The sequence below is a fragment of the Petromyzon marinus genome, chromosome 3 (assembly GCF_048934315.1).
Source record: "Petromyzon marinus isolate PM22_M1 ecotype Great Lakes invasive population chromosome 3, UKy_Petmar_22M1.pri1.0, whole genome shotgun sequence".
Classification (NCBI taxonomy): domain Eukaryota; kingdom Metazoa; phylum Chordata; class Hyperoartia; order Petromyzontiformes; family Petromyzontidae; genus Petromyzon; species Petromyzon marinus.
This window is the reverse complement of record NC_133669.1, coordinates 19,777,901-20,037,032: the sequence shown is the minus strand read 5'-3', so window position 1 is coordinate 20,037,032 and position 259,132 is coordinate 19,777,901. Positions and strand designations below refer to the sequence as shown.

The 259,132-nt window shown below is 52.3% G+C and overlaps 8 protein-coding genes across 14 annotated transcripts; 3 read left to right on the top strand and 5 right to left on the bottom strand.

Moving 5' to 3' along the window:
* Positions 1-42,950: 42,950 nt before the first annotated feature.
* LOC116956645 (beta-1,3-N-acetylglucosaminyltransferase radical fringe-like) lies at positions 42,951-85,141 on the bottom strand. Its single transcript, XM_032978420.2, has 9 exons — positions 84,914-85,141; positions 81,740-82,844; positions 56,382-56,430; positions 55,100-55,202; positions 54,757-54,910; positions 53,288-53,373; positions 52,708-52,873; positions 52,151-52,239; positions 42,951-49,102 (listed from the first exon to the last, which is right to left on the bottom strand). Exons 2-9 carry the CDS (start codon positions 82,457-82,459, stop codon positions 49,042-49,044), a joined length of 1,428 nt encoding a protein of 475 aa, XP_032834311.2. The 5' UTR covers positions 82,460-82,844; positions 84,914-85,141; the 3' UTR covers positions 42,951-49,041.
* A 6,878-nt stretch (positions 85,142-92,019) lies between these two features.
* On the bottom strand, positions 92,020-98,956 carry SNRNP25 (small nuclear ribonucleoprotein U11/U12 subunit 25). Its single transcript, XM_032978398.2, has 7 exons — positions 98,764-98,956; positions 98,059-98,256; positions 96,887-97,086; positions 94,277-94,367; positions 93,907-94,012; positions 93,033-93,107; positions 92,020-92,691 (listed from the first exon to the last, which is right to left on the bottom strand). The coding sequence occupies exons 2-7, from the start codon at positions 98,228-98,230 to the stop codon at positions 92,634-92,636; spliced, it is 702 nt and encodes a 233-aa protein (XP_032834289.2). The 5' UTR covers positions 98,231-98,256; positions 98,764-98,956; the 3' UTR covers positions 92,020-92,633.
* Positions 98,957-99,022: 66 nt separating this feature from the next.
* POLR3K (RNA polymerase III subunit K) lies at positions 99,023-103,682 on the top strand. Its single transcript, XM_032978408.2, has 4 exons — positions 99,023-99,131; positions 101,097-101,247; positions 101,786-101,873; positions 102,549-103,682. Exons 2-4 carry the CDS (start codon positions 101,137-101,139, stop codon positions 102,674-102,676), a joined length of 327 nt encoding a protein of 108 aa, XP_032834299.1. The 5' UTR covers positions 99,023-99,131; positions 101,097-101,136; the 3' UTR covers positions 102,677-103,682.
* LOC116956614 (monocarboxylate transporter 7-like) lies at positions 103,683-124,859 on the bottom strand. Of its 5 annotated transcripts, none has more exons than XM_032978356.2 (7): positions 120,476-124,859; positions 116,995-117,113; positions 112,599-112,983; positions 112,230-112,373; positions 107,478-107,606; positions 106,413-107,378; positions 103,683-105,477 (listed from the first exon to the last, which is right to left on the bottom strand). In XM_032978356.2, the coding sequence occupies exons 3-7, from the start codon at positions 112,825-112,827 to the stop codon at positions 105,086-105,088; spliced, it is 1,860 nt and encodes a 619-aa protein (XP_032834247.1). In that variant the 5' UTR covers positions 112,828-112,983; positions 116,995-117,113; positions 120,476-124,859; the 3' UTR covers positions 103,683-105,085. The 5 variants fall into 5 exon arrangements, 4 of the variants coding, with proteins under 4 accessions (XP_032834247.1, XP_032834266.1, XP_075908470.1 ...); XM_032978375.2 differs by having other exon boundaries at positions 112,599-112,886; XM_076052355.1 differs by lacking the exon at positions 120,476-124,859 and adding an exon at positions 118,817-120,460.
* Positions 124,860-124,989: 130 nt separating this feature from the next.
* On the bottom strand, positions 124,990-131,347 carry TMEM186 (transmembrane protein 186). Of its 3 annotated transcripts, none has more exons than XM_032978341.2 (4): positions 130,646-131,347; positions 127,792-127,917; positions 126,516-126,669; positions 124,990-125,707 (listed from the first exon to the last, which is right to left on the bottom strand). In XM_032978341.2, exons 1-4 carry the CDS (start codon positions 130,816-130,818, stop codon positions 125,345-125,347), a joined length of 816 nt encoding a protein of 271 aa, XP_032834232.2. In that variant the 5' UTR covers positions 130,819-131,347; the 3' UTR covers positions 124,990-125,344. The 3 variants fall into 3 exon arrangements, with proteins under 3 accessions (XP_032834232.2, XP_075908485.1, XP_075908484.1); XM_076052370.1 differs by lacking the exon at positions 130,646-131,347 and adding an exon at positions 130,458-130,639; XM_076052369.1 differs by lacking the exon at positions 130,646-131,347 and adding an exon at positions 130,142-130,403.
* A 984-nt stretch (positions 131,348-132,331) lies between these two features.
* Positions 132,332-144,840, top strand: LOC116956609 (phosphomannomutase 2-like). The gene is made up of 8 exons (XM_032978325.2): positions 132,332-132,562; positions 134,821-134,941; positions 135,076-135,152; positions 135,883-135,974; positions 138,583-138,682; positions 140,689-140,764; positions 141,187-141,302; positions 141,879-144,840. Exons 1-8 carry the CDS (start codon positions 132,491-132,493, stop codon positions 141,984-141,986), a joined length of 762 nt encoding a protein of 253 aa, XP_032834216.2. The 5' UTR covers positions 132,332-132,490; the 3' UTR covers positions 141,987-144,840.
* Positions 144,841-147,434: 2,594 nt separating this feature from the next.
* Positions 147,435-162,322, bottom strand: LOC116956600 (neuronal pentraxin-2-like). Its single transcript, XM_032978316.2, has 5 exons — positions 160,441-162,322; positions 156,534-156,699; positions 154,373-154,635; positions 153,198-153,377; positions 147,435-150,043 (listed from the first exon to the last, which is right to left on the bottom strand). Exons 1-5 carry the CDS (start codon positions 161,077-161,079, stop codon positions 149,819-149,821), a joined length of 1,473 nt encoding a protein of 490 aa, XP_032834207.2. The 5' UTR covers positions 161,080-162,322; the 3' UTR covers positions 147,435-149,818.
* Positions 162,323-165,086: 2,764 nt separating this feature from the next.
* Positions 165,087-242,238, top strand: LOC116956562 (regulatory-associated protein of mTOR). Its single transcript, XM_076052346.1, is given in 37 exon segments — positions 165,087-166,225; positions 181,145-181,247; positions 181,697-181,779; positions 187,732-187,890; positions 189,785-189,919; positions 189,921-189,932; positions 191,567-191,745; positions 192,333-192,392; positions 194,183-194,268; positions 194,271-194,282; positions 194,428-194,572; positions 199,344-199,419; positions 202,790-202,891; positions 203,278-203,361; positions 203,856-203,966; positions 204,531-204,605; positions 205,983-206,048; positions 206,666-206,857; positions 207,307-207,447; positions 208,397-208,517; positions 211,539-211,691; positions 217,117-217,272; positions 218,544-218,662; positions 221,902-222,008; positions 222,793-223,129; positions 225,919-226,032; positions 231,576-231,681; positions 233,368-233,482; positions 235,052-235,176; positions 235,836-235,949; positions 236,481-236,528; positions 237,670-237,776; positions 238,592-238,713; positions 239,306-239,392; positions 239,743-239,859; positions 240,395-240,524; positions 241,015-242,238. Coding segments are annotated over 37 exon segments (4,383 nt in total). The 5' UTR covers positions 165,087-165,913; the 3' UTR covers positions 241,087-242,238.
* Positions 242,239-259,132: the final 16,894 nt, after the last annotated feature.

Sequence of the window (259,132 nt, the reverse complement as noted above, 5' to 3'; positions counted from 1 at the left end):
CAGGGCTGCGTTTGCTGGGTCTTGTAGCCCGCATTCAAAGCCACCAGGATGCCCAAGCGGCTTCTGTTTGACCGGAATCGAGGGGGCTAAACGGGCACGGCACGGGCTGGAGAAGAGATGGACCGATGCGGTGCAGGAGGATGTTGAGGCTGAGCTTGTCCGGATCAGGCTCTGTGGAGGATGCTCGTGAAGGACGCTGCTACTGGGCAATTGGAGGCAGCCGCCCTCTCAACAACAACGGAGGGCAGAGTATCAGCGCCAGCGCTCACAACAACGAGCGGATCGGGCGGATAAAACGCAGAAAGTTGGCACAGTAGGGGGCGGGGAGCTGGCCGATCTGCCAGTCGTCTCAGTCGGTCAACCCATGGCACCTGGGTCTGCCCCGTGACCTTTCAGCGAGATATCGACACTTCGCGTAGCCCCAAGGTCCACCTAGCCTGGCACAAGCACCGTGGCGAACCGGCGTTTGTTGTTGTGGTGTTGTATTTGTGTGTGAAATGGTGTCTGTGTGTGATGGAGGTAATGCACGTGTTGGTACAGTGGTTTGCGCTACGAATCTTCATAAGATTGCGCTACAATCTTCTGCGAAGGACCGTATCCCCAAACGTCGGGCTTTACCGAAACATCAGTTGGGAAGTTGATAGCTGAACCTAACCTGGATATCGCCTCGGGCCTCGGTCGACTCAGCCTTAAATCAGCAGCACATCTTTCCAGCTTGACCGAGTTTAGAAGTGGCTTGGCTGGTACCACTTTATAGGAGGGGGGGGTGGGGAGGTGAAACACCCCGTATCATTTTCCTTTGAATGTATTTGCGTGAAAGTGTGCAACAGTGGGAGAGAGACAAAGGCGGCCGGTTGCGGGCCTGGTTTCACCAACCCGCTGTGTGTTTCTGTTTGGGCCCTAATAGGCGCTCGCTAACATCACTCGGCCACACGCGACGAATGTGTTTTTGTCAGCGGCCGTTCCGGATTCCACTCCCACGCGGGAGGCCTCGCCCCCTCACGTCGGGGGAAAACCGCCACGGGTTTAGGCAAATGAGGTGGAACACACACACCTACACACACACACACCTACACACACCTACACACACCCCTACATACACACACCTACACACACCTACACACACACCTACACACACACCTACACACACACACCTACACACACACCCTCACACTACACATACCTACACACACCTACACACACACCTACACACTACCCATAGCTACACACACCTACACACACACCTACACACTACACACACCTACACACACACCTACAGACACAACTACACAAACCTGCACACCTACACACACCTACACATACACACCTACACACACACCTACACACTACACATACCTACACACCTACACACACACCTACACACACCTACACACACACACCTACACACTACACATACCTACACACACCTACACACACACACCTACACACTACCCATACCTACACACACACACCTACACACACCTACACACTACACACACCTACACACACACCTACACACACATACACACACCTACACACTACACACACCTACACACACACCTACACACACCTATACATACACACCTACACACACCTACACACTACACATACCTACACACATACACCTACACACACACACCTACACACACCTACACACACACACCTACACACACACCTACACACTACACATACCTACACACACACACCTACACACACCTACACACTACATATACTTACACACACACACCTACACACTACACATACCTACACACACCTACACACACACACCTACACACTACACATACCTACACACACACCTACACACTACACACACCTACACACACACACCTACAACAACAACAACCGCCATTCGCCACTAAGTGGCGGTGACGTCAACCACGACGCTTGTGCCGGGCTATGTGCACCCTGAGGCCACGTGAAGTGCCGAACGCCCGCGGGCAGGAGGTCACGGGGCAGAACCAGGTGCCACGGGTCGACTGACTGAGATGACTGGCTGATGCACCACCTGTGCCCCCTACTGTGCCAACCTGCTGTGCTTTAACCACCCGGCGCTCCGCTCGTTGTTGTGAGCATCGCTCCTCCGCCCTCCGTTGTTGTTGGAGGGCGACAGCCTCCAACTGCCCAGTAGCATCCTTCACGAGCCTCCTCCACAGAGGCCGATCTTGACACCGCTGGTACAAGTCATCGGCAAGTCCACTCAGCTCCACGTCCTCCTGTACCACATTACTCCATCTCTTTTCTAGCCCGTGCCGCGCCCGCTTAGCCCCCTCGATCCGGCCGAACAAAAGCTGTTTCGGCATGCGGTGGCTGGGCATGCGGGCTACATGACCCAGCCATCGCAGCCTTGCCTGCCGGAGGAGCTCACCGATGGGACCTTGCCCAGATCTTTCAAGGATTTGTGAGCTCACACAATCTAGTCTGGTAAAGCCCAGGATGGATCGTAGGCAGGCCAGCCTAAATGTTTCTAACCGGCGAAGATGTTCCATTAGGGGGGTCCACGTTTCGCAAGCGTAGAGAAGGGAGGGAATGACCGTGGCCGAGAAGACCTGAAGCTTAGTGCGGAGCGACAGACCAGGTAGCTTCCACACAGCGTTACGCAATCGATGAAAAGATATTGCCGCTCGACTGATTCGGAGTGAGACCTCTGCTGTTAAACTGGAGCCGGTCATAAGCACACTTCCCAGGTATGGGAAACTCTCCACTCTCTCCACAACTGCTCCATCACCGATTGGGAGTTGTGGGGGTGGAGTGTCCGATGGTACAAAATACCCAGGCAGGTGCTTAGTTTTGGTGGGGCTGATGGTAAGACCCCATCTCTTAGTGGCACGCTCCAGTCTCAGCAGCAGCGTCTCCAACTCCTCCTGTGAATGAGCAGCTATTACCAAATCATCAGCATACATAATGTGGTTGAGCAATAGGGAGCCATCCCTTGACCGCACCCTGGCATCGATCAGCCTCCCATTATATCTGTACCATATGGAGATTCCCCCGGTACAACTATTGAAGGCTTCACGAACTACGTGGTCGAAATAGATGTTAAATAATGTGGGAGCCAGAGCACATCCCTGTCGCACTCCAAAGTGTACAGGGAAAGGCTCGGACTCCCGGCCACGTAGTTTTACCCGGGCCCGCTCACCATCATGAAGGTCCTTAATGATCGTGAGCAGAGGGTCAGGTACTCCAAAAGCACGAAGAACAAACCAGAGCCCAGGCCTACTGATGGTGTCATAGGCCTTGACCAGGTCAATAAAGCAGAGATGTAGGTCTTGCTGGAATTCCCTACACCTCTGCTGTAGCAGACGGACAGAAAATATGGCATCTGTGCAGGACCGCCCTTTCCTGAAACCGCACTGGGGCTCCGCAAGCCTCTCCTCAGCGTGCCTGGCAAGGCGATGTTGAATAATCCTTGCCAGGACCTTTCCCAGCACACTGAGGAGTGAAATGCCCCTGTAGTTGTTACATTCTGTGCGGTCCCCCTTCTTAAAGAGGGGGACCACCAGGGCATCCTTCCAATCCTGCGGAACCCGTCCAGTGGTCCAGACTGTTGTTATGATATCATATAAGGCAGTCTGTGCACAAACGCCACCCTCCCTCAGCATTTCGCTTGGGAGATCATCTCAGCCCGCTGCCTTTCCTGGTCTCAGACTCCGGATCGCCTTCAGTACTTCCTCAACAGATGGCACTTCAGCTAGCCACTCACAGGGATTGACTTCTTCCAATATTTTAGGCACCGCAGCCTCAGCAGGGTCATCCTCACTTTGTGCCACGATGTTTTCCTGGCTGAGGGATTTTCCCTCCCCCAGGACCTCAGAAATGCTCAGCAAATCTGCAAACCTGTTCCTGGGGGTCAGAGATTGGATCACCGTTTTTCCCCCTAATGATGGTAATAGGTGTGGTGCTGCAGGTTACTTTTTTGATGGAGTTAAATAGAGATTTGTGATCGTGGGCCACTGAGGCAGACTCCATCTCCTCAGCAACCCGCGACCACCACCCATCCTTGCAGCGCCTCACGGCTCTCCGAACCTCCGAGCGAAGGCTGCGGTAAGCCTCCTCATTCTCTGACGTGGGATTCTGTAGCCGATGACAGTGGGCCTGTCGCTTTTTCTCAACCATCCTGAACACCTCCTCTGTCAGCCAGGGTCTCTGGGGAGGTCTGGACCGCGTACCCAAAGCAGCCATTGCAGTTGCATGAGTCACAGTCCTAAACCTCGCCCATTTACCCTCGACATCAGGAGGAGTGGGGGACGATGCCAACCCCAGCCGCAGGTGATGATTAAATTCTCGCTTGCAACTTTCATCAGATAACTGAGACCAGGCCACTTTTGGTTGGAATGGGGTCCTGAGTGTACACCCACCACCGGAGCGGAAGAATGGCAGGCGCATCTTACAGATGACAAGTCGATGGTCAGAGGGCAGATCAGCTCCACGGTAGGTCCTGGTGTCAAGGACATGTGCTCGCATCCGCTGGTCCATCACTATGTAGTCCAGCAGATGTTTTTGCTTGGACCCGGCATGCATCCATGATGTTGTGTGGATGCGCCGATGCCGGAACAGCGTGTTGGTAATTACAAGCCCATGGGCTGCACAAAAATCTAGCAGCCTCCTACCGTTGTTATTGAGCTGATCCGGCCCATGCCCTCTAATCACTCCAGACCAGGTGCCAGCGTCATGACCAACTCGGGCATTGAAGTCACCCAACAAGATGACTCTATCCCGAGGGGCCACTTTAGGCAGCACCTGTGACAGGAGGTCATAGAAGGCATCTGACTCATCGGCTTTTCCTGCATCCCTCCACGGATCTTCGTCTTCGGTGGGGGCATAAGTAACCACGACCACCAATCCTCGCCTCCGATAGATGGGAAGGCGAGCCCAAAGTAGCCTGGGGCTTACAGCTTCCCACACCTCACCGCCACGCTCCCACACGCCTTTCATTCTTTTGTTCAAAAGAAGAGCCACTCCCCTTTGTTTGACAGTCTGCTGCCACGAGTAGAGGACTGTCCACCCCTCATGGTGGCAGGAGCCAGAACCGGTCCACCAGACCTCCTGAATGCCACAGAGATCCAGGCGGTACCGGTCCAGCTCCCGACAGAGCAGTGGCAGCCTCTCCTCCGCAGTGAGCGTTCGAACATTCCACGTGGCCAAACGAAGTGGCTTTTCGTTGTTTCTAGAGGAGCCCCGAGGGTAGAGATTCAATCTCCTGGCTCCGCCAATTGTGGTTTGGCCAGGAGACGTCATAGACGCCTGCCCCCCCGGGGCCTCCGGCACAAGCTTATTAGTTACATATTTAAGTCGTAGTTTCGTGGTAATTTTTTTGAAGGTGGAGGGGTTACCAGCCCCTCGCACTCGTTTAGCCCCTGTGGTAGTCACAGACGCCATGAGGGGAGGAGCCAATCAAAATTGGCCCTCCCCCCACAGCACTGTTCACGACAGAGTTGCCCGTCCGGCACCGCGAGGAGGTAGGGGGTTGTTTTGCCGGACTAACCTACACACACACACCTACACACACACCTACACACCTACACACACACCTACACACACCTACACACACACACACCTACACACACCTACACACACACCTACACACACACCTACACACGCACACCTACACACACACCTACACACACACCTACACACACACCTACACACACACACCTACACACACACACCTACACACACCTACACACACCTACACACACACCTATACACACACCTACACACACACCTACACACACACACCTACACACACACCTACACACACACACCTACACACACACCTACACACACACACCTACACACACCTACACACACACCTACACACACACACCTACACACACACCTACACACACACCTACACACACACCTACACACACACACCTACACACACACACCTACACACACCTACACACACCTACACACACACCTATACACACACCTACACACACACCTACACACACACACCTACACACACACCTACACACACACACACACCTACACACACACACCTACACACACACCTACACACACACCTACACGACCATCGGGTTGTGTTTTTTGTGTTTTTTTCCCGCCAAGTGAAACTTTAAAAATAAAATTGTGGCCCCCGCATTCGCGTGCCTCTCACGCCACCAGCGGAGCGGACGGAGCGGAGTGTTTTGGTCTCCTCTTCCACGTTGAGCGGTTCGTGTTTGGAAGAGGTGGGCCGACCCACACCACTTCGCCATTCAAAACAACGATCTCCCAAATCCACTTACACAGCTGTGTGTGTCTGTCAGTGTGTGTGTCTGTCAGTGTGTGTGTCTGTGTGTTAGTGTGTGTGTCTGTCAGTGTGTGTGTCTGTCAGTGTGTGTGTCTGTGTGTCAGTGTGTTAGTGTGTGTCTGTCAGTGTGTGTGTCTGTCAGTGTGTGTGTCTGTGTGTCAGTGTGTTAGTGTGTGTCTGTCAGTGTGTGTGTCTGTCAGTGTGTGTGTCTGTCAGCTAACAGCACTTGCCCTACAGTCTGTTAAGGCTATATGGGGGATCTTTGTTTTTTTGTGTCTGTCAGTGTGTGTCTGTCAGTGTGTGTGTGTCTGTCAGTGTGTGTGTCTGTCAGTGTGTGTGTGTCAGTAGTGTAGCGGTTAGCGCGCTGCGCTATGAACCTGGCGACCCGGGTTCGATTCCCGCTCACGGCCAACACCAATGACGATTATCTGAATCGGTCCCGGGCCTCCCCTAGGTCGACTCAGCCTCAAATGAGTACCTGGTGCGGTGTGCAGTAAACATCGCCACTGGGGAGACAAAGGCGGCCGGGCGTGGTGCTGGCCACCCGCCCCCTCTGCGTGTGCCACGATGCCGGTGGCCTTCGTAGGTGCTGCTCGCTGACAGCACTTGCCCCAACCAGTGTGTGAAGGCTACACGGGGGATCTTTGTCTTGCCCAGGTGTGTTTATCCAGGTATGCGTGTAGCTGTTCAATAGTAGTTTGTAGGTGTGCGTGTGTGTAACTGTTGGGTGAGCGACTCAACAGATTGCAGGGGCAGTGACGAGTTCCTTGCTAATTTAACTATTTGTTGTTTGGTTAATAGTCGTTGTTTATTCCGTACCGAAGCTTCACCTGTCACCATTTTTTGCAACACATTTGTTACAAAAATGGTTACAGGATTCATCTTCTTTGGTTCTTTCGGTAAAGTCACGTAGAATGAGAATCAAATAATAAATACAATTCTCACGACGTTTCGGCCACAACACAAGGCCACTTGTGTTGTGGCCGAAACGTCGTGAGAATTTTATTGTATTATTTTATTACTTTATTCTCATTCTACGTGACTTTACCGAAAGAACCAAAGAAGATGAATCCTTGCTGTCACGAAAGCTTTAAATCGAAATTGGTTAAAGGATTATTACACAACGCCCCAGTAACTACACCGGCACACACACACACAGTCATATATTGTACACACAGAGATCCACCCCCCCCCCCGTGTGTAGCCTGTGACAGACTGTTGGGGCGACTGCTGTCAGCAAGTAGCAGCAGCACCTATGAAGTGAAGGCCACTGGACCTGTGGGACACACACACACACAGAGGGGGCGCGGGTGGCCACCAACACCACACTCCCCGACCGCCTTTGTCTCCCCCTAGTGGCGATGTCCACTAACCCACCGCACCGAGTACTCGTTTGAGGCCGAGTCGACCTAGTTGGAGGGCCACAGGACCGGTTCAGCGAATCGTCAGCGGGCGGTGTTGGGTGGCCGTGGAGCGGGGAGTCGAACTCGGGCTGGTCGCGCCGCTCTCCATTGCACACACAAAGACAAAGGGTCCACCACCACCGTATAGCCTGCACACACTGCCTGGGGCATGGGGGGGCGAGGAGGGGCAAGTGCTGTTAGTAGCGAGCAGCGGGCAATGTTGGGTTGGCGAGCGAACCGCGTCCGACCCGCCGGCTTTTTGTCTCCCCCGGAGACGGCGGCGCCGCACACGACGAGACTGAGAGACGACAAGAAGGTGTCCCGCCGTCTGTGGCCTCAACAGACTGCGTCTGTGTTGGTGTGTTGCAGCGCCTGAAGGAACGAAGGCCCACTTGGGCCACTTGGGCCACAGTGGCCACTTGGGCCACATTGGCCACTTGGGCCACAGTGACTACTTGGGCCACAGTGGCCATTTGGGCCACAGTGGCCACTTGGGTCACATTGGCCACAGTGACCACAGTGGCCACAGTGAACACTTCAGCCACATTGGCCACTTGGGCCACAGTGGCCACAGTGGCCACTTGGGCCACAGTGACCACTTGGGCCACATTGGCCACAGTGACTACTTGGGCCACAGTGACTACTTGGGCCACAGTGACCACAGTGGCCACTTGGGCCACAGTGACCACTTGGGCCACTTGGGCCACAGTGGGTCGCCGCCAAGGTGCGCGCGCGAACTCAATTTGGCGGGAAGACGACCGCGCCCAGGCATTGAACTGTCTCCTCGCTAACAGCAACAAAACCATCAACACCCCAACCGCCCTCACACTTTCTGCACGAACACCCTCCTAGTAAGTTCAGACGCCCCACCATCACCACATCGTCAAAGACAGAGATTCCCCCCGTGCAGCCTGAGCAAGGCTGTTGGGGCAAACGCTGTTAGCGAGCAGCGCCTATGAAGGCCACTGGCATTGCGGTACACGAGGGGGTGGGTGACCAGCACCACGCCCGGCCGCCTTTGTCTCCCCAGTGGCGATGTTTAGACACCACACCAAGCTCCGGCGTTGAGCGTGAGCGGGAATCGAACTCGGGTCGCCCACACGCACACCATCACATTAACACCCATCCACACACCATCACATTAACACCCAGACACACACCATCACATTAACACCCAGACACTATCACATCAGCATACATCCACACACCATCACTCAGACACACCCCATCACATCATCACACATCGACACCCTATCACCCAAAACACATCATCACCCAGACACACCCCTCCACATCATCACCCATCTACACACCATCACACATTCACACACCATAACATCATCACTCAGACACACCCCATCACATCATCACCCATCCACACACCATCACACATTCACACACCATAACATCATCACCCAGACACACCCCACCACATCATCACCCATCCACACACCATCACACATTCACACACCATAACATCATCGCCAGACACACCCCATCACATCATCACCCATCCACACACCATCATCACACATTCACACACCATAACATCATCGCCCAGACACACCCCATCACATCATCACCCATCCACACACCATCATCACACATTCAGACACCATCACATCAACACACATTTACACCATCACATCATCACCCATCCACACACCATCATCACACATTCAGACACCATCACATCAACACACATTTACACCATCACATCATCACCCATCCACACACCATCATCACACATTCAGACACCATCACATCAACACACATTCACACCATCACATCATCACCCAGACACACACCACCGCTCACACTCACCGTTACCCGCCACCCTTTGACCCCACTACCCAATAACCACGTGCCAACGTCAGCCAACGTTGGGGTGTGGTAAGCGCCGTTGGTCCAACGTTGCCGCGACGTTCCACGTTTACTGGGCTAAAATTCCTGCGAGAGGTGGGGCAGCTGATGAGGCAGCTTTGATGGTCGTGGTTGGTGGTGGTGGCGACCGAGAGTGGTGGTCTAGCGGTTAGCGCTGCGACCACGACGACCCGAGTTTGATGCCCGCTCACGGCCAACACCAAGTGACGATTTCTTTTTTAACCGGTCGGTCCTGGGCCTTCCCTAGGTCGACTCAGCCTCAAATGAGTACCTGGTGCGCTGCGTAAACAAACAAAAAAAATCGCCACTGGGGAGACAAAGGCGGCTGGGCGTGGTGCCGGCCACCCACCCCCTCGTGTGCCGCTCCGGCCTTCATAGGTGCTGCTCGCTAACAGCACTTGCCCCAACAGCACGTTAAGGCTGCACGGGGGATCTTTATCTTTGGTGGCGACCGTCGGTGCGGTGACGAAACACGGTGTGAAGATTAACCCCTCAGCTGCTATGCGGAAATCTACGGCGCACAAAGCACACATTACGAGGTTTTTTTTTGTATGTCAACATACATTATGTATGTTGATTAACTGCGGATAACACAACCAATAATATATATTTATTGCAATGTATATTAATAAATTAACCTACCCCCTCCCCATTTCTCTTTCTCTCTCTCTGTGGTCTTCGCACCTTAATTGGCTCACAAGCGACGAGATCACATTAATCCCTCTGGTCAAGACAGAAACAGGAGGACGATGGCTCCACAATTCTGACTGCCGCCTGATGAAGCTGTTCGTTGTGGTCACCGGCGAAACGTGACGGTACTAGAATTGTAAATGTTCTCGTGGGTTTTACTCTCCAACACACAAACCGGTGTGCTGTACTGGTAACGAATTGGCAAGTTTTGTTGAGCGTGATCAAATCTTACTAAATGGCCGTGGGTGGGTGGTGGTGGCGGGTTTAACGACACGTTAACGTGATATAACCCCCCCCCCCCCACAAAACAAAATAAAACTCTCGTGGATAATACTGATCGCGAAAGCCCTGCTACGACTACTACTACGACTACTACTACGACTACTACTACGTGTTAAACTCACACAACGAATACCCAGGGTCTCGCACACTCCAGTTCTCGCGGGCCACCACTACCACCACTACCACCACCACTACCACCACTATACCACCACTACCACCATCACTACCACCACTATACCACCATTACCACCACTACCACCACTACCACCACCACTACCACCACTATACCACCACTACCACCACCACTACCATCACTATACCACCACTACCACCATCACTACCACCACCACTATACCACTACCATCATTATACCACCATTACCACCACTACCATCACTATACCACTACTACCACCATCACTACCACTACCACTATACCACTACCATCACTATACCACCACTATCATCACTATACCACCACTGCCACCATCACTACCACCACTATACCACTACCACCACTACCACCACTATACCACCACTACCACCACTACCATCACTATACCACCATTACCACCATCACTACCACCACTATACCACTACCATCACTATACCACCATTACCACCACCACTACCACCACTATACCACCACTACCATCACTATACCATCATTACCACCACTACCATCACTATACCACCACTACCACCATCACTACCACCACCACTATACCACTACCACCACTATACCACCACTACCACCATCACTACCACCACCACTACCACCACTACCATCACCACTACCACCATCACTACCACCACCACTATACCACTACCACCACTATACCACCACTACCACCATCACTACCACCACCACTATACCACTACCACCACTATACCACCACTACCACCACTACCATCACTACCATCACTATACCACCATTACCACCATTACTACCACCACTATACCACCATTACCACCACTACCATCACTATACCACCACTACCACCACCACCACTATACCACTACCACCACTGTACCACTATTACCACCACTACCACCATCACTACCACCACCACTATACCACTACCATCACTATACCACCATTACCACCATCACTACCACCACCACTACCACCACTACCACCATCACTACCACCACCACTATACCACTACCACCACTATACCACCATTACCACCATCACTACTACCACCACTATACCACCACTACCATCACTATACCACCACTACCATCACTATACCACCACTATCACTACGACCACCACTATACCACTACCATCACTATACCACCATTACCACGATCACTGCCACCACTATACCACTACCATCACCACTACCACCACCACTACCATCGCTATACCACCACTACCACCATCACTACCACCACCACTATACCACTACCACCACTATACCACCATTACCACCACTACCATCACTATACCACCACTACCACCATCACTACCACCACTATACCACTACCATCACTATACCACCATTACCACCACCAAAGACGGTCACTGCAACGCGCGCTTCTGCGGCCGTCTGGAACGCTTCTTCCTTCTGATATTAGAAAGCCACTGGGAGCTGTGGCACTTTTAAATCGTCGTCATCATCCAGATTGACAAACTAATTTATTTACAACTGCTTCTTGTGTTTAGTTGTCCTTCCCCCGCACACACGATGAGTGCGGTTGGCTACGTACGGTGCGAAAGAAGTTCAACGTACATCCGTACGCTACGTCATTCCGCGTTGTGCCAATTTACTCCCCATTCAGGCACTGCCGAGGACCGATTAACCCGTTGCGCGCTGCACGCGCCCGATGATTGATAATCGTTTCCCACGTGACTCGCTAACCAATTAACGCTGTTCGCGTCACGTGAAACAAACGCGTGTGTACGCTTCACGAGCGCAACACGTGTACACACACACACACACTGAGATCTCAATTAGAATTTGAATTGGCTCTCTCAATGCAGGCGACCTTGAGTGTCTCGTGAGTAGAGAGTCAGGCTCGATTAATGCAATGCTGGCAAACCGTCACGGTGGCTAAGAAATGTTAACTCCCTCGCCTGGTATACATGGAGGTCGTGCGTTCTATATCGACCCTGACGGCTGCTGTGTATTTGGAGTTTGCGTGTCTCTCTCTCTCATCATCAACATCACGGTGGCTAGGAAATGTTAACTCCCTCGTCTGGTATACATGGAGGTCGTGCGTTCTATCCCGACCCTGACGATGCCTGTGGTGTATTTGGAGTTTGCGTGTGTCTCTCTCCCCGTGGTGGCGTGGATTTATCTCCGGATCCTACGGTTTTTACCCTCCACATTTAGAAACGTGCGTTTCGAGTATTTTGGATGCTATAAATGTCCACGCGATGAAAAGCCGCAACTTGGTTGAGCTATCGTTTATGATGGCCAGGTCGCCTCTGAAAAAAATAGATTACGTAGCTCAGTGGACCCTTGACCTCGTAGAATAAAACACAAAATTGTTATCGGCAGTGGCCCCTCTCTCTCACTCTGCTCAATGTGGGTCCATGTCCAATGCAGCGTTGTATAATACAATCGAGTTTTATATTTGTGTGATACGTTATGAACATCCTCTGTGGTTATTCTCTTGTCGGACTCGATTGGCTCAAGCCCGCGCTCATTTTTCACGCTTCTCTCTGGAAAGCGAACGGCGCTTGACCGGGACATTGTTGTTCGTGGCTCTGTTTCTTAAAAAGAAAAACTCTAAGAATACCCACACGCCACTAAGTTTGGAAGAAAACCCAAATGACACCCAACGGCGCACGATGTGGTGGTCGGGCCGCGTTAATACACGGACGGTAGACTTTGCCTGGCAATACAAAGGTGTCGTAGGCTTGCGCTGCCAGAGGCGGGAGCCAGAAGATTGCTCGGACAGCCATGGATTCTTGAATCTACCTGTGCGGAGCTCATACGCGCGGTGGGGTTTCTCCGGTTTCATCCCACACGGAGCCTCCCTTCTGAAAACTGTTTTTAGCCAATCCTGCTGCTACTGCTACGGCCAAGCTTACCCCAGCCCCTAGAACTACCCCTACAACTACCCCTAGAACTACCCCTATCACTACCCCTACAACTACCCCTATAACTACCCCTATAACTACCCCTACAACTACCCCTATCACTACCCCTACAACTATCCCTATCACTACCCCTACAACTACCCCTATAACTACACCTACAACTACCCCTATCACTACCCCTATCACTACCCCTACAACTACCCCTATCACTATCCCTATCACTACCCCTATAACTACCCCTGTCACTACCCCTACAACTACCCCTATCACTACCCCTACAACTACCCCTATCACTACCCCTACAACTACCCCTATAACTACCCCTACAACTACCCCTATCACTACCCCTACAACTATCCCTATCACTACCCCTACAACTACCCCTATCACTACCCCTACAACTACCCCTATCACTACCCCTATCACTACCCCTACAACTACCCCTACAACTACCCCTATAACTACCCCTACAACTACCCCTATCACTACCCCTACAATTACCCCTAGAACTACCCCTACAACTACCCCTACAACTACCCCTATAACTACCCCTACAACTACCCCTATCACTACCCCTACAACTACCCCTATCACTACCCCTATAACTACCCCTACCACTAGCCCTACAACTACCCCTATAACTACCCCTACAACTACCCCTATCATTACCTCTATAACTACCCCTATAACTACCCCTATCACTACCCCTACAACTACCCCTATAACTACCCCTATCACTACCCCTACAACTACCCCTATCACTACCCCTATAACTACCCCTATCACTACCCCTACCACTAGCCCTACAACTACCCCTATCACTACCCCTATAACTACCCCTATCACTACCCCATAACTTCCCCTACAACTACCCCTATCACTACCCCTACAACTACCCCTAGAACTACCCCATAACTTCCCCTACTGCTACTCCTTGCCCCTGCCCCCCAGCTACAACCAAGCCTACCGCAGCCCCTATCACTTTCCCTACCCCTAGCACTACCTCAACCCCTATCACAACCCCTGTCACGACCACTATCACCACCCCTAGAACTACCCCTATCACTCCCCTTGCACTACCCCAACCCCTATCACTACCCCTACTTATAGAACTATCACTATCACTACCCCTATCACCACCCCTAGAACTACCCCTATCACTCCCCTTGCACTACCCCAACCCCTATCACTACCCCTATCACCACGCCTAGAACTACCCCTATCACTACTCCTACCCATAGAACTGCCCCGAGCCCTATCACTACCCCTCGCACTCCCCCTATCACTACCCCTACAACTACCCCTACAACTACCCCTATAATTACCCCTACAAATACCCCTACCCATAGAACCACCCCTATCACCACCCCAACTCCTCCTTAACCGCTGCCGCAAGTTCTGCTGTTACCAGAACCACACCGCCACTTTTAATGACAACCGCACCCATTCTTTACCTCCACCACCACCTCACGTGCAATCTGATAATTGCTGTAAGAGCGCCTTGGAATAAAAGGCGCCACATACATCGAGATACCAAAATATAAAAATAAAAGAGTATGACGGGATCATATCGCGTGCGGTGGCGACGCAACGATCATCGCACCGCTTTGTAAATCTTTGAGAATCTGAGTTCCAATTCCCCGGCTCGGCATAAGCCATTGGCAACGTGGAACGTCCATCTCTCTGCGGGAGCTGATTGGTCGAGCCACTTTGAACTCCGCGCGCTCTCCAGGAAATTATTTCCACGCAGTGCACTGCTCAGCCCTACCACCCACTGCCCCCACTGCCATCACTCCCCACTGCTGCCCCCCCTACACACCACACTGCTCAGCCCTACCCCCCACTGCCCCCACTGCCCCCACTGCCATCACTCCCCACTGCTGCCCCCCCTACACACTACACTGCTCAGCCCTACCCCCCACTGCCATCACTCCCCACTGCTGCCCCCCTACACACCCCACTGCTCAGCCCTACCCCCCACTGCCCCCACTGCCATCACTCCCCACTGCTGCCCCCCTACACACCACACTTATCAGCCCTACCCCCCACTGCCCCCACTGCCATCACTCCCCACTGCTGCCCCCCTACACACCACACTGCTCAGCCCTACCCCCCACTGCCCCCACTGCCATCACTCCCCACTGCTGCCCCCCTACACACCACACTGCTCAGCCCTACCCCCCACTGCTCCTCCACTCACCACTGTCCCCCCCTCACTGCTCCTCCCCTCCCACCACTGTTCCCCCTCCCCCCCCCCCCCACTGTTCCCACTACACCCCCCCCCCACTGCTCCCCCCATTACCCCCCCCACTGCCCCCACCCCCCGCTGCTCCCCTTCCACCCCCCACTGCTCCCCCCACTGCGCCCCCCCCACTGCTCCCCCTCCACCGCTCCCCTCCCCCCCACTGCTCCCACCGCTCCATGTCTGCTCCCACTCTGCTTCCTAACTTGCTCCCCGCTTGCTGTCCCACGCTCCCATTCGCTCACATCCTGGTCCCCTTGCAACCTCCCCTGATTCCCCGCCCCGCCCCCCCTGATCCCCCCACCCCCCTGCCGTCCGGCTTCCTCCTCTGCTACCAGAACATTCCTTGCTCCACACACTGCTCCCTTCCCTGCTAACCCCCTGAATCTTGACTTAAAGCTTTCGCTCCTTTTTTCCACCTGAAGACGATCGCTTGTGTTGCGATAGAAACGTCGTGGGTTTTTTTTAAATTAATTTTTAATCTATCTACAGTGAGGGAAAAAAAGTATTTGATCCCCTGCTGATTTTGTACGTTTGCCCACTGACAAAGAAATTATCAGTATATAATTTTAATGGTAGGTTTATTTGAACAGTGAGAGACAGGATAACAACAACAAAATCCAGAAAAACGCAGGTCAAAATTGGTATAAATTGATTTGCATTTTAAATGAGGGAAATAAGTATTTGACCCCCTCTCAATAAGAAAGATTTCTGGCTCCCAGGTGTCTTTTATACAGGTAACGAGCTGAGATTAGGAGCACACTCTTAAAGGGAGTGCTCCTAATCTCAGCTTGTTACCTGTATAAAAGACACCTGTCCACAGAAGCAATCAATCAATCAGATTCCAAACTCTCCACCATGGCCAAGACCAAAGAGCTCTCCAAGGATGTCAGGGACAAGATTGTAGACCTACACAAGGCTGGAATGGGCTACAAGACCATTGCCAAGCAGCTTGGTGAGAAGGTGACAATAGTTGGTGCGATTATTCGCAAATGGAAGAAACACAAAATAACTGTCAATCTCCCTTGGCCTGGGGCTCCATGCAAGATCTCACCTCGTGGAGTTGCAATGATCATAACAACGGTGAGGAATCAGCCCAGAACTACACGGGAGGATCTTGTCAATGATCTCAAGGCAGCTGGGACCATAGTCACCAAGAAAACAATTGTTAACACACTACGCCATGAAGGACTGAAATCCTGCAGCGCCCGCAAGGCCCCCCTGCTCAAGAAAGCACATACATGCCCGTCTGAAGTTTGCCAATGAACATCTGAATGATTCAGAGGGCAACTGGGTGAAAGTGTTGTGGTCAGATGAGACCAAAATGGAGCTCTTTGGCATCAACTCAACTAGCCGTGTTTGGAGGAGGAGGAATGCTGCCTATGACCCCAAGAACACCATCCCCACCGTCAAACATGGAGATGGAAACATTATGCTTTGGGGGTGTTTTTCTGCTACGGGGACAGGACAACTTCACCGCATCAAAGGGACGATGGACGGGGCCATGTACCGTCAAATCTTGGGTGAGAACCTCCTTCCCTCAGCCTGGGCATTGAAAATGGGTCGTGGATGGGTATTCCAGCATGACAATGACCCAAAACACACGGCCAAGGCAACAAAGGAGTGGCTCAAGAAGAAGCACATTAAGGTCCCGGAGACGCCTAGCCAGTCTCCAGACCTTAATCCCATAGAAAATCTGTGGAAGGAGCTGAAGGTTCGAGTTGCCAAACGTCAGCCTCAAAACCTTAATGACTTGGAGAAGATCTGCAAAGAAGAGTGGGATGTGTGCAAACCTGGTGGCAAACTACAAGAAACGTCTGACCTCTGTGATTGCCAACAAGGGTTTTGCCACCAAGTACTAAGTCATGTTTTGCAGAGGGGTCAAATACTTCTTTCCCTCATTAAAATGCAAATCAATTTATAACATTTTTGACATGCGTTTTTCTGGATTTTTGTTGTTATTCTGTCTCTCACTGTTCAAATAAACCTACCATTAAAATTATAGACTTGATAATTTCTTTGTCAGTGGGCAAACGTACAAAATCAGCAGGGGATCAAATACTTTTTTCCCTCACTGTACGTGAGTTTACCGAAAGACCCAAAGAATATGAACTTCTCAATCTGATCGGAGTCTCTATCGAGACTCCCTTCCACCACCACCACCACCCACATCTCACCGTCCACTCGTAAATCTCAACTCCCCTGCCCAGGAATTGCTCACCACAAAGGGGGGGGAGGGGTAGTGTGTGTGTGGGGGGGTGAGAAATTCCTGGAAAGAGTCAGTCGCACACACAGTGCACACACATGTGTAATACTGTACACGCATTCACACGTGTGTGTGTGTGTACCTGGAGACGGCATGTGCACATACACTTTTACGTGTGTGTACCACGTGTGTGTGTGTGCATCAGATGAGTTAAGTACCTGGTGCGGTGTGTAAACATCGCCACTGGGGAGACAAAGGCGGTCGGGAGTGATGCTGGCCACCCACCCCCTCGTGCGCCCCGTCGGCCTTCATAGGCGCACGCTAACAGCACTTGCCCCAACAGTCTGCCTCGGCTACACGGGGCATCTTTGTCTTTGTGTGCGCGTAACCTTGGTGCGAGCGCCACTGTCGGCGCGTGCAGGCGAGAGTCTAAATATATAAACGGACTTGTGAGTCAGCATGTGTCAGCGCTCGCGAACTCCACTCTCACCAACTCCACTCTCACCAACTCAGTCCCACCAACTCCACTCTCACCAACTTAGTCTCACCAACTCAGTCTCACCAACTCAGTCTCACCAACTCCACTCTCACCAACTCAGTCTCACTAACTCAGTCTCACCAACTCCACGCTCACCAACTCAGTCTCACCAACTCAGTCTCACCAACTCAGTCTCACCAACTCCACTCTCACCAACTCAGTCTCACCAACTCAGTCTCACCAACTCCACTCTCACCAACTCCACTCTCACCAACTCCACTCTCACCAACTCCACTCTCACCAACTCAGTCTCACCAACTCAGTCTCACCAACTCCACTGTCACCAACTCAGTCTCACCAACTCAGTCCCACCAACTCCACTCTCACCAACTCAGTCTCACCAACTCAGTCCCACCAACTCAGTCTCACCAACTCAGTCCCACCAACTCAGTCTCACCAACTCCGTCTCACCAACTCAGTCTCACCAACTCAGTCCCACCAACTCCACTCTCACCAACTCAGTCTCACCAACTCAGTCCCACCAACTCAGTCTCACCAACTCCACTTTCACCAACTCAATCTCACCAACTCAGTCCCACCAACTCAGTCTCACCAACTCCACTCTCACCAACTCAGTCTCACCAACTCAGTCCCACCAACTCCACTCTCACCAACTCAGTCTCACCAACTCCACTCTCACCAACTCAACTCTCACCAACTCAGTCTCACCAACTCAGTCCCACCCACTCCACTCTCACCAACTCAGTCTCACCAACTCAGTCTCACCAACTCAGTCTCACCAACTCAGCCTCACCAACTCCACTCTCACCAACTCAGTCCCACCAACTCAGCCTCACCAACTCAGTCTCACCAACTCAGTCTCACCAACTCCACTCTCATCAACTCAGTCTCACCAACTCAGTCCCACCAACTCAGTCTCACCAACTCAGTCTCACCAACTCCACTCTCACCAACTCAGTCCCACCAACTCAGTCTCACCAACTCAGTCTCACCAACTCCACTCTCACCAACTCCACTCTCACCAACTCAGTCTCACCAACTCCACTCTCACCAACTCAGTCTCACCAACTCAGTCTCACCAACTCCACTCTCACCAACTCCACTCTCACCAACTCAGTCTCACCAACTCAGTCTCACCAACTCCACTCTCACCAACTCCACTCTCACCAACTCAGTCTCACCAACTCAGTCTCACCAACTCCACTCTCACCAACTCAGTCCCACCAACTCCACTCTCACCAACTTAGTCTCACCAACTCAGTCTCACCAACTCAGTCTCACCAACTCCACTCTCACCAACTCAGTCTCACTAACTCAGTCTCACCAACTCCACGCTCACCAACTCAGTCTCACCAACTCAGTCTCACCAACTCAGTCTCACCAACTCCACTCTCACCAACTCAGTCTCACCAACTCAGTCTCACCAACTCCACTCTCACCAACTCCACTCTCACCAACTCCACTCTCACCAACTCCACTCTCACCAACTCAGTCTCACCAACTCAGTCTCACCAACTCCACTGTCACCAACTCAGTCTCACCAACTCAGTCCCACCAACTCCACTCTCACCAACTCAGTCTCACCAACTCAGTCCCACCAACTCAGTCTCACCAACTCAGTCCCACCAACTCAGTCTCACCAACTCCGTCTCACCAACTCAGTCTCACCAACTCAGTCCCACCAACTCCACTCTCACCAACTCAGTCTCACCAACTCAGTCCCACCAACTCAGTCTCACCAACTCCACTTTCACCAACTCAATCTCACCAACTCAGTCCCACCAACTCAGTCTCACCAACTCCACTCTCACCAACTCAGTCTCACCAACTCAGTCCCACCAACTCCACTCTCACCAACTCAGTCTCACCAACTCCACTCTCACCAACTCAACTCTCACCAACTCAGTCTCACCAACTCAGTCCCACCCACTCCACTCTCACCAACTCAGTCTCACCAACTCAGTCTCACCAACTCAGTCTCACCAACTCAGTCTCACCAACTCCACTCTCACCAACTCAGTCCCACCAACTCAGCCTCACCAACTCAGTCTCACCAACTCAGTCTCACCAACTCCACTCTCATCAACTCAGTCTCACCAACTCAGTCCCACCAACTCAGTCTCACCAACTCAGTCTCACCAACTCCACTCTCACCAACTCCACTCTCACCAACTCAGTCTCACCAACTCCACTCTCACCAACTCAGTCTCACCAACTCAGTCTCACCAACTCCACTCTCACCAACTCCACTCTCACCAACTCAGTCTCACCAACTCAGTCTCACCAACTCAGTCTCACCAACTCCACTCTCACCAACTCCACTCTCACCAACTCAGTCTCACCAACTCAGTCTCACCAACTCCACTGTCACCAACTCAGTCTCACCAACTCAGTCCCACCAACTCCACTCTCACCAACTCAGTCTCACCAACTCAGTCCCACCAACTCAGTCTCACCAACTCAGTCCCACCAACTCAGTCTCACCAACTCCGTCTCACCAACTCAGTCTCACCAACTCAGTCCCACCAACTCCACTCTCACCAACTCAGTCTCACCAACTCAGTCCCACCAACTCAGTCTCACCAACTCCACTTTCACCAACTCAATCTCACCAACTCAGTCCCACCAACTCAGTCTCACCAACTCCACTCTCACCAACTCAGTCTCACCAACTCAGTCCCACCAACTCCACTCTCACCAACTCAGTCTCACCAACTCAGTCTCACCAACTCAGTCTCACCAACTCAGGCTCACCAACTCAGTCTCACCAACTCAGTCTCACCAACTCCACTCTCACCAACTCAACTCTCACCAACTCAGTCTCACCAACTCAGTCCCACCAACTCCACTCTCACCAACTCAGTCTCACCAACTCAGTCTCACCAACTCAGTCTCACCAACTCAGGCTCACCAACTCCACTCTCACCAACTCAGTCCCACCAACTCAGTCTCACCAACTCAGTCTCACCAACTCAGTCTCACCAACTCCACTCTCATCAACTCAGTCTCACCAACTCAGTCCCACCAACTCAGTCTCACCAACTCAGTCTCACCAACTCCACTCTCACCAACTCCACTCTCACCAACTCAGTCTCACCAACTCCACTCTCACCAACTCAGTCTCACCAACTCAGTCTCACCAACTCCACTCTCACCAACTCCACTCTCACCAACTCAGTCTCACCAACTCCACTCTCACCAACTCCACTCTCACCAACTCCACTCTCACCAACTCAGTCTCACCAACTCAGTCTCATCAACTCCACTCTCACCAACTCAGTCTCACCAACTCAGTCTCACCAACTCAGTCTCACCAACTCAGTCTCACCAACTCCACTCTCATCAACTCAGTCTCACCAACTCAGTCCCACCAACTCAGTCTCACCAACTCAGTCTCACCAACTCCACTCTCACCAACTCCCCCCTCACCAACTCAGTCTCACCAACTCCACTCTCACCAACTCAGTCTCACCAACTCAGTCTCACCAACTCCACTCTCACCAACTCCACTCTCACCAACTCAGTCTCACCAACTCAGTCTCACCAACTCCACTCTCACCAACTCCACTCTCACCAACTCCACTCTCACCAACTCAGTCTCACCAACTCAGTCTCATCAACTCCACTCTCACCAACTCAGTCTCACCAACTCAGTCCCACCAACTCCACTCTCACCAACTCAGTCTCACCAACTCAGTCTCACCAACTCCACTCTCACCAACTCAGTCTCACCAACTCAGTCTCACCAACTCAGTCTCACCAACTCCACTCTCACCAACTCAGTCTCACCAATTCAGTCTCACCAACTCAGTCTCATCAACTCTACTCTAACCAAGTCACCAACACACTTTCTTCAACTCACCAACACACTCGCACTAACTCAGTCTCACCAACACACTCTCACAAACTCAGTCTCACCAACACACTCTCACCAACACACTCTCACCAACTCACCAACACACTCTCACCAACTCACCAACACACTCTCACCAACTCACCAACACACTCTCACCAACACACTCTCACCAACACACTCTCACCAACTCACCAACACACTCTCACCAACACACTCTCACCAACTCACCAACACACTCTCACCAACTCACCAACACACTCTCACCAACTCAGTCTCACCAGCACACTCTCACAAACTCAGTCTCACCAACACACTCTCACCAACACACTCTCACCAACTCACCAACACACTCTCACCAACTCACCAACACACTCTCACCAACACACTCTCACCAACTCACCAACACACTCTCACCAACACACTCTCACCAATTCACCAACACACTCTCACCAACACACTCTCACCAACTCACCAACACACTCTCACCAACTCACCAACACACTCTCACCAACACACTCTCACCAACTCACCAACACACTCTCACCAACTCACCAACACACTCTCACCAACACACTCTCACCAACTCACCAACACACTCTCACCAACTCACCAACACACTCTCACCAACACACTCTCACCAACTCACCAACACACTCTCACCAACACACTCTCACCAACTCACCAACACACTCTCACCAACTCACCAACACACTCTCACCAACACACTCTCACAAACTCACCAACACACTCTCACCAACTCACCAACACACTCTCACCAACACACTCTCACCAACTCACCAACACACTCTCACCAACTCACCAACACACTCTCACCAACACACTCTCACCAACTCACCAACACACTCTCACCAACTCACCAACACACTCTCACCAACTCACCAACTCCACTCTCACCAACAAATCCAGTCACCAACTCACACGACCACACACACACAGACACACCAACACACGTCCAATGAATGCATGCTTAATATAATTGAATAATATCACGCAACTGATTGAAAACTCTCTCCTTCCGGCACAACGTGGGTGTCAGACCGCCGGTGTTCCATAAACAGCAGCATCACGGGCTCGTAGCAACTCAAACGTTGAATTCTCATAACCACAACGACTATACTGTAGTTTGTATTCTTGTTGTTGTGTTCATGCATTGCATAGTGCGAGGGCAGCACTTCGCAGTGGGTACAGCTGCGCCAAAGATAAAGATCCCCCGTGTAGCCTTCAAAGGACCGGTGGGGCAAAGTGCCGTTAGCGAGCACCTCGTGAAAGCCGGCACGGCACGCGAAGACGGTGGTGTGGACAACACCACGCCCGGCCGCCTTTGTCTCCCCACTGCTGTTGTTCACACAACGCACCAGGCAGGTAGGTACTCGTTTAAGGCTGAGCCGACCTACGAGAGGCCCAGGGAACCGGCTCAGATGTTCGCTGCCAGCGTTTTGTCGTGAACGGGAATCCAACTCGGGGTGGTCGAGTCCTCAGGCGCAGCGCGCTAACCACCCCACCACATCCACCACCGAGATCACCGCCCATCACTCACGCTCCGATTTACACAGAAATTGACTTGGCTCGCGTGAGTCACACCAGTTGACTCCGGCTTCTTGTAAACATTACTCACGTTTTCTTGCTCTCAAAAAAAATCCACTTTTTTTTTTACACAAAGTTAAAAGAATTTGTTTTAATGTGCTTTCGCAAAAGTGATCTTCCACTAAAATGAGCGTTGGGGAGCATTGGTTGCTCACTCAATTTGTTTATATAGCCCTGCAAGGGTCAGTGGTGGAAATTCCACATTCCTATGGCGGGCAGCGGGGGGGGGTTCGGGAAGCATATCCATTCGTGACACACCGCACCGGGTCACTCATCCGCGACACAGGAGCAGGAGGAGGAGGAATGGTGCGCCCGCTTGCTGTGCTGCCATCTACCGGTCACCTCGCGGAAAATTCATCTGCGCCACCACCAACGATGCTTCCCGCAGGAGGCGTGGAGCGGTGGCGCAGTGGTTGGCGCAGTGCGCGCTACGAAACCCAGCCCCCCCGGGTGCGGCGGTCTCCAACGACGGGTGTCATCAGTGGCGAGCGATCTGTGAACCGGTCCTTGACCTCGCCCACCGGCACCCCCGCCTTCACCAAATGACGCTGACCGGCGCGGTGAAGTATGACTCATCAGCCCGATCGATTTGAACAACTGCGAGTTGGGAAATCTTCGTCCAGCAGTGGATTGATAACGCGCCGACCTCTCGTGTGACATGGTGGTCCAGATGATGTCCTGTGACCCCCATTTAATTGTGCAAAAGACGTAGTATTTTATTTAAAGTAAGGTTTATTTAAAATAGAAATGAATATGCAAAGGGGGATATTTTTTTAGGAGTCACTAAATTGGGGGAGGGGGGGGGGTGACAAGACATCTGGACCACCCTGTATATGTGTGTGATCAGAAAATCAATGAGGCCACTCTGAGCACGCGGCGGAAATTACACATTCCGATGACAGGGCGGGGCGGGGGGGGTCCCATCCATAATACTGTAATGTTGTAAATCGTGGTACCGTTTCGTTGTCATTCACAATCATCAGTGGCAGCAGCAGCAGCAGCGGGCACGGTCAATCCACTGCTCTGGTGTTCCTGCCCCGGGCCTCCTGCGTCAACTCTCACGATTCCGTGATGTAACGATCCCACCGCTTTCGTGCATTCCCCATCTCGGAGGAGGGGGAGGTGCAACACGTTGGATCCGCACCTCCGATGAGCACGGTTTGGCTACGTACGGCGCGAAAGAAGTCCCATGTAACGTACACGCCTCGAGAGCATTTAAGCGGAGCCGGACCCCCGTCAGCGTTAGGCACCCAACGTTGTCTTGGCCAACTCCGGTCTGTAATTTGCACCCTCAATTAAACCGACTCTATTATTACATTTCGATTTAAAGCTTTCGTGACTGCAGGGATTCACAGTCTTGGTTCTTTCGGTAAAGTCACGTAGAAGGGAAATGATGAAAATAAAACAATACAATTATCACGACGTTTGGATTGCAACACAAGCAATCATCATCAGGTGTGAAGACCACTTTTAAAAAAAAATTATTGCTGTGGTTTTCACACCTGATGATGATTGCTTGTGTTGCAATCGAAACGTCGTGAGAATGTTATTGTTTTATTTTTATTATTTTATTATTTCCCTTCTACGTGACTTTACCGAAAGAACCAAGGATATATATGATTAAAGTCACTCAAGTTTAGGTGTGAATGTAATTTAACAACATAATTGCTATTATGTTGTTACTACTAATACGTTTTTTATATATATGAAAAAATATGTGATTGTGGAATTGCTTTGATGTTGTCCGCAGGACGAGTCGCCAATTGAGAGAGAGCTTTTTAGCTCGACGGCTATTACTCTGTGTGAAATCAACTTCAGATTCTGACTTGTAATAAAAGTGTCATTAAAGTGTGTTCCGTTAATTGTGCCTGTAATTAGTAACGGCGGCGACGACGTCGTCGTTATCATTATTAATCAACCGTTTTCATAATTCTAACCGATCGTTGTCGCTGTTTTTCCAGTCGGTGGTGTTTGTGGTGAGCTAATTATACCTCTGCGTGTGGGGTCATTAACTTGCTCGAAGCGGGTCGAGGCTGGAATCCCTGAGTCAGCATCACGTGAGCCGGGGGGTGGGGGCGAGGGGGCGAGGTGAGGGAGGGGCTGCCTTGTAATGCTGAATCAGCGATTTCGGAGACGCCACGATTTTTTAATTCTTAATTCTCCCAAAAAAAAAACAGTAAATATTAGCCGAGCTGATTTCTGTGCCGTCGACATGAGAACACCGTGGGGCCTCTGTGCATTGGCTCTCCAGACCAATAATTATCGCGCAAACACTGGACCGGTTTCTGCTTTGTGGGTCTCATCAGCAGAGAGTTCGGCATGTTGTTGGCAAGCGCTTGTCCACAGAAACCACGGGACCCCGTTCCGCGCACACACACCATGCCACAGCGACACCGCACACAGCATGATGGGTAAAAGCAGAGCCGTCCTTAGGGGTACGGCGAATCGGGGCGACTGCCTCGGGCCCCGTACTTTGGAGGGGGGGGGTGTCGGAGCACAGAGTGGGATTTGCTCCGGGTCCCGCACCTCCCCTATGGACGGCCCCTGGGTAAAAGTAACATTATTCACCGTGCGTCACGTATGAATACCAATCTGTGTTGCGTGCCATCATCTCATCCCAATCGCCATCGCCTCTCCAGACCACTATTAACCAGAGCGGCATTTCATCCCGTAGCTCGTTCGCCGCTCGCCCTTTGCTCGACCTTCATGCGGTTCGAATGGAGCGGCCCGCCCTGGTTATTGCTGCGTCCCTGACGAGACGCACGTGCCCGTTCCGCTTCAGAATGGACATTAAAGAACCGCCCCCCCCCCGCCGCCCCCCACCACCTCTGACCGTCGTCATCCGACGAGAGTTGGGCCGCTGTTGGTGCTGGTGTCGTGCAGCAAATGTGGCACCGCACAGATGGCTCAATGACGCGCCCCGGTGGCTATGAGATGTTGGCTACCTCGCCTGGTACGCAGGAGGTCGTGGGTTCGATCCCAGACCTGGCTAGGATATGTTGACTACCTCGCTTGGTACGCAGGAGGTCGTGGGTTCGAGCCCAGACCTGGCTAGGATATGTTGACTACCTCGCCTGGTACGCAGGAGGTCGTGGGTTTGATCCCAGACCTGGCTAGGATATGTTGACTACATTTCCTGGTACGCAGGAGGTCGTGGGTTCGGCCCCAGACCTGGCTAGGATATGTTGACTACCTCGCCTGGTACGCAGGAGGTCGTGGGTTCGAGCCCAGACCTGGCTAGGATATGTTGACTACCTCGCCTGGTACGCAGGAATTCGGGGGTTCGATACCAGACCTGGCTATGATATGTTGACTACATTTCCTGGTACGCAGGAGGTCGTGGGTTCGATACCAGACCTGGCTATGATATGTTGACTACATTTCCTGGTACGCAGGAGGTCGTGGGTTTGGCCCCAGACTTGGCTAGGATATGTTGACTACCTCGCCTGGTACGCAGGAGGTCGTGGGTTCTATACCAGACCTGGCTATGATATGTTGACTACCTCGTCTGGTACGCAGGAGGTCGTGCGTTGGATCCCAGACCCTGACACCACGGTGGTTAGGAGATATTAATTACCTCGCCTGTTATGCAGGAAGTTCGTGGGTTCGATTCCAGACCCTGATACCACGGTGGCTAGGAGATGTTATCTACCTCGCCTGGTATGGAGGAGGTCGTGGGTTCGACCCTGCCGTGGTCGCGTGGATTTTTCTCCGGACACCTCCACTTTTCCAGGTCGCTTCTGAAACAGGGCTACAGGTCGCTTCTGAAACAGGGCTACAGGTCGCTTCTGAAACAGGGCTACAGGTCGCTTCTGAAACAGGGATACAGGTCGCTTCTGAAACAGGGATACAAGTCGCTTCTGAAACAGGGCGACAGGTCGCTTCTGAAACAGGGCTATAGCTCAGCGAGGCCCTTACCTCGCAAAAAAAAAGTTTTCGTTTTTTTAAAATCTGGAATGCGCATCGCAACGCGTGGCCAAAACTCGCCTGCGGAAATCGAAACAGAAAAGACTTTGCACGACCCTCCCTAGAGACTTGGCACGGACCCTGCTAGGAGATCGTCGCGCGGGAGACACGGCTTGTCCTGGGGGTCAGGTTTTGACCTTGTGGGTCTCGTCAGCACAGTCGTGTTGCTGGATCACCGGGTGTTAAATTGGCAAGAGCACTCCGTGCGTATGTTGAACGTCTTTCGCACCGTACGTAGCCGACCGTGCTAATCGTAGGTGCGGGTGGAAGGACGACAAACCAAACACAAAAAAGCATTTTTTTTTATTAAAATGTTCTACCTACGTGACTTTACCGAAAGAACCAAAGAGTATACAAAAAAGCACTTCGAAACATTCGAATTTTCAATGTATTATAGTGGTGTAGTGTAAAGTAGTGTAGTGTATAGTAAAGCGTTCTGTAGTGTATCGCGTAGTGTATAGTGCAGTATGTATGCAATTTTAAACATGACTTATCAATGTAGTATAGCAGTGTAGTGTATAGTGTACTGTATAGTGCAGTATGTATGCAATTTTAAACATGAGTTTTAAATTGAGTATAGTGTATAGTAGTGTAGTGTATAGTGAAGTGTTTTGTAATGTATAGTGGAGTGTATAGCGTAGTGAGTAGTGTACAGTGCAGTATGTATGTTGAACTTCTTTCGCACCGTATGTAGCCGACCGTGCTAATCGTAGGTGCGGGGGATGGACAACAAACTAAACACGTGTGTGTGAGTGTGTATGTGAGTGTGTATGTGTGTATGTCCGTGTGCGCGTGTGTGTATGTGTGTGAGTGTGTGTGTGCGCGTGTGTGTATGTGTGTGTGTGAGTGTGCGCGTGTGTGTATGTGTGCGCGTGTGTGCGTGTGTAAGTGTGCGTGAGTGTGTGTATGTGTGTGTGAGTGTGTGTGTGCGCGTGTTGTGTATGTGTGTGCGTGTGTATGTGTGTATGTGTGTGTGTGAGTGTGTGTATGGTTGTCTGATAAGGTGTATTTGTCGTTTTGTGTGTGTGTGTATGTGAGACTGATGTAATGTGTGTCAGTCACGAATATCTGAACCGGTTCTGGGCTTCCCCTAGATCGACTCAGCCTCAAATGAGTACCTGGTACGATGTTCAAACATCGCCACTGGGGGAGACAAAGGCGGCCGGGCGTGGTGCTGGCCCACCCACCCCCTCGTGCGGCGTGTCGGCCTTAATAGGTGCTCGCTAACAGCGCTTGGCCCAACACGCCTGTTGGAGACTACACGGGGGGGCTTTGCCTTTGTTATTTGCGAGTGTGGCTGGGGCTCAGGAACAGCTGTTAGGAGCGAGATAATTCATGAGTCGGGAGATTTTATAACAAACTTCACCCGAGACGGCAGTTACAGCCCAGCCGCTGATACAACGGCTCCCCCACACGAACTCTCTCTCACACTCTCTCTAAATCTCATACACAAGACAGACTCTCACACACGGAGACACACTCCCTGTCTCTCCAATACACACACGAACTCTCTCTCACACTCTTTCGCTCTCCCACACGAACTCTCGCACACACTCTCTCACACTCTCTCTCACACTCTCTCAAGACTCTCTAAGACTCTCAATCTCATACACAAGAGAGACTCTCACATGGAGACACACTCCCTGTCTCTCCAATACACACACGAACTCTCTCACACTCTCTCTCTCACACTCTCTCAAGACTCTCAATCTCATACACAAGACAAACACACATGGAGACACACTCCCTGTCTCTCCAATACACACACGAACTCTCTCTCACACTCTCTCTCACACTCTCTCCAAGACTCTCTCTCAATCTCATACACAAGACAGACTCTCACAGATGGAGACACACTCCCTGTCTCTCCAATACACACACTCTCTCTCTCTCTCTCACACTCTCTCTAAGACTCTCAATCTCATACACAAGACTCTCACACATGGAGACGCACTCCCTGTCTCTCCAATACACACACGAACTTTCTCACACTCTCTCTCTCACACACTCTCTCAAGACTCTCAATCTCATACACAAGACTCTCACACATGGAGACGCACTCCCTGTCTCTCCAATACACACACGAACTTTCTCACACTCTCTCTCTCACACACTCTCTCAAGACTCTCAATCTCATACACAAGACTCTCACACATGGAGACGCACTCCCTGTCTCTCCAATACACACACGAACTCTCTCACACTCTCTCTCACACACTCTCTCAAGACTCTCAATCTCATACACAAGACTCTCACACATGGAGACGCACTCCCTGTCTCTCCAATACACACACGAACTTGCTCACACTCTCTCTCTCACACACTCTCTCAAGACTCTCAATCTCATACACAAGACTCTCACACATGGAGACGCACTCCCTGTCTCTCCAATACACACACGAACTCTCTCACACTCTCTCAAGACTCTCAATCTCATACACAAGACTCTCACACATGGAGACGCACTCCCCGTCTCTTCAGTACACGCACGAACTCTCTCGCCCTTACGAACTCTCCCAGACTCTCTTTTTAACCCCCGACCCCAACTCTAATACGAAGACAAAGATCCCCCGTGTAGCCTTTGAACAGACTGTTGGGGCAAGTGCTGTCGGAGAGCACCTACGAAGAAGGTCGGCACGGCACACGAGCGGGTGGGGTGGTCAGGACCACGCCCGGCCGCCTTTGTCTCCCTGGACACACGCAACACGCTCCCCCACACACACAGACACGCGAGCTCTCCACACACGCTGTGCCCGTGTTGTGTCTCTCGCCTGTGGGTTTTCTCTGTTTTATGTTTACGTCTGAGTTATTTTCCGACGCGGTTTTGTGTTTACGTGGCTAGTTGCTGTGCGTTCATGTGGTCAAGTGTGAGTGTGCGCGTGTGTGGTGAACACTTAGTGGTGAACACTTAGTGGTGAACGCGGAGGTTTGTTGTGTGTGTGTGTGCGTATGAGTGTGTGTGTGTATGAGTGTGTGTGTGTATGTGTGCGTATGTTGTGTGTGTGTGTTGTGTATGTTGTGTGTGTATGAGTGTGTGTGTGTATGTGTGTGTATGTATGTGTGTGTGTGCGTATGTTGTGTGTGTGTGTGTTGTGTATGTTGTGTGTGTATGAGTGTGTGTGTGCGTATGAGTGTGTGTGCGTATGTTGTGTGTGTGTGTGTGCGTATGAGTGTGTGTGCGTATGTTGTGTGTGTATGTATGAGTGTGTGTATGTTGTTTGTGTGTGCGTATGAGTGTGTGTATGTATGAGTGTGTGTGCGTATGTTGTGTGTGTGTGTGCGTATGTTGTGTGTGTGTGTATGAGTGTGTGTGTGCGTATGAGTGTGTGTGTGCGTATGAGTGTGTGTGCGTATGTTGTGTGTGTATGTATGAGTGTGTGTGCGTATGTTGTGTGTGTGTGTGCGCATGTTGTGTGTGTATGTATGAGTGTGTGTGCGTATGAGTGTGTGTGTGCGTATGTTGTGTGTGTGCGTATGAGTGTGTGTGTGCGTATGTTGTGTGTGTGTGTGCGTATGTTGTGTGTGTATGTATGAGTGTGTGTGTGCGTATGAGTGTGTGTGTGCGTATGTTGTGTTTGTATGTTGTGTGTGTGTGCGTATGAGTGTGTGTATGCGTATGTTGTGTGTGTATCTATGAGTGTGTGTGTATGAGTGTGTGTGCGTATGTTGTGTGTGTCTGTATGAGTGTGTGTGTGTGTGTATGATTGTGTGTGTGTATCAGAGGAGGAGTTGGAGACGCTGCTGCTGAGACTGGAGCGTGCCACTAAGAGATGGGGCCTTACCATCAGCCCCACCAAAACTAAGCACCTGCCTGGGTATTTTGTACCATCGGACACTTCACTCCCACAACTCCCAATCGGTGATGGGGCAGTTGTGGAGAGAGTGGAGAGTTTCCCATACCTGGGCAGTGTGCTTATGACCGGCTCCAGTTTAACAGCAGAGGTGTCCGAATCAGTCGAGCGGCAATATCTTTTCATCGGTTGCGTAACGCTGTGTGGAAGCTACCTGGTCTGTCGCTCCGCACTAAGCTTCAGGTCTTCTCGGCCACGGTCATTCCCTCCCTTCTTCACGCTTGCGAAACGTGGACCCCCCTAATGGAGCATCTTCACCGGTTGGAAACATTTAGGCTAGCCTGCCTACGATCCATCCTGGGTTTAACCAGCAGGCTGGATTGTGTGAGGAGCTCACAAATACTTGAAAGATCTGGGCAAGGCCCCATCGGTGAGCTCCTCCGGCAGGCAAGGCTGCGTTGGCTGGGTCATGTAGCCCGCATGCCCAGCCACCGCATGCCGAAACAGCTTTTGTTCGGACGGATCGAGGGGGCTAAACGGGCGCGGCACGGGCTAGAGAAGAGATGGAGTGATGTGGTACAGGAGGACGTGGAGCTGAGTGGACTTGCCGATGACTGGTACCAGCGGTGTCAAGATCGGCCTCTGTGGAGGAGGCTCGTAAAGGACGCTACTGGGCAGTTGGAGGCAGTCGCCCTCCAACAACAACGGAGGGCGGAGGAGCGACGCTCACAACAACGAGCGGAGCGCCGGGTGGTTAAAGCACAGCAGGTTGGCACAGTAGGGGGCACAGGTGGTGCATCAGCCAGTCATCTCAGTCATCTCAGTCAGTCGACCCGTGGCACTTGGGTCTGCCCCGTGACCTCCTGCCAGCGGGCGTTCGACACTTCACGTGGCCTTAACGTGCACGTAGCCTGGCACAAGCGTCGTGGTGACGACACCGCCACTTCGTGGCGAATGGCGGTTGTTGTTGTTGTTGCGTGCGGGGAGCGGTGGTGCAGCGGTTAACGCGCTGCGCTACGACCCTGGCAACCCGAGTTCGATTCCCGCTCACGGCCAACAACACCAGTGACGATCATCTGAACCGGTCCTGGGCCTCCCCCTAGGTCGACTCGGCCTCAAACGAGCACCCAGTTCGAAGTGTAAAAAAAAACCATCTCCACGAGGGAGAGACAAAGGCGGACGGGCGTGGAGTTGGCCACCCCAGCCACCTCGCGCGCCACAGCGCCAGCGGCCTTCCTAAGGTGCAAGTCGCTGACAGCACTTGGCCCCAACAGCCTGTTGAGGCTATACGGGGAATCTTTGTCTTTCTTTAATGTGTCGGAAAGCCACACGGCTTAGGCAGCGTATGTCGCGATATTGGCACTCGTATTTGATGAGGAGCCTCACATTTAATATTGGGGGGAGTGGGGGGGTGAGGGTTACTCTTGCCAAGAGCATCTGGTGCCCCTGGAGTATTTGTTCAACAAGTTCCGACTGTGCTGAATGAGACCCAGAAGGTCTTTGTCTGTGTCTGCGTGTCGTGTGCTGGATGTGGCAGCACTTGCCCTGAGCAGTCTGTACGGCTCTCTGGGAGAACTTTGCCTTTATTTTTTTGTTAAATATGAGAATTAATGTGAATGTGCCTGCTTTTGCATTTGGTTATGTAATGCGTATTGTGTAACAGTGTGTGCGTATATATGTTCCTGTGAGTGCATTTATACCTATCCTGATCAGAAATATTCACTAATAACAAAGAGAATGGAACAAGGCGAGTGGTGGTGCATGCATAGGTATTGTAGTACGTGTGTTTGTGTGGGTGTTCATGTATCCATGGATATTGTACAGTACAGGTGAGGAGCGGTATTTTGGTCTCCTCTTCCACGTTGATCAGACGTGTTGGAAAGAGGTGGGTCGACCCTCACCACTTTGCCGTTCCAAATCTCCCAAATCCACTTACACACCTGTGTGTGTGTGTCTCTGTGTCAGTGTGTGTGTCTGTGTGTGTATCTGTGTCAGTGTGTGTCTGTGTGTGTGTCTGTGTGTCAGTGTATGTGTCTGTGTGTGTCAGTGTGTGTGTCTGTGTGTGTGTGTCAGTGTGTGTCTGTGTGTGTCAGTGTGTGTCTGTGTGTGTCTGTGTGTCTGTGTGTGTCAGTGTGTGTGTCTGTGTGTGTCAGTGTGTATCTGTGTCAGTGTGGATCTGTATGTGTGTCTGTGTGTGTGTCTGTGTGTGTGTCAGTGTGTGTGTCTGTGTGTCAGTGTGTGTGTCTGTGTGTCAGTGTATGTGTCATTGTGTGTCTGTGTGTGTGTCTGTGTGTCTGTGTGTCAGTGTGTGTGTCTGTGTGTCAGTGTGTGTGTCATTGTGTGTCTGTGTGTGTGTCAGTGTGTGTGTCTGTGTGTCAGTGTGTGTGTCTGTGTGTCAGTGTGTGTGTCAGTGTATGTGTCATTGTGTGTCTGTGTGTGCGTCAGTGTGTGTGTCTGTGTGTCAGTGTGTGTGTCTGTGTGTCAGTGTCTACTGGGGAGCGGTGGGGTAGTGGTTAGTGTGCCGCGCTATGAACCCGGCGACCCGAGTTCGATTCCCGCTCAACGGCCAACACCACCAGTGACGATTATCTGAACCGGTCCTGGGCCTCCCCTAGGTCGACTCAGCCCCACACGAGTACCTGCTGTGGTGTCTAGTAAATATCGCCACTGGGGAGACAAAGGCGGTCGGGCGGGTTGTTGGCCATCCCTTTGTGTGCCGTGCCGCGGCCTTCACAGCACTTGCCCCAACAGTCCTGTTGGACTCTTATCCCCAGATTCGGCACAAGCCGTAGCCTCCCAGCGCACCCTCGGCTCTCCAAACTCACCATGCCCCTCTCTCTCTCCATGCCCCTCTCTCTCTATAGTCCCTCGTCACAGCCAACTCTGAGACACACTTAAAGCGTTTGTGCTTTCGCTACGTTGCCCCCACCCGCTGAAGAAGGACGCTTGTGTTGCGTCCGAAACGTCGTGTGATTCAATTTGGTTGTCTTCATTTATTTATTTTTATATTTTTTACCTACGTGCCTTTACCGAAAAAAACAACAAAAAGTATGAATCCTTGCAGTCACGAAAGCTTCAAATCTAGAATTAAGTCCTGTTGAGGTTATACGGGGGGGGGGGGGGGGGGGTCTTTGTCTTTGTCTTGTGCATGTGGTCCTGTGAGCGGGCGCTCGTGTAATGTCCGGATGATAATCATCGCACAACCCACGAAGACAACAACGGGGGTCACCGAAATGTGCAACAAGTCGAACGGCGGCCACGCGAAGTGACCCCCGGCAGTCCAACCCTGGATTGGTGGCCTTCCTCTGGTGCCACTCAGAGAGGCACCTCGGTTAGATTCCCCTACTCGGTTTCCTCGCATGTACGCGTGAGTCTATGGGGGTCTCTGTGTGAGTCTATGGGGTCTCTGTGTAAGTCTATGGCACTCCGTGTGGGTCTATGGTGCTACGTTTGAGTCTACGGGTCTCTGTGCGAGTATGTACGTTGAACTTCTTTCGCACCGTACGTTGCCAACCGTGCTCATCATAGCAGTTCTAAATAAATAAGCTTTCAATGTAGATCATTTAAACGTGCATCGCTCCTCTCATAGATAACCCCCCCCCCCGCCATGCAACGTAACTGGTGATGTCCAAAGCATCTCGAGACTGAGAACTGACCGGAATTTCACTCAGTTGAGATTCGCACCCGGGGCAGCATCAATCGCTCCCTCAACTGACAAAAACAAATCTTGGCAGAACCCTCCTGAAAATGATGAGGTCCTGGAGGCTTAAAAATACATATATAAATCAAATGAACGCGACTTGTCGTTTGCGTACCGCCCCCTGAGGAGTTTGTTTGCATCGCGACCCGCACGTGTCCAGGGAGAGGCCTCGCGATGTCCAAGTTGGGTTTCAAGTTCAACACAAGTGGCCTTCTTCAAGTTCAATCTCTCTCCCTCCCTCCCTGTCCCCAGCTCCACGCATCTCTCTCCCGACTCAGACAAAATCACCCCCCGCCCCCAATCCCCCGCCCCCCACCCCCCCACCGCCCCACCCCCCACCCCCACCCCGCCGCCCGCCAAAATCTTCCCAAAGACAAAGATCCCCCGTATAGCCTTAACAGACTGTGCGGACAAGTGCTGTTAGCGAGTAGCAGCACCTACGCAGGCCGGCACGACCACGCGAGTGTTCAACTTCTTTCGCGTCGTACGTAGCCAGAGGTGGGGGTGGGGGAAGGACAACAAACTAAACACACACGAGGGGGTGGGTGGCCAGCACCACGCCCGGCCGCCTTTGTCTCCCCAGGGGCGACGTTTACACACCGCACCCGCTACTCATTGGAGTGCTGAGTGCGCCGAGGGTGGATGGGGAGGCCCAGGACCGCTGCAGATAAGATCATCATCACCGGTGTTGACTGCGAGCGAGAAATCAAATTCGGATCGGCTGGGTTCGTAGCAACGAGCGGCGCGCTCACCGTTACCCCACCGCTCCCCATTCTTTACCCCCAACCCCTCCACCCCCCAACCCCTTCCACCCCAAAGCCCCCACCTCAACCAACTCCCCAAACCAAGCTTCTCGCTCCTGACCCAGACAGAAAAACATCTGGGCACGGGAGGGAATTTGCCAGCTCAGACTCGGTGAAGGAAAAGAAGAGGGAGGAGGGAGTGAGAGGGGGAGTGAGAGAGGGAGGGAGATGGAGAGTGAGAGAGACTTTGACTTTTAAACAACTTTTATTGCCGCCAGCAGCAACAGCACTTTAGGCGATTTCTATACGAAACACACAAAGTCACCAGCAGCAAAATAACCCGCCACGCACGTCACGAATAAAACTTCACGTGGCGGTGGCGGTGGTCGCACACGCTACGCCTGACGAGCGAGCACCTTAGAAGGTGACAAGGAGGGTGCCGTCCACGCTGGTACAGAGAAGGGCTTTTCCGCCCCCCCAGCGTTCGAAGAAGACGCGCTGCACATCACCGACACGTGTGTGGTACGTGGCGTGCTCCAGCCGGAGCCGCGCCTTGAGCAGGCCCCTGAACACTGGAAGCAGCACAGAGCAGCCGTCAGTGTGAACTTCCAGCAACTTTTATCTCGTTCTGTACACCGCCATCAAAGCCTGAGCACAGGCGAAGTTGGCGAGGTCATGGCGCTTGTTAGCCAGGTAAGGCACCACCCCATTTACGAAGCTGCTGTTGTAGAAGGGCACCCGCAGTCTTCTTGAAGATGTCCCCCAAAAGGCGGAACATTGGTTTGAGCCGCTGGCAGCGTAAGTACTGGTGGGGAAGATCCTCCCTGGCACCGCATAAAGAGCACAAGTCTGGTGCCCTCGGCGAGATTCGGCTGAGCCACACGGCCGGTGGCAACGTCCAGTGTGCCAATCTCATCTAGAGAGAGAGAGTGAGAGAGAGGGCCCACCAACCCGTCCTCGAGTAACGATTGAAGCCGAATGGTTGCCTTGATAGAAGCTAGTTACGACGAAGAGAGCGAGAGGCGGAGAGAGAAAGACAGAGAGAGAGAGAGCTTCACGTTATGTAACATCAGCCATAGCATAAAGACGGTCAGTGGATCGCACGCTTTCAGTTTGTGCTTCTGCGACCGTCTGGAACGCTCTTCCGTCCGATGTCAAGAAGCCAGTGGGAGCTGTGTCACTTGTTAATTTGTCCAGATTGAAAACTCAATTATTTAGAACTGCGTTTTGTGTTTAGTTTGTTGTCCTTCTCGCGTAACCCAATTAGCACGGTTGGTTACGTACGGTCCGAAATAAGTTCAGCATTCGTGCAACATACGTGCAGAGAAGTTCAACGTACGTACAGCCGCAGCAGTCGTGGACGGGCGGTCATTGAGAAGCTGCTGCTGCTCACCAGCTGAGTTTGAGACCCCGGTCCAGGGCTCGACTCGTCATTGTTGTCGTCATTATCATCATAATCATCACCATCCATCATCACTATAATCACCATAATCATCATCACCATAATCATCACCATAATCATCACCATAATCATCACCATAATCATCATCATTACCACGATCATCACCATAATCATCACCATCATCACCCTCGTGTTTGTTATCATCTTACCATCCTGCTATAGAGACATGCCGTGGACTTCTGAGTTCTCACCTCGTAAAACAAATGCGAGATGTTAACTCCCTCGCCTTGCGTGCAGGAGGTCGTGGGTTCGATCTAGACCCTGACCCCCCTGTATATTTGGAGTTAGGCGAGTTCTCTCTCTCTCTCCCCGTGGTCGCGTGGATATTTCTCCGGGTCCTCCTCTCTATTTAGAATCAACATCACGCGTTATCGAGTATTTGGCGACTCTGATATAAACTTCCACACGATGACAAGCCACTTCGTTGCGCTATCATTTGTGATTGCCAGGTCGCTTCTGAGAAAGAGCTACATAGCTCAGTCGGCCTTACCTCGTAAAATAAAAACAAATTTTAAAGTTAGTCAACATCCTGATCTTCACATCATTGTCTTTATCTTCACATCATCATCTTCACACCATCATCATCATCATCTTCACACCATTATCCTCATCATCATCAGTCGCTGAGAAGCGGTTGGCTTGCGGGATCCCAGTCGTTGATGAATCCACAGTCCGATGAACCTTCTTGGTGGTGGCGGATTTACAGAGTTGACGTCGATCCCAGGACCCACATCTAACAGGGAGCCAGGGGGGTCCTCTGGCAGTGTGTCGCAGCATTGGTTCAGGGCAGAGCCTGGTTCCGCCGATGAGACCCTACATGTTGAAACGGGTCCCAGAGCGGCGCTTGCGATGGCCGCAGACGTTACCCAAAAACGATGCACTCCCACAGAGAGAGGGCCGTGTGTGGCTGGTGGGACGTGTGGGGGAGAAAATATCTTAAATGGTTTGTGTGAAGGTGTAATGGTTTGAAGGTGTAATGGTTTGTGTGAAGGTGTAATGTCTGAAAAGGTATTAGTCCATCAGCAGCATCATAAACATCATCAGCAGTAGCATCAGCACCAGCATCATCAGCAGTTTTGAATGTCGGGCTGTCCCGGTCTTCCCCGGATCTCGCTCTAAAACCGGACCTTGGCTGCTGAATCGAGCTACGCGGGCTGCCAGATTGAAGCTGTGGGGAGTTCAGGGGGTGGGGAGGCTGATTTGGGAGGGGGGTCAAAGAGACCCCACAGGGAGGTCACAGTGACCGCGCATGAGGTCACAGGAAAGCACCCCAACCCAATACCAGTCGCGTCTCTCGAGAGCACGTGTTTGTGTTAGTCTGTGTGTGTTAATGTGTGTGTGTATGTGTGTTAATGTGTGTGTATGTGTGTGAATGTGGATATGCCCAATCACCGCATGCCCAAACAGCTTTTGTTCGGCCGGATCGAGGGGGCTAAACGGGCGCGGCACGGGCTAGAGAAGAGATGGAGTGATGTGGTACAGGAGGACGTGGAGCTGAGTGGACTTGCCGATGACTGGTACCAGCGGTGTCAAGATCGGCCTCTGTGGAGGAGGCTCGTGAAGGACGCTACTGGGCAGTTGGAGGCAGTCGCCCTCCAACAACAACAGTGGGCGGAGGAGCGATGCTCACAACAACGAGCAGAGCACCGTGTGGCTAAAGCACAGCAAGTTGGCAGAGTAGGGGGCACAGGTGGTGCACCAGCCAGTCATCTCAGTCATCTCAGTCAGTCGACCCGTGGCACCTGCAGCGTCTGCCCCGTGACCTCCTGCCAGCGGGCGTTCGACACTTCACGTGGCCTCAAGGTGCACATAGCCTGGCACAAGCGTCGTGGTGACGTCACCGCCACTTAGTGGCGAATGGCGGTTATTGTTGTAGGCGTATGTAGGTGTGTGCGTAGGTGTGTATAGGTGTATGTGTATGTAGGTGTGTGTATGTAGGTGTGTAGCGGTTAACGCGCTGCGCTACGAACCCGGTGACCCGAGTTCGATTCCCGCTCACGGCCAACACCAGTGGTGACAATTATCTGAACTGTGCCGGCCTTCATAGGTGCTCGGTAACAGCACTTGCCCCTACAGTCTGTTAAGGCTATCCGGGGGATCTTTGTATTCGGTATGTGCGTCTCTGTGTGTGTCTCAATGTGTGTGGCAAACATCAGTTGCGAATATCTGAACCGGTCCTGGGCCTCCCCAAGGGTTGACTCAGCGGTATTTAAATCAGTACTGGGGGGGGGGAGACAAAGGCGGCCGGGCATGCTCCTGGCAGCATCAGCCCGTGACGCGCCGTGCCGGTCTATCTCATTCGGTGCGCACGAACAGCACCTGGCCCCAACAGTCGAAGCAGGCTATACCAGGAGGGGGGGGGGGCTTTGTCTTTGTGTGTGTTGAAAGTGAGTGTTGTGCTGTGTTTGCGAGTCTGGTATGTGAGCATGTGTACGTGTGTGTGCATGTGTTTTGCGTTACGAACTCGGCGACCCGAGTTCGATTCCCGCTCGCGGCCAACAACAACAGCGACGATTATCTGAACCGGTGCTAGGGGCCTCCTCTAGGTCGACTCAGCCTCAAACGAGTACCCGGTGCGGTGTATAAAACATCGCCACTGGGGAGACAAAGGCGGCCGGGCGTGGTGTTGACCAACCACCACCTCAGTGTGCTGTTCCGGCCTTCATAGGTGCTGGATAAACAGGACTTGCCCCTACAGTCTGTTAAGGCTACCCGGGGGATCTTTGTATTCGTTTTGTATGTCTGTGCGTGTGTGTTGTCTTCTCACCAACCACAATGTACCAACCACAACAACTCTCCACCCGAACAGCCACGAGCCGGTGATCTACACAACCGCCGAGCCGCGAACCACAACCCAGAGCAACCACAAGGCAACAACCAGAGCCATCAACTCACAACCACAAAACCACAACCCACCAGTCGGAACCCACAACGCAGAGAGACAGAGAGGATGGGAGGGGGGGGGACACACGGGATGGAGACAGAGAGCCAGCAGAAATTGTGGAGGATTTAAGAGATCGCGGTGCAGAAGGGAGAGGAGGGAGAGTGGGAGAGTTATAAAGGGCGAGGTGGATGGATTTATAGAGACAGAGGTTCGGAGAAGGTGCGAGAGATGAGCGACGGAGTGGAGATTGTTGAGTGATGGAGAGGGCGAGCGAGTGAGATGAATATACGCGGAGTGAGAGATTAGAGAGAGAGGGAGGGGGGGGGTGAGCAGAGCTATCCAGATGGGAACAGACGCGGGAAGTAGGTGAGAGATTGAGAGAGATTGAGACAGAGAGAGAGAGCCAGAGAGAGGAACAGACGGAGATAGACAGGGAGGGAGTGGGAAGTGAGTTGTCTTGCCAAGGACTTTTAATTCCCCAAACCGCACGGCTCTCTCACTCACTCGCTCTCTCTCCATCTCTCAATCTCACTTCCAATCTCTCAATCTCTCTCTATCTCTCGCTCTCTCTCAATCTCTCTTCCAATCTCTCAATCTCTCTCCATCTCTCTTCCAATTTCTCAATCTCTCTCAATCTCTCTCTCACTCGCTCTCTCTCCATCTCTCAATCTCTCGCTCTCTCTTCCAATCTCTCAATCTCTCACTCACTCGCTCTCTCTCCATCTCTCAATCTCTCTCAATCTCTCTCTCAATCTCTCTCAATCTCTCTCTCAATCTCTCTTCCAATCTCTCCATCTCTCAATCTCTCTCAATCTCTCTTCCAATCTCTAGCTCTCTCTTCCAATCTCTCAATCTCTTTCCATCTTTCTTCCAATCTCTCAATCTCTCTCTCTCTCCATCTCTCAATCTCTCTCCATCTCTCTTCCAATCTCTCAATCTCTCTTCCAATCTCAATCTCTCTCCATCTCTCAATCTCTCTCCATCTCTCTTCCAATCTCTCAATCTCTTTTACAATCTCTCAATCTCTCTCCATCTCTCTTCCAATCTCTCGCTCTCTCTTCCAATCTCTGAATCTCTCTCCATCTCTCTTCCAATCTCTCTCCATCTCTCTTCCAATCTCTCAATCTCTCTCCATCTCTCTTCCAATCTCTCCATCTCTCTCCATCTCTCTTCCAATCTCTCTCGCTCTCTCAATCTCTCTCACTCACTCTCTCTCCATCTCTCAATCTCTCGCTCTCTCTTCCAATCTCTCAATCTCTCACTCACTCGCTCTCTCTCCATCTCTCAATCTCTCTTCCAATCTATCTCTCTCAACCTCTCTCTCAATCTCTCGCTCTCTCTCAATATCTCTCTCAATCTCTCTTCCAATCTCTCCATCTCTCAATCTCTCTCCATCTCTCTTCCAATCTCTCAATCTCTCTTCCAATCTCTCTCGCTCTCTCAATCTCCCTCCCTCGAATCCCTCTCACATCTCTCTTGCTCGTTCGCGGTGTGCGCGATGGCGCTCGTGTTGCACGTGGCACGTGCAGTGTATGTTGTTTTTGTGTGTGACGTGCACACCACGTGATGCTGTACGCGATGTGATTTGTATCGAAATCGGCTGCAGTGCTTTTGCTGCTGGCGACAATAGAAGTGGTTTAAAACTCAAAAACTCTCTCTTGCTATCTCCCGGTCTCTTTATCGCTCTCCCTCTAGAACTCTCGATTTCTTACTTCATCTCACTCCTCTCTCTCTCTCGTCTTCACGCATTCCTGGGGAACAGCTCACAACCGCATCAGAGACTGCACGCCCGCACTCAATACCAATACCCCTTCCCACACACAAACGCAATCTTCCTTTGCGTGACCGCAATGTCACACAACCTACACCGATAACGGCAATCATTGTCACAGAACCCACCCCGATAACCACAATCACTGTCACAGAACTCACCCCGATAACCACAATCACTGTCACACAACCCACCCCGATAACCGCAATCAGTCACAGAACCCACCCCGATAACCACAATCACTGTCAAAGAACCCACCCCGATAACCGCAATCACTGTCACAGAACCCACACCGATAACCACAATCAGTCACACAACCCATCCCGATAACCACAATCAGTGTCACACAACTCATCCCGATAACCGCAATCAGTGTCACACAACTCATCCCGATAACGGCAATCACTGTCACACAACCCACCCCGATAACCGCGATCGCTGAAACGGCAACTAGTCGCTCAGATGTGGACAAAGCAGTCGCGAGATCCCGATACATTGCGAGTTGTGGCGTGGATTGCCCGGACCCGACCCTGGGCGGGGGATTTGAACCTTCTACGCGGTAACGCAGCGACCACCACCACCACCGCCGCCACCACCACAACCACCACCAGTCATTCGGCAGAAACTGGAGTCGATTTGAACATATAACCATTTTAATACGGAGCTTATTAAACACGACGGTCAACAGTTGCTTCGTTCACGGGTAACGAACACAAACAAAAAACACAACAGGCACGTGCCCCGGCAAATCGGGTGAAGGCCACTATGGGAGAAGATATGTCTCTCACTGTAGGTAACTGCCATCCATATTAATTGTGGCCATGGCAATCGTCAACCTTATAAGAACCACCGGGGGAAGAGGCCTGGGGGCCCCACGCTGACGCTAACACAAAGTCCAGGCAGGGGACTGGCACACAAAGATCCCCAACGTGTTGCCCTGTAACAGACTGTCGGGGCCAAGTGCTGTGTGTCGACCAGCAGCACCTAATGAAGGTCACCGGCACTGTGGCACACGAGGGGGGTGGGTGGCCAGCACCACGCCCGCCCGGCCGCCTTTGTCTCCCCAGTGGCGGTGTTCACCACACACCCCACCAGGTACTCGTTTGAGCCCGAGTCGACCTAGGGGAGGCCCAGGACCGGTTCGGACAATCGTCGCTTGGTGTTGGTGGCCGTGAGCGGGAATCGAACTCGGGTGGCCCGGTTCGTAGCGCAGCGTAGCGCTAACCGCTGCACCACCGCTCCCCACACACACCGGCATAGGCACGTTAGATTTCGCGCGAACATACACCAACACACACAACACATACCACCACACAATACAGCGAGACACAACTATACACACTCACACACAAATACACAACTACACACACACCGAGACACACAAATACAGGCACACAACCACACACACACACACCAAGATACACAACCACACACACACGGAGACACAACCACACACACACACCGAGACACACAACCACACACACACACCGAGACACACAACCACACACACACCGAGACACACACACACCGACACCGAGACACAGACACACACCGAGACACACACACACCGAGACACACACACACACCGAGACGCACACACACACACACCGAGACGCACACACACCGACACGCACACACACCGAGACACACACAGACACACCAAGACACACACACACACCAAGACACACACACCGAAACACACACACACCGAGACACACACACACAGACAAACCAAGACACACACACACCGAGACACACACACACACCGAGACACACACACACACCGAGACACACACAGACACACCGACACACACACACACCGAGACACACACACACACACCAAGACACACACACCGAAACACACACACACATCGAGACACACACACACCGAGACACACACACACACACCGAGACACACACACACACCGAGACACACACACACCGAGACACACACACACACCGAGACACACACAGACACACCGAGACACACACACACCCTTCGTGTGCCAAGTCAGCCCGGTCACCCCCTCTCCTCCCTCGCCCGCCCCAATGGGGTTCGCGCTGCAAGACGATTGGCCGCGTGTCCACGAGGCCCCCTGCGGATAGCGAGCTGCTATTGCACTAATAACTTCATCAACAACAACATCATCATTAACATCATCATCAACATCATCATCACCGCTATAAGAACATGACCCAACGCAACGTTTGTCATCGGTACTCGGGTAACACTTGCTTTAAACGTGTCGACACTTACAAAAAAGAAAGCAAGTCAACAGTCTTGAAGACAAATCGTCGGTGTCCTTCATTTGAACCGAAGAGCAGGCGGGCGGGAAGAAGATTCCGTCGCTTCCCGCGATTAGGATAAACCGATTGGGTTTTTTTTCCCTCTCTACCAGGCGAGGGCCCGCCGGGATTAATCACGCCTCTTGTTGAGATTGACGCCCATTTCACCAGGCGAGAGCCAATTTTGAGATTGCTCGTCTCGCGAGATTTTTTTTTTACGTCCCTTTATTTCACCAGGCGGGAGCCCGTTTGAGATTCATTCGCGTGGGTGAGTGACCTGGCTGCTCAACGTCTCAAATTGGGCAGTTACGATTGCTCCAATCCACTAATGTTGGATGCGTCTCCCCGACTCCGACCGGGCGTGTCATCACGGGTGGAAGGGGTCATTTGACCATACTTCACCACGCCGGTCAGTGCGGGTTGACGAGGCCGGGGAGCATTAGACGTTGGGAGCATGGGTACAGGACAACAACGCATTTTGCTGCACTAAAACGCAGCCCGTAAAATAACAAAAAAAACACATAAATAATCAGAACAAATTAATCCATTCTCGCCATCATCGCCAGCCACAGCTCTAACAATATAACAATAGCCCCCCCCCACCCCCCTCCCCACCCCGTTACCCTGCACGCCGTAACGCTAACCCGAACCCCTAACTTATACAACAAAAACAAAACGGACATCCTTTCGGAGAGACTGGCTCCCATCACAGGGAATGTGGAATTTCCCACCCACTGCAGCGGGCTCACAACTCGGTGTAAAACAACAACAACAACAACAAAAGTTGACCCCCCCCCCCCCCAAAAAGGCACCTTTTTTTACCTTCACAAAACCGTTCGGGACATTTCGCTTTGAATTCTTGCGACGTCAACTTCACGGTGGGAGACCCGACGCCCGGCCCGCTTTAAGCCAGGAGGTGTTGAACCCAAACACTCCTCCCTCTTCAACCGAAGGCCTCAACACGACGTTCAGTGGCACCGCCAAACCACCCCCCCCCCCTCCCACCAATTCTTGGGGTGGCGGCGGCAGCCACGCCATCAACGCTCACACAAGGAGAGCCAATCAACCGTCCGAAATATGGCTTGGCCATGTATACGTCAAGAACTCCCCGTCAACTGGGGAGAATTCAATGCCCTTCCTGCCAACTGACGAACAAAAAAAAAACAGAAGCGACGGTGGAGTGCCGCGCTCACATCTCGGTCACCTCACGGTATCTGCTCGCTCTCTCTCGGAGGGAGAGCGCACGAGCGAGCGACTCAGAGGGAGGAACCGCAGGAGAGCTTGGAAGGGCAGTAGCAGCAGCAGCCAGGCAGCGGCGAGATAAGCAGAAAATCCCGGCACCCCCACTCACCGAGCTCTGCGGTCCTCTACATACAAAGGCGTTATCGGCCAATTAATATAGGTACGGGGTGAAAGCGGAACACACGGAGAAAAGCCGCAAGTGCAAGGTGGCAACACCGTATCGCGTGCATATGGAATGGCCAGAGTCCACATTCTGCCGTACTGCGCTACTTTCTCCTGGCGAGCCAGGGTACGGGCAAGCTCATTGATGCCCACGGCGGGAAGGGAGTCCCACGCCAGTTGTGTCACGGTCCACCAACCCTTAGTTACTGTTGCCTCCACCGTGCTCGATTGCAGCAGCCACGTGCACAGCCATCCACCACCGCCAGGCCACGTGAATAGCCACCACCGCTGCCACCGCCAGGCCACGTGCACAGCCATCCACCACCGCCAGGCCACGTGAATAGCCGCCACCACCACCACCAGGCCACGTGAACATCCACCACCACCACAACCGCCACCGCCAGGCCACGTGAATAGCCACCGCCACCACCGCCACCACCACCGCCTCCACCACCAGGCCACGTGCCATAACTGGTGAACGATATCAATGCAACATTCGGAACGGACTTGATAAACTTTGCCCTCCCCCCCCCCCCCCCCCCGTTTCAACTGCCGCGCGGGGAAACTGAATCGCAGCGGTGAACTTTGGATCACAAGCCCAGCGTGCTGCTGACCGCTCCTTGCTGCACGACGGTGGCAGCTCCCTCCGTGTTTCAGTTGAGACGGTCAAAAAGTCGCACGGTCTCTTGTTCTCTGCAGGGTGGCCAAGAAGTCAGGACACGCAGCGGTATTACATCTATTTTACCAAACCACACGGAGTTATTTTATTTAGTTTAACACGCGTTCAAACTGCATTCCACTATTAACATTCATGGAATAATTATTATTTTAGAAATTAATTTAGGACTTGTTTTTGTTTAAGATCGCAGCTGCCTACTTCAGCAGACATAAAAACGAATTGAACTCAAATTTTCATCAATTATCGAACATGTTTAATGTCACCTGAAAAGGAAGAATACACGTAGATATAAATACCGATTTTAGTTCAAAATATTAATTTAAAAAATAAAGTTTTAAAATAAAATAAATAACCCTACATGTCCTGACTTTCGAGCCATTTATATCACACGGGTGTGGTTGTGGTGGCGGCTTTGCACGTGGCTGCCTGCCTGCCAACCAGCAGTGCGTGTGGGGAGGCAGCAAGCGACGGTTGGTGGATCACACGCGGATGCTGCGAGACTCCCTTCCACCTGCGGGCGTCGAGAAGGTGGCCCTACCCTGGATCGCCAGAAGGCGAATGCACGGCAAATGTTCGGACTAATTTCCATCCGCCTCGTCTGAATGGGACGGAATGGGCCGCCCCCTTGCACGCCAGCGTGGCATTTCTTGGGCCGCTCCGGTTTCCTCCCGCATTGTAATAGATGCTCATTCATTGGTTGAAAACACCTTGATGTATATGTAGAGGAGCGCAGAACTTGGGCAGTCCGCTGCTGCTGCTGCGGACTTCCAGCTCGCGTCTCTGGTTCCTCGACGGCTGCGAGAGAAGCGGTTTGCGTGAACGACGACGTCACACGCTAAACATTAAGATTCTAATTGTTATAACTCGTGGCAAACTGGTACCCGTTTTTTTTTCTATCACACGGTTGCTAGGTTAAGCAAACAACAAAAATACATTTTAACAACCCCAGCTTGTTACCGGGTAGGAAATACTGCCCTCTAGTACCCGACTAGTTGCGGCTAAGACGGCTGCAGTCGACCGGGGTAACGCACCGCACGCAGGCTGTCGATATTTCACCCCCCACCGAGTCAGAAACACGACAGCGGATTAACGGTAAAGCAGCTGCCGCGTATCCGTCTGGCCGGGCGTAACGTGCGGAAAGGTCCAATGTGTGAACTTGCATTGAAACTGAGTTTTTTTTGTTTGGGGTTCGATCGCGTGAATGTAAAGGGTGCCGTTCAACCTGCCGCCACCCCACTCAGCCAATTAGTAAGATAGCCACCACCACCACCACCGCCGCCAGGCCACGTGAATAGCCACCACCACTGCCATCGCCAGGCCACGTGAATATCCACTACCACCACCACAACCGCGACCGCCAGGCCAATTAGTAACATTTGTCACGTAAACAAAACGTGCCAATTCATCACTAGTACAGCACACCGGTGTGTTGGACAGTAAACCCACAACGTTTACAATTTTACTCTAAGCCAAAAACTCCATTATGGATAATATTGGTCGCAAAAGCCTCCCGCGCGTTAAACCGATCTATTGAAACCGACCGTTGCGACCGTTGCGACTGGATAAAAGAGAGCGAAGGCGCTCGAGCCTGCACGTGTGTGTGTGTGTACATTGGACTTCTTTCGGATCATACGTAGCAATCCCAACCTGCGAAGGTCACAGAGCGGAAAGCGGCAGCCACCCCGGCACGGCAACGCTGCGGCGGGCGGCACGGGCGGTTGACTGGGTCATGGCGGACGTGCGACGGTCGGATGTGCAACATTGTGCTGTAACCGCCATCGCCACCGCTATCATAGCCGTCGCCGTTAATATTTCACGCAAAAGAGCTTCGGCGTGAGGCTTGCGCGGAGAACGTCTCCCCTTCGTTGGTCCCCCTCAACGTCACCGTGAACACGGCGAGCGCTTTCGAGCAAAACATAATACTAATCAATCAATTGTAAAATTAAACGCAAAACAAGAGAACATTCGGGAACAAATACTGCAACGGCTGCCTTCAAAAGGGCTCGAATGTCGTCGTCGTCGTCGTCATTTTTTCTGTACAGACGTTCGAGATGTAACGCCGCAGCGGACACGCACGCGGGCGCCGAGCGTCCCCGTCGCACCATCCTCGCCTTTCGAGTGCAAGAATTTGATTCGGGGTTTCGCTTCGCAAAAGGCTTCGTCTTCGTTGCCGCTCAACGGGAGTCGTGATGCGGGGTGCTCCCGACGAGCCCGGATTTTGGTCCTCATCCCAGAAAACAGTCACCTCACCCCGCTCACTCTCATCCACCAATGGGGAGAGGGGGGGGGGGTAGGATGGGGTCAAGAGTTTTGAGCATTGAGGGGGGTCGTAGGTCATGGGTCAAAGGCGGCGGACGTCATGAGCTCTGGGGGCACCAGTCCGTGTCGGGGTGGAGCAGGCAGTGGAGGGACAGGAACCTGCAGAGAGCATCAGCATCATCAGCCTCATCGTCAGCAGAATCATCAGCGGCAATCGTCAGCTTGCAGTAGCGCCAGCAGCTTAATCAGCATCATCAGCTTCAACATCGGGGTACAACTTCATCATCAACACCACCACCGTCGTCATTGTCACCATGGACTTCATCATTACACACAAATGAACCACAATATCTTGCTGATCTCGTCAGCAAGGTATTGTGGCCAACCAAAATCAGCGGCCGTCTGAATTTCTCTTCTAATATTCGGAAGCCAATGGAGCTGTGCACTTTTAAATCAGATACATTGACCACTAATTTCTTCAGGACTGCTTTTTGTGTTTAGTTTGTTGTCCTTGCCCCCGATTAGCATGGTTGGCTACGTACCGTGGTGCGAAAGAAATTCAACACACAAAGACAAAGATCCCCCGTGTAGCCTTAACAGACTGTTGGGGCAAGTGCTGTTAGCGAGCACCTACGAAGGTCGGCACAGCACACGAGGGGGTGGGTGGCCAGCACCACGCCCGGCCGCCTTTGTCTCCCTCGTGTGGCGATGTTTTACACACCGCACCAGGTACTTATTTGAGGCTGAGTCGACCTCGGGGAGGAGGCCCAGGACGGGTTCAGATAACCGTCACTTGGTGTTTGGCCGTGAGCGGAAATCGAACTCGGGCCGGCGGGTTCGTAGCGCAGCGCGCTGACCTCTTACATCACCGCTCCCCAACGCGGCGGTACGCAAAACGTTCCAAACACACACACGCACGTACACACATCGTCGTCACCACCACCATCACCACCGTGAGTGAGACGCCACCGGCACTTCTATTGTAGCTACTCACGCGGCCCGCGTGAGTAGCACCCAAGGGGCTCTCTCCCCCGCGTGGATGAATTTGATAATTTGCTTTAAGAATGTGTAAAAAAAAACGAGACTTATAATAAAGTCCCGCTTAGGGATATCTTGAATGGGGGGAGGGGGGCAGGTCTAGGCCGGTCCTGACGCGCCGGCTCCACAGCTCCAGCAGGGGGCGCCGTTTGGAAACGAGTGAGCGGACCCGTGCGAGCACGTGACTTGGCAGCGGACGAAAATGGCCGGGGTGGTAAAACGAAACTAGATTTATATAATAATAGGGGTTTTCCCTTTTTTCTGGCAACAAAACTGAAACCTTTTTACGAGGATTCATGTCTGCATTAGCCACAATACCTGCAGTCAAAATGCAAACAAAAAACATACTATGAAAATACATGCATTGTCCTTGAATCTGATTTGGTCCACACCAAGGGACGGCTTTCTTTTGAGCCTCGACCCAATTGGTGCTCGACCAGATGACGCCTTTTGCAGGTATTGTGGTTAATGCAGACATGAATCCTTGTAAAAAGGTTTCAGTTTTGTTGCCAGAAAAAAGGGGAAAAACCCTATTCTTTTCTAGATTTGAAGCTTTCGTGACTGCAAGGATCCATACTCTTTGGTTCTATTCGGTAAAGTCACGTAAAAGTATAAAACAACAAAAAATAAAAAATTCACGACGTTTCGGCCCTATTCTTATATTTTGGTACTGGCAAAGGAGGTCTAATGATGTAGATTTATAAATACGGTAGAAGCCCTCTTAATGACGGTAATTGGTTCCACCAAACCGTTCGTTAGGCGATTTGGTCATTAAACGAGTATAGGAAATACACGTTAAAGGCTTCATTCGTTCCGATAGCAGCAAAAGCTACCCATTTTCCAACCGAAAAAACGTATTTTATAATCATGCGTATGAACACATAAAGGTACTCACCACATTATATACACATGATCAATGCATTAATGCAAATCAATTTATAACATTTTTGACATGCGTTTTTCTGGATTTTCTTGTTGTTATTCTGTCTCTCACTGTTCAAATAAACCTACCATTAAAATTATACACTGATCATTTCTTTGTCAGTGGGCAAACGTACAAAATCAGCAAGGGATCAAATACTTTTTTCCCTCACTGTAGCCAACCATGCTGATCAGCGGTATGGGGGGGGGGGGAAGACAACAAACTAAACACATAAAGCAGTTCAAAAGAAAAAGTTTTCTAGATTATTTAAAAGTGCATAGCTCCAGTGCCTTCCTAATGTTGAACACAGCTATGTGCGTCACATTGATGAGTGGCAGCAGCAGCACCACCACCACCATCATCGTTGTCATCGTAGCAGCATCAGCGACAATCACCACCACCACCATCATCATCACAGCCATGGCAGCAACATCATTTTTGAGTGGACTCGGTGATGTGGGCGAGCGAGGGGTGGGCGAGCAAGGGGCGGGCGAGTGAGTAAGGGCAAGCCAGCGAGCGGTGGGCGGGCTAGGGGTGGTCGAGCGAGGGGTGAGTGGGTGAGGGATGAGCGAGCGAGGGGTGAGTGAGTGAGTGAGTGATGGGTGAGCGAGCGAGAGGTGAGTGAGTGAGGGATGAGCGAGCGAGGGGTGTGAGTGAGTGAAGGATGAGCGAGCGAGGGGTGAGTGAGTGAGTGAGGGATGAGCGAGCAAGGGGTGTGAGTGAGTGAGGGATGAGCGAGCGAGGGGTGAGTGAGTGAAGGATGAGCGAGCGAGGGGTGAGTGAGTGAGTGAGGGATGAGCGAGCGAGGGGTGTGAGTGAGTGAGTGAGGGATGAGCGAGGAAGGGGTGAATGAGTGAGTGAGGGATGAGCGAGCGAGGGGTGAGTGAGTGAGTGAGGGATGAGCGAGCGAGGGGTGAATGAGTGAGGGATGAGCGAGCGAGGGGTGAGTGAGTGAGGGATGAGCGAGCGAGGGGTGAATGAGTGAGGGATGAGCGAGCGAGGGGTGAGTGAGTGAGTGAGGGATGAGCGAGCGAGGGGTGAGTGAGTGAGTGATTGAGTGAGTGAGTGATGAGTGAGCGAGGAGTGAGTGAGTGAGTGAGGGATGAGCGAGCGAGGGGTGTGAGTGAGTGAGGGATGAGCGAGCGAGGGGTGTGAGTGAGTGAGTGAGGGATGAGCGAGCGAGGGGTGTGAGTGAGTGAGTGAGGGATGAGCGAGCGAGGGGTGTGAGTGCGTGATGGGTGAGCAACCTCGTTGGGTCTTGCTCACTGCCGAACGCTCCGCTGTTGATGTTGATGACGTTGCGCTTGTTCTCAAACGTCCCATAGCTCAGCGTCGCCTAGGAGTGGGGGAGCCACGGAGAGATGCAGCGAGAGAGGCAGGGAGAGACAGGCAGAGAGATGGAGAGACAGGCAGAGAGATGGAGAGACAGGGAGAGCCAGGGAGAGAGATGGAGAGACAAGGAGAGAGAGAAGGAGAGGCAGGGGGAGAGGGAGTGAGAATCGGGGGGAGAGAAATGAAATATTAAAATTGTCACTGTATCGCAGTCGGATTTTTCAGCCATTTAGGAGGCCTCCGTTCTGAAAGGAAATGCCAGAAAAATTCACCAACACCGTCATCGTCACCAATGTCGTCGTCACCGCCATCGTCATCGTCACCGTCGTTACCGCCATCGTCATCGTCACCGTCGTCACTGTGACCATCGCCACCCGTCGTCACCTGTCGCACCTTCCTTATCCCCACGCTCGCCCGCTCAGTGGACCGCTCTCACCCAGCACCACGGTGTGTGCGTGTGCGGTGCCCTCACCTGATGAGGGAGCTGAGCGTGAGGGATCTGTTGCAGGTTCTCGAGGTGCGAGTGGAAGAGGGGGCTGAAGGTGAGCGGCACCCCCAGCATGGCCTCGGCGATGTAGCCCACGGTGCAGTCGTCCGGCAGACGGATCCGCTCCGCCGTGCTCATGAACACGCCGGCACTGCACCGCCACACCGCAATCCCACACCGCACGGCGTCACCGCCCCGCGTCACCGCCCCACGACACCGCACCACGTCGCCACATCGCCACAATGCACCGCGTCACCACACCACGATGCCGCACCACTTCACCAAACTGCCACACCGCACGGCGTCACCGCCCCGCGTCACCGCCCCGCGTCACCGCGTCACCGCACCACAATACTGCACCGTGTTAACGCAGTCACACCGCGACACCACACTGCACTGTCACACCGCGACGCCACACCGCACCGTGATACCGCACTGCGTCAGGGTGCGCCACGCCGAGACAGAGAGCTCTAGACCACCACGACACCACACCGTGTCACCACACCACACCACCGCGGCGCACCGCACACGGGGGGCCCACAACCCCACGGCAGGCGGCACTCACCTGGCCCACGGAGTCATCTTCAGCGCGAGACCGCGGCTCAAGCAGAACCCGGCACCTCCCGTGGCAAACCAGAACGTGACCGTGTGCTGTGGGGGGAGATGGCACATCGTCATCATCATTTCCATCATCATCATCACCATAATCATCATAAACATTCATCATCAACAACATCATCATCATCATAGCCTTCACGATCACCGTCACCTCCACCAAACCAGGACCAAACCAAGGCAAAGACAAAGATCCACCGTATAGTTTTAACAGACTGTTGGGGCAAGTGCTATTAGCGAGTAGCACCTATCAAGGCCGGCACGGCACACGAGGGGGTGGGTGGCCAACACCACGCTTGGGCGCCTTTGTTTCCCCAGTGGCAATGTTTACGCACCATACCAGGTACTTATTTGAGGCTGAGTCGACCTAGGGGAGGCCCATAACCGGTTCAGATGGCCGTGAGCGGGAATCTAACTTGGATCGCCGGGTTTGTAGCGCAGCGCGTTAACCACAACACTACCGCTCCACCATCAACATCGACACATTCATTTTGCAGCTCGGGCCACTCGCTGCCATCGGACGGCCAAATGCTCCATCGGCGTCTTGTGACCTTTGACCATCATCTTGTAGCGGAACGTGTTGATTCTCTTCTCTTTGGTGGGGGCTACAATTAGAGGGATTAACAGGCAATAAAACCGAATAAAACCGGATTTTTGGCCATCTGAGATGATCGGGTTTTTGTTATTAAAACCGTGAAAAACCAAATGGAAAAAGCCCGATGCTGCCAGCCTTGCTCTCCGTGCACGGACAGCCCTCCATCGATCCACTGCTGAACGAGGGCCAACCCGAGCCTGTGCCAGGTCGTGGGCCAGTTATTCGAATCGAACAACGCTTACACCACGCTGTGGCAGCGCGGGCTGGTGGACAGAGAAAGTGTGCCGGTGGGAACATAGCGGTACGGTATAATGGTGGATTATCCTCACTCTGCTGCCAAAAAGCCAGCCACGGAATATATGACTCAACGGAAAACTCTTCTCTCTCCATGTGACGCTGAGTTCTCTCTCTCTCTCACTCCGAAATGAGCTGCTCCATAGGACCTCGCTGGTTCTGTGCGACAAGCCATTGGTGACGGGGGGTGGGCCCTGCTGATATCGGGGTGGCCGTGACTGCGGCCCCAGCGGGTTCGAATGCGGCGGCTGCCCTGGTCAATGCTGCGGTGCGCATTATTGACCAACGGCGCGCTATTCGCCGTCTGATTCACGGCCCCGGTGATCCGTGAGGCCTGTTTGCTTGCGAGGCCTTATTGCCCATGAGGCCTAGTTGCCCTTGACGCCTAGTTACCCATGAGGCCCGGGTTGCCTGTGAGGCCTAGTTACCCATGAGGCCTCGTTGTCCATGAGGCCCGGTTACCCATGAAGCCTAGTTGCCCGTGAGGCCTCGTTGCCTGTGAGGCCCGGTTGCCGGGAGCAACCGCTTACCGAGACGTGGGGGGAGAGGCGCTCGGTGGCCTCGATGGGCCGATCCAGCGATGGCCGCCCCACGTAGAAGTCGTGTGTGTGCGAGAAGGAGGAGAGTGCCGCCCTGAGCGCCTCCACGTTCACGTAGTTGTCATCGTCCACGTGGCAGAACCACCTGCGGGGGGGGGGGGGGGGGGCGGGAATGGGCAGCACAGCAAGCAGGACGTGAGTGTGCGTACGTGTGCATGCAATAGCGCGCGTGTGTGAGGGTGCGCGAGTGTGTGAGGGTGCGCGAGTGCGTGTGCGTGTGTGAGGGTGCGTGAGTGTGTGTACGTGAGTGTGTGTACGTGAGCGTGCGTCTCACTTCTTGCCGGACTTCACGAAGGTCTCGTACTCCACCGACATCTTGCACGACAGCGCTTGCCGATTGTGCGCCGCCGAGCAGTTTGTGTTCACCATGTGGGAGCCTGCGCCGCGCCATTACAGACATCATCATCATCATCGTCGTCGTCTCCACCATCACCACCGCCGTGAAGGAACCTTCCTCCCTTCAGCTCCACAAGCCGCCGTATCTCCATCGCTCACGTTCACCGCGACACGGCGATCGACCCGGCTCCCACACAGTGACCCGACGCTCTTCGTCGAAGATGTGGCCGTATGCTCGCTTTACCCCGGGAGGATTGCCTCCCCCGTCAACGTGGCTGGACGCGGGGGGTGATTCTTATTCTGATTGTTGTTGTTGTTGTTCGACCGCGCTGGGCTAGTCAGAGCCGCCGATCGTCACGGCCGTGTCGTTTCCCCGCTGCCGGTTCCCCCAGACGGAGAAGCCAAAAGAACCTCGGCACGTTCATCGCGAGGCGTCACCGCCTCGACCGGTTTTCTCGGCCGATCGCTTCACGCTATGGTGGCCCCGCGATGCAAAACAACGGCAGCGGACGATGTTGATGACCTCCCCCCCCACCCCACCAAAGCACCAGCAGACTCGGGACTCGAACTCAAGTTCAGGACGGTGAGGAGGAGGAATGGGGGGTAGGGGGGGTGGTCCAACCGACCGTGCTTTGGCGTTAGCGCCAACGAAATCTGCCGAGGCCGGATCGGACCAGCAGCATGTGCTCACAACAGACTTGACCCGAACGTTGCGTGTAATGTGTAGCCACGACGCAGCGCATTTAGGGCCCCCCCCACCCACCCCCCCGCCCCCCCCACCCCGCCGCCCCCCCCCCACCCCCCATCGCCTCCAGCGCTCATTCAAGCGGAAAACTGCGCCGGCTTTTTTGTACCGCTGCATCCGCATCCAAATCGTGTGCCGTGTTAATAAATTATTGTTCATTGCATTGCTGCATTATCATTATCGTTCGAGTTGTTTACCCGAGAAAGCATCCCCAAGTGTTTTTGCCAGGAGGGTCCTGCCAAAGATTTTGCAGTTGCGGGGGCGGTGTTGCTGCTAATTTACGTTTTTTTTGCATATTGTTTTTTTATATTTAAATGTTTGGCCAATACCAGGTTCATAGTGTGGTGTTTATTAACTCATTGCAAACGTGTGCCCGGTTTCCTAGCGCCACTTCCAACCCCCGAGCCACCAAGGCACTCTGGGTAACCTCCCATGATTCCAGGCGGGTGGGCGGGCGGGCGATGTCGGTACTCACCGGCGACCTTGCGGATCTCCTCGTCATCCGTGTCTGTAAATATGTATGTCTGTGGGGGGGTGGGGGGTGGGGGGTGGGGGGGGCAGAGAGAGAGGGATTGTGTGACTCACAGAGCATAGGCCAAAGTTGAAGGGCAAGATTCGGGGTCATGGGAAGCATCGGGAAGTCGTGGATCGCCACTCCTCTCGAGTGCTGGATAAAGACCTCCGCACGCAATGATTCCCAGCAAGTACGGGTGGCCAAGGTGTAGGGGTGGCCTAGGGCCCGCCAATCGGATGTCCCCGACGTTAGCCGGGGGTCAAAGCCAGGTGTTTGTAGCGCCGTGCGCAAACCACTGCGAGCCGTCGCTCCCGACGGCTCGCAGACGGAAATTCAGGTCATAAATGAGCACTGTGCGATTTACGCTGCACGCGTGAGTGTGCGTGCGTCTGACATTAAAAAAAAGACACCCAAGCGGCATTAGTTTATGAGGCTAAGCCTTGCTGACGAGTCCCAGTGAGGTTGAAATGCCACCTGGACTCATGCCCATAATAACCTCAGGCCATCAGAGGCGCCCAGTGGCTTTGGTTTAAACGAATCCAATCCATGTGGAAATCACTTCAAGGATGAGTAATTTAATAAACATCCACTGATGGGAGACATTAGTCTTGAAAAAATGGCTATTAGGCTGCGTGTTATTTCCATTCCGATTTAAAACATAACACCTTTTAAAAAATATTATTATTACTACGACAACATCCTCGTCAGGGTGCCGCTGTGGTAACACTCCTCGCAGTCGCAAGGTCACGAGAGTTCAAATCCTGCTTGGAGGAAGACTCTGGACTGGTTGGGGTGCCACTCGCCAGCCGATGTTGTTGAGCCGTTGGTCGGCGATCGAACTTGTTTTTTTGCTGGATTCAGAGTGCAGCGCGCTAACCACTGCGCCACCACTCCAGGCCCATCATCATCGTGACCGTCTTCATCATAATCGCCAACAACATAATCGTCTCTCCCAGGTGTCGATGAAATAAGTCGCACCACTTCTTGGGAAGCTGACCACGGTCGTCCTACTACTACTACTACGCAGTCATTGGTCCCCGCCGCAGGAATGTGGAATTTCCACCGCCGCCCCCGGGAGCTGCCAGCGTAGACGCGGGCGCGAGGACGGGGGTGGTAGGGGGGGCACTGTGGTAAGTTTTCTTTTACTTTACGATCACTCCGCCGCGCCCAGGTCGCTCGCTGGCGACTGAGCAACCGGGCGAGGAAGGAAGGAACGAACGAACGAATCGCTGCCGCGGCCGCCCCCGGCGCCGCCTTTCCGCTGGCGAGGCGTGAAGCCGCTTAAACAACCGGCCCGGCGCTCACCGGCCCCGCCACTAATCCTACCCGGCGCGGCGAGCCGGGAATGGTGGTGGTGGGGGGGGGGGGGGGCCCTCATAATGGCCGTGTCGGAGACCCGGAGCTGGCAACGCTGGGACCCTGGGTTTTTGCACGCCAGCTCTTTGTATCTGCCTCTCTCTCCCTCCCTCTCTCTGCCTCTCTCTCTCTCTCTCTCAGGCGGTTCACAACAATGGCCATGTCGGAAACAATGAGCTGGCAAAGCTGAGATGAGCGATGCTGGATCTGGGTCTCTCTCTCCCCTTCTGAATGTTCCTCATGGCCCATGTCTCGAGACGTCGGGCTGCCACCTTCCTTGCGATTTGGTTACGGTTGACCAGGCTACTCTCGACACATTGGTTTAATCGCAAGCGGCTCTGATGGCTGGATCCAAACCCAGGCTGTCGACGCTGTCCGCTCAACGTCTCTAACACGGCCATTATGAATCTCCTAGCAGCAGGGCTTTGTCCCCCGGAATCTCAGCCGTGCCGGCCTTGTGTCTCCGACACGGCCATTATGAACCTCAAGACATGGAGAGAGAGAGAGAGAGCGACGCTCAGTTCTCAGCTGTGCGTCTTGAGCCACGGACACGGCCACTGTGAACCCGAGAGCGAAGGAAACCAGGGCCCAAGAATCGACCAGCGAGATGCTCATCCGTGCGTCGGCTTCAGGTCTCCGACACGGCCATTGTGAGCCACCCGCTGCCCTGAGCGCCGTTCCGTGAGAAGCGACGTGGGGGTCTCCCGCACGGCTCGGGGGATGGGGGGGGGGCTGTAAGGCGGCGGTGGTGGGGGGGGGGGGCGGCGGGCGCCGTGGAGAGTTTTAACGGAAACATCTGGGCGCCTCCCCACATTATGAACTCGTTTTATATTTTTTCGTTTTCCCGAGGACGGGGTGGCGGCAAACTTTATTTATTTATTTATGTTGGGGTTTAATGAGCGCAAAGTGGCCACAGACGGGAAGCGTCCGGAGGCGAGGGGGGTCGACGTACAGACGCGAGAGCGCGCGCGCGGGGGCAAAGATCCCCCGGGTAGCCTGCAAAGGCTGTTTGGGGCAAGTGCGGTTAGCGAGTAGCACCCCAACTAAGGCACCCACCCCGCCGTGGCTGGCGCTGCGCCACGAACCCGGCGGGCCGAGTTCGATTCCCGCTCACGGCCGACGTCGTTGGCGAATGTCTGAAGAGCGCCCGGAAAGTTTCGCCGAGTCGGCTCGGGCGCGGTGCGTCAACGAGCGTCGGCACTCGGCAGGAAACGGCGACCGGGAAAGGTGCCGGCCACACCATCCGACAACATCCCTTTGCCCCAATAGTCCCCCTATGACTTATAGGGGGATCTTTGTGCGAGTGTGTGTGTATACATATCCGTGTCTACATGTGATGTGGGATGAATGAGCTGTATTTTTACGGAATATTTTTGTATGGATGGGGGGGGGGGGTGTTGGTTGACGGATGGGTTGGGGGGAGGGGTGGGGGAGGGGATGTGGCAATGGGTCCACGGGGAGTCTGGGTGGACAGGACCCCTGAGTGTGTCTCTGTGAGTCAGGAAGCCCGTCGTAGGGTCATAGGTCAACCCAGCTCCACCCGCTCGCCCCCCCCTTCCCCCCAGTGTCAACGCTGGGGTCCCCGGTCCGTTGTTAATCAAACGCAAGAACCAGGACCTTGACAGCTCAGGGGCCGTGGCTGAACCTGGCGTGGTGGAGTTCAACGGTCCGCGAGCCATGAAACCACTGCGGTGGCGGTGCCCGCCAAGGGTTCTGTGTTGAACGGGACCAAAGGTTCCGCGTCAGATGGAACGAGGATTTTGTGTCGGATGAGACGAGGGCTCTGCATCGGATGGGACGGAGGATTCTGTATCGGATGGGACAAGGTTTCCGTGTCGGATGAGACCGAGGATTCTGTGTCAGATGGAACGAGGATTCCGTTTTTGATGAGACGAGGGTTCCGTGTCGGATGGGGCTGAGGGTTCTGCATCGGATCGGACCGCGGTTCCGTGTCGTGGCGTTCGGCAAGAGCTCTCCATGTATGTTGAACTTCTTGCATGACAAGTGACCAGGAGCATCCCGAGATTTCGGTCGGCGGCGAATGGACACACCGGCGCAGACAAGAAACACGACAGAGAGAGAGAGACAGACTGAGGCACTGTGTGCATGCGCGGGGGGGTGGGGGGGGTGGAGGCAGTCACTGAGGGCCGCTGTCTCCGGTACCCCGTGCCTAACCAGGTATGTGGGGGCCTGGGCGGTGGTGGCGGCGGCGGCGGTGGTAGAGGCGGTGTTATTTTTGGGCAGCTGGGTTTTATTTTCCCCGGACTCCTCTCGTGATCTGGGCGTTGCGTCTGCGAGCGACGCCGGGCCCCTTCAACCCTCCACCTCCTCCTCCTACCCCTCGCCTCCTCTTGGCTCGGAGATTCACAACGGCGCGAGTGGTGCCCCAAGGGCACCGCGCCAGCCAGGCGGCCCAGCCAAGACACACGTGGAACACACATAGTACACACATAGTACACACACACAGTACACACACACAGTACACGTATAATATACATTGTATAACACATAGTACACACACGCAGTACACACACACAGTACACGTATAGTATACATTCTATACACACATAGTACACACGCGCAGTACACACACACAGCACACGTATAGTATACATTGTATACACACATAGTACACACACGCAGTACACACACACAGTACACGTATAGTATACATTGTATACACACATAGTACACACACGCAGTACACACATAGTACACACACACAGTACACACACACACACAGTACACACACACAGTACACACACACAATACACACACACAGTACACACGGTTCGCAAAACTAACAATATTATTGATATTGTTATTGCGGCGAGCTGGACACTATCAGGTGTGTATATATATCACCGATGGCCGCCCAATACAACATGGGTGAACAAGTGGACTACTCCACGTGGTGACAATTGTAGCCTGTTGCTGCTTTCTATTTCAAATTCCATACCAAAGAAGGATATTATAATGTTGTGAATTCGCAAAACACACAGAGAGGTGCATGTACAGATTAGGATGTGTTCAGCCGAGTAATGATGGATGCTTATTATACGTGTGGGGAGGACATCGGAGCACCTGGATAAAACCCAACGCTCGCGTGCGAAGGGGCAACGCTCTATCCCAGTGTTCTTCAATCATTTTCAGAGGTGTGGCGCATTTTCGCCAATAAGACATCAATCGGCGCGAGGAGGGCCGCCACACCATTTGAAAACCATTGTTGGGGTTTGACAGCAGCGCGATGATGATGATGATGATGACGGGGGGTGTTTCACAATTTGCGTATTGCTTTGTTGTATTGTCGGGGGGGGGCACGTCAGGGGACCGCACTAAAGGCCACCAGGGGACCGTGCCAGTGGCCCACGGGGGGCCTTGCGAATGAAGAATGCTGCCCTGTACCATCTTCAAGAAGCGACGGGTGATGTCAGTCCGCACTCTCGCTGTGAGACCACCTTCTTCTGGTGCAGCGAGGCTACGTGGCGCCTTCCTCGACACCCACGGCTAACGAAGGGAGTTGCGCGACCATTGGAGTGCCTCCACCCGTGCGGGATTACACTCACCTAAAACTATGAACTATTGTTTATTTTACCAGGTAAGGCCCACTGTGAAGATAAAGACAATGATGTGAAGATCAGGATGTGAACTAACTTTAAAATTTGTTTTTATTTTACGAGGATAAGGCCGACTGAGCTATGTAGCTCTTTCTCAGAAGCGACCTGGCAATCACAAATGATAGCTCAACGAAGTGGCTTATTATCACGTGGGAATTTATAGCAGTGGCCAAATACACTAAACGTGTGTTCCTAAATGCGGAGGGAAAAGCCGGAGGACCCAGAGAAAAATCCACGGGGAGAGAGAGAGAGAGAGAACTCGCCTAACTCCAAATATACAGGGGGGTCAGGGTCGAGATCGAACCCACGACCTCCTGCACGCCAGGCGAGGGTAGTTAACATCTCACATTTGTTTAAGGAGGTGAGAAGTCCACGGCATGTCCACGCGACCACGGTGAGAGAGAAACCCGCAAACTCCAAATATACAGCAGGCGTCAGGGTCGGGATTGAACCCGCCACCTCCTGCATACCAGGCGAGGTAGTTAACATCTCGCCACCGTGGCGTGTGACTCCGCACGGCATGCTCCGTACACGCGGGGTACACACGGCATCGCTCGACACACACACCCCCCCCAGACACAAAACCTCTAAAGCCTTGAACCTCCTCACATCCTCACCCCCACATCTAAACGCGAATGCAATTATAATCGTGCATACCGTGCGCTTCTGTACACTAACCCCTGGCCTCCAACTCTAACCCTTACTCTCGTCCTCTGCGGGTGGTGATGCATGGGTGTTAAGGTTAGGCGTTATGTAAGGGGGAGTGGGTTAGATCTCGGATGATGGTGCAGGTGGTAGTGGTGGCGGGAGCGTAGCGGTTAACGCGCTGCACTATGAACCCGGTCGCCCAAGTTCGATTCCAGCTCACGGCCACCGATCATCTGAGCTGGTGTTGCGCCTCTCCTAGGTCGACTCAGCCTCAAATGAGGACCTGGTGCGGTGTGTAAACATCGTCACTGGGGATACAAAGGCGGCCGGGCGTGGTGCTGGCCACCCGCCCTCTCGTGCGCCCGTTCCGGCCTTCATAGGTGCTCGCAAACAGCACTTGCCCCAATAGTTAAAATCTATACGGGGGATCTTTATCTCTGTTTGGTAGTGGAGAGAGTGATGATGAGGGAGACTGTAAAGAATGGAGAGTGGGGGGGGGTGTCTCCCGCACCTCCGATTAAAAGCACTGTTGGCTACGTACGGTGCGAAAGAAGTTCAACAGTTCGACACACATGACATACATACGTGTTGTGGGGGGCAAGGAGGAACGTGGGGCAAGGTGGGTAGGGGGGGCGGGGGTCTGTAGCCGGTAGGCTTCTCACGCTTGGCAGGATCTCTGGCACACAATGGCTTGCGCGCTGTGAACAGGGCCTGGGCTTTGTGTGCGAGTGAGCACAGAGGCAAAGGAGGAGAAGGGAGGAGGTGGAGGAGGCGTGCTCTGAATTTACTTATGAAACGGTGACGGGAGATGAGAGAGAGGGCAGGGATGGGGGGGGGGGGTAACGGTGGGGGTGGAGAGAAATGGTGCGGGGGAGGCGATTAACTTTTGTGTGTGTGTGTGAGTGGTGTGTGTGTGGATGTGGCCTGCACGTGGCCTCAAACGTGCACCTAGCCTGGCACAAGCGCTGCGGTGACGTCCGCGTCAACGAGTGTGTAGTGAATGGCGGCGGTTGTTGTTGTTGTGGTGGTGGTGGAGCGGTTAGTGCACTGCGCCACAAACCCATCGAACCGAGTTCGATTCCCGCCCACGGCCAAGACCGGCAATGATTGTCTGAACCGGTTTTGGGCCTCCCCCTCGGTCGACTCAGCCTCAAATGAGTACTTGGTGCGGTGTGTAGTAAACATCGCCACGAGGGAGACAAAGGCGGCCGGGCGTGGTTGTTGGCCACCCACCCACTCGTGTGCCGTGCCGGCCTTCATAGCTGCTACTCGCTAACAGCACGTGCCCCCCACAGTCTGTTACAGCCTACACCGGGGCTCTTTGTCGTTTTTCTTTTGCATACGGTCAGAGATGGTGAGCGAGTTCCAGAGTTGATCAGCACACACACAGGGAGGGGGAGGAGAGTCAGCGGGGGAAGGTTGAGAAGGGGGCGAGACATGGAGGCAGAACTGAATAATCGCTGTGATTGTTAAAACAGGCGGCGGATTAATTTCAGATGGGGCTGAGCTACGGAAAATAATTCGTACTCCCCCCAAGGGAAGTGGGGGAGGAAATTCAGATGGTTGTGGGGTACCACAATGAAATATATCTCGGAGAGCTGAAGTCCTGCACCCCGTGGCTTTTGTTGGGTTTTTATCAAGATATTCGGTACGGACTCTGACCCCCCACCCGACCACCATGAAGACAAAGATCCCCCGTGTAGCCTTAGCAGACTGTAGGGGCAAGTTCTGTTAGCGAGTAGCACCTATGAAGGCCGGCACGGCACACGATGGGGATGGATGGGTGGCCAGCACCACGCCCGGCCGCCTTTGTCTCCCCCAGTGGCGATGTTTACACACCGTGCCAGGTACTAATTTGAGGCTGAGTCGACCTAGGGGAGGCCCGGGAACGGTTCATATAATCGTCACTGCCGGCGTTGATGGCTGCGAGTGGGAATCGAACTCGGGTCGCCGGGTTCGTAGGGCGGCGTGCTTACCGCTACCCCACCGCTCCCCACACACGCCTTACACACACACCACATCGATACACAAACACCAAACGGATCAGTGACACCAAACACACAAACACGAGACACACACGCCTTATATACCGTGTTCAGTGGACGCGTGATTTCTGCGTCCTACAATAAGCAAGCAGATCATTCGCCTCCTTTGCATTTTCTATATCCCATCAATGACATCGCCTTCTGGGAGGGAGCGCAGAACCCCGGCAGCATTGGTTCAACACAAAAAGGAAACACACTCTGGACCGGTCTGGACATTCCGCGTCTCATCGGCAGAGTCGGGCTTGGTTGAATCAACGCCGGCGAAACTGCCCAGTGCTCGAAGTTCCGAGGCAAGACTCTTGTATTTTCACGCCACAAAATCGCCACAGACTCACAGAGAGCAAGAGAGAGAGAGAGACCCACAGACTCGCACAGATCCAAGGCCGGTACATTGCCAAACGCAAGTTTGTGGGATAAGGCCCTCTCTGTTCTACGCATGGGTCCTAGATCGACGGAAAAACCCAGAAGTAGCACGGAATATTGTGACCTTAGCGGCCTGGGAAGGGGGCTTTCGTGGACGGAGCAGCGTTGTCGATTGGGTTGGTGGAGGGGGCTGTTATGTTGGGGTGCTGCGATGGAGAGATGTTTACTACCTCGCCTGGTGTACTGGAGGTCGTGGGTTCGATCCCGACCCCGACGCCTGCTGCTGTATATTTCGAGTTTGCGTCTCTCCATCTCTATTCGGTACGGACTCTGAATCAACGTGCATTTAGAGTATTAGCCTTCAATACATTTTCACGTGATAAGCCGCTTCGTTGAGCTATCATTTGTGACCAGGTCGCTGCTGAAAAGAAACTATATAGAGCTCAGTGGGCCTTACCTGTAAAATAAAAAGTGTAGTTTATAATTTTAGATTTTTCTCTGGGTCCTCCGGTTTCCCCCCCCCCCTCCAACGTTTAGAATCAACGTCACGCGTTTAAGATCATTTGCCTGCAATGTAACATTTCCACGCGACAACGAGCCACCTCGCTAAAGCTGTCATTTGTGGCCAGGTCGCTTCTGCAACAACAACAAAAAAAAGCGCTACGCAGTAATTGCTCGACGGGCCTTGCCCGGTAAAAAATAAACAACAGATAATAGCGTAGATCATCGGTAAAATAAACAACAGATAAATAGCGTAGATCATCGGCAAAATAAACAACAGATAATAGCGTTGACCATCGGCGAACCAGAGGGAGCGGCGGACGAATGAGCCACGCTCGAGCGCGCTGCTCCTCGGCTCGTGGCACGTCGCCGTGAAAGCCTCTCGACCCTCTCGGAGTGACGATCCACACCCACTCCCCACCCCCCCCTCAGGTGCGAGCTTTGCCCCTCATTGTTGGAAGCGCGCCCTCTGTTTTATTGAGGACGCCTCTCCCAGGGATTCTGCCTTTTGTCCGCAGGTTTTGTGGTCTGTGGGGTGGGGAGGGCGGTTTATTGTTTCTCTCTCCTCACTCGCGGGAGGATGTCAATTGTGGAAGTGGCTGCAGCCGTCTCCAGCCGCCGACTCTCGCACCTGGTGTCGACTGGACAAGACGGGGCTGGTTAGAGGGGCTGCGGGGGGTGGGGTGAGGGGACGATTGTAGTCATCATGATGGTGGTAGTGTCGCCACGGTGGCGAGATGTTAACTGCCTACGCCTGGTTTGCAGGGGGCTCATGGGGCTCAATCCTGGCCCTGACGCCTGCTGCTGTATATTTGGAGTCTGCGTATCTCTCTCTCTCTCCCCGTGGTCGCGTGGATTTTTGGCCCCTCTTTTATTTTGTTTGCCCGACCCCTGATGATGATCGTCATTATCATCAACCACGGTTTGTTCGTACAACGACAACTCATCTGATCTCGGGCCCCCCCCCCCCGTGTCTTCCCCCATCGGCACGCGTGTGCCCCTAACTCCGCGGAGTGGTGGTTGGACTCCGTTTACAAACCTGGGACCACACCCCCCACCATCTTTGGCTATTTGGGTGCCCTACAACGTTTTTACTTTTCTCTTCATTTGTTTATGCCCAGTGCCACCCACTGACCCCCCCTCTCCCCCCCCCATAAAAAACTAAAACATCTCAGGCTGTGACTAAAAGTCCGTGGCCGAGAAGAAAGAGAGAGGCAAGGAGGGAGGGTGGTGGGGTTGGAGTGGCGGCGGCGGCAGGGGAGGGGGGTGTCGGCAATAACCACCGTGAGCTGGATTTGTCTCCGGCTTGCTGTTGTACAACCCACACCACTGACTGCCCACCGTGGTGAATGGTGAACGGCCGGTGTAAAAAGGGGGGCAGGGGGGGGGCGGTGGAAGTGGGGGTGTGAGGGGGTGGGTGGGGGTGGGGGCAGTCGTCGTTGAATGGCGAAGAATCGGAACGAATGGCGAAGTGTGAGCCGAGCCCCGGCCGCAATGGAATATTCAATTCCCCCTTTCGTGCTCGATTCGACATCCTTCGTCCAGCGGGAGCTCGTTGGGCCACCCTTTCAGATGCGGGGCTTTTTGTGTGTGCGTGTGTGTGTGTGTCTCGTCTTTGTGTGTGTGTGCGGCGTTGTGTTGTTTCTCGAGGAAGATGTTAAGGGGGCGATTGCGGGGAACTTTCCGAACGGAGTGGGGACGGAGAGAGCGAGAGAATGATTCAGAGGCAGGCTGGGAACCGAGGACTGAGCGATGGGGGGGGGGGAAGGCAACCAGAGCCGGTGCAATAGAAACAATTGCCCAAGTTCTGTGGTCCTATAGTTGAATGTTGGCGAGAGTTTTTGTTTGGGGATTTGGTTTAGGGGTTCGACTTTGTCTGGTGAGGAGAGGTTAACGTTGGCGTTTGGTTAAAGTTAGAGCCGGGGGGGGGGGGGGGTTGGTCAGACCTTTGGGGTTTGATCAGAGTTATGAGCTATAGCGTATGGATTTTATCGAGGGAGAGTGTTAGGGTTGGGGTTTGTACAGCATTTGGGGTTCTTGTTAGGGTTTGAGTTTGGGTACGATTGTTGCTAGTTTTCATTGGTTAGGATTTGAGTGGGTTTTAGAATTTGGATTTGGTTAGGGTTTGGTTAGAATGAAGGGATCACGGCAAGGATTTGGGTTTTGATGCGGTGAGCATTTGAGTTTGGTTACCATTAGGGTTTGGTTAGGATTACGGTTTGGTTCCCATTAGGGTCTGGATATAATTAGGATTTGGGTTTGGCTGTGGTTATGTTTTGGGTTTGGTTCACGTTAGGATTTGATTAGGGTCAGGATGTGGGTTTGAATATACAGTAGTTAGGAATTGGGTTCGTTCAGGGATATGGTTTGGTTAAGTTTTAGGATTCAGGATGTTAGGTTTTTTTCTGGTGAGAGGTTTATAATTATATAGTTACTAAGGTTCGTGTTTGGTTACGATTCGACCGTGATGAGTGTGTTGGTTGGGGTGGGAGTGTAGAGGGGTGTTCTGTGTGTGTGTATTGCGTGTGTGTTGTTTGGGTGTGAGAGTTTTCTGTTTGTGTTGTGCGTCAATGTGTGTTCTGTGTGTGTGTTGTGTGTGTGTTCTCTCTGTCTGTGTATTCTGTGTGAGTTTTCCGTGTGTGAGTGTTGTGTTTGTGTATTCTGTGTGTGAGTCGTGTGTGTGTGTTCTGTGTGTGTTATGTATGTTTTGTTTGTGTGTGTTGTTTGTGTGTGTACGCTGTGTGTGAGAGTGTTCTGTGTTTGTGTGAATGTGTGTGTTGTGTGAATGTGTGCATGTTTTGTGTTCTGTGTGTGAGTGTTCTGTGTGTCAGTGTTCTGTGTGTGTTGTGTTAGTGTTCTGTGTGTGTTCTGGTGTTCTTTGTATGCAAGTGTTTTGTGTGTGTGAGTGTTGTGTGTGTGAGTGTTGTGTGTGTGAGTGTTGCGTATGTGTGAGTGTTGTGTAAGTGAGAGTGTTCTGTGCCTGTGTGAGTGTTCCGTGTGAGTGTTCTGTGTGTAAGTGTTGTGTGAGTGTTGTTTTCGAGTTCTGTGTGAGTGTTCTGTGTTGTCTGTGTGTGTGTTCTGTGTGTGTGTTCTGTGTGTGTGTTCTGTGTGTGTATGTTCTGTGTGTGTGTATGTTCTGTGTGTATGTTTTGTGTGTGTGTGTTCTGTGTGTGTATGTTCTGTGTGTGTGTATGTTCTGTGTGTATGTTTTGTGTGTGTTCTGTGTGTATGTTCTGTGTGTATGTTCTGTGTGTGTATGTTCTGTGTGTGTATGTTCTGTGTGTGTATGTTCTCTGTGTGTGTGTTCTGTGTGTGTATGTTCTGTGTGTGTATGTTCTGTGTGTGTGTTCTGTGTGTATGTTCTGTGTGTGTTCTGTGTGTGTGTGTTCTGTGTGTGTGTGTTCTGTGTGTGTATGTTCTGTGTGTGTGTGTGTGTTCTGTGTGTGTTCTGTGTGTGTGTGCTGTGTGTGTGTGTTCTGTGTGTGTATGTTCTGTGTGTGTGTGTGTGTTCTGTGTGTGTGTGCTCTGTGTGTGTGTATGTTCTGTGTGTATGTTCTCTGTGTGTGTGTCCTGTGTGTGTGTCCTGTGTGTGTGTATGTTCTGTGTGTATGTTCTGTGTGTATGTTCTGTGTGTATGTTCTGTGTGTGTGTGTTCTGTGTGTGTGTGTGTTCTGTGTGTGTGTGTTCTGTGTGTGTGTGTATGTTCTGTGTGTATGTTCTCTGTGTGTGTGTCCTGTGTGTGTGTCCTGTGTGTGTGTTCTGTGTGTGTGTATGTTCTGTGTGTATGTTCTGTGTGTATGTTCTGTGTGTATGTTCTGTGTGTGTGTGTTCTGTGTGTGTGTGTTCTGTGTGTGTGTGTTCTGTGTGTATGTTCTGTGTGTGTGTGTTCTGTGTGTGTGTATGTTCTCTGTGTGCGTGTTCTGTGTGTGTATGTTCTGTGTGTGTATGTTATGTGTGTGTGTATGTTCTGTGTGTGTGTATGTTCTGTGTGTGTATGTTCTGTGTGTGTATGTTCTGTGTGTGTTCTGTGTGTGTATGTTCTGTGTGTGTGTTCTGTGTGTGTATGTTCTGTGTGTGTGTGTTCTGTGTGTGTGTTCTGTGTGTGTATGTTCTGTGTGTGTGTGTTCTGTGTGTGTGTATGTTCTCTGTGTGTGTGTTCTGTGTGTGTGGTCTGTGTGTGTGTGTTCTGTGTGTGTATGTTCTGTGTGTGTGTGTTCTGTGAGTGTATGTTCTGTGTGTGTATGTTCTGTGTGTGTGTATGTTCTGTGTGTATGTTCTGTGTGTGTGTGTTCTGTGTGTGTATGTTCTGTGTCTGTGTGTTCTGTGTGTGTGTTATGTGTGTGTATGTTCTGTGTGTGTGTGTTCTGTGTGTGTATGTTCTGTGTCTGTGTGTTCTGTGTGTGTTCTGTGTGTGTGTGTGTTATGTGTGTGTGTTCTGTGTGTGTATGTTCTGTGTGTGTGTGTTCTGTGTGTGTATGTTCTGTGTGTATGTTCTGTGGGTGTATGTTCTGTGTGTATGTTCTGTGTGTGTGTTCTGTGTGTATGTTCTGTGTGTGTATGTTCTGTGTGTGTGTGTGTTCTGTGTGTGTATGTTCTGTGTGTGTGTGTGTTCTGTGTGTGTATGTTCTGTGTGTGTATGTTCTGTGTGTGTGTTCTGTGTGTATGTTCTGTGTGTATGTTCTGTGTGTGTATGTTCTGTGTGTGTGTTCTGTGTGTGTATGTTCTGTGTGTGTATGTTCTGTGTGTATGTTCTGTGTGTGTGTTCTGTGTGTGTGTTCTGTGTGTGTATGTTCTGTGTGTGTATGTTCTGTGTGTGTGTTCTGTGTGTGTGTATGTTCTGTGTGTATGTTCTGTGTATGTTCTGTGTGTGTATGTTCTGTCTGTCTGTGTTCTTTCTGTGACATTTTGTCTAGAGTCGGGGGGGCGGTGGTGGGGTCGGTTTTTGTTTGCAGGGGGGTGAGCAGGGGGGTGAGGGAGGCAGGAAGGAAGTCGCAGCAGCGGCACAGGAACTCGCGGACGGATCTCCACTCGCCCTTTAATCAAGGCCAGCGCGTGCACGTGTCAACGTGTGTGTGTGCGTGTCCACGTGTGTGTGTGTCCACGTGTGTGTGTGCGCGTGTCCACGTGTGCGTGTCCACGTGTGCGTGTCCACGTGTGTGTGTGCGCGTGTCAAGGTGTGTGTGTGTGCGCGTGTCAAGGTGTGTGTGTGTGCGCGTGTCAACGTGTGTGTGTGTGCGCGTGTCCACGTGTGTGTGTGTCCACGTGTGTGTGTGTCCACGTGTCAACGTGTGTGTGTGCGCGTGTCCACGTGTGTGTGTGTGTGCGCGTGTCCACGTGTGCGCGTGTCCACGTTTGTGTCCACGTGTGTGTCCACGTGTTTGTGTGTGTCCACGTGTTTGTGTGTGCGCGTGTCCACGTGTGTGTGTGTGCGCTCCTGTGCGTGCGTACGTGTGTGTGTGTAAAAGGTGCTCGCTAACAGCACTTGCCCCAAAAGCCAGTTAAGGCAATACGGAGGTGGGGGGAAGGAGATCTTTGTCTCTGTGTGAACGTGTGTGCACATGTCCGTGTGTGTGTGTGTGTATACGTAACGCGCGTGTTTGTTCGTCCGTCTTTGTCAATCTTTGTCGTGCTTGCCCCTGCGACGTGTGCAGCGGTGAGCGCAACGCCCCGCGCTGCGAAAACACGGCCGGACCCCCGAGTTCGATCCCCGCTCACGGCCACGAAACAACCGGTGATGGATTGTCTGAACCGGTCCTGGGCCTCGCCAAGTTCGACTCCGCCTCACGCGAGTGTGTGGACCTGGTGCGGTGCGCAGCGAACATCGCCACTGGGGAGACAAAGGCGGCCGGGCGTGGTTCTTGTCCACCACCACTCCTACCCCCCCCCCCCTCGTGGGTGACCGTGCCCGGCCATCCAGGCTTGCTACTCGCTCGCAAGCACTTGCCCGAAAAAGAAGATGTCTCTCGAGGCTACACGGGGGATCTTTGTCTTTGGAGTTCGTTCCCCGTGAAGCCGCCACCTCCACTCGGCCGTCGGGGGCTGCCGCGCCCCGCTTCGTCGTTCCGGTGCGGGCAGCTGACGAGGATTAACCCCCCCCCCCCCCGGTCGCTAGAGGAGGTGATGGGATGATGATGGGGGCTGAGGAGGAGGAGGGCAGGGGGCTGGTTGTGGTTGTTGGTGGGAACCGTTGGGGGGTGTGCAGGAGGGGGACGAGTAGGGGGGGGGGACGAGTAGGGGGGGGGACGAGTAGGGGGGGGGGTTACGCTCTGGCTGGTTAAGTGGCTCGGACCATCTGCCTGCCATCCCTTCCCCTCTCGTTCATCACAAAAGACATTCCAACAAAACGCAGCTTAAACCAGCAGCCTCCTCTCACTTCCTCTGCCCACCGCCCCCACCACCCCCCAGCACCACATCCACCCACCCACCATCCTCCTCCTCCTCCCAGCCACAACATCAACACATCGCCACCACCATCGTCGCACAACACGCCCCTGCCTCGCCACATTCACACCGAGATGCCTACACAGCCAGTGACGTTAAGGTCGCACTCATTACACCACGCAAAGTGCTCGCCACAAAGCCTCGCCGATCTCGTCACGGGGCATAAACCATCATCGCGACAACTCCGCTCATCCTCGCAACAGCAGCGGCGGCGGCTTTTGGTGAACCGTCGGACAAAGACGGCGGTCACCGCGTCGCGCGCTTCCAGACGCGCTTCGGCGGCCGTCTGGAACGCTCTTCCTTCCGAAATTAGGAAGCCACTGGAGCTATGCACTTTTAAATCATCATCTAGATTCAAAACTCATTTCTTTAGAACTTCTTTTTGCGCTTAGTTTGTTGTCCTTCTCCCGCACCTACGATTAGCACGGTCGGCTACATACGGTGCGAAAGAAGTTCAACATACATACTGCACTGTACACTACACACTACGCTATATACGCCACTATACATTACAAAACACTTCACTTTACACTACACTACTATACACTATACTCAATTGAAAACTCGTGTTTAAAATTGCATACATTCTTCACTATACACTACACTCCACTATGCACTACACTCCACTATACACTACACTTCACTATACACTACACTTCACTATACACTACACTTCACTATACACTACACTTCACTATACACTACACTCCACTATACACTACACTTCACTATGCACTACACCGCTCAAGTTCAACGTACATGCATACACTCAGACGATAACACAGCAGCAACATTAAACGAGCGAATGGACCGCAAAAATTACTGAATGTTGAAACCGGTCAAGATAATAAGGAAGGGCCGTTCGGCCGGCTAATGTGCGTAACCCGTCCAAGAGTTGCGAAGCAATGACACTGTAAGATTTCCTAAAGTTTTAATTGCTTAATGGGGTTTTTTTCTCTCTTCTGTTATAACTGTTTAAAGAAATAAAAAAGACATCGTCTTTTCATAAATATTCTTGAAGACAATGAAAAGGCCATCGGAGAGCCACCCCTGACCGACCCAATGGCACATTGGAGTATGAAACAAAATATTATTTGAGATTTAAAAAATGTTCCACAAACAGAAAGAATAAAGTCTTTAGAACTGCTTTTTGTGTCTAGTTTGTTGTCCTTCCCCACCCGCACCTCCGAGGAGCACGGTTGGCTACGTACGGTGGCGAAAGAAGTTCCACATATCGGACATACACAAGTCGGTAAAAAGAGTTGCTTCAAAACTCAAAATATACTTTTGAGTTGCATGCGGTCAGGCAGAATATTGCGTACACTTATTTATGTTTGTTTCATCAAATAACGGATCGCTACGGTGATGCCGTATTCTCCAGATTAGAAGTGGCATTCCCCGCTCTCCCCCCCCGCCCCCCGTGTTAAAGCATCCACACGATAAAGAATCAGAATCTGTATTTAGACTGGAGGAATCCGATGAAGCTATGAAGCTCTTTTTCACAGACGTTTCAGTCGGGGTGGGGGGGGGGGGCGGCTCAAGCAGGTTGGAAGTGGGCAACGGGCAGGGCACGTCAGTGGCCGGAACGGACGGTGGCCAACGATGGCCAACGATGGCCAATGATGGCCAACGGTGACGGAGTGGCAGCCGAGAAATGGAGTCCGCGTCGCGAGAGACCACGCGTCCACCTGGCGTGCGCGGAATTCCGGCGTCGCAGCATCGTGAGAGGAGGTGGCCTTCATCCGGCCAACAGCACTTGCCGCAACAGTCTGTGAAGGCTACACAGGGGATCTTTGTCTTTTGTACGCGAGTGTGGGGAGCGGTAGCGTATCGGTTAGCGCGCTGCGCTACGAACTCGGCCTGGGCCTCCCCTCGGTCGACTCATCCTCAAATGAGTACCTGGTGCGGTGTGTAAACATAACCACTGGGGATGCAAATGCGGTCGGGCGTGGTTGTTGGCCACCTACCCCATCGTGTGCCGTTCCGGCCTTCATAGGCGCTCCCTAACGGCACTTGCCCAAACAGTCTGTTGAGGCTAGACGGGGGGGATATTTGTCTTTGTTTGTTCGTGTGACCAGATTCGGATGACGCGATTGACGCTGGGCACAAACTTTGGGGTTGTGCCTCACTCTCTCCGGAGCGTCTTACAATGCGGAGGAATATGGGAGATGTTTGCGGCTCATGGAAATTGTGCGGAAGGAGACCCATGATGCTTTGCAAGGAGCCAAGTCAGGGGAAGCATTGCAGTTGCCCGAAGCACGCGAGTATTTCAGCTGACCACGGAGGCCCTTTCGCAGGAGAGCAGCACAGCAAGCAGCCCCGCACGTGCAGATTTCAGTGTTAACCCCATCAAACGCATAGGGTTTTTCTCCAGGCACTCGGGTTTCCTCTGACGAGCCAGAAAAGGTCAAAGGGTACAGTCCAGATAGCCCCAACGGGTCGCATACCACAGGGGGAGGCCCTCCTCCAGCAGTGGGCTGATCAAAGTAAGGCCCGTGAGTAGTGTACCCCCTAACGTTTTGTACAAACGTATTATTTTCTGAGTTGTTAGAATTATCTCCTGAGTTGATATTTTTCCTGAGCTGCTACAATTATTTTCGGAGTTGCTAGAATTCCTATCTGATTCGAATTATTTTTCTGAGTTGCTAGAATTGTTTTCTGAGTTGCTAGAGCTCTTATCTGATTGGAATTATTTTTTGAGTTCCTAGAATTCTTTACTGAGTTGCTAGAATTCTTTTCCGAGATGAATTCTTTTCTGAGTTGCTAGAATCGTTACCGGAGTTGAAATCTTTTTTTTGAGTTTTTGAATTCTGTTCTCTGTTTAACTTGTGTGATGATGATTTTACCTTTTTTTGTGAAGGTGATGATGATACAATGATGATGGGCGTGATGATGATACAATGTTGATGATTGACGATGACACAATGGTGGTGATGATTTGATTGTGGTTTCATAATTGATAATGGTGTTGATAATAGAATGATATTAGATTTTGATTTGATTATTGACGATGGGGATGATACAATTACAACATCGATTATGATGGATGATGATGATGATGGGCTCAGCTGACCCACTTAAAAATAAACCTAGTGATCTTTTGACCTGATGGCTTCTCCGAGACAAAACCCAAGTCCATTCGAGTTGTCTTGACAAAAAAATATATATTCGAGCAAAAGCTAAAAAGTGCAAGAAAAATCACGAGGTGAACGCTCGATCCAGAGATGGTAAAAAATGAACACGTGGAAGACATCCGTGGTCGCGTGGATTTTTCTCTTGGCCCTCCGGTTTTTCCCTCCACATTTACAGACACGCGTTTGGAGCATTTGTTTGCTATAAATTTCCACGTGATGATAAGCCAATTCGTTGAGCTATCATTTGTGGCCAGGTCGCTTCTGAAAAAATTGCTACATAGCTCAGTGGGTCCTTGCTTGGTAAAATACAACAATAAGTTTGGTTTAGGGTCATCATGTTGACCGTTTCTGAAATGTGGGTCTGGGCAGGTCCACGCCATCACCCGAAGGTGTGGTGGCTGCTGGTCGACATTTTTAGCGACAGAGTGGCACAGAACGGCAGCCGAAAGGAGGGGACACATCTGAGAACACGACCGCTGCGGGGATGCGTGCACGAGCGGACTGGATTGCATCGTCGCAGGACAAATGAGGATGACGATGGCGCGTGGAAGGCCTCGATCGGGGCAGCGGCTTAGAACGTGGCTCAGCGATGAACGAGAGGGGCCCGCATTTGCGAGGCGAACCCACGGTTCAGCCAAGGCCATCCGTCACCCAGGGCCTCCCTCCCCCATCTCCGCCCACCCCCACCCAGCACTAACGGGGTGTGACGCCCATCACTCACAGGGACTTTTAACGTGACAGGGAGACACGTGTGCTGCACCCCTCCCATCACCGCCCGCCCGCCCCCTTCCCCTCCTCCTACCGACGATCAGAGATCTCCCGAGGCTAAGCAATGCCGAACCTGGCGAGAGCTCACGCGGGAGACTGCCGTAGAACCACCAGAGGCGTCGTCGTCTCACTGCCGCGGTGAGGCACCGGTGGATTCTTGAATCCCATCCGTTGCGGAGCTTTTGAGCGTTTCTCTCCGGCATTTCAGACGCCCGCCGACTGCCGCGCGTGGAGCGAAATGAACCCGCTCGCGAATAACGGAATCGGGTGGACGAGCATCCGCGGAGTGGCGGGCACCCTCCTCGTAAACAAGCGGAGCCTTGAGATTCGGCGAGGCTATCGTCTGGTACGGAGAAGCACACAAGCGAGTTTGTGTCTCTCGGGGATGGGGAACGAGCGGAACGAGCGGAATGCAAAAATGAATGCGGCAATTCAGCTGTAAACGTCTCGTGTCCCCCCCCACCACCACAACCCGCCACATCGACCAATTTAGGAGTGCTCGTTATATTTCGAAAGGGGCTCCGTGTCAACGAGGGAGACGGAGGGGAGTTTCCCCGAAACACAAACGGGTTGTTTATTTCGGAACACATCGCGCGGCGGCTCGTTGGCGTGACGGAGAGATGCAGGGGGGGCCCAGCGACTGTGGGAGCGAGACATCACGGAGTGTGCTCCGAGAACATTGTGACCGAATTCTCCGCATTGTAAGGCGCTCCGGAAAGTAATACGCATCCCAAGCCCCTCGTGCCCGATGCCAATACGTGTATGCAAATTTGGTCACACAAAGACAAAAGATCCCCCCCGTGTAGCCTTAACAGACTTTTGGGGGCGAGTGCTGCTCGCGAGTAGCACCTGTGAAGACCGGCACGGTACACGAGGTTTGTTAGTGGTCAGCACTAAGCCCAGTGGCAATGTTTAAACACCGCACCAGGTACTCATTTGACGCTGAGTCTAACTAGAGGAGGCCCACAACCGGTTCAGATAATCGTCACCGGTGTTGGTGGCCATGAGCAGGAATCGAACCCAGGTCGCCAGGTTCGTAGCGTAACGTGCTAACCATTACGGCCACCGCTCCCCACTCACTAACACGCGAACACACACATACACACTGGAATATACGAGCCCAAATTTTTTGTTAGAGATTTCAAAAAAAAAGTAGAGCTTATAATCCAGAGAATATGGTAATAATGCTGCTGCAGTAATAATAATTGCAAATTTGAAGATGAGCCACAATGCGATTGTGGCCATGCAAGCCACACTCGAGATCACAGAGTAGACCACCGTGCTCCATCAACGGAGGAACAGCAAAAGGACACGAACTCTCTCTCTCTACTGAAGCCCTCTCGTCGGAGCCAGCAGCAGCAGATCTCCACATCTGGCATTTAGCTCCTGAATAAAATGCCGTCGTACGCAAGAATTTAATAGATTAATAATATGATGCCATTCGTTTTTGTGTACTCAGGAAACCCCTCGCCCTGGTCTCGAGACTCGTTTTTCAGGAGGCTGCTGCTCCTGCGACATTGGGGATGCTTGGCCGATTCCTCTTAAACAAAAGAGTGTTGAGAGTAAACGAGTGCCTGAGAGAGGAGTGTGAGAGAAATGGGGGAGCCGTGGCACCGTGGTTGGCGCGCTGCAGCTACGAACACGGCGACTCCCGAGTTCGATTCCACCAAGTGACGATTATCTGAACCGGTGCTGGGCCTCACCGAGTTCGACTCAGCCTCACACGAGTACCTGGTGCGGTGTGTCGTGAACATCGCCACTGGGGAGGCAAAGGCGGCCGGGCGTTGGTGCTGGCCACCCACCCCCTCGTGAGCCGTGGCGGCCTTCATAGGTGCCGCTCGCTAACAGCATTCGCCGCAGCAGTCTGTTACAGGCTACACGGGGGGATCTTTGTATTTGAAGGAGTATGAGGGAGTGTGTGAGAGAAGATGTCTGCAGGTGTGTGTGTGTGTTGAGAGACAGAGAGAGCGAGTGTCGGGGTTGAGAGCATGTGCTTTTGTGTCTATCCGTCCGAGTGAGGAACTGAACAAAAACTCCATGGATACTGTAGACGCAGTCCTCAGCACACACTACATCTCTCTCCCCCGACTCTGCCCTCTCAGCACGTTCTCTCTTTTCCGCCTCTTCTCCTAATCCTCTCTTAATCTCTTTCACTTTCTCTATTCACTCTCTCCCGTCTATTTCTCATCTCCTCTCTCAACCGCTCCAAATACTTCTCTCCTCGCTTTCCCCTCTTCCAGCGTCCCTCTCCTCTCTCTTTCTCTCTCTGAGCTCACTCCCTCCTCCTGTCTTCTCTGCCTCTCCCATCTAGTTCTCTCCTCGCTCTCTCTCTCTCTCCTGTGTCCACACTTCTCTTCCTAATCATCTCCTCGAGCTCTTCCATTCTCTCTCTTTCCTCTCTCTCTCTCGGTCTCTCCATGCCCAGAATTAAACTGCTATGATGCAAAATCCACAACCGCTGCCCGTGGGGAAGTGGTGCCAAAAACTCCGCGGTGGGGAAAGAGCGACAGAGCGAGAGAGGAGAAAGGACTCCACAAAAACAACAAAAAACAACGACAGTGTCAAATCTTTGCTCCGCTTCGCAACGATTTCTTTCTTCGGGTCCAGATTACGTAAATGCTTAACGCACGTACCTAGCCGACCGCGCTAACTGGAGGCGCCGGGACATGTTGCGTTTATACCGCAGGCAATTCTGAATTCTGATTCACGATAGTTTTTTTGAAGGGGGGGGGGGGGTGGTTATGGTCGTGTGGGTATAAAGCCAATCGGAAAGACAGAACCTTCCAACCACGCGACACAGCCAAACAGATCCAAGTTGTCCAAGTCGCGGGGCAAATGTTTTCCCATCGATTTTTGTCTTTTCAGAAAGAAAAAGAAAATCCCGGTCGCTCTGCAAATCGAGCGTAACAAAAATTGAAAGCGAAACCCAAATAAGCAAATTATTCGCCACGTTTTACCCGTGACGTGGACAAACTTTGATGGGTTTGGCCGTGGTCGGGCCGGTGGTGGGTGCACAGCTTCAGCATGAACGTCCACACCCACACGTCCCGAAATCTCAGAGGAGCCAATTCGCGAATGATAACGTTGGTCGCGGAAGCCTACCACCACTACTACTACGTTTGCTGATGATTGTTTTGCAAACGACACCGCCACCCACACCACCCCAATGTATGCCTACTACGTATGTACCGTACAGCATTGGAATCGCTTAGACATTTCTGGTCGTGACCTTGCCTAGATTCGGGCAAAATGACCTGCTGCAAGTGAATGGGGAAATCGATTGATTCGCTTGCTGGTTTGTAACATACGGGGAAGAGATCTTCGTGTCGGGTGTGGTAGGAACAGGGCAGGGGGGTATATATTAGTGTGTGCCCAACATTGAAAGGGGTGTTGGGCGGATAATGATGACAAATCAGCCATTGGGCCTGCTCTCTGATTTATTGGTGTTTGTTTCAGGCGCTGATGTGGACATCACAGTTTGGGAAATGTGTGCACTTTTATGCGCTTTTACGCTTTTGAGCATGACACGTGCGTTGTAACAAGATAAAATGAATCCGCGACAGAATTAATAATAAATTATGTTTAATGTTGTAGGCCCATATATGGTGTAATTTGGCATGGCTTTGCCCGTATAAGGAATTTATTAAACGGGAATTGACGATCACGAACCGATGCTCGATCACAGGAGAATCGACCGATTTTTAAGGCTACAAAGCTTGATCCACGCTTGATCCATGCTCGAACATATAGCTGTGATATTTAGAATATATTTTTAAATCGTTAAAGTGATTCCCGTCACGCAGTTTCTGGATCTAAAGAGACGATTTGTGGAAAGAAAAAGCGCCCCCCCCCCCACATTAGGCCGCCCATTTGACGCCGATTGGATTCCTTCGACGTGAATTTTTTTTATCATTCACTCCGTCGCGGATTCATTTAATTCTCTTACGGCGCACGCGCTTAGTTACAACCCATGGGGAGCGTTGTTAACGTTGGGCCACCGCTTGCTCAACAGTTCCCGTGCAGATGCCAACGTCAGGGAGGGAGGAGAGGGGGGGAGGTGCAAGATCGGTATGCCTCATGGAAAATGCATAATCACACACGCGCACCACTCACACGACAGCTACACGTGCGTAATCAAACACACATGGGGGCACTTATACAACGAAGCCGTCGGCTCAAAGAGGCGGTGGACCGGGTACTGGATGTTTACGCGCAGGAACAAAATTCCCCGAAGATGCAATCACGCCTCGAAGGACTACAACACAGGACCCATTTAGCCACTTCCCGGCCAACGTTGACCCAACGTTGGTCCAACGTTGGCTCACTTGTTCCAACCACACGCGAACGTTGCACCGACGTTGCCATGTTTACTGGGTTTATGGCACGTGTTGTGCATCGTTCACGAAGACAACTGGGTGGAAGGGGAGGACAACAAACTAAATCAAGAGGGAAGCAACCGTCGACGGGAGAGAGATTTAAAAAATAAGATTTCCTACCGTGGGCCACACGCGTGCGCATGGCACACGTACCGGCAAATTGATTCTGTAAAAATGTTTTGTAAAATAAAAGACCGACGGATGTCGAATACAAGTTGTGGACTACGGTGGAAATGTAAAGGCCACACAATCTCTGCCAGAAAATGGAAGAACATATTTAGGATGGATTATAAAAGAACCCCCCTCTCAACCACCCTCCCCTTGACGAGGGTCGAATTACGACGATGAGAGAGCACGAGGAAGGTAATGGAGCAGATGGAAAGCACGAATTAGAATGGAGGTGGTCGGGTAGGGGGGGGGCTCGGATGGGGGGCTCGGGTAGAGAGGGGGGGGGTCGGATGGGGGGAGGGGGCTTGGGTAGAGAGGTGAGGGGAGGGGGGCTTGGATAGGAGGGGGGAGGTTATTCTCGGCGACGTTCGGAAGACTTCTTCAGAATTATAAATTCCGAAAAGTGATATTTGGGAGCCATCTCAGATTAAAATAGCGACACGTGCACACATTACAACAACGCGAGTCATCACACAACCAAAGATCCCTGGTAAAGACTGTAGGGGCAAGTGCTGCTAGCGAGGAGCACCTAAGAAGGCCGGCACGGCACACGACGGGGTGGGTGGCCAGCACCACGCCCGGCCGCCTTTGTCTCCCCAGTGGCGATGTTTACACACCGCACCAGGTACTTATTTGAGGCCGAGTCGACCTAGGTGAGACTCGGGACCGGTTCATCAAATAATCGTCACCGGTGTTGGCGCTAACCGCTGCACCACCGCTCCCCACTCGCATCACTACGGTCACATACACCCACATATACCCACATATACCCACATATACCCACATACACCCACATATACCCACATACACCCACATATACCCACATACACCCACATACACCCACATATACATATTGCACACACAAATACAAAGATCACCCATGAAGCCTTGGCAGATTTTTGGGGCAAGTGATCTAGTAGCCCACTTTTTGCACGCACACACACAACCTATATCTATGCTTAACATACATACACACACATGCACACCAATGCACATGTACGGTACAGATACGCAGCCACGGATGTACATATTCAGAAACGTGCCGTGAACACACAAATACCCCTACAAACACGCACATACAGGTACATACAATAACATCTGAATACTCACACCTGTACAGGTACACATATATCTACAGATACACACACACACACCTGTATCTACAGGCACACACACAGGCAAAGACCCCCCGTATAACCTTAACAGATTTTTGGGGCAAGTGCTGTTTGCGAACACCTATGAAGGCAGGTAAGGCACACGATGGAGTGAGTGGCCAGCACCACGCCCGCCCGCCATTGTGTTTTTTATGTTTAGACATCACACCAGGTACTCATTTGAGGCTGAGTCGACCTAGGGGAGGTCCAGGACCGACCGGTTCAGATAATCGTCACTGGTATTGGACGTGAGGGGGAATCGAACTCGTGTCGTCGGGTTCATAGCGCAGCGCGCTAACCCTTACACTACCGCTCCCCACACACACACACACCTGTGCAGGTACACACACACCTGTGCAGGTACACACACACCTGTGCAGGTACACACACACCTGTGCAGGTACACACACCTGTACAAGTACACACACCTGTGCAGGTACACACACACCTGTGCAAGTACACACACCTGTGCAGGTACACACACACCTGTACAAGTACACACACCTGTGCAGGTACACACACACCTGTGCAAGTACACACACCTGTACAAATACACACACCTGTGCAGGTACACACACACCTGTGCAGGTACACACACACCTGTGCAGGTACACACACACCTGTACAAGTACACACACCTGTGCAGGTACACACACACCTGTGCAGGTACACACATTTCTACCTGTCCACGTGTGACCCCCACCCTCATCTGCCTCTCCCTCCACACCTCAATCGCCCCCTCCCTCACCTGTTCCCTCGCGCGAGACACCCAGGTGCGCAGCAGCAGCCTCATCCGGCTGGCGTGGAACTTCCCCGTCGTCTTCACCGCTACGAAGATATCCGAGGACTTCAGGTCACGCCGAGGCCGCGTGTCCTCGTGGTGTCCACCACCACCGCCACCATCGCCACCGTCTCCCATCGTCCATCCACCTGCGCCTCCTCCATCTCGCTGCTCGAGGGGCGAGTAGTCCCGGAGGTCGTCCGACGCAGCTCCTGCAAGCGATCCGTGCTGCTGATGTTGTTGTTGTTGTTGGTGTCCCTGCAGCAGCAGCTGCTGCTGCTGCATCATTACAGCCTCGCGTTGTCCAAGCCCTGCCTTGAGATGCCTTAAACCTCCTCCACCACCGCTCACGGTGCTGAAGAATTTCGTGAGACTATTCGGGACCTTGCTGATACTGCTGCTGCTGTTGTTTTGTAGACTACTGATGTCGTTTTGATTGCTGCTGCTGCTGCCACTTCTCGACCTGCCTTGCCATCGGCGCAAAAGTTCTCTCGATGTCAGGTCCACGTTTGATTTCCCTGCCGCTGCTGCCGCCGAGGATGCTGATGCCGACGAGGTGGTGATCACGAGGGGTCTCATCTCCGATGCGCTAAGCGCGCTCTGTTGTTCGAGCATCAGCAGAAACGATGCCATCATTATCACGGTGCCCAGCACCGCGAAGCACCACCTCCTACCCATATCCACCATGGCCCCCCTCGACTCCGCGTGCAGTGTGGGGGGGAGGGAGGGTGGTACGTTGAACTTCGTTCGCACCGTACGATGCCAACCGTGCTAATCGGAGGTGCGGCGGGGTGGGGGTAAGGACAACGAACTAAACACGCGAATCTAGACTTTTTAAATATATATTTTTTTAAATCACGACAAATGAGGCAGATGTCAATTGCAGCGTAGAATATTCTGCCCTTGAGTTAAATTCGTTTGTTTTTGCGGAGAGACGGAGAGAGCTCCAGGTCGCTTGCTACTCATCGGGCAATGCCATCATCGCCATCAGTAGCAGCACCACCGCCACCACCACCACCATCGTCGTCGTCTTGGCTTTCATCCTCCTCCTCCCTCCTCGTTGTGCTCCGCGCTGTGAGTGGGTGGTGGGGAGAGGTGTGAGTGAGTGGGGGGTGAGTGGGGGGTGAGTGGGGGGTGAGCGGGGGGGTGAGTGGGAGGTGAGTGGGAGGTGAGTGGGGGGGTGAGCGGGGGGGTGAGTAGGGGGGTGAGTGGGGGGGTGAGCGATTCACTCCCCGCACCCCCACCCCGCGTCTCCTCTCTCTCTCTGCTACGTGACACGCCGGGTTTTATGTAAAATCGCTTCGCCGCCACCACCACCATCACCTCCTCCAACAAACAATCATACACTCACACACACCATCACACACACCATCACACAGTCACACACACACCATCACACTCACGCAGTCACACACCATCACACACTCCACTCACACAGTCACACACACTCACACCACCACACTCACACTAACACACCATCACACTCACACAGTCACACACACTCGCACACACCATCACACTCACACAGTCACACACACACCATCACACTCACACACACCATCGCACTCACACACACACACCATCACACTCACACAGTCACACATACTCACACACACCATCACACACCTCCACTCACACAATCACACTCACACAATCACACTCACACACAATCACACTCACACACCATCACACACCATCACACGCACCATCGCACTCACACCCACCATCACACTCACAGTCACACACACACCATCACACTCACAGTCACACACACACCATCACACTCACACAGTCACACACACACTCACACACACTCACACAGTCACACACACTCACACACCTCCACTCAGTCTCACACAGTCACACACACACCATCACACTCACAGTCACACACACACCATCACACTCACAGTCACACACACATCATCACACTCACAGTCACACACACACCATCACACTCACAGTCACACACACACCATCACACTCACACAGTCACACACACCAACACACTCACAGTCATACGCACACACACAGTCACACCAACAGTCCCACTCACTCACTCTCAGTCACAACACACCAAACTCACACAATCACATACTCGCTCACACACAGTCACACTCAAACCCACTTGCTCACACACTCTCACAATCACATTGACAACTGCACTTAAGTCCACTGTACTATGCACTACTCTAGTGCATAGTACAAAAACACGAATCGTAATGCACAGCAACACGCGCCAGTACTCGGAGATGCACACATCCACACGAAAAGACGCCAACAAGCACTAAAACACACAACACACACAGTAGCCATTAACCAGCACACACAGGTACACACGTAGTCACACGCCAACACGCATTCCAATACTCACTAACACACACTCGCCCTCACACACACACCTAGCACACACTCAACACACACTCAACACACACCTAGCACACACTCAATACACACCTAGCACACACTCAACACACACTCAACACACACCTAGCACACACTCAATACACACACCTAGCACACACTCAATACACACTCAATACACACCTAGCACACAATCAACACACACACCTAGCACACACACAACACACACTCAACACACACCTAGCACACACTCAATACACACCTAGCACACACTCAACACACACCTAGCACACACTCAACACACACCTAGCACACACCTAGCACACTTCAGCCATGCTGCGCTAACTCGCTCACACACCGCACCACTCACACACACACACACCACTCACACACACCGCACCACTCACACACACACCACACACAGACTACTCACACACACCACTCACACCGCACCACTCACGCACCACTCACACACCACTCACTCACACACACCACTCACTCACACACACCACTCACACACACCACTCACACCGCACCACTCACACACACCACACACTCACCCACACCACTCACACACACCACTCACACCGCACCACTCACACCGCACCACTCACACCGCACCACTCACACACACCACTCACACACACCGCACCACTCACACACACACCACACACAGACTACTCACACACACCACTCACACACCACACACTCACACACACACACCACTCACACCGCACCACTCACACACAAACGCGCGAGTGCCGTTGCTGCTCTTACAGACGAATCGGAGATGTCCGATGGCTCTCCAGACCCGCTGCTGCTGCTGATGTTGTTGCTGCTGTTGTTGCTGCTGCTGTTGTTGCTGCTGCTGATGATGTTGCTGCTGCTGATGGTGGTGGTCGTGCGAGTAGTGATGAGGATGCGCGCGACGCTTCTTCCATTGTTTCTGCGAGGACGTGGAGCGGCCGTAGTGTGCCGCGCAGAGGCGCACTCAACCCCCCCCCCCCTCCGTACGATGCCCACGGGGGGGTGGGGTGGGAGTGCGCGTTACCGTAACGCTCGCCCTAACGACAAAGACAAAGATCTCCCGTGTAGCCTGTAACAGACCGTAGGGGCAAGTGCTGTTAGCGAGCAGCACTTATAAAGGCCGGCACGGCGCACGAGAGGGTGGATCGCCAACACGACGCCCCCAGCCGCCTTTGTCTCCCCCAGTGGCGATGTTTACACACCGCCACCGGGTACTCATTTGAGGCTGGGTCGATCTAGGGGAGGCCCAGGACCGGTTTAGATAATCGTCACCGGTGTTGTTGGCCGTGAGCGGGAATCGAACCAGGGAAGCCGGATATGTAGCGCAGCGTAGCGCTAACCACTACACTACCGCTCCCCCAAAACAACAACAACACAGACCCACACACACAGAGACCGCCCCCCAACGTACAGCGAGACCCACACACACACACAGAGACCCGCACACACACACAGAGACCCACACACACAGAGACCCACACACACAGAGACCCCCCCCCCAACGCACAGCGAGACCCACACACACACACACACAGAGACCCACACACACAGAGACCCACACACACAGAGACCCCCCCCCCCCCCACGCACAGAGAGACCCACACACACACAGAGACCCACACACACACAGATCCACACACCCACACACACAGAGAGACCCCCCCCCCCACGCACAGAAATACCCCCCCCCCCCCACGCACTGAGAGACACACACACACAGAAACCCACACACACACATAGACCCACACACAGAGACCCACACACACACAAACACAGAGACACACACACAGACCCACACACACACACAGACCCACACACCCACACAGACTCACACACACACAGAGACCCACACAGACACAGAGACCCACACACACACAGATCCACACACCCACACACACACAGAGACCCCCCCCCCCCCCACGCACAGAAATACCCCCCCCACGCACTGAGAGACACACACACAGAAACCCAAACACACACATAGACCCACACACACAGAGACCCACACACAGAGACCCACACAAACACAGAGACACACACACACACAGATCCACACACCCACACACACACAGAGACCCCCCCCCCCCCACGCACAGAAATACCCCCCCCACGCACTGAGAGACACACACACAGAAACCCAAACACACACATAGACCCACACACACAGAGACCCACACACAGAGACCCACACAAACACAGAGACACACACACAGACCCACACACACACACACAGACCCACACACCCACACAGACTCACACACACACACAGAGACCCACACAGACACAGAGACCCACACACAGAGACCCACACACACACACACGGACCCACACACAGAGACCCACACACACAGACACAGAGACCCACATACACACAGAGACACACATACACAGAGACCCACACACACACAGAGACACAGACACACACACACACAGACACACACACACAGACATACACACACACACATAGACCCCCACACACACACACAGACGCTGAACAACAGTGTTCACCAGGCGAGGTGCACATTGAGGCCACGTGAAGTGTCCAAGGCACGCCGCTGACAGGAGGTCACGGCACAGACCCAGGTGTCATGGGTCGACTGACTGAGACGACTGGTAGATCCATCAGCTATGCTACTGTGCCAACTTTCTGCGTTTTATTCGCCCGGCGCTCCGCTCGCTGTTGTGAGCGTCGCTCCTCCGTTGTTGCTGGAGGGCGACTGCCTCCAACTGCCCGGTAGCAGCGTCCTTCACGAGCCTCCTCCACGGAGGCCGATCTTGACACCGCTGGTACCAGTCATCGGCAAGTCCACTCAGCTCCACATCCTCCCGTACGGCATCGGTCAATCTCTTCTGCAGCCCGTGCGGCGTACGTTTTTAGCCACCTCTAACCGGCCTAACAGAAGCTGATTGGGCATGCGGTGGCTGGACATGCGGTGGCTGGGCATGCGGTGGCTGGGCACGCGGTGGCTGGGCACGCGGTGGCTGGGCATGCGGTGGCTAGACATGCGGGCTCCGTGACCCAGCCAACGCAGCATTGCCCGCCGGAGGAGCTCACCGATGGGACTGTGTCCAGATCGCTCAAGGATTTGTGAGCTCCTCACACAATCCAGTCTGATTAAACCCAGGATGGAATGTAGACAAGGCCTACCTGAATGTTTCAAGCCTGCTCAGACGTCCGTTCTGTAAATGGGTCCGCGTTTCGCAAGCACGCAGAAGATAAGAGAGGCTTAACTGTGGCCGAAAAAACCCGAAGCTTAGCATGGACCGATGGGCCAGGTAGCTTCCATACACCGTTACGCACTTAACACGCAAATATCATCACAAAACCAAAGATCCCCCGTATAGACTGTTGGGACCAGTGCTCTTATAGCAAGCACCTATGAAGGATGGCACGGAAGAAAATGGGGTGGGTGGAAATTATCAACGTCCCGGCCGCCTTTGTCTCCCCAGCACTGTTGTTTACACACCGTACTGGGTACATATTTAAGGCTGAGTCGACCTAGAGGGGGGGGGGGTCTCAGGACCATAGGTTGAAAATATTCGCCACTGTTATTTGGTCGTGAGCAGGAATTGAACTTGGATTCAGGGGCCTTGGCGCAGCGCGCCTACTGCAGCAGGCAGTCCAGCAAAAGTAGGTTTTGTGGATGAGTTCCGATACTTGGGCCAAATATTCTCAGCAAGACCCTCCTGAAAAGATTGTGTCGAGACTCTGAGAGGCTCGTTCTAGATAGCGATTTAAAATTAATATCCATTGTCGTCGCCATCATCATCATAATCATCCGCGCTCGATCAACTGCTGGATGAAGGCCTCCCAAAAGCCGTTGCCATCTCTCGCACTCTTGCGACTGTAACAACCCATTCAGCTCCTGCACACCAGCTGATTGCATTGCTCCATCGCATAGCTGTCATCCCATACGATTTAACCCCCGTATTCTCGTACAGGTAAATTGAGTTTTCAGGTCCATACTGAGTACAGCCGTTTTCATGCGGGCAAAAAAAAAAAACTGTTTTTGTCTACTTGTTTGTGTTTCTCCATTGCGAAGGGACTTTGAAGGATGAACGTTGAGATCTATAAGGGCACTGGGTGACCAATAATGTCTGAATTGGTCTGTAATAAGGCAGGGCACTGATAAGGGGTTGACAGGTTTGCCATCTCCACGGTTGTTTGTCATTAAATCCTCGCAACAAGGCCAAAAGTGCCTCCCCGCGCGATCTAACAACCCTGAACCAATGGTGGAAATTCCACATTCCTATGACCGACGCCGGTCTATTCACATGTGAAGAAGGCGGATTTCAACAAAGTGGTACGGTACTATGTAATATTTTGTTTCGAACCACTAAGGGCTGATCGCGGTCGATTGATTTGGGTCCCAAATATGGCTTTCACCAAAAGCCGAACGCGCGTAAAAAGCTTACACAGGCGTAACATATCTATTTGTATTTTCACAGCTGCCAGGGCGAGTATGTACTGATGTACACGTAAATAAAATTGAATTAAAACCCCATCGATTCGTTGAGGTCACGGGGCAGCGCGCTAATGGCTTCAGCACGAGCAGAGATGAAAGCGCTCGGGGCGCGCGACGGAAATCCGAGCCGGGCCAACTCACCCCCTGCGCGCCACTGCCACTGCTGTTCCTCACCCGGCACCCAGCACGAGCACTGGGCCAACAGCCAACACAAACACTGGCCCTACACACAAACACTAGCCCTACACACAAATACTAGCCCTACACTCAAACACTAGCCCTACACTCAAACACTAGCCCTACACTCAGCACTAGCCCTACACTCAGCACTAGCCCTACACTCAGCACTAGCCCTACACTTAGCACTAGCCCTACACTCAGCACTAGCCCTACACTCAGCACTAGCCCTACACTCAGCACTAGCCCTACACAAACACTAGCCCTACACTCAGCACTAGCCCTACATTCAGCACTAGCCCTACACAAACACTAGCCCTACACTCAGCACTAGCCCTACACTCAGCACTAGCCCTACACTCAGCACTAGCCCTACACACAAATACTAGCCCTACACACAAACACTAGCCCTACACTCAGCACTAGCCCTACACTCAGCACTAGCCCTACACTCAGCACTAGCCCTACACACAAACACTACCCCTACACTCAGCACTAGCCCTACACTCAGCACTAGCCCTACACACAATCACTAGCCCTACACTCAGCACTAGCCCTACACTCAGCACTAGCCCTACACACAAACACTAGCCCTACACTCAGCACTAGCCCTACACTCAGCACTAGCCCTACACACAAACACTAGCCCTACACTCAGCACTAGCCCTACACTCAGCACTAGCCCTACACACAAACACTAGCCCTACACTCAGCACTAGCCCTACACTCAGCACTAGCCCTACACACAAACACTAGCCCTACACTCAGCACTAGCCCTACACACAAACACTAGCCCTACACCCAACACTAGCCCTACACTCAGCACTAGCCCTACACACAAAAACTAGACCTACACTCAGCACTAACCCTACACTCAGCACTAGTCCTACACTAACCCTACACTCAGCACTAGCCCTACACTCAGCACTAGCCCTACACACAAACACTAGCCCTACACTCAGCACTAGCCCTACACTCAGCACTAGCCCTACACACAAACACTAGCCCTACACTCAGCGCTAGCCCTACACTCAGCACTAGCCCTACACACAAACACTAGCCCTATACTCAGCACTAGCCCTACACTCAGCACTAGCCCTACACACAAACACTAGCCCAACACTCAGCACTAGCCCTACACTCAGCACGTCCTACACTAGCCCTACACTCAGCACTAGCCCTACACTCAGCACTAGCCCTACACACAAACACTAGCCCTACACTCAGCACTAGCCCTACACTCAGCACTAGCCCTACACACAAACACTAGCCCTACACTCAGCACTAGCCCTACACTCAGCACTAGCCCTACACACAAACACTAGCCCTACACTCAGCACTAGCCCTACACTCAGCACTAGCCCTACACACAAACACTAGCCCTACACTCAGCACTAGCCCTACACTCAGCACTAGCCCTACACACAAACACTAGCCCTACACTCAGCACTAGCCCTACACTCAGCACTGGCCCTACACACAAACACTAGCCCTACACTCAGCACTAGCCCTACACTCAGCACTAGCCCTACACTCAGCACTAGCCCTACACTCAGCACTAGCCCTACACTCAGCACTGGCCCTACACACAAACACTAGCCCTACACTCAGCACTAGCCCTACACTCAGCACTAGCCCTACACTCAGCACTAGCCCTACACTCAGCACTAGCCCTACATACAAACACCAGCCCTACACTCAGCACTAGCCCTACACTCAGCACTAGCCCTACACACAAACACTAGTCCTACACTCAGCACTATCCCTACACTCAGCACTAGCACTACACACAAACACTAGCCCTACACTCAGCACTAGCCCTACACTCAGCACTGGCCCTACACTCAGCACTAGCCCTACACTCAGCACTAGCCCTACACTCAACACTGACCCTACACTCAGCACTAGTCCTACACTCAGCACTAGCCCTACACTCAGCACTAGCCCTACACACAGCACTAGCCCTACACTCAGCACTAGCCCTACACTCAGCACTAGCCCCACACTCAGTACTAGCCCTACACTCAGCACTAGCCCTACACTCAGCACTAGCCCTACACTCAGCACTAGCCCTACACACAAACACTAGCCCTACACTCAGCACTAACCCTACACTCGGCACTAGCCCTGCACTCAGCACTAGCCCCACACTCAACACTAGCCCTACACTCAGCACTAGCCATACACTCAGCACTAGTCCTACACTCAGCACTAGCCCTACACACAAACACTAGCCCTACACTCAGCACTAGCCCTACACACAAATACTAGCCCTACACTCAGCACTAGCCCTACACTCAGCACTAGCCCTACACACAAACACTAGCCCTACACTCAGCACTAGCCCTACACACAAACACTAGCCCTACACTCAGCACTAGCCCTACACTCAGCACTAGCCCTACACCCTATACCTACCCCTACACCCAACACAAACACCCCAATCCAAACAATAACCCTAACGCGGATCCTAACCGTATCCCATATCCTACCCACTCCCAAGAAATACACCTTGTCGAATTAACTGTATAATTCCAAATCCCTATTTTACACATATTTACACTTCGATTACCTTCAAGTAAATCCTAAACCTCACCACACATCTAATCATAATCCGAACGATCATTTCAACCATTACCATACCTACAACCCAATCACAAACTACAAGCCAAACCCAACCCATAACCTGTTCATAACCCAGCCCTAACCTCAGACGATTTGGTGATGCCGTGTTGCCAGTGATGCACAAGCAGAGCTATTCAAATAAAGTCAACGAGTTCGTCATGAACACTGTTGCCTTTAAAATTATATAACAGGCGACGTTTCAGGCAATGACCCTTCACAGCATTAAGCACTTTTTTTAGGCTGCGAACCACGGCGCTTGAGCCACAGCGCCACCACGTGGTAAAGCGCGCTACGAGGACAAATTAAAGCCCTGCTGCTCCGAATGTTTTTGTTGTAGCTGTTCGGCGAGAATCAAACTCGAGCAGTTGGGGTTCAGAGAGCACTCACTGTGCTTACCACAATGCCACCCACTCCACTTGGCACAACCGGTAGATTTGTTGACCTTTCTGTGTCGAATGATCTCACAGGGCAGGATCAATGGAATGAAACGCAAAACCAAATCTATTGTATTCGATGGGGGGGGGGGGGGGTTTCTAGGTCGTTGGTGGCTGTACTGAGAACATGAAACATTCACACGCCACTCAAATGTCTCAGGGAAGCGGGGGGAAATTGTATTTCTTTACTTCACGCCAGCAGAAAACGCCATCGCAATTACCATCTTAAAATGCCGTAGTCGCAACAACCAGAACTTAAACATAAAATCCGACGTGAACAATAACACAACTGTAAAAATAAACCATTCCACCTGTGGGTGGCCTGGTTAGACGCGTGTTCGCCGACAAATTGAAATATTGGGTAAGGGGCCTTTTTCCTCTAGGGCCTCGATATTCTCTCTCTCGGTCTCAGCCTTCTCCTGGGTATCCCTGATCTCCCAGATTTTCCCGGACTGCTGGTCTCAACCGTGTACTCTGCCCTGGGTCCCCATCTGCTCAATAATACAGCCCTGATCTCCATGAGCTCATCTCAGGGCCTACGGATTCCTCCCAGGTTCCTTGACCTCCCCTGAAACAAATATCTCGTTCTCAAATAGGTTCTCAGATGGTATGAAATAAAGGTTATCGGTATCCGATCTCCTCCCAGGGTCACCAGTTCCCCTTTCCCTTTGAGTTCCCGGTCTCCTCCAGAGACATCGCAGCGGCGACGAACGTCAACACCAAGATGCCGCGGTGTCAGACCCGGCGACTTGGGTCGGCGATGGTCGGCTACCGTTTGCGCAGCGTCTTGCCGAAGGTCACCTCGTCGCGGTTCCGGATGCCGTAGCTGTGGCGACAGGAGACGTTCATTTAATTGGAGATGCAACCGTGGTCAGAGATCTCGAGACTTGCACTTCCGGTCAGGACTCGAGGCAGCCAATAATCGTCATCATTATCATCAACAAATTGGTCTTGGGTCCGCAAAATGAGTAGTCACTTTATGGGAAATCAAGTGGCTCTACCAAAGAGAGGACGGCCCAACCATAGGAATGTAGAATTTCCACCAAAATCGGTATCCGAAGCGATGCTGAGAGCAGCGAGGGATCGCGTGAAGAGGGTGGGGGCGTGGGAGGGCTGTCGTCATCAACACCCCCAGTGGGTGGACGCGAGGTGGATGCCGAAACTCACTCCTTGAGCAGCTTGGAATCATCGAGCAGCTGGTGCCCCTCAAACACCAGGTGGTAGGTCCTCCACACGTACCTCCTGCGCACAGACAAAGATCCCCCGTAGAGCCTTAACGGACTGTTCGTGAGCACCCATGAAAGCCTGCAGGTTACACGAGGGTTTGGGTGGCCAGCTCAACGCCTAGCTGCCTTCGTTTCCCCAATGCTGATGTTTACGCGCTGCACCTGGTAGTCATTTAAGGCCGAGTCTACCTAGGGGAGGCCCAAGACTGGTTCAGATGATGAGAAAAAAATATGAAAAAGAATAGGCTTTACCCTTTCCGTCAATAATACAGGCGTGTTAGGGTTCAGATATTCGTAGCGCTGTGCACTGACTGTATCACCGCTCCCCAAGCAAACATACGCACTCGCATGTTCTGCAGAAGTGCTGGCTGGGCAATGAATTGCACTCCTAATGTGTGTGCGTCACAAAATAAACATGCCTCATGCGAGTGTGTATACGGTACGAGTTCGTGCAACTCTACGGGAGTCTTTGTATATTTAAAAGCATGTTTATATATGCCTAATGTAAAGAAAGATTTCAATCCTCTGTGATATATAGCAAGCTGAACATTTTTCCAAAGAAGCATGCCGAGGTGAATGCTTTAGATTGTAGCAAGGGTAAGGAAGATGAAGGCATGAGTCAAAGACACACAAGTAATAGACATCACGTCGACGATTAAAATCAGGCGAAGGGGGCAGGACACGTCGTCGCCGAAATCGACGACGGCCGGTGGCCGAGGCTAACAATGGAATGGCAGATAAAAGAGTTAATGTCATCCAGAAGCGGACAGATCATGGCTGACGATGACAAAAAGAATGCACGAGTGGGGACGCACCAGCTGACAAGGCGCGTTCGAGACTCGCGCTCCATCTTCAGCTGCATGTGGCGCCGCAGCGCCTTTTTCAGGTCGAGCACCGACGCATCCTGCTGCACGACGACCGCTGCACCACACACATCATCATCGTCATCATCACCACCACCCTCATCATTACCACAAACACCACCACTATCATTATTATTACCACCACCATCACAATCATCGACACCATCACCAACCATCATTATTACCACAAACAATATCGCCACCACTGCCATCATCGCCACAACCATAGTCATTATCAACAACACCACCACCACCACCACCATCATTTTTATTGCTACCAACATCATCACCAGCATCGCACAGCTGAGCGTTGGCTCCTTACGCAGGATATCGCCGTCTCCGCGCACGACCCGCACCGTCATGGCGCGGCCGTGCTCCAGGGCGATCTGGGACCGAATCTCCTCCAGCGTCACCTGCGCACGACGGCAACAGCAGGCGCGGTCACCGTCTCTCTGCTTTGTCAGAATACTGTTGCCGCGTTGGCACATCCACACCGCGTCCAACTGCCACTACCACAGTTCGCAACACTCCTCTTCTGCTTCTTCCCTCGCATTGCTCCGCCCTGGGAATTCCGACTCATCGTCTCTTCGCCCCCCCCCCCATGCCCCGCCCCCCCCCAATTGATGAAAAATATTGAGGACCCTGGACTGGGATGTTGGGTCCATGCCGTTGTGAACTATTTTATGACGATGACAACGCGGAAGACGATGTACAGGGTGGTCCAGACGTCTTGTGACCCCCATTTAATTCTCGAAAACTGAATATTTTTTCCATACCAATGGATGTGTAATGCAATGTTAGCAATATATAACTTTATTACATATCATCATCATTGTCAATATTAATAATGTCCTTGTTAAGGGTCCAGTAAGTCTATCCGAGAACCAGCATAGACTTTGCACAGCATCCTTCGGCGGCATTTCCTACGAGACATTTTAGGCAAAATTGCCAGGTCCACTTGAGAAAATGTTTATTATTCTTTAGAGCATCTTTCCAATCTTCTGTTGTTCTGTACCTTTCTTTTGAGACACATCCTTTGATACATCCCCATGGTGAGCTATCACAGGAGGAGATCAGAACTCCTCGGAGGGCAATTAAGTGGTGGTGTAAAATTTATCGAGCCTCTGGCCCATCCAATTATCCCCAAAAAAAATTAATTTAGGAATTTTCGAACAGAGATTGCGTAGTGGCCAGGTGCCCCATCCTGTTGAAGGCAAACAAGCCCAAGAAGATTTAAACGTTCAAACGGCGAAACAAACCAATCCTTCAACATGGTTAGATACAAATGTTGGTTAACAGAACCATCAAAAAAATAAGGACCATACAAATGTTTGCTTGATATCGCCACCCACATCATAACATGTGGTGGGGATTATATTTTTACCGTTCGTAATAATGTGGATTAACCTTACTCCAAAAATTTGCAACATTTCTATTACGTGCACTGCGATAAATAGCACATTCGTCTGAAAACAAGAAACCTTACCACGTTGTGGGAGTGTCTCAAAAACTTCACGAAACTGGCCACAAGCTTCGCTCCTTTTTTGTAAGTCCGCATCACTTAGCTCGTTGACAAGCGTAGGCTTGAAAGATTTCAATTTAAGATCATCTTTCATGTGCCTCAACAGTGTGGTTTTTGGAATGCCAAGTTCGGATGCTCTTTTTCGGAGTGACTTTTTGGGCGAGCTCTCGACCGATTGGGCAACCGCTGCGCATTTCTCCTTTCGCGTAGAAGGTCTCCCAGTCCTTGTTTTGTCCAATATCGATCCTGTGGAAAACAGCTTATGCTCCCACCTCAGTATTGTCCATTTTGGTGGAGCTTCTTTGTTAAATCTTTCACAAAAATCCTTTCGGACATCTCTCATAGTTTTTCTGGTGTGTGATCTTTCATGCGCCCATATGCTCACTACAAGCCGTTCTTCAATAGTATACGAACTCGTATCAGCCATCTGAAATAAATAAGTAAGGTTTATTTAAAACACAAATAAATAAGCGAAGGGGACAAACTGTTAGGTCAATAAATTCGGGGCGTCACAAGACATCTCGACCACTCTGTACATCCACTGCTAAATGACAGCCTGCCTACGCTATACGGGTCGTGGGAGTTGATTGACCAAACATTACCGTGTTGGTCAGTGTGGATTTAAGACAAGTAGTACAGACGTGGGAGCATTGAAGCAGAGTACAATAGATCGTGCTGCACTATAACAACCTCTGTGTGCATGGTGATTGCCAAACCACACGTTTTGCATCAAACTAGGACCAATATCTAACAGAGAGGGTACATGCCTTTACACAATCTGGTAGTCCTCCAGCACAGATTCAAACACGCCTGACTCTGCTAATGAAACCGGTCCACTCACGTTGAATCAATGTTGCCGAAATTATGCGCTTCCAGAAGGCCGGGAATATGTAAAGAAAAAAAAACACTTTATTTTTCATGTAGAGATGTGTGAAAAGAGGCTCATTCATTCCTACACACTATTCATGTTCAATCCTGGTTGGCTTCTCAGATTTGACCAGATGGGGTGCATTATAAGTGATGAGGTCATAGGCTATGGTGACGATGACGATGGAGAAACATTACTCTACCATCTCCAAAGACAAAGATTCCCCGTATAGCCTTAACAGACTGTTGGGGTAAGCGCCATTAGCAAGCACCTATGAAGCCCAGAATGGCACACGAGGGGGTGGGTGTCCAGCACCACTCCCGGCCTGCCTTTCTCTCCTCAGTGGCGATGTTTACATACTGCACCGGGTACTCATTTGAGGCTGAGTCGACCTAGGGGAGGCCCAGGACCGACAGGTTCAGATATTCGTCACCAATGTTGGCTGCGAGCGGAAATTGAACTCAGGTTTGTAGCGCAGCGCTCGAACCGCTGTACCACCGCTCTACCTCCTCCCACCTCCCACACCCCCCCGCGCCACTGACCCCCACGGGGAGGTCGCACAGCAGGGGGTCCTGGAGGATCCTGGCCATGCCCTCCTGGAAGACATCCAGGAACTGCGTGTGGCTCATTTTCTCCTCGTCCTCCTCGTCATCGTCCTCATCCTCCTCGTCATCATCGTCATCATTCTCCTCCTCATCACGGTCTCGTTTGGCATCTTCATGAACTTTGCCACCAGCAGCTTCTTCATCACAGGAAACGTCAACATCAAATACACAAATATAACCGTCATTGATTTAACAGTGTAACAAAAAACTTTTTTTGTTCCTGGCTAGTAAGTGTTATTTCCTAATTGCTTATGCCTCAAAAGTAGAGAAAATGGCTATTATTATTCCCCACAAACTTTGCTTTTGTGACCAGGACAGTGACAAATCTTGACTTAAAGCTTTCGTGACTGCAGGAATCCATATTATTGGGTCTTTCGGTAAAGTTACATACATAGCGGTCGTCTTTTCCTGAAGACGACCGCTTGTGTTGCGATCGAAACGTCGTAGTTTTTTTTGTATTTTTTTTGTTATTTTCGTATTTTTTTTGTTATTTTCTTTGAACCTATCTACGTGACTTTACCGAAAGACCCAAGAACAGGATAGTGATATTTTTAAATTGACCTATTTTCAATGAGAAAACGTGGTGTGCATTTGCGTCTTTCGTTCACATAAAGTCCTGGTCACAAAAGCAAAGTTTGTGTGGAATCGTCATTTTCTATACTTTTTAGGCATAAACAATAAAAAAAATAACACTTAGTACCCCAGGAACAAAAATTGTGTTACAATCGCCACCATCACCGCAACCTTAATCATTATCACCACAATCATCCACACCAACTGCCCACAGCTATGACCATAGACTGGTGGAGTGGTGGTGCCATGGTTAGCGCACCACACGATTAATTACCGACCACGGCTCATATCAGTAGCGAGTGACATCTGCATCAGTCCTGGGCCAATCCCCTTCACCAACCTGCATCACCCAGCGTGAAGTATGGCCAAACAACCTCCGTGAGCGACATGGCATGGACTGACAAAGGACTGCAATTAATATCACTGATGTTGCTGTTAACAATCACCATAACCATCAATACCATCCTTCATAAATTCAGCATCACTGTCTTTACCATCATCAAGCGTATTAACACTATTATATCATGAAACTTCACCTCCATCCCCATCACCTCGTCGCTCCTCTTCATAGTCTCCGCGACCTCCAGTCTCTCCTCCCCGAGTCTCATCCCTGGTCTCCTCCGCCTTGGTCTCCACGTTGGTGTCCACGTTGGTCTCCAGGTTGGTGTCCACACTGGTTTCCACGTTGGTCTCCACTTTGGTCTCCATTTCACGAGCGGGGGAGAAGTTCCACTCTGTGAGAAGGGACAGGAGAATTGGGCCGCGAACCAAAAACCTGGGACCTCAACTTAGCAACCCTACCCAGGATTAAAAGCCAGGACTCAACAAACCCAATAACCCAGGACTCAAACTCAGAACTCACAAATCCAAGAACCCAAGATTCACAAACTCAAAAACCCAGGATCTACAAACTCAAGAACCCAGTATCTACAAATTCAAGAACCCAGGACTCATAAACTCAACAACCCAGGAATCAAACCCAGGATTCACAAATTTAAGTACCCAGGACTCAAACCCATGACTCACAAATTCAAGAACCCAGGATTCACAAATTCAAGCACCCAGAACTGAAACCCAGGATTCACAAATTCAAGCATCCAGGACTCACAAACTCAAGAACCCACAGGACTCTTCAACTCAAGCAACCAGGACTCCCAAACTCAAGTTCCAAGTGTATTTGTGTTACCATGTAAGCAGCTCCAGAGACCTGGGGATGAGTCTCATTTGCGAGAGTGACTCACATTGACAATGTTTGTCCTATAAACGTATTGTGTACGCTCCCACGTCTCTTCTCCCCTCGTTCACATCGACCCGCATTGACCAGCGCGGTGAAGTATGGTCGCGCCGCCGCCACCACCACCACCCCGAGCCACCACGATCGGCGCGGCACTCATCCAGCAGTGGAGAGAGTCGGGCCACTCCACACTGGTCGCACTGTACCTTAAATACGCGGCTCCTCGTGATTGGTTGGTCCACGGCAACGTGACCACCCCTCCCACCGCGCCCTCCCCCGCCGCTATCAGCCAATCACGCGCGAGGAATGTTAATGAGGGGGGAGGGGCGCCTCGCCCCGGCCACGTGGTCGGCTCGTACAGTTCGACGCGGCGAGGTACAGTAAGGAGTGCAATATTTGTACAGTAATTAATATTTTACGTTTCGCTAGGGGGTGGTGAATTTAAAGTTGTGGCGTTTACCTCGCCGAAATTATTACGAGCACGGTGGGGGTGAGGGGTGGGGGGGTTTCGCGTAGAGAATTCGGCGCCAAATTTACGATTTTAATCGACAACAAAAATTGCCGCCAGAAATGAAAAGAAATGAAATGCCCACAGAGACTCATGTGTCCGGGTTTGATTCCAGGCTTTGTGTTTTTCACAAAAAACTTGAGTGCAATCATCAACTCGTACGAACCCACGGTGTAGTAGGGTCTTTTGTTTTTTTTAGAAGCGACCTGGCTATCACAAATGATAGCCCAACCAAGTGGATTATCATCGTGTGAGCATTTAGAGCGGTAGTCAACATGCACGTTGATTCTAAATGTGGAGGGAAGGAACCAGGAGAAAAATCCACGCGACCACGGTGGCGGGGGGGGAAGAGAGAGAGAGACACGCACACTCCAAATATACAGCAGCAGGCGTCGGGATCGAACCCACGACCTCCCGCGTAACAGGCGAGGTAGTCAACATTTCGCGCCCACGGATTTGGGAGGCGATCATTCAGCAGTGGAGTGATCATAGCTGACGAAGATGATGATGATGGACTGCACCCACTCACGCCGCCACTAATCGCCGACGGTTGATAATGGGGCCTTTTTAATAGCATATGACAGTACGTGGTTTATATGGAAGAAGGGCCGTTGCCGAAACGTCGCCTGTTATATATTTTACCCTTGTAAAGTCACGGTGTTATTGCCGAATGTTTCGAGGTTTTGTTGTGCTTGTGCACCGCTGCCAGGCAGCGTCAAAAAAAGAACGGATATTCTCTATACAGGTAGTCCCCGACTTACGATGGAGATGCGTTACGACGACCCCAACGTAAGTCGAAAATATCGTAAGTCGGACCATCGTAAGTCGGGGACTACCTGTACGTTGTTGTCGCGCCATCAGTGAGCATGTACAAAAATACATGCTGATGAATATATAAGACTGTTTTTTTCTCATTAAGAGGGAGAAAAAAACATGGTCGATTGGCCTTGAGAAACGGATGAGAGTCAGATGGGTGGGTGGTGTAATAATTAATATTTACTTTATAGCATTGCCTCTGGGGATATTTTATCGAGACACAGCGTTTGATTTTGTGTTCGATTGGTTGTTGAGATCCAACGGCCTAGGATCCGATCCCGGGGTTTTCTTGTAAATGTTACGCCTGGCTGCTTGACACAATGCGGCTAGGCCAGGGACCGGCAAACCAAAACAAGGGAATTTTTTTTCGAATTCGGTAAAAACAAAACGATATTTCAAGAGCCGCAATGTCACGTGGCGAATTCGAGACGGTGGGTCCATCAATCGCGTCACGAAGTAGTCTTTTACTGGTAGGAACGAAGTTGTAAACTGAGTGTACCAGCCTGCAATAGATTAATGTGTCCGTCCGTCCCCTTTCAATACTTTAACGAAGTGAAATCTCGTGCTGTTGGGTGTAAAATCAGCAATAGACAGCGCAGAGACTTGTCCTACCAGCCCACCCTGCAGGGACCTGTTAAAGACCTCCGGAGCCGCAGATTGCCGACCCCTGGGCTACGGTTATGGTTCCCAACATGTTTGGTATGACGGCCACCCCTCCCAAAGAGTGCCCTGGGACCCCCTCGTTCTCCTCAGATCACATGTCCACGCCTCTCTAGTCAACGTGGTGTTAATGCGGCGTTTGTTTCATGTTGCGCATTAGTGGTGTGCGTTGCTGCCCAAACGTGGCACTGATGTTACCCCTTGCACGCTCGAAATATCTCCTGCACGGTATCCATTCTGCAGCCTGTAACTCCCCCACCCCCGGAAGACAGGGTGGGAGCGTGACCCACAGGTTGAGGACTGCTTGTTTAGGATTTGTACAGGGTGTGGGTTTGACTGCGGGTCTGCGTGTTCAGTCCCCAGGCTCCGTGAGCTCTGCTGCGAGGAGGGGGAGCGATGCTGTTGTTCTGCCCGACGTGTGGGAACGTGCTCGTGGTGGAGGAGGGGCAGAAATGCTTCCGCTTCGCCTGCAACACGTGCCCCTATGTGCACAGCATCACACGCAAGGTGAGGCGTCGGCCAGTCCCTGGGTGGTGGGTACTGTGATGGGTGGTGTGTGTGTGTGTGATGCGAGGGGAGTGATGTGATGAGAGCTGTTGTGTGTGATGTGAAGGTTGAGATGTGGGGGAGTGATGTGGTGAGTGATGTGTGTGTGTTGGGAGTGGGGAGCGGTAGTGTCGTGGTGAGTGCAGTGCGCTATGAACCCAGTGACCCGAGTTCGATTCCTGCTCACTGCCAACACCAGCGACGATCATATGAACCAGTCCTGGACCTCCCCTAGGTCGACAAAGCCTCAAATGAGTACCTGGTGTGATGTGTAAACATCGGCACTCGAGAGGCAAAGGTGATCTGGTATGGTGCTCGCCACCCACCCACTCATTTGTCGTGTGAGCCTTCCTAGGTGCTTGCGAACAGCATGTGCCTCAACAGCCTTCTATGACGTGTTTGTACCTAGTTATGTGTCCACGTGCAGTGCAAGAGCCGTTTGCGTTTTTTTTTGTCGTCGTCTTCCTTTGGTCGACGCTATCGCAACGTGCCGGAGCAGATTACGTCGCGGAATTACCCGAAGCTGAAGGAGGTGGACGATGTGCTGGGTGGAGCCAAGGCCTGGGAGAATGTGGACTCCACCGCAGGTGTCTGCACTTTCTTGCATAAACCATCATCACGCGAACTCCTGGTCATCCTCGCAGCGGCGGCTTTTGGCTGGCCATCGAACAAAGACGGTCACGGCGTCGCGCGCTTTCAGATGCACTCCTGTGACTGTCTGGAATGCTCCTTCCGATATTACGAAGCCGTTGGAGCTATGCACTTTTAAATAATCGAAAACGAATTTCTTTCGAACTGCTCTTTGTGTTGAGTTTGTCGTCGTCGACCCCCCCACCCACCCTGCACCGCCGATTAGCACGGTTGGAAATGTATGGTGCGAAATATGTTTAACATACCGTACATCTTAACGTAGTTTAGATAGCTCTATCAACTCCTCACCGTCATGCACAGCACAACTTCCCCCGCCCCCCCCACTCCCCCTGTCGCTCCGTAGACACATTCTGGACTGTGAAGCGCACTTTTAAATCGTCTAAATGTTCTGAACCTTCTATGGATGTTCGTTATAATCTTTGCTTACTCGGGTGTGGGTGCGCGCAACGTTCCTTGTATGTTGCGTGATAGGCCGTTGACTTGTGAATGTTTTATTTAATTTATTATAATGTATTTTTTACTCGCGAACAACACTTGCCCCAAAAGTCTGCTAAGGCTACACGGGGGGGGGATCTTTGTCTTGCCCCCCTCTCCCCCCCTCCCCTCTTCAGAGCAATGCCCCAAGTGCCAGCACCCCCGCGCGTACTTCATGCAGATCCAGACGCGCTCAGCCGACGAGCCCATGACGACGTTCTACAAGTGCTGCAACGTGCAGTGCGGACACAACTGGCGCGAGTGACCGGCGCGACGCTGCCAGGCCGCAACGCCGCCCGCGATGGGGCGACGGCGACGGCGACGTGCGGTCTCTTTAATGTCCCCCCCAAGGCAGCGGACACGACGGAGCGGTGTGGAGAACGCTTTGTTGATCCTCTTGCGGAAAGGATCGTGCGGTGGCTTCATTTGTGGACCCGTCCGCCAAAGGTTCACCATGTGAAAGTGACAGTGCCAGTGAGAAACGTTTCGTGAAGTGATAAACACACACACACACGAGCACAGTAACTATTACATTATCGCTGAATGTTTTCCAGGTAGTTGGTAGACCTGGGAAGTGTTCTTCTTCTGCAGATGGCTGATGTTGATGTCGATCAACAAGTATAATTTTGACATTAAAGCAGTTGAGCCAGATAATCGCTTTCAGTAGTAGCGGAGTGTGTATCGCTGTGATGACTATAATTGGATAGACAAATATGATGACGTAGACAAATGATGACGAAGAACAAGATGAAGACCCCGTATCTCCGATTAGCAGTTCGCTACGTACGGGGCGAAAGAAGTTCAACATACATACCTAAGGAGTTATCTGAACCAGAAAAACTGTTCCAGAGAGAGAAAAAAACACCAATCTCCTTCACTGATCTCAAAACTTGGCATGATTGTTACTTTGATTTGTACATATTTTTCTCAATTGAACTTATATCGGTTTCATGGAACCATGCAAAACACAGGAAACAGAGTTACACTAGAACTGCTTTCTCTGTCCTAACTCTAAAGTGTTGCTTATTTTGAACTGCACAGCAATAAAAAAAATAAACATAAAAAAAACTGAAATTCAAATCTGTCCAGCTCTCCTGGTGGGTTTTCGATCTCATGCATCAGAGTGCGAGGTTGTCGAATTAAAATATTTTAAAGTTGCCACAAGACACATTCAGCCAAACGAGCATAAGTCACGGGTGGGATTGAATCAGACATCAGAGCGAAGTTATTGTTGTCACGAATGATAAATGAAGATCGCTTGTTTCTCCGTGTTTGCGTTTCATCGTCCTTTATTTCAACGCAAATGCCTCCAGTGTGCGGTTTCACGTTTGAACATTAAATAAGTGTGCGATGCACGCCGATGACTGACACGCGAGTTGCACGCAAAGTCGATCCTCGTTAGAAATAAGAAGATGCAACGGGTCAGTGTGACGTGCGTTTGAAACAAAGTTTAAAAACTCATTTCAACTACCGCGCTGAGAGACGGAACGCGGATTCATGACAAGACGAACAAATGTTCCTCTGCGACTTCTCAATACATTACTCGATTGAAAATTCAAGTGTCTGAAGCCGTCGTCGTTACGGAAATTAAAACTCGAGCCTCGCGAGGATCCTGACCCTCGTGGAAGTGCGTTCGGACGTCACGACAAAAAAACTCGCGGCTTTTAAGTGCGGACCAGCAAGGCGCGTATTTAAAAAAAAATCAAACGATGGACTGTGTAAGTGCACTTCTTGGGAGGTGCAAGTCGCCGTTCACCAATGAGCGGCCTTGAATGGCTCCCAGAAACGGCGAAATTCAACTTTAAGATTCTTTTCGAAGGAGGACAAAGGCACGGCTTGGAACAACGACAAAATTGGCCAAAGAAAATTCAGGAGATGCACATTTCATTTTTCGACCAAAGTTATTGTTCTTTAAAAGTGTGACTCGAGCCCCCCCCCCCCACCCCTTATTGTGCAGACGCTGCTATGGCTGTGCTTGCTTCATGACCCGGACAATCCTGTTGATTTTGTACGTGGATCCAGGCCACTGAAAACGAGCTGCCGACTGACCGCTGATACGACCAAATCACCCGCGTGCGTTCAGTTTGTCGTTTGGTATTTGAAAGAGTCCAGCGACATTTTGGGGGTGTGCGTTGGTGGGGGGGACAGGGGGGGGTGGGTGGCAGGGTCGGCGAGGTGATTCACTTATGTTTGGTAAAATCAATGGAGCTGTAAACATTTGGGTCAGATTCCATAACGTTTATAAATTGTAAACAAACCTTAAATCATTCCTGAAATAAAAAAAATAGCTGTCAATCCAGCTGAACAAGCACCACTTCCTCCAACCATGACTGAAGCCATCTTACATTCCTCCCCAGCGCCACTGGAGCCGGTTTTGTTATCACGACTTTGCGGGTTGTTAAGAGACGAGGTATTGGGAGGGCAGTGAGCGGCCGACGGTAACTTGGCGCGGCTTAACTGGCGGCACCCAGGGGTGACGAACCCTCTGATTCATGGAGACGTTGGCCCCGTGTGTCAGTTAAAGGAAGAAGATGCGTCCCAAAAGGCGAAGCCTCTTGTTTTTTTTTAATTATGCGATCTTCAGACTTGTATAGCTACAAGACCACCAAAAAAACCGTTTGTTTTTGTGGTCCTCGGGTGCCACCAGCCGCACGCGGAGCAGGGGGGGGCGGTTTCACTTGTGAGCGTCGTCTTGTAGGTCCGTCTCGAGGAACTCCGCGCTGTCGGCACAAACTACGACCGCTCCGCTCCGGTATTCCAGCAGCTCGGTGGCGTCGGCGAATGGCATCGCAAATGCCAGGACGCCGGGGTTGGCGTTAAAGCCCGTGCGGCATTGGCGGCTGCTGCTGCTGCCGTTGTCTTGCTGCTTGTGGTTACGTGGGTAGCAGCTGCCGCTGCAGCGACGCCGGTGCCGTTGCCGCTGCTGCTGATGGTAATTGAGTCCGCCGCCAAACTCGAGAGCGCATGGCCGCACGAGCGCGATGCAAACGGCGGCAAGGGCCACGGCGACGCCGGAGGTGTAGAACGCCATGAGGTAGTCTTCGTCCGCCAGGTCGACCAGCCAGCCTGAGCACACGGTGGGGGGGGCAAGGGAGGGATCATAGTCAGCCATAATCGATCCACTGCTGGATGAACGTTGGAATCTCGATGCTGCGATGCACACCGCGCTCGGTTTGATTGCTTCATCTCCGAGGTGGCTTTCCCTCGGGGTGTGTCCCTTCAATTGGTTGCCACTCCGACGTTAGTCTTGACCACCGGCCACCGGCCACCGACGTCTCTGCCAGCGACGTGTCCTGCCCCGAGCCTACTTTGCTCTTCTTAACCCTTTCCCATTCCGAAACGTCTGCAAGTTGCAGGGTGGGGTGTCCTGTTCACCGCTAACTCTGGGAACGCATGAGCGGCTCAGCATTTAGTTTTATTTAGAGACATTGTACTCACCGCAGAGAACCGTACGGACACAACCGCCGTACTCCACGATAGCTGGCGATAAACTACCACATGCCCTCCCGCATGGCCTTGTGGGAGTCTCGGTACGTCTTCCGATCTGAAGTCTTCCGACCTGAAGACGTACTGATAAAGTTATTTAATTTTTTATTCCAATTCTGTTCCGATCGGAATGGAGAAAGGTTAAGTCAATACAACATTTGTTCTGGCTGTCAGTGTAATTCCAAGCATTCTCCACGCTTCTTTGCACACTCTTTAGCTTGTGTTACATCTTCACTGTCGATGTTCATGTTGATAAATCATATGCCGCAATAGCAGGTAACATACACTGATAAAATTTTTTTTTAGAAACGTTAAAGTACAATATAATTAATCGTACTCCCACTAACCATAACTAGACAAGCAGCCACGGCCACTCACCCTCTGACTAACCATAACTAGGCAAGCAGCCATGACAGGCACGACCCTTCTCGCAAACCACAACTGCGCCGCTAACCCCCAGCACTCTGCCGCGTTCTGCCCATCTCCAATATCCGTCCGCGGAGCCCCGGCCCTACCGGCGAGGGGCGGCCCCAACAGCCCGGAGAAGCTCTGCACGAACACGTAGACCCCGAGGCCCGAGGAGAAGCGTCCCGGCCCCACCACCTCGGGCTCGGCCAGCACAGACACGTGCGTGCCGGCGACGGCGCCGAACGCCAGGCCGAAGGCGGCACTGCACGACGCCAGCGCCGCCATTGGCCGTCCCCAGCCGCCACCGCCGCTGCCGGCAGCCGCCACGGGGAAGGCGAAAAGCGCCACGGCGACGGCGCACACGCAGACCAGCTCGAGGTAGACGCGCGGCAGCACCAGCGGACGCGAGAAGAGCCACCCGGCGGCCGAGCGGCCCACCAGCTCGGCGCCGGCCATCGCCGACAGTAGGTAAGTGGCCTCGGAAGCGGGCACGCCGGCGTCCATCGCCAGCGGCACCAGGAAGAGCCCCGGCGCGAAGAATCCGAAAGAGATGAAGGCGCCGAAGAGCGCGTAGCAGGCGAAGCCGGGCTCTCGCAGTACCGAGAGGTCGAGTAAGGTCATTGCCGCGGGTGCCAGCTCTTCCCTTCCGTCGTCATTGTCGTTGGCGCCAGCTTCGTCATCGCTCCAAATCGACGCCGCTTTGGAGCAACCGCCCTCATCGAATTCCTCTTCCTCCTCGTCTCCGCCGGCACAGAAGTCGTCGGTAACGAGCGGAAAGAACAGCGATGCCGCCGTCGCTGGTGGCGGCAGCTGCACGCAGACGCCCGAGTCGTCAGAGTGAACCGTCGTCCGCGTCTGCTCGTTCTCCCGCATGATGACGATTGTCGCTGCGGCAGTGACAGCAGCACTGTCGTCGGTGCAGGGCTGGTGCCGGCCCGGCCGGTCAGCAGGTGACGGCGCTCGCAGCTCCAGCGGCCGGAGCAACACTCCACAAGCCACGATGATCGCCTGTCCAGCGCCGATGACCAGGAAGGAATGGCGCCAGCCCACGGCCTCGTTGAGACGCTGGAAGCCTGCGCCGTGGAGGCAGCAAACAGGCGGTTAACCAATTATCGTCACCTGGCATACTGCAAGGCGCCTCCCCCCCAAGCTCCCCCTGGGCCCCATCTCACCAGGCGCGAACGCGAAGGTGCCCAGGCACTCGCCGGTTGTGGCGAGCGCGATGGCGAGGGTTCGGCGCCGCTCGAAGTAGCAGAAGAGTGCCGAGTAGCAGGGCAGCGTGCTCAGGGAGATGCCCAGGCCTAGGAGCCGATGACACACAAGGGAGGTCAACGAGAGCTTTACCCTGTGTAATAGACTCGGCCACCCCGCCCACCGCTGTCTCAGGGCTGCGGATGGATGAGCACCGCCGCTAATAATCGCTTTGATGTGAATTGCTTTGATCTTTTTCTTGTGTGCACGTGTGTGTGTGTAAGTGCGTGTGTGTGTACGAGTGTACAAAAACAACCCCTTATCTCCTCGTTGGTGCTGGACGGCCACGATGTGGTTGGCAGTGCCGTGGGGGGGAGGACCAATTTAGATTGGCCTTTCCCCTCTTGGCGTTTGTAACCACCACAGCGGCCAAATTGGGGCTTTGGATGGGTGCGAGGGCCTGGTACCCCATCCACCTTAAATTAATTACCACCAAACCACGTTTGAATTTTTTTTATTAAGCTTGTGCAAGAGGCTTTGGGGGGACAGGGGTCTATGACGTCTCCTGGCCAAACCCCATTTGGCGGAGCCAGGAGACTGATTCCTTACCCTCGGGGCTCCTCCAGAAACAACAAAAAACCACTGCAGATGGCCACGTGGAATGTTTGAATGCTCACTGTGGAGGAGAGGCTGCCACTCCTCTGTCGGGAGCTGGACCGGTACCGCCTGGATCTCTGTGGTATTCAGGAGGTCTGGTGGACCGGTTCTCGCTCCTGCCACCATGAGGGGTGAACAGTCCTCTACTCGGGGCAGGAGACTGTCAAACAACAGGGAGTGGCTCTTCTCCTGAACAAATAATGAAAGGGTGTGGTAGCGTGGCGGTGAGGTGTGGGAAGCGGTAAGCCCCAGGCTACTTTGGGCTCGCCTTCCCATCAACCGGAGGCGAGGAGTGGTGGTCGTGGTTACTTATGCCCCCACCGAAGACAAACATCCGCGGAGGGATGCAGGCAAGGCCGATGAGTCAGATGCCTTCTGTGACCTGTCACAGGTGCTAGCTAAAGTGGCCCTTTGGGATAGAGTCATCACCTTCAATTCCCGAGTTGGTCATGATGCTGGCACCTTGTCTGGAGTGATTGGAAGGCATGGGCCAGATCAGCTCAATGACAACGGTAGGAGGCTGCTCGGTTTTTGTGCAGCCCATGGGCTTGCTGTTCCGGTATTGGCGCATCCACACATCATGGATGCATGCCGGGTCCAAGCAAGAACATCTGCTAAACTACATAGTGACGGAACAGCGGATGCGGGCCCATGCCCTTGACACCAGGCCCTACCGTGGAGCTGATCTGCCCACTGACCATCGACTTGTCATCTTTAAGATGCGCCTGCCATTCTTCCACTTTGGTGGTGAGTGTACACCCAGGAACCCATTCAAACCCAAAGTGGTCTCAGCTAGCTGATGAAAGTTGCAAGCGAGAATTTGATCATCGCTTGCGGCTGGGGTTGGCATCGTCCCCCACTCCTCCAGATGTCGAGGGGAATGAGCGAGGTTTAGGACTGTGGCTCATGCAGCTGTAATAGCTGCCTTGGGTACACGGTCTAGACATCCTCAGAGACCCTGGCTGACAGAAGAATTGTTCAGGCTGGCTGAGAAAAAGCGACAGGCCCACTCTCATCATCTACAGCATCCGACGTCAGAGAATGAGGAGGCTTACCGCAGCCTTCGCTCGGAGATTCGGAGAGCTGTGAGGCGCTGCAAGGATGGGTGGTGGGCACGGGTTGCTGAGGAGATGGAGTCTGCCTCAATGGCTCGCGATCACAAATCGCTCTTTAACTCCATCAAAAAAGTAACCTGCAGCACCACACCTATTACCATCATTAGGGGAAAGAACAGTGATCCAATCTCCAACCCCCAGGTTTGCAGATTTGCTGAGCATTTCTGTGAGGTCCTGGGGGAGGGGAAATCCCTCAGTCTGGAAAACATCGTGGGACAAAGTGGGGATGACCCTGCTGAGGCTGCAGTGTCTCAAATATTGGAAGAAGTCACCCCCTGTGAGTGGATGGCTGAGGTGCCATTTGTTGAGGAAGTACAGAGGTCGATCCGGAGCCTGAGACCAGGAAAGGCACCGGGCAGAGGTGATCTCTCAAGCGAAATGCTGAGGGAGGGTAGCGTTTGTGCACAGACTGCCCTACATGACATCATAACAACAGTCTGGACCACTGGCCGGGTTCTGCAGGATTGGAAGGATGCCCTGGTGGTCCCCCTCTTTAAGAAGGGGGACCGCACAGACTGTAACAACTACAGGGGCATCTCACTCCTCAATGTGCTGGGAAAGGTCTTGGCAAGGATTATTCAACTCGCCTTGCCAGGCACGCTGAGGAGAGGCTTGAGGAGCCCCAGTGCGGTTTCAGGAAGGGCCGGTCCTGCACAGATGCCATATTTTCTGTCCGTCTGCTACAGCAGAGGTCTAGGGAATTCCAACAAAACCTACATCTCTGCTTTATTGACCTGGTCAAGGCCTATAATACCATCAGTAGGCCTGGGCTCCAGATTATTCTTCGTGCTTTTGGAGTCCCTGATCCTCTGCTCACGATCATTAAAGACCTACATGATGGTGCGCGGGCCCGGGTAAAACTACGTGGTCGGGAGTCGGAGCCATTCCCTGTACACCTTGGGGTGCGACAGGGATGTCCTCTGGCTCTCACATTATTTAACATATTTTTCGACCACATAGTTCGTAAAGCCTTCGATGGCTGTACCGGAGGAATTTCCATCTGATACAGATACAATGGGAGGCTGATCGATGCCCGGGTGTGGTCAAGGGATGGCTCCCTATTGGTCAACCACGTTATGTATGCCGATGATCTGGTAATTGCTGCTCACTCAGAGGAGGAGTTGGAGATGCTGCTGCTGAACCTGGAGCTTGCCACTAAGAGGTGGGGCCTTACCATCAGCCCTACCAATACTGAGCACCTGCCTGGGTATTTTGTACCATCGGACACTCCACCCCCACAACTCCCAATTGGTGATGGGGCTGTTGTGGAGAGAGTGGAGAGTTTCCCATACCTGGGCAGTGTGCTCATGACCGGCTCTGGTTTGACAGCAGAGGTCTCATTCCGAATCAGTCGAGCGGCATTATCTTTTCATTGGCTGCGTAACGCGGTGTGGAAGCAACCTGGTCTGTTGCTCTGCACGAAGCTAGGTCTTCTCGGCCATGGTCATTCCCTCCCTTCTCTACGCTTGCGAAACGTGGACCCCCCTAATGGAACATCTTCGTTGGTTAGAAACATTTAGGCTGGCCTGCTTACGATCCATCCTGGATTTAACCAGACTGGATTGTGATCTCCTCCAGCAGGCAAGGCTGTGTTGGCTGGGTCATGTAGCCCGCATGCCCAGCCACCGCATGCCTAAACAGCTTTTGTTCGTCCGGATAGAGGGGCTAAATGGGCGCGGCATGGGTTGGAGAAGAGATGGAGTGATGTGGTACAGGAGGACGTGGATCTGAGTGGACTTGCCGTTGACTGGTACCAGCGGTGTTAAGATCGGCCTATGTGGAGGCGAATCGTGAAGGACACTACTGGGCAGTTGGAGGCAGTCGCCCTCCAACAACAACGGAGTGCAGAGGAGCGACGCTCACAACAACGAGCAGAGCGCCAGATAGCTAAAGCATAGCAAGTTGGCACAGTAGGGGGCACAGGTGATGCATCAGCCAGTCATCTCAGTCAGTCGACCCGTGGAACCTGGGTATGCCCCGTGCATGCGTTCGACACTTCACGTGGCCTCAACGTGCACATAGCTTGGCAGAAGGGTCGTGGAGATGTCACCGCCACTTAGTGGCGAATGGCGGTTGTTGTGGGTAGCAGTAGTGTTATCAGTTAGTGCGCTGCGCTACGAACGCGGTGACCCAAATTTGTATCCCGCTCACGGCTAACACCAGTGACGATTATCTTAACCGGTCCTGGGCCTTCCCTAGCTTGACTCGGCCTCAAATATGTACCTGGTGTGATGTGTAAAAAACTTCACCACTGGAGAGACAAAAGTGGCCGGGCGTGGTGCTGGCCACCCACCCCCTCGTGTGGCGTGCCGGCCTTCGTAGGTGCTCGCGAACGGCACTCGTCCATAAAGTCTGTCAAGGCTATACAGGGGAACTTTGTTTTGTGGGGGGCGGTGGCGCAGTGGTTAGTGCGCTGCACTATGAACCCGGCAGGGACCCGAATTGGATTCCCGCTCACGGCCACGACCAGTGACGAATATCTGAACCGATCAAAGACCCCCCCCCCCCCCCACGAGGTCGACTCAGCCTTAAATGAGTACCTGGTGCAGTGTGTAGTAAACATCAGTGGTGGGGAGACAAAAGCCGGGCCGGGTGTGGTGTTGGCCACCCGCCCCCTTTGTGCGCCGTGGCAGCTTTCATTGGTGCTACTCGCAAACAGCACTTGCCCCCAACCGCCTGTTATAGGCTACACGGGAGATCTTTGTCTGTTTGTGTGTGTACGGTGGACGGCTAAAATGCAGCAAGCTGGCACAGTAGGGGGCACAGCTGGTAGCATCCGCCAGTCATCTCAGTCAGCCAACCCATGGCACCTGGGTCTGTTCCGTGACCTCCTGGCAGCAGTGAGCCCTCGACACATCACGTGGCCTCAAAGCGCACCTGGCCTGGTACACAAGCGCCGAGGTGACGTCACCGTCACTTAGCGGCGAATGGCGGGTGTTGGTATGGCCGAGTTGTGCCCACCGGTGACGAGCCCCAGGGTGAGGTAGGCGTGCGTCAGGGTGTGCGACAGCGCCGTGCTCATGGTGCCCACGCTGGTGATGACGCCGCCGACCATCACCACCGCGCGCGGCGAGAAGCGGTTGCCCAGCACCGTGGTGAAGGGGGCTGGGAGGGAGGCATGCGGAGGGGGGCGACAGCACGTTAGCGTGTGGTTGGAGCAACGTTTGCATGTGGTTGGACCAATGTTGGTATGTGGTGGGATCAATGTGATTGGAACCGTTAGCCCAAAATTGGCCCAAAGTTGGTGGTGGGGGGGGGGGTGGTGCGGGGGGGGGGGGCGCGGGGAGGGGAGGGGTGACGCGGGTGGGCGGGCGGGCAACGACGTCTCACCGCAGAAGGCGACAACGAACATGCAGATGGAGAAGATCCAGGAGACACCGCGCGCGTGCGTGTCGAAGTGCGCCATGAGCTCCGGCACGAACACGCCGTACGCCTTGAACGAGCCGATGGTGACGGCGCTGATGGAGAAGAGGGCGCCCACCACCACCCAGCCCCAGCCGCCGTCGGGGACGACGGGGTACACGCGCGGCGCGCACAGCCGCCCCCACCAGCACGCCATGGCCCGCCCACAGACGCCACCGTCGTCGTCGTCACCGTCGTCGCCGCCACCGTCGCCGTCTTCACCGCGACCAACCGCCGCCAATGGCACCGCAAGCAGCACCGCCACCACCACGGCGTTAACAATCCGTGTCGGGTAAACCGAATAGGATGGACTCTGCGGAGGATGCCCAAGCAAAGGAAGCAACGCAAGACTTGCTGCGTTGTTTGTATGGAGTCATCCAAAAGAGGTGGTTTTCATCGTTGGTATGATCACGTAAATATGTGTTGTTAATCCTGCTACCACCCGACACAGCCAATTAGTAAGGTTTGTCATGCTAAACAAAACATGGCAATTTGTTACTAGTTCAGCACGCCGGTGTGTTGGAGAGTAAACCCACATTTACACCGGCGTGCTGAATTAGTAATGAAACAAACCTTACTAATTGGCTGTGTCGGGTGGTGGCGGGCTTAACGACACATTTATATTTACGCGATCTAACCCAAAAAAAACCCTCTATTATGAATAATATTTGTCACGAAAGCCTAATACGGGTTAAACTGTATGGAGTCACTCGTAGGAATATGTACAGGGTGTTCTGGATGTCTTGTGACCTCCAATTTATTGACCCCTAACAATTTTTTGCCCCATTGCATTGTAATTTCTTCGTTTAAATAAACCTTACTTTAAAAAACAAATATTGAGTTTTAGAGAATTAAATGACAGGGGGGAGTCACAAGACATTTGGACCACGCTGTACATACACACTCGTAGAGATGTCTACACAGACACGCATAGAGATATATTCACACGCATAGAGATATACCGTTGAGGTGGTGAGATGTTAATGCCCTCGCCTGATATACAGGAGGTCATGGGTACGATCCCGACCATGAAAATGCCTGTTTATTTGGAGTTTGCGTGTCTCTCTCCCCTTGATTGCGTGAATTTTTCTCTGGGTCCTCCGGTTCTTCCCTCCACATTTAGAAACATATGTTTAAGAGTATTTGGCTGCTATTAATTTCCACGTAATAAGCTGCTTCGTTAAGCTATCATTTGTGGCCAGGACGCTTCTGAAAAAGAGCTATATAGCTCAGTGGGCCTCACCTGGAAATATAATGTCACGCCGGTATCACGTGTCTCTCTCGCTCTCCCTCCGGGAGTCCACACCATGTTTTCACCACATGGCAAAGCCATAACCTGCCCTTCCAACCTCCCAATTCATTCACTCTCATATCCGGGCCAGTCTGGTTACGTGGCTCAGCAGTAGAGGGAGCAGAAGAGGGAGCGGCTGACAATTGGAAGGAGGGGTCGATAAAAATTAGCACCACTCTCGTGGGGAAGTCCACAGTGGTTGTCCGAATGTGGAATGTCCACCACTGGCTCTGCAGGGCATGGGCACCAATGCCGCAACGCTCATTTGAGCAGCAGGACATCACCGTGAGTACTGTAGGTGGCTCGTGACGGCCGTGTCACGGATAACGAGGCGGCATGGCTGCGTCCCTATGATTGAATCCAGGTAGCCACCGGTGATGGGATTGGGCTTGCAGGTGCAGTGAGGTGATGGTGTCAGCCCGGTCACAAACAATAGCACGCAAAAAAACGGTGCGTTCAATTTGGGCCTTTCAATGAATCCGGTACTAGTCAGCAGCTTGGTACCTGTGGCACATGACGGGGAAGGGGGAGTCGAGTTAGGAGGGGGGGGGGGGAGTCTTTGTGCTCAATCACGTGTTCGTTCCTTCTCTCTGCTCCCCCCCCCCCACTTCACTGGAACAAACTTCCCCCTCCACATTCAGCGGTCACCTTCACTCACGAGTTTCCGCTCCTCCGTAAAAGCCTACTTTTTCTTTCCCCCTAGCTCATCCCACGGCCCCTTAATTCTCCCCCTTCTAACCATGGCCGTTTCCTGCTCCCTCTTCGTAATCTCTCAATGACTACCACTCATTCCCCATCCATCCAATCCATTCATCATAATTTGCTCTCGTCAATGTCTCTTTTACTTCATTCACGCATCGCGATTTCGTCCACCTTAAATTCCTCATTTATTTCATTCACCATATCTGCACCATTACTTTCATAATAATAAGATTAACTTCATTTTATATATCATCATTCATCCCAACAGCATCATACGTACCATCGTTAACTCTCCGTAATGCGCACTTGGTGTAGGTGCTGCATTAATTACAATAATATTAGGATGTTATGCATGGGAAATAAAGGGGAAAGGGAGAGAGAGAAGAGAACGAATGGGAAAGCAGAGGAGGAGGAATGTAAAATGAATGGAGAAATTGGAGCAAAGGGTCAGGAGAGATGACGCTGCTGCTCCTGCACGGAGGAGCAGCGTCTGTTTTCAGAGTGGGCGGCGACAGGGGGATGGGAGGGGTTCAGAGATGGTGCGGCCTCGAAGAAGTCACGTGATTTACGGGAGGCTTGAGCATCGAGATATATTCCAGCTGTGAGGACGACAGCTGTTGGTCTGATTGCCACGTGAAGAATGCCTCTAAGGGCCACATCCCACTATGTACAGAATATGCGTTCGCATTGCCTGTGTATAGTATGTGTGTACAGTATTTAAGTGTGGTGTTAAGTCCTGTATCTAAAGTGTATATTATGTATAGGGTATAATGACAGAATGTGTGACCAAGTTTAGATGTTTTACTTTAGTGTGCATGACAGTGGCTATCTTTAGGGTGTACTTGGCACCGCCATCGAAATGTGGAATTTTTACCTCCGTCCGTATGTATGTTGAACTTCTGTCGCACCGTACGTAGTGAGGGAAGACATCAAACTAAACACGAAAAAGCAGTTCCAAAGAAATGAACCCCTCCCCTCTGGGATCCCTGTCGCTGCCCACCCCCCCAGTATTGTATGGATGAGCGCAAGGACATGGACCTCGAACATTTTTTTGCAATGTCATCCGCCAGAGGCAATGCTACGGGACATGCCTTTTTTTTGCAAACGATTAAATTTGTCGTGCGATGTGAGGAAAACTACTCGTTACATTTTCCCCCAAGACATGGATAACTATTCTGGCATATGTAAAAATAAATTTACATATACATAAAAAACGTTTTTTTTTATTTAAAGGAGAGTTTTAGTATTTGTGGCTCTTTGCAGTTTACAGTATGATTTGAGGGCTAAATGTTGCATTGCCATACACTTAATTTGATGTCTGCTCAAAGCCACGTTCCAAACGTTATCTGACTGTTGAAGAAGTGATTCATTACAATGAATATAAACATGCAAGGCGTAAAATGTACTATGTTATAAGGCAGTCATTGGGTACCAAAAGTATGAGACAATAATTCCACTACACTTGCAGGATCTGTGGCAATACAGGTGTTACAGTGCATTTATTGATTACAATATATTCTTAGACTAACAATAAATGCCAAAAAAACCACACTGCTATGGAAATGGCTATCTCATGAAAAATCGATGGAACTGGAAAACCCAGGGTGGCGATGTGGTTCGGAGATCAGAGTGCCGAACCCGCATTGCTTGAGCACCTGGTTTCAAATCCAGGACTTGGTTACCTCCAATTAAAACTGGGTTCTCTCAAGTGTTGTGAGTTGATGTGTCAACCGCAGTCACCAAAGGCTGCACAAAACTCCCCATCGCATTAAATCTGCTTCTACACTTGGCTGCATTTGTGCTACATTCCAGTGCTTGAGAATGTAAAAGACCGCTTCGTATCGGGCAGGGCTGTCGTGCAACGGAGGTCACTCGCTGTGCCAGGGTGGGTGGAAAGGTTTGGGCAAGGTGGGTCACTTCTCAGAGGCAGTTGCGTGATATTCACCAACTGCGGGGGCCGTTCGCACAACACGGAAGCTTCTTGCATTGCTCTGGAATTCATTGCCTCGTGACATTGTTGATACCACCGAAAGAAAAAAAACGGGCCGGACCACGGGTGCAAGATCCTGTGCTACCGCGCTACAGCCTGCGGTGGTAAATCTGCTGGGGCCAGCGAAGTACCACACAGCATTTAGCTGGGTGGCAGTGGCGGCGGTGGTTACTGTAGTCCAGCACCATGGAGGTAGATCACCCGCAACTGAAACCACTCATACACGCAAGGTTTGTCTGGGTGCTCCGGTTTCATCCTAAATGTAAACCGCTCATTAATTGTCCGATAGCATCTTAATATATAGAGGACCGCAGAGCTTGTGGGGGGGGGGGGGTGCTCACCGTGTTGCTTTGCTGCCTTCCCTGCTCGTCTGTGGGTTCCTCGCCTCTGAGTTGTCTTCTCTCTCTTCCCTCTTCCCCTTCCGACAGCAAGCGGACACTGTGCGGCGTCACGTTACTCGCTGAAAATATAAAAAAAAAATTATTCCAATCCACAACCTCAGCTGTTCCGCCGTCGTCACGGCCATTACGAGACCACTCTGGGTCATCGCGCCCCCGCCGCCGCTCTGTTTGGGTCACGCGGTGCCACTGTGTGGATGACCGAACCAGAGATTCACAGACTTTGTTATTTGCGTCCACGTAAACACACCTTGTATCCAGGCCGTTGGACAAAGGAAGCGTGCTTGACGTTTCTAGCCGGTTTCACTTTACATCGTCGGGGTCAATCTTTTTTGTTGTTGCCGTCGACGGACCGGCACCCCGTCACATGAATGTGGAATGCTCACCACTGGCTCGGGCCCACCGCTGGAGATGAGGAAGTCGGTGTTTCTCTGCTCGAATGAGCTGACAGCACTCATTTCCATTGGTGGCCATGAGCCGGAAATTCCAAATTTCAATGGCGGGGCCCAGTCCATTCAATAGACAGCCACTGTCATAAACACTAAAGTAAACATATAAACTGGTCACAAAGTGTGTAGTCATACCCTATACACAACACTAAAATGCACACACGTACTATACACAGGCAATGCGGATGTATATCCTGCAGGGACGTGCGGGCAGGGAAGGCAGGGGAGGCAGAGCCTCGCCTGTCATACTCCAAGGAAAATAGCTGTTACGAAAAAAAGAATAATAAAATAAATATTAAGATTTTTCCACTGATCTGTGTTGTAAACGTCATTTATGTACGATTACAATCATTTTTATAGTCAAAATCGCCAAATTTGCGGAGCTCTGCTGCAAATACAGGAAGAGACGAGAGGTGAGGCAGCGACGAGCTCAGCCTCCCCTCTGATTGCGCAACCCCTCAGTAACTGGACGGAGCGCGGGCAATAAGCGCGTGCCTGTTACTATCTCAGTATGTCACCAATGTAATGGTTGTAGACCCTTTCATTTCATGTCCTCGCCTTCCATACTCCAGGTAACTTATTTCACGTAATGTGTATAAAGATACTTGGGCTCGCTGGTCTCGTCATGAAACTGCAATGAAAAAGCAGCAGGGGAGGCAGCTATCACATCTGCCTCACTGAGGGGCACGTGTCTAACACGCCAATCAGCGATGCCCGTTTACGAGCGTTGAGACCTCGACTGGCTTTGTTTACATGATACGTCTTTCTGTTTTGGCAGCGGAAACAGCTCTCTTGCAGACTCGGTGATTTTTTTTAAAAACAAAGAATTGCAACTCATAAGTGAATTCATAGTGATTGCAATGTCCTCAAAAGTGAATTCGCAAAAGGAGAAGAGTAGGAAAGCAATTAGCCCTAAAACAAAGCATTATTTAACGTCTTCTTATCATGCTTATTTATTGATATTGAGTGTTTAAATGTTGCATGCGATGTTTTTAGGGTCAAAAGGGTAAACTTCCGATCGTCTTGGAATGGATGAATGCTTTCAACGTGCAATTAGTCTGCATTCGATCGACAGTTATTTCGGTTCACAATAGTTTTCGTGGAACGGATTACAAACGTTAACCGAGGGACTACCACATATCAAACATCGGCTCAAGCCTCCCGTAAACCACGTGCTTCCTGCGTGGACCCCTCCCTCCCCCCAATATGGATTCTCGCTCCTATCCCCGCCCCCCGTGAAAACAGACGCCGCCGTGTGTAGCAGCAGCCGATGCCTTCCTTAAAAACGTAAACAGAGCTCTCTCTCTCTCGCTCACCTTGTGGCCAGGCTCCACGACTTTAAATCGACCGTCCGATGCGTTCTAGACAAATGTACAACACCTGTCTGCTGAGATTAAAGTTCCAGACGTGTGTGTGTGTATTTGGCACAGTAGGGGGCATAGGCGGTGTTATCAGCCAGTCATCTAAGTCGGGCAACTCGTGACCCTCCTGCCAGCGGGCGTTCGACACTTCACGTGGCCTTAACGTGCACCTAGCCTGGCACAGGCGCCGTGGTGACGTCACCGCCACTTAGTGGCGAATGGGGGTTGTTGTTGTTGAACTTATTTCGCACCGTACGCGAGGCCAACGTTGCCCCAACGTTGCATGTTTAGCACCGGTCTTAATTGAAGATCCCGTGTGTATATACTGTATAGCTTAACCTTTAAAGTATCGTGCGCCTGCCCGCTATGCTAATGAGGGATTCAGGTGTGAATATCGTCTACACAGGTTTGGAAAGCCCGCATTACCGTGTCACCTGCATAGAGCACCTGCCTGCGATATAAATTAGGATCCCACGTATTTATACAGGTAGAAAACATCTGTCTAATGTATTCATCCCAAGTGTTTGGTCTATATATACTGTACAGCTATAGAACAGGTGTGTGTGGTTTGTATAGATACAGTGTAGTACAGGTGTGAGTGTGTGTGGTCTGTCTAGATACAGGTGTAGTACAGGTGTGTGTGGTCTGTCTAGATACAGGTATAGTACAGGTGTGTGTGTGGTCTGTCTAGATACAAGCGTAGTACAGGTGTGTGTGTGGTCTGTCTAGATAAAGGTGTAGTACAGGTGTGTGTGGTGTGTATAGATACAGGTGTAGTACAGGTGTGTGTGTGGTCTGTCTAGATACAGGTGTAGTACAGGTGAGTGTATGTGGTCTGTCTAGATACAGGTGTAGTACAGGTGTGTGTGGTCTGTCTAGATACAGGTGTGTGTGGTGTGTATAGATACAGGTGTAGGTGTGTGTGTGGTGTGTATAGATACAGGTGTAGGTGTGTGAGTGGTCTGTCTAGAGACAGGTGTAGTACAGGTGTGTGTGTGGTCTTCTCTAGATACAGGTGTAGTACAGGTGTGTGTGGTCTGTCTAGATACAGGTGTAGTACAGGTGAGTGTGTGTGGTCTGTCTAGATACAGGTATAGTACAGGTGTGTGGTCTGTCTAGATACAAGCGTAGTACAGGTGTGTGTGTGGTCTGTCCGGATACAGGTGTAGTAGAGGTGAGTGTATGTGGTCTGTCTAGATACAGGTGTAGTACAGGTGAGTGTGGTCTGTCTAGATACAGGTGTAGTACAGGTGAGTGTATGTGGTCTGTCTAGATACAGGTGTGTGTGGTGTGTATAGATACAGGTGTAGGTGTGTGTGTGGTGTGTATAGATACAGGTGTAGGTATGTGAGTGGTCTGTCTAGAGACAGGTGTAGTACAGGTGTGTGTGGTCTGTCTAGATACAGGTGTAGTACAGGTGTGTGTGTGGTCTGTCTAAATACAGGTGTGTGGTGTGTATAGATACAGGTGTAGGTGTGTGAGTGGTCTGTCTAGAGACAGGTGTAGTACAGGTGTGTGTGTGGTATGTCTATATACAGGTGTAGTACAGGTGTGTGTATGGTCTGTCTAGATACATGTACAGGTGTGAGTGTGTGTGGTCTGTAGAGAGGGCACCTGTGTCACGCGAAGCCGGGTGTCGTCTCCTCCACCTCCATGTGGCCGATGCAGGTCTCCGCTCGATACAGTCTATACAGTCTATAGTACTGTCCCCATATACAGTCCACACAACACGCACACACACAGCGGCTCCCAGCTGCTCTCTTGCGGCGTGGGTCGGAGTCGGGGTCAGAGGGGGTCAAGGTGATGTTTGAGTTCAGGGTTAGGGGTGACGGTAAAGGGACGTTTAGGAATAATGTTAATAATTGTAGGGGGTTAGCTTCAGGGTTAACCGTTAAGAGTTGGCTTAGGGGTTAGGTTCAGGGTGAGGACGATGGTTAATATAAGCGTTGAGGAATAGGGTTGGCGCTAACGTAAGGGTACAGGGATGAATTGTTAGCACGGAGGGAGAGCTGGGGAGGTGAGGATGGGGTGGATGGGGAGGAGGTGAGAGAGAGAAAGAGAGATGAGGAGAGATGAGAGCCGGGGGAGACAGAGAGAGATGAGGAGGAGGGTCAGACGGGAAGACAACACGAGAGAGAGAGAGGGTGGTGGTGGGGAGAGAGAGGGTGGTGGTGGTGGGGAGAGAGAGGGGAGAGAGGGGGGGAGAGTAAAATCTCTCCGGCCCAAACGGGATCGGTCCGGTTTGCGTGAGCGCCATGGTAACACTCGCCTTGCCGCGCAGATGGTGGTGGTGGTGATAATCCGTGGTGGTGGTGATGGGTGGTGGTGATAATCCGTGGTGATGGTGATGGGTGGTGTGTCCACCGGGGTTTTACCGACCCTGATGTATTTTATTTACTGGGGGAGCTGTGGATCTGTGTGTGCGTGCGATTGTTTAGTAGACGTTATAATGGGTTACAAACGTGGATGTGCGCAAGATGCGTGTTTGTGAATGTGTTGTTGAGTTCGGCCGTGTTACAACATTGTGTAAATTATCGCGTGTGTGTGTGTACACGCCAGCCAATGGGGAGCGGTGGGTGTAGTGGTTAGCGCGCTGCTGCCGCGCTACGAATCCGGCCACCCGAGTTCGATTCCCAGCTCACGGCCACCAACAAACACCGAGTGACGATTATATTAACCGGTCCTGGGCCTCCCCTAGGTCGACTCAGCCCCAAATGAGTACCCGGTAAGGTGTGTAAAAACATCGCCACCGGGGGAGACAAAGGCGGCCGGGCGTGGTGCTGGCCACCCCCCCCCCCCCGTGTGCCACGGTGCCGGTGGCCTTCATAGATGCCGCGACTCGCTAACAGCACTTGCCCCCACCCAGTCTGTTACGGGCTACACGCGGGGGAATCTTTGTCTTTGTGCGCCAGTAATGGGACCCCAGCCTGTCCCGTGACCTGTCAGCAGAGAGAGAGGCCTTCCACGCGGCACGTGATGGCTCTCAGTGTGCACCTAGCCTGGCACGAGCGCCGCGGGGACGTCACCGCCACCCACCCTCTCGTGTTGCACGGTGCCGGCCCTTCATTGGGCGCTTCTCGCTCACAGCACTTGACCCAAACAGTCTGTTAAGGCTACACGGTCGGTGGGGGGGGGGGCTTTGTCTTTTGTTACAGTCCATGAAATAGCGGCAATTACACGTGCTGTACAGAGTGGTCCAGATGTCTTGAGCCCCCCCCCCCCCCAATTAATTGACCCTTAACATTTTGTTAGCCCTTTGCATATATTAACTTGTTTTAAATAAACCTTGCTTTTTTTTCCTTTTTCGAGAATGAAATGGGAGGGGGGGGGAATCACAAGACGTCATCTAGCCCCGTTCACGTGCCCCCACCTGTATAGCCTCTTGTCACGACAGCTCTCTCGCCTGTTTCAGCAGTTTCCCTGCTGCGATTGTCCCACCTGATGACGGCCCGCTTGTGTTCCTACCTACGAGACTTTACCGAGAGAACCAAAAGAGAATGGATTCCTGCAGTCACGAAAGCTTCAAATCCAGACTGTACAGTATTGTTTTGGTGCAATTGTGTTTTGGTTTCAGCTGTCAACGGTGGCATTGTGCCCTTTTGTTTAGCCAGGAAATCCTCGCCGCCGAGTCTCAAGACTCCTATCCAGGAGGGTCCTGCTGACACTGTGGACATTTCCACGAATGAGTGTTTGGGTATAACCTCCCCCCCCCATTAGCAAGGGGGCCGAAGCAGAAAGTATTTTGGGGACCCCCCCCTCCTCTTCGATTTGGTGAAATGAGAGCAGAGAATATTGAGACCAGCGTGAGAGATATAGGGAGATGAGAGATACCGATGAGACAGCAATGTACATGTAGACTCTTTTTAAGAGACAATATAGAGCGATACGAGAGTGAATATAGATGCCGACTCGATAGATAAGATGAATCAGCTGATTTGAATATCACTTGGATTAAACAAAACATTAGAATTTGAATCCGGCTTTTTAGCTCACGCTGTTTATGAGCCCGCGACACCTTGAGCTATTTATGCCCCTCATCGTTTGCTGAGTTTTATTTTGCCCAAGGCCACCACCACCGATGATCACTCTAAATGTAGCAATAGCTTTTCTACCCTCCTGACATTAATTATACACGTGGCTACTACAACCCGAGTGATGAGCCTGGGGAGACGGCAGATCCAGGGGTTTTCCATTTACAAATAATAAAAAGAAACAGCCCTTTGCTTAATGGCCTTGCCTTTCAACGTATTCTGTGGTGATGAAGCCATTTCATGTTATCGTTCGAAGTGTTCAAAATAATGATTTAGAACGGGCCATTTTCTATCCACCGCTGGATGAAGGCCTCCCCAACCGGCCACCAGTGTTCCTCTCATCTCCTGCACGTGAACTGATCTCATCACTGACATCTCTATGACGGTGGTGGTTGTCCTAGAGCCTTTGACCCCTTCCCTCTCATTCGACTGTCGTGCCTTCTTCACCAGTCTCGTGCCATCGGCTATTATCCCGCGCCTATAGGCGATGTATCCAGCTGGCCAAGTCAATTTACTCGTCGAATACGATGTCAGAATAATGACCGTGGTGAATTGTAATTGCCGATGCCACACAGCAAAGGTCTCCATATACCGTAGAGACCTCAGTCGTGAGGCCTTCATAAACTCCCAAGGTCTAGTATGGGGTCCAAGGCTCGTTAAATGAGGCAATGAGCTGACATCCTACATAGACTGAAATCGAATCCGCCTCCTTATCAAGTTGTCAAACGAAAGCACCTTTTTACAACCACGTTAAGTAATAAAACACGTCCAGTATTGCGTCGCTCATGAAAATTAAAGCCGCTCGGGACTGGGTTAAACAACACCTGTCAATTAAACCTTGACTTAAAGCTTTCGTCACTGCCGGAATTCATATTATTGGGTCTTTCGGTAAAGTCACGTGGATAGAATCTATAGATAGAACCTATAGATAGAACCTATGTACGTGACTTTACCGAAAGACCCAAGAATATACCTGTCAATTAATGTCAACTTTGGGGAGTTGCGGTGCAATGGTCAGCGCACTCCACTGTGAATCCAGATAACCCGCAGAGTTCGATTCCCAGCGACGGATAACATCAGTGGCGAGTGTTGCTGTGGACCAGCGTGGTGAAGTATGGTCAAATAGCCCCCGCCCCCTGGTGGGGAGGTCTGCTTCCAGCAGTGGATTCATTTATTGACAGTGGATTGACCAAGAGCAGTAGTTTATTTCTATCACCAAAGGTAAACGAGATAGTGTCCCTCCGTATATGAGCATTGGACAGTACTCATCTCTGCTGGTAGTCCTTCCTCGGCCAGTGGTGTAGATTCCACATTCCCATGGCAAGTGGGAGTCTATCCACTGTTGGCTTCCCACAAAGTGGTATGGCCAAATTGTATCGACCCCCAGAGGATGATGATGAGGGGCTGAGTTGACCTTTGGCTGGCATGTGAACCGTTGACCTGGGTGACTTTATGGGCTGTTGGAAATGATGTGTTAATGAGTTCACCGGTCCCTGGCTATACCTTTACAGCTACAACTGACGTAAGTGTAAAACGCTGTGTAAACCATCATGAGATCCGATTTAATTTTTTTCACGTTTTGTATTTATATTGGATAAAAAGTAAAACAAGCTGGCAAGCCTAAGAATTAAGGGAGCTTCCATTCTATTCGGAGCGTAATCTTACACAAGCACTACACAAGAATGTATAATGTACAGCCCTTGTTTAATACACTGCTGGACGAATGCCATGCCGGTTATTTGGAAGTTTAAACATACTTCACCACGCTGGTCGGTGAGAGTCGGGGAAGGGAGTGCCCAGGACCAGTTTGGTTATCACTCACCACTGATGTGAGCTGTGGCCAAGAATAGAACTCAAAGAGTTGATTATCGAGCAGATTTTCATCAGATTAAGATGACCCTTGTTGACAATGAAAAATTGCGCTTCACAGGTTCCATAGGGACTGGGCTTTTTAACACACATCGTTTTAAAGTAGATTCACACAGTTCGTTTAAAGATTAGAAGTGTGTTGTTTTAAAACAACAGTTTTGCACAATGACGGCACAACGGCCAGCGAGGTGGCAGTATGGTCAGGGCACTCGACTCGGCAGTCGGAGGTCGCCAGTTGAAGTTTTATTGGAGGTTAATCGGCCCCATAAGGGATACAACTTGGAATAATATAGCGTTTAAATGTTACTACATCTTAAGGAGATGTACAGTGACAGGAGAAGTGTTTATATTTGTAGGGAGAGGCAGTCGGTCGGAAAATGAAGGTCTCGAGCCTGGACTTGGATAGATGCAGGGAGTCGACAGCACGGATGGCTGGGACGGCTGGGATGTCTGGAGGAAGGGGATGTAAGAGCATGTCTTCCTGCTCAAACGAGCCTATTATCCCGCTTGCCAATATTAGTTCTGTGCCAGTGGTTTCAACTCAACATTCTTATGGCAGCATGGTGTGTTTTTATTTTTACCATCACCGATCTGGTGAGGGGAACGTATCGCCGAAAACGGCGCGGAATTTCACGCCGTCGAGCACGCGGCCGTAGCGCAGCGAGAAGTACAGCACGTCGCGGTGCGAGTAGAAGCGCAGCGCCAGCAGGGGGTCGTGGGGTCGGTCACGGCCCTCGGAGAGCGGCACCACGTCCGCCACGGGCACGAGGCGGTCGCGGCGCCCGCCCCAGAAGGAGAGGTGCGACACGCGGAGCGTGTCCCCGTCGGCGCTCAGCGCGATCAGTCCCACCCAGCGTCGCAGGTAGTGGCTGATGCCGTAGAGGGAGCAGCAGGCGAGGGCGGCAACGCCCGACGTCAGCCACAATGAGTGCTCGTCCACCAGGCCCTGCCGCTCACCCCGCACGCGACGACGACAAACAACAACAGCCGCCGTCATTCGCCACCGAGTGAAAGCGATGCCACCACTACGCAGCTCTTGTGCCACCCAGGCTTGGGTGCGAGGTGCACTTTGAGATCATCATCACGTGAAGTGTCCAAGGCTCGCTGGCTGGCAAAGAGGTCACGGGACAGATCCAGGTGTGACCCAGGTGTCATGGGTAAATTGAGCGAGATGACTGGCACATGCACCGCCTGCACTCCCCACTGAGCCACCTTGCACATGCGCACACACACGCAAGATTTATGGTTGAATGGCCTTGGCCATTTGCCAAGATATTTCTAATTCCCTTGGCCATTTGCCCATTGTTGGTGCATTTTAGCCAAAGGCCAGGTGAAATAGAACATTCTCCAGATATCAATCTGCCACAAGCATCAGATAAAATGCGTATTAAGGAATTTAGTTGGCAGCAGTGCACAAACGCACGTTTTTAAAGATATTCAACAGCTTTGTAATTAACACGGCCTTCAACAGAAAAAGTATATATACCAAATGGCTAACGTTTTGGGAAACGGTCCTTCGGAGTAGGGTGGGCAGAAATATTGACTTACTGTTGACTGATCTATTGTTGGAGAGAATACAACTGACAGCGTGGTGCCTTGAATTGACATATAATCACTTCATCCCACTTGACAACTTGGTTTAACTACTGGCGGTTGAAATCCTGATTCAAACCCAGGATCTCAGCTGTTCCGGGTTAGTAGCTCTGACACGGCCATTATGAACCCTTTGAACTGCCAGTTTTCCCCAGTCTCACCTGCGTGTGCAGGTAATAGATGGGTGGCAATGCAACCACCATGAATATCGTCTGCACGTTCTTCAGTCGCGATATGAAGCGCATCGCTCTGATGGCCGGGAAGCGGTAAATCGGAATGAAGACATCACCCCTTCCATCCTCTCCCGATGTTGACCTGCAAATCAAATCGTGAGCGCATTCGATATTGGCGCCATTCTTATAGCGGCTGGCTACCACGAAGGAAGTTGCTACGATCCACAGATGATTGTAGTCTGCAGTCTCATAATAGTGGGCTATGTTTGTATTACCTGCCTTTACCCAGTTAGGTAATTTGCGGGTAAAATTTGGCAACTTTGGACCGTGATGCCGGCACACAAGGCCTACTTTTTTTTCGAATGTGACAGGATCTTTAGCACCCATTATGAAGTTGGCTTGCAATTTTGGTTACTACGCCCACAGTATCAACCTGGGGGGCCACTGGGAACGAATTGCGACCCTTTGCAAAAAATGCTGCTTGTTTCACCGCCCCAAATAAAGTGTATTTGGATTTTGAAAGAATCTGAATGTGATTGCATCTCAGGACACTGTGCAAACAGACGTAGAGGGGGAAGGGATCGTGAAAATATTGGTAACTAAAGAGGGGGGGGGGAGAGGCGGCGGGGGGGGGGGGGACTTTTTTGTGGGTTATTTTCAGATGGATGGCGAAGAGCACAAGGCTACTGGGCAGAGAGGAGAGACTTAAGAGACAGGTGAACGAGTTGGCATGTTTTTAGCATGTTTTGTTTGCGTGACAAACGTTGCTATTTGGCTGTCGGGTGGTGGCGGGTTTAACGACACATTTTATATTTACGCGATCTAACCCAAAAACCATTATTATGGAGAGACAGGCAGTTATGGGCAGTGGATAAGAGGAAGGTATTGAGCCTGGAAGGTCTTGAGCCCGGACCTGAACAGCACAAATGACCAGGGGAGGGGATTCTCAAACCTCACGGCCAGCACAGCATCAGCAGTGACCTCCTATTCAGGGGGGGGAGAGTGACCGAGAGTTTTAACGGAAGGCCTTGGTTGGTGGAGCTGAAGAGCGTGCGAATAGGAGAGGTAGGCAGGGAAGACAAGTCTGTGGAGAATCCTGAAGGTCCGGTTACCGATCGGGAGCCAGTGGAAAGTTTTGAGAATTGGAGTGATGTGGATCTCATTTACGGGGCGTGATTGAGGGTTCTGTTGGCAGCATTCTGGATCATTTGAATGTTAGCAGTGGAAGAATTTGGGGGAGTCCACATTTGACTCCGATTATGACCTTGACGCCGGGTCGTGAGTGGCAGAGCCCTGCGCTGTCGTAAGAGGTCGTCCAGCATTGAACCCACGACTGCTGAGACTTGCGCAGGTAATGATGCTACTGTTGTTTCTACGCAGTCCATGCCACCTGCAGGGGAGGAGAGAAGATCTGCAGTAAACATTTGTACTGTCGTCTGTGCGTGCGGGTGGCGTGCGACGCACACACAGTCAGCCGGAGACGAGATGGTCGCAGGAGGCACCGCTCTGCCCTCCTTATTCGTTGTTGTTGCCGAGCTCATGCCACCACTCGGGCCCCCCTCTCTCTCTTTCACACACAACCCCGCTGCCACGCGTCCCGTCCCAGACACGACCCTGTCCGCGTTGCACCGACGGCGTCGACCGGGACAGCCAACCACTGTCCGGCCGCGCCATAATCGGGCAAAGGCGACAGCGACGAGGGCGACGAGGGTGACAGCGACGACGAGACGAGTCCAATCCCCAAACCGGTAGCAACAGAGCTCTCGCTCTCCGCTGCTTATATTCCCCTCGGCGTGGCTTGGCTCCGCACTAGTCGCGCCTCCCTTATCGAACCCTCTTAAAAGGGTTCCAGGGGCTTCCACACGAGGTCTATCATGACCCTTGCCCCAGTTCCTCCGCCCTGCCGGAACACCCGCGTATATGCTCAGTGGCGTGTGCGCTAAGTGCCCACCTGCAGTTGCTGTCCAACAGTCAGCGCTTTGTCACTACAAGTTGACCAATAAAGCACAATATTGACTAATCATGAGCTCCGGTGTCAGGTCAAGTTCATTCGTTTAAACGATGTGGTGGAAACTCAAAGAGACCAGAATTGTGTCATTTGCAATTTTTTTGTCGAACCATCAGCCAAATCAGAACAGGCCACGTCAACCAAAAGGGACCAATCACAACCGAGTTGTGTCAACCATTCACAACCGAGTTGTGTAAACCATTAACCATTCACGGCCAAGTTGTGTCAACCATTCACAAATGTACATCATGTCAACCATTGACCAAATAAACAAGCTGTGGCGAAACCTCGATCAATAAAGCACAATATTTACCAATCACGAGCTCCGGTGTTAGGTCAAGTTTATTCGTTTAAACAATGTGGTCGAAAAACTCAAGAGACCAGAATTGTGTCAATTTGCAATTTTTGTCGAACCATCGGCCAAATCAGAACAGGCCACGTCAACCAAAAGGGACCAATCACAACCGAGTTGTGTCAACCAATCACAACCGAGTTGTGTAAACCATTAACCAGGTCAAGAGGAAGCTTTGTTAACGAATACAAACTTGTCAGTTCAGTTTATTTTGGTATAGCCCTGTGAGCCATTCGGCTCTTGAATCGGGTGCAACCACAACAAACAAAAAAACAAAAAACACGAACAAGAAAAACATCTTAAAGTGACTGTGACTGTGCAAACAGAAAATCCATGGAAAAAAAACCGGCACAAATATTCCTGAAAAAAGCACCGTACACCAACGCTGTGTGCAAAAAAATCCCAGTGAGATGCAAGTCAAACAACAACGACCACAAGAAAACTTAGATTAAGGCCATCAGTCTAACTCCGTACTACAACAAAACAAACATGCCCAACAAAACAAACAAGTCCAACCACTTATCAGTGCCCTTTCTTTATTCTTTGGTTCATTCGGTAAAGTCACGTAGGTATAAAAATAACGATAATAGATCACGACGTTTCGCAACACAAGCGACCGTCTTCAGGTGGTATAGAGAGAGAGGTGGGGGGGGCTTGTGTTGCGAAACGTCGTTATCTATTATTGTTTCTACCTCCGTGACTTTACCGAAAGAACCAAAGTGTATGGGTTCCTGCGGTCACGAAATCTTCAAATCTTCAGGGGCCCTTTCTTATTACGGACCAATTCAGACCTAATTGGTCACCCCGTGCCCCTTATAAATCTCAACGCTCACCCTACAAAGTCACCATCACAAGGGAGAAACACAAACAAATAGATTAAAACAAATAGATTAAAACAAATGTTGCCCGTATTGACGCGGCTGTACGCCGCGTGGACCTGAAAAGTAAATTTCCCTGTACAAAAATACGGGGTACAAACCCATACGGGTTGAGACATCCATGCGAATTTACGAGTTAACGTTCACGTAACACAATCACAAGCTGTTCAAGCTTTAACCAAAGCACGAATTAGCAACAAAAACAACTTTCGTCCAATGTTGCTACGTGAAAGAAATTCCATTGCCTATTACTGAATGTATTTTGCAGTTAAGGCCCCAACGTTATTGACGAACGTGTTGAGTTTGTCACGTGTGTGCGCCCCACCACTTGCTAACTCAAGGGGTTACGCAACGTGACATTATTACGGGCCCTTACCTGGTTAAAACAAATACAATGTTTCGATTTAAAGCTTTCGTGACTGCAATGATTCATCTTCTTTGGTTCTTTCGGTAAAGTCACGTAGAATGAGAATAAAATAATAAAATAACAGAATAAAATTCTCAGAAGACGGCCGCTTGCGTTGTGGCCGAAACGTCGTGAGAATGTTGTTGTGTTATTTTATTATTTTATTCTCATTCTACGTGACTTTACCGAAAGAACCAAAGAAGAAATACAATGTTACCTGGTAAAATAAAATAAAAGTTTTCCGTTTCGTGTTAAATAATCAAGTCCGTTTACCGCAGACCCTTACCGCGCCGACCCCCTCCCCTTAAAGACGAAGAACCCCGCGACGATGTTTGCCGCAGTCCCTTTCCGTGTGGTTGATGCCCGCTGCCGCGTTCACGAATGGAGGAGGAGGTTGGTGGTGGTGGGTCAGAGATGGCGACGCGCTCGGTGCGTGCTGAGGTCCGTGCCCCCCCTCGCTCTCTCTCTCCGTACCTCGACAGCGTCGGGAGCTCCGCGACCAGGGGGGCGCCAGGGCGCCCGGCCGAGTTGGCGGCGCGGAGGAGTCGCCGAAGCAGAGGTCGGACGTGGAGCGGCCACGTGGCCATCTTGGTCAGGGGGCTAAAGCGAGCCCCCCCCCCACCAACGAGATGGGGGGGGGTCTCCATGGCAACGCGGGAACTGTAAATGGATTGCTGCCCCCCCCCCGCCGCCGTCCCTTAGCAAGGTGGCTGCCACATTAGCAGGCACCATCAGAATTGATTTATTTAGACTGCAAACTATATATATGAAAAAACTATATAAAATATAAAACACGACAGAAGTGCATAGTATAGGAAAGGTAAATCGCTTCAAGAAATATACAAATAAAACCAAACTGTATATTGTCTTATCGGGTAATACCCACTGAGGTATTAACTTATTTTTTAGAAGCCACCTGGGCCACACAAGATGGCTCAACAAAGTGGCTTATCGTGTGGAAAGTTACAGCAGCAAAATCATCTAAATGCATGTTTATTCTGAATGTGCCTCATGAGGAACTCACCTCGAAGGGCAAATACGAACTCAACACGTTCGTCCGTAACACTGTGCGTAGCTTTAAAGGGAAAAAATAGGCGACGTTTCGGGCAATATCCCAATTTCATAACACAACACCACAAAGTGACGTGAAACATTGCAAGTGACGACACGTTAAAATTATGTCACGTGACGTCACGTAAGTAGCGCCACTCTCTAGTCAATGACGTCATTACATGCGGTTTCGACCTCAAACGGTTACGCTTAACGAAACGGGCCTCTTCTGGACATCTGTCGGAAAAGGAGCTTTACAGCTCATCGGATTCCTCCACAGTGTAAAGTTTATATTGGGGATTTGGGAGTCGCCGCAAGTTTTAGTCTGGGATTGACGTCACCGACGCCGGCCATCGTTAACGCGCTAGAACGTCATGTACTTAAGTGGTAAGATGACGCAAATAGCCATAATATGACGTAATTAATCGTGTAGTGTAGACAAGGGAGAGTGAGGTGGAACTGTGGTGTGAGTCGGGAGTGAGTGGCCGTTCGCGTTTTTCGTTGGTTATTATTAAAGAGTTTTATTGTTTCAAATACCATCCTGAGTGCGATCATCTTTGCCTGTACGAGCTTGTAATGCGAGGAATTGGGATTTTTGCACATGACGTTAGTGTACGGTGCTATTTCAGGAATATTTAGATTTTTTTCCTGGATTTTCTGTTTGCACAGTCACACAGTCACTTTTAGATGTTTTCTTGTTCATGTTTTTGTGTTTTTGTTGCGGTTGCACCCGATTCAAGAGCCGAATGGCTCACAGGGCTATACCAAATAAATGGAACTATGAGACTGGCCGAAACGTGAGAATTTTATTGTGTTATTTTATTAATTTATTATTTTATTCTCATTCTACGTGACTTTACCGAAAGAACCAAAGAATGAGACTGGTTTCAGGATGACGTCATTTAGTAGTAAGGCGGCGTCATTCATAGGAGGCGTCAGTAGTAAGACGGACGGCGTCAGTGGGAAGACGGCGTCAGTCGTAAGTCGACGTCATTCGGTGTAAGATGACGTCATTCGTAGTAAGATTGCGTCATTCGTATCAAGATGACGTAATCCGCAAGCAGAAGACGTCACGCACGACGTGTAATGTGCGTGTGTGAATGACGTCGCGCGACGTGTAACTTGTTGGGGTTGGTTACGAGGGGGGACTACCGGCCGTGAGCGCCGAACCTCCCCCGCCGCTGCTGCCGCCGCTGCCGGCGGGTTGAGACTCCGTGAGCGAGGAGGAGGAGGGGGCGGTGGTGGCGGCGGCGGCGATAGCAAGAGGCCATGGCTGGGGCCCGGGACGAGTCCGTGCTGTGCCTCTTCGACGTGGACGGCACCCTGACGCCGGCGCGCCAGGTGAGGCTGCGGCGGTCCGCGGACGCTACGCCACCCCCCCCCGCGCCTCCCCTAGGTCGACTCGGCCTCAAATAATAAACCGAAAACAGCTGCGGTCTGAAACTTTTTTCGTTGTTTTTTTTTCACCAGGTGAGGAGACGCCCGCTGAGATATAAATAAATATACCCGTGGCTCCTTGGGGGTTTTTGCGTGTCAGAAGCGATTCCTGGCTATGGGGCCGTTCATAAATGACGTCACGCACCTATGGGGGGGGTTAGACATTCGTGACGATGGGGGGCGGGGTTTGAGAAATGTGACGTCACATCAAAATGCGCAACTTTAAATAAATATAGACAACACGTTCCACTTAATTAAATACACTTTTCAATAAATGTTTTCTCCTACAACATCAGAGTGCAGCGCCACATTAAATACGCACTACAATGGCAATAGTTTAAAGCGATTTGAAGCATGTTTTATTCTTTTGGGGGGGGGCAGAGCTTTGTGACGTCATATTTAAGGGGGGGGTCTGACTTTTTGTGACGCCGTGTGACAAGGTGGGGGGGGGGGTCAAAAATCGCCAAAAATCGCGTGACGTCATTTATGGACGGCCCCTTTGTCCGCGACGATAGCTGAACGTTGGCCTGTTGCGTAGACGTTTGTAGCAGTCGCCATAAGGCTGTAAGTAGTCTCTGAACGCCGTGATTCTAAATGTGGAGGGGTGGGGGGCGAACCGGGAGGACCCGGATAGAGAGAGAGAGACGTGCAAACTCCAAATATACAGCAGGAGGCAGAGGTCAGGGTCTGGGTTCGAAACAACGCCGTCCAGCGTACCAGGCGAGGTAGTCAGCATATCCTTGCCACCATGGTGTCAGGGTCTGGGTTCGAACCCACGACCTCCTGCATACCAGGCGCGGTGGTTAACATCTCCTTGCCACCATAGGGTCAGGGTTCGAACCCACGACCTCCTGCGTACAAGGCGAGGTAGTCAGCATCTCCTACCCACCGTGGTGTCAGTGTCTGGGTTCGAACCCACGACCTCCTTCATACCACACGAGGTGGTTGACATTCTAGCCACCGTGGTGTCAGGGTCTGGGATCGAACTCACGACCTCCTGCATACCAGGTGAGGTAGTTAATATCTCATAGCCGCTGTGGTGTCGGGGTTTGGAATCGAACCCACGACCTCCTGTATACCAGGCGAGGTAGTTAACATCTTCTAGCCACCGTGGTGCTCGAGTGGTAAATGTGGGTTTACTCTCCAACACACCGGTGTGCTGAACTAGAAGCGAATTGGAATGTTTTGTTTACGTGACAAACTTTACGAATTGGTTGTTTCGGGTGGCGGGGTTAACGGCACATTTATATTTACGTGATCTAACCCAAAGACCTTGTGGAGATAAAGTATGTAGGTTGCATTGGTACACCAGTTCCCAACGTTAGGTAAGGCCGCAAAACAACAGCAAGAACAGTCCCAGAACACACCAAGGCAACGCACAGCCCCTCAATAAAATTGCACGTGAAAAGACGAATCATTAATTAAGCAGGTATTATCGACTACCATGCGGTGGGCAGAGCAGCAATATACATTGTTGTACTTCTATGCTTTTGCGTCCATGCTTCCACCTTCAACCCACACTGACCGGTGTGGTATAAGCTATGGTGAAACAACTCCCCGTGACCCCGGCACTGCCTTTATCCAGCAGTGGATTGACACAACTGGACGTGGCACAAGTGAGAGAGAGGGAGTCAGCCAGGCTTGAACATATAATCTCGGAGATGCTGGCTCATTGTTTCTTGCACAGCCATTATGAACCTCAGAGAGAGAGAACAAAACACCCAACCCCAGGATTTGTACCCAGGTTCTGTACATTGTTGACACTTTGTCTGTGACATGGCTGTCATGAGCCCCCTGCCTGCCCCCCCCCCCCCTCAGAGATACCAGCTCACACTAAACACCACGTGCAACAAGAGTCTACATCCAATGGGGCAGAGGCTGCACTCTGTGTAATTAATCTGGCGGCTTGAGTTAAGTTTAACGGCAATGGGCAATGTCAGTGGCCAGTGATGTCGTAACTGGTCCTGGTCCCTACCGCCGCCAACCTGCACTGACCAGCGTGGTGCAGTATGGTCAAACCACCCCCAACACGGTGTCGGAGAGGCCTTTATCCAGCAGTGGATTGACAAAGGACTCAAAACATGTTTTGATCATGAACAAATCCTTCTGTCCCTCCTGATCCTGCCCATCTCCTTCCCTACCCACCCTACCTTTCTTCGCAGAAAATTTCTCCGGACATGCAGGATTTGCTGCAGAGGCTGAGGAGACAAGTTCGAATCGGGGTTGTGGGTGGCTCCGACTTTTGCAAGATCATCGAGCAGCTGGGAGGTAGTGAGGATTATGGTGAGAGCGAGTTTGTGCATATCCACTGCTGTGTCTTTGCTCGCTAACAGCACTTGTCCCCAACAGCCTAATTGGCTACAGGGGCATCTTCGCATTTGTGACTAACCCTCAGCCTCTTTCACCTCACTTGGCAGTGGTGAACCAGTTTGACTACGTGTTTGCGGAGAACGGTCTGGTGGCATACAAGGATGGTCGCCTCTTTGCCCAACAGGTATTGCCGTGTCTGACACCCACCACGACCACCATCGCCACGACTAGCAAATGTAAACTTTGAAACATGTCTTTGTTGTGTCAATTTATATTGGTGGAGAAGTGGTTAGCTTGCTGCACCGTGAAACTGGCGACCCTGCGTTGCATTCCCGGCCACGGCTATCCTCAGTCGTGAGTGATATCTAAATCGCTCATGGCTGTGCTGCCATCAGCCATACTGGCCACCGTGGTGAAGTATGGTTACGCAACTCCAGTAACTGAAATGCATTATGCATGTGGTATGGTGATGTGACGGTTATACAAGGCATGATGGGAGGACAGATCCTCTTGTTACAACCTCGTCTTAGACATTTGTCCAAGCGTGGAAGAGTAGGCCAAAATGTCCTCGGTATGGTGATGTGACGGTTATACAAGGCATGATGGGAGGACAGATCCCCTTGTTACAACCTCGTCTAAGACATTTGTCCGGCGTGGAAGAGTAGGCCAAAATGTCCTCGGGAGGGGCCCTCTAGAGCTTGCTCCCATAGAGTTCTCCAGAGGCACGGGCAAGAAATTGCAGTGCTGCACTTGTACCTCTGCAAGTGATCCAGTTCGTTTATTGTGAGCGTGAGATTTAATTTGATTCCATTAGTTGACGTATCGTGCTCCTCGTAGCGGCGACGGTCCATCGCGTTGCTGACCGAGTCTTCTCGCCCCCCCCACCCCCCCGCGTGTTCCCCATCTCCACTCAGAGCATCCAGAATCACCTGGGTGAGGAGATCCTCCAGGAATTCATCAACTACTGCCTCGCCTACATGAGCCACATCCGCCTGCCTCGCAAGAGGTTCGGGGGCCCCCCCTCGCCACCATAACCTCCCCCGAGCCTCTGATCCTCAGCGTTTTTTCCGGGTGGCGTGGATTTTTCTCCGTGTCCTCCGGTTTTTCCCCTCCACATTTAGAATCAATATCATCCATTTAGAGTGTTTGGCCGGTTAATTTTTGCCACAAACTTCAATACCTTGCGAATCTCATCAAGGAACATAAACCATTATGCAAACTCCGGTCATCCTCATTGCGGATTTTGGCTGGCCATCGTAACAAAGACGTTCACTGCATCGCGTGCTTTCAGATGCGCTTTTGTGGCCATCTGGAATGCTCTGCTTTGCCTTCCGATATTAGGAAGCTCTGGGAGCTATGCACTTTAAAATCTAGATTGAAAACTCATTTCATCTTTCGAACCAATTTTTTTCTTAGTTTGTTGTCCTTCCCCCGCATCTGTGATTAGCATGGTGTGGCTACGTATGGTGCGAAAGAAGTTCAGCATGGATACATACAGTGAGGGAAAAAAGTATTTGATCCCCTGCTGATTTTGTACATTTGCCCACTGACAAACAAATGATCAGTCTATAATTTTAATGGTAGGTTTATTTGAACAGTGAGAGACAGAATAACAACAACAAAAATCCAGAAAAACGCATGTCAAAAATGTTATGAATTGATTTGCATTTTAATGAGGGAAATAAGTATTTGACCCCTCTGCAAAACATGACTTAGTATTTGGTGGCAAAACCCTTGTTGGCAATCACAGAGGTCAGACGTTTCTTGTAGTTGGCCACCAGGTTTGCACACATCTCAGGAGGGATTTTGTGCCACTCTTTGCAGATCTTGACGGTGGGGATGGTGTTCTTGGGGTCATAGGCAGCATTCCTCCTCCTCCAAACATGGCGAGTTGAGTTGATGCCAAAGAGCTCCATTTTGGTCTCATCTGACCACAACACTTTCACCAAGTTGTCCCCTGAATCATTCAGATGTTCATTGGCAAACTTCAGACGGGCATGTATATGTCCTTTCTTGAGCAGGGGGACCTTGCGGGTGCTGCAGTATTTCAGTCCTTCACGGCATAGTGTGTTACCAATTGTTTTCTTGGTGACTGTGGTCCCAGCTGCCTTGAGATCATTGACAAGATCCTCCCGTGCAGTTCTGGGCTGATTCCTCACCGTTCCCATGATCATTGCAACTCCACGAGATGAGATACATGGAGCCCCAGGCCAAGGGAGATTGACAGTTCTTTTGTGTTTCTTCCATTTGCGAATAATCGCACCAACTGTTGTCACCTTCTCACCAAGCTGCTTGGCAATGGTCTTGTAGCCCATTCCAGCCTTGTGTAGGTCTACAATCTTGTCCCTGACATCCTTGGAGAGCTCTTTGGTCTTGGCCATGGTGGAGAGTTTGGAATCTGATTGATTGGATTGCTTCTGTGGACAGGTGTCTTCTATACAGGTAACAAGCTGAGATTAGGAGCACTCCCTTTAAGAGTTTGCTCCTAATCTCAGCTCGTTACCTGTATAAAAGACACCTGGGAGCCAGAAATCTTTCTGATTTAGAGGGGGTCAAATACTTATTTCCCTCATTAAAATGCAAATCAATTTATAACATGTTATTCTGTCTCTCACTGTTCAAATAAACCTACCATTAAAATTATAGACTGATCATTTGTTTGTCAGTGGGCAAACGTACAAAATCAGCAGGGGATCAAATACTTTTTTCCCTCACTGTATGTACGTTTCTCTGGGTCGCGTGGATTTTTCTCCGGTTCCTCCAGTTTTTCTCTCCACATTTAGATTCAACGTGCGTTTAGAGTATTTGGCTGCAATACATTTCTACACGATAAGCCACTTCATTGAGCTATCATTTGTGGCCAGGTCACTTCTGAAAAATATCTATATAGCTCAGTGGGCCTTACATGGTAAAATAAAAATAGTTTAGTGGTTTGGTTTACACGACCGTTAGAAATCAAATCGTTACATCGTCAATTGACTAGTACCTTCACAATCCGTGCCATTCCTATAGCGCAAGGCTCTCGTGTAGGAAGGCGCTGCTGTTTTTCACAGAATCGGTGTGAAGTAGTTTTGCAGTAGTGGGTAATGGTTGCTATGCGTAATCTCAATTGAGTAATTTGTGAGTAATTTTTTTAATGGCTCATTCCTTAACACGTTTCTAGGTGTTGTTTATATGTTTTTTTTTAGTGTTTACAATTAGTTTACAGTATGAAATTAGCATGAACATAAAAATAGATTTTAAAAAATAACATACTTTAAAAGTTACTGAATTTACTGTACTGTACTTCACACTACAATCTCAGGACCCTGCATGGGGTGATGATAGGGGGTGTAGAATTGGAAGTGGTTATTCAGAGTCTGAATCCAACTCCATCAGCTGTGATGGCGGTTCGCCGGATCGGCCCGGGACTGTCGGATTATGTTGGAAGCCGCATAATCGCGCGCCGGATAATCGATGATCTACTATATGTGCTTGTGCACCAGAGCCAATGCAGCAGTCGCAGCAATATTAAATAATTTGCGAATTGAGAGTCGTGGGCGTTGATTTCCGCTGGTTAACGGGAGCCACGGTGTCCGTGCGTCTGTTGTGCTTCGCGTCGGTGCGGACGCAAGGGGAACGTTCATCGAGTTCCGGAATGGGATGCTCAACGTGTGTCCTGTGGGGAGAAGCTGCACCCAGGAGGAGCGACTCGAATTCTACGAGCTTGACAAGGTGCGCTTGCTCGCGTGCGCAGCGCCCTGGCCTACGGGGGGGACCCAGGTTTCATCCTCGCCTCGCCACCGATGGGCTCGGATCATCACGCGCACACTGTCATCGCACGACCCACCGGGCAGACGGGGATGTTAAATTACGGGCGGCAGGGTTGGCACGGTGGCGAACACTCGCGTCTCATGGCAAGAAGTGCCTGGGTTCGCGTGGATTTTGTACGCTCCTCCCCCTGTTGTGCAGAGCGTGCGGGAGTGTGAGTGATAGGGTGTGTATGTCAGTGAGTGTGTGAGTGAGTGTAGCCGTTAGCGCGCTGCGCTACGAATCCAGCGACCAAGTTCGGTTCCCGTTCACGTCCAACACCAGTGACGATTATCTGAACCGGTCCTGGTGCAGTGTGTAAACATTGCAGCTGGGGAGACAAAGGCGGCCGGGCGTGGTGCTGGCCACCCACCCCCTCGTGTGGCATACCGGCCTTCATAGATGCTCGCTAACAGCACTTGCCCCAACAGTCTGTTAAGGGTATATGGGGGATGTTTGTGTGAGTTAATGTGAGACTTGAGTGTAATTTGTATGTTATCCCCCTTTTCTCCATGGGTTTTCCTCCGGGTTCAATACCCAGTGATGAATATTTAGCTGCAATTTACTCCATTGTGCTTACACAAAGCAATATTGCCCCGTCCAATAAAGAGCTCATCGAGTCTTGAGACTCGGTGAGACTTTCCTGTGTAATCAAGCACAGCATTACTAACGGTTGAAAGTAGAGCTGGGCTATTTGATTACAGAATTAATTACTCCCCCAGAGGCTGCTGGTTAGAGCTCTGGACTTGCAATCCAACTGCCGCATCTCTCTGCTGCAGTTGCAGTGAACCTGAAATATAAACTTTTGTTGGTACTCAGTACTTCCCCGAAAGATGACCGACCAAATCGATCGAATGATTGGCAAAACAAATCTGGGAACACATCCATTGGAATCCGTGCTGCTAATTAAATAATTCCGATCCACCAATGCATGGTGGAAAGCGTCACGTAATTCTCGCGTGTGCGCGGTTTCTCCCGACTTGTATGCACGAGGAAAAGAAGCCTTAAGTGCCCGATGCACGCCTTGGCAAATGTTTCCTGGCATGTTGGTGAAAATGTGCTCATTGGCCAGTTCCGCGAATGGGAGATGATGGAACCTCAGTTAAAAATGTCTAAATCATCCAAAATAATACGGGCCCTACAGCTATCGCAGATAATATGAGTCGTGGGTAATAGGACAGCGGATAAGAGGAGCTCACCTGTAATAATAATTATATCTATATTGCGCCTTAATACTATAAGCATCTCTGGATGCTTCACAGGGACGCTTGAATGGGTTTTGACAGAAAGACGAATCTGCGTCATTGAATCACGGCTCCCCCATCTGTGTACAGCAACTCGAGGTGCATCACACGGAGACGTTCTCACACGGAAAAAAACACCAATTGTTTTTTTGCTATTTCGTTTTCCGTGAGGGCACCCGAGTTCGGCATCAACACAAAGCCCGCGCGCCCTGTAACCTGTTTAAGTTGAGCAATGAAAGCAATGAGATGTTGGCGATAATCTTCGGCAATCAGTCTCAGTGGGTAATGAGCCTTGGGTCAATTAACGTAAAGCTAAATCCCGGTGGGTTTAACAGGGTTAAGGTTTGGCTGGGTGTCTTCGGGATAAAATCGTACGATTCAGATCGTGAAGATGCCCGCAGTCGTGCGTGGGGAAAGCTGTTGAGGGATTCTCAGCCGCGCAACCGCGAAAACGGCGCAGAGATTAGCCGCCGGCTGTGAAAAATTGACGCGTTACCATTTTTCGTAAACATTAAAATGTTGCAGTGACGAATGCGATTTAAGTGAAACTCGTGCACAAACCGTTTCATTATTGATAAAACATCAATGCTCGTGACCAAAAATATGTCAAATTCAATTGGATGGAGTGTTTTCAATTTCCACCTGATGTTTTTGACTTTGTTGTGGGTTTTTTACATTTTATTCTAGAAAGAAAATATTCGACAAAAGTTCGTTGAAGACTTGCGGGAAAAGTTTGCCGGGAAGGGTCTGGTGTTCTCGATAGGTGAGTAGTGGACGGGTTGATACCTACCACGGACTTAAAAAATAACTACCGGAACCTGGAGCCACTTTTGCACAGGGAATGACTGGGAGATTTCAAACCAATGGATGGATCATCAAGTATGAATGTGGCACTGCCAGCCATACAAAACCTGGCTCCAGCATTTCGAGAAACTGGGGTTTAGAACTATTTTCTCTCATTTACGTACTCATTACTTTCCTGTTTCCGCCCTCCCTCCTCATCTCTCTCCACTCATCTCCCTATTGTCTCTCCTCTATCCCCATCTTTTTTTCTCCACTCTCTCCTTTCCTCTCCTCCTCGCCCACTGTTTAGTCCTCCCCATTCTCACACTCTTCCATAGTCCCCCTCCTCTCCCTCCCTCTCACTCGCTCCTCACATCTTGCCTCCTCTTTCCCTCCCCCCAGGAGGACAGATCAGCTTTGACGTGTTCCCTGAGGGATGGGACAAGCGCTTCTGCCTCGGCCTCCTGGCTCCAGACCGCTTCCGCACCGTGCACTTCTTCGGAGACAAAACCTTGGCGGTCAGAACGCGCGCCACTGCGGGCCCTCCCTCTCCTTGCACTGCACCGCCTATCCCCTCCCTCCCTCTCACTGCACCTCTCTCTTCTCACACTACATACCCTATCCTCTCCGTCCCTTCCATTGCACCACCCTATTATCTCCATCTCTTCCTCCCAATGCACCCACCCTCTCTTTTCACACAACAATGTCCTGCCCTCTCACCCACCCACTCACTCTCATACCCAGACACACTCTCTCTATATCCTCCATGTCTCTCCACACCCCCCCCACCAATACACCTTCCTTTCTCCCATCCACCCACCGACAGACACTTCCTCCCTCCCACCCACCCACGCACCCACCTCAACTCCTTTCCACCCACCTACCAAACCTTCATCCCTCTCATCCACCCTTCACCGATCCCCGCACACACCAGCGGGGCGACGCACGGGTCAGACGGCAACCACCGCCAACACCTTCGTCCCAACAGCGGACTGACGAAGGGCTGATGATGATGATGACGTTTTTTTTATTATTAACAATTTGTAATTATAGTAATTGGCAACCGCGACATCTCCTCTCTCTCTCGCCACCAGGGTGGAAACGACCACGAGATCTTTCACGATGAGCGGACGATCGGACACACGGTGACGTCTCCAGACGACACACGCAGGCAGCTGGAGGAGCTCTTTTCTCTCAGCTGAATGTGGCCTAACCCCGGGGATGAACCAGGGATAACCCAGGTACTAGCCCAGGGATAAGCCAGAGAGAACCGAAGGACAACGTAGGGATAACCCAAGAGTAACCCAGGGAATATCCAGGGACAATTGGAATGAACCCAAGGACGATTGGGGAACACTTTGGGACAGCCAAGATATTCCATTACATTTGTAGTTGGTATTTACATTACACACAGACACAGTTGATTGATCATTTGCATCTCATGACATTTCCCCAGGCAGTTATTAGTAATTTGAATAAATGTCTGTCCATCTCTGCGGGGACCAGCGGTCACTCGGTCGATGATCTGGGGCTGGTGGGGATGATTGGGGCGAAGCTGGTGATTATTGGTTGCATATAGAAAATAAGTGAACATCGCCCCCCCCACCAAGTTTCAATATAAAAGTTATGGAAACGGCCGCTGCAGGGGCTTCATACACCTGGCCACTCCTGGTGGTGGTGCCGGTCACGCTTATAGCGGTTCTAGTAGTGGTGGTGGTGAGAGATGTAACAATGTAGTGACGTTGGTGGTGGTAAAATTATTTACGTATAGGTGATCAAGGGGAAGACCTAAGAGCAGATGGTGTGAGTCTAAACTAAACGACTGAACTTATTGTTTATTTTACCAGGTAAGGGCCCACTGAGCTATGTAGCTCTCTTTCAGAAGCGACCTGGCTATCACAAATGATAGCTCAAAAGAAAGTGGCCTATCATGTGGACATTTATAGCAGCCAAATACTCTTTAAACGCACGTTTATAAATGCGGAGGATAAAAATCGGAGGACCCGGAGAAAAATCCACGCGACCACGGGAAGAACATGGGCGTCTGGGTCGGGATCGAGATCACGAGCTTCAGTATGCCAGGCGAGGTAGTTAACATCTCTCCACCATGCCACCCATCTGCTGAGACTACTGCTGTCAGAGCAGATCTTGGAGGTTTGCCGCGTGCCTCCTGTGCAGCAGCTGTTGGGATCTGGCGGAGGGTAGGATGTGTTGGGGAGGAGCTGATGGTGGTGGTAGCTTCAACGGCTTTGGCCTCGATGACGTCTTGATCTTTTTAAAGAACTAATGAAGTATTCAGGCTATACCTGAAGAGTGGCAGTGCGTGAAATTCAAGTGGCGACGGGTTCCAGATCAGGGGAGCAGCAGCCAAGAAGGAGCGACTGCCCCCTCCCGTCATCGTTTGCAGATTTCCCCGTGGACTCACCAGGGGATCGCTATTTGCAGAGTGGAGGGCACGTGCAGGGCTTGGGAGAGTGATGTGGGGGGGTGAGGTACCCCGGTGCTCAGGGGCCAACCCATGAAGAATCTTGAAGACCATCACTCACAGCAATCTTGCACTCAATCCAAATATTTTTTGTTTACATTGTGGTTGTCGAGCACAGGACCGAAGGCCTGAAACGCCGAATGGTCAGCAACAAAACAGCGCTGTTGAAATGTGTAATGGCTATAAGAGTTGACACGTGTCCTGAATTGAGCAAAGGTTAATATGAGAACGTTTGGTGGGGAAAGAGATGATGGGAGGTAAGAAATAGAAAGAGACACTTTGCACAGTTGCTGAGCCTAGTGACCTAAAGGCCCAAAACTTCACAACGGCCAGGAAACAAACGGCACGATAAATTTCGATTTAAAGCTTTCGTGACTGCAGGGATTCATATTCTTGGTTCTTTCGGTAAAGTCACATAGAAAGGAAATAATAAAATAAAAATAAAACTATTTTATCGTATTATTTTTTATTACTTTATTATATTGTTTGATTTTTTATTGTATTATTTCCCTTCTACGTGACTTTACCGAAAGAACCAAGAATATGGCACTAACAATGTTACAATAGATAAGAGTGTTGTGGACCTGCAAGTGCGATGGTAGTTGAGACGAAACGGTCGGGTCTGGTGGTGAACAATCTTGTGTGTGGAGGACGAGTGAGTAGTAGGAGTCTCGTTTGCATTCTGCAGTCAATCTTTTTTTACGTGCCAATGTTTTGTTAAAGAAGGCCACGGAGTCATGAATTCATTTCACGAAGTCAAGACGCGAGGTGATGAACGCAAGCGTGAGATTCTCCGCCTCGGGTGGAGCTAGAAAATTCCGTAAACGGGGCGACGCTACGAAGGACATTGTCGTCTTAGCGTGTAGGATTTAGCAGCCAATGTTACGATTCGTTTATCGAATGTTGGGGTTACAACCGAATGTGATCGCCAAATTTGGTTATGAGAATTTGCCGTTAAGCTTTTTTTGGCGGTGAGCTGACACGATAACAATTGGCTCATTTAAATCCCTTGTACACCGTGCGACGGTTAGAATGTTTGGTCTGCGTCAACGCCTTAGGAAAGAAGACTAAAATAGACGATGTCACTCTACCCCATCTGGCCACTCTGTGCTGTTAGGGGCCATTGCCCGAGCGCTATCGCAAGATAATTTGTTCAAGCGGCCGAACCCAAAATGTAATTACGAGATATGAATACCTTCATTACCGCATTTAGCATCGCGATAAACACCTTGCCTTGCAGAGAAGCGTGTATGCCGCAACACGTGGCCGTTCTAAATTTAGCACGAGTTAAGCCACGCTGTGGTTGGTTTCACCCCCGAGTAGAAATCGTCAGTGCAGTTGTGGTAGTGCCTCCCTAGATGGCACCTGTTTACCAGGTTTCACTCGCGATTTGAATCGTGAATAAGCCGTCACCACCTCGTTGCATTACTGCCACAATTGTGCTTCCAGTTACTATGCTCGCTGTTGTGTAACGAATTTGTGTCTTCACTTGTGTACAACTGTTATGGTGGAATTTTTTTTTATCATGGGCAAATTTTAAAATGAAGGGAATAAATGATGGTGAAATCTAACATTTGACATCTATCTTTTAACGACGTCTACGCTGGTGTTCTAAGTGGGATTAGCAAAGCACGTCACAAAGTCACAAATTGATGTTAAAGACCCCATCTGTACTGCCGCTGGTAAACGGTGGCCATCATGAACCCGGGCGTGATGGTGCACGCCTGCGATACAGCGCCTTGGGAGGCAAGGGTTGGTGGGTCACCAAGAGATTTGTGAAACTCCCAAATCTCTTGGTGACCCACCAATGGTAGTGCAGAAAGTGGGTTCAGGAAGCTGCCTACGCACCTTTGAGTGTTATGAAAACGATTAACTATTTTTTTTATTTTACCAGGTAAGGCTCACTGAGCTATATAGCTATTTTTTCAGCAACGACCTGGTTATCACAAATGATAGCGCAACGAAGCAGCTTATGTGGGAATTTATAGAAGCCAAATTCTCTATACGCGTGATGTTGATTATGAATTAGGAGGGGAAAACCGGACGACCCGGAGAAAAAATCCACGACCACGGGGAGAAAAGCATGCAAACTCCAAATATACAGCAGGTATCAGGGTAGGGATCGAACCCACGACTTCCTGTATACCAAGCGAAGTAGTGAACGTCTGACCACTGTGGTCCCCTTTGTATGCATGGTGAGTTTTATTTCCGGTACCCCAGCTTTGTTTCGGTACTTGTGAAACATTTCGTTTAAAAAGGGACTCGGTAAAACATCCAAATGTAGGGGAATCTTCGTGGATAAAAGTCTTGAGACTCGGGCAATCCTGGATAAAGCTATTTACAAAAACTATTCACTAATCGTTATTTTTTTCTCTCTCGTTTACCCAAGAAAGCCTCACCGAGTCTCGTGAGTTTTTTCTGGATGGTCTTGGCAAGTTACTGGACAGCTGTTAAAAAAGAGCTTCATAGCTCATCGGATTCCTCCAGTATAAATAAATATTCTGATATTCTGAAGTTTACGCAGTATGGGGGCTATGGTGCTGCCGTGTTTGCGCGACTCCCAATTGAATAAATTGCAGGTTGTTTTTTTTACAGCCATGGTATGTTTGGCCAACACCAACTACATTCTATGATTATTATTATTTTGTTTAACTCTGGGAGGAAACCGGAGAACCTGGAGCAAACCCTTTTGCAGAACAGAGGGAGAGGACGCGTACAAACCGCGCAGAGAAAGGTGCCCGAGTTCGGGACTCGAACCCAGGCCCTTATTGTCGTCGTTGCTACGAGCGTTGCCACCACCGTCGCCCTGCCGCCCGTAGTCGAACGTCCTCGTCTGCCGGGTGGGGTGCGATGAGCCGAGGCCGTTCGTGGCGAGCCTGATCCACGTGCGGTGTAAATGCAGTGGTGGGGGTGGGGGGGGGGCATCACGTGTACAGCCGCCCGCAGTAAGCCGGTTTAACAACAAAGTGTGAGTGACATTGAGTCGAATTATATCTCTCGCCGTGGAGGGCGGGGGCGGCGTGGGGAGTAGGGGTCGACTTACATATCCCCCCAAATCCATTTGCGGCATAATAGTCGCGCCGTCGGAGAGCGTTTTTGGAGGAAACCCGCGCAGTCAGCTCGCGGCGAAACGGGAGCCCAGGCTGATTAAATGTAAGCAGATTACAGACTGCGGTACGCGCGCACCTTCCAAAGTTCTGCGCGCGTACGTGGCGCTTTTTGCGTAACGGCACCCCCCGTGTTCCAAACAAAACAACAAAAAACCGCAAGCGATGCCGAAGGCGATATCATTTCGTGCTCCGCTGGACTTTCGTAAAGCGCGCTCACCGGCGTGGTGAAGTATGGTCAAACAAAGCACCCATTACTGGTACGGCGTGGCGGGGAAGCCTTCTGTCAGCAGTGGGTTGACAAAGGGCGGCATATTATTTATTCCTGACTTGAAATAGTTAAAAACGTTTTTTTTTTTTACTGGCAACGGACTAAAGATGTCAACATTTCATCCGCATGGGCTTTGGTTTGTGGACACCCATTGTACGGTGGAGCATCGCTGTGATCTACCGCTGGACGAAGACCTCCCCGCGTCGTGTAAATTCTAGGGCGGTGCTCAACCATACTTCACCGCGCTGGTCAGTGCGTGTCGTTTGGCGGAAACGGGTGGCCTGGTATGGTTCAGATCGCACTCGTCGGTGTCGTCCGCCGTCGTCCGCCGCTGGAAATCGAACCGACATCGTCGGGTTCAGAGCGCAATGCTCCAACCACCGCGACACCGCTCGCCATGCGTTTCTGCAATGTTGGGCGACGTTGGCACCGCTGGTGGGACGTTGGCAGGACGTTGGCTGGACGTCGGCGTGCTCGGGACGACAGGTGGGATCAGATTGGGCACCACGGTGGTGAGATGTTAACCACCCCCGCCTGGTATACAGGAGGGTGCGGGTTGTACCCCGACGCCTGCTGTATATTTCGAGTTTACAGTGTCCTCCCCGTGGTCGCGTGGATTTTTTTTTCTCCGTGTCCTCTGGGTTTTTTTTGCTCCCTCCACATTTTGAGCCAGTGTCCCGTGAAGGAGAGACCCATCATCTCAAGGGTTTCTCTCGGCTTGTAATTAACCCCTCGCACCGGTGACAACCGATCCAGTCAGAGCTTGCCCTCGGAGAGGGGTGGGGGGTCAAGACAAAGGTCGCTTTATTTAAACCTCCAGCACAAGCTCGTGCGAAATAATAACAACATTAAACAGGACAGTTACATAACAACGACAATCGCCACGTGTCGGGCAATAACCCCACAGTCACTCCTGTAAGTAGGGCACATTCATCGTGGGCTCACATCACTGGCATCGTCGTCGTCATCATCATCGTTATAACGATCATCGGCGAAATCGACATTATTCTGCCTGCGGGATGGTCGACAAACCATAAGTAGCAACCGATTTTTTTTGGGGGGGGGGCGGGGGGGGTTAGTCCACAGCACTTGTCCAGTGAATAGTAGTCTGAACGCCGGCGTATATAGCAATGTGGAATTGTCACACGCGGCTCAGGGCTTCCAACGAGGGCAAGCGACGCCCTTGCTGCGCGTGAGCGGGGAGGCCGAATGTTTTCACTTGGGGCCCCGGTTCATGCGTCGGCGGCGATGGGGACGATTTACGGTTTTTCATCGCTTTTTTGGGCGGGAATAGAAACGGACAACGCCTCCCCCCTCCCCCCGTGCTGCTTTCAGATGCTGAAGAGATGGGAGAGAGAAGTAATGGATTGGAGGGTGTCATTGGAGAAGATGTGGTAAGGAGGTGGGCTGACAGATGCTGGTTGGTGGTGGTGATGGCGATGGAGACTATGATAATACTGGCAAACGTGATAATAATAATAACCTCTATTTTATAAAGCCCCTTTCATATCGCAGTGTCTCAAGGCGCTGTCCATAAAAATAAAACTACACTCGCAAGTGTGGATATATTTTAAGCGAAATAGGAAGCTGATAACAGTATCGATGACTGCTCTGGAAATTCCAATAAAATAAATAACTATGATAAAAGCGAATGATAATAATTGCAGAGTAATCCAAACAGACAACAACAACAACATTGTTTTGCTCATCTTCAGTTCCGGGGAAAGGCTGCAGTAGAAACAGGTGACTTTTAAGATGGTGATTTAAAAAGTATCACAGACTCGGAATACCGAATGGATCGAGGAAGGGGATCCCACAATCGCGGTGCCCTGGCTGCAGGAGACTCTGTGTCTCCGTGTCCTTGGAATGACGACTGGACCAGAATCAGCTGATGTAAGTTTTCGCAGCGCTGTATAAAACTTGAGCAGATCGGCGAGATATTTTGGGAGCCAGCCCAAGCAAGGCCTTGAACGCGAGAAGCATAATCTTGAAGACGATATCTGCACTTTGCAGTGCGCCAGTGCAGGAACGAGAGAATCTGAGTAATACGGTCATACGATATGGATCTGGTTAAATCCTTGGCAGCAGAGTTTTGAATGTATTGTAATCTATTTAAAACACTTTTAGAAACGCCAGCAAGCAAGGCATTACGGTAATCCGACCGAGATGAAATAAAGGCATGCACCATCCTCTCGGCATCAGGAAGGGAGAGCATAGGTCTTAGGATGAGATCGAGGTATTTTGCGTGGACGAAAAAACGAGATTTTGATAATATTACATACGTGGGCTACTCAATACTTCACAACGTGGAGAACCCAACAACATAATCCCTGTCGTATCACAATTTTATTTAATAAAGTTTAGGTGCATCCACGACTTGACCTCAGCAAGACATGCTTACATTCATGATGATGATGGCGGTGATTGAGAGACCGCGACCATGATTGAACTGGCTACGTTTACAATTACATATGGGGGGAAATTTGCGAATTCGATTGACGTTACGAGTTTGTTGCTTCGTACAGAGGCCGGCTTTCATTAAATGTACACGCACAGCGGCATTGATTGGCAATGCGTGGCGTATCCATGGTTACAAAGTACACGACGCTGGGGCGTGTTTAGTCGATTCGAATGGCAGCAAAAATCAATGCGAGATGAATTACATTCGAAACTTAACACCGTACATGTAGCATATAAACATCTGTCAATAAAACAGCCAATGACGACGATGATGGTGACCTTTAGGATTCCCACGACAATAATGACACTGTCCATGACCGCGACAATGATGATGATGATGATGACGACGATGATCCCAACGATCTCGATGATGACGATGATGACGATCTCGGCGGTGACAATGATGATGACGAGCTCGACGACGACGTTGATGACGACGACAATCTCGATGACGACGTTCATGACGACGATCTCAATGACGACGATCATGACGACGATCTCGACGACGATCTCGACGACGACGTTGATGACGACGATCTCGACGACGACGTTGATGACGACGATCTCCACGACGACGTTGATGACGACGACGATCTCGACGACGACGATGATGATGATGATCTCGACGACAACGTTGATGACGACGACGATCTCGATGGCGACGATGACGACAACGACGATGACGACGATCTCGACGACGGGCCACCGCCATCACGAGTTGATCCTCTCGCCACACGTCTCGAGCGGCCACTTGGTGGCGCCGCCCTGGACCTCGATGGACTCGTGGCTCCAGGCCAGGACGTTCCCGCGTAGGTCGCCGGAGCAGCCGGCCAGGGAGGCCACCTCGGAGGCCGAGAGGACGCGGTTCCAGATCTGTAGGTCGGCCAACTCGCCGACAAAGGCCTGCATCGCGTCGAAGCGACCGCCCACCTTGTCCTGTGGCGGATGTGGGCAGCGGGGGAAGGGGAGGGGGGTCAGGAAACAGAATCAGAATGTTTAACCGGGAGAAATCCGATGAGCTATGAAGCTCTTTTTCACAGATGTCCCATCGTGGGGCCTGTGAGCGCGTGTGTGTGCAAGTGGCAGGGTTCGTGAAGGACGCTGCTGCTGCTGCTGGGCAGTTGGAGGCAGTCGCCCTCCAGCAACAACGGGGGGGCGGAGGAGCGACGCTCACAACAACGAGCGGAGCGCCGGGCGGCTAAAACGCAGACAGTTGGCATAGTGGGGAGAAAAGTTGGTTCGTCTGCCAGTCATCTCGGTCGGTCAACCCAAAACACGTGGGGCCGCCCAGTGACCTCCTGTCAGTGAGATATCTACATGCTACACAAGGTCTGAACAGATATGAATACAAAGGAATTCTATTTTATCCATGCAGAACGCACATCTCGGGGTGCTTTACAGTCGAAGCAAAAACTCAAAGCCATTGCCCAATCAATCACGCTTTAAAAAAAATATTCGATTTAAAATGTTCCATTACGTCAACTGCATTCTTGATGTGACTTGAAAGAGAGTTCCGGACGCTGAGAGGATAGCAACTTCAAGCTCCTCGCCTCATTGCTGATGCCACCGTCGTTCCCACTCCCCCCCCCCCCGACTACCAACCCCACCCTGAACCTTGGCCCTGAACCCGTGACCCTTAACCTCCTCCCCCCCCCCCTGTTCCTTGATCATCTCATTCGCTCCGAAAATCAATCGCAGCTGAAGAGGAAGTTTAGAACTCGTATTTTTCCCCCTCTCCCTCCAAACCGTGTACAGAGTTGGAAGAGTGCATAAGCCTGTTTGCAGAGCCAGTGGGTGGAGATTCCTCGTTCCTATGACAGGGGAAGTGAGTCTATATTGTAAACGGAGTTGTCTGACTTCCACACAAAGTGGTACGGGTATGCCTCGATTTACGAAATGGATCCGTTCTTTAAAAAAAAAATGCGTTAAACGAAATGTCGTACATAGGAACTGATTTTTCCATTAATTTAATAATGAAAGTGAGGAGTGTGTTTCAGACAGTCATGCCAATTCTACAGTACTAATATCCTAAAAATATACCCCAATATCATTATTAACTGTATAATAATAAAGAACATGAATCTTTGTAAAAAAAAAGGTTCTACGTGACTTTACCGAAAGACCCAATGAATATGAATTCCTGCAGTCCCGAAAGCTTTAAGTCAAGATTTTACATGAATCTTAATACGATTGAATCATTAATTCAAAGCCAAAATAATTAACCTTTTCAGGGAACTCGCCAGAAAAAGAGGTGCAAGTTGGAATGGCTTGAACGGTGATGCGGAGGCGTTTACTGTTGCACTGCAGCAGGGTGCAGGGCAACCTGCGTCTACCGGAGCTGCATGCGGCTCTCTCAGGGCCGCAGTGCGGCTCGACAATATAAAAGTCCCTTCTTGTTGTTTTGATTGCCGACCCCTGACCTCGGAAGTGCAGGTCACAATGGTAGTCCAGTTTACCATGGGGATCCAGTTCACCATGGGAGTTCAGTTCACCATGGTAGTCCATTATACCATGGGAGTCCAGTCCACCATGGAAATCCAATTTAGCATGGTAGTCCAGTTTATCACGGAAGTCCAGTTTACCACGGAAATTTGGTTCACCATGGGAGTCCAGTTTACCACAGAAGTCCAGTTCACCATGGAAGTCCAGTTTACCATGGGAGTGCAGTTGACCACGGAAGTCCAGTTTACCACGGAAGTCCAGTTCACCATGGGAGTTCAGTTCACCATGGTAGTCCATTATACCATGGGAGTCCAGTCCAACATGGAAATCCAATTTAGCATGGTAGTCCAATTTATCATGGAAGTCCAGTTTACCACGGAAATTTGGTTCACCATGGGAGTCCAGTTGACCACGGAAGTCCAGTTTACCACGGAAGTCCAGTTTACCATGGGCAAGGGTGGGCAACCTGTGGCGTCGGAGCCGCATGCGGCTCTATAAGGAACCGCTTCATCACGTCATTTATTAAGGACCCACCGTCTCGCATTCATCACGTGGCATTGCGGCTCTTGAAATATTGCCCTTCTTGTTATTTTGATTACCCGCCCCTGCGGTGTAGCGGGGACACCGTGACGCTGTCGCGGACGGCTGACGCAGCCTCCCGTGTGGCTTCTCGTTTGATGATCCTCGCGGCACGTGGCCGGAGTGAAATTTCGCTCGCGCGGAAATTCGGTTCCGTCAATGGAAAAGCGTCCGACATTTGTCAAATTGCGTTTACGCAAAATTTCGTCACCCCCCGAACGATCGTAAATTAAGGGACGCCTGTGAATTATTTTATCGACCCTGTAGGGGTGATGAGCTCAGTCAGTCGCCAACCAAGATTCTAACTCTCAACCTCCCGATCGCGAGCCGCTCGCTCTACTGACGAGCCACCCGGCCTTGTACTGACACAAGACCATACCGGCTATATCCGGCGCCACGATAGGCGAGTTGTTCTGTGTGTGCGTCTGTTCGCATACTATAAATACTCTAGCACAGTGTTCTTCACTGCAAGCCTCGCGTGCCACTGTCGGCCCCTCGGTGGCCTTCAGTGCGGCCCTTCGCGTGGGGCCCCAAGCAACCCCTGGCGACCACCGGATGGATGACACCCGACTCGACACATGCAGACACAGCCAGCTGTAATACCCTACCCAGTGCCGGATTATCCGAGTTGCAAAAGTAGCTACATCTGTAGCTGCTACATCTGTAGTAGCTACGGACCCCGCACTTTCAAGGGCCCCCACGCTAAATGCTTTCAAGCTATCAATTGCGGTTCCGTGATTCTGCACTTTGCTCTATTACTATAGTACTATACTGCCTTCAACTTCTATGAACGACTGTGTGCTTAAGGTTAGCGATTTATCGTATTATTTGGCTGTATAGCAAATGAAAAAATACAATTCTAACTCCACTGTGCAAATACCAAAAATGTGTGTTTTAATATTCATGTATTTATTTATTGAGGGCCCCTTCATACCATATGCTACAAGGCCCCGCACTAGCTTAATCCGGCACTTGGCCCTGCCAGCTTCCTTTCGAATGCAATACGGACAAAACGATGACCGTGGCGTTGACCCGGTGACCCGGTGACCCGGTGACCACGCCCCCTGACCTGCTCCTGGCCCAGCACGAGGACCCCGCCGGGCGTGATGGGGTGCCACGGCGCCAGGGCGTCGCCCGTGCCACGCAGGGCGCCGTCCTGGAACGCCTCCCACACCCCGTCCCGCGACGTCCAGGTCACCACCACGTGGTGCCACCGCCCGTCGTTCAGTGACAGCGGTAGCTGAGCCATCTTTTTATTTTGGGGGGGATGGGGCGGAGGGCGAGGGGGGGGGCAGAGGTTATGTAGGTGGCCATATACAGGGGGAGGGGCAGGGGGTGGGGAGGGGTGGGGTGGATGGGTGGGAGCACAGGTAACATGGATCAGCACATGTGAACATGGATCAGCACATGTAAACATGGATCAGCACATGTAAACATGGATCAGCACATGTGAACATGGATCAGCACATGTAAACATGGATCAGCACATGTGAACATGGTCTTCATAAGTGCTACTCACTCACAGCACTTGCCCCAAAAGACAGTAAAGGCTACACGGGGGAGAGGGGGGGTATTTATTTTGCGTCCTTTGTCGGCCGATCCGTCCAACCACCCCCAGAATTCCGGCCACCTCGATTGAAAACTCATTCCTTGACAGCTGCTTTTCGTCTATTAGTGTTTGTTGTCCTTCCTCCCCCGCACCTACGATGAGCGCGGTTGGCCACGTACGGGTGGCGAAAGACGTGCAACACGCGTAACCATTCCGGCCACCGCGCGTCGCTCTAACTTTTTTTTACGATCAGAGGAAACAAGAAGATGCTCGGTGTAGTCGGCACTTTGCTTTGTTCATCATTTAGTGTTTTAATGCTTTGCTTTATGTACCCCCCCCCCTTTAAATGAAAGATTTAACAAAACATTTCTCGCTCTGCTTTCCTCTCCTTACCCTTCCCTCTCTCCCTACCCCCCTCTCTGCCCCCCCCCCCTCTTCCTACTCCATGTCGCTTTCTCTCTCTCTCGCTCACTCTCTCGCTCTTTCTCATGCTTTCTTTTTTTAACTACGACAAGTGCTGCATCTGCACCCAGCCCTCCTCGCAGTCCAACGGCCTCCAACGGGTAGCTCAGATCTGCATGCAGAGCTCTCCCGTCATCTGCCACCGAGCACACGGCCTCCTCCAGCGCCCACTGCTCCTTGAAGGCCCTCTGTCTCTCTCTCGCCCCCTCTCTCTCTCTGTCTCTCTCTGGCACCTTGTCGTTGACGAGCAGCTCCACGGGATTGTGGCCCCACTCCATAAGCACGATTTCGTTGGACTGGCGCGGCACGGCGTACGAGAGCGGCGTGCCCACGCCGCCCGACGCCGAGGAGCGCAGCCAGAGGCTCGCGCTGAACGCGTGCATCTCGGGCAGCGAGGCGGCGGCCCGAGCCACCATGTAGTCGGTGCGCAGCGGGAACGACACCTTGAAGGCGTCCGACGGCGGCGGTGGTGGCACAGCCGCGTCAACGTCGACACCTGCACGCGGGGTTTGGGAGCGGCGGTGGTGGTGGTGGTGATGGTAGCGGTCAGCGCGCTGCGCCATAAACCCGGCCGCCCGAGTTCGATTCCCTGCTCGTGGCCAGCAGCACCAAGTGACGATTGTCTGGGCCTCCTCTAGGTCGACTCAGCCTCAAATGAGTACCTGGCGCGATGTGTTAAACATCGCCGCTCGGGAGACAAAGGCCGGCCGGGCGTGATGGTGGCCACCCAGCCCCTCGTGTGCCGTGCCGGCCTTCATAGGTGCTCGCTGACAGCACTTGCCCCAACCAGACTGTAAAGGCTACACGGGGGAAAGGGGAGGGTCTTTAGCTTTATGGGGTCGTGGTCAGGGTCACTAGGTCGGGTTAACTGTGGGCACGGTCGCTGCCGAAGTAAACACGCAATGTCGCGGATCAACATTGGCAAGCGGTTGCAGGCCAACGTTGCTCTCACAACTTTCTCCCAAAGCGTTCACTGTCGACTGGGTCGGTCGGGTTCACTGGAGTCGATAGAATCACCGCGGCAGGGTAACAGGTTTTTTTATTATTATTTTAAATTCTTTTTACCAGCTAAGGCCCACTGAGATATACAGCTCTTTTTTCAGAAGCGACCTGGCTATCACGAGTGACAGCTCAACGAAGTTGGCTTTTCATCACGTGGACATTTATAGCGGGGGGGCAAATGCAGTACTCTAAACGCGTGATTCCAAATGTTGGAGGACCACGGAGGACCACGGGATAGAATGTGCACATTCCAAATATGGAGCATGCGCCAGGGTCGGGATTGAACCCACGGCCTCCTGTAGATCAGGCGAGGTAGTCAACATCTCACAGCCACCGTGGCGCACAATTGCGGGGGCCCTTCGATGTGCCCCCCATTTAATTCCCATCACCACCCCCTACCACCACGAGATGGCGGGGATAACACGCGATAGAAACTGGTGGCGCGCCGTTGCACAACTGCAGCACGAGACAGAGCGGAGTGGGGAGCCGCTGCGAACCCTGAGGAAGGGCGTGCAGGCTGAGTTGACGTTCACTACGCACTGACGGCCACGAGCCGCGTGACAAATCATTTAAAACGCGGCGTGATTCGCTTGCTCGCTCCCTCGCTCGCCCCCTTACATCTCTCATCTTTCCTATCACCCGTCTGCGATGCTCGCTCTTCAATGATCCCTCCTCCTCCTCTCCTCTCCCTCTCTACTCAACCCCTCAAGCCGTCTCCACCACCTCACACGCCCATCCCTCCTACTCCTCTCCCCCCGCTCAATTCCTGCCCTCTTCATTTCCCCATTCACACCCCCCCCTCCACCCAGAACCCCTCCACATCTCCACTCCTCCTCCCTTCTCACCTCTCCACGTACGGGGCCATCCATTTAGTGGGTACGCAAAAAAAATCTGTCGAAACTCGACCCCGTTCCCTGTACGCACGCGAACTTTTTACACCACCCCCCCCCCCCTGAATCCTATAGAACGGCCGATATTTAATCCACGCAGAAACGATCAAGGATTAATAATATTGACGTGTTTAAGCATACAGTCCACCGCCGGATTATCTAACTAATGTGATGGCCAATGTAGACAAATTATTATCCAGGCTTCACCCCCCTCCCCCGTTTTCTATGCGTACGGACATTGTCAGTCGACCCCCCCCCATACGCAAGCTACGCATTTGGGTTAACCCCCCCACCCTCCATGCGTACAAATTCAATGGATGGCCCCTAAACCCGTAACCTCCCCCCCTCCACTCCCCCATCAATCCACGCCTCCCTCCACCCCCAACCCCCTCTCCCTACCCCCTCCGCCCCCTTCTCACTGCCCCCCCCACCTCTCCCCCCACCCCTCCCCCTGCCCCCCCACCCCTCCCCCACGGCCCCTCCCCCGCGGCCCCTCCCCCACCCTTCTCGATGCCGGCAATCCGGTGTCTCAGCTCCCCGAGGGCTTTGTCGATCCGCGCATGCGCAGTGCGGTTCCCCGTGAGCTCGAGCGCGCGCGACTCCAGCAGCTCGCGCACGGCGTCGCGCGCGGCCGTCGCCCAATCGGTGCGGCCCGGCGCCGCGTGCGTCTGGGTGGGGGGGGGGCAGAAAGGAACGGGGCGGGGGGGGGGGTGCAGGGTAGGGGAATGGGGGGTAGAGAGGAACGGGTCGGAGGGGGAGGGGTCAGAGAGGAAGGGGGGGCAGTATAAAGGAATGGGGGGGGGGGTCGAGAGGAACGAGGGGGGTGGCGGGCAGAGAGGAACGGGGCGGGGGGGCAGAGAGGAAGGGGGGGCAGAGAGGAAGGGGGGGGGGCAGAGAGAGAGTAAGGGGGTGAGCGCAATGTGAACACAGTGGGATGTCAAGATGAACAAGCACGCGAAGAATTTTGATTTAAAGCTTTCGTGACTGCAGTAATTCATATTCTTAGCTCTTTCGGTAAAGTCACCACGTTGAAGGGAAACAATAAAATAATAAAATATATAAAACAATAAAAAAAAATTCACGACAAACTAAGTTGCCTCTGTGGTAGTAGTTACATTGGAGAAACCAAACGCCATGTCTCGGACCGCATTCGTGAACACAAAGCAGACCTTAAACACGGTAGGACCAACACCTCGGCCGTGGCAGATCATTGTTATAATTCAGTGGGCTCACATGACATTGACTTCTCCAAGACAGAGGTTCTTTGTAAGCCATCTGGCTACCATGAGAGATTCGTTCATGAGGCTATCCACATATACAAGCACAGAGACAATTTCAACCGAGAAGATGGATTCTGGCTTAGCAATCATTGGAAAGATTTGATAAACCATTTCGGGTCTTAATTGATTGTTCACGCTTACAGTGGCTTTCAGACAGCATACATTAATTTTTAGTCTCCCCCCTCCTCTTTTCAGAACATAGATGGACTCGTCCTTCTAAATAAACTGACAAATCGCTGCGCGTGGCGCTGACGGTTTTTACAAATAAATACACCGTCAATAAATAAATAAATAAATTTATACAAACCGACACACCTGATGACGACCGTTTGTGTTATGGTCGAAACGTCGTGAGAATTTTTTATTGTTTTATATATTTTATTATGTTATTGTTTCCCTTCAACGTGACTTTACCGAAAGAGCTAAGAATATGAAGCACGCGAAGCTACGGAAGTGGCCTCGCAGGGGTTCACTGCAGACGGAGCTGTCCACGGGGAGTCGGGCGCGGGCTGCTTTTGTAGGTTCGAGAGTGCCGGTAAATAATCACATATCCCATGAGAAATGTATCGATGTCTATATAACACAGCGATTTAGTGAGTGATGAACCACTTCCTCTTATGCAGCGGTTCTTAACCTTTACTGCAGCCATGCCACCCCTTTGGTGCTCAATCGTATAATGTTATACGTACAATGTTTATAAACACACGTAAGGTTTGATGAAACAACGTACGTTGTACGTTCGTGCCCCGTGCTTAATTTGTGTTTTGATGATTTACTTTCTCGGAACAACATCTGGCCATGTCTCGCGCCCCCCAGAAAGGGCATCTCGCACCCCCAGGGGCTGCGTGCACCCCCAGGTTTGAGAACCCACCGCTCTACCGTGACAAGAGAGCAGAGCCAACGTGTGCCGACTGCAGCGAGTATACCGCACTGGGGGCTCATTGCAGCCGGAGCTGTCCAGCGCTGAACTTCAGCAACGAACGTGGCTGCTGCCCTCTCGCACTGTGGAGGCAGCGGCAAGGGTTGGTGGATCACCGCACGCGTGCTGTGAAACTCCCCCTTCCTCCACCCGTGGGTGGGCGCGTCCAGGAGGAGGAGAAGTCAAAGGCGACACAACAATAATGCGGACTCCACTAGTTCCGCCTGCATGGGATAGAGTGTTTCCTCCCTAGCACGCGCGTGTCCTCACCGTGCGCTCCGCTTTTCCTCCCGCTTGTAAGCACTCGTTCATTGGCCGGCAACGCCTTAGCGTATAGAGGACCGCAGAGCTTGGGCAATCGTTGGCACCGGCTCACCGCGTGGCTACCTTTCCCGCTCGTCTGCCGTCCCTCTTCCGAGCCGTTCTCTCTCTCGCTCTCTCTCTCTACGTGGCGCGAGCGAACGCAGTGCGGCGGTGCTCTGCGAGCCGAAAATAATGACGATTATTTTTAATTGGAGGGACTTCAGAGGAAACATCTTTTTTCTCCCAATGAAACGGCGGATAATTATCTGGATCATCCACGGCGATTTAGAGCCGGAGATAACCAAATCGAGTGGTGACAACGGAGCGACCAGGGGAGAGCTATCGGCGAGGCGGGAGGAGGGATCAGGACCCGAGATAAGGTCGACACATCCACGGAGCGACAGGCATGAAGCACACAGCGGGGTAATGACGGCGAGTTGAAAAAGAAGAGGCGAGCGTCGTCACGGCCGATTCCGACGAGTTGGGCAACAGCAGGGCGATGTGACCGTGCGGAGGATGAGGTCGAGATGATCTCGACAGCGTGAACGGGGCGACCACGATGCGGGAAATACAGCAGCAACTTCGGGCAGGGCAACCGGCGACAAGACAGCGACAATTGAAGGGGACGACGCGGGGCGACAACCGAGCGACGACTACTGGGAGGGAGATATCGAAGATGCAACTCGGAATGTGTAGGAGGGCAGCACGCGAGAAGGGGTAACGAACGCGGCTGCTGCACTCCCGCATTGTGGAGGTAGCGGCGGTACACCGGTGCAGCATGACACGGCGGTCCTCATAAAACGGTTCTAAAAGCGAAATATTCAACGGCCCATTGCGTCTTTCGACTGCTTCGATATCGCGAGAACCGATTTTGAAACACCACCACCCCGCAAGATTTTCTGACCGGGGTTGCAAAAAAAAAAATTGCGACGAAAAGTTGCTTTTATTTAATTTAAACCACGTGTACCTACGGTGTACCGCCAATACGTTAATCAGTGGGGAACAGCCCAGAGAGTCGAACTCTGTCTCTCTCTCTCTCTCTGTGCTCAAATCAACACTGAGCCAGCGGTGGAAGTTCTACACGCTCATGACGCCCCTCCCCGTGTATCCATGTGATGATGATGGCCACTTGTCTTTTGAATTCTATTTATGCGACCTGTGAAGGATGATGATGATGATGAGCTTATCCGGCAAGGATCTGACCTCTGGACCCTGGCTGCGTTGAATATCCACGTGATGATAAGCCACTTCGTTGAGCTATCATTTGTGGCCAGGTCGCTTCTGAAAAACAGCTACATTATAGTTCAGTGGGCCTTACCTGGTAAAATAAAACATAGTTTAGTTTTTTAGTTTAGTAAATAGAACACTGCTTTCGCCAGGTAAGCCTCCACGAATCTCAAGATTGATGTCCTATATACAGCCGTGGCTACTTGCCACACCTGCAGGTAGCAAGTAGGTAGCCGCGACCAAAGACAGAGACAAAGATACCCCAAACAGACTGTTGGGGCAAGTACTGTTAGCGAGGAGCATCTATAAAGGCCGGCACGACACACGAGGGGGTGGATGGCCAACACCACGCCCGGCCGCCTTCGTCTATCTAATGCTGATGCTTACACACCGCACCAGGTACTGTGCTCATTAAAGGCTGAGCCAACCTAAGGGAGGCCCAGGACTAGATTCAAAGACAAAGACCCCCGAATAGCCTTAACAGACTGTTGAGGCAAGTGCTGCTAGCGAGTAGCACCTATGTGGGACCGGCACTGCACACGGTGTTGGCCGTGAGCAGGAATCGAACTCGGTCCGCCGGGTTCACAGCGCTGCGCACTAACCGCTGCGCTGCCGCTCCCCGCGGACTAGGTTCACACACACACACACACGCGCACAGTCTCACACAGGGAGGCAGCTACCTCCAGGTGCTCCAGCCTGTCCTTGAGCGCCTGTGTGGTCTTCCCCAGCTCCTCCAACATCTCGGTCGAATCTCGCGGAGGGTCTCCCATGGTATTCCTCATCCCCGCAGCTCCCTCAAGCTCCGCGTGCCTGCTGCCCGCCAACCCCGTCGCCTCCTCCTCCTGCTGCTGCTGCTGCTGGCCCTTGCGCAGTCCCGCCGATCCCCTGTGGCCTCCGGACTCGCAGCGACTCAACTTGGTCGTGAGCTCCTTGATGGCTTCCCGCTGGCGAGAGATGGTCTCCTTGTGCTGTCTCACGACCTCGCGGAGGTGCGAGCCGATGGCGGATGATGACGACGATGATGATGATGATGACGATGATGGCGGGGAGGAGGTACCAATGTTGGAGACCATCCAGGATGTTGGAGCAGCACAAGGGATGTTGTCCATCTCCACGGGCATGGCGGTGCACACGAAGCGCTGCGGTTGCTGCTGAGGCTGAGGATGGACGCGCGCGGGGTCAGCTGCCCTCGACGCGACCTTGGAAGCCACCCCTGGGCTGTCCCCCGGTCCCATGGTCGCCGTGACCCCAAGAGAGACGAGGCAGAGCAGGACCCGGGAGGGGCCCGCGATGCGCGGGACACGGGGATGACCTCCCATGGGGGTGACGCAGGGGGGTGGGGGGGGGTGAGGAGGTTCGGCGATGGATTTAGATGGAGAGAGGAAGAGGAGCAGGTTAGGAGATGTTGAGAAAGAGGAGACAGGAGATGATGGGATGCAAGGAAATGGAGGGGCAGGTGGAGGTGACAGATTAGAGGTAGTCGAAAGAGACTGAAGTAGAGAGAGAGATGGGAGATTGTGAAGAGAAATGGAGATGAGAGGACACTAGAATAGGGGAGGGATTGAGAGGAGTAGAGGGCAGAGGAGATGAGAGAGGCTACGTGAGAGATTACAGCACAGATGGGGATTAGAGGGAGAGAGATATTAGTAGTGACGGCGATATAATAATGTTGAGTCAGAGGGAGATGGCCGAGGAAGAGAGAGAGAGATGAAAGAAATAGGAGATGGGAAAATAAAGGTGAGAGGATGAGACGCGATGAAGATTTGAGTGGTAAAAAGGGGGTAGAGATGAGGGGAAACACAGGGAGATGAGCCGGGTGGCGTATATGGGATATGGATCAAAGGATATAGGATGAGATAGAGACGGCAAGTAGATGAAATTATGAAAGATGGAGAGAGAGACAGAGAGATGGAAGGGGGCAGCGCAAGATGAGAGAGGAGATGAGAGGAAGGAGCGAGAGAGAGAGAGAGAGTTAGCCAGCCGATATAAAGATTATAATATCAATATATCTCGGAGATATCAGAGATGATGTACAGAGCGAGATACAGAGATGCACGCACACGCTGCGGTGATATGTAGCGGAGACAGAATGAGTGACGTGACAGGTGTATCAAAATCTATGAACGGTGGCGCGTGCGCGTTGGTAGAGGTGCGCGTGGCTCCAGGCGGTGTGCAAGGTGAATGCGGGCGTAAGGATGCGCGCAGGAGGTGTTAGTCGCGTGCAGGTGTGCAGGTGTGCAGGTGTGTAGCAGCTCCGCGCGGATCCGTGTGCAGGTGGGGACGCGATTTCGCCCGCGCGCTCACTCCGCCAGATGCCGCGAATCCAAAGGCGCTTAAATAGAGAGGGGTGTGTGGTGGGGGGGGAGGCTTTGGGCGGTATCGGACGCGCCCTAACCTCCCCTCTCTCTCTCCTCCCCTGTCCTCCCCTCTCCTCTGCTCCTCCCGCGCTCCTTCCCCTTCCCTCTCCCCCTCCCACTGTGCCCATCCACCTTCCACTCCGCCTCTTCGCTAACCCCCCTCTCGCGCTTCGGGGGGGAGAGGGGGCGTGCAGAAAAAGGGAATCGGTGAAGAAAGAAAAGAGTGGCGAGAAAATAGGGGGGGGGGAGGTGGGGCAGGGTGGGTAAGGGGGGGATGCGGAGGGAGGGAGGGGGGCAGGGCGGGAATGAGAGAGACAGGGAAAGGATGCGGATGGAGGGAGAGAAGTGGGGAGGGAGAGTCAGAGGGGGAGGGAGGGACGTACAGAGGTGGGCAGGGAGGGAGGGAGAATATGGGGGGGAGGCGGAGGTGAAAGGGAGGGGAAGAAAGGAGGGGGAGGGGTGGGAGGGGGGAGGGAGGAACGTAGAGAGAGGCGGGCAGGGAGGGCAGGGAAGGGAATAAGGGAGGGAGAAAAGGGGGGAAGGTAAAAGCGAGGGGAGAGAGGAGGGAGGGGGGGCGAGAGGGATGGACGTGGAGATGTGGGCAGGGATGGAAGGGAAGAAGGGAGGAAGGGAGAAAAGGGGGAGGGTGAAAGGGAGGGGGAGAGAGCCCCTGTGATCACTGTTACGTTGCAATTATGGCTTTATTTTTTGGTGATTTTTTGGTTGGGACATGTTTGTTTTGTTGTAGTACGGAGTTAGACTGATGGCCTTAATCTAAGTTTTCTTGTTGTTGTTGTTTGACTTGCATCCCACTGGGATTTTTTGCACACAGCGTTGGTGTACGGTGCTTTTTTCAGGAATATTTTGCTGTTTTTTTCATGGATTTTCTGTTTGCACAGTCACATAGTCACTTTAAGATGTTTTTCTTGTTCGTGTTTTTGTTTTTTGTTTGTTGTGGTTGCACCCGATTCAAGAGCCGAATGGCTCACAGGGCTATACCAAAATAAATAAACTGAAACTGAGATGGGTGGACGTGGAGATCTGGGCAGGGAGGGGAGGGAGGGAGGGAGGGAGAAAAGGGGGGAGGGTGAAAGGGAGAGGGAGGGAGGAGGGAAGGTGGTTGAGAGGGTCAGATAACTAAAGAAGAGGGGGCATCCGAGGGAGGCAAAAGGAGGGAAGGAGGGAGGGAAGGAGGGAAGAGGGGGAGTAGGGGGGCACGTCTCCTCCCTCCCTTTACTCGGTGTTCATTTTGAATGATGAATAAGTTGGAATTATTAATGAATAAAACACATTAGCCATGCCAGTGGTGATGTCAGTGTAATTGTGTCAATCACCTACATATGTCTATGCAGCTGATGCTTCCGATGGTGATGATACTGATGTCAAACGATGGATTATGCTCACGCTGATCACGTTAAAATGTCAATGCTGCTGGTATACGGTACAGTATAAGTATCTACGGAAACCTTTTTGCCAGTTTCAAGATATTGAATGGTAAAACGCATTGAACGTCATCCAAATTACATCAGCGGTCATCTCAACTGTGATCATTCCAAATGCGCATTAATTTTATAACGTGCGAGAGGCGTCACTGACGATGTCCGTCCACCGAATTGCAGCCATGCAAATGACACGCTAATTATGGTAATAATATGTTAATTACGGCAACATATGCGTCTGCCGGGCTGGTGGTGACAGGACCTGCTCATGTTCACCAGGATGTCGCGTTAATTACCGCGGTGTAAGGGGCCGTCCATAAATGACGTCACGCGATTTTGGACGATTTTTGACCCCCCCCCCCCCTTGTCACACGGCGTCACAAAAATTCAGACCCCCCTCAAATATGACGTCACAAAGCTCTGCCGCCCCCCACCCCCAAAAAATAAAACATGCTTCAAATCGCTTTAAACTATTGTCATTGTTGTGCGTATTTGCTTCAAATCGCTTTAAACTATTGTCATTGTAGTGCGTATTTAATGTGGCGCTGCACTCTGATGATGTAGGAGAAAACATTTATTAAAAAGCATATTTAATTAAGTAGAACGTGTTGTCTATATTTATTTAAAGTTGCGCATTTTGATGTGACGTCACATTTCTCAAACCCCCCCCCGCCCCCCTCGTCACACATCGTCACAAATGTCTGACCCCCCCCCCCCACCACCACCACCTAGGCGCGTGACGTCATTTATGGACGGCCCCTAATTGTAAGTTAACGGCTGTCGTCATTTGAACTGAGGCGGTGTCACGACGTTTCGATCGCAACACAAGCAATCGTCATCAGGTGGGACAATCACAGCAAGGAAAAACAACCTGCTGAAGTAGGCGAGAGATCTGCCGTGTTACCCACGTGACTTTACCGAAAGAAGCAGTCACGAAAGCCTCAAATCAAGACAAGAGGGTCGTTGACGTCTCAAACACAAAAACCGTAGTTGGAGACTTGTTGTGAATCCACCGGAGAAACGAGGCGGTTAACTCCTCTGAGATCTCCTTTTCACTCGCCCCGCGCATAGGCCAGCGGTGGGAATTCCACGTTACTATGGCGGGGGGGACCGGTCTTAAGTTGATCTCAGCGACGTGTCAGTCGTATCATCATCTCGATCGCAACGACCGCTTGCGTTGTAGTTTTCTGTTGTTTTTTTTGTATTATTTTCTTTGAACCTATCTCGGTGACTTTACCGAAAGACCCAAGAATTTGAATTCCTGTCGTGACGAAGGCTGTAAGTCAATATTTAGTCGTATCATCGTTCACTTTTGTTACAAATATTTTTCATCCGGAGCTGCCCAGGGCCTCGCTCCAGGGGCGTAAAATATTGAACGAGACGAGATAAGTGTGTAAATATATTTTAACAACGTTAACAGATAGCATGCTATTATGTTAATGTTATGCTTGTATGCTAATGAGCTAACGGTCGTGCCGACGTCACACCGCGTTGCTCCGCCCCCCCCCGCAGCCACCCCCGCCCCTACCCCCACGCGCGAGGTGCATGCCGGGACACAGCAATCATGGCGGCCCCCGTGAGTCGTGGAGGCCGCGCGGCTCTCCCGCGGGGAGGAGACTGAGGGGACCCCCCCACGAGATCCCCCCGAGACCCCTGGGACCCCTTACAACTGCGGGACTGGAACCACCCTCTCCTACCCCCCCTCCTCCTCCCCTCCCCCCCGAGTTCAGGACCCCCGAAGAAACCCAGGACACCGACGGCTCCGTGGATTCCCCGAAGGCCATCGGGGTACAGAAACCGCGGAGTGAAAACCTCCACCGGAGACCTCCCTGAGGAGCCCCTCGAGTCGCGGAACGCGAGACCCCGAGACCTCCCCACCCCACCACCACCCCACCTCTCGAGGAAGGAGTAGGGGAGCCCGACGCTGAGACTCCGAGGACCTCCCCCCCCCCTGCATAACTGAGGAACCGATAATTATTGTCTCTTTTAAAGGACCAGGGATCAGGATCCCCCCGGGACTAGGACGCGGAGACATTGAGACTGGGGGCTGCTAAGGATCTCCTGGTCCTGGACACTTGAGGGCGCGATAGGAACCCCGCAAACCCGAGGACGGGGGCTTAGGACCGCTTGGGGGGGGGGGGGGGGTGAGGCAAGCGAGGGCCCCCTAATACTGGGACCGTGAGGAATCTCGCGCTTTCCAGGATTCCCTCGAATTCCCTCGGATAGTAAACCTCTTCACCTCGTCCTCTTTCGACATCACCTCTCTTCGTCCACCTCTTATCTGCGTTCTCCCGAATCCAACCTCCGTGCCACCGCTGCACTACCCGCAACTTCCATTAATCTCCGCGCCTTCCCCAATGCTCGCGATGGAGCGTTCCGGGGGTTCCTGGGTCTCCTTGGGACCCAGCGAGGACGACGAACAGCAGCAACAACAACAGCAGCAACAACAGCAGCAGCAGCAACAACAGGAGCAGCAGCAGGAGGAGGCGGCGGTCGTGGCGGTGGCTGCGGGGGCGGCGTCGACAGCGGACGCCGAAGTGCCGGGACCAGAGGCTGCGGCTGCCGCACTCCCAGACTGGCACATTCCGCTCGCGCTCGCCAAAAAGCGACACACGGAGAAGATCGAGGGATCACGAGCGGCCACGCAGACCTGGCGCATGAAGGACCGGGTGAGAGCGGTGGGGGGGGGTGTCTCGCAACACAATTCGAGCGACTCGCGTTGGATGAAAACAAAAGTTTTGTTTCGGTTGTATATTTTTTTTGTTCAAGTGGTTTGTTTTGCAATTTACCCCCCCCCCCCCACCCAATACTTGGCACTCGTGTCGTGTGTTTTTTGTATTGTTGTAAAGTTCTGAACTAACCCAACTGGACGTGTGTGAAAAAGAGCTTCATAGCTCATCGGATTCCTCCAGTATAAATCAATATTCTGATTCTTATACACAAAGACACCCAACCCCCTGTGTTATGATTGTTTCGCTTGTTTTACCCAGGAAAGCTTCTTTTTCAGTAGGGTCCTGCTAGATTTTTTACAGCAGGGCGCGATGTCGCTGCTGCTGTGTATAATCCTAATTGAGTAATTTGCAGGTACATTTTTTCAGTACAGTATTGGCAATTCACACGACAACGGATAGAGACATGCAACCTCCCAATATACAAGAGTCAGGATCGAACCTATGACCTGTATACCAGGCGAGGTAGTTAACATCTCGCCACCGTGGCATTTCTCTCCCCCTGCTCTATTTAGGTTTCCACCAGGTTACAACCATTAAAAACTATAAGTACCACATCCTTTATAGCCTTAACAGACTGTTGGGGCAAGTGCTGTTAGCGAGCATCTATGAAGGCTAGACGGCACACGAGGGGGTGGGTGGCCAACACCACGCCCGGCAGCCTCTGCCCATAATGTGTTTACACACTGCACCAGGTGCATAAAGCTGAGTCGACCTAGGAGAGGCCCAGGAGCGATTCAAATATTCGCCACTACTTTTGGGCGTGGGCGGGAATCTAACTCCGATTGCGCCACCGTTCTCCCCCTGCTGCACCACACACCCACATATGCACGTTTACAGTACGCACGTGCAATACAGAATCAGAATATGTACATTGGAGACCCGGCGCGTGAAGGACAAGACAGAGTGAGGGAGGGGACAGACACACATCCCCGCTCCCACACTTTTACGTTTATTTGTTGAGCCACGTGAGAACTCAATCAGACCAGGGTAGTATTATTTGCAAATGACCTCCGCAATACAAATACTGCACGCACAGATAGTACACATTTGGAGACCTTGCGCATTAAGGTTTGGCCGAGTTTGGGGGGGGGGATCGCACACACTCGCAAATTCATACACTACTATACACATACACACACGTATAAGCTGCGTACACATACAATACGTTGGTTTTATATAAACTAAAAAGAACTATAGACTATTTACATTGTATCAGGTAAGGCCCATTGAGCTATGTATTTCTTTTTGCAGAAGCGACCTGGCCACAAATGATAGCTCAACGAAGTGGCTTATCATGTGGAAATTTATAGCAGTGGCCAAATAGTCTCAACAAACATTTATAAATGTGAAGGGGAGATTCGGAGGACCCGGAGAAAAATACACACGACCACGGGAAGAGGCATAAGCAAACTCCAATTATACAACAGGCGTCAGGGCCAGGATCGAACCCACGACCTCCTGTATACCTGGCGAGGTAGTTAACATCTCGCCACTGTGGCCCCCCTTATCGTGTGTAAATGCAACTATCTCAAGATGCTGTACAGATACAATGGGCATCTTTCTCTTACATTCATAGAGAGAAAAAGATCAACTTGTCTGGCCTCTGCTGACCTCACCATGACCTCCTCTCCTGATATGACCTTATCTCATGTGACCTTCCCTCAGTCCCCTCTCTGGGCTCCTGTAGGGGCCCCATCTCACTTCCTGGAGCCCGTGTCTCCCTCATATCTCCCAACTACATCTTCTGTACCCAATCCCACCATGATGTTGCTCTTAGGGAAATGTGATACGGGGTAGAGTGCGGGGCCCATGTGAGTCATCCGCTGGCCTCTGGTTTTCCACACCACCCTCAGTGGGTACGAGTAGAGGTTTTCCTCGCTCTGCGGGTTCGGTTTGTGCGATCTTGCGTAATATGCGGCTAACCTATCGCTACCCAAAATTCGCTCTGTGCGGTTATGAATTCACTCGACGTGTGGCTATATGGTTGGACTTCAGACAACATTGTGGGTCTTATCTGGTAGAATAAAAATAGTTTAGTTTTAGTTCTCTATCGGTTACAGGATATTCTCATGCAGGGAACTGGGGGAGAACATACACTGCAGAGCAAGGGCGAAAATATATTAACTCCACTCGCACACACGTTTTGAGTATTACTCCAGCACACGACGGCCTCCTCTTTTCGAATTACATCATGGGATATTTAATGTCCATGGCGAAGCAGACAGCTCATATTTTTTCAGTTAATTCACCTGCAGTGATAAACAACAATTAAACGAACAATTTTTTTTTATTTTACCAGGCAAGGCCCACTGAGCTATATAGCTCTTTTTCATAAGCGACCTGGCCACAAATGGTAGCTCAACGAAGTGGATTATCGTGTGGAAATGTAAAGCAGTCAAATATTCGATTAAACCCATGTTTATAAATGTGGAGGAGAAAAAGCCACACGACCACGGGGAGAACTTGCAAACTCATATACAGGCTTCAGGGTCGGGATCGAACCCACGATCGTTTGTATATTAGGCGAGGCAGTTAACATCTCACCACTGTGGCGCCCAGGGAAGGGCAGCCTGCCGGATTTGTGCCACGAACCTCTGTAGCTCTGCAAAAAGCGGCGAACGCGCTACCGCCTGGCCATGGGTCACCGCCCCCCCCCACCCCTACAGGTGAAGGTCGTCACATAGCCACAGAGCAAAGGTTCACACAACTGGGCCTCGCGTTCCCGCGACTCGCGTCCGCGCGCGCGCACGATTTGTTTCGTCGCTATCGTGAGCCGTAATCAATCCACTGCTGGTGGAGGAAGGCCTCCCCATGCGGCCGCAACCTCTCGCGATCCGCCTCCTCACACCTGCGCCGACTCGCGATATGATTCCATCGCTCCGTTTAATTACTGTAAGATGTGTCTTTAAACGTTTGAGACCAAAAGTTTATTTCAAGGGAGATCTTTGTCACACGAAGCAATACGTGGCACACGCGTGTTTATGAACGTACATTTTCAACTATTAGCAAAATGTCGCATTCAAAGCCGCATGCGTTTAGAGTAATTGTCTGCTGAACGTTTCCACGTAAGGCACTTCTTTGACCTATGAATGGTGGCCAGGTCGCTTCTGAAAAAGAGCTGCATAGCTCAGTGGGCCTTACCTGGTAAAATAGAAATAAAAAAATTGTTTCATGGCTTCCAACAAGAATTAACGCTAAAACAGCATCAGGAAAAAAAAATCGAAGTTGTATTTTCAGGAAAGATATATACGTGAGCTCTGGGGTAGGGTGACATTCAAAAGCAATTACTCTGATACACGATCAAATAATTTAAGTCCTCGTTAAAAGTTAACCGGGAAGTGATTGGATTTTTTTTTTAAACGCTCAGTGCAGTTTCATTCGGTGCACATGGAGCATCACGGCAAGGAGAAGTTTACAATTCTTGGGATAAAGGGTAATTAACCGTGATGAGTTTGCGGAGAGAACTGTTGAGGTGTGTGCTTATTGTGTGCATTGAGGCAGATGGGTTGGGCGTGTGAAAGTTATTAACGCTGCCATGTTTAAAACGTTAGAAATGTGGCCAGGTGGCACAGAGAGGTTTATAGGTCAGAGCGCTGAGCCGGAATTGCGCCTCCCCGTTAGCACGGTTGGCTATGTATGGTGCAAAAAAGACGTTCAACATACTGAACATACACACTGAGGACTGCCGGCACTGCTGAGATCCTGGGTTCGACTGCAGGCAGCCTTCATAGTTCATAGTTTCATTTATTTGGTATAGCCCTGTGAGCCATTCGGTTCTTGAATCGGGTGCAACCGCAACAAACAAAAACATGAACAAGAAAACATCTTCGATCAAGGTGCTTGCTGAACGTATTTTTTTTAAACCGGTATAAATGAAGAAATTATTTAGGTGGCAGGAGCATGCTGAGGGATTATGAGTGATTGACCACGGTCGAGGGGTGAGTTGGGGTGAGGAGAGTGGAGTGGAGGGGTGGGGGAAGTTGAAGAGAATGGGCAAGGGAGAAGAGGAAGGCTAAAACCGGGCTCTCGTGTGTAGCGAGTTGATGATCTCAGCCCGGTTACCGAAACCCCCCCATCGGCGGCATGAAACTTCATTCAGCGCTCAATGTGGATACATTTCTTGCTCTGAGAGTTGAAACATGGTCGACTGCCCCCTCCCAATATTCCCTTTTCCCCCATTCTCTCCCGTCTGATGGGTCTTAGGAAACGGCGTTGTGGGTCCGATGCACCTCTGCGGCCCTCACTTCTAACGCGTTTCCCCCCTGCCCCCTAGCGCTCCCCAATTGCCTTATGGTCCATTTGGCCGCGGCGTTCCAGCACGCGGCTCGGTTTCACCAAAGTTTTTTTACCGGCCGCCTGCCAGACTGGCGTTACTAAAAATAACCGTCCCCTTCCCTTGACCATAGCAGCAGCAGCAATACTGTTTGCTTGCATGCGTTAGTCCGTGCGCCACGTTTAGGATCGGCGTAAGTTGGCAGCGGTGTTTGCGGACTGTGCCGCGATACTGGCCAACCGGGGGTTCGACTTCTGGCTGCGGTTCAAGATCTCGCTCGTAAGAGAGAGAGAGAGACTTGTTCGTACCAGTGGGCCTTCTATGTGGTTTTCATCAAGCGTTGTTATGAATACGTGTTACGTAACGCCATAACTCCGCTGCCACGTGGTGTATGTGAACCCCGTCGTTTGCTTCCCCTCCGCCCTGTAGCCTCCCACCTTGTCGCTCGCTCCCCTAAAGAGTCATCGTGAAGACACCCTCTTCCCAGCTTCCCCTCCCCGCCCTCCTCATTCACGGCTGCCTGTCCTCTACAGGGTGGTCCAGATGTCTTGTGACCCCCCCCCCCCCCATTTCATTCTCTAAAACTTTATATTATTTAAAGTAAGGTTTAAGTAAATCAGAAATGAAGATGCAAAGGGAAACATGTTAGGGGTCAATTAATTATGGGAGGGGGGGGTGGTGGTCACGAGACATCTGGACCACCCTGTACAGTGCATTGCGCCTTGGTTGTATTACTGGGCCTTGTGAACAGGCAGAAACATCAGTGTCCCTGTGGTTGGGCCCTCCTTCTAGATTGTGACAGCCGTAAGTGCCTTGAGCAATTGATGAGCCATCAGCTCCGGGAAGACAAAGACGGCCCGACGTGGCGCTGGCCACACATCCCTCGCGTGCTATGCCGGAGGCAGGGCGGCAAGGGTTTTGCGGGTCACTGGAGAGAGAGAGAGACATGTGAAACTCTCAAGCCTGGCAAGCGAAGCGTCCGGGCGGTAGTGCAAGCAGGTTGTTGAAGCGCGCTCCATTTTACGGGTCTTTTTGGGTTAGATCGCGTAAGTAGAATATATTTACGCGAAACTTGTATTTTGGATGATATTGGTCGCAAAGCCTACGTTTCGAAACTTAAACTAAAAACTGTTGTAAAAAACTAAACTGTTTTTTTATACCAGGTAAGACCCACTGAGCTATGTAGCTCTTTTTTCAGAAGCGGACCTGGCCATCACAAATAATAGCTCATCCAAGTGGCTTATCGTCACGTGGAAATTTATTAGCAGTAGTCAAATACTTTTAAACGCACGCCTCTAAATGTGGAGGGCAAAAACCGGGGGACCCGAAGAAAAATCCACACGACCACGGGGAGAGAGACACGCAAACTCCAAATATACAACAGGCGTCAGTTGTGGGATCGAACCCACGACCTCCTGTACACCAGGCGAGGTAGCCAACATCTCGCCACGGTGGGAGCGCGATGCTCAGCTTTGGGGGTTTTACTCTTGGTTCTCCAATTACCTCGCGCATTCAGAACCCATCCTCAGCACAATCGGCCAAAGAAATCCTGACGTAGCTTGAGCCTTCAGCCTCGCAGTCGACATTGGCTTTTCTGAGTTAAATAAAAAGGGCATTGTTGCGATGAATATTCCGACTGCTCTTCTTCTTGTCTCCCAGCCCCCTTGCCGCCTCCTCGACTCCCACCGCCAACTGCCGCCACCGTCACCACCGCAGGGAAGCGTGGTGCCAACACCTCCCGCGGTGCCCCACGAATGCATAATTTATTGGCCCTTTCTGGTCGGGGCAGGGGAGGGGTAGGTGTGTGGTGTTAATTGAGTGCTCCTTTGTTGGGTGCTGGGATGGGCGAGTGGTGTCGGGAAGTTGGGGGTTGGGGAGTAGTTGGAGGTGGGGGAGGTAGGGCACTGTGGGAGATCGGTTGTGTAACAGCTTTGCCCAATTGCTAGAGTCGACCCCCCCCTCCCCACACGCACACACCCACGTGGGCTGTGTGGACGTGTGTGATTGTGCTGTGTTGGGGAGCGGTGGCGCAGTGGTTAGCGCACTGTGTCCAGGCAAATCCCGGCGACCCGAGTTCGATTTCCGCTCACAACTGATAAACAGTGCTGAATGATTGAACCGGTTCTGAGCCTCCCTTTGATCCGACTCAGCATTAAATTAGTTTATGGCGAGGTGTGTGAACGTCAGCATTGGGGAGACAAAGGTGGCCGGGCGTGGTGCTGGTCACCTATCCGCTCGTGCGCCGTGCCGGCCTTCATAGGTGTTCGCTAACAGCGCTTGCCCCAACAGTCTGTTAAAGGCTACACGGGGAACTTTGTGTTTGATTGTACTGTATTGGGGTGATTGTGTTGCAGTGGGTGTGGTTTTACTGTGTATGTGTGTCTGTGTAATTGTACACATGTGTGCAAATTGTAGTGTGCTTTTGTATAAACGGCAAACATCAGTGACGATTATCTGAACCGGCCCTGGGCCTCCCCTAGGTTGACTCAGCCATAAACGAATACCTGGCATAGAGTGTAAACATCAGCACTGGGAAGGTACAGGCAGCCGGGCACGGTACTTGCCACACAACCCCCTCTCGTCCCATGGCAACCGTAATGGGTGCTCGCTATACAGCACTTGCCCCTACAGTATTTTTTTCTAACAAAGTATGGTTTGTCAATTATTTGTGAGACGCGTATTGAATGCGTCCATGCCTTAAACTGTCGCGGTTGTGGTCGCGATTCGATGCAAGAATCCATTCTTATTTTGGCGTTGCGGGGAATTGCAGCGCCTCTAGAGGCGTGCAGGGACAACGTGAACCCATTGCATACAAACAGCATGCGGTATCCGAATCAAAAATATTTCCTTATCTTCGCGAGCTCAAAAATCCTTATTAATAAATGGATCCGCATTATCGTCACACACCCCCTGCATCGAACCCACCCGTGCCTCAGAAACAACAGCCTCTGTGGCTAAATTAATCAATCAATCTTTTTTTTCCGTGCCAATAGTGCTCTCAATAAAGTGGGCATCAGTGCACATTACAGCGGAACGGTACTGGGGTTGGGCATGGAGCAACAGGAGTGATGCAAGGATCCCGTCACGACCTCAGCAGCTAACACTGTCTGAGCAAAATAAAATGCAACCGCGCGCAATGATTAGCATAAAAAAGGAAGTATTAAATCAAATTTATGTATGTTGAATTTCCTTGGCACCGTACGTAGCCAACCGCGCTAATCGGAGGTGCGGGGGAATGACAACAAACGAAACGCAAAAAGCAGTTCTGAAGAAATAAATTTTCAATCTAGATGATTTGAAAGTGGGTAGCTCCAGTGTCTTCCTAACATCGGAAGGCAGAGAGTTCCAGACGGCCACAGAAGTGCATCTGAAAGCGTGTGCGATGTTGTGACCGTCCTTGTTCGATGGTTAGCCAAAAGCCGCTTCGGCGAGGATGATCGGACTTCACGTGATGGTTTATCCTCCTTGACGAGATCGGCAGAGGTATTGTGGTTCATTTGCGAGCAGTTTTTGTGTGTGTGCGTGACGCGTGAAGCTGCATGTCAGCACACGCGGCTCCGCTGGACAAAGTTGTTTCCTTCCGCGCGTGATTCTCCAAGTGAGTTGCCATTTGTGCCCCACGGCTCGCCACCGCGGTTGCTTCTTTCACCAGCATTGCCACTTGCGGGTCAGCACGCCGCGCCGTTATTGACACTGGGGCCCGACCTGAGGTTCGATTCCCGGCCGCGGCGAACGTCCGAAGCGGTCGCCGGTCCCTCCTGCGTTTGCCCAACCCTTACTGAGCGACGAGGTGGCGGGGGACGGCGCCTCATCCAGCAGTGAATTAACAATGAGGCGCACGTTAATTATGGTTGCAGTTGTTGCTGCCGTGCTGGCCTCCTCCTGGGGTTCGCTGCTCGCCACCTGCGCCCCTGCGAATCCGTTCCACAAGCGAGCGAGTCCCAAGCCGCAGACCGGGTTCCTATTAGTAAATAATATATATTACAATTCATTATAGGGGCTAAACACATACTAATTAACGGATTGCTAACGTAGCATATAATCACAATAACACATTACAACTAATTCAACTCATTACTAATCATAACTCTTGACTGATTACCAATCGATTGATTATATAATTACAATGCCCCCCCCTCCTCCGCCTCACATCATTGCACCTGAATGAGTTAAATGATGACGTCACCCTGCTGCTGCTCTATTTAAGACCGGGAGCAAGTGAGGGCTTTACCATTCTGGCGAATTGCCCGGTGATGCTGGATGTAATTACCAGCGAAACGTCGTACTCAAATTTAAATGATGTTGATGCACTCTTCAACACACCGGTGGGCTAAAGTAGTGAACTATTTGTCCTTTGTAAACGTGACACATTTTTTACTGTTTGGCCGTGTCGGGTGGTGGAGGGTTACGACACATTTATAAATAACGCGATCTAACCCAAAAACCTTTATTATTAATAACATTGGCCGCGAAAGCCTACGTGTTATGGTCACCACCCCCCTGCTACCCACTGCCTTCCCCCCGCTAACCCTCCCGCCACCCCTCCTGCCCCAACTCTGCCCCACCATCCTGCAACCGCATTCCTCCTTCCCGTGCTCTTTTTGTCAGGTTTTTTTCCCTGGCAAGGGGAGTTTGTGTCTAGATGGGTTCTCGCCCCGGGGCCAAATAAAGACTTCTGGGCAACCAAGCTCCCACCTTACCAACTATCTGAATACCCCCCCCCCTCCTACTTGAATATCTACCCACCCACCTACTCACCAACCCACTTAACTGCATATGTAAACTTGGCAAGTTATAATCTGAATGGGTCTCAAACAACAACGATCATTTCAACAGTGCCCAGGAAATGACTCACTGCAGAGGTTAATCGAACCATTCTATCCTGGAGGAATCCGATGAGCTATGAAGCTCCTTTTCACAGATGTCCAGTCGGGGTCGGGTCAGCAAATTTACACGCCTGGTTCTGCTGCTGCTCTGGCAGTGTAGCACAAACAACAGCAACAACTACCCAACACTTGTGTCAATAACAACAATGTTGGCCTTAAAGCAAAATATACATGGTGGCCCAAAAGTCAGGACACACAGGGTTATTATTATTATGAGACAGGGTGGCCCAAATGTCAGGGCACGCAGGGTTATTATACAGGGTGGCCCAAAAGTCAGGACACACAGGGTTATTATTATGAGACAGGGTGGCCCAAATGTCAGGACACACAGGGTTATTATTATTATACAGGGTGGCCCAAAAGTCAGGACACACAGGATTATTATTATAAGACAGGGTGGCCCAAAAGTCAGGACACACAGGGTTATTATATTTATTTGAACGAATTCGAGGATAATTTTAATTTATTTCAACAAATGTTGAAACTAACTTCCATTAACACGCATGTATGTATGATGCACGAGGGCTCTATTGAAATGGATGTAGGACTTTGAAAAAATAAGATTGCAAAGTGTGTAATCCTTGAACAGTCGTTAATGTATGTTTTTTTTGTCTCAATTAATTTAGAGGGGGTTCTTGGTAGAGTTTTGTAAACGACGGATTTGAGGTGACCCCCCCCCCGCCCCCACAGCAATAAGAAAAATCAAATAATGATAATAGATAGTTAACTTAAAAATTGTAAACCATCAAAATGATGTCATGCAAGTGTTGAAACAAATGCAATCACCCTATCTGTGTCCTGACCTTTGGGCCACCCTCTATACAATAGAGGGGCAATGGCCCTTCTTCAGAGCACATAGGCCACTCTACCTCGATGGCGTCTGTGCGGTGTCAAGAAGGGACATGTCTCAAAACGTCGCCCAGTATGGCGAGTCCTCGTTTAGCGTTTGGCAAAAATTATTTCCCCATAAATAATGTGACGATGAAGTTTGGCGAGATACGATTAACTACGGCACACCGCGCAGTGAGATGGCGGGACAAGTAACTTTGAGGGTACGCCGTCACCGCGTTACTGTATCGTTCCGCGTGCTGTATCACTGTACCGCTCAGCCGCGCAGCTCAAGAAAGATGTTCGTCGTCGACCGCTCAGAAATCTCGCTATAACGGCGTTCGTCCTCGCACTATAACGATGCGTGTTCTGCGTTATAACGATGTGTGTTCTGCGTTATAACGCCGCGTGTTTCCGCACTTTAACGATGCGTGCTCTGCGTTATAACGGTGCGTGTTCCACGTTATAACGGTGCGTGTTCTGCGTTATAACGCTGCGTGTTTCCGCACTATAACGATGTGTGTTCTGCGTTATAACGGTGTGTGTTTCCGCACTATAACCATGCGTGTTCTACGTTATAACGATGTGTGTTCTACGTTATAACTGTGCGTGTTCTGCGTTATAACGATGCGTGTTCTGCGTTATAACGGTGCGTATTCTGAGTTGTAACGCCGCGTGTTTCCGCACTATAATGATGCGTGTTCTGCATTATAACGATGCGTGTTCTGCGTTATAACGGTGCGTGTTCTGAGTTATAACGCCGCGTGTTTCCGCACTATAACGATGCGTGTTCTGCGTTATAACGGTGCGTGTTCTGGGTTATAAGGCCGCGTGTTTCCGCACTATAATGATGCGTGTTCTGCGTTATAACGGTGCGTGTTCTGGGTTATAAGGCCGCGTGTTTCCACACTATAACGCCGTGTGTTCTGGGTTATAACGCCGCGTGTTCTGGGTTATAAGGCCGCGTGTTTCCACACTATAACGCCGTGTGTTCTGGGTTATAACGCCGCGTGTTTCCGCACTATAACGATGTGTGTTCCGGGTTATAACGGCGCGTGTTTGCGCGTCATAATGGTGCGTTTTCCATGTTATAACGGGGGGTGCAAATTCCGCGACATAAAGGGGCGCTTTCCCTAATAGAAGAACCGAGTTATAGCGAAAACGCGCTGCGTGAACACCGCACGTTAAGCGAGGACTTCCCGTATACACTTTGTGGGTTTTAAGGCCCCACAGTGTTTTTGAAGAGTGGGTGTTTAGTTATTTTGTTATTTGTACGTTGTGCCCCACTGCCAACGCAGCCGCAGCAGCAGCATCACCGAATAATGTGTTTGAGAGTGAATAAGCGTTTGGGACACCGAGCCCTCGGAGCCCTCCGAACTCCCCTTATCCCTAATTCCGGGGCTGCCTTAGTTTGGCTGAATAAGCCACAGGCATTTGAATTCACATTCTTAAAATTCCTGCGCCTCTGAAAGCCTAGGGTAGGGAGCACATTCCACACCGCCATGGCCATGTGGCGTTTGTTTGTTCCTCTCTGTTTATCTGCTCACTGCTCTGGGGTCTTGGGGGGGGGGGGTCCTAAATGCACGATCGTCACAGCCAAAATTCATGGGTTGGATTGCCAGCCCATGCTTTTTGGCTGTGACGATCTTGCATGTTAGGACCCATCTTGTAAGATCGGCAGTTTGGCAGCATTGGTTCAGCAAGCCTGACTCTGCTGATGAGACGCTGTATGTTGAAACCAGTCAAGGGCTTGCTTGTCTTGAATCAGTGTGGCTGATAATGGGTTGTGTTAGAAATACTTTTTTTATGTGGAGAGTGATTGATATGTGAAGGATGCTGGATATTTGAAGAAAACATGTTATATACTTATTTACTGTAGTTTGTGTCACCTTTGCTGGCAATTATAATTCGCTATTTATTAACCAGCTTCTGATAAGAACATCTTCACACTCCAGCCACAGCTGTATCTTCCTAGAGGATCTGGTTATTACAAATACAGAATCACAATCTTTATCCTGGGGAAATCCGATGAGTTCTGAAGCTCTATTTCACAGATGCCCAGTAGTTAAGAGTAATACAAGCTATTGAACTATTTCACCCTCAGGGTTATTATTATTTCGCTTGTTCACCCACGTAAGCCTGGCTGAGTCTCAAGACTCTTTTTCGGGAGGGTCCTGCGAATTTTTGTTAGAAGAGGGAATTACGGTGACGATGCTGCAGTGTGTCATGCAATGGAGGTAATTTTTGCAGTATTGGACGCCACGATGAGGTGTTAACTAGCTCGCCTAGTATAGAGGAGGTCGTGGGTTCGATCCCGACCCTGACGCCTGTTTATTTGGAGTTTCCATGTTCTCCCCGTGGTCGTGTGGATTTTTCTCTGCGGTTCCTCCGGTTTTTTCTGTCCACATTTAGAATCGTGTGTTTAACATACAGATAGTCCCCGAGTTACGACGGTCCCGACTTACCATATTTCGATCTTGCGATGGCGATAGCGATACAACAAAATTGTAAAATATTAAATATTTCGCGCGGCAGGCAAACGCAGCAGCATACGAGGTACGAATCTTGGCGAGTACAGTAGAATATGATACGTTACGATACGTTCAATGCATGTATGATACATAGCTTTAGCGATTTCATTTTAGGGTTACCACGATACGATACATACGTTCATTGCATGTTAAAAGTTTTTATAGCAGATAGGATTGTTTCCTGAAAAAAACTTTCTGTGAAATTGCAGTTCATATAGGTAGGCTAAGAATTTACCTTGTTTTTTACTTGAAATTTTACTGTGCAATACAGTATTGTAATTAATAAATACATACAGTATATAGTTTATACAGTACGGTACTGTAAATCGCTCTGTTTTGCTAAATTAGCACCATTCTTTAAGACTCCTGGGTAGGCTAGGCCATCTTCGACTTACGATATTTTTGACTTACGATGGGGTCGTCGTAACGCATCGCCATCGTAAGTAGAGGACTACCTGTATTTGGCTGCTTTAAATTTCCGCGCGATGAGCAACTTCGTTGAGCTGTCATTTATGGTCCGTTCGCTGCTGAAATAGAGCTATAGAGCTCAGTGGGCCTCACCTGGTATCATCAAAAAAATTGCTCAATAGTTTGTTAGTTTAACACGTAGGCTTTCGCGACCAATATTATTCATAATAAAGGTTCTTGGGTTAGATCGCGTTTATTTATAAATGTGTCGTAACCCTCCACCACCCGACACGGCCAATCAGCAAAAAAGTGTCACGTTGACAAAGACAAATAATTCACTACTTCAGCCCACCGGTGTGTTGAAGAGTTAATCCACATTTACAGTTTGAGTACGACGTTTCGCTGGTAAATACTTCCAGCATCATCGGGCAATTCGCCAGAATGGTAAAGCCCTCGCTTGCTCCCGGTTTTATATAGGGCAGCAGGGTGACGTCATCACTTAACTCATCAGGTGCAGTGATTAGAGGCGGAGGGGGGGGTGTAATGTAATTATATAATCGATTAGTAATCAGTCATTGGTTATGATTAGTAATGAGTTGTAGATTAGTAATTCTTTAAATCAAAATGTAATGTGTATTATTTAATAATACGCTTCCAGGAGTAACTGACAAATTAGCCCGTGTTTTGCAAAAGCAAAACATTACAGTAAGATTTGGTACAGTACACAAAATTCAAAAACTAGTATCTTGCACTAAAGACGCATTACCTAAACTATCAACAGAAGGTGTATATCGGATTAATTGTTCATGTGGCAGCTGCTACATTGGGCAGACGGGACGTAACATCAGCGTAAGACTAAAAGAACATCAGAGAAATATTAAATTATCTCAAACACAACTGTCGGCAGTGGCAGAACATGCTTGTCAACAAGGACACTCAATTGATTTTGACAATGTTGCAGTGGTGTGTAAAACTAATTATTACTGGCAAAGACTAATTAGAGAATCCATTGAAATTGAGAGGAACAAGAATAACTTTAATCGCTCTGACAGCTACCGGCTTAGTGCGGCCTGGAAGCGTATTATTAAATAATACACATTACATTTTGATTTAAAGAATTACTAATCTACAACTCATTACTAATCATAACCAATGACTGATTACTAATCGATTATATAATTACATTACACCCCCCCCTCCGCCTCTAATCACTGCACCTGATGAGTTAAGTGATGACGTCACCCTGCTGCCCTATATAAAACCGGGAGCAAGCGAGGGCTTTACCATTCTGGCGAATTGCCCGATGATGCTGGAAGTATTTACCAGCGAAACGTCGTACTCAAACTGTAAATGTGGATTAACTCTTCAACACACCGGTGGGCTGAAGTAGTGAATTATTTGTCTTTGTCAACGTGACACTTTTTTGCTGATTGGCCGTGTCGGGTGGTGGAGGGTTACGACACATTTATAAATAAACGCGATCTAACCCAAGAACCTTTATTATGAATAGTTTATGTTGTTTGGCCAATGCCACTTACATTGTATGGTTGCTTTTAAGCCATGGGAGGAAGCCGGAGAACCCCGAAGGAAATCCCACGTGCGGCAAGGCGGGGGGCAGCAACACACCACCCCGCACGGATGGAACAGATGCAGATTAGTCCGCTATTGCTGTACCGCCTTCAGAGTGGAAGAGCGTGGACCGGACGGCCGCAGAAGCGCATCTGATATCGCGCGATGCAGCTACCGTCTTTGGTGGGCAAAGCGGTCGCAAGGCGATTTCATTAACTTGAGCGGACTTCTGGTTGGGCAACCGATCACGACCGCCAGCTGTGGAGCCGGCTCAAGAGTGACTCATGCCCGCTTCCCTGCCGCCTCTTCCCTCGCACCCACCACCACCCCCCCCCTCCCCCTCTCTCGGTGTTGCTCACAGATGAAGACGGTGAGCGTGGCGCTGGTTCTGTGTCTCAACGTGGGCGTCGATCCCCCGGACGTGGTGAAGACGACGCCGTGCTGCCGCCTCGAGTGCTGGATCGGTGAGTCACAAGCCCCCCTGCACCCACTACCCCCCCACCCCGCACTCTATTTGGCGATTATTTGAATCAGTCCTGGACCTCCCCTAGGTCGACTTAGCCTCAAATGAGTAGCTGGGGCAATGTGTAAACACATGGGCGTTGGTGCTGGCCATCCACCCCCCTAGTGTGCCGCGCCGGCCTTCATAGGTGGCACTCGCTCACAGACCCCAGAGTCTGTGTGTCTGGCACAGCACGGGGCACAGGCGGTGCATCGGCCAGTCATCTCAGTCAGTCTTCCCATGGCACCTGGGTCCGTCCCGTGACACCTGCCAGCGGGCGTTCGACACTTCACGTGGCCTTAATGTGCACGTCACCGCCACTTAGTGGCGAATGGCGGCGGCTGTTATTGTTGTTGTTGTTGTGTGCGGTGATGGCTCTGACTCTTCGGCGCCGCTGTGGCTGCGTTGCAGACCCCCTCTCGCTGGGCCCGCAGAAGTCACTGGAGGCCATCGGAACCAACCTGCAGAAGCAGTACGAGTGCTGGCAGCCACGGGTATGCGACCTTGCGCGTGAGTGCACGTACGCACACGCGTGTGCGTGCACGCGTGTGCGTACGTGCGTGCGAGTGTTTGTGACTGCGTTGAGTTTTAATGGGGGCCCGGTGGTTTGAGTGCGCCGCGCTACGAAAACCCAGCGACCGGGGATTGGTTACCGCTCACAGCAAGCATCGGTGACGAATAATTTAAACTATAAAACTGAACTATTTTTTATTTTACCAGGTAAGGCCCACCGATCTATTTAGCTCTTTTTTCAGAAGCGACCTGGCCATAAAGGGTAGCTTAAAAAAGTGTCTTATAGCGTGGAAAATGTATCGCAGCCAAATACTCTATAAAGGCGGGTCGATTCTAAACGTGGAGGGGAAAATCGGGGGACCTGGAGAATAATCCACATGACCACAGGGAGAGAGACGCACAAACTCCAAAATAGACGTCAGGGTCGAACCCACGACCTCCTGTGTACCAGGGGAGGGAGACAACATCTTACCATCGTGGCGCACCTGAACCGGTTCCGCTTGGCTGAACCTTGGTCACTCGGGCTAAAATGAGTACCTGCCACCGGATGTAAACATCACCCCCGGGGTGACCAAGGCGGCCGGGCGTGGTGCTGGTAATATCCCATCCCTTTGTGCGCCTTGCTGGCCTTAATAGGTGTTCGCCAACAGCACTTGTCACAACGGTCTACGTAGCCTACACGGGGGATCTTTGTCTTCGTTGTGTTAAAGCACAGCAAGGCGACGCATAGTGATTAGCAGAGGCGATGCGTCTGCCAGTCATCCCGGTCATTTAACCCATTGACCTCCTGACAGCACGTCTACACACACACACTGACCCACATGCACACGTGCGCGTATACAAATGCGCACAGACGCACACGTGCATAAACGTACAAGCACAATTAAAGACGCGTGCAGCTGGAAACAAAGGGGCAAATGCTGTTGGTGAGCAGCACAGATGAAGGCCGCACTGCACACGAGTGGGTGGGTGGCCAGCACCACGCCCAGCCACTTTTGTCTCCCCAGTGGCGATGTTTACGCACCGCACCGGGTACTCACTTGAGGCTGGGTCAACCTAGGGGAGGACCAGGTCACATATCTGTCGCCGGCGTCAGCCGCGAGCGGGAATCGAACTCGGGTCGCCCGATTTCGTGAGCACGATGGGCGCGGTCAACGCTGCGCCAATCTCTCCCCACACATACACACACACAGACACGCACGCAACGCAGACGCGTGCAACACAGCCACACGCGCGTACACAGACACGCACAACGCGTGGCGATTCGACTTTTTAGAAACAGGGTCGCCAGCCACCCCCGACTGCGTCATTGTTTCCTCGAGTCTCCGAATTCTGCGAAGCAGTTGGGGGGGTGGGAGGGGATTTTGCAGGGGACCTCTGGAGAACCTCTGGAGAACCGAGCTCACAAACCATTGGGCCTGGCTGGCAAGCTGGGAGCACGAGAGGTGGCGACCCCTTCCCGCTCCACGTTGGTGCAGCTGATCACCGAAGTTGGCACGATGCCGACCCATCGGTGTCGTCATCGTTGTGCGTCGCACGACCATCGGACGACGCTGCCCCTGAGTCTCTGGCACCGAGGGGGGGGTCCCAGATTGAAAGCACGTTTATTTAGAGCTGCTTTTTGTGTTTAGTTTGTGGTGCTTCTGCCCGCCCCCCGCACCTCCGATTTGTACAGTTGGCTACGTACGGTGCGAAAGAAGTTCAACATACAATAGAACCCCTCCGAAAGACAACCCCTGTTAATGGTTCATCGCTTCACGACGGGCCTCCATAGAGCCCAATGTGTAGTGTCTAGTGTAGTGTAATGTAGTATAGTATATCGTAGTGTTGAGTAGAAACCCCTCTTACCGACCATTCCCCTGTTAACGACCGGCTGTTGTAGGTCCAATAAATATTGATTACTGCATTGATTAGCCATGTTTCTTTTAATTGTATGGGTTTATAATGTTAGTATCTTTACGTATTAATAGCCATTGTTTAAATATTATAAAGTACTTTTTTGGGTGATAAAGGGTAACTGTTGATGCTATCAGAACGAATTAAGCCTTTAACGTGTACTTCCCTATACTCGCTTAATGACCAAATCACTTAACAACCGGTTTCCTGGAACCAATTACCGTTGTTAAGAGGGGTTCTTCTGTACGTACACACATACAGAAGCTGGATTAGGCTGTCAAGATGTGTTCAACAGTAGCCCTTATTTCATGCTCGGTCTGCGAATGTCAGGAGGTTTCATCATGGCCCTGTCAGCGATACCTGGCCGACCCAGCTGAGGACTCTCGAATGAAGCTCTGGGTGTCTCTCAGAAGGCGCGTCGTGTGGCCTTGTCGGGGACACCCATCTGACGGTTTCTATGCATGGGCCGAGTTGCTAATTGGAGGTTTGAAAAGGTGTCCGTCCAGTTGGGGTCGAGTTAATGGGAGCAGCGTAATTTCTTCCCCCCCCACCCTCACCCTTCACCCACCCACCCCTCCCCCTTCGGTAAAGGGCAACCGCTGGGTTTTGTCTCGCAAATTGGTGGCTCGGATAATTGGACTCTGACCGTCATTGTTGTTTATGGCGGGGGGGGGGGAGGGCGCAGGATGTGGTGCCGCGGGTAAGCAGAGGATGGGGTTTTGCGGTGGTGAAATGTTGTCTCCCTTCCCTGGTACACAGGAGGTCGTGGGTTCGATCCTGACTCTGACGTGGGAGTTTGCATTTTCTCCCCGTGGTCGCGTGGATTTTTCTCCGGACCCTCCGGGTTTTTCCCCTAAACATTTAGAAATGCCCGTTTAGTGTATTTGGCTGCTATAAATTTCCACGCGACAAGCCACCTTGTTGAGCTATAATTTGTGGCCACCTTGCTTCTGAAAAATAGCTTCATAGCTGCGTGGGCCTTCCCTGGTAAAATAAAAATATCGTCGTTTTAACTGCCATTTACCAAATATCTCAATGCTGAAACATTACCTGCAAATTACTCAATTTGGGATCACACACAGCAGGAGCAATCATCGCCCCCCGTCTGGCAGACTAATGACCCAACTTGCCGTCGTAATGACCCACTAGCCTTGTACCACACAGGGGCAGCTGCCACTGGGGGGGGGGTGGTGCCCCTTTCAATGTTTCGAGGTGACTTTGCGAGTCGCTCACTGCGTGTAAAGCGCTCCAAGACGCCCCTTGGCGTGCAGAAGGGCGGCTCTTATTTGAGAAGCACACGATTAACTTATTATACATTTTTTAATCACGGAATTCTTTTGGAGTAATTTTCATTAGCCCTGTTTTCATTTTCACACACTTTGTGGCACTTCTGTGTGCCTCGGATTTGCAATCCAACTGAATTTGATAAAAAAAATTAGTTGTCAAAGCTGGAATAATTTGAGTCCCGATTAAGCAACAAACCAGAGTTGATTTTTTCCGGATTTTTTTGTTGTTGCCAGGCCGTCAATGGGCTCTCGCACTCGGGAACCCGGGCTCAATCACGGGTGGCTAAAACCCGGATCCGAACCCAGGATCCTCGGCAGTGCTGATGACTCATTGCCTCTGACACGGCCATTGTGACACCCCCCCCCTCGCCCCCCCTGCGCCACGGCCTGGGCCTCTCGGCACACTGGGGACGTCTTTTCTTTGGATCGGTGTCGCAACACCTGGCGGCCGGTGTGGTCCAGTTTCAGTTTAGCCTAGGCAGATCCATATTGGCAGGCCGTCCCTGCGTGGTGTAAGATTAAACGTAGTACGGGCATGCGAGTAGTCTGCCAGTGGCAAGGAATTGGGGGTGAGAGGTGTGGGGGACTGGGTGGGGGGGGGGGCAGGCGATTTGCTTCTGGTTTACCCTATTTAAGAAAAATTCATTATGAGTTAGTTTTTGAAACTTTGTAAATTTTGGATCGCGGCATCGGCACAGACCTGGCCTACTCTTTTTCGAGTAACCATCACCGGATCGTGAGTGTCCGCCCAGGCGAATCGGCCCACGCCTGTATTTTTGGTGAATACGCCCGCGGTATTAACCAGGGCGGCCGTGGGGTCGGGAACCACAAACAAGCGGCTAAAGCGCAAAAACCGCTCTGCCGCATCACCACACCGGTGATGCTGCCGCTGCTCATGATGATGGCGATAGCGATGATTACGGCACAGGGGGAATGTATTATTTAACGTAGCTTTATGATTTATTCAGGAAACATGTTTATAATTTTTACCAGGCCCCCCGTGGTATATGTGAGGTGCTGTCTCCAACTCGTGTTATCGAAATATACCTCTGGCCTCTCTGCGCACTGCAAAATGTCACCCATTGTATACATTTTTCGTTTTGTTAGTGACGAACGTGTTGAGTGCTTTTGGCTTGTTTGTGGCATACGCCAAATGCAGCAGTAGCAGCACCAACAAAGGCGTGTTTTAAAAATTATTATTTATTAAAACATCGATTTATGTCCGCGCACCATTCTGGATTTCGCATGTGTCACGGTTTGGTTTTTGCGCCCATGTCTATTGGCTAAATTGCTGGCTGTAACCTGATTGTTTTTTAAATTAGTTTTTGCTGTTGTCATTTTGGCCGACAACATAGTGTCCCTCAGAATGAGAATCCTTTATTTTATCCTGGGTAAATCCGATGAGCTGTGAAGCTCTTTTTCACGGACGTCCAGTAAGGGGGCAGCTCAGTTACACATGATGATGATGACGATGCTGGTAAAGAAGATGACGCTGCTAGTGATGACGATGGTGACGATGCTGCTGCTGCTAGCACAACGACTACCCAACACATGTGTCAGTAACAAACCTGTTAGCCTTAAAATTAAATGCACAGGGTGACCCAAAAGTCAGGACACATGATTATATTTATTTTAACAAATGACGTAGAATTATTTCATTATACCTCTGTGATTTGTTTAACACGCAGTAGGCTTTCGTGACCAATATCATACATAATACAGGTTTTCTTTTGTTAGATCGCATAAATATAGATCTGTCATTAACCCGCCACTATCGACACAGCCAATTAGGAAGGCTTGTCACGTAAACAGAACATGCCAGTTCGTACCGCACTCCGGTGTGTTGGAGAGTAAATCCACAACATTTACAATCCGTGATATTGTTAAGGGTGGGTCAGAAAGTTACAACGACAAACAGTACAAAAAACGATAGTAAAGGAAAGGTGAGCAAATCACTAAAATACATTTTTAGATTACATTTTGTTCCTATCGATACACGGGTAAGGATCAAAGTTTACAAGTCACATTGACAAATGTGGTTTTGTATCCAGCACTATAATCATCACTCGACCGCTTTCGCAAAACGGGACTCATATCCTGGCCCGGTCTCTCGGCTTGAACAAAATTAAATTGACACTTGAAAATCGTGACGCACAACCGGCCCATCTCCGTCACAGCCTCTCCCCCGCTGCCCCCCCCCCCCCCCCCGCACTATTTTCTCCCCTCCCCCCCCTCCTTGCCCACTGCCAACCATGCCGGTCCAGTGCTCGCCAGTGCTCGCATTTACTTCCATTTTTCCGAACGAATTCGTTATGAGGTCGCACTCATCGCATGCAACGTGCTTTGCCACAAATGAGCCACAATACCATGGTGATCTCGTCAGGGAGCAATAAACCATCATCACGCGAACTCCGGGCATTCTCGCAGTGGGAGGCTTTTGCATAGCCGTCGAACAAAGACGGTCACCGCATTGCACACCTTCGGATGCACTTTCTGTAGTCGTCTGGAATGTTCTACCTTTCCGATGTTCGGAAGCCACTGGAGCTATCCTTGTTTAAATTTCGATTGGAGACTCATTTTGTTAGAACTTATTTTTGTGGTTTAGTTTGTTGTCCTTCCCCGGCACCGATTAGCACGGTTGGCTACGTACGGTGCAAAATAATTTCAGCATACATAAATACGTACTCCCCCCCCCCATCCTATCCCCCCCCCCCGCACCTGCCCTCCCCCCAAAAACTCTCCGACCCTCAGGCGCGGTACAAGCAGTGCCTCGACCCCACGGTGGAGGAGGTGAAGAAGCTGTGCATGTCTCTGCGGCGCAACGCCAAGGAGGAGCGCGTGCTCTTCCACTACAATGGGCACGGTGTGCCACGGCCCACCGTCAACGGGGAGATCTGGGTCTTCAACAAGGTGCCAGCCTCTTCCCCCGGTGCTCCCCGCCGCTCCCCCGCCGCTCCCCCCGCGCCAGCGGCGCCGCCAATGGCGGCGTCGTTGCCGATTGGGCCGCGCGCCACCGCCGCCGCCGCCGCCGCTGCCGCCGCTTCCGCCATCGACGCTGTGGGTGAAACGAACGGACGGACGACGGACGGGAAGCTCGCGAGCGGAAGGTCGCGAGGTCGAACTCGCGCCCGGAGAGGAGGGGCGGATCGATCCGGATTTACGGTTATCGGCGGCAGCACGGCCGTCTGATTTTTTGTCGGTGTCGTCGTCACTTTGGTTATGGTCGGCAGTAGCAGCATCATCATCACCGGCGTCATCATCATCATCACCAACGTCGTCGTCATGACCAGCGTCGTCGCCATCACCAGCGTCGTCGTCATCACCAGCGTCATCCTTATCATCACCAGCGTCATTATCACACGCGTCACCAGCTTCACCACCACCATCATGACCAACATTATTATCATTATAATCGCCATCCTCATCAGCAGCATCACCTTCATCATCGTCGTCTTCATCAGCACGTAACGATGCATCATCCATCACGTGACTGAGGTTAATTCGACTCACGCATTGAATTGCGCTTTGCAAGACTTGATTTTTCACCGTTCATGCAAACGACATGCCAATGTTGTGTTTTAGGCTAATTGAGCATGCAAGTCTGTACAGACGTTTGAACGGCGGGCGGAATGACTCACCGCGGTGCCTGCTAACGACGACGGCGCAGACGGACGGACTTGCACGAGCGCACGTTCAAATTGGCAATAGGGAATGGCGAACAAGAAAAACAAGATATTTAAGAGACAGAAAATGGCCTTTCCGTGACCTTAATAAAAACATCGTAATTCCTCAGGCTGGGAGCGTTCCGCCCGCTCGAAAGGCGAACCAACATTAATCTCGCTTCATTGCAAATACAAAAGTGACTCATTGAAAATTCCAGGCGCAGTTGTCTGGCGCGCGTGAAGATGGTTCTTGTTTTGCAAACGCCCCTCTGCTTGCCGCCCCCCCCCCCCCTCTTGCTTCCACGCTTGCTTATTGCTTACCCGGCTGTGCATTAGAGCAGATGGTTAATCCTGGTTGTAACCAACGGTAAAAAAGGAGTTAAATCTAACTTTGGTTTTTGCCGCCTGCCCGCCTGAACCCTGCCTGCCTGCCCGCCGTCTTGACATTCTATTTAGCGGTCGTGCGATGGCTTTGATCGGGCACTTTTTGCGTCACGAATCCCGAACCAGCTGCTCCCATCTCTCGGATCGCAAACTGCTGTTATCCCCTCGTGGTGCGCGTGGAAGCTTTTCTCCGGGTGCTCCCCTCCCGGTTTGCTCCCACTCGAAGCCGAACCTCTGCTTGAAGTGGAATTGGTCACACGTCTCAATGCAGGACTCTCCACAAAGAGAGTGTCTTGAGATTCATCGAGGCGTCTGCGGGCCCGGTCACTTTAAAAAAAAAAAAATTGTTGTGATTACACTTACCGTCTCCGTCCAGCACTTTTGTAATGTTCCCAGCGTTATCACGCCATCTGGAACTCTCATCATGATCTCGCCCTTGCGATGATTGTGACCGTGATGTAATCTGCTCCGTGATTAGGTTTTTTTGCAACGATCACCATCGTGATGACGTCCGCTCCACGATGACGCTCTCGCGATGATCGCGATCATGATGTCGTCCGATCCGCGAGTACACTCTCCGAATCCCTATCTCGATCCCGTTTGCTCGCGCGCGGTCTCGCGACCAATCCCGCCGCCCGTGCATCGACGGCGCCTCGTCGCACCGGCGCCCGGCCGCTCGCGATGGCCGCCGGCCGTTGCCGGCCCTGGCGGCCTTTCGTCACTCAACGCCCTCCGCGCTCGTGTTCCCCCGGTCGCAGAACTTCACGCAGTACATCCCGCTGTCCATCTACGACCTGCAGACGTGGATGGGCAGCCCCTCCATCTTCGTGTACGACTGTTCCAATGCCGGGATCATCGTCAAGTCCTTCCTGCAGTTCTCTCTGCAGAGGGAGGCAGGAGCTCGAGGTGCGGTATGCGTGCGCGTGCAAGTGTGTGCGCATGTGTGTGTGTGTTATGTGGTGTCGTGGGGGATGGTAGTGCAGCAGTTAGTGCGCTGAGTTACAAACCCGGCGACCCGAATTCGATTTATGCTCACGGCCAAACACAATTGACGATTATCTGAAACGGTTCTAGGCCTCCCCTAGGTTGACTCAGCCTCAAATGAGTACCTGGTGCGGTGTGTTAAAAATCGCCGCTCGGGAGACAAAGGCCGGCCGGGCGTGATGGTGGCCACCCAGCCCCTCGTGTGCCGTGCCGGCCTTCATAGGTGCCTTAACAGTCTGTTAAGGCTATACGGGGGATCTTTGTCTGATGAGTGTAGTGTGTGTATGTATGTGTGTGACATTGTTTGTCAGTTGTTTGTGTGTGTGACATTGTGTGTTTTGTGCGTGCGCGTGATTGTGCGTTTGCCTGGGGTGTGCGTGTTTATGTTCGGTGTGCTTTTGCATGTCCGTGTTTGCGTTCGTTTTTGTGAGCATGCGTTTGTGTATTTGTCCGGCGTGTGCTTGTTTCGCGCGTCCGTCTTCGCCATCTTTTATCCGTCTCTGCGTATTTTTTCGTACGTCTGTGTGCGTGTCAACGTGTTCTCTTGCGTTCCATCGCGAACGAGTGACCAGCCTGCATGTTCCCATGCCCTCCGCAGCCGTGTACACTTTGTGTGCGTCCGGTGTCTGGTGTCTCTACGTCTCACGGCCTACTTGCACGTGTGCTCGTCCGTGACGTTCACTCCCCCGGTCTTTCCATCGCTGCGCATCCCCTTTGCTCGTTCACCGCCGCCTCTCTCTCGCCTCGCGCTCACCTCTCCGCATCATCTCTACGCCGCCAAATGTCTCCGCGTCCTCGGCAGAACCCCCCCCCCCTCCCGCCGCACCCCCGCCCTCCTCCTCTCTCTCCCCCCCCCCCCCCCCGCCTCTCTGCCGCTCTCATCCTCTTTTGTTGTTCGCGATTGTCAAGAGTTGGAAATGGAGCACGCGCAGCCGACGCGGGGCCGCAGTTGGAATGGAATCTGATAATTATATTAATCTCACTCGGAGCGTTGTGTTTTTTTTCTCTCTCTCCTGTCGCATGGCAGACGTCGGTCCGCAACGCGACTCTTGCTTCCCTCTCTGCGGACTCTTCATCCCAAGGCTCCTGTAATGTACGCAGCTCCGCCCTCCCGCACCTGTGTTTTTTTTTGACTGCTTTTTACCCCGTGTCACCGCACGAGCTGTTCACGGAAACTCGCGCCACTGGGGAGACGAAGGCGGCCGGGGGGTGGGGGGGGGTGGTGCTACCCACCACCACCCCCCCCCACCCCCCCCCCCCGTCGTGTGCCGTGTCGACCATCATAGGTGCTGCTCGCTAACAGAAACTGCCCATACAGTCTGTTAAGGCTACACTGGGGGGGGGGGGGGCTCTTTGTCTTTGTACCCACAATATAAGCGTCGCTGTCATTGGCATTTTGCTCGGCTTTCCAAGCCGCGCTGCGGTCCCGGCGACCCGGTTTCACGCCCGCTCCGCCGTGAACGCGACCTTGACCGCCCCTGACCTCTTGGCCTTGCCGCGTCCCTGGAACACCCTCCCCCCTCCCCCCCCCCCCCCCCCCCCCCCACCACCGGCAGGTGTCGACCATCAGCCCGAGCCACCCGCTGTCGCAGGTGGGGATGCCCCCGACGTCGATGCGCGACTGCATCCAGCTGGCCGCCTGCGAGGCGTCGCAGCTGCTGCCCATGAACCCCGAGCTGCCCGCCGACCTCTTCACCTCCTGCCTCACCACGCCCATCAAGATCTCCCTGCGGTGGTGCGTCCGCCCGTCCGCCATCCACATGCTCGCTCTCTCGCCCGCCTGCCCGCCGACCATCTTGCTCGCTTAATTGGGCCCAGCGGTGGCGAAATGTTAACTACTTTGCCTGGTATACAGGAGGGTTCGATCCCAACCCTGACACTTGTTTGTTTGGAGTTTGCATGTCTCTCTCTCTCTTTCTCCCCGTGGTCGTGTGGATTTTTCTCTGGCTCCTCCGGGTTTTTCCCTCCACGTTTAGAGTATTCGACTGCTATCAATTTCCACACGATAAGCCACTTCTTTGCGCTATCACCGCCCCGCTAACTGTCTCTGAAACGTACGATTTAATAAACGCATCTGTAAATTACTCGGTTGGGATTACGCCGAGCACCATCGCCCCCACTAACCCCCCCCCCCCCCAACTGTGAAAACCTGGCAGGTACCTCCTGAAATAAATCTTTGGTGAGGCTCTCCTGGGTGAAAACATGGACTCTAATAATAATTATACAAGCACGTGGACTAATAATAATGATTGAGAACACTGTCTAAAGGGGGTATGTTTGTTTTTGTGCGTCTGTGTGTGTGCGTGTGTGCGTTCGTGGCAGGTTCTGCAGCCAGAGCAGTGGCAAGCTGGTGCCTGGTGTCACCCTGGACCTCATCGAGAAGTAGGAGTCCATCCTCTTGCTTTGTCAGATTCTCCAAAGATTTTTCTGTTGCGTGTAGTCACTTTAAGATGTTTCTTGTTCATGTTTTTGTTTTGTTGCGGTTGCATCCGAGTTGAGAGTCGCATCGCTCACAGGGTTATACCTAATAAATGAAAAAAAATTAAACCGGTCCTCCACTGTGACTAGTCCTGCATGATGAAGAAGATAAACATCTTTAGGAACAGTGTTATTTTATCAAATAAATCAACTCGCAATGTCACAATCCACCGATGAGTCTCTCTGGCGAGCAAATCGCGAGCGGCCAATCGTCACACACGGCACACGTTTATCCCCCGGCTACGTTGGCCGGGTCGCTCGCTCTAAAAAGAACACCAGAGTGGCGTTTCGTCACGGGTGATTTGTTTTCGCTGATTGTTTCTGTCGCCGCGTCGTTGCTCGCCTTTGTGCCTACTCTGTTTAAAAAAAAAAAAAAAACCCCAGCCCCGTGACTCACTCGCTTAGGCGCGCGTGCCGGCGTTAGCTCGCGCGTTCACGCACGATCGGGAACAGAGACGAACGTCACGACCTGACGCACAAAGCGGGGGAAGCGCGTCGTGACGGCCGCCGCCAAAGCGGCAAACGCGACGGCGAGGAACGAAATTGAACTCTGAGTTAGCGAGGGGGTGGGGGGAGGGATGCAGCAAGTGGGGGGGGGGGTGTTGGGGGGGGGGGGGGAAGGTTGTTCTCCCCACGCTCCAAAACCGCTGAGCACCCCTTGGCAACGCTGCGTTTTTTGTTTTTTTGTATCGCCCGGCAAATTAGAGCGCCGGGGAAAAACGTTAAAGGGTCATTTCTGCAGATTGTTTGGTAATTGAAGAAATTAATTAGTTTTGTTAGATAACTAAATGGACCCCCCCATCCCCCTCCCCACCTCCCCCCACCCCTCGATCGCGCGAGCCACTGATGCTGCCCGGACGGTTTGAGGAGCTCGTGTTCCGTCCCGGCCTTCACAAGTGCTCGCTAACAGCACTTGGCCCAACAGTCTGCCGAAGGCTATATGGACAAAGCTGTGTCTTAGTGGGCAGCGGTGACTCAGTGATTAGCTCGCTGCGCTCGCGAACCCGACGACTCGAGTTCAGTTCCCATGTACGTACTGCCAGCATCCAGTGACGAATACTGTCCTGGCCTCCCTCGGGTCGACTCAGCCTTTAATGAGCGCTGGGTACGGCGTGCAAACATCGTCACTGGGGGGACCAAAGGCTGCCGGGCGTGGTGCTTGCCACCCACCCCCTCATGTGCCGTGCCAGCCTTCATGGGCGCTGCTACGCGCTAACAGCACTCGTCAAAGTCTCTGCAGGGGATCTCTGTCTTGTGTGCGTATATATATCAAGGCCCGTGTGTATGTGTGAGTGTGTTTTCACACACGTGCGTGTGTACGTAGTGTTTGTGCAAGCTGTGCGCGTGCGTGCTTTTAACTTTTTGAACATCATCACTTGAAGAGGTGGACGAGAGCAGGTCGGAGCGCTTGTTGTAATCTGGAAGTCGAAAAGCAACCATGACCATTGTGCCTACGGTTTGGGAGCCCCTGCCGAGCGTGGGAGCGTAGCTTGCCGGTCGGTGCGTGGCGCCCCCGCCTCGCACGCACGATTATATTGCCGACTTGCACGTGGACACGGAGGCAGGTGGATCCAAACTTCGCAGTGGTGGATCCTTTGTTGCGTCGCGAGACCGCGACGGCTCGGGCTGTCCTTCATCCAGCAACTGATCGATCATAGCTGCTGCTGCTGATGGTGATGAATTTTCCCCGGCAGGATCCCCGGACGCCTAAACGACAGGAGGACCCCTCTGGGCGAGCTCAACTGGATTTTCACGGCAATCACCGACACCATCGCGTGGAACGTCTCCCTCGAGGTGAGCTCAGCTTTCACGGCGACCCTGGTTGACCTTTTCCAGGTTGGGTGGGAGGCGAGGTGGCGGTGACGGCCACATGTTGCGCTCGTCGCTAATGCGAGCGCTGCACCCTTTCCTCCTCCTCCTCATCTTCCGGCCTTCCCAGATCTCTTCCAGAAGCTCTTCCGCCAGGATCTGCTGGTGGCCAGCCTCTTCCGCAACTTCCTGCTGGCGGAACGCATCATGCGCACGTACAACTGCACGCCCATGAGCTGCCCCAAGCTGCCCTCAATGTACCACCACCCCATGTGGTGAGCCTTTCTCGCCTCTCTCTCCTATCTCACTCTCCCTCTCTCGCTCTCTCGTCGTGGTACGCGGAGTGCTCGCAGTTGGACTCCCTGTGCTGATTGCACGTCTCCTAATCCCTGGTCTGGGTCTCCAGAGGGGATTAAAACCACACCTGGTGCCCAGAACGAGAGCTCAACTCAACACCCATTATATAGCCCAGACCTCACATTAATCACTTGCTCTACCGCCCAGACCTAGAAACCCGACTCATCACCCACTCGTTAGCCTAGACCTCGTCACACACTCGTTAGCCCACACCTCGTCACCCACTCGTTAGCCAGACCTCGCTAGCACAGACCTCGTCACACACTCGTTAGCCCAGACTTGGTTAGCCCAGACCTCGTCACACCAAACCTCGTCACCCCAGACCTCGTCACCCCAGACCTCGTCACACACTCGTCACCCCAGACATCGTCACCCCAGACCTCGTCACCCCAGACCTCGTCACACACTCGTCACCCCAGACCTCGTCACACACTCGTCACCCCAGACCTCGTCACACACTCGTAGCCCAGACCTCGTCACCCCAGACCTCGTCACACACTTGTTAGCCCAGACCTCGTCACCCACTCGTTAGCCAGATCTCGCTAGCACAGACCTCGTCACACACTCGTTAGCCCAGACCTCGTCACCCCAGACCTCATCACCACACTTGTTAGCCCAGACCTCGTCACCCCAGACCTCGTCACCCACTCGTTAGCCCGGTGCCACAGGTCACCACTGCAGGGCTGCACGCTCCCCACCGTGGTGCCTCCCCACCTCCCCCCGAAAACCCCCCCCCATTCCCCAATCACCCACCGTCAATTTCACCGCTGTCAGGCAGCGTTAATGTCAGCGCCGTTCCTATAATCGAAATTAATATCGTATTTTCTCACCGTTACGGTCACTTCCAGAGAGATGAGCAAATGCTCCCCCCCCTCCCCTCCAACACAACCTCCCAGCCCTCCCCCGCTCGATCGCACCAATTTCCATGCCGCGGGAGAAAAGAGGGAAAATCTTCATTTTGTACGACGCCTGAATATACCGCGGCTTCTGCTGCCCCCCCCCCCCAACTCCCCCACCACCCTCGACCCCCTCCTCCCCTTCCCCCTCCCCCCAACGAAAATTGATCCCAGCGCAAGGCGACGGCTGGCAGACGTTAGATATTCGGCGCAACGAGGTGCAACATCTTCCCCGTTGACTTTTTGGCCGCGACGATTGAAAAATGTCTCTTCCCCTTGAATTTTTTTTATTTGTAGTACCCCCCCTCCTCCCGCCACCCCCCCCCCCGCCACCCGCCACCCCCCCCCCACCACCCCCCCCCACAACCATCCCCTCCCCTCCCTCTCGTGTGCTCTTTTCGCCTCTCCAGAGTTTCATTCCGGTTGTGTGTGCCGATATTGGAGAGTTGTCACGACGAGACAAATTCATTTCCGCTAGCGAGTGGCGCCCGCCATTGTTAGAGGACGGCCCTGGAAATTCTCAGGGCCCCCGCCCCCTTTAGTGAACATCGCATTCACACTCTTCTTGTGTAGCCCCGGTGATCAGCGCTTTGCCTGCGAGTCGATGGAATAGAATTGTTCTTTTAAAATCTCGGAAGCTGGATTTTGGCCAGATTTATTAAAAATTTACGAGAACAATCAGAGAAAAACGAGTTGAGAGTTCTTAGCCATGTGATGGGAGGAAACGAGGGACCGAACACGAATATACTTTTGTCTGGGAAAGGTCGAGGTACCGCAAGATGCTGGGGGAAGACAGCAAATGTTTTTATTCATTTATATTTACTTAAGGCAGTGAAATGAAGTTAAGTAAGCAATCGGAGAATCCGATGCCAATTTTGTTGAGTAATTATCATGGACAGAGCCAAGGTGCAAAATCTGCAGGGGGGTTAAGTGATGAAGACTCTAAAAGCTTCTGATTTATTTGAACTTTGGTTTTAAACTTAACTGGAGCCCGGCGGTAGCGCACCCGCCGCCCCGTTGCAGAGGTTCTATGGGTCTCTGTGTGAGTTTGTGGGTCTCTGTGTGAGTCTATGGGTCTCTGTGTGAGTTTATAGGTCTCTGTGTGAGTCTATGGGTCTCTGTGTGAGTCTATGGTGCTCTGCGTGAGTCTATGGGTCTCTCTGTGAGTCTATGGGTCTCTGTGAGTCTTTGGGTCTCTGTGTGAGTCTATGGGTCTCTGTGTGAGTCTATGGTGCTCTTTGTGAGTCTATGGGACTCTGCGTGAGTCTATGGGTCTCTGCGTGAGTCCTATGGGTCTCTGTGTGAGTCTGTGGGTCTCTGTGTGAGTCTATGGGTCTCTGTGTGAGTTTATGGGTCTCTGCTTGAGTTTATGGGTCTCTGCGTGAGTCTATGGGTCTCTGTGTGAGTCTATGGGTCTCTGTGTGAGTCTATGGGTCTCTGTGTGAGTCTATGGCTCTCTGTGTGAGTCTATGGGTCTCTGTGTGAGTCTATGGGTCTCTGTGTGAGTCTATGGCTCTCTGTGTGAGTCTATGGGTCTCTGTGTGAGTCTATGGGTCTCTGTGTGAGGGTCTCTGCGTGAGTCTATGGGTCTCTGCGTGAGTCTATGGGTCTCTGCGTGAGTCTATGGGTCTCTGCGTGAGTCTATGGTTCTCTGCGTGAGTCTATGGGTCTCTGCGTGAGTATATTGGTCTCTGTGTGAGTCTGTGGGTCTCTGTGTGAGTCCATGGTGCTCTGTGTGAGTCCATGGTGCTCTATGTGAGTCTATGGGTCTCTGTGTGAGTCTATGGGTCTCTGTGTGAGTCTATGGGTCTCTGTGTGAGTCTATGGTTCTCTGTGTGAGTCTATGGGTCTCTGTGTGAGTCTGTGGGTCTCTGTGTAAGTCTATGGGTCTCTGTGCGAGTCTATGGGTCTCTGTGCGAGTATATGGCGCTCTGTGTGAGTCTATGGCGCTCTGTGTGAGTCTATGGCGCTCTGTGTGAGTCTATGGGTCTCTGTGTGAGTTTATGGTGCTGTGTGAGTCTATGGGTCTCTGTGTGAGTCTGTGGGTCTCTGTGCGAGTCTATGGCGCTCTGTGTGAGTCTATGGGTCTCTGTGCGAGTATATGTATGCTTAACTTCTTTCGCACCGTACGTAGCCAACCGTGCTAATCAGAGGCGCGAGGGAAGGACGGCAAAACTAAACACAAAAAGCACCTGTGAAGAAATGAGTTTTCAATTTACATTTATAATTGCATAGCTCCAGCTGCTTCCTTATTTCGGAAGAAAGCGCGGGGCGCGGTGACCATCTTTGTTCCGACGGCCAGCCAAAAGCCGACGCTGCTGCTAGGACGGACCCGGAGCGCGTGCGATGGTTTACGCTCCTTGACGGGAAAGGCGAGGTTACGCTGCTGCTAGGACGGACCCGGAGCGCGCGCGATGGTTTACGCTCCTTCACGGGAAAGGAGGGGTTGTCGCGCTTCATTTCCGGCAAACGCTTCGTGTGCGCGTGCGCGAGCGCGACCCGTCATCAACGACAACCGCGACGACAAAACGCGCGCCGCCTGTCGCTTCGCAGCGGACGTTTAAAAAAGATCCCGCCAACGCCGTTGGCACGGGTGTGGGTCGCTGCGTGCCCGTCGTCGGTCGGAGAATGCACGTACAGCAACCGTACCGTTGCCCCGCTCCATCCCCACCTCCCGCAAAGATTTGGCGGCGGGAGCCTCCAGAAAACAAATCCGTGAGGCTCGGCGGGGCAATCACGAGGTCCTCTCGATTCAACGCGCAATTCAATGACCGTCAAAGGACAACGGTGGTGATCATGACGACGGCGATGCTGCCGCTGCTGGCGGTGATTGCGGTGACTTGATGTTCGTGCCCCGTTGATGATCTCAATTTGAACTCGCGACCTCACAGCTGCGAGTTTTTGCTGAACAACTCAGTTGAGCGCCCCCCCCCCTATAAAAAAACCAAGTTCGTCCCGAGCTCGTGGCCGCCCGTCGATTCTTCCCGTGTGCCGGTGCTCTCGTTTGGCGTTAGGCGCCGCGCGTGCGACCAAATGTTCGGCGCCTCTCACGTTCTCGTTCTCCCTTCCTCTGCATCGTGCACACACGGACACACACACACACGGACACACACACACACACGCACACACGGACACACACACACACACACGGACACACACACACACACACGGACACACACACGCACACACACACACGCACACGGACACACACACGCACACGGACACACACACACACACGGACACACACACACACGGACACACACACACACACGGACACACACACACACACACACGCACGGACACACACACACACACGGACACACACACACACGCACGGACACGCACACGCACACGCACGGACACACACACGCACGGACACACACACACGCACTGACACACATACACGCACGGACACACACACACACGGACACACACACACGCACTGACACACACACACGCACGGACACACACACGCACGGACACACACACGCACGGACACGCACACACACGCACGGACACACACACACGCACACGGACACGCACACACGAACGGGCACGCACGGACACACACACACACGGACACACACACACGCACGGACACACACACACACGCACGGACACACACACACACGCACGGACACACACACGCACGGACACACACACACACGCACGGACACACACACGCGCACTGACACGCATACACGCACGTACACACACGCACGGACACACGCACGCTCGTGCATGGACGCACATACATGGACACACGCCTGGACGCACACGCCTGGACACACAGGCAGGCGTGGGATCTTGCCGTGGACATCTGCCTCTCCCAGCTGCCGACCATCATCGAGGACAGCAACGCATTCAGGGTCTGTTCAGCCTCCCTCCCTCCCTCACTCCCTCCCTCCCTCCCTCCCTCACTCCCTCACTCACTCCCTCCCTCCCTCCCTCCCTCCCTCCCTCACTCCCTCCCTCCCTCCCTCCCTCCCCCCCCCTCCACCTCCCTCCCCCCCTCCACCTCCCTCCTATCCCTTCCATCCCATGTGTGAATATTCCGTGAGGGCCGCTGAGCCCCCCGTACGAAGGGTTGGGGTCAGGGGGGGGTGCCGTGAGTGATCGTGTCATTTGCGCCAAAGCCGATCTGTGGGTGCGATTGAAGCGGGGGGGGTGGGGTGGGGGGGTGGTTGGGAGGGGGTGGTATGGGGGGGTGGTATTGTGGTCGTCTGAGGCGAGATGGCGACGATGATGAAACGGCGACGACCGTGAGGAGGCCATGAGGGAGCTCGGCGGGACGATGGGAATGATTTCCTACTTGAAATGTCCGGACACGTTTTTTGGCGGGCGGTCGTACATGCACAGGGGCTGTACGCGCAGTAGACACTAATGAAGAAGCTGCGAGCGCGTGCATTTCTGTGTGCTTGAGCGTGTGTGTGTGTGTGAGCGTGTGTGCGTGAGCGTGTGTGTGTGCGTGTGTGTGTGCGCGTGTGTGCGTGAGCGTGTGTGTGTGCGTGTGTGTGTGCGCGTGTGTGCGTGAGCGTTTGTGTGTGCGTGAGCGCGTGTGTGTCTGTAAGCGTGCATCTGTGTGCGTGAGCGTGTGTATGCGCATGCGTGTGTGCGTGTGAGCATGCGTGTGTATGTGTGAGCACGTGTGTCTGTGCGTGAGTGTGCGTGCACGAGCGGCAGGTTAGTGGTTAGCGAGCTGCAGTACGGACCCAGCGACTTGAGTTCGATTCCCGCTCACAGCGAAAAACTTGCAGATATCAGAACCGGTCCTGGGCTTCCCCTAGGTCGACTGAGCCTCAAATGAGTACCCGGTGCCACTGTATAAACATCGCCATTGGGGAGACAAAGGCAGTCGGGCGTGGTGCTGGCCACCCACCCCCTCGTGTGCCGTGCCGGCCTTCATAGGTGCTCGCTAACAGCGCTTGTCTCAACAATGTTAAGGCTATAAGGGGGGGGGGGGTGTTTGTGTGCGCCTATGGGGAGCGGTGGCGCAGTGGTTAGCGCGCTGCGCTACGGAACCCTGCGACCCGAGTTTAATTCCTGCTCACGGCCACCAACACCGTTGACGAATATCTCAATCGGTGCTGGGCCTCCCCTAGGTCGACTCAGCCTTAAATCAGTACCTGGTGTGGTTTGTAAACATCGGGATTGGGGAGACAAAAGGCAACGGGGTGTGGGGCTGGGTGGCCAGCACATTCTTGTGGATTGCCGGCCTTCATAGGGCGCTCGCTAATAGCACTTGCCCCATCAGTCTGTTAGAGGCTATACAGGAGGTCTTTGTTTTATTATATGCATATGTCATTGATGGTTACCGGTGAAGCGCGTGGCGTGTGCCATGATTGTTGGTGCTTGTATTCTTTGACAGATTTTGACAGTGGGTGCGTGTGTGCGTGCGTGTGTGTGCGTGTGTTTGCGCGAACGTGTGCCTGGTGGTGGCTGTTGGTGGTGCATGCGTGTGTTTGACAGCTGGTGTGTTAGTGACGGATGTTGACAATGTGTGTGTGCGGCAGTTGTTGGCGGTGTGTGTGTGTGACGGTTGTTGATGACGTATGTGTGTGTGACGGTTGTTCGTGGCGTGTGTGTGACGGTTGCTGGTGGCGTGCATGTATGTGACGATTGTTGACGATGTGTGTGTGTATGTGTGATGGTTGTTGATGGTGTGTGTGGAATGGTTGTTGACGGTGTGTGTGTGTTTTTTGTTGACAGCCTGTGTGTGATGGTTGTTTACGGTGTGTGTGATGGTTGTTGACGGTGTGTGTGTGATGGTTGTTGACGGTGTGTGTGTGATGGTTGTTGACGGCATGTGTGATGGTTGTTGACAGTGTGTGTGTGATGGTTGTTGACGGTGTGTGTGTGATGGTTGTTGACGGTGTGTGTGATGGTTGTTGACAGTGTGTGTGATGGTTGTTGACGGTGTGTGTGGGATGGTTGTTGACGGCATGTGTGATGGTTGTTGACGGTGTGTGTGATGGTTGTTGATGGCGTGTGTGATGGTTGTTGGTGATGTGTGTGTGATGGTTGTTGACGGTGTGTGTGTGACGGTTGTTGACGGCGTGTGTGATGGTTGTTGACGGTGTGTGTGTTGACGGTGTGTGTGTGTGATGGTTGTTGACAGTGTGTGTGTGATGGTTGTTGACGGTGTGTGTGTGATGGTTGTTGACGGTGTGTGTGATGGTTGTTGACGGTGTGTGTGTGATGGTTGTTGACGGTGTGTGTGTGATGGTTGTTGACGGTGTGAGTGTGATGGTTGTTGACGGTGTGTGTGTGATGGTTGTTGACGGTGTGTGTGATGGTTGTTGACGGTGTGTGTGTGATGGTTGTTGACGGTGTGTGTGTGATGGTTGTTGACGGTGTGTGTGTGATGGTTGTTGACGGCATGTGTGTGATGGTTGTTGGCGGCGTGTGTGTGATGGTTGTTGACGGTGTGTGTGTGATGGTTGTTGACAGTGTGTGTGTGATGGTTGTTGACGGTGTGTGTCATGGTTGTTGACGGTGTGTGTGTGATGGTTGTTGGCGGTGTGTGTGTGATGGTTGTTGACGGTGTGTGTGTGACGGTTGTTGACGGTGTGTGTGTGATGGTTGTTGACTGTGTGTGTGATGGTTGTTGACAGTGTGTGTGTGATGGTTGTTGACGGTGTGTGTGTGATGGTTGTTGACGGTGTGTGTGTGTGATGGTTGTTGACGGCATGTGTGATGGTTGTTGACGGTGTGTGTGATGGTTGTTGACGGCATGTGTGTGATGGTTGTTGACGGTGTGTGTGATGGTTGTTGACGGTGTGTGTGTGATGGTTGTTGACGGCATGTGTGTGATGGTTGTTGACGGTGTGTGTGATGGTTGTTGACGGTGTGTGTGTGATGGTTGTTGACGGTGTGTGTGTGATGGTTGTTGACGGCATGTGTGGAATGGTTGTTGACGGTGTGTGTGATGGTTGTTGGCGGTGTGTGTGTGATGGTTGTTGACGGTGTGTGTGTGATGGTTGTTGACGGTGTGTGTGTGATGGTTGTTGACGGCATGTGTGTGATGGTTGTTGACGGTGTGTGTGATGGTTGTTGACGGTGTGTGTGTGATGGTTGTTGACGGTGTGTGTGTGACGGTTTTGGCAGTGTGTGTGTGTGTGACGGTTTTGGCGGTGCGTGTGTGTTAGTGATGGTTGTTGGAGGCGCGTGTGTGTCGGTTGTTGTTGGTGGTGTGTGCGTGCGTGTGCGCGCGCCCGTGCATGCCCGTGTGCCCCACAGAACAGCCCATTCTTCGCCGAGCAGCTGACCGCGTTCCAGGTGTGGCTGACGATTGGCGTGGAGAACAGGAACCCCCCCGAGCAGCTGCCCATCGTCCTGCAGGTGAGCAGACCCCCGCCTCCCCACCTCACGGACCCACCCCTGCCCCCCCCCTCCCCTTCACCTTGTGATTGTCAACCGCTTACTTTGACCAGGGCACTTACCCCAGACAGACTCTGCACTTGTGCGGCACCGTTGGAGCCGAGCGTCCGTACCGTGCTGCCCTGTGTTAATTCTTTATTCTGCCTTGAACTCCTTTTCCTCTCCCCCCTTCCTCCTCCTCTCCCTCCCACTCACTTCCCCTTTTGTCTACCCCCCCCCCTCCTTTCAATATTCTTCCTCCACCTCTTCTTCTTCTTCTTCCCCTCTACTCCCACCCCCTCGTACTCATCCTTCACCTCTTCTCCATCCTCCTCCACCCCGTCTATGTCCCCGTGCAATGCACCCAGGTGCTGCTCAGCCAGGTGCATCGCCTGCGAGCGCTCGACCTCCTGGGCCGCTTCCTGGACCTGGGCCCCTGGGCCGTGAGCCTGGTGAGGGGTTCTCCCACCCCACATCGCTGCTGCTGCTGTGCTGCTGCTACTGCTGCTGTGGTGCTGTTTGTGCTGTTTGTGCTGCTGGCGCTGCTGGTGCTGCTGCTGTGTTCGCACCCCCAACGAGGAAGCAGACCCGAGCCGTCGGGTGGAGCGGTGGTGCGGCGGTCAGCATGCTCGGCTACAAACACAGCAACCCGAGTTCCATTTCCTGCCCACTGCCGACAGCAGTGACGAGCAATGCCCAATCCGGCCTTCAGCCTCCGCGCGGTTGACCTACGCTTAAGCCTGTACCCCTGTCAACGTCAGCACCAGGGAGACAAAGGCGGCCGGGGCGTGATGCTCACTGCACCACCCCCTTTTGTTGCCTTTTTGGCCTTCATATTTACTTAACGGCACTTGCCCCAACCGTTTGTTGAGGCTGCGCATGGCCCCCGGGCGGGGGTTGGGGGGGGGGGAGCGCTTTACCGTTGTCTGTGTGTGTGTGTGTGCAGGCGCTATCCGTAGGGATTTTCCCGTACGTGCTGAAGCTGCTGCAGAGCTCGGCCCGGGAGTTGCGTCCCCTCCTCGTCTTCATCTGGGCCAAAATCCTGGCTGTCGACAGCGTACGTATGCACGTGCCCGTGCGCGCGCGCGCGTGTGTGTGTGTGGGGAGCGGTTAGCGCGATGCGCTACGAACGCGGGGGGCCGAATTTGATTCCCACTCACGGCCAACACTAGTCATGGATTATCTGAACCGGTTCTGGGCCCTCCCCTAGGTTAACTCGCCCTCAAATGAGTACCTGGTGCGATGTGTAAACATTGCCACTCGGGAGACAAAGGCGGCCGGACGTGTTTCTCGCCACCCACCCCCTCGTGTACCGTTCCGGCCTTCATAGGTGCTCGCTAACAGCACTTGGCCCAACAGTCTGTTGAGGCTACACGGGATCTTTGTCTTTGTTCACGCGCGCGTGCAAACACGCACGTGCACTCGCACACTCATGCACGTGTGGTTGGGCCACAGCAACATTGCGTGCCGTGCCACTGTAGCACGGTGCAATCCCGTGCCTCGGTAACAACATCTGCCTCAGTAACGCCGCTCACTTTGTGGTAATGCTGGGGTATCGCCGGGGTAACGCCGAGGTATCGGCGTGTCAACCGTACGTTATCTCCTCCACCGTGTGTAACAGTCTTGCCAGGCAGACCTCGTCAAGGATGGTGGACACAAGTACTTCCTGTCGGTGCTGGCTGACCCCTACATGCCCGTAAGTACTTCCTGTATGTGCTGGTGATCACCGGTCACCGTCCCTGCTTGCTCTTAACTTGAGGTAGGCCTTGTACCTCAATGGCACACAGACAGACAAAGACCCCCCTATAGCCCAAACAAACTGTTGGGGCAAGTGCTGTTAGCGAGTAGCACTTATGAAGACCGGCACGGCACACGAGGGGGTTGGTGGCCGGCACCACGCCCGGCCGCCTTTGTCTCCCTTGTGGCGATGTTTGCACACCGCACCAGGTCGAACTAGCGGAGGCCTTAGAACCGGTTCAGATCATCAGCACCGGTGTTGGCCGTGAGGGGGAATCCAACTCGGGTCGTCGAGCAGCGCTGTTGCTCCACCAACACAGACAGACACGTACGCGCGCGCGCACTCGCGTCCGTGCAAGTCGGCCGCGGCAGGCGCCGCGAGACTTCGGTGCGATCCGCTGGGGGGGCCACCAACTCCTCTCTCTCTGTGTGTGTGTCAACAATCAGTGGGAGGATGAGGAGGGGAACCGAGGATATGGGACACAAATGGGAAAGCTTTCCCTGCAGCGACGCGGGCAGAGGGGCAGGATTGATTATCGACGACTCGCTCAGCGGGGGGTAGCCCCCCCCCCCCCCGAGCTGTGCTTGGCGTTAATCAGAATCACCGAGCGGTGGGCGAGATTAAAATCCAAGGAAACGCCAGCGACAGCCCTGGTGACCTCTAACCCTGACCGCTCGTCCATTTCCCCCTACGAGTTTCCCTGACCGCTCGTCCATTTCCCCCTACGAGTTTGTCAGAACCAGAAGATTTTTTTAATTTATGCTGCAGGAGGAATCCGACGAGCTACAAAGCTCTTTTTCACAGATGTCCGGTAGGGGCGGGGTAAGAACGTTACAACAGCACAACAACATGATCGTAGTGCCAAGTAAAAGAAAGGTTAAGAACGAGGGCTCGGGAGTTGCGGAGATGAGACGTGTGGGAGGTTTCGTGGGTTTCCGCCGCATTTGGCTTCTGAAGCGAGCGCTAAGAGGCGAGCCCCGGCCGTGAAGCGCGTGAGCGCCGTCGATGGGGCCTTGCGTCGCCGTCGGGGAGTAGCGGCTGTGGATTTAGATGTTTAGTGAAGGCTAGGGTTGTTGCTGGGGTTAGTGTTCGGACGGAGGTTAGCGTGGGCTCGGTTAGGGTCACCGTTGGTGTTGGGTTCGATGTTTAATCGGTGTTCACGTTTAAGCAAGGGCTAGGTATTAGGCTAAAGTTTGGGCTCCGCGTGATGGTAGACGCCACGTGACGGTGGACACCGACGGTAGACGCCGCGTGACGGTAAATGCTGTGTGTGGCGGTGGATGCCGTGTGATGGTTGACGCTGCGTGCGTGCATGTCTCCCTGCACTTCCTCCAGGCCGACCACCGCACGATGGCCGCCTTTGTCCTCGCTGTAATCGTCAACAACTACCTGACGGGACAGGTGAGGGGGTAGGGCGGTGTGGGGTGGGGGATTGGGGGGGGACGGCAAAGGAGACCACCTGGTGGAGTGAGCGATGCCTAGTCTCCGAGAGAGTTCCCAGTCGGGTCGGATAGTGGTTCTGCGTGGGACGAGATGACGGCTCTCTGGTCGTACCGAGCCACGGATCGAATCTATCCACGTTGAAGCCACAATGATGGCGAGCGTCTCCGTGGAGACGGAGACCACACGCGGCGGACCAGATGAGTGGACGGGACGCGTCTGTCCTTCCTGCATGATTGCAGCAGCATTGGTTCAGCGCAAGCAAACTCTGGACCAGTTTTGGAATTCGTTTCCTCGTCAGGAGAGGCCATGATGATACTTCTGTTCCAGATGCACAGTCCGCTTAACTGCTCTCCTCCGTAACGCTGCTGCTTCTGCTGCTACTGCTCCGGCTGGTGCCACTGCTCTTGCTACTGCTTGTTCCTCTCCTACTGCTGGTGCCGCTGTTGTTGGTGCTTCTGCTCCTGTTGGTGGTGCTGCTGCTGCCGCTGCCACTACTGCTTGTTTCCGCCCCGGCTGCCTTGTTCCGCTCCCTGATTTTGCTGCTGGTGCTGCTGGTGCTGCTGCTGCTGCTGCAGGAGGTGTGCCTGCAGGGCAGCCTGATCGCCATCTGCCTGGAGCAGCTGAACGACCCCCACCCGCTGCTGCGCCACTGGGTGGCCGTGTGCCTGGGCCGCATGTGGCAGCACTTCGACGCGGCGCGCTGGTGCGGCGTGCGCGACTCGGCGCACGAGAAGCTCTACTTGCTGCTCTCCGACCCGCTGCCCGAGGTACTGAGCCCGCGTGCGCGTCGCCGTGGCGACGTGCGTACGTGTCGCCGCGGTAATGTGTGCGTGTCGCCGTGGCGACATGCATACGTGTCGCAGCGGTAATGCACGTGTTCCGTGGTGTGGATGTGCTGCCTGGTGGTGTGGTTGTGCTGCGTGGTGGTGTGGTTGTGCTGCGTGGTGGTGTGGTTGTGCTGCGTGGTGGTTTGGTGTGGTTGTGCTGCGTGGTGGGGTGGTTGTGCTTCGTGGTGGTGTGGTGTGGTTGTGCTGCGTGGTGGTGTGGTTGTGCTGCGTGGTGGTGTGGTGTGGTTGTGCTGCGTGGTGGTGTTGTGCTTCGTGGTGGTGTGGTGTGGTTGTGCTGCGTGGTGGTGTGGTGTGGTTGTGCTGCGTGGTGGTGTGGTTGTGCTGCGTGGTGGTGTAACGCGGTTGTGCGGTTGCCGGTGCGACGCTAGGTGCGCAGCGCGGCCGTGTTTGCGCTCGGCACATTCATCGGGAACTCGGCGGAGCGGAGCGACCAAGCCACCACCCTCGACCACAACGTCGCCATGACCGTCGCTCAGCTGCTCAACGACGGCAGCCCCATCGTCCGCAAGGTCGGCAACGCCGCCGTCCAACAGTGGATAGGTCACAGCTGATGATTACGATGACGATGATGACGACCGTGATGATGGCTCAGGGCCGCCGATAGGCGAATTTCTCCAGACCAAGCTCATTTCAGCAGGGAGATGCTTTGAGTTGTATGCAGAAAAAATGTAAAATGACGAGTTTGGCCTGTGGCCTCAGCTGCACGTATTTTATTCTACGCTTCTGGTACCCAAACTCAGCAGAGAAATTCAACCTCTCCAAGCCCCACCCCTTCCTCTTCAGGCTCCACCCCTTCCTCTTCAGGCTCCACCCCTTCCTCTTCAGGCTCCACCCCTTCCTCTTTAGGCCCACCTCCGAACTAATCAAGCACCATCTCCTCTTGCTCTTTCGGATCCGTGCCTTCCTTTTTAAGACCCGCCCCTTAATTCTTTAGTCCCTGCCTCTTCCCATTTTTAAGCCCCGCCCTTTCCCCCCCGGAGGCGGGGGTTGAGGTAGTGGTGGGCGGGGCAAGTTGGGGGGCAGGGGTGGGGCCGGAGGGGATGAAAAATATAAATCGCGGCCCTTTCGTCCAATCGAAAGTCGCAGTGGTTTTATCCTGGGTTTCCCGCGACCGTAATCCACTGCCGTATTGGATAGAGCGTTTCGCCCCCTCGCACGTGTGGGGATTTCTCTGGGTGCTCCGGTTTGCCCTCACTCGGCCGGTAACAACTTCATTTATAGCGGACCGCAGAGCTTGGGGGAGGGGGTGGGGGGGATTTTGTGCCGGCGTCCCACCACGTGGCTGCCGGCTGCCGCCTTGCCCGCTTCCTCTGCGGTTCCTCCTCCAGGCGCTTCTTTGAGTCGCTCCGTCTCCCAGAGAGCGAGCGCATTGCAAGTTGAATTAATAATTATCATTGATGTACCCTACAGCCTGCGATGACCCCCTAACCACGAACCTTCACGCGACCCGTGTGGCAGGAGATGGTGGTGGCGCTGCACTACCTGGTGGTGCAGTACGAGGTGAACTTCTGCACGGTGGCGCTGCAGTTCCTGGAGGAGGAGCGCAACCACCCGGCGCTGTCGCCCGCCACCTTCGCAGGTACCGTTGCTCAGCCTGCCGTGCCTCCTCTCCGTATTGACTCCGCCCCCCCCCCACCCCTTCTCCCCACATCACCCCCCACTGCCGCCTCATATTCCAATACAGGAGGACTGCGTTTGAACGGGGTCCACATTCCAGCGGAATCATTTTTGTTGTTCAGTTTCCGTGCTTGTTTATTCCCGGGCGACTAGCGGGTCGGAGTTTGGTCAAAGCCACTTGGCAGCAGCGGTCAACCGCAACCTTTGCTCGCTGGCAGCAGAGCAACACGGTGCATCCAAAATTATGGCGTTGTTGACGACGATGACGATGATGATGGCGATGGTGATGGTGGTGGTGGTGATGATGGTGATGATCACTGATGACAATGTTGTTTATGATAATGGTGGCGATGACAAGCGGTGATGATAATGGTGGTGATAATGTTTATGGCGATGTTTGGTGGTGGTGGTGATGATGATGGCACGGAGCAAATTTTTGCACTGCAACCGTCATACGATTAAGGCCGTCGTCAAGAGTTGGACAAAGGCAGATTCAGTGGTGGGGGGTGGGAGGTTTTGGAAATTAAAAAATATTTTTTATTGAATACACTTTTGAATTTCCTATTCACCGAGGATTGTGATAAAACCATCAATGCCGCTGCACATGATTGTTAATCTCTTCTCCTGGGAGGGGGCCCAGGAGTCAAGCCGAGGCTCTCGCCTGCGATAGCTTTTGACGTGGCCAAAGCGAGCCACTTTTAATTCACCCATCCACACTGCCGCAACGGCATCGTCTCATTTAATAATTTAATTAAAGGTCGCGTAGCCGGGCTCAGCGGTGGAGCGAGTGTCTGGGGGCGGGGGTGTGGTGTAGTGGTGGGGGGGGGTGGGGGTTCAGGGGGGGGTGCAGGGGGGGAGGGTGTGCCTCCTCCCATCATGTCTTTGGGCGAAGGGGGGGGGATAAAATTAGTACCAATTTTTGGAGAAGCCAACAGTTGTTGTCCCTATGTTGTGACTCCTCCCCTACCGTACCCTAGGAAAGTGAAATTTCAAATCAACACCCGAACGTTCGTTTGAGCGGGAAATGACATGAGACATTAAAAAAAAATATTAAAACCTTTTTCTAATTGTGGCTGATGACCGAGCATCAACGTGCTGCGCACGCAACCATCACACTGCTCAATTGAGTGGTTGATTTGTTTTTAGTGAGGCAAGCACGGCATTCTGGGAGTTAGCCACGTGATCCCTGGGTGGTCGATTAACAACGCGGGGAAATGAGGAGGGCTTCATTAGCGATGGGGGGGAAATTAATTTAATTACGTCCATCATGTATTTTTTTTAACGATGAAAAAAAATAGGATTTACCCTTTCTGGAAATAGAACGGGAGAAGATGTTCACACACCGAATAGACCACGCACCTTTTGCAAGACATCAAGTCTGCATTCACCACACGTCATGGCAAAAACATGCAACCTAAGGTGCTCGGATAAAATATGCACTGTCTTTGAAACTACACCGGTGTATCATCTTGTTGCTGCCAAAAAAGGTCCCACAGACAATTTTTTATTAATTAATGTAATTTTAACAGACAAACATTACATTAATTATTTGTTAAGCATAATTTTGGTTTATTTTAGAAAATTTAATAATGATGCCAGTCAACAAATATTGTAATGGTTAAACGGAAATATCAATTATTGAAACTGATTAAATTGATTGCATTCATTAAATTAATTAAATCAATTCAATCCCCGGTTGTGTAATTGACGACGGGGAAATGAGGGCGAGCGAAGGGGCTGAGGGTCGGGGGGGAGCGTGACGATGCCGTCGTGCGCGCCGGCGATCGCGCGCCCACGCTTTCTCGGCACGCGCTGGGCGCACGCACTGACGCCTCTCGCCGCTCTGGGGCCCATCGCTGGGAAATTCCACGTTCCGGTGTCAGGTGGCAGTTTTCATCCTCGGCCGCGGCTGCTTGCGATGTGGTGCCGGTCATTTATCAACCGCAAAGGATTGCTGCGGCTGACACTGCCGCCGCCGGTAGTGATGACGGTAATGGCGATGACGGTAATGGCGATGATGGTAATGGCGATGATGGTAATGGCGATGATGGTGGTTGCCGGTCGGGCACCCTGAGCGTCGCGACGGATGGATTTGCGCTCTGACGACGCGTGCACTGTGGGGTAATTAGCGGGCCGCTCCGTGCGTCCGCGTTCGCCCGCAGACTCTGCGGGCGCGTTGCCGTCGACCGCAGGGGAGCGCGCCGCGTTTTTTTTCCTTCTCTCTCCCCTCGTTAAGTTGGATTCGTCGAGTTTCGTCCCGGTCCAGGCTCGGCTGTGGGTGGGGCGGGGTGGGGGTGGGGGGGGGGTTGGTCAAGAGGTCGCGGTGGCATCCGCGCCATCGTTCGTTGGACCCCCTTCACCACTTGTTTTGCTCCGCGTCCCAATTCACTCGTCGACCCACGACCAATCAAGGCTCGTTAACACCCGCCGTGATTTTTTGTCCTCGCGCCGTTCCTTTTTTCTCTCCCGATTGTTTTGTTGTCTTCCACCTCACCGAATCCTCCTCCTCTTCCTCCTGCACCAACCTCTGCCTCTCTGCGTCTTCCTCGTCGCGGCGCCGGCGGGGAAAGCGGTCGCGGTCGTCACGATTGCCCAGACGATAGCGGGAGAGAGATCGACTCGTCGGGTGAAACTCTCCTCTATGAATAAGGATAACGGTCTGAAACGTTAGGTTTACCGTATATATACGTATATATTTTGATTGCGTAATTCACTCCCAAGCGTCCCTTGCTTGAAGCTATTTTGCGTTGTGGGGATGGTCAAGAGTTCAAATTCCAGGGACCGGGTTCCACGTTTCGTTATTTAGATTCTGGGCTTCAGAATTTCAGACCTGGGGTTATGGGTGCGGGTGGGTGAGGGGTCAAGGTACCTGACGAACCAGGCCCACATCCCTTGCCGCCCCGACGACCCCAAACCACCCCTCATCCCGCACCCCCCACGCCGTATCCCCCCCCCCCACCGACCAAACCGCCGTCCCCCCCAGACCCCCCCGGCAGCCTGACGCCGGCGCGCGAGGGGCTGGCGTCGTCGCGCCTGCGCCCCGTGAGCTCGTACGGCAACCTGCGCGCCATCGGCAACGCGGCGACGGCACGCAGCCTCAACAAGTCGCTGCAGAACCTCAGTCTCAGCGAGGATGGTAAGCGGTGTCGCCCACGCCCCCCTCCCCCCCATCATCCCCTCCATCTCACGAGCGCCACCCCCCCCCCCCACCCACCCAAACTTTATACACCCCCGCCACCCGACCCTGCCCTCCACCGCCACCCAAGGCCACCACCGCCCGCCACCGGCAGCAACAGCAGCAACAGCAGCAGCGCCAGCATACCGAGAGTGCTAGGGATCGTACGGGGTTATCGGAACGTCGGAGAAGGGAATCCCAAAGGGGAGCAGTGCGAAGGGAGAAGCGGAAAGAGAAGCGAGGCGACCCGCAGCGGTGCACGCGTTAAGCGCAGTTCCGGACGAGAGTGGAGTCGGGGGGGGGGCGGGGGGTTAGCATTGCAGAGACATCATAGCAGCATTGTAAATCAAGGGAGCGAAGACTGCGGTAGTCGTGGTAACGGGAGTGACGCGCCAGTGACTGAACGATGGCGAGAGGTTGACTGGCACGACGCTGGAGAGCATGTCGGTAGGAACTGCGGCGCTCCGCCGCGGGTCGTGACGGCACAGCTCCTCTGCCGTCGCCGAGCGACGGTGGCGGTCGCAGACTAACAAACGGAAATCTGAAACGGAGCGGCTTGTAACGTCGATACGTTCCCACGTGTTGCTGTCACGTCGATACGTTCCCACGTGTTGCTGTCACGTCGATACGTTCCCACGTGTTGCTGTCACGTCGATACGTTCCCACGTGTTGCTGTCACGTCGATACGTTCCCACGTGTGGCTGTGACGTTGATACGTTCCCACGTGTGGCTGTGACGTCGATACGTTCCCACGTGTGGCTGTCACGTCGATACGTTCCCACCTGCAGCTGTAACGTTGATACAGTGAGGGAAACAAGTATTTGATCCCCTGCTGATTTTGTACGTTTGCCCACTGACAAAGAAATGATCAGTCTATAATTTTAATGGTAGGTTTATTTGAACAGGGAGAGACAATAACAAATAAATCCAGAAAAACGCATGTCAATAATGTTATAAATTGATTTGTATTTTAATGAGGGAAATAAGTATTTGACCCCCTCTCAATCAGAAAGATTTCTGGCTCCCAGGTGTCTTTTATACAGGTAACGAGCTGAGATTAGGAGCACACTCTTAAAGGGAGTGCTCCTAATCTCAGCTTGTTACCTGTATAAAAGACACCTGTCCACAGAAGCAATCAATCAATCAGATTCCAAACTCTCCACCATGGCCAAGACCAAAGAGCTCTCCAAGGATGTCAGGGACAAGATTGTAGACCTACACAAGGCTGGAATGGGCTACAAGACCATTGCCAAGCAGGTTGGTGAGAAGGTGACAACAGTTGGTACGATTATTCGCAAATGGAAGAAACACAAAAGAATTGTGAATCTCCCTCGGCCTGATGCTCCATGCAAGATCTCACCTCGTGGAGTTGCAATGATCATAAGAACGGTGAGGAATCAGCCCAGAACTACACGGGAGGATCTTGTCAATGATCTCAAGGCAGCTGGGACCATAGTCACCAAGAAAACAATTGGTAACACACTACGCCTTGAAGAACTGAAATCCTGCAGCGCCCGCAAGGTCCCCCAGCTCAAGAAAGCACATATACATGCCCGTCTGAAGTTTGCCAATGTACATATGAATGATTCAGAGGATAACTTGGTGAAAGTGTTGTGGTCAGATGAGACCAAAATGGAGCTCTTTGGCATCAACTTAACTCGCCGTGTTTGGACGAGGAGGAATGCTACCTATGACCCCAAGAACACCATCCCCACCGTCAAACATGGAGGTGGAAACATTATGCTTTGGGGGTGTTTTTGTGCTCAGGGGACAGGACAACTTCACCGCATCAAAGGGACGATGGACGGGGCCATGTACCGTCAAATCTTGGGTGAGATCCTCCTTCCCTCGGCCAGGGCATTGAAAATGGGTCGTGGATGGGTATTCCAGCATGACAATGACCCAAAACACACAGCAAAGGCAACAAAGGAGTGGCTCAAGAAGAAGCACATTAAGGTCCTGGAGTGGCCTAGCCAGTCTCCTGACCTTAATCCCATAGAAAATCTGTGGAGGGAGCTGAAGGTTCGAGTTGCCAAACGTCAGCCTCGAAACCTTAATGACTTGGAGAAGATCTGCAAAGAGGAGTGGGACAAAATCCATCCTGAGATGTGTGCAAACCTGGTGGCCAACTACAAGAAACGTCTGACCTCTGTGATTGCCAACAAGAGTTTTGCCACCAAGTACTAAGTCATGTTTTGCAGAGAAGTCAAATACTTATTTCCCTTATTAAATAGCAAATCAATTTATAACATTTTTGACATGCGTTTTTCTGGATTTTTTTGTTGTTATTCTGTCTCTCACTGTGCAAATAAAACTACCATTAAAATTAAAGACTGATAATTACTTTGTCAGTGGGCAAACGTACACTGTATGTTCCCATGTGTAGCTGTCACCTCCCCAGAAGCTCAATGAGCAGGCCCTCGCCCGGGTTATTCAAGTGGGTAGCATCAGCAAGTCGTTACTGGACTTCTGTGAATAAGAGCTTTGTAGCTCAGATTCCTCCAGTATATATATTGAAAAAATAATTCTGATTCTGATAACCTCGTAGAGGGAAATGAATGAGCGGTCAGGGTTAGAGGTCACCAGGGCTGTCGCTGAATTCGAATCTCGCTCACCGCTCTCATAATTCCACGTCCCTCTTCAACCTCCTTACCTCTTGAAAAAAAAAACACAAACTACAAACGCTTTGACCCTGAGTTTCTGATCTCGTCCGAGGGTTGCCGCTGCGATGCGTCACCCTTGCTGCCTGAGCGTCATTGCTTTGCCCAAAGCTCAGGGGGGAAGGTGCATGGTAGCTAGCCTCGTGTGATGCCGGAAAACTCACACCCCTTGGCACGCTCAGCTTTGCAGCGTGCTTGCGTGCGGAGTTTGTGTCGCGTGGACTCGGCGGCGATCAAAGAGCGCGACGTCGGTGGGTTACCAGTCGCGCCGCGAGCGTCAGCGTTTCCGCCTCATCGCGCCTCTCTCCCGCCCCGCGCACGTCTTTCGCTGCCTCTGCCCCCTGCCATCCTGTCCTTAGCCCCTCGCCCCCCCGCTCCGCCGCCCCCACTCCCTGCTGTGGCGTCGCTTTCTCTGCCCTGCCGCTTCCTGTCGCTCTGCACGTTAACAAGCGACAAGGGCCCGGTCCACGCGCGGAGCTCTTGCCCGCCGTCCGTGTCGTCACAGAGAAATTGTCGCGCCGACGACGGCGCCGTCGATTCCAGCCGACGATCCGCTCCGACCGCCACCCCGAAAGCGCCTTCGGCGAGATCCGAGAAGCCTCAATCCACAACGGTTCGACGTCGTTTGTTGTGACGCCGCTTCCTCTGTTAATTAAAGGCTGGTTGGTCGGTGGGGGCGCAGGGCATCAAGCGGGAAGTGACGTCGTCATCACGCTCACCTCTGATTGGCCTGTCCAATTACGGCCGCGACGCCTCCAGTCGTGGCGTCACCGCTCGGCGGGGAGCGGCGCTTGCTGCCGGAATCCGGCAATAAATAAAACATTTTAAATGAAAAAAAATTAAGTAAAAAAAAAAGTGACCGCGTGTGGACTGGGCTCTCCGCGGTGGCCCGCCAGCTTTGCCACGCCGCGCCGGCCGGTCGGTCGGTGTGGCGCCGTGCGGCCGGCGCTCCGTCGCCTCCGCTTACCCCCGGCTTGCGCCGCTCATGGAAGGGGGGAGGGGCGGCCACCCCAAAGGCAGAACGCGGATGCGTTATTTCCGGCTTTGTGGCCGAACGAGTGGGTTGTGCGCGCCGGGCTGTCCGGCACGGGCGCCGAAACTTCCCCGGTGATGCCGTAGCGCACCGGCGTCATCGTCGCTACGAGGCGCAACTCCCCCGTACGTTGTAGCGCGGTGTCGACGCGGCGCCATTACGTTACTAAATTAACCAGGTAAAGCCCACTGAGCGAAACAGCTCTTTTTCAGAAGCGACCTGGCTATCACAAATTATAAGTGCAACCAAGTGGCTTATCATCACGTGGAAATTTACAGCACCCAGATACGCTGAACGTTTGATGTTGATTTCTAAATCCGGAGGGAAAAAAATCCACACGACCACGGGGAGAGAGACGCAAACTCCAATTATACGGCAGGCGTCAAGGTCGGGATCGAACCCACAACCTCCTGTGTACCAGGCGACGTAGTTAACATCTTGCCACCATAGGTGCGCCGCTCATGAAAGTCACTTAAACTTTTTTTTTTTCTTCAACAAAGCCTCACGCTTCTGTGGGAGAGCCCGCGACGCACAGCCCGGCTGTGTAGCCGTAAGAGAAGAGTCGTCGGCTTGTTGAGTTGTCTTCCCTAAGCATCCCTCGCTTACCTGTGTGCGTGCGCATGGCACTTGCACCAACAGTCTGTTAAGGCTACACAGAGAGGTCTTTGTCTTGCACACCTGGGTGGGGTTTCATGGTAGGTATGTGTACACGTTTGTGCGTGGAGTGTGTTCGTATACACTGTGTACAGGCATTTCGCGTGCGGTGCTGCGTGCTCACGGCCAAGGGGAACTCTCCTGCTCACGGATAAGCGAGCGCCTAATGACGCACCACAATGCTAGGATCGCGCCGTGCACGATTGCAGATTTTTCGATGATCGCAATGCGGACGTCACCTTGGGGCCGACGGGCCAAATTGGGAAGAAGCGAATGGCGCGGAACGCACGAGACCCACCACAAACTGCCAAGAAACACAACCTCGGTGGAAATTAATCCTGACCCAGAATTGTGGCGATTTCCCAGGGAGTCGATCATTGCATGGCAGCCAATAAACAGGGAGTCGATCATTGCATGGCAGCCAATAAAGTTCGTCCAATCTTTGCTATGCAGTCACAATGTCCATCACCGGAGGAGGAATCGCCCCTCTGCGCATTATAAATATATATTATTTATCCTTTTGAGCGTTTACCCCGGAAGGCCTCGCTGAGTCCCAAGACTCTTCTTTCAGGAGGGTCCCGTCGAGGTTTATTTTCCTACGGGAGGGTGGTGAAGATCGCCTCGTAAGTGCAAATTCAAATCGAGTAATTTGCGGTGGAATCCTTTTTGGAATGAAATCTGGCACGTTCAGACGGCAGCGCCGGCACGCGACGGCCTACTCTGGCCACCGACGCCCCGGGACCGTCGGCGCGCCCGCCGTGAAGAGGACGGCTCGCAGCATTATTACGGTTAACGCAATCGGCGCGGCAGCAATAACCGAGGGCGGCCGCCGGATTGGAAGCGCGAACCTCCCGCGACGAACACCTCGCCCGCCCGCCCGCTATAGGCCACGCGCGCGGCACAAACAAATTGAGCAGAGAGACTGGCGAGCGGCAGGGAGACGCGGGCTTCACGCGGCTACATTGGGGCGAGATAACGACGGCAAACTCCGACCTCGTGCCCCCCCCACCCCGTGATCGCCCTCCCCTCGTCCGCGCAGGCGGCGGCGGAGCGATGATATCGCCGCCGCTGAACATGAGCGGCGGGAGCAGCAGCACGGCGAGCAGCCCTGACGGGGAGGAGCTCATCCTCACGTACGACGCCGTCGACAAGATGCGCCGCGTCAGCTCCTACAGCGCCCTCAACTCACTCATCGGTGCGGGCAAGGGTGGGTGAGGTGGGGTGGAGCGCTGTGGGTTGTAGGTGGGAGGTGAGGTCGGGTGGGTGGGTGGGGTGTTGGGCAGCTGCAGGAAGAGGTTGAGTTTGGTGGTGTGTGGCTGCGTGTGGGTGTGTGTGTGTTGATGTCTGTGTGTGGGGAACGGTTTTGTAGCAGTTAACGCGCTGCGCTACGAACCCAGCATCCCGAGTTCGATTCCCGCTCACCGCCAAAACCAGTAATGATTATCTGAACGGGTCATGGGCTTCTCCTAGGTCGACTCAGCCTCAAATGAGTACCTAGTGCAGTGTGTGTGAACATCGTCACTGGGTAGACAAAGGTGACTGGGTGTGGTGTTGGCCACTCACCTCCTCGTGTGCTGTGTCGGCCTTCATAGGTGCTACTCGCTAAAAGCACCAAAAGGCTGTTAAGGCTATACGGGGGATCTTTGTTTTTGCTACCTGCTGCAGGTGTGTTTGTGTGGGTGTGTATGCACGTGCGTGTGTTCGTGTGCCCAAGCAGCTTCTGATTGGCCGGATAGAGGGGCTAAAGGGGCTACGTCACAGTCTAGAGAAGAGATGGTCTGATGCGGTACGGGAGGATGTGGAGCTGAGTGGACTTTCTGATGACTGGTACCAGCGGTGTCAAGATTGGTCTCTGTGGAGTAGGCTGGTGAAGGACGCTGCTGCTGGGCAGTTGGAGGCAGTCGCCCTCCAGCAATAACGAGGGTAGAGAAGCGACGCTCACAAGAATACAGTGGAGTGCCGGGCAGATAAAACGCAGCAAGTTGGCACAGTAGGCGGCACAGGTGGTGCATCTGTCGTCATCTGAGTCAGTCAACCAATGGCACCCTGGGTCTCGTTCCGTGACCTGCTAGCAGTGAGCCTTCCACACTGGACGTCGCCTCAAGGTGCACCTAGCCTGGGAGCTGTTTATATGTTCACGTGTGTCTGTGTCCATGCGCGGTAGTGCAGTGGTTAGCGTACTGCCAAATGAACCCGGCGACCCGAGTTTTTTTCCCTCTCACGGCCAACGCCAGTCACGAATGCCAGAATCGCTCGGTCAACTCTGCCTCAATTTGACCACCTGTTGCGATATTTGCACATCGCCACTGGGAAGACAAAGGCGGCTGCCGGGCGTGGTGCTGGCCAACCCCCACCCCCTCGTGTGCCCACAGTGCCGGCCTTCATAGGTGCTGCTCGCTAACAGCACTTGCCCCAACATTCCGTTAAGGCCGCACGGTGGATCTTTACCTTTGTGCGCGTGCGCAGGGATTTCGTTTAACAGCGTGTACACCCAGATCTGGCGCGTGCTGCTGCACATGGCCGTGGACCCCTGCCCCGAGGTGTCCGACATGGCCATGCGGACGCTCAACTCCGTCGCGTGGAAGGTGCGCGCACACACACATGTACACGCCCACACACACACACACACGTGCACACATGCGCACAGCCACATACACACATGCATCGCTGGTGCGCTCTCTCCACTCGTGCACGCTGACATGCACACGCTTGTTACGCAGCGAGATTTGGACCCCCGCGGCTTCGCGGTTTGTGGTCCATTGGCCTGGAACTCACCTAGCCACTGACTCACCTACTCACCCACCTACTCACCCACCCACTCACCTACTCACCCACCCACTCACCTACTCACCCACCCACTCACCTACTCACCCACCCACTCACCTACTCACCCACCCACTCACCTACTCACCCACCCACTCACCTACTCACCCACCCACTCACCTACTCACCCACCCACTCACCTACTCACCCACCCACTCACCTACTCACCCACCCACTCACCTACTCACCCACCCACTCACCTACTCACCCACCCACTCACCTACTCACCCACCCACTCACCTACTCACCCACCCACTCACCTACTCACCCACCCACTCACCTACCCACTCACCTACTCACCCACCCACTCACCTACCCACTCACCTACTCACCCACCCACTCACCTACCCACTCACCTACTCACCCACCCACTCACCCACTCACCTACTCACCCACCTACTCACCCACCTACTCACCTACTCACCCACCCACTCAACTACTCACCCACCCACTCACTTACTCACCCACCCACTCACCTACTCACCCACCAACTCACCTACTCACCCACCCACTCACCTACTCACCTACTCACCCACCCACTCACCCACCCACTTACCTACTCACCCACCCACTCTCCTACTCACCCACCCACTCGCCCGCCCCACTCACCCACCACTGACTCACCCCACCACCACACCCCCACCCACCCACACACTCCACCCACTCACCCTCACCCACTCACCCCACCCCCACTCACCCACCCACCACCTACTCACCCCCACTCACCTACTCACCCACCCACTCACCCACCCACCCACCACCACACCACCCACCCACCCACCACTCACCCACCCACTCACTCTACTCTACCACACCCACTCACCTACTCACCCACCCACTCACCTACTCACCCACCCACTCACCCACCCACTCACCCACTCACCCACCTACTCACCCACCCACTCACCTACTCACCCACCCACTCACCTATTCACCCACCCACTCACCTACTCACCCACCCACTCACCTACTCACCCACCCACTCACCTACTCACCCACCCACTCACCTACTCACCCACCCACTCACCTACTCACCCACCCACTCACCTACTCACCCACCCACTCACCTACTCACCCACCCACTCACCTACTCACCCACCCACTCACCTACTCACCCACCCACTCACCTACTCACCCACCCACTCACCTACTCACCCACCCACTCACCTACTCACCCACCCACTCACCTACTCACCCACCCACTCACCTACTCACCCACCCACTCACCTACTCACCCACCCACTCACCTACCCACTCACCTACTCACCCACCCACTCACCTACCCACTCACCTACTCACCCACCCACTCACCCACTCACCTACTCACCCACCTACTCACCCACCTACTCACCTACTCACCCACCCACTCAACTACTCACCCACCCACTCACTTACTCACCCACCCACTCACCTACTCACCCACCAACTCACCTACTCACCCACCCACTCACCTACTCACCTACTCACCCACCCACTCACCCACCCACTTACCTACTCACCCACCCACTCTCCTACTCACCCACCCACTCGCCCACCCACTCGCCTACTCACTGACTCACCCACCCACTCACCTACTCACCCACCCACTTACCTACTCACTGACTCAACTACTCACCCACCCACCCACTCACCCACCCACTCACCCACCCACTCACCTACTCACCCACCCACTCACCTACTCACCCACCCACTCACCTACTCACCCACTCACCTACTCACCCACCCACTCACCTACTCACCCACCCACTCACCCACCCACTCACCCACCCACCCACCTACTCACCCACTCACCTACTCACCCACCCACTCACCTACTCACCCACCCACTCACCTACTCACCCACCCACTCACCTACTCACCCACCCACTCACCCACCCACTCACCCACTCACCCACCTACTCACCCACCCACTCACCTACTCACCCACCCACTCACCTACTCACCCACCCACTCACCTACTCACCCACCCACTCACCTACTCACCCACCCACTCACCTACTCACCCACCCACTCACCCACCCACTCACCCACTCACCCACCTACTCACCCACCCACTCACCTACTCACCCACCCACTCACCTACTCACCCACCCACTCACCTACTCACCCACCCACTCACCTACTCAGCATTCCATCAGCCCAGAACTCGCTGCCGCTGCGCCATGTTCGAGACATTTAACCAGTTCAGTAAAAATGCAAGAGCGAACTGTTTTATAGATCTTACAATGTATGAATGTTTCGCACTTGTGATAACCTAGGTTATAAAAGTTGTGCACTAACCCCGAACCATATCCTCAGTGCATCTGATAGAATTAAACGTAAGGAGTTAGGGTTGATTGATGATTCAGCATGCACTGATTCACTGCAGTCACTATGTCGCCCATGGTTAGTTGCCTATTCTGTTGCTACTACAACCACAGTTATTGTACCCTTTAACATTTTAAATTGATTCCTCCACCAATGCTGAAGACTCGGTCGACCAGACACAGACTGCTTGGTCTCATCTATCACACTGTTCACACACCACCACCACACTGGAGGTCATAACTCACTCACCCACTCACTCAATCACTCACCCACCCACTAATGCACTCACCCACCACACTACAGGTCACAACAACTCACTCACCCACTGACTCAATCACTCACTCACTCAACCACCCACTCGCCCACCCACTAACACACTCACCCACCACACTGCAGGTCACAACTACTGACTCACCCACTCATTGAATTACTCACCCACACTGCAGGTCGCCTCATTTCTCTTTCCGTTTCTTCCCTCGCACCGTTCCACTTTGGAATTCCCTCCTCCCATCATCGCCATCAACAACATCAACAATATAGCTCTTCCCGAGCATTCACGATAGCCTCGCGCGCACGTGTTTGTGTGTGTGTTCTCCCTTATTTACCGATTACAACTTTAAACGTGCCGTTTGCCCGCCGTGCTCGCCGATAACCCTCGCTGCGACCTCCCGTTGCGCCCGTGCCGCGTTTGAAGACGACCGTCAGCGGGCGACCTCAGCGCGTCTCCGAGTCGTCGCTGACCCACTCGGCGCCGGCGAGCCCCACCAACCGCACGCCGATCGCCGCGGCCCACGGCAGCAGGTACGGCGAGCGTGCCGCCCCTCCCGGGCAGAGGCGGTCACTGCACACGCGCACGCAGCGCGCTCTCGGACGCGCTCGTGCGGCCGTCTGGAACGCTCCCCGTCCGATATTAGGAAGCCACTTGAGCCCGTACACTTTTAAATCATCTAGGCCCCAGGGTTCAGCAACCTGCGGCTCCGAAGCCGCATGCGGCTCTCTAAGGACTGATTTGTGACGTTATTTATTTATGGCCACCGTCTCGTAGTCATGTGCATTGCGGCGCTTGAAATGTGGATTTTTTTACCGACTATAAAAAAAGGCTTTTCTTGTTATTGTGGTCGCCGACCCCTGGTCTAGATTGAAAACTCGTTTCTTTAGAACTGCTTTTTGTGTTTAGTTTGGTGTCCTTCCCCCGCACCTCCGACTAGCAGGGTTGGATACGTATTGTGCGAAAGAAGTTCAACATGAATGCATACGCAAACTCGAGTCATGCTCGCAGCGGCTAACCATCGATAACAAAGATGGTCACCGCATCGTGGGCTCTCAGGCGCGCTTCTGCGGCCGTCTGGAACGCTCTTCCTTCCGATATTATGAAGCCACTGGAGATATGCACTTTTAAATCTAGATCAAAAAACATAATTTCTTTACCACCGCTTTTTGTGTTCAGTTTGTTGTCCTTCCACCCGCACCTCCGATTAGCGCGACTGGCCACGTACGGTGCGAAAGAAGTTCAGTGTATACACGCACTCACACGCGCGTTCAAAACTTTGTTTCACGGTTTGACCTTTCACCCGTCACTCCCCAGGTCCCCCCACCCACCGCCGCCCCCAACCCCTCACCCCCCGACCCCCTCCCACCCCTCCCACTGCGACCGCACGGGCGCCTTCCAGGGGGCGAGCCCGGCCGGATCGGCGGGGGAGGGGATCCCCGTCAGCGGCGGCCGCCACGGCTCGTGCAGCGGGCTCTCCACCATCCCGCTCGGCTCCGGTCACGCGGGGGCGGCGACGGCTGTGGCGGCCGCTCCGTCTCCCCGCGAGTTGGCCGCGCAGCGGGGGGCCGTCGCGGCGCCGGGCGTCCAGTTCCCGGGGTACACTTACCAGTTCTCGCGCTCGCGCAAGATGTTCGACAAGGGGCCCGACAAGGTGAGCTGGCGACGCGCCCGTCGTGCCGGCAGAGCGCACACTTCGCGCACACGAGACGGGACGATGCGAACGGGATGGGACGACGCGAACGGGATGGGACGATGCGACTGCTGCATCGAGAGGGAGGGAGAGAGAGAGAGAGAGAAAGTAATGAGAGAGAATGTGATGAGGGATAAAGTGATGAGAGAAAAAGTGATGCGAGAAAGCGATGAGAGTATTTATTTAAGGTAATGCATTAAAGAGGGCAACATCGTTATCCATGAAATGTGCTCTTCACGAGCACCTCCGACTAACGAGGGAAGAGTAGACTCGCGAATCGTGACCGTTCTCTTCCGGCGATGTCTTAGTTCAAGCGTCGGGAGGGGGGGATGGGGGTTCTCGGGATGTCGGAACCTCAGAGCCGGCCCTCCTGGGTTCAAACCCGGCAGTTAGAGCCGCGTGCCTGCCTGCTTGCGATGAAATAAGCCGGGTTCTCGAGTGCGGTCACTGACGACTGCACAGCAGCAACAACAACAAAAACCACCGTGTAAAATAAACATGTGGTTCTGCACTTCATTGGGATAAACGTTCAGCTGTGAGTATTTTAAAACGTTAGTTTAGGCTGTCGTGCGACGAACACGCGGCAGGGCGGGCGGGTGGGTGGGGGTGAGTGCGCTGCCCGTTTCGGCGTTTGGGTCAGAGGTCACGTTAAGGAGGTAGCTCTGGGATATCCACTTCTGCGGCTCTGCTCTGCGAGAGCTCCGAATGGAATCCCCCTTCATCTCGTGGTGCGACGTGGGTTAAATAATAATAATAACATTAACCCCAGGTTTGTGGTGTCAGTGTCGTCCTCCTCCTGGGGTCGTTCCCTCTCGCGTGGCTCACTAACGATTCCCTTACCCCCTCGCTCTCCCCTCGCTCTCCCCTCGCTCTCCCCCCTCGCTCTCCCCTCGCTCTCCCCTCGCTCTCCCCTCGCTCTCCCCCTCGCTCTCCCCTCGCTCTCCCCTCGCTCCCCCCTCGCTCTCCCCCCTCGCTCTCCCCTCGCTCCCCCCTCGCTCTCCCCTCGCTCTCCCCTCGCTCCCCCCTCGCTCCCCCCTCGCTCCCCCCTCGCTCTCCCCTCGCTCCCCCCTCGCTCCCCCCTCGCTCCCCCCTCTCTCTCCCCTCGCTCCCCCCTCGCTCTCCCCTCGCTCTCCCCTCGCTCTCCCCTCGCTCCCCCTCGCTCCCCCCTCGCTCCCCCCTCGCTCTCCCCTCGCTCTCCCCTCGCTCTCCCCTCGCTCCCCCCTCGCTCTCCCCTCGCTCTCCCCTCGCTCTCCCCTCGCTCTCCCCTCGCTCTCCCCTCGCTCTCCCCTCGCTCCCCCCTCGCTCCCCCCTCGCTCTCCCCTCGCTCTCCCCTCGCTCTCCCCTCGCTCTCCCCTCGCTCTCCCCTCGCTCTCCCCTCGCTCCCCCTCGCTCTCCCCTCGCTCCCCCCTCGCTCTCCCCTCGCTCTCCCCTCGCTCTCCCCTCGCTCTCCCCTCGCTCTCCCCTCGCTCCCCCCTCGCTCTCCCCTCGCTCTCCCCTCGCTCTCCCCTCGCTCTCCCCCCTCGCTCTCCCCTCGCTCCCCCCTCGCTCTCCCCTCGCTCTCCCCTCGCTCCCCCCTCGCTCCCCCCTCGCTCTCCCCTCGCTCTCCCCTCGCTCTCCCCTCGCTCTCCCCTCGCTCTCCCCTCGCTCTCCCCTCGCTCTCCCCCTCGCTCTCCCCTCGCTCCCCCCTCGCTCTCCCCTCGCTCTCCCCTCGCTCCCCCCTCGCTCCCCCTCGCTCTCCCCTCGCTCTCCCCTCGCTCTCCCCTCGCTCTCCCCTCGCTCTCCCCTCGCTCTCCCCTCGCTCTCCCCCCTCGCTCTCCCCTCGCTCCCCCCTCGCTCTCCCCTCGCTCTCCCTCGCTCTCCCCTCGCTCTCCCCTCGCTCTCCCCTCGCTCTCCCCTCGCTCTCCCCTCGCTCTCCCCTCGCTCTCCCCCTCGCTCTCCCCTCGCTCTCCCCTCGCTCTCCCCTCGCTCTCCCCTCGCTCTCCCCTCGCTCTCCCCTCGCTCTCCCCCCTCGCTCTCCCCTCGCTCCCCCCTCGCTCTCCCCTCGCTCTCCCCTCGCTCTCCCCTCGCTCTCCCCCCTCGCTCTCCCCTCGCTCCCCCCTCGCTCTCCCCTCGCTCTCCCCTCGCTCTCCCCTCGCTCTCCCCTCGCTCTCCCCTCGCTCTCCCCTCGCTCTCCCCTCGCTCTCCCCCCTCGCTCTCCCCTCGCTCTCCCCTCGCTCTCCCCTCGCTCTCCCCTCGCTCTCCCCTCGCTCTCCCCCCTCGCTCTCCCCTCGCTCCCCCCTCGCTCTCCCCTCGCTCTCCCCTCGCTCTCCCCTCGCTCTCCCCTCGCTCTCCCCCTCGCTCTCCCCTCGCTCCCCCCTCGCTCTCCCCTCACTCTCCCCTCGCTCTCCCCTCGCTCCCCCCTCGCTCTCCCCTCGCTCTCCCCTCGCTCTCCCCTCGCTCTCCCCTCGCTCTCCCCTCGCTCTCCCCTCGCTCTCCCCTCGCTCTCCCCTCGCTCTCCCCTCGCTCTCCCCTCGCTCTCCCCTCGCTCCCCCCTCGCTCTCCCCTCGCTCTCCCCTCGCTCTCCCCTCGCTCTCCCCTCGCTCTCCCCTCGCTCTCTCCCTCGCTCTCCCCTCGCTCTCCCCTCGCTCTCCCCCCTCGCTCTCCCCTCGCTCCCCCCTCGCTCCCCCCTCGCTCCCCCCTCGCTCTCCCCTCGCTCTCCCCTCGCTCTCCCCTCGCTCTCCCCTGCCCGTTGTCCTCCCGTGCCGAGCCAGGCGACCGAGGAGGGTGAGGACGGAGCGCTGCCCCACAGGCCGGCCGCCTGCCTCGCGCTGCACACCGGCTTCTGTGAGTGGAGTACCAAGTACTTCACGCAGTCCGTCATGAAGGTAACGTTTTAATAAGTTTTTTGTGTGTGTAATATTTGCTGGTTGAATTCCAGGATGTTTCTGTTGCGCGTCATCGCTTTGGGATGTTCTGTATTCATCTTTTGTTTGTTGCGGTTGCACCCGATTCAAGAGCCGCATGGCTCACAGGGCTTTTCCAAATAAATTAGCTAAACTGACTGCTCGATACAAGTACCGATTAGCAATGAATCGACCGCCAATGAATCGACATTTTCACGATGGCCGCCCGATCAACTGAGCGACTGACGGAGACTGAGCGGAATCGATCCGATTATACCTCGATTCACGATCCACAAATGTCCCGCACGTGGCCAACATCGTTCCTCCTTCCATATACGGGGAACGTCTCTGATCGGTGATTTCGCCGGGTGTCCGATTTCGTCGTATTGCAGCGCCCCGTTTCCCCGGCTGACCGTTCTTTGTCAGGAGTAGCCGTGAAACTTACTCGGTTGTGGTGCAACAAGCGGCAGCGTCGCCGCTCGCTCGCTCGCTGGGAAACTCCCGTCGCACGCCTCGGCGGCGATGGCCTCGCACCATGCTAACGTTCTGCGCCAGTACCATTGTTTTTCGTTAGTTAATTATTATTATTATTAGCCTGGATAATTAATGACAGTTGTGCCATCCGAGTTATGAGTAAAAACGTTTGAATGATTGAATATATCGATGGGACCCCTTTTTTTGCCGGTATCAAGATAATAATAATAATTGATATAATCGTTGAACCCGAAATAATTATTTTTTCCTTTGCGCTTGTTCGCCTTTTGCTATTGTTCTGTCTAACGCTGGTGTTGAGGCACGGCCGTAGGCAAATAATTTTCAAGGCCAATGCGTACATTATCAAAGCACGTTTGTTTTCATGGTTTACCACAAGCATGATGTGTACTTAATGCAGGCTCGATGATACCTTGCAATCGGTGTCTTGTTGGTGTTTGAACATCTTTGCATCTTAAGTGCTGGAAAGGGTAAAGCCTGCTATCAATGGCACAGCCCATCATCATCATCTTTTCGGGGGGGAGGGGGTTGATCAAATGAGCACTAATTTTTCGGGAAGTCAACAGTGATTTGCTCGTAGCCGGCTCCCGTCATAGTAATGGGGAATGTCCAGCACCGGTCGAGGCTTACCTGGCAGAGATGATTGTTGCCCAATGTTCGTTGATCCAGGAAGACGATTTTTTTTTTATTGCTTGAACGTGAAAATAAACTGCGGTAAGATATAGAAATAATGAAGTCTGCCGTTTACGCAATCATTTGGCCTTTTCACTTTTAAAAGGTACCCCTGCTGGGATTCACGAGCTAATTACCAAACCAAAGACAGTATCCCCCGTATAGCCTTAACACACTTTTGGGGCAAGTGCTATTCGCGAGCAGCACCTATGAAGGCCGGAGCAGTATGCGAGGGGGTGGGTGGCTAGCACCACGCCCGAGCGCCTTTGTCTCCCCAGTGGCGATGTTTACACACCGCACCAGGTACTCATTTGAGGCCGAGTCGACATAGGGGGAGGGCCAAAACCGGTTCAGATAATCGTCACTGGTGTTGGCTGTAATCGGGAATAGAATTCGGGTCGCCGGGTGCGTAGCGCAGCGCGCTAACCATTAAGCTACAGATGCTCACACACGCACGGGTGGGCACAAAAACGAATTCCCCTTGAAACACGTGCGTGCACGCAGACACACGTGCGTGCACGCAGACGCACGTGCAGCCGTACAGACTGATGCAACATCCACGCTGTCGTAGCTTCAAAGCGCAGGAGAGGGAAGAGGAGAAGGCGAGGTGGTATGATGATTGTGGTGGTGTGTATTTGAGAGGTATCATGACTACTTACTGTTATTCCGACGGGTTTGGAGTTTTGGGAAATTGTCGATGTCCAGACCGAGAACCCGACACCCACTCTGTAGCCCAGATCTCTAACTCAACGCCCACTCTATAGCCCAGATCTAGAACTCATCACCCACTCTATAGCCCAGACCCAGAACTCATCACCCACTCTATAGCCCAGTTCTAGAACTCATCACCCACTGTATAGCCCAGACCTAGAGCTCATCACCCACTCTATAGCCCAGATCTAGAACTCATCACCCACTCTATAGCCCAGATCTAGAACTCATCACCCACTCTATAGCCCAGATCTAGAACTCATCACCCACTCTATAGCCCAGATCTAGAACTCATCACCCACTCTATAGCCCAGATCTAGAACTCATCACCCACTCTATAGCCCAGACCTAGAACGCATCACCATTCTATAGCCCAGACCTAGAACTCATCACCCACTCTATAGCCCAGACCCAGAACTCATCACCCACTCTATAGCCCAGATCTAGAACTCATCACCCACTCTATAGCCCAGATCTAGAACTCATCACCCACTCTATAGCCCAGACCTAGAACGCATCACCACTCTATAGCCCAGACCTAGAACTCATCACCCACTCTATAGCCCAGACCCAGAACTCATCACCCACTCTATAGCCCAGACATAGAACTCATCACCCACTCTATAGCCCAGACCTAGAACTCATCACCCACTCTATAGCCCAGACATAGAACTCATCACCCACTCTATAGCCCAGACCTAGAACTCATCATCCACTCTATAGCCCAGACCCAGAACTCATCACCCACTCTATAGCCCAGACATAGAACTCATCACCCACTCTATAGCCCAGACCTAGAACGCATCACCACTCTATAGCCCCTACCGAGCACCCGGCACCCACAGCACGATACTCGTGGGGGGGGGGGGGTCTCCATTTTTAGAAAACGTAATCTTTTTCGACGTGGCCGTTGTGTGATGTCGTTTTGATGCTCACCCTGACGTTTGATGCCCGGGGAGCTTTTGTCGCTCTTTTATCTCCAGCCTGGGGAGGAGGAGTAGGAGGGCGGGCGAGTGCCCCCCCCCCCCCCCGGTTTGAAATGTCACCATTTGAATAAAAACCTTGACTTCCACGGCGACGCCGGGAGCCATTGGCTTACTTCACCCGTAACGGGACAACAGCCGCCCCCCCCCCCAGCCTGCCCCCCCCTCCCCAAGAATCTAATCGCGAGAATTGACCGCCATGCTTTTATGTTCACGCAGAGGCTCCAGAGACCCCTTTTAGTTAACGTGACCCGCAATTTATAATTCAATCCATTGTCATGATTTGTAGAGGCGGGGGGGGTGGGGGGGGGGTTGAGAGTCGGGGTGGGGGGGGGGGGGGTCATGATTTGATTCGTAGATGGCTTGTTTTTGTTTGGTCTCTTCTTGCCGTGTCTCGCTTGTGCAGTCTGTCCCGTCTAAATCCCTTCTTTTATCTCGACTCTCCGCAGCCTCTGCAGCGTGACCTTGTATCAAACTTTAAACACATTTGGCACGAGCTCATCCCTTCATCGTGACTTTACCGAAAGAACCAAGAATATATATTTGGCACGCTTTGAATTTGTCTGGTCCGGTAATTGGCGTCGGGGACGAGAGGCCAACGCGACTCACTTCTCTTGAGGACCCGGTTCCATTAGGGCGATGGAACCCGTGGATAGCACTCCGTTCCTGGCACGGCCATTATGAATCGGCCCCCCCCCTCGAGCCATCCCTCTCTCCCGTGGGACAGTTAAATCCATTGCGTCGCGTCAGGACAACTTGACCCGGCCGCTCTCTCCTCTCCCTCCTGTTTGTCTGTCCTGCACCTCCGCTCGCCTCTATCCGCCGCCGCTACCGCCGTCACGAATCCTGCCGCCGCTTTCCACCGTCGCCGCACTCCGCTTTCACGGCGTCCGTGACCCGTTACCGCGGCGACCGGTGGGGGGGGGTTGCTAGGCGACGCGCGGCTCCTCGGTAACGAGACGAAGCCCGCTGACTCCGGCTGACGTGGGAACCGAACTGCGCGGTGCTGTGAGAGGAGCGCCCACCCCCGGCACCGGTTCATCGGGAACGGTGCGAGCGCGGTGGGCGTCACTCGCGGTGAACGTGGCCGATGATCGTTGTTGCCACGCCAGTTGTTTAAAATTATTCAAATTTTTTTTAATTACTTTTTACCACTCCCCCGTTGGTGATGAGCTACAGTGGGAGACGTGGAAATTGCCCGTCTGGAGCCGTTGCCGAGATTGGCGTGACGTCGCTTGGAGACTGAACTGTTGCATTCACCCATATGATTGCACAATACGGACCATCTAATTTACAATAAGGACCATGTATAATAGGGAACCGTGTAACTTTGTGTTGTCTCAGATATGCAGGTGAAGGCGATTCGATTGGCCCAACTCGCTTACATCTCAATCTCTTTAAGAGTTGCTCCTTCTCAGGCCTTTCGAAGGGAATTGTATTGGTGATTGCCGCATCTCCATTCAAATTACTGGGATTCTGGTGGCGAACATCGCCACGAGGTGGCAGATTATTTGGCCATGCTGTTGCTGGCATTGGCATTGGTGGACAAAACACTCAACACATTCGTCAAAGACAACACCCGTGACCTTAGAAGGGACAAGTATATAGTGGGTGACGTTTTAGCCAATGGCCCTTCTTCACGGCCGTCTGGAACACTCTTCCTTCCGATATTATGGAAGCCACTGGAGCTATGCACTTTTAAATCTATATTGAAAACTCGTTTCTTAAAAAACTGCTTTTTTTGTTTAGTTCCTTGTCATTCCCCCCCCCCCCCCGTACCTCCGATTAGCACGGTTGGCGACATACGGTGCGAAAGAAGCTCAACATACATACGTAGAGATACTTGCAAGAGATGCGGACCCCAAGAAAGGGTGACGTCGTCAAGAGGGGAAGGCAGAGAAGACGTAGCGATAGGCCAGGGAAACCCCCCGGAAAGGGGGGGGGGTGTGAGGTCAGCGGAAAGGGAGGGGGAGCTCGGGGTCCTTTTTGGCGTGAGATGGAGTGAGGTCGTGCTCCGTGTGAGAAGCCGAAACGAATGAACGTTATACTCACCCGCTCTCAGACCAGCCATCTCTCACTACACATACGTACAGCACACAGAGGAGCGGCCAGAGAGACAGAGCTCCACATCTGTGACCTCTGCATTGGCCAAAGCAACGCCTAGTGTATATATATACACATATACACAGTAGTTCCTCGCTTTACACGTTTCCACACAATGCGTTTCCGCTAAGATCACGAATTCTTCTTATCGGGAACGCTTGTCGCACAAACGCGGAGCGCGCCCCCGTTACAGGGCGCTCGCTGAGCGGCCGACGGCGGAACTACTTTTTGCTCGAGCTGCGCAGCCGAGCGGTGCGGGAATTCTGGGTACACGCGCGGAAACGATCCGCTACGCGGCAACGTAGCGCAACGTCTCGGCTCCTTCTCCTGCCGGCCACCTTGCAGCGTGTGCGTAACATCATATCTTGCAGCCGGTCATTACTTGCAGCGAGTTTTTTTTTTTTTTCCCCCCGTGCGGGGAACATCGTGGCGATGTCGTGCCAGTCGCGGTTCGTGCGGTTGTCGTGGTTGTCGCGGCAGTTGCGAGCGTCGTTTCCGGCGGCAGTGGCGGCGCCTTTTAGTTGAGCCGCCGTTGTGTCGCGTTTGTGTCTCGATGGTTGCCAGTACCCGGAGGAGCACGACACGGAGTCGCAGATCTACAAGGAGCGCGAGTGGCGGTTCATGCGGAACGAGCGCGTGCGCTCTGACGCTCAACAGCTGCTCGGCAAAGGTGAGCGCTGGCGTGTGTGTGTGTGCGTGCGTGCCCACGTGCACGAGATGCCCCGTTTAAAAATTTACGTCCGCGCCAGGTGGCTCGGAGGGCCCCCATAATGGCCTCGTCACGGGAGCACTGAGCCGGCGCTGTTCAGGGCCGTGGGCTCGAATTCCAGCAGGGAGGAGGAGGTAGTGGGAGAAGTTGGTGGAGGTGAGGAGAAGGGGGTGGTGGTGAGGAGGGGGGGATGGCAGTGAGATGGTGGTGAGGAGGGGGTGGAGGTGAGAAAGGGGTGGAGGTGAGGAGGGGGTGGAGGTGAGGGGGGGGTGAGAAAGGGATGGGGGTGAGGAGAGGGTGGTGGTGAGGAGGAGGGGGTGGCAGTGAGGAGGGGGTGGGATTGGTGAGAAGGGGGTGGGGAGGTGGCGGTGAGGAAGGGGGTGGTGGTGAGGAGGGTGTTTGGGGTGGCGGTGACATTTCAGGCAATGGCCCTTCATCAGAACACATGCTATATGTGTTTTTCCTTTCAGGTGGCGTTGTTGTCGAGTATGAGTTGTGTTTGTTCTTTGTGCTTTGTGCACCACTGCCAACGCAGCAGCAGCATCACCAAATAATTGATTTACTCTGTCTTTGTCAGAGAGAGTGAATGGTCCATTATAAATGGTAAATTATGACAATTATAATGGTTAATTACCACGTTTAATGAAAAGGGTCAAATCCATTGTAAACAAAAGTGGTGCATGTTACAACTTCTAAATTATTAGCACTATTGGTTTTGCTCTGGCCATAGGAACGTGAATTTTACACCACCAGTTCAAGGCCTAAACAGAAGAGATGCTTGCATTTTGACCGATGATGATCGTCTGCCACCATCTATCCGCTGCTGGATGGAGGCTTTCGCCGAGCCATCTCTACCTGCCATCGTTTCATTTTATTATTATTATAATTGACCGTCTGAATAGGCACTTCTAATTTTCGTGTTTCAGACTCTTTGCTTACGCCGTGATAATGGACCGTTATATTTAACAGTTTTAGTTCTCCATTATAATTTACCATTGTAATTTACCATTCGAATCGTTTATTATAATGCACCACTTTAATTACCTATTATTGCCATTGTTATAATTGGCAATTACGATACATCGTGATAATTGACTGTTAGAATTTCACCATTATTATTAACTGCACCTGAATTAATTATTCTATTTGACTGTTATGTACTGGACGGTTATTAATTGGTGGTTTGGTTCGGTAAGTTTTTGAGACTGCTGGCCAGGATTTGGCAAAACCTATCTCACATTTTACCCAGGCAACTGTAGAGTCGCACAAACTTATCGTTTCTAACCTCACGACGTTTAAAACTAACAATAGCATTTAAGAATCACAGTTAAGAAGACAAACAACATCTAGTATTAAAAATAGGAATTTAAAAGCCTAAAATCTTATCAACTATTGTGGCAGCGCGCGACCAGGTGGCTATTATTGTTATTTAATTTAAAACACTGAGCACAAACTGAACGCTGCGAGTAAAATATTTGCAGTTTAGGAGCGGTAACTTGAACGCCATCGATCCACGGAAGGTATGATGCCAATGTTGATTGAATAAAATATTTTCTTTTATAAACAGAGGCGAGAGTTCCTTTTGCGCGTGTGTTGCGTAACGTGTGACGCGCGTGTGTATGTTGAACTTCTTCCGCACTGTGCAAGGCATCGCGCGGGTGGACGAGCAAATCTTCATCAACCGCAACCCCGGGGTCCCCGCCGTCGTCAAGTTCCACCCCTACGACCCCTACGTCGCCGTCGCCGACCGGGACAGCATCTGGTGAGTACCGTCACGCTCGCTTTATCGGCCCTCGCCCATGATGGGCCGAGCCGGACGTAAAACTCGGCGCGTCGGAATCTGTGAGTGGAGCGTTGCGATCCTCACGACGGTGCAACCAGGCCCGAGAGCCTCCTTCCCGACCTCCGGCTGGGATACGAACTCGTGGCTCCCGTGGCCGTGAGGGCGAGCACTCGGCGCGCCGCTGCGAGGCATAGGGATCGATCATGTCACCCCCACCCCCCGTCACCCTACTGTGGGAAAAACTGGCAGCACCCTCTTGCAAAAGAGTCTTGAGTGCCGGCGAGGCTGTCCTGCGTACGTGACGGCCTTATTGTTGTTGTTGTCGTTATGATTGATAATAAACGAACGTGTGTAGCGCATACAGAAGTTCACGGACTCTGTAGCCCAGATCTAGAACTCAGGGCTACCCCACGCTCATCTGAATGGAAGGGATTTCTATTGAATAAGTTCAATAGAAGCGCGTGAACAAAAAAAAACAGCAATAGAACAAATTGGGAGGCTAAAGGCCTGTCCAGGTTGGGCAGGAGGGGCGGGGGGGGGGCCGGGGCCAGGAGGGCGTGCGGTACAGAGATATAATGAGTGAAGGTGTATTTCCCACTGAGTGAAGCTCGCAGTGCTAGGAAGTTAATTGACAATGGCGACTCGGCCAGCAGACAAAATCAAAGCAATTCCACAATTACAGATTTTTTAAAAAATACCTAATGAAGTTACATTCACACTTAAACTTTCGTGATTTTAGCGATAGTCACTTTAAATGGCAGAATGGAGATGGCTAAGAGACGAAACTGGGTGGGTTCCAAAACACTTTGGGGCAGCTACGTTTAAATGCCTCTTTGATCCAAAGTGTATGCGAAATCTGGGGAACTGGTAATAGACAACGTAGCATTGTCCAATGGCAGTAACAACAGGTCAGACAAATGAATCTAAATGTAGAGGGATAAACATTATTATAATTGCTCTCCCAATCCAATGCACGAGTACTGACCCGAATCCAATTTAAATAGCGATTTTCTTCCCTTTAAATCCACTGCTCCCCGATCATTACCTCTACTGGGTAGGGCAGCGAGCCCGCACGCCCCACACCCCCCCCACCCCCGATCGATCCTTAATTTTGAGGGGGTAATGAGCTTGTTACACGTTACCTTATTTTTTTCCCCCTCTTGTTTGAAATCTACTTTGTAGTCTTGGTTCTTGAATGACAATAAAAAAAATGTACATATAGGAAATATATGAGAAATTACGATTTTCTTAACGCTGCTAATTGGTCGATCGATTCCACTACGACTGAAGCGGATGGGTTTTAATCGACGCGTGTCACCTTGCTCGCCCTCTGATGTCTGGATCAGAGACATGGACGCTCACAGAGACAATTAAACAAGAGCTGAGAGGTGCCAAAGAAGTCACGACGAGGTGCGACGCTGCGAAGTGCGGCGATGGGACAGGAAGAAGAACACGCGGCTCAACGCAGATTTCTTTAATTGACTAAATCTCTCTCTCTCTCTCTGTCGTCCGTTGCGTTTGCTGCCGCGTCTGCACCCGCGTCCCAAGTTTCTGGGACTGGGAGCGGCAGGAGAAAGTGGACTACTTCCACAACGGCAACCCCAAGTTGACGCGAATCACCGCGATGGAGTTTCTCAACGCACACGACGTGCCCCTGCTGCTCACGGCCGCCGGTGAGCGGCTCGCTCGTCGACGCTCGCGGGCACGCGCGCTTGCGTGCGAACCTGCCCAACAACGGCGTCGCTGCAACGCGCTGTGGCTATTGCTGATGGTCCCCAGTGTGCGCGAGTTGGTGGTGGCGGGGGGGGGGTTGCGTTGAGTTTGGCGGGCAATTTGTCACTTGCTTTTACTGCCCCCTATTGGCCGGTCGTGAAGTATGCCCGTGTTCACGGCACACTACACTCGGTGTAAAGCTGTGGGTGTGTGCGCGCGCGCGAGTCTGTATTCACGTTTGTGTGTGTGTGTGTGTGCCTGTGTGTCTGTGGGGAACGGTAGTGTAGCGGTTAGCGCGCTGCGCTACGAACCCGGCGACCCGAGTTCGATTCCCGCTCATGGTCACCAACATCCGGTGACGATTATCTGAACCGGTCTTGAACCTCCCTTAGGTCGACTCAGCCTCAAAGGAGTACCTGGTGCGGTGTGTAAACATCGTCACTTGGGAGACAAAGGCGGCCGGGCGTGGTGCTGGCCACCCACCGCCTCGTTGCCGTGCCGGCTTTCATAGGTGCTCGCTAACAGCACTTGCCCTTCAGTCTGTTAAGGTTATACGGGGGATCTTTGTGTGCGTTGACGTGTTGTGTGTCTGTGTGCGTGCCCGTGCGTGTCCCCTTAGACGACGGCGCGATCCGGATCTGGAAGAACTGTGCCGAGGGCGAGCGCAACCCGGAGCTCATCTCTTCGTGGCAGGGCCTCTCCGACATGCTGCCCTCCACTCGCAGTGCACGTGGTACGGTGCCTGATATGCCGCACGGCACCCCACTGCCACGCTCCACCCCACCGCCACGCTCCACCCCACCGCCACGCTCCACCCCACCGCCACGCTCCACCCCACCCCACCGCCACACAGCGCGCTATACTAGGTACATCAAGCCCATGCAGAGCCTTCGAGATTGGAGTGGTAAGTATGGCACAGCAAACACGGTAACCTTTTACCGTGGGATTTCAATTTTTCGTCTGTTTGTTTATTTATTTTTGCCTATGTCCCATTGTAAGCAAATGTGTAAACGCTAGCGAAAACATATACACAACACCTTCAAAACACAATGTCATACAAGACTGTGCAAAAATAAGCATTTTAAATAATGATGCGATTATCCGGCGTTTTTGAAAATCCGGCGCTCCCGAAACCGCCGAATAATCGATGATCTACTGCAATGATATAAAAATATATTTATATAATCGTTATTAAATGATGGGGGAACCCGGCGCGGTTCTCCTCCGTGCCCCCCCCTCTTGCTTTGTTTTGTCTTGCAAACAGGACTCGCACGGAGACTCTCTATCTTTCTCGAGAAGAGTAACCAGGGAGGTGAGTGGCTCCGGGGGGGGGGGGGCGGGGGGTGAACAGAGAAAGTGGACAGAGAGAGTGGACAGAGAGAATGGTGGAGAGAGTAAAGGAAGGGGGACAGAGAGGAGACGGCACGGAAACGTCTGTATTACGTTTGGGGCGGCGCAGGGGTGGTGGTGGTGACACTCGCGCCCTACGGCGGTGCAAGCATCCCGGTTCTATTCCCGACTAGGGCTGCTCTCTCCCCCTCTTCTGCGTGGGTTTTCCTCCGATAATTATGACTGACCCGCAGGTTGCTCGTCTAGGATTCCACGCAGCAGCAGCAGCCACAGCAACATCGCCGCAAAAACAGCGTGAACTCTGGCAGGACCCTCCTCAATTAGAATTAATGATGTATTAGTAATAATAATTATGTTATTTAGCTCAAGTGAGAGAGAGAGAGAAGAGTGTGGAATGAATGTGAAGAGAAAGGAGACTGAACGTAGAATGGGAGTGCGTGATAGGCGAGGGAGGGGTGAAGTTCTATACCCCCCCCCCTCGTTAGAGGCCGAAGGCTTTGCCTTTATACGTTTGGCCTCGCTGCTGTGTTATCCCCCCCTCTCCCCCGATTCTTTGCCTAGTCCCTGAGCCGCGGCCGCTGCTTCGCTTTCGCGAATCCGTACCCTCGCAGTGGGTTGACCACCAACTCGTGCATCACGACGACCTTAACGTCGTGCGTGTGTGCCCGTTGGGTGTAGCGGTGAGCGCGCCGCGTTACGAGGAGCCCGGCGGCACCGAGTTCGTCAACCCGCTCACGACCGATAGCGGTGGCGAATATTTGAGCCGCCGGTCTTGGGGGCCTCCCTTAGTTCGACTCGGCCTTAAATGAGTACCCCGTACGGTGTGTCGACATCAGCGCTCGGGGGAGACAAAGGTGGCCGGGCGTTGGCGCTGGCCGCCCACCCGCTTCGTGTGCCGTGCTGGCCTTCATAGGTGCTACTAGCTAGCAGTCGATAAACGGTACGTGGGAGATCTTTGTTATTGTGTGCGTGTGTGTGTAACCGCTGTGTGTGTGTGTGGGTGTAACCTCTGTGTGTGGGTGTAACCTGTGTGTTGGTGTATCCTCTGTGTGTGTGTAACTGCTGTGTGTGTAACCTGTGTGTGCGCGCGCGTGCGTGCGCAGGTGCGGGCCTGGTGCTGGACTGGGAGCAGGCCACGGGGCTCCTCGTCGTGTCGGGCGACGTGCGCATCATGCGCGTGTGGGACACTGAGCGGGAGATGAAAGTGCAGGTCCGCCCCTACGAGACCCCCTCCCCAACCCCCAAAGGGCCTCCCATGAGACCCCCCCCCCCACCTGAGACCCCCACGAGACCCCTCCCCGATCCCCTGACCCCCTCCCCGACCCCCACGAATGCGTCCCCCTGCCCGTGCACTCCCCCAACACCCCTACCACCCCCCTCACTCGCAAAGTCCCCTCCATTCGCCCAAACACACACGGGCGCGGAGACACGGCACCTTTACTGTTTACTGCCAGTGCCTGTGTGTACACGTGTGTCTGTGTGCACGTGTGTGTGTGTGTACAGGTGTCTGTGTGTTGTACAGGTGTGTGTGTGTGTACAGGTGTGTGTGTGTGTACAGGTGTGTGTGTGTGCACGTGTGTGTGTGTGTACAGGTGTGTGTGTGTGTACAGGTGTGTGCGTATATGTTGGGAGTGGTCATGCAGTGATCGGTGCATTGCACTTCGAAACTCGGCGACACGAGTTCAATTCCCGCTCGCAGCCAACATCGGCGACGAATATCTAAACCGGTCCTGGGCCTCCCCCTTGTTCGACTCGGCCTTAAATGAGTACCTGGTGCGGTGTCTAAACATCACCACCAGGGAGACAAAGGCAGCCGGGCGTGGTGTTGTCCACACCACCACCCCCTTAGCGTGTGCCATGCCAGCCTTCATAGGTGCTCGCTAGCAGCGCTCGTGGGAATGTATGTTGAACTTCTTTGGTACCGTACGTAGCCAACCGCGCTAATCGGACTCAGGGCTACACGTCGGGGATCTATGTGTATGCGTCTGCGCGTGCGGGTGCTCACGCTCGCGTCCCTCCGCCCAGGACATCCCGACGGGCGCGGACAGCTGCGTGACGAGCCTGTCGTGTGACTCGGCGCTGCTCGTCGCGGGTCTGGGCGACGGCTCGGTGCGCCTCTTCGACCGCCGCATGTCTCCTCACGACTGGTGCGTGAGTGTGCGCGTGTGCGCGTTTGTGCATGCGTGCGTCACAGCCCGCGCGCGTCTCCCCGCGTTCCAGCACACTCATATCTGCTGAGCTCTCGTTCTCTTTCCATGCACTCTCCCCTCTCTCTCCCCTCTCAGCTCACTCTACTCCCATCCACATGCTCTCTTTCCCCTCTCATCTCACCGTATTCCCCTCCACGCACTCCCCTCTCTCCCCTCTAATCTCGCCATACTCCCCTCCACGCACTCTCCTACCTCTCATCTCATTCTTATTTCCTCCACGCAATCCCCTACCTCTCCCCTCTCATCTCCCTCGACTCCCCGTCACAAACTCTTTCATCTCTCCCCTCTCATCTCACTCTGCTCCCCTCCACGCAACTCTCCACTCCAACAGACAAATGCTTTCGGTCAACCTCCACTCAGTGGGAGGTCACTCATTCTCCTCTGCTGCCCACAAAATCTGAAACTCCCTTACCCCATTGGTCCATGCCATCGACTCCCCCGCCTCTGTTCCAGTCAAGGCTCAGGACCTTCCTTCGTTCCTCTGCCTCTGATTGACCCCCCCCCCCTCCCAACTCCTCTCTCTGTCCAGCCGGGTCCAGACCTTCCGTGAGCACGAAGCCTGGGTGCTTAAGGCCTACCTGCAGCGAATCCCCGACGGCAAGATCATCAGCGCCAGGTAGCCACCATCAACCCCGCCGCCACCATCATCGTCAGATTCTTCATTATCATCGTGATGATGAGCAATACTCTCATCATTCTTATCCTCACCATCAAGATTATCAACGGCAACATCGTCGCCATAATGTCATCAGCATCACAATTATCATTATTCTCATTGTCATTTATATCGTCAGCACTGTCGTCCTGAGCCGGCACGCGTCTTCACACTCGTAGGCAAGAGCAGTCCACATTTGTCTGGAGAAATGACCGCTCTTGACCTCCCTGCCCCCCTGCCACACCGCTCTCCACCCCGCGCCCCCTCCCCCCCCGTCCCCCACGCACACGGTGACCGCGTGCCGGACGCAGCGTGGACGGGGACATCCGGCAGTGGGACGTGCGTCTGCCCGAGTCTCTGAGCTGCACCACCATGAGCAAGGGCCTCACCGCGATGGACATTCACCCGCAGGCCGACATCTTTGCATGGTGAGCGCTGGTGCTGATGGTGCCGGTGGTGGTGGTGGCGGCCATGGCGGTGATGCAGTAGTTAGCGTGCCGCGCTATCTACTCGGCGATACAGAGTTCGATTCCAGCTCACGGCCAACATCGGAGATGAATATCTTAGCTGTGTCCCCCTAGGTCGACTGGGCCTCAAGCGAGTACCTGGTACGGTGTGTACACTTCACCACTGGGGAGGCAAATTGGCCGGGCATGATTCTGGCCACGCCAACACATTCTTTTGCACCGTACGTAGCCAACGGTGCTAATCGGTTGTGTGCTGCGTCGGCCTTCATAGGTGCTCGCTCACAACATTTGCCCCAACAGTCTGGTGAGGCTACACAGGGGGCATGGGTGGCGGGAAGGGGGGGATCTTTGGTGTTTGTGCAGCCGCTCACACTTGCTGTGCAGCGTTGCGGTGGCGTTTAGATGCCGTCGTGCTAAATCCCTCCGTGCATTGCCTTTTACCGATAGCACTAATCAATCGCCATTGCCGTGGTTGTGCTCGCGTGTGGTCGACCAGTGGCTCCATGAACCAGCTGATTTCCGTGTACAACATGAGCGGGGAGACGCTCAACAGCATCAAGTACTACGACGGCTTCATGGGCCAGCGCATCGGAGCCGTCAGCTGCCTGGCGTTCCACCCGTCCTGGGTACGGTGCTCTGTCCCGCTCGATGAACTGCACGCTGAACCGCTCATTTAACTATTGACACATTGAGCCGCATGCTGAACCGCTCGCTGAACAGCCCATTGAACCGCACGCTGAACCAACGACACATTGAGCCGCACGCCGAACTAACAACGCATTGAGCCGCAATGCACCGAACGCGTTAACGTAGACGTGGTAACGGGTGCGGCACCCATCAAGTCACTAGAGGTCACTGTCGCAGCGCTGTTTGGAATCACATGACCCTGGCGTTCAGTTGAACAGAAGCTTTCACATGCGCGTCAGGCAGCCCCGGGGAACACGCACGGCTCCGGTCGATTACCGGGCACGACTCTTGACAAGAAGAGCCACTTGCTTTGTTGAGAGAGGAGCGGGGGGGGGATTGCGACTTCCATTCTAAACAAATTTGTTTCTCCACCCCCTCTGCCGCCTCATCCTCCGTCCCCCCCCCCCCACCGGCCCCTGTCCCTCTCAGCCTCACCTGGCGGCCGGGAGCAGCGACTGCTACCTGTCCATCTACTCGTCCGAGAAGAAGGTGACCCGATAGGCAAGCGGGGAACGTCTCTCAAGCGGGAGCGCGGCAACTGGGGGAACTCGAGATATTTAGAGGGGAACTTTTTAACTCGCCAACCCCCCAGAACACGACCGTCTCGAGCCCGCGACCTTCAGTCGTGACACCGATGCTGTAAATTATCGTTGCTGCCATTACTTTTTGTATTAGTACTACTGCTACGACTACTACAACAACGACAGATATCGCTCGTCGGAGTTCTGCGGAACTGTAACGGTGGCTGTTTTTCGCCTCTCAAGATGCAAGGAGGAGGAGGGGGCGTCGTCTCTCGTTGGTTTGTTTATGTCGCCGGATGGAGTGGGATCGTTGGCTCGCTGGCCTCCCCACACCTCTGCTGAACCCCCCCCCCCCCCGTCCTCTGCCCCCCTTCGTAGTGGGGAAGGTGGGGGGGGGGGCACCCGTCGTAGGGGAACTCTCCACGGGGGTTCGTTGCTGTACCCCACCCCGTCGGTTATCGTCGTCGTCCTTTTTGTTATCGTCGTTCGGAAAAAAATATATTTTGCGAGGTTTTCATTCTGCCCCCTGCTATGCAGCAAAAAAAAAATGGCAGTGAATGCATCGCAAACGACAAAACGAATAGATTTTTATTTTACACGCGATAGGGGAGACCCGGCGTGGGTGTCCGTCGTTTGCGAATTTGCGGGAGAGCGTTGGGGGAAAACGCACGGCGTGGCGCGGCTATGGCGGAGTCTCGCATCCTTCAACGCTGGGTTTCCAAAAACAAAAGTGCTGCTGCCGCCGCCCCCTCGATGCTCCCCACCCCCCCCCTCGCCCACCCCCCCCCCACCGCACTGACCAGCGTGATAAAGTACGGTCGAAGAACCCCCCCCACCCCCCATCCCTTCCGCACGACCCGCACGGATAGGGGAGGGCCCTCATCCAGCAGCGGCGTCACTAGAGGCAAGTACGTGTACATACGGATACAAAACATGCCATTCGTTCTCGTTTCACTACGTCGTCAGCGCATTTATTTCAGAATTTTTTTTTTTATAAGGATATGTAATTATTCGTCCTGGAGTTGGAGCGGGCCTTAATTTTTGTTTTGAAAGCAGGTATATATATTTTTTTTGCCCGTCTTGCTTTTCCAAACGCCGTTTTGTTTTGCTCGAATAAACGACATTTACTCGAGCACTACCGCCAAAGTGGTAAGCCGGCGTGTTTGTCTCTGTCATCTGCGTGTCGCTCTCTCTGTCATCACTCTCTGCCTCGAGAGAGCGAGAGAGTCGGGAGACACAGGGAGAGACCGGTGGTGCAGCTGAGCCGCGCTACGTGCTCTGCACAGCAGCAAGTCGTCCGAAGGCGAAGGGGTGGCCGCTTGGGTTTGAGAGTGAGAGATGGGAAGAGGAGAGAGGAGAGGGACGGGGAGGGAGAGAGAGAGAGAGAAGGGGAGAGGGAAAGAGGGATGGGAGAGAGAAAGAGGGGCGGGGAGAGAGAGAGGCGGGGAGAGAGAGAGCGAGACACGGGGTGAGAGGAGCTGTGCACCCAGAAACGTTTAACCAACAACCATCGAAACAATAAACAGTGGTGACAACTCCCCAAACAGGGAGTGGCCAGCGCTGGACAATGATCGTGGCTTTATTTCCCACTGAATAGTTTTCTAGGTCCCCCTGGTTGTTGGAGTAGGTGAGCGACGTGACTAGCAAGTAGCACACGGCCGTAGCGAAGAGGTACACTGGATGTGGTGCGAGTTGTGCACAGAACGATGTCGTGGTGTATGCTGGCTTACACTTTTGCAAAAAAAATAATAACTTGCCATCTCTTTGTTAACTCGGCGAAAATACTGTTCCGGCCACGTGGGCACGGAACGACGTTCACAACGCTGGAGCCTCGGGTAGAGGGGTCAGCGATGAGATCGCCGTGCAGAGAGAGAGAAAAACCCAAAAACAAATCCCCTACTTGACCAGACGAGAACGGTGCTCGGTTGCTCGGCAACGACTCTCGAGTGAGTGCAGGTGCGGCCCTGAGAGCCTGAGGGGCGGTGGTGGTTACCCACGTGCCCCGGCGGTGTGTGTGTGCCGTTACCCACATGCCCCAGCGGTGTGTGTGTGTGTGCCGTTACCCACGTGCCCCAGCGGTGTGTGTATGTGCAGCAGGTAGCGCGCTGCGCTACGAACCCGGCGACCCGAATTCAATTCCCGCTCATGATCAATAACAGTGGCACATATTTGAAATGGTCCTTAGCCTCCCCTAGGTTGACTCGGTCTCGACTGAGTACCTGGTGTGGTGTATAAATATCGCCACCGGGGAGACAAAGGCGGCCGGGCGTCGTGCCGGCTACCCCACCCTCTCGTGTACCATGCCGGCCTTCATAGGTGCTCGCTAACAGCACTTGCCCCAACAGTCAGTTCAGGCTATACGGAGGATCTTTGTATGTACCTGTGCGTTTGTATCTGCGCTTGTAAGTAATCTAAGCGTGTGTGAAAAGCTGGGCGGCAGTGGCGTGGCGATTTGCGCTCTGCACGACGAACCCAGAAAACCTGGGTTCAATTCCCAGCCATGGGTAACGATCGTAACGAATGGGGACAAATAATTGCTGGGCCACCCCTCCTCCACCTAAGGCCGAATGAGTAGCTGCTGTGGTCCATAAACATCACAAAAAGTGGCCAGGCGTGCTGCTGGCCACAGAACCTCCTTGTGCGCTATTTCTGGCATTAATAGGTGCTTGCCAACAAAACTTGACCCAACAGTCGATGTGGCCACGCGGGTGGATGTTTGTCTTTGTATATTTGTTTCTTTGCGTGGTTGTGTGGTTTTACGTGCGTACGTGCACATCTTATGTGCATGTGCGTTCTGTTTGTGTATTTACGAATGTGTTGCCTCAGCTTCGTGTGCGTGTATCACGTGCCCTAGGGAGCGGTGGCGCAGTGGATAGCGCTACCGCTCTATGAACCTGGCGACCCGAGTTTGATTCCCGCTCACGGCCAACACCCAGTGATGATTATCTGAACCGGTCCTGGGCCTCCCCTAGGTCAACTCAACCTCAACTGAGTATCTGGTGCGGTGTATTAAACATCATCACTGGGGGAGACAAAGGCGGTCGAGCGTGGTGCTGTCCACCCACCCCTTCGTGTGCCGTGCCAGCCTTCATAGGTGCTGCTCGCGAACAGCACTTGCCCCAACAGTCTGTTCAGGTTATACGGGGGACATTTGTCTTCATACCCCACTACTGCGGTGGTGCCATTTCCAGTGCTGCCATTCAAACTTTGGCCAATCAAAATGGAGTGGTTCGAACCAATTGGCCAATCACGGGTGAACGCTCTTCATCGTCAGCCAATCACGAGTGGGAAACCCTCACGACTGCACATGGCTTTCTCTCTGATTTTTATTCCTGGGCCATTGGTCCTAAGCCAGTGAAGGAAATTCCTTGTTCCCATGACAGGGCCTAGGAATATTCTTAAAATAAAACCACCGTTCCCTTGGGTGCGTCCGCCAAATGGTGTAGCGTCACACGGTGCGTTACTATTTGTTTTTATCGGGCCTGGAACTATGATGATGATGGCGGCATGATGATGAGAATGATGGTTATCGTGACGACGATGATGATTATGTGACCGATGTTAATTTAAACTGAGCTGTAACCTAAATTTTACGGACCGGCTCACAGGTTCACGCTACAGTGCCATAGCTTCGATTTTTCTTTCTGCTCCCTCCGCTGCCCCCCCCCCCCCCCCCCACCGATTGTATAGTGAATTTAGTAATTTATTTTTTTGCTCAAATTTTTTGTCAATTTCCTTTTTAAGCAGATTACCCTTTTCCGATGCGACACGAGGGATTATCGTAATGTATGAGTGACAAAATTCAAAAGGAAAACAACAAAAAAAAGCATATTTATTTCTCGGAATGAATTTTCAATGGCTTTGGTGAATCGCAGACTTTCCGTTTAAGTCTGACCACCAATCAGCTGTACAGTTCGCTGAACAACGGCCCCTCGAAAAGCTTCTTTCCGCACAAACGGCCACTTGGGTCGTGGTGGTCAGAAACACGACAGTCCTGAGACAGTGGAAATTCCACATTCCTATGTCAGGACCCCGTCGACCATGGATTGAACACATCAGCGGTCATTTGCTGACGAGTTGTTGCCTCGTCGAGACGGTATCTGTTTTGCTGACCCCAAAGGGACAATAATATGTAATGATGATATATAATGATGATTATGATCGATTATATTTGAATTGAACTCTTGACTTATAACCAGGGTTTGTATTGCTTACCCAACTTGAGGGGCATCACAGCCAAAATACACACGCGCACACACGCTGTGAAACACACTACACTCACACACGCGCGCACTCGCAAACACTCACATTCGCACACGACCAAACACGCGCGCAGTTACCGCGTCTTGAAACGAGCGCGTAACGCTATATTTTTCACGTTCGTTTACAGCTCGCAGAATGTGTCCTCTAAATGCAGGAAGAATAATTCGCCGCCCTTCCCGTGGGAGATGGAACGCGCGCGCGTCGGTGCGGGTGGCCACGCCGATATTACGGTTTGATTTCTTTGTTTAAAATACTGAAATAAATTCACACAAAACAACAAAAGAAAACCCCCCAGACCTCGTGCACGGCACGCTGCTCGAGTGGCGACTCAATTGCGTGCCGGAACCGCTGTGGAACTGAAAGGTCAGACCTAGCGTAATAAAAATAAGGGGTCGTACTTTTGTGAGCTTGGGGGGGGAGGGAGGGAACACCTGTGGGCTTCAACTATTTAAAGTACACACTTAAAAATAACGAGTAGGCTTTCAGTGTTATGATTCATAAACGAGTCTATTTTGGGTTAGATTCGCGTCATCGGTTGTTGCTCCAATGTTGCCCTGTAGCCCTCCACCACCCGGTGACAGCCAATCGAATTACGGTGTCACGTGATCGGCAATTGTCAATTGTTGCGGTTCATTGGCAACACCAGAGTGTTGGGAAGCGAGGAATTGAACCCAAAAGAAAACACGAAGCCTTCTGTTCATTAAAAAAAAAAGCATTGACATTGTAGTTTCCCCCACAATGAGTTAAATAAAAAACCTGTCTGGATTTCTTTTTACTTAGTTCAGCAAAGCCTCGCTAAGTCTCAAGACTAAGGAGGATCTTAATGAGGGGGGGTCCCAATCAAGTGAATTATGAGTAATCTTTGAAACTTGAGTAAATTTTGACCATGAGGCCCGCCAATCGCGGCGCCCCCCCCCCCCCCTCTTCAAACAACATCGCGCAGGTTCTCGAACGTCAGCTGTGAAGCAGGCGGCGCTCTCGTTCTGCAGTCAATGCGCCCGCAGTAATGAAGTAAAAATTAACCAGGGCGTCCTTCAGGATTCTAACCACCGGGACCTCTGCAACAATGCACTCCCGCCGGGGCCATGTCACCGCCACCGTTTGCCTGAGGAATCTGGACACCCCTTTGGAAACGAGATGTTCCATCTGTTTGAAAAACATTTTGATTAAAAAAAAACATTTATTTTACCAGTTAAGGCCCACTAAGCTATAGTTCTTTTACAGAAGCGACCTGGCCACAACTGATAGCTCGACAAAGTGGCTTATCACCACGTGGACATTTATAGCAGCCAAATGCTCTAAACGCATGTTTCGAAATGTGGAGGGAAAAACTGGAGAAGCCTGAGAAAATCCACGAGATCACGGTGAGAACATGCAAACTCCAAATATACAGGCGTCAAGTTCGGGATCAAACCAACGACCTTCATTCCAGGTGAGGTCGTTAACATCTCGCCACCGTGGCACCCCAAGGGATGTTCCTCGGTCACATTGTAATAATACATCTGACGTGAAAAAAAAAACTTCATTAAACAGTAACATTTTGGCTGAAATTTAAACGTTGCCAGCTGACCTATAAGGTATAGTTTCTATCGGCAAGCCAAGGCTCGCTAATGAGTAATAAGTAATATTTAAAAATACTTTTTTTAAACACGCTTTAATGAAATGTACCGCACTCGTAATGGCAAAACTCCACGACTCCAGGAAGTGGCCCCGAAGCTTGCCATAACCTAAGGAGCCGTGGTGATTTACAGCCAACGTCAGTTGACAGTGGACAATTAGACCCAAGCCGAAACATAATATATAAAAAAGATGGTTAAAAATATATATTTTTTATTTGAATGATAGAATATCAGTATGACATAAGTATACCAAGGTTGCAGTCGATAGCACATTTGGAAGTGAGTTAAAATTGAGTTACAAGATTTAAGGATACGACAACAACAGACAGTGAGTTAAATAAAAGCGTGTAATAATAAAAAGGTGAAGCCATTACAATTGTCTGGCGTTTGTACACGGGTGCGTTGTTCATTTGAAGTTCCTTCTGACTGCTCAACATGGGGGGAAGACCCAAGGTCAGACGGCGGTGGCGATGACGCTGCAAGAGCGATCCTTGGAGGACGGTGTCAAAGTCTAACAAGGGGAAGGACCGTAAACCCAGTCGCAGTATTGACACTGCGAGTGTGTTTGCTGGAAATATGATTTATGATCCTATTTCGCATGTTTTACCCAGGAAAGACTGAGTCTCAAGACTCTCATTCAGCAGCGTTCTTCCAAGTTATTTTCGCGGTCAGGCGGCGATGTTGCTACTGTGTGCAATCTCAATTTAATAATTTTCTGGTAGCTTTTCAGCATTGGGACATTTTTTGCCGATACCAATTACATGGTATGATTCATTTTTTGAGCAATGTATGTGCTGTCTAGCAAAGGGGAAGACCATCAGCTGCACAATTGTGGTGGTGTGCTATGAAGGAGGGCCATTGCCCGAAACGTCGACTATTACATATTGTTCCTTTTCAGGCCACTGTTATTACTGAATGTGTTAGAGTTAAACAAATGTATTGTGCTTGTGCACATCCGCCAACGCAGCAGCAGCAGCATCACCAGCCTGATTTTGTGGTGGTGGTGAAGGTGGCGAGCAGATCTTGGAGGTCAGAGGTCAAATCTGCAACAGCTCGCAGAATCTTGGCACAAGGAGGAAGGCAGTGATGGCGAGGGTGTGGTGGCGTGAACAGCACTGCCCGTGACGTCCCCCCTTGTTGAAATTTACCGTTTAACTCCGAGTGTTATCTGCTGTGTACCACCACCCAGGCAGAGGTGGATCGATAATCCTTTAGACAAACGCACGCAACAGACTCTGCCTTCATGACTAAGCAGACAATACGGCTCCTTCCCTTCCCGCATTTGTCTCTCCACAAAACACATCTTTTTTAAACGTGTACTCGTTGGCCCATAGGGGCCGTCCATAAATGACGTCACGCACCTAGGGGGGGGGGGTTAGACATTTGTGACGATGTGTGACGAGGGGGGGGGGGTTGATAAATGTGACGTCACATCAAAATGCGCAACTTTAAATAACTAGATTAAATAGACTTTTTAATAAATGTATTCTACAACATCAGAGTGCAGCGCCACATTAAATACGCACTACAATGACAAGTTTAAAGCGATTTGAAGCATGTTTTATTGGGGGGGATGGGGCGGGGCAGAGGTTTGTGACGTCATATTTGAGGAGGGTCTCACTTTTTGTGACGCCGTGTGACGAGGGGGAGGGGGGGAAAAATCGTCCAAAATCGCGTGACGTCATTTATGGACGGCCCCATGGCCGCATCTGTGGGGACAACTCAATGCTGCCTGCTGCACGTATTTGATTGTACACTTTTTTTAATAATCTCTGACTAAATTTTGATTTAAAGCTTTCGTGACTGCAGTAATTCATATTCTTAGCTCTTGTTTCCCATCAACGTGACTTTACCGAAAGAGCTAAGAATGGTCTCTGACTACTTGAAACAGAGAAATTAAACTTCTGTAGGCCCCACTCCTTCCTCTTTATGCCCCGCCTCCTTTCTCCTTTGGCCCCGCCCCTTCCTGCTTGGGTACCCACCCCCTCTCTAATCCCACCCCATTGCCTCTTTCGGCTTTCCCTTTTAGACCACGCCCCCTTGTTTAGGTCTCGCCCTTATTCAGGCCCCACCTCTTTCTGATTAGTCCCTGCCCCTTCCCCCCCAATTGCCTCTTTCGGTTTTACGGCTTTCCTTTTTAGGCCCCGCCCCCTTCTTCTTTAGGCCCCGCCTCTTTCCGTTTAGTCCCCGCCCATTCCCCCCCCCCCCCACCGGACACGGGGTTGGGCTGGTTTGGACAGCGGTGGCAGTGGGTTGTGGAAGTTTGTGGTAGTGAGACGGAGACTTACAAAAGAAAATCGTGAATCCATCTGTGCATCGCGATCAACGCACTGCATTGGCCACCACCGCAGCACAGTATAAGTCGCAAAATAAATAAGCAGACAATACGCCCGACTGTCATATTTGCCCCTCCACTTAAAACGACAATAAACGTCTGTTTACACATCGCTTTTGGCGTTTCGCCAAAAGCGATGTCGTCTCGAGTGAACGTGATGTCCTCAATATTATTCAACCACGAGAGAAGCGATGCGAGATCGTTATCTCAACGCAGCATATATTTGTTTAGATGTGTCACGGCGGGGGGGGGGGGTTACCTCCTGGCTGAGTCGGTGAAACTTGGCAGAAATTCCAGAAATGTGAGCTAAAGTTGACGACGCAATGATTTATATAAAATCGAAGGGAAGCGCACTTTGGTTGGAACCCGTGCGTGGGGGTGTGTGTGTGCCCTGCCGGAGGAGCGGTGGCGCAGTGGTTAACGCGCCGCCATCTGCGAAACCGGCGCGCCGAGTTCGATTCCCGTTCACGACCGGCGGCGAATACCGGAAACGCTTCGATTTGGGCCTTCCCCTAGGGCGACTCGGCCTTAATTAAAACAAGTACCCGGTGCGTTGCGTAGACATCAGCACTTGGGGAGAGACAAAGGCGGCCGGGCGTCGTGTTGGGCACAAACACCCCCTCGTGTGCCGTCCCGGCCTTCATAGGTGGTGCTCGCTAACAGCACTTGCCCCTACAGTCTGTTAGAGACTAGACGGGATCTTTGTCTTATTTTTGTCAACCAGGTGATACAGTCACGTCCCGTTGCTTAGCAACGCACGCAACCAGTCTGTTAAGTTGCAAAATAAATAAGCAGACGTTACGCCTCTCCCCTCATATAGCTGTCAACATTGAAGTACTTTGAACACATCTCATCAGCTTCAGGGTCTGCTGAATTTCCATAATTCAGCATTGACTCAATAAGAGCAAAAAACTCTGGACCGGCTGCAACAATCAGCGTCTCATCAGCAGAAGCCAGGCTTAGCTTGAACCAAAGTTGGTGAAACGTCAGATGTTTATCGGAAACAACTGGGTTTCGACAGTCACTGTCTCATCAGCAGAAGCCAAGCTTAGCTTGAACCAAAGTTGGTGAAACGTCAGATGTTTATCGGAAACAACTGGTTTCGACAGTCACTGTCTCATCAGCAGAAGCCAGGCTTAGCTTGAACCAAAGTTGGTGAAACGTCAGATGTTTATCGGAAACAACTGGGTTTTGACAGTCACTGTCTCATCAGCAGAAGCCAGGCTTAGCTTGAACCAAAGTTGGTGAAACGTCAGATGTTTATCGGAAACCACTGGTTTCGACAGTCACTGTCTCATCAGCAGAAGCCAGGCTTAGCTTGAACCAAAGTTGGTGAAACGTCAGATGTTTATCGGAAACCACTGGTTTCGACAGTCACTGTCTCATCAGCAGAAGCCAGGCTTAGCTTGAACCAAAGTTGGTGAAACGTCAGATGTTTATCGGAAACAACTGGTTTCGACAGTCACTGTCTCATCAGCAGTCAGGTTTTACTTGAACCAAAGCTGGCGAACTGCCAGACGTCGAAAGGCAAGAAATGCATTCTGTTAGATGTGAGTGCCAATTCAATGCCACGGTGGCGAAATCTTAACTACCTCGTCTGGTATACAGAAGTCGTGGGTTTCTACTCGGACCCTGACGCCTGCTGTATATTTGGAGTTTGCGTGTCTATCCCCCCCCCCCCCATAGTTGCGTGGATTCCTCTCCGTGTCCTCTGGTTTTTCCCTCCAAATTTATAATCAATATGGATGTATAAACATCACGCGTTTAGAGTATTTGTCTGCTATACATTCACATGATAAGCCACTTCGTTGTGCTATCGCTTGTGGCCAGGTCGCTTCTAGACAAATATCTATATAGCTCAGCTGCTACCTTACTTGATAAAATAAAAAGTTTTAGTTTCAATAAAAAAAAATCGATTGAGAAATTTGACACATCCCATCAGACACACGGCTAAAGTGCTGTGAAGTAATCCGGTGGTACTGTTCCACTGTAGTGATAGCGGAGACTTGTAAAAGGGATTATTAGGGTTGTTAAAATCGTGTTTTGCATAACCGAAACAGGGGTAAAAAAACAACAACGGTAAAGTAACCGCAGCGTGTTTGACCTTTCTGTCCGAGACACGAAGGGAGCTGCGACCCACACAGTGATGTGTAGTGGTCACCAACGCACTGGACCAGCGATCGCCAAAGTAACCCAAGTCTTTGCTTCTTTCGGTAAAAGTCGTCTTCAGGAGAACGCGACCGCTTGCGTTGCGATCGAAACGTAATTTTCGGTTGTTTTTTGATTATTTTCTTTGAATCTATCTACGTGACTTTACCGAAAGACCCAAGAATATGAATTCCTGCAGTCACGAAAGCTGTAAGTCAAGATTTAACCCAAGCCCATTCGCAGGTTCGATTCTACCTCCTGGCGCGGCAGTTGCCACAGTGCCCGTGATGGTGTAGGTGGAGTTTGGCAGTGGTGCAACAACATCATCATCATCACGCGTTTCAATCGGTCGCATACATTGCAAAAGGAAATAAAACTCCCCGGAATCGATGACACAGTTACCCTGCCCTTTTCTCAACCGACGGCTCTTGATAACCAACCAACGCGCTGCACTCCAGAAGCCGGTTTAATGATTGGTGGGTGGCTTTAACCAAAATTCTAACTCGTGTTCCCCCAGCGTCGCCGTCTCACGTGTCGGTATCTCTTGACACGGCCATTATGAACCAAACCCAGCCAACCCGCACAGAATCCACGCGACCACCTATATAAGACCACCGCCTACTGGCGCGAGAGAGAGAGAGAGCCTCGGTTATAAATAGGCGGCTTCCTTTTAAAGGGCCCTTTTATTTGTGAACTTTGAACCTGCTGCTGGTGGGTTTTTGTTTATTTTCCAATTGCTGAGTGGTCGTAAACTCCACGTGGTTACTGCTGGATCACGCCTTCCTCCCGGCAACATTTTCAGGTGTGCGTTACAGGTGAGTCACGGGGTGGGGGGTGCTGTCGACAAGCCCGGGCCAGATATATCTCACTTGTCGGTACCAATCTGGGAGGTTACGATTTAAATGTGACGTCGAATAATGAAGCAGGCCATTTGAAATGTGTGTGTGTGGGGGAGGGGGGGTTATAAAGTACTGTACACGTACTGTACTATGATCCGATGTGTCTGGGTTATCTGTGTTCTACTTGTATGGATTGTTTTGTTACTTTCATGGAATGAGACAAACGACCCAATGTAACATAGTAAGACACTCCTGAAAAGAGTCTTGAGATTCAGTAGTCAGGCGTACCTGGATAACTGGAGGCTATTGCTATTGTAGTGTTCTTCACGGAGGCGCACACTTGACTTGGAGGCAACACTTCATACTGGTAGGAACCTCCTGGTTACACCAGCCCACAGGGGATTATTGTGTCCGTCCGTCCGTCGTGCATCCAAAAGTGGGAGGGGTGGGGCTGGGTGGAGAGGGGAGGGTTGGGGGGGGCTGGGTGGGGAGGGAGGGGCTGGGTGGGGAGGGGCTGGGTGGGGAGGGGCTGGGTGGGGGGGTGGGAGGGGCTGGGTGGGGAGGGACTGGTCACCCCGTGGTGCCCTTATAAAACTCAACGTTTAACCTACTCACGCAGGCTTGTGCCCGCCCTCACAGTCGGGCATATTTGCGGAATACACCACGCCGCCGTTGACCCTGGCCATTGACCGAGCCACCCAACGTTCCTATCAGCTCCCTCCGCAGGAATGTGTTTTCAACACCCCAACCGGGTAACTGCATAAACGTGGTGATTACCAACATAGGTGATAGCCAACTTGAGTATTTACTAAGGGGCCGTCCATAAATTACGTCACGCACCTGGGGGGGGGGGTCAGACATTTGTGACGATGTGTGACGAGGGGGGGGTTTGTTAAATGTGACGTCACATCGAAATTCGCAACTTTAAATATAGACAACACGTTCTACTTAATTAAATCGACTTTTTAATAAATATTTTCTCCTATAACATCAGAGTGCAGCGCCACATTAAATACGCACTACAATGACAATAGTTTTCAGCGATTTGAAGCATTTTTTTGGGGGGGTGGGGGCAGAGCTTTGTGACGTCATTTGAGGGGGGGGGTCTGACTATTTGTGACGAAGGGGGGGGGGGGAGTCAAAAATCGTCCAAAATCGCGTGACGTCATTTATTGACGGCCACTTAGCCACAACGGGGCAACTACATTACCGGGTCAGTCCCCACGATGCCGAGCGAAGTTCGGAGAGACGTCGCACCGAGGGTTGGTTCCAGAGACTCGACCTTTATCGACCACGGCGTGGCCGGGCTCTGCCCTTGGCGACGCCCCCTTCCAGATCCTTCCCGAAGACTCTGGCCCCTACATCGTGTGTCCCTGTCTCCACCTTTTGGGCCCCCCTTGCCACCTCGTCCGGTCACGTGCCCTCTCGGGGGTCACCCAGCCTGTCACGTCCTCACTCGACCTCTTTCTCACTGTCACCAGAACGATGCCCCCTTGGGCCTGCTTCCATGGCATACCCACTCTGGTGGCCGAGAGTTCCACTCTGTTGGCCGAGAGTTCCACTCGTGTGACGGTAGCTGGCGCTTACCGCCATAGTGACCCCATTTATGTCACTACACTATGATACTTTTGATTTAATGCTTTCGTGACTGCAGTGATTGATATTCTTGGTTCTTTCGGTAAAGTCATGGTGAAGGGAAACAAAAAAATATAAAACAATAAATTCTCACGACGTTTCGACTGCAGCACAAGCAGTCATCATCAGATGATGACTGCTTGATGATGACTGCTTGTGTTGCAGTCGAAACGTCGTGAGAATTTATTGTTTTATATATTTTATTATTTTATTGTTTCCCTTCAACGTGACTTTACCGAAAGAACCAAGAATACTATGATACTTGTTATTGTAGAGTACGTGTGTCATTAAATGAATTCGTTTGGGGCCAGAGGCGTCCATAGGGGGAGGGGTACAGAAGTGTTACATCTGACACCGTGACGTCGAAGCGCCCCCCCCCCCCCCCAAAGCGTGGGGACCGGGGCGGTCGCCCCAATTTCGCCGTACCCTCGGGACGGCTCTGGGTGGGGTGGGGGGGGGCAGGCACACAAAAATCGCGCAAGCTATAAGCGTGCGGCTAAAGTTTGTAAGAGGCGTTTGCTTCCTTGTTAGGTTGTGTAATAAATGTCAAGGCGCAGCGCTGCAGTTGTTTTGCTCAAGTCGCTGCTGTGGTGGCATGGGGGGGGGGGCTCGGCTCGAGGAAGGGATGTGTAGAGAGTACCCCCCCCCTCCCCACACACAATGAGAGAGGGTTCGCCGTGGTGGCGAGTTGTTGACAACCTCGCCTGGTACACAGGAGGTCGTGGGTTCTATGCCGACCCTGACGCCTGCTGTGTATTTGGAGTTTGTGGTGTCTCTCTCTCTCTCTCCCCTCGTGGTCCGGTGGATTTTTCTCCTGGTTCTCCGGGGTTTTCCCTCCACAACATCATACGTCTTAGAGTATTTGTCTACTGCTATGAATGTCCACGTGATGATAAGCCACTTGGTTGAGCTATCATAGCTCAGTGGGCCCTTACCTGGTCAGACTTTGTCACGCTTTGTTCTTGGACTGTGCGTTTCAAGTTGTGATTACTGTTGCGAGTCGAGGAGTGTCAGGTGGTGGAATTTGGGCACGGATATTTTTCAATTCTTTTACGTGAATGCTGCGGTTCAAGTTGTGGCTCCGAGCCCGCGACACGCCTCGCCAACACCACCACCAACAATACCCCCACTCTGTGTTAGTGAACGCCTATCAATGCCAGCGTGTCACGCGCCGTGTGTTTGGTGGATGCGCAATCACGCGGGGAGCGGTGGTGCAGTGAGTTGATTGACTCGCCGGTTAAAAATACATTTGCAATATTAAAATGCGGCCACGAGTTTCGTGTGTGTCCGGGTGTGCGTGAGTCTCAGTGTGCCTGGGGTGTGGAGTGGGTAGCGGTGGTGGAGCGGTTGGCGCGGGCTGCGCTACGAACCCGGCCACCAACATCAAGCGACGATTAAATCTGGTCGTGGGTTTCCCCTAGGTCGACTCAGCCTCAAATGAGTACCTGGTGCGGTTGTGTTGACGTTGCCGCAAGGGAGTGGTGCTGGCCACCCACCCCCTCGTGTGCCACAGTACTAATGGCCTTCGTGGGTCGCTAACAGCACTTGCCCAAACATTCTGTCAAGGCCAACATTCAGTACCCCAACACTACCCGACAAAGATACAAAGATACAAAGACAAAGATCCCCCGTATAGCCTGCACAGACTGTTGGGGCAAGTGCTGTTAGCGAGTAGCAGCACCTATGAAGGCCACTGACACTGGCTCACGAAGGGGTGGGTGGCGAGCACCACGCCCGGCCGCCTTTGTCTCCCGTATGGATGTTCACTACCCACCGAACCAGGTACCCATTTGAGGCCGAGTCTACCTAGGGGGAGGCCCAAGGACCGGTTCAGATAATCGTCACTGGTGTTGGTGGCCGTGAGCTGGAATCGAACTCGGGTCACCAGGTTCGTAGCGCAGCGCGCTAACCGCTACATCACCGTTCCCCACACATAGACAACACACACACACACTCCATTAAACACACACACACACATTACATTTAAACACACACACACAACAACAACCGCCATTCGCCACTAAGTGACGGTGACGTCACCACGACGCTTGTGCCAGACCACACACACAATGCGTTTAAACACACACACAATGCATTTAAACACACACACACACAATGCATTTAAACACACACACAATTCATTTAAACACATACACACACAATGCATCAACACGTAAACGCACACACTCCGTCTCCATAGCGACGGGACGTGCCCAGGTGTGTCGGTGACGTCAGAGAGGGGTTGGGGGGGAGAGCGGTGGCCCCTCCCCCTCATGCCGAGGCACCGCCCCCTACCCCGGCCTCGCCCCTCCCCTCACGCCACTCACCTCGATTGTCAACAGCGGTGGTTTTTGGGTTAGATCGCGTAAATGTATAAATGTGTCATTAAACCCGCCACCACCCGACACAGCCAACTAGTAAGGGTTGTCACGTAAACAGAACGTGGCCAATTCGTCACTAGCACAGCACTAACCGGTGTGTTGGAGAGCCAAGCCACAACATTTACAATCTGAGTACGACGTTTCGCCAGTAATTACAACTAGCTTTATCAGGCGACAGCCAGATTTGTGGAGAAGTCCACCTGTTTCTTTCCTTAAATAGAGGCATGGATGTGTTGACCACGCCTCTGCGCGGTTGTTGTTGTACAACACATCTATGTTAAACTGAGCGGTGGTTTCTTTAACCTGACGGGAAGTGAGAGATAGGGCCAGATTTATTGTTGTTGGAAGGTAAATCATTACTTTCTTTCATCAAACGCCTATGTATTCATTGATATTATGCGTATTATTTTTTTTACGATTGAGAACCAGAGGGTTGCAGTAAAAGGTTTAAGAACCACAAGGTTTAAGATCCACTGCCCTAGATATTAAACGAATTATCTGGCGATGCTGCTGTAACTGCGTTGTCATTGGTGCACAATGAACAATTCGATTAAAAAAAAAGAACTTGTGGCCGTAAAAGGAAAACTTCGACGATGAAAGGCGACGTTTTGGGCAATGACCCTTGTTCACAGCACACCTCTCTGGGTGCTGTGAAGAAGGGCCATTTACCCGAAACGTCGCCTTATTATGGACGAACGCGTTGAGTGTTTTTTTTTACAAACTATGGACCTTTCACTCACTCTTCTGCCCTGCCAAGCTACAACAACATCAACCGCCGTTCACCACGAAGTGGCGGTGACGTCACCACGGCGCATGTGCCAGGCTAGGTGCACTTCGAGGCCACGTGAAGTGGCGAAGGCTCGCTGGCGGCAGGAGGTCAAGGAACAGACCTAGCGGGTGCCATGGGCTGACCGACCGCGATGGCTGGCGGACGCACCACCACCTGCGTTCCCCCACTACGCCAAAGTTCTGCGTTTTATCCGCCCGGCGCTCTGTTAGTTGTTGTGAGCGTCGCTCCTTTGCCCTCCCACACCAGCCCCCTCTTCCCTCCCCTATCCCCCTGCTCCCTCTGCCACCCTCTTTCCTCAGAGCTCAGCGGCTAAAGCCCCTCGAGAGGGCCGACCCATAGGTTAGAGGCCGTCCATAAATGACGTCACGAGATTTTGGACGATTTTTTACCCCCCCCCCCTCGTCACACAGCTTCGCAAAAAGTGAGACCCCCTCTCAAATATGACGTCACAAAGCTCTGCCCGCCCCCGACCCCCCAAAAAATAAACCATGCTTCAAATCGATTTAAAGCTTTCGTGACTGCAGTAATTCATATTTTTAGTTCTTTCGGTAAAGTCACGTTGAAGGGAAACAATAAAATAATACAATATATAAAACAATAAAAATTCTCACGACGTTTCGACCATAACACAAACGGTCGTCATCAGGTGTGTCGGATTGCATAAATGTATTTATTTTTAAACGGTGTATTTATTTATTTATAAAAAATGTTAGCGCCACGCGCAGCGATTTGGCAGTTTATTTAGAAGGACTAGTCCATCAATGTTCTGAAAAGAGGAGGGGGGAGACGAAAAATTTAATGTATGCTGTCTGAAAGCCACTGTAAGCGTGAACAATCAATTAAGACCTGAAATAATTTATCAAATCTTTGTGACATCGTCACAAATGTCTGACCCCCCCCCCCCAGGTGCGTGACGTCATTTATGGACGGCCCCTTACGATCCACGCTCGTATCGTATGAGGTTGAAAATGTCACGTTATTTTGTGTGATACTGCTGAATTGGCAGCCATTGATCGAAACGTCGGATATTTTTTTAGTTTCCTTTAAAAGGCCACCGGGTTGTTGACCAATTTAGTTTTAGTGTTGTTTGTTGTTACGTTTCAAAGTTACGAGTTGATTAAATACAGGCGATATAACTCACAAGACCATGATTTGCAAGGCTTTGGCAGATTATTATTTAGATTGATCATAGGACAATTTATCATTCAACTTAAGTTAACCCTTTTAAATTAAAAAATACCTCTAAATGCGTGTGCCTGGCAGCAAGAAGTTCCTGGGTTCGATTCCCGACCAGCGCGCCTTTTTGTTTGGAGTTTGTATATCCTCCCTCCCTGTTCTGCATGGGTTTCCTCCGGGTTCTGCAATTTCCTTCCAAAGATTAAAACAACAACAACAACAACCACCACCACACAACAATGTAACTGTCTGCAATGACCGCCTTGATTGGGATTTACACAGCAGCAGCTGCAGCAACATTACCGCCGAACTGTGAAGACTTGGCAGGACCCTCTTGAAACATAATCCTGAGACTTAGTGAGGCTTTATTACAAATGTGAAGTTCAGTAATGATATCTGTCTCAGCCACTCCCACTGAAACACATACCGCGCCCCTGGTGGTGTGTTCTGAAGAAGGGTAAATTTCCGAAACGTCGCCTGTGATATTTATTGATTGCGATTAAGAACCACTGCCAACACAGCAGCAGCAGCAGCATCATCAAATAACCAAATAACCAGTCTCATATGAACATTCATACACACGCGGCATCACATCCATCATATACTGTAGCCTCCACACGTGATATTTAAGTCTCCCACGTCTTAACTAAGTCTACCCCCCCCCCCCCCGTCTTAGATTATTTCGATTATGTTGCTGCTATAAATGTCCACGTGATAAGCCACTTTGTTGTGCTAGCCAGGTCGCTTCTGGAAAACATGTTAATAGTTCAGTGGGCTTCACTGGTTGAATAAAAATAATGCTTTACCCCCCCCGTCTCAACTAAGCCCCCCCCGTCTTAA

Bases quoted from the DNA above. Each gene is read 5' to 3' on its own strand.
- LOC116956609 (XM_032978325.2), top strand. From the start codon at position 132,491: ATGGCTGGGGCCCGGGACGAGTCCGTGCTGTGCCTCTTCGACGTGGAC. The intron at 134,942-135,075 runs GTGAGAGCGAGT...CTCACTTGGCAG, and splicing joins GGGAGGTAGTGAGGATTATG to TGGTGAACCAGTTTGACTAC. The intron at 135,975-138,582 runs GTTCGGGGGCCC...TGCGGACGCAAG, and splicing joins ATCCGCCTGCCTCGCAAGAG to GGGAACGTTCATCGAGTTCC.
- POLR3K (XM_032978408.2), top strand. From the start codon at position 101,137: ATGCTGTTGTTCTGCCCGACGTGTGGGAACGTGCTCGTGGTGGAGGAG. The intron at 101,248-101,785 runs GTGAGGCGTCGG...GTGCCGGAGCAG, and splicing joins TGCACAGCATCACACGCAAG to ATTACGTCGCGGAATTACCC. The intron at 101,874-102,548 runs GTGTCTGCACTT...TCCCCTCTTCAG, and splicing joins GAATGTGGACTCCACCGCAG to AGCAATGCCCCAAGTGCCAG.
- LOC116956614 (XM_032978356.2), bottom strand. From the start codon at position 112,827: ATGGCGTGCTGGTGGGGGCGGCTGTGCGCGCCGCGCGTGTACCCCGTC. The intron at 107,607-112,229 runs GTGGGCACAACT...ATCGGCTCCTAG, and splicing joins CACCCTGGGGCTCGTCACCG to GCCTGGGCATCTCCCTGAGC. The intron at 105,478-106,412 runs GTAGGGCCGGGG...CCGTGTGCTCAG, and splicing joins GTTGGGGCCGCCCCTCGCCG to GCTGGCTGGTCGACCTGGCG.
- LOC116956645 (XM_032978420.2), bottom strand. From the start codon at position 82,459: ATGGTGGATATGGGTAGGAGGTGGTGCTTCGCGGTGCTGGGCACCGTG. The intron at 52,240-52,707 runs GTGAGGGCACCG...CCCCACTCCTAG, and splicing joins ACGCTCAGCTCCCTCATCAG to GCGACGCTGAGCTATGGGAC. The intron at 49,103-52,150 runs GTTGCTCACCCA...TGCTCTCTGCAG, and splicing joins AGTGAGCAAGACCCAACGAG to GTTCCTGTCCCTCCACTGCC.
- LOC116956600 (XM_032978316.2), bottom strand. From the start codon at position 161,079: ATGGGAGGTCATCCCCGTGTCCCGCGCATCGCGGGCCCCTCCCGGGTC. The intron at 156,700-160,440 runs GTAGCTGCCTCC...CCCCCCACCCAG, and splicing joins ACAGGCTGGAGCACCTGGAG to ACGCACGCGGCGCCGGGCCG. The intron at 153,378-154,372 runs GTGCCAGAGAGA...CAAAATAAAAAG, and splicing joins AGCTGCTCGTCAACGACAAG to ATGGCTCAGCTACCGCTGTC.
- SNRNP25 (XM_032978398.2), bottom strand. From the start codon at position 98,230: ATGGAGACCAAAGTGGAGACCAACGTGGAAACCAGTGTGGACACCAAC. The intron at 97,087-98,058 runs GTGAAGTTTCAT...CCTGTGATGAAG, and splicing joins ACGAGGTGATGGGGATGGAG to AAGCTGCTGGTGGCAAAGTT. The intron at 92,692-93,032 runs GTGAGTTTCGGC...CTGTCGCCACAG, and splicing joins GATTCCAAGCTGCTCAAGGA to CTACGGCATCCGGAACCGCG.
- TMEM186 (XM_032978341.2), bottom strand. From the start codon at position 130,818: ATGGAGACCCCCCCCCATCTCGTTGGTGGGGGGGGGGCTCGCTTTAGC. The intron at 126,670-127,791 runs GTCATAATCGGA...TTTGATTTGCAG, and splicing joins ACTCACGACCCGGCGTCAAG to GTCAACATCGGGAGAGGATG. The intron at 125,708-126,515 runs GTGAGACTGGGG...GGTGAGCGGCAG, and splicing joins TCTATTACCTGCACACGCAG to GGCCTGGTGGACGAGCACTC.